Source organism: Gymnoscopelus microlampas (genome assembly GCF_963454915.1).
Source record: "Gymnoscopelus microlampas genome assembly, chromosome: 7".
Classification (NCBI taxonomy): domain Eukaryota; kingdom Metazoa; phylum Chordata; class Actinopteri; order Myctophiformes; family Myctophidae; genus Gymnoscopelus; species Gymnoscopelus microlampas.
The window spans coordinates 39,652,907-39,941,264 of NC_139944.1; the positions used below are offsets into that span (position 1 = coordinate 39,652,907).

A 288,358-nucleotide genomic window follows, 5' to 3' on the forward strand; every position below is an offset into this window, starting at 1 on the left:
GTGATGCATTTGTTCAATAATATTGATGAAGATGTATTGGTTATAGTATCTAACCTATCCACATAATTCATATTCATATTCATTTCCACAACCCACTACTTTGCATTGGATTGACACTGCTGACTGGCTTCTTATTTATGACTTCATTTCCTGTGAGCTGAGGTGAAATGAACAACTTTCTTATGTTATGTGCAAATAAAAAGTCATTGATGCATAAATGGCTAAGTGACGACCTGAGGGTCTTTTTTATGTCCAAACGTAATGACTGATGGGTGATAAAGGATTCATTGAAACGCATCAAGAAGGCTACAGTAACTGCTCAGAATAAGGCTTATGGTACAGGAAATTTGTATTGGACTATTACAGTCAACATGGTTGCAATTAATCCAGGATCTATACTGTACGTCTTTTGCCTTTCAATTGTTCACCAACCTCAGTCCCGGTGGATACAACACATGACACTTCTTGGAGATAAACTGTACTTGCCACTATCAGGAGCTGAATGAACTTAATGCATAGAGACAACAGTCCCTAGTGCCGGCGTGCGGCAAGTGACTGACAATGTTATCTCCATACAGGCAAATTACTTTCTGATAAAAAACAAACTTGCATGATTTCACAGCAAGATCGATGCTATCAGATGTTTATCCCTACTGGTTTAGAGTCAATGATATCCTTTCTTTGCCCTCACAGACACACGCACTCACACTCTCTCGCGCACAAATATACTGTGTCATCACCCAGCTTGCGTTTGCTGTCTCTTTGTTCCGCTTGCCTCAGCACAGTGCGGATTTTCAAGGAGACACACAGCCTCACCATGGATCACGCAATGAAGAATATTGGCCCCAAGTCCTAGCTGTGCTGTGCATCACAATGGTACCATGCCCTCCTTTATCTGCACTGCAGGGAGATGCTCAGTACTCTATACAGTATACTGTATATGGGAGGATCCTGGCAGAACTCTCCTCCTGATTCCAAGATGACACTCCCCACCTGGGGATGCCTTGGTTACGATGAGTAATGTATTGCTGGCATCTGCATAGGGAATACGGACCCATGTGGTGCAGTCAGAGAAGATATATCCCGTGGCAGGTGACTTAAAGTTTATTTACCAGTGAGTCTGCTCTCCACAGTGGTGGAAAAAGTGCTTGAATAGTTTAAATAGGGCTGAAGTGGTTAATTTATATTTTGTAATAATAATCTAAATCTCTACAAAGTAACTATTAACTAAAGTTTTCAAATAACTGTAGTGGAGTAAAAAGTACAATATTTGCCTCTGAGATGTAGTGGAGGAGAATTAAAAGTATTGAAATTCTGACATACTATAGGGCTATTCGAGTTAGTGATTAAGCCTGTAGCTTTGTTGTAATGGACAAATCTTTCTGTTGTTTCATCATTGGCAATTTGTGAAGGAATCTAGTTTAAAGACTGAATATTTTTGGCTATAGGTATCAATCAGTCTGTGGATCATTATTTAAACCTGTGTCGCTGCGCTTCCATCTTTCTGTATGCAAAGGTCACTTCAATTGGCATTCCGGGACAGTGGGCTCTTTGAAGATTAGAAATTAAATTCCCATCAGAGTGAGAAAAATCACTTTCCACACATGAACCATAGTAGGCAAAGACAGCCTAGACAGGACCCTCACAATGCTCCATTTGAATTATGGATCACAGCTGCTTCCTCTCCATTTTTCACTGGGATTGTTTTTTGTTTCCCTGGCAGAATGGAAAGGTTAATTACATAATTAAATGGCTATTTGTGCCTTTGTTTCTCTGGGGTTAGTGACATTGTTCAGATTATAAAGAATCACTCTGCAGTTGCTCAAAACCCTCTGTATTAATCCTAGTTTAAGTAAATGCTCCTCAGCTCACTAAAAAGCAATGTGTTGCATTTAAAACATTCTTGGACATACTCGGAAGTATATTAAAACCGAGTGACCCAATTATTTTTTATATCTATAAACTTTGCACTAGATTCACTTATGTTTGTATTTTTTCAGGCTTTTCTTACCTTTATTGATAGTCCACAGTGAAGAGAGACAGGGAGAGATATTCAGGGAATAAAATGCTGCAAGGGTCTGGGAATTGAACCCAGGACTCACTGTCAGGCATTATTTTTAGAGCCTATGTGGTATGCGCCTTAACAACTCAGTTAGCGCCCAAGCTAGATTAACAATTACCATCTCACTTTTTAAGAATAGCAATCACCACAGTTTATTTTTTAAATCTCCATCCATCTTAACTGTCTTCCCTGCCTGAGAAGCCTTTTGATGAGGTTTTTGTCACCTCTCCTCCCCTTCTCCAGCCATCCATCCATCATCCACTATCATGAATGGTATTGTGACCAGGCAGATGTTCTAGAACAGGCCTGCTTTAAAAAAGAGTGTAACTCTGTATACAAAGGGTCCCTCTGGTTCCTTTTTTATACTCTCAGAGTTAAAACAACACTGTGGATTTTACTGCGTTCCTCCACGGTCACGGACCACTCTCAGTCTCACTGGAGGCACAAGGCTCAGTGACTTCTCCCAACCCTATGATAATGCCTTCTCTCTGGGCTGGTCCCATTCTCTCTCTATAGTGCCCAAGGTCACAGTCCCACAACGAGGTCAAGGTGACAGGCAGGCGGTAGCCTGCCGTATGCATATGGATGAGGATTCTCCATCTGCTCCAGTGCAATGTAAACTCGCATGGCTTTTTCAGTTTTTTTTGTGCCTCAAAGGGCAGCTCTGCCAGACCATACATGGCATTCTTTCCACTTGTTGGCCACAAAAAGTGACAATTAAAGAGACAGCATAATTGCAAGTCATTGCCACACAAAGCCTGCAAGCCAACCCCCATCTCCACCCCAGGTCTGGCATCTTGTGACTTGGTAATACACGCCCCATGTTGTTAATTTCATTTAATTCAAAAATGCTTTCTTGTTTTGGTAAAGAAAGTTATTTATGTGTTGTTAGGATGTTCATCATCTAGTCAGAATGAACAAGGTGCTGTACACTTCACGCTCCCATAGCTAATCTTGTCAAGTAAGTTACATTTTATTATACTGCAAAATCACAACAACTTGTCTCAAGACATTGTACATATAGAGCAGAGACCCGACATTGTCCGTCCGACCCTGAACAACCATTTTTGCAACGGTGGCAACGGAAAACTCCCCATTAACTGACAGACCCAGGCTCTAGGGTGGGCGCTGGGTGGCCATCTGCCTTGACCGTATCAAACCATTGAAGATGCTCAGTAGCTAACAGTGGAAGATCATGTTGTACTGGACAGCTGCCAGAGGTGACTGTTTGTGACTTGTGTGAAGGTGATGTAGCAGTAGGGCATCTCTGAAGAAGAGCATGCATCTGCTCTTCCCTTTAATCTTCCCATGGCTCTGCAGGAGTCTGGCAGTCTATGAGAGGGTCGGTCAGTCTGTCTGTGTGACAGGAGCGGTTCTCGAGATACGCAGGGGACATACTCACCCAGACGCAGACATTTGCGTAATTTATAGAAGGCAGAGATATGGATCCCTTTTCTTTCTCTTTTTATACATTATTTATAATTGCTCTGCAGATAAGCCCATCTCTTGCTCTTCTCACTGCTGAGCTTACTGAGTGTCTGTGTCCAGCTGATAACCTTTCCTACTGAGGCAGCATTTTTTCCCTGCTGAGACACCTGGTTGAACATCAGAACCTGTGTACACAGTACCTGTATGTGTCAAGCAACTGATTGGCCGATCCCATGGTGCTCCATGCACCCATGATCCAGACACCATCACCTGTTTATGCACAGAGAGACACACAGGGAGGGAGAGAGAAAGAGACATGGGGAGAGTAAAGGGACCCGCATGCTACCAAATGAGGTGGTCACCCTATCACCCTTTAGGTGATAGAGAGAGCGCTCTCTATGATAGAGAGAGCTCTCTCTCACCACCACGGTGATAAGGTGATAAGGTGATAAGGTGATAAGGTCACCACCGAAAATAGTAGCATGCGCCCCCCTTTAAGGGGGGCGCATGCTACCATTTTCTGTGATCACCCTCTCACCGCGGTGGTTTGCCTTCAACATGTCACTGAGCTGCGGTGATAAGCGATTCACCGCTCACCTCAACACATCTCTCTGTTTTTACTAACCATCACCGGACTATAAGTGCCTAGTATCCAACCCACCGTTTCGGTGGTCACAAACGGTGATAGGGTGACCACCTCATTTGGTAGCATGCAGGGGCCTTAAGGGGGAGAGACACAGGGAGAGAGAAAGAGACAGAGAGGGAGGAAGAGAATAGAGAGATACGGAGGGCATCTTTTGATCATTATTACAATATTGAAAGAAATATGAGTGGACAGTTAATAAAATGTTTGTTTCAGAGGACACCAATCACTGCTCTGCTGTCAGGCCGCCCTGTAAGATCTCAAGCTGTCAGGCAGACTGTTGCTTGCGAGCTGTGTGTGATCCCCATGAGGTTGACCTCTAAGCTCTTGTCTGTCTGTCGATGTGCCAGTCGGGGGAAGGGGCTGAACGCACACTCAAGCCCCCCCTTTTTGCTAATATCATCCCAGCATGCAGTGCAGCATTCTGCTTTGCTGACTGAGGGCCAGCAGGTGTAACCAGTGCCTTTGTGAAGTATTTTCACGCTGCTTAGTGGCAGCAGGCTTTCCTATTCAACCAGTACAAAGAGAAACCTCAGACTTCCCTGAGCAGCTCCCTGATACCCGATATGACTGGGCACATTTCCAATACCAATTGGCCAACAGCTTATGCCTTTGTTAGCTCTTCATTCTCCCACTTTGTCATCTTAGTATCAATCCAGTAAATTGGCTTTGCGTGATCAGTCATTTTAATAAACACATTTGATGTGAAAAGCGAGTAAAAAAATAGTGTCTGTATCATCTATTTATTTTCAATACTGTGTATTGTTTGTAGTATTTTGTTGATCTCAATGGCAGACTGTTATTGGACTTATTATTATTATATTGAGTACAGTTTTTTTTTTTTACATTTGTTGTGCATATTCATGCTCCCAAGAGGAAGACACATTTTTGTGACCCTGTGACCTTTTCTCTGGTGACACCCTCGGGCCAAGCTATTCATATTTAAATGAGAGCATCTCTCAGTCACAAACACACGTTACACACACAAGTTAACTCTGCACATTAATGCTCCCAAGAGGAGCTTGAAACCTACTGATTTTGATGACCCCATGACGTTTCCTCTTGCGCCGCCATCAGGCCAAACTTTTAAATGAGCAAACTGATAAGATTTTTAGGCCTTGGCGTAGGTCTGCACTCTCCTGAGTGTATTTTTGTTCAATGAAATTAATTTCATTGCATCATCAGCACCGTCACTGACCATGTCTAAAATAAGACGTCTAATGGGGCACAAATAAAGAATAAATGAGAAATGTTGACTCTTCACCTCTGCGTAGAATACAAATCTGTAGTCAGGTCATGATTATAGGAGCAGCACATTCAGATTCTTACCCCAAAACACCTTTAATGTACCTGCAGAACAGTCTCAAAGAGAGGCAAAAAGTGGGGGCTGTGAGAAAATAAAGATAAATGAGCTGTCCTTTCCATTTAGTTGAACAGCCTTATTGTAAGGGCAACTCTACCTGTAATGACCGGCACTGCAACATGCTGTGCTTGGTGAGGCAGATTATTTTTGAATATAAATTCTTAGCATTTTGCTTTGTCAATGTTGGGAAAGCTACACTGAATGTATCAAAAGGTGGCAAGTTACTGACTACCTGCTTCAGTCTATATTTAATTAAGTAAAATACTGGATTTTTCTTTGTTTTGAACAGTAACTTGGATTAAGGAGAAGTTTGCAGATGCAGCAACATATGTTCTTAAGACATGGATTTCTGCTTGTAAAATGTAAAGGTAAATGCACACTCCTCTGGCTTTTTATACAACTACCATTATGTTATACAAATACATGAACACAATGTATTTCTTAATTTCTTAATTTGTTTATTGGGATAATCAGAACAGAACAGATTATATGCAACACAGGTTTTCAGAATCAAACCCAGGATATTATGATCACGTTGTCAACACATAAAGTTGTTAATGGCAATCTGACACGTGAAGAGTCATATATTTTAAACAATGTTTTTTGTAAATAATAGTATACCATCAGCTTATAAAACTGTTCCCAGTAAGAATCTCTCAACCCAGTACAATCATTTGGAGGTAATTTTCCATGTTATTGGAAACAATAAACGGTAAAAGAGGATCATTGTATTGTATCTGGTGTTGTGAGTGCTAATAGAAGTGCCTCTGGGCTGGGTAAATTCTCCTGCCTAGTGTACCTCTGTCCATGGTGCTGAAATGTCCATGGCTGTAATGCACATATATTGTGTAGCTCAGCAGCAGTGATTCTTAAAACTGTGTTCCAGACATTGGACCATTTGTCTGAACAGTAGCGGCACTATACCAACTTAACCCCGCAGGGCCTCGGGTTTCACAGGGCACAATACCTGTGAAGACTGGGGCTGCGTGGAGGCCCGGGACGGCATGGCAAAGTGCAGATAAAGTGTTAACATTTGATCTGTCTTGATAATCCTGTGGGAGTGTATGAGTTTCCTACTTATTCTTTATTCTCTGGTGAAACAACAGATTCTTCGCTCCATCCTGTCTTGCCTCCATGCTTTTACCCCAGTCTCCCCACAAAGGACAGGCCGTACTTTTTCTCAAGCTGATATTTCTTTAAAGGGTCTACACCATGAATTTAAAAAATAATAATAATATTTAATATCATATTGTTTATGTCCCTCAAACGTTTTTCAAAAGGTTTGAGATTAAATCAAGCCTCAGATATACTCATTCCAACTAACTTCTCTCTGGCTTATAAAGCACTTTCACCTGCAATACCACATTGTCCTGTTTGGCACGGGGCGCTATTGAGCCAGTTTGTATGCATGTTATCTCCTGGTTCTGTGTGGGAAAAGTAAAAAAAAAAAAAATGAAAAAAATAAGTTTTTTTTTTTTTGATTTTTTTTTTTTTTTTTTTGAATTGAAAAACGGGAGGAATTGTTCCCTGACGTGACGTAGGCAGGGGGAACAAATCTGACGGACTGTTTTCAGACCAATTTACATAAAAACCACAGATAGCCTATGAAAGCCTGCATGCTCGAAGTCGGGTATTTTTTGGAACAGAAGAGAGGTGGGGGAGACCAAAAACACACAAAAATTAAGAAAAAGTAAAAATTCATGGTGTAGACCCTTTAACTGTTCTTTGGGTGATAACAGTACAGCATGTCCCACCGAGAGTTCATGTGTGGTTACTAGGCAGAGGTTATTCATAATTAAAGACAATGTTCTTGTGCAAGTGGTGTATAAATACAGTTATGTCATTTCCAGCAGTGCAGGGCTGGTGGTAAAATGTGGGGTCTTCCTCTCCCAACGTCACACACAAGTGACAAGATACAGTGAAACCCTCTTACTGTGTGTTTGCTAATTCATGTTCCAAAGCCATCAGTCAAATGGATCTGGGCTTACTTCAGTGTCATTTGGTCATTTATGTCCATGCTATATTCTAGAATTCTGAACTGAACTGAACTGAACATTATGGATATGAACATATGCAGGTCTGATATGCAGGATCCACACGTGTTAAGTGTGAACATAACTGACGAATGTGAAAGATGTGACTGAGAAATTAAACACCTCATAAATCTGTTACATGGAGCGAATTTGGCAACCTTGGAAACGAAGGATGAGAAGAAAAAAACAGACTTGAAAAGGAACAAGTGACAGAGAGGAGGGCAGGCTGTCTACCTAGCATCAGCCTAAATCTGCCTGGCAACCAACCACTGCTAAGCAAGCATCAGCTGATGGCTCGTCTCCAAGTTGGACGGTGGACTCTCTCTGGATGGATTCTCAGATTGACCTTTTAACCTGCACCTGTAGTGTCACTGACCATCTCTCTGTTCTGTACAACGAACCTGCAGGTCGAGTTGCCTCACGCGCATGCACACACACACACACACACACACACACACGCGCACACACACACACACACACACGCGCGCGCACACACACACACACACACACACACACACACACACACACACACACACACACACACACACACACACACACACACACACACACACACACACACACACACACACACACACACACACACACACACACACTTTGCATGCATAGATGTACAGTTCACACATACAGTAAGCATGCAAACACGACCTGGGCGTTGATTGGTGATTGTCAAAAGGAGAGGTGACACATCATGAGATGAAAAGTATAGATTCCTTTAAAAGCTTTAACTATTGTGTCAAAGACCTACAGAGTCTCACTCAGAGAAGGAGAACGAATAGCTGCAAACACTTGGATATGACTGGATATGCTTTAATAATGAGGAAATAGTTCATACAAATGACTTCTGGCTGCAGCAGACATATTGAATTATTGCTACAATATATTCTGTGTTTGCCAGTTGCTAAATTATTCTCTTTGTACCTTTTTTCTGATTTAATTCTTCTGAACTTGTATTATACATTATGTATTATATATTATTTTTTTGCTTTTGTTTAATATCATATATTGTTAGCACAGTCTGGTGCAGAGCATGCCACGCCAACATTTCACATTTGTATGAGTGTGTGTGACAAATAAATCCTCTTGAATCTACATCGACAGATGTGTCTTCTTTTTCATTACCTCCTGCTATGAAGCCATTATATTTAAAACTTAATCTGCCTATTATGGCCCGTGATGGATCATTAACAAAAGATGAAAGTAGAAACTCAACAGCAGCATATCTATGATCTGCATCATGGCTAAGCCCCAGGTAACAAATTAGAGGACAAATTGCTCTGTGTATCCCTTACTGGCTCTGGATCCAGAGAAGGAAAGCCTGTGAGGTGTATAATTATTGTAACCTCCATGGTGGTAGGTTATGAAGAAGAAATTCATGCTAAGCAGAAAAGTAGACATTTGACTAAGCCCTGAGAGTGTACTTTTCCTGGTGGGATGAAACAGCTGCATGAGTCCTGACTCCTGAGATCGGGTGGAGTATGTCAAACAGAACAGACTACAGCGACGGGATGGGTACTTCTGAGAGAAGAGATGGCTTTGGATAGTGCCGGTCTGACATATTTAACTGGTGGGCAGCAGGTAGTGAATCTAAGAGAAGCTTAAGACACACCATCTTTTTTCATGACTTATATAAAGTTGTTATTAACCCATTTAGAACTGTAAAGAAATGGTGTCAATTTAGATTTTAGCTACAGTATATATATATATATATATAGCAACATAGGTTTTTCAGAAAACTGTTAGGATTTAGAAGGCATTAAGCGGGGAGGGTCCCTTTGTTTTTTGCTTAAGTTTGAGTGTTCTTTTCATGTTACCCGTCTATTTTGTGTATATGTCTGTTTGTTTTTGTTTAAAAAAAGGAAGCAATCCATGTATATGAACAGAATTATATAATCCTACCATGTGCTTCACAATAAAAAAGATTTGAAACGGATACATATATATATATATATCTTATGAAATATAATATATATAAAAAATCTCCATTTTCTAACTTTTTGTGTTTTTTCGTAAATGAACGCCCTACTTGATCACACTACAGCGTCACGCAAAAGCAAAAGTAACAGATCCACAAGCTCAAAACATGGCGTGAAGCGACGCTTTTCGAGCTTGTTGATCCGCTGCTTTTGCTATTTTTGAATTTGAATCCTGAAAAGTAACTGTTTTGGACATATGAGGTTTCCACCTGACAGAGACGATGTGTAGAATCGGCCTCAGGTCTAAATGGGTTAAATTTTACCACAAATAGATCAGAGGGAATGTTTTGGGGAGGGACGAGTTTGACCCGCGCACCCCACTTTGTCACAGTCATATCCCAGGATGAGTCATGCTACAGTAAGTGGAGTGAAGTTGCAGTGGGCGAAGTGCTCTGTCTGCTCCTGCCTCCATCCAGCACCATCTCTTTGGCTGGGGCTCAGCTGACTGTCTGTCAGCTGTCCTGACAGCCTGACCTCCCAGAGGCCTGCCAGCCAAATGCCACGTCACGGCGGGCCTGGTGGTGATTGGCTCTGGCCCCAGAAGATATTCACACCCTCAGCCACCTTTCTCTCACCCGTTCCCCACTACTTGACACCCCCTGAAATGAACTCACGCTCTTTGTTCCTCTCTCATTCCCACAAGGAATGAGTGAGGAATCTACTATTAGCTTCTGTGTATATAATAATCACAATATTTTACATGTACGGCATTTATCCAGGTGTATGCCTTTCATAGCCTCTTGTATATCATTGTATCCTTTACTTTTATCCTGATATTTCTTTTGAGATCTTACTGTGAAAATATTTTAATATTGTTGCAATTCACTGTAATGCACCAACCTTACTGAGACAAATTCCTCATATACCTCCTCAAATAACGGATTCTGATACTGATTTGTAGCCTGGCAAGATTTGATCGTTACCCTGTTATTTTACAACCAGCTTCAACGAGGAAGATTATTTATTTGTTCAATCGCCCAGAACCAAGCACTTATTATTGTTATGCATTGACTTATTCCCATCACCTAATCCATATTTAGTGTTTGTTTCTGTTTCCTGCTCACTCCTCCGTAAAACAGAGGAGCCATCTGATCGCTGCTGGCAGCCATGAGCATAATATCTCTTTGCCCATTCCAAAATGTGTCCCTTTGTGAGATCAAGGGGTGTTAGAAACTCAGACACCCACCAACTGTGTTTGTTGTTGGCATCCCCGGAGGCATCGTTTGAACCTGGCTATGTGATCTACAGCTCAACATTCACAGTGTCTCGCCCTGTGAGCATATGACAAGGCCAGATAAACCACAGTGTTTACTGCACAAGTTAACGGGGGAATCAATAGCAGCACTCGATACCCTGAATACAGAATGGCTGAAAATGAAAGCAAGACACGCCTGCCAAAGGGTCTATATCCTCCACAACAGCAATGTGTCACATGATCTCTTTTAAATCCATTTTATTGACATTGATGCTCCTCTTCTACCAGGCTATAGTGGAGAGTATCATTTAGGTATTGCATATCATTCTGGTTCAGGAACCTTCCAGTAAAGTTGAAGTCACACTGTATCCCGCCTAACACAGACAGCCTTGAAAATCATGGGCATCAGGCAGCACCCCTCAAGTCAGGGAATGTTTGAAGAAACGATCACCAAGCATGTAAACCCAAGTAAACCCAATATAAGTTAATCGTAATAAAAGTGTATTTTGTTCCCCTCTCTATTAGTGCACTTCATTTAAGAATCAAGGGGCCTCTCAATCCGACCTTTGTCATCAGATCCTCAACATCCCACTTCCACTGTCATCATTCATGTTATCCACCCCTTATCCCGGCAGTCCTGCACAAGTTGTTGGTACTTGATTTTCTTTTTCTCTGCTGCTTCCTCGCAGCCCTCCTCCCACGGGACCGTTTGTTCCACCAGGATGATTTTCTTTCCTTCTGGAGACATGATAATGTCTGATCTCAGAGTGGTGGACAGTACCGCCTGGACGTGGAGCTTCCTCCCCAGATCGACCTCCATCTCCCATAACTGAGCTGACTGCAGGATATTTTGCTTGGCTTGGCCTTGGACGACTGGTCTATGACTCTCTTTTACAAAGGTCATGGGGCTCAGCAGTGGTCTTGTTTTGGCTGGATGTTTCTTGCTCCAAGATGTCTGCAAGCAGTGCCAACACCTTGTCATGGTGCCACCTATATCTCCCCTGGGTCAATGCTGTTTTGCACCCTGAAAGAATGTGTGCCACACAACCTGCACAGCGTGTCCTCCCTCTTTCCTCACCTATGCAAGTTGACTGGGGTCGGTAAGGTGTCGTACACTGCTCGGAGCAGAAAGGAGATACAAAAAGGCTCCAGCCGCCACATGCAGTTCACTCCATGTGATGGTTCTCTTGGGAAGGTTGCACCAGGCACCTTGACTCGCGATGGATTTAGCTCTTCTTCCTTCTTCCTCAAGGTTTCGGACTTTGTCCTGGATCATGGTCCTCTTTTCCCTGGGAGTGGACTTTGACCACTGCTGGAAATATGATGTTCCTAGACACTGTCTTCCAGTGCGGGGGTTTCCGATTGCATCTTTAGTCCTGAGAGAAGATTCTGCCTGGTTAACTGCAGTGCTGGCGGCCCACTTCCTGCCGGATCTTTTTCTTATTGATGATATAAGACACTGGAGTGAGTCTTTCAAAAGTGCAGAGAACTCACTACCTTATTGCTGTGATGACATTTCAGGCACCCTTTCAAGTTATCTTTGATGTGACCACCATTGCTGTAATGTTTGACTTGGACCAGTCCAGATGCAATGCTCTGAGTGTCAAATCCACTTGACCTTCTCCACAGCAACACACCAAGAGCGGAAACAGTCATGATGTAGACCTGACATTTTCCCTCTGCCCATTATTGGATAAATCGTTCTGTGTGGGTCCAGCTGCACACAGCCTGCTTTCCCAGTCTCCTTGCACTGACAGGAACAGAGCGGGCCATCTGTCTTCATGGCTCCCTGGATTGGGAGCTCTGGGAAAGAGGAAGATAAGTGCTTTTCTCCCCACCTGCCTCCCATTCCCACCCACCATTATCTTCACTCTCACCAAGTGTGGGTTTTAAGGTAGAGGTTCCTGCATAGGCTGCAATATTTACCTCCTGTTTTGCTCTGAAAATCCACATCACAATGCACTTCTGCAGCTCCCTGTGCCATGTTCTGAGCCGTTTTTTTTACATGTACTACATTTTAATCACCATTTTGGTGAATGTACCCAACAGGAACATGAAGGAGAACAAGGCTAAGTGGTACGCACATACTCGCGCTCGCACACACACACACACACACACACACACACACACACACACACACACACACACACACACACACACACACACACACACACACACACACACACACACTTTTTGTGTGCACTATGGCATATTAGACGTAGTCCTAACCGTTAAGGCCTAGAAAAAAGTGGTATTCAAATGATGCAATGCTTTCAGTCTCTATTCAAACATATCACATAATACACAAGTCTCTCATGTTGAGGTGTGCATTAGGATAAGGGTGCTTCAAAGTGAAGGACACTCACAACATAAATGCAGTCCAGACAGAGGAGGGTGTGTGAAATATGAGATAACATAAAAGCTCAAATCAAACACTTTGACACATAACATTGTAATGAAGGATTTCACAAGGTGATGTCCATCCATGCCCATGCTTCATGTGTGAAATGTTGTTCACATACTGTGAAAAATACTAGATGTCTGTTACATGTAGATTTGATGGAAGGATGGTTGGGGGTATTTGAAGTATGAAGGAGCAATTATTCATGCAGGTCTCCACTTTCACATCTGATTTGGCCCTCCCACGGTTGCCATGGACTTTGTGACATGGCAACAGGCCCTTATTAGAAGCAGACATAACGCATTTCAGTCTCTGTACTAATGTATAGAGTGGGTTGGTGATGTCTATGTCTTAGCTCAGTATATAGATTGACATTCACATTATGCTATTTATGCTTTCCTGGATCATCATACATGGTTACACAAATTCCAAACGAGCCAGGGCGCATTTCAGCCTGAGCACTTGCTTAATGTGATACAGCTGAATTTATACTCAAGGCTCCTTGTGTGATTTTGGTAACACTGTAGGCCTGTGCATGTTTTTCTTGTCTGTGTGATAATAATGATATACTGTTGCCTAATTATAGCTCCTTGGTGTAAAACAAGCAACTGAGTTAAGTACCCAATTAATTATTTGCCCCTGCTATTGTTTTCTATGCAGACAGGTTTCATTTAAAACAAATATTAAATGCTTGTTCAGACTGAGATCATATTAAAGGAAGACAATGAAGCGGGATGACTGGTAGGTTACTTAATTGTCATTCATTTTTACTAATATTGATCTTGATCCCTGTTGTATGCTGCAACTTGTGTAGACATTAAACATGTGCAAAATAAAAAAGATTATAGTGAACTTATAGGGCAGAATCAGCCATCCATAAATCAAGAGGTTGCAAATAAAGAGAACATGTGAATATTTTGAGTTGATCACTTATGTCCCTTGCAATTCTCAAAGGAGATGCATTATTCACATTTTACTGGCGTGTTCCCTAAGTAATTTGTTGTCAACCGTAACTAAATGTGTGTAGGCTATACACATAACAAATTCAGAGTGTTAAATTAACTCAAGAGAGTGTTATTTTACACTCTCAGGGTTAAATTAAAACTAAAGCGAACCATTATCTGGCATCTCTAGCTGTCTGTAATTAATGTATTGAGCGAGACAAAGGCAATGTAGCCTAAATAAGTCACAGATATACACTAGATCTATGTCTTCCATGCCTAGCATTGACAACGTAGCAACTAACTGTGGTCATATGCAGACAGATTGAAACACTGGGATGGCAATACTGTTAAGCTTAATTTATAGTTTACTGTCTCGACTTCTCTACTACTCAGCTTGTAGATCTGCTATTTTTGCCAAGCAACACCGTCATGCAACAAATTATAATTCAGGCTTCATCAGTGGTGTAAAGTAACTAAGTACATTTACTTAAGTCTGTGCTTAAGTACAATGTTGAGGTACTTTTACTTTACTGGAGTATTTCCAATTTTCAATACTTCTACTTCTACTCCACTAACACCTCAGAGGCAAATATTGTAGGCCTACTTTTACTCCACTGAAATTATTTGAAAATGTAAGTTAGTTACTTTGCAGATATAAATTATAATATTATAAAACACACATAACCACTTTAGCCCTATTTTATACATAGGCTATTTGAAAATAGCCGATCTATGCGTCGTGCAATGCGGTGTGATCTTGTAGATCTGCTATTTTCAAACATTTTAGTACTTTTACTTTTGGTACTTTAAGTATATTTTAATGCCAATACTTTTGTACTTTTACTCAAGTAACATTTTGAACACAGGCCTTTTTCTTGTTGTAACAGAATATTTCTACCTTGTGGTATTGCTACTTTTACTCAAGTAAAATATCTGAGTAGGCTACTTCTTCCACCACTGGGCTTCATCAAGACATTTTGATGAAGACCCCCCCCCCCCCCCCCCAACGCATCGCACGCATACATATAGATAGAGTTGGTCGCACGTCCCCACTGCGCTCCCCGCCCCCGCGTCCATTGCCTTTGTTCGCATCACAACAACCCGCTGGAACAGATGGCGCTGTAGTGCATGGGGACAATGACAGGCACACGCTCCCAGCCAATAGCGGCGCTGGGAATCAGCTGACTAGTCTGGACAGCGCCAGGTGTTGTTATCTGAAGGGGAGCAGCGGGGGCTGAGGAGGAGGAGGAATACCAGGGCAAGCAGTCAGTCCACGGACTGCAGGTGCCGCTTGGATCATCATATCTCTGCAGAGTGCAGACCTCATCCTGGAGGCGTCTCTGGAATCGCATATTATGATTGGATATACACGCGATAAAACGCTGTAAAAAAAAAAAAAAAAGCCACTGACTCAATCGGCGGGATTAAAGGAATACATTTTCGCTGAAGCCGTTTTATTCAAAGTATAACTCTTTCTTATTTCTTATAATTTATTGACTATATAACGGATCAGGCTCGAAACTCGGCGAAGGAGAGCTGCACGTGTGAGAACATCAGACTGGAATGCCCAGCAAGGTGAGAGACCATGGTATAAAGCAGCATTTCCAGTGCTAATCTAAAATCTAATATCTTGTATTTTCCTTTCAGACTGTAACCCATTGGCAAAAGCAAAAACAGCTGGATTGATGCTGTTAAAGTCTCACTATTAATAGCCTAGGCTAGTCTACTGAACAAACACCCAAGCCAATCCATCACTCTGCGCTATAATCGATACGGATGTTTTTATGCCAATAGTGCAACATCAGGTGTGCGTTTATACTGTAGCCTATTCTAAGCAAGAGCACACATGCAGTGATTTGTGCAGTTAGACGCATTCAAGGGCATAGCAGTTCATAGCCAGCATATTTCTAAATAGTGTAACATTGGCATATTGCATCAAACTTTGATATTTTATAAAGCCAATTGTCCTGCTTTCTTTGCCATAGGCTATAGACTACAGATAGCCTATGACTATTTTAAAAGCTAGTTATGCGTCAAATGGCAGCATTACACAGAAAATAAACTTTGATCTTCCTGCAGCAGCACTTGTCTTGCCAGCCAGGCGACGTTGCAAGAATATGATTTGCATATTAATGTTAAAGTATATGTCAGCAGAAAGCAGATGTCAGTCTGTCCCTCCATTATAAGAAAGAAAGGGGGTCTTATAGAATCTTAAAGAAACGATGAGACTCTTCTTTGAAGCTCTGCGGGGGGGGGGGGGGTGGGGGGGGGGGGGGGGGGTCTATTGTCATTTAGCTGCTGTTGTCGCAGCTGTTGCGCCTTTGAGATGTGGATGAAATGGATTGACTAATTGTGACGTGCATCGTCCACAACTTTTTTTTTTTTGGATAGCAGCATATTTAAATGTTAACTTAATGTAATCTGAACACATTTTGTGACTTTTTATTAATTTTTCATATCAATCTTGTGGTCAGCATCCATTGGCCTATCCCTATCTATACATTGACCACAGTAGTAGCTACTAGCTACCCATTCATGACCTGTGACTTCCACACTGCCTCCCTTAAAGTGCTGACTATAAGTTTTCAAGGACATTTACAGTAGGTCAAATTAATTAGACATCTATTGGTCTCAGAAAAACGCTATAGCTTACTGAAATAAATAGAGGCATTAAGTCCCAGGTTACTTCTAGTATGGGGTGCAGTTAATCATTATAATAACAATAATAATAATGATAATTATTTTAGTTGCTTAACAAGACAGTAATTTCATATGTTTCAAATCCTAGATATATTGTTTTACATACCAAGAATGACAAACAACTGTATTTTACTCTTATGGTGTAGTCCAAACAAACAAACAAACAAACAAACAAACACACATGCACGCGCGCGCGCACACACACACACACACACACACACACACACACACACACACACACACACACACACACACACACACACACACACACACACACACACACACACACACACACACACACCATAAAGAACAGAAGGCTATATCATTTTTCTAAATTGAATGAATGTGATGTGGCAGGAGGTTTGGTTCATGGTTACTTTGCTCTTCTACCCTGAACAACACACACTCCCCAAATTATACACCACATGCACACGCAAACTGTGTGTGTGTGTGTGTGTGTGTGTGTGTGTGTGTGTGTGTGTGTGTGTGTGTGTGTGTGTGTGTGTGTGTGTGTGTGTGTGTGTGTGTGTGTGTGTGTGTTTGTGCGTGCGTTGGGGAGAACGCTCCAACACCCCCCTGGAGGACCAAATTCCCCTGGGTCAAGGCCTGGCAAAAGATGGGGGGTTGGAAGATGGGGGGGGGGTAGCTCTGAGCACAAGCCAGTACTATTATTCCTTTAAGACAGGCTAACTCATTAGTGTTTGTATAGGCTAGGTCACAGGGACAAAGGATGAACGAGTCACAGCAGCCCTCTATGATTTATTGAAGCAATCATTATACTGTATCAATACAATAGATGGAGTGACAACAACACCAAGGTTAGTTCCTCAGAGGTCATACAGTAGCATCGAAATTTGCAGAATTATGCTGAGTCATCATAAGCTTTGTTTAGAAGTTAGTTTATTCTCAGTTCAGTTAAAACAAGAATAATTGCTTATGGCCTGTACAGAATTGTCCATTAAAATAGCCTACATGCATTTCCTTTTGGGAAATGTAGATTGTTCGACATTTATGTTTGATAATATCACAATTAACAATTTCATTTAAAATATATTTTAACTACATTAACACTGGCACCCATAATTTGGGGAAAATTTGTAAAAAAAAAATCTTAATTCAAACACAGCAAGCGTGTAGATCGGCTATTTTCGCTGTTTTTTGTATGAAGAAATGTTTACAAATTGAACACTGCACAGGCCTACTGTTCCTGCACTCCACTATATGAGTGAGGAGCCTGTCTCACAGCTTGCTATCCCCTTCATGGAAAGAGAAGTAACAAACTATTGATCTGGACAGTTAGGCCTGCTGGTGAATTTCCAAAGATGAAATGTAGAAAAAATAATTTGTAGGCGAGTATGGATTTGTACAAGATTTACACTGTGCCAATTTGATTCTGTCGGCTAAACACTATTATTGTTGTTGTGACAAAGAAATATTGTTCTGGTAGTTACGATATATAAAATCTTAAAACCTTAGAAGAGATATGTTAGGTATGTTATGTAACCATTAGTCCTAATTGAGCTTGTATTGAGAGAATCTGTTTAACTCTATGTTGTCTTGATTGTTAGACTTTATGGGCACAGGCAATGAGCTTTCACTTTTCATGTAATTCTAATTGAAGATGTTCCATGGTTTTGTAACACAATTTCAAACCACATCCCAAGTATGTATCACAACTGAGAGAAGTGCAATCGCAGTTATTATCATGCAGTCACAGGCACATAGCACATCATTCTTTTATTGTTAAAAGGGAACACATAAAAGCCGATTGTGGCTCTTTATTTAAAAGAGCGAATGCTGTACCCATTATTTACTGTCTTTCAGAAGTCCTACATTTGGGAATTATATAAAGCCCCTGAGTCTGGATGTCAATTTGCAAGTTGACTTTCCTACGCTGAAAGAGATGGGACATTTTTCAAATGGAAATGACAGGTGTATAGCTTAGAATGAGTTTGAACTTCTCCATGGCTGTCATATGCTGTCAGAGTTGAGCTGGCAGCAAATCATTTCAGATTACCCGTGGCTGCTTACTTTTACTCCATCGAGGTAAAGCTCTCAGCTCGCTTGGCTTTTAAGATCTAAATGTGATGTCATCCATGAATTAAGGAGGACCTATTGAATAACAGGATATTACTGAGTTGATCATGAAAAACAAACATAAAAGGAAACACAAAGGTATGAAGTCATTTTTAATACAACTTACTAATTACTAAGTTTGTACACTAGGCTATGACCAGGCTTTTACGGTGTGGCACTGCATGACAGTAGCTGTCTATAAGAAGTCGTATATTTGAAGTTGAACTAGACGACTGAAATCCTACCAAGATCCACATTGGAGCCTTGCACGCTATTTGCATGTGGATCCCAAGATCCACATGATTACATTTTTATTTCAAGAGCACAATTCATCAGCATTTAAATTGCGCCCCATGTGTTGGAAAACACTGACCGTCATGCCCAACAGAAATAGCCTCTTTAAACTCCCTATACAAAGTGATTTATTATCTACTGGGCACCGGTCTAGTATTTACAATTCAGCATGATGGCTCAAGGTGGAAGACAGGGTACAGCAACTTGCAATGCGTCTGGTCTTTAAAATAATCAGAGGAACAGATATGTACCTGTCAAACAACTCTAGAGTGAGAGACGTCCATGGACACAACACCAGATGGAGCTCCTCTGACCTAGTTCCCCCTAGATTCGGCTTGATTCCTCATCCACTCTTAAAACTGACCTAAAAACATGGCTGTCCTCAAGGTAATCTTATCTTGCCCCCAGTGAGTCAAACAACACACTCCCTCAGCGAATAAAAGTAAAAAATGTATAATAAAAGTGTCAAATGCCCAACTGAGTTCAAAGGTTAAAACCACAGGGTTATCTCTTCCTGCCATCCTCTGTTTGTTTCTTCCTTCCACCCTTTGGTGTTTTGTTTCGTTGTGTCGTGTAGGTTTTCTCACCCCTGCTGTGCACACATTTCCTTTGGCTCCTGGCCCACCGCAGGGTCACAAAGGCCCAGACAAGGTGGTTGTATCAGGAACTCTGTTACAGCTTAACTTAGCAGTTGTTGTTTTTACAAACAGAACAAGCCAGTTGGTTGACATGGCCTTTTATCTCTGAAGTGTCATCAGCAAATGTGGTTACCGTAACATCAGAAAATGGAGAGCCAAAAAATAGCAGTGAATCTACACGCTCACAGTGCATCGCAATGCAACACGCTGTGAGCTTGTAGATCAGCTATTTTCTGCATGAGACTAGGGAGTACGACTAAGTACTGCATACTGTAAATCAGGCTATATTGTTTTCAAAATATGTGACCCAGTTTTAACCCAGAGTGATTTGTTTAAGTAAAATTTCACAACAGCCCTTTTGTTAATTTTGTTTTAACGGAAAACGACTTTCCAATGATACAAGTTACTGTACTGTAAGCGTGTATTTATATAACAGATTCAGTTCTGTCGCAACTTCTGCTTGCATCCCAGGCCTCTGTTGTGCCAAATTCCCGCTTTTGTTATTTGAATATAACATTTAAAGCCTTTGTTTGCATTAAAAGCTTTAATACAGATTTTATTGTTTTGTGTGTGCAAAAGATTGAATCAGAGATTAACCCCAAATTGGGTGAAAGGACATTGAAGCATCTGAGAGCACATATCTGTGCACTGATAAATTAATAGATCAGATTTAAACCCATCTGTGCCACTGGCTATTATGATCATCAGATCTACTAACCTACTGATTAATGTACTGTGTTTCTGTCACAAATGGCTGAATTTTGATTTCCTGGAAAATAGTTGCAGCTCCAATTTTTCATGTGCTGTGTACTGTAGTGTTCATGAAACTTGAAGAACTTCCAACTTTTTTGCAGAGTTACATACTTTAAGTACAGACTCATGTGAAGATAGGAAGTTATTGATAACCTTCATCTAAAGCTAGCAATACACTCAATACAGAATAATGTGTTATGTAAGAATCAAAGTAGCACATCCACTCCACTATAGACTTTATTTGGTGTAAGGCCTCTGTGATGTATTGCTTTTAATTAAAGCACAGAGTGACCTGCTTCTCTCATCTGGGTTTGAACCCATTACATTTCCTCAAGCTAATCTCCATCTCAACATCTCATCCGCTAATCCTGATGGGTATATAGGCTATTTTAACCAAAACAGTGCTTTAGTACATCTCTGTGTGCAGACCAGATACTGTGAGCATTACCCTTATTTCACCCATGCTCCGCCCAATCCCACAAGGGAATCCTAAGTGCAGGAGGAGTGTGGAGCGTTTTCCTGTCTCCCTTGCCTTGTTGCCAGGCAGTTTGCATTCAGATGAATTAGTCAGCTCTCTTGTTTGAAAGCCTCTTAGGCACCATCTTCTTAACCAAAGTTAAACCCTATATACTTCAGTTGATCGGGGTCCCTCCAGGGGTGTATGCTTGGCTCCCTCCTTTTTTCCTTCTACACCACTCTTCACCAAAAATAGCCCATGCTCACAACGTGTTGGAATGCGAACCGGTGTCAATCAATCAATCAATCAATCATACCTGTTACGCTATATGTATATTTGTATAATCATTTTTCACCCTACCGTTCTTTCTATCTCTATTCTTCTCCCCTTTCCTGAAAACTGCAAATGATGGAGCTTGTATGAAAAAAAGAAAGAAAAGAAAATCCCGCCCTTCTTTACACCTGTAATCCTGTGATATGACAATAAATCTGATTCTGATGCCCAGAATAGAGATGCTAGGGTTCATGTGCACAAGGCAAGCCGTGACTATGGAGATGTGGGGCTGAGGAGGCCATGGCATGGGGGTGCCCACACGTCTCTCTAAGCTCTCTACGCTACCTCACCTCAGTAGTTCAAACTGCAATAAGATCTCTTAACCCATTAAAACCGGGAAAGAATTTGTGTCGTTTCAGATTTTAGCTATATAGCAATATAAGTTTTTCTCTTAGGATTTAGAACAGTGGTTCTCAAAAATAGCAGATGTGCTAAGCTTGCAGTGCAAAAAAAATCTTGAAAGTATTTTTATTTTACACAAATCGTTCGCTGGCACAAAACATTTTCAGATGGGGGTCCTTGGCACAAAAAACTACTGATTTAGAAGGCATTTGTAGAATCGGCCTCAGGTCTTAATGGGCCAAGTGTTTCTTTTAATACAATGTGAGATGCTCGATGCTGTAACTGCCCAGACAGGCTTGTTAAATATATGCGTCCCATTTAAAAACTAATCAAAATTCCATCTCAATGGATATGAAAAATGTAGTATATTTATTTCTGTAGTATATGTATTTAGTATATTTCAATCTATAGCATACTGTATGTAGCTGGTACTTTTTGCATCCACTATGAACACACATTTACTGTAGGTAGAGGAAGTGTCCATCACTCCCTCTAAAAGTATGTGGTGCCTCAAGTCAGCAGAGGTGCTTGTTACAAAAATAGCCACATTGTTTATGTTAACATGCAGCTTTGAAGAGGAACAGGCCTGGCTGGACATTCTATCTCTCCTTGTAGTGCTTTGCAAATTATAAAGCATAAAGGTAGAGTCCACTAACTACACAAAAAACAATATCAGAATATGAAAGGAGCAAGTCTCATATAGTCTCATGTAAGAGTTACAGTACATTTGGAATGATAGGTCTGTGTCAATCCGCAATGAATGAGAAATTATGTTCCATTATGTAGTCATACAGTATACTGTGGTTTAGTGGTTTGGAATGCAGCAACAATGTTGATGGAAGGTTGCCTTATTGTTAGTCAGAGTTAATGCTTTATCTTCCAAGTCATTTGAGTTAGTGTTAATGCCATATGGGCTAGCAGATGCCCAATGCACCACTCAGTCTCTCCCCTTCACTGAAGCAGGTGATCAGGCTAGATACAGGTCTGTGGTACTCTCAGGTCTTCTACCTGTCAACTTTACACTAGCCCAAAAAAATAGCAGTAGGCCTCAAATTAAATCACTGCAGCAATTGTATGAATACGATTTTATTTTAGAGAAATCAAGTTGAATGTCACAATTCTATGTTGTTTTGGTTACTCTAATTTCAGAATACTAAGGATAGTTAATAAAAAACAGAGTTATATATGGCTGTATGTTTTATTCCTTGCTTTCTTTGATTCCTCGCTTTCTTTTTGCATAGTGAATACTAATATCTTAGTATTACTATTTAATGAGGTCACACTAATGATCGAGAACTTATAAGCATGCTGGATAGATTAAATGCCTCCATATAGGATCAAAATAGTTCAGACCTTTTATTTTCTTTCAATTTGCATGCAGTATAATCTGATCTGAAGCTGGTCTAGTATTTTCTCAAATCTGATACTGCATGTAGGAATATTGTGAGAAATGTTTGTTCTTCATCTACACTCTTGGGCACCACTTACAGTACATTAACACACACATTTGAAGCAATAATTGTTACTACTAGGCCTTTTGTACAGTACTTTACCTTCTTGTTATTGTCCAAGTGGGGCAGCAAGTGTTTTGATTTAGTTTTACTGACATGTTTTTCTCTTTTCTTTCTAGACTCGCCCTGCTGCTGCAAGTTCTTACCATAAGAACACTCAACACTGGGACACAACTCTGGTTCATTACACTGGGCTGAAAGAACTTTTTTGTGGGAATTCTGGTTAATGACTTTACCACACTATCCTCCAAGGTTTTTTACCTGTCCGGCTGTTCCACCTCTTGGTGGTTTGTGGAACTGAACACAGACAGACAGACAGCATGGCTAAATGGAGGGTAGACTACTGTCTCTTTGGCCAGCTGTTCGCTGGCCTCATAATGGTATCTGTTGGACTGTCCTCCGTCCAGAGTAATGAGTGTCCCCAGCTATGTGTATGTGAGATCCGACCCTGGTTTACCCCCCAGTCCACCTACAGAGAAGCCATTACTGTTGACTGCAATGACCTGCGCCTAACACGCATCCCGGGGAACCTTTCCAGTGAGACACAGGTTCTTCTCCTCCAGAGTAACTACATTGCCAGGACAAGCGAAGAACTGGAGCAATTATTCAACCTGACTGAGCTGGACCTGTCCCAGAACAACTTCAGCAACATTCGTGATGTTGGCTTGGTTAACATGTCACAACTCACCACCCTCCACCTAGAGGAGAACCAAATCACAGAAATGCCAGACTATTGTCTACAGGACCTCAGCAACTTGCAGGAGCTCTACATCAACCATAATCAGATTAATCTCATCTCTGCCAATGCCTTTTCCGGGCTCCACAATCTCCTCCGGCTCCACCTCAACTCCAACAAACTCAAGGCCATCGATAGCCGTTGGTTTGATTCCACGCCCAACCTAGAGATCCTCATGATTGGGGAGAACCCGGTCATTGGCATCATGGATTTTAACTTCAGGCCGCTAGGTAACCTGAGAAGTTTGGTCCTGGCGGGAATGGATTTAACAGATTGCCCTGGAAATGCCTTTGTTGGACTTGACAATCTTGAAAGCCTCTCTTTTTATGACAACAAGCTGGTCAGGGTTCCTCAGAAGGCCCTGCAGAAACTACCTAACCTAAAGTTCTTGGATTTGAACAAAAATCCTGTGCACAAACTCCAGGAGGGAGATTTCAAGAACATGCTGAGGCTGAAAGAGCTGGGTATAAACAACATGGGGGAATTGGTATCTATTGACCGTTATGCTTTGGACAACCTTCCTGAGCTCACTAAGCTTGAGGCTACTAATAACCCCAAATTCTCCTACGTCAACCGGCTGGCCTTCCGTGATGTCCCTGCCCTGGAGAGCCTCATGTTGAACAATAATGCCCTAAATGCCCTGTATCAGTCCACAGTCGAAACTCTGCCCAACTTGCGGGAGATCAGCATCCACAGCAACCCCCTTCGCTGTGACTGCGTCATCCAATGGATGAACTCAAATAAAACTAGCATTCGCTTTATGGAGCCACTGTCCATGTACTGTGCCATGCCAACAGAGGTCAGAGGTCAGCATGTTAGGGAGGTGATGCAGAAGGACTCAATAGACCAATGTCTACCCATGATCTCCCATGACACCTTCCCCAACCACCTCAATGTGGACATTGGCATGTCTGTGGATTTGGACTGCAGAGCCATGTCCCAGCCTGAGCCAGAAATTTACTGGGTCACGCCTATGGGAAATAAAGTGATGATGGACACCCTGTCTGACAAGTACCACCTTAACGGTGAAGGGACTTTGAGGATCTCTCGCATCCAGGTTGAAGACTCTGGCAGATACACCTGTGTGGCCCAGAATGACGAGGGAGCTGACACCAGAGTCACAGCCATCAGGGTCAATGGGACACTATTAGACAGCACTCAGCTCATGAAGATCTATGTCAAACAGACCGAGTCCCACTCCATCCTGGTGTCCTGGAAAGTGAACTCCAATGTCATGACCTCCAACCTCAAGTGGTCATCCGCCACCATGAAAATAGACAACCCGCATATCACTTACACTGCCAGAGTACCTGTGGATGTCCACGAGTATAATCTTACACACTTGCAGCCAGCGACTGAATATGAGGTCTGCCTTGCTGTCTCCAACGTCCACCAACAAACACAGAAGTCTTGTGTTAATGTCACAACAAAGCAAGCAACCTTTGCTGTGGAAATATCCGACCAAGGGACTAACACTGCTCTTGCGGCTGTCATGGGAACAATGTTTGCAATCATCAGCCTGGCTTCTTTGGGTGTGTACATCGCAAAGAGATGGAAGAGGAAAAACTATCATCATTCTCTGAAAAAGTACATGCAGAAAACCTCATCTATCCCCCTAAATGAGTTGTACCCTCCTCTCATCAACCTGTGGGAGACGGACAGTGAGAAGGACAAAGAGGGCTCCTCAGAGAACAAACCTAGCCAGGTGGACACTACACGTAGCTATTATATGTGGTGAGAGCTACGTACAGTACTAGCCTACCTACTGTATGAGAACCCCACAGATACTTTTCTTTCAGGAGCACAAATGCGTGTTTTGCTTATTTGTGTAAGTTATTTTTCTTTTTTCTAATTTTCTTCCGTTCTTTCAGATTTTGTTCATAAAAAGGACAAAGAGACATTTTGAGACTTTTAAGGTTAAAGGACCATACTGATGGCCTGGCAAGTTTTGCCCTAGACTATGACTCATGGTATACTTAACATTACTGCCTACCATTTTCCAAAGTATACGACAATTTGTTAGACTTATCAGATTTATTTTGTTGTTGTTTTTTGTTTACATGACAATCCCACTTTTAAAATGATCCGCTTCTGGCTGATATTTCTGTTGCCATTAAGAAGTCACAGACATTTGAATTTCATCCGTAAATCAGTCTTTTCTTTAAGGTCTGTTTTTGTCTAGACTTCAATCCATGCGTTTAAATGCATTAAAACGCAATGATTAATTAAGTAACTGTGACAAATGCAATTCAGACAGACATCATTTTTACTATGTGGATTAGATATCTCAAGTTCATCTTCATACTGTACTGAAATAAATGGAATCTAATGGCTTCCCCAGGGTCCCCCAGGGTTCTATACTTGGTCCCCTCCTTTTTACACCAAATCTCTTCACCAAAAATAGCCGTTCTACAAGCTCACTACGCAGTGCGTTGTGCGCATGCAGAAATGCTATTTTCACAAAATGTTCACCCCAGAATAGGGACGCTTGGGTTCATGTGGTACATATGACTTTTTCCCCCTTGCCCCCTTTTGACACTCGATATGGCAGCTTTGTTTATCTTCTTAGACTTGATAGTCACTGTGCTTTATTTTCAATACATGTTTTGATTCACACAGCATGGTATTGTCCTGGATTTGGTATGGGTCAGAAATGGAGGAGCTGAAATCAGTTAAATTTTGACTTGTATCTCTGGCAGAATCATTAGAGACGACAACGTTTCTTTCTCTTGTAAAACAGTTTAACTGTTGACTGTTGTGCACTGAAATATATATATATATATATACAAATTTGTCTTTCAATTCAAATATAAGCTGACAAATACTTTTAGACTTGATATGCTGTCTATTGATATATGTTAGCAATTATTTCTGTAATGTTGTATCAGCTATGATTTAATTTACTTTTTGGACATTAACAAGCAGTACGTTTGATTTAGAATTTTAAGTTTGCAGAGCAACTACTGTAAACCAGCAATAGAAAAATGAATGTTAATACCTAGATACGTAGATGTAAGGCTTTGTAATATTTTTTAAAATATTCCTTTTTATTTTGCTAGACTATGTCAACAATCACTGGTTTTGTTGTGGTTTACACACTCAAACATGTTGTTTATTGAGGAGAAAGTCAAATAAAATAAAACTTTCCTCATATTTTATATACCACAATTTCGTGTCATTTGTCATTTTTACAGTGTCTCCATCCATTTAAGGAAGGTTTCCACCATCGAAGTGGATATACTGTAGCCGCTATACGTTAATACATAATTACGAATGTACATTATACAAGGAAGATGAGAGGTTTACACTCAAAGGGCATTATTGTAATCAATGAGATTACTGTACATCCTTTTATAGTCATTCTGTAGGTGTGTGGATAAAATGTGTATTGATGAAGAGTGAAGGAAAGACACTGTGGGATTCTGCAAAAAGCAATTACTGTATCATAGCATAATTCCATGCCCTTTAAAAAAAAAAAAGAACACAACTGATTTGCAGCAAGCAACAGGGTCATGCAACTCATTCCATGTCAGAGAAAGGACACACTGCTGCCTGTAAAGGTTCCAAACATGCTAAATCCTTTGGTTTACTGTGCACATCTAGCTTATTTTTCTTCTTTTATCATAATTTTGTCACTTGTTACATGCCACCTGCTCCCATCACAAATCATTAGGAAGGAAGAGAAGCAAGGAGTGTACTGGAAATGTACTGTATGCCTCATGATTCTGCCTTGTGCAAGATCAAAGAAGGTGGTAATTATGGATAATGGACACTTAACAAGCGCAGACTACGGCCATTATTCGACTGTAAGCAACCCAGCTTGCCATCAGCCAGATGCCAACAGTTGCATAATTTCTGAACCATATAACAATATGCAGTGGAAGCCTAGCTGAGACTCTGGGTTCTTGATTTCTTTTCATCTGATGTAATGTTATTAGTTAATCTGAGGACCGATGCAGAATTCTGATGTCTTCCCAATCAGTCATCAGCTTTTCTGTGGAGACCTGAAACTTCACCTCGATGCAAATGGCAATCTCGCTGGTTCGCCATAGGAGCATGGATGTCCGCGGGGGCTCTGTTTGTCTCGGATGTTGACTGACAGCTCTGGGCATTATGGTGCAATCAAACAATCTCCCTTTACGTTCCCCTGACAACACCCTCATTCTCCTGTTCTCCACCATGCTCTCTGGATGTCCCTGTTCTTGCTGCAACTGAGGCTTACTCATTCTTTATCTTTGCTTTTGTAGATAACTGGAGCTGCTTCTTGTACTCACCCTGTAGGTTGAGTTATTATAAGATGGAAATAGCATCATTTCAATCATATCAATTTGTAATGATGGTTGTTGACAGTGATGTGATATTACCACTGTCACACTGTTATTGGAAGTTTAAAAACAGGTTCTACTCAGTGTTTGATGGTGTCAATTTCCACATTTCTTTTCAAATCAAAAATGTTAACTCTCACAAATGTAACTCCATATCTGCCAACCTTTTTAGTCAGATACCCTAAATTGTATTGTATTTACCGCAGGCAAAGAAAGACTTGATTGCTCAATAGGACAAGGTGAAATGCTTTCTCACAGTGTTCTGGCATGCCTTGTGAGTCAGGAGGAGTCACTGAAAGATAAATGTCAATGAATGCCACAGACCCTTTGGGGAGACCTGTGTCTGACACTGAGCATGATGGACAGAATGACAAGGGAAAAGAACAGCAATAGATTGGTGAACTCTGAACGTTGATATTGCTCATTTGAACAAGAGCTGTCTTGGTTTCACCCGAAAGGCATGGACACCACTTCATACGGTGTCCATAGGCAGCCCTAGAAACTAATCAGAAATGTGCTGAATGGCACAGTTAACAGTGGTAGGAAAAGTACTCAGATGTTTTACTTAAGTACAGTACTTGAGTAAATGTACTTAGTTACTTTCCACCACTGGCTATCAATGAAAGCTTTTCAAAACATGTGCATGAGTCGACACTGTGTCCTGTCTCAGTGATCTGTTTCCATGACAACCCCTCCCTACTTCCACCTGCAGAAGCTGGCAGCGGTGTGAGGGAAAAAAGCCCCCAGGCGCAGAGCCTGAAATACCACTGACAAGGTCAACACCCTGCAGGTGGGAAACCACAAAAACATCATGTCCTCTTACAAAGGTGTGGAGGGAATAAAAGGCTTTGTCTCAGAATTTAAGATTTTAGCATAGCGTTGCTAAATGTCTCATTCTAGGCCTTGTGCCTCTGTCCTGTACTTCTATGTCTTGGGTGAACTACTGTACTACTACTGTACAGTAGGGCTGGGTATTGCCTACAACCTTGTGATAGATATATATCACGATACAGAGGCCACGATACGCATTGATTTTGATTAATGACCGTATCCTACTAAATTTACTTTAGCAGAGTCCTAGACCACCGTCCACCGATTGCCGATGTTTTGACCAATATATTGTCCAAAAAATCAAAGTTTTCAAATCAATTTGAAAAACATGTTGATAACATTAAAGGAAGAAAATAAATAAAATAAATTATGTTTTGATGGATAAATGCAAAAGATTATTAAGATCATTAATACATGCTAATGAAATATTATCTTTACATTATTTTTACTGCAACTCATGTCTGAATCTCTGACTCACACACCATAGCTGATGTTTTGTATCGATATGGTAGCCTCTGTATCGATACGATTATCGGCAAGGAATACGATACGATTATTGCCGTATCGATTCATTGAGCATGCCCTACTGTACAGAATAGTTATGAGTCTTGAGTTAAAGGTGGGACAATTTTTTTGCAGAAGCCAGCCACGTTATATTTTTATACAACTAGATTCTGACAAGTCCTGGAAAAGACGCGCTGTGATTGGCCAGTAGTCACTTTGATTGGCAGATGGGGCAAACGCTCTCCCCAAAGCAGGCAGGAAGGGGCTTGATAGAATTGTGTTACCATTACATTTTACGCAAGCCAGTCAGCCATCTATAAAGTTGTCATCAGTTTCACAAATGTTTGAAATATTTACCTTTAATTTTATAATCCCAAATGTGGCATAGATATGTGTTTTGATTGATTGATCGAATGCTTTATAAGCAAAAAAATCACACCCTGTGTGAAGGTAGCGGCGCCTTTGATACATTTTGTCATCGATATGTGTTTATAATGTGTTTATAGCCATATGTCACGTGAAGCTTGACCAATCACTTTGTTGACGGGTCTGACCAATCAGAGCGTTGACGGGTCTGACCAATCAGAGCGTTGACGGGTCTGACCAATCAGAGCGTTGACGGTGAACAACACGGACAAAGTCAGGTATAGAGCAGGACCCGCTCTATCGCTCTATGCCTAAAGGTATAGAGCGGCTAGCGCCGCTAAAAACAGGAAAGTACTGTTCAATGTCATAGATACATAGACGACTGACAGCTCAGGTTGGCCATATGAAGTCTGTGATCTATGCTGCCATGCCATTCCCATGTGGATCCTGAGATCCACATAAATTGATATTTTTTATTTTTTTAACCAGGAGAGTGGGAATTGGGGTACTGTGCTGGAAGCCGAACGTAATTTTGCTTATGTGTGTGGACTGGTACGACAACCTGTGTTTCAAACAAGCATCTCAATTTCTGCTTAAACCCTCATTGTCCAATTCCCTATCCTCTGCAGCTGACAGAAATAGGCCAACCTTAAAAACATTGTAGAATACAGATGAGCTAAGATCTGAGGCAGCAGTCAGGAGCACATTAAGAAAAAAAAGATCAGATCAAATAGTCCCTTGTGCTTAAACCACAAAAAGACTAATTATATCTGTTCCACTGAGTGTCAAAATATGTAGATTTGGGGTCTCCGTACTCATACAGCCCAGACGAGTTCCATTCTCCTGGGCTGGTTGGGTTGATGGCTGGGCATAAGCTGTCTGTGTCTGGCCTTACCTCACTGCTCTGCTAGGTTGCTGAATACCCAGCGACTCATTGGCCAGGGTGACCTTCTGTCTCCATCTTTCCAGCTTTCATCTCCCCTCCAACAGACCCACAGTGCTTGCTGAGAGAAATTAATCAAAATGTAATTTTTCTGAGCACAGAAGCACGAGACTGAGCCAGGTCCTGACATTCTTCATTTAGCACCCACTAAAAGCCAAAGATATGGAACTCCCTTTTTGAAGAACTGCATGACCCACAGAAAGGGCAAACTACTGTTTTACTGTAGGTATGTGCAATGGACAATGACTTCAAATCAGTTGTAAAAGAAAGGAAAGTCCTGCTGTCACCTGCATGCATTTACACCGCATGCAAACAGATTGTTGAAAATTATCTACGCAATGAACATGCATTATCTTAAGGCAACTATAAAACATCAGCCTGCTTATGTAATTGACTGTGATGTAGTACCTCTCTGTGTGTTGTACTGGAGCATGTTCGCTTTAAAAAGTACAAACATATAGAGGATTTCCAGTGCAATGATCAATTGAACAATATTGACAATCTATAAAATACTTACTACAATGCATGTAATGTTAGAGTGTTTCTTTAGCCATTACTTCCCAAGAGTGGGCAATCCATAAAAAAGGCTGACATTTGTCCAATAAGGGTAACAATCTTACTGGGGTTGAGAGAGTCACAGTAGAGGAGGGAAAGAGTGGCTTCCTTGCCTGCCATCCAGGGCAAAAGCCTATGCTAATTCAACAATTTGTGACTGACACAAACCCTGGTTTTATGAAACACATTTCATTAGGTTCACAGGCATTATTCGTTTTCGCGATGCAGTCATGAAGTCAACTATAAAACTGTCAGCTCGTATAAAGGCTGTAATTTCTCTGAAACAACAGGGTTTCACACAATGCCAAAACAAATTGACCTTGGAAAAATATGGTGAGCGACAGAGCCAATTGCTCATTCACATCTGAATCATGCTCATATCTGGCAAATAAATCATGATTTCTATTATAATTTAATATTCAGCCACGGTGAAAGGCCACTCTGCATTACTCCTATTCAATATCAAGTGGAGATGTGATTTGCCATGTTTATTAAGAGCATCTTCTCACTGAAAATAGCAGACCCACAAGCTCACAACATACACGTCACAACGCAATGTGTTGTGAGCTTGTAGATCACTATTTTCAGCAAAGACATTTGGTGTAGAGGGGAGAAGGAGCGAAGCAAATACAGAGCTAACTCAGGTCAACTCAGGTTTAAGTATAGATGGTTAACAATCCAGTGTCCTCTCCTGAATACACTAATGACATAATGTACTAATGACCTCATGACACACTCATAGCAAACTGCTGAAATCAAAACTGGCCTGATAAAACATCTATCAGGAGAAGTGGAGGTAGATTTTATTCACCGCCGCCGTTTTTCCTTTTTCTCCTTTGTACATATAGTTATTTGTATTTGTTGATGACACGTATTAATGTGTCAATGCTATATGATGATGAATTGAATACATAGGATCACAATGGAAACAAGTCCCCAGGGCTTTTTTTGGTGTTATCTTTTTAGCACAAATGTCTTACTTAACCTCTGTGCTGTTCATATTTTCTGACTAATAAAGTATTCAATCAACCAATCAATCCCTCCTCATAAATGTAAAACTGCCTGTCTGTCACTGCTAGGGGGTGTTACTGTTGGGGGGGGGGGGGTTACTATGGCAACATTGATTCCCCCTCTTTCCTGTGCTTTGGGGACGTTTGGAGATTTTGGATGATTGCAGCATGGATTCATAGTATCCACAACATTGCCACATAGTATAGCCTGCCAGTCTTTTCTATCTGTTAGACACTTTCACTTTACAGTTCATGTGGTGTTGTTGGGTATGTTTGTTTAGTGCGTTTTGAATTCACAGACTATACATCAGCCATCAGGTAAAGTGAACATAAAAGAAAAAGCCATGTAGTGCAGTGAAAATGCATGACAATACAACAAATAAAATAAGCAAAGATAATGTCCCTGCATGTGAGCGCCGCTACATATTCTCACTTTCAAGTCGTAGTATAGTGACGAGTTTGAGAAACATCTGACCATGCACAACCAGTCTGACACGACGTGATCTCCATTGCATACTTTGCATGCAATGATATTAGGTTTCGTTCGGCAAAGAAGGGGAGATGCAACATACATTAATGCTACTGTTTGTTTTCTATATTTAATTTTTGCTCAGAGAACTCAGTTGAGATAAGATTATTGCCTCTGTAAAAACAGGGCTTTCACACTGAGGCTGAAATCATAATGGAAAAATAAAGGAAAGTGAGAGTGAGGAAACTTAATTTCTTTCAGCGGTGTTAATCATCTGTTAAATGCATAATTTTGTTGGATGGATTGTTGTGCCGTGTGTTTTCTCCCAGGGCCCAATTAAAAAAGCTTATATTTTTGCCTGCAGCGTGTGTCTGAGTATTATACTGTATGTGTGTTAACTCTAACTAACTGCTAACACGGAAGACTGATTTTCATTTTCATCTTTTACCATAACTCCCTGCAGGTTTTGTCTGTATTATGTCGGGAGCATGGGGAGCAAATATCCTGGTGGGAATTGGATCCCATCCCAATAAGGATAGTAACAGATGGTAACGCACATGCACGCACACACACACACACACACACACACACACACACACACACACACACACACACACACACACACACACACACACACACACACACGCACGTGTGCGCGCGCACACACACACACACACACACACACACACACACACACACACACACACACACACACACACACACACACACACACACACACACACACACACACACACACACACACAGTCAATCCATCTTTATCCATAGGTCTTGCTGCTCCACTTCTACAAACCTAGAATGTAATTCTTATGGGAGCAGTGGGAGGGGTTACGGACAGGACTGACCTCACTCTTAATCATCTAAATTGAGTCCTTTTCAAAACAATACAATACCACAGCTGTATTGATCACTTCAGAGGTCATCTGCACAGTGTCTTACTCATTTGTATGTTACATGCTGTCCTGTAGTGGTTCCCAATCGGTGTAGCGAGGACCTTGGGATTTTGTGACAACCATACCTTATTATTACAATATAGTACTGTATTATGCAACTATACAAAAAGTTATGAATTATTTCCTGACAGCGACGATATTCATGCCTGACCTTACAGTGGTTTTGACATTTCCCCTTGCACATTGGCATTAGAAAACAGGGCAGAAAAGGTCAACCATCTGTTATGTTGACAAATCCAAATGGGTGTATTCTTTCTGTTGTTCTTAAAACCGATTCTGAGATACAATGAACAATTTCATACTTCTCTATGTTATGCTCGATTCTTGGGTTTCACGTTTGGGTTATAATGCCAAAGTGCAAATAGTTGCCTCATCTACAGTCAGTATCATCAGATTAGAAATTAGAAATGAATTGATGTACTATGCAATTATGCGATCGTAAGTCAAGTTCACAGCTAAATCCATACATTGTGGTTATCTTTTTGTCAGTTTCCATGTCTTAAGCTCAGGGACTTACCAAGAGGAGCATATTATGACATCAATTTAGGCATGGAATAAAGCCTGATTTATACTTTGTCCATAATTGACGATCTCTGGGCTTTGAGAGCTTGCAGATTGGGTATACCTTTAAGGAGCACTTCATCCATTTTCAACCTTATGTTCTCAGAATGGGTCCTCCTCATTAATGCTCATTATAAGATCCCACCATTTCTGTCTACTCACTCTGTGTTTCAGTGATGGGCTGTGGACAAATCAGAAACCTGCCTATGGATGACATAATCGGTAGACAGGTTTGTACATTTCAAACAAGATTTCAAACTTTCTTTTTTAAATGCAAGAACAATGGCTTTTATCTCTGTGGGCTAACTTTCCAGGAAGACAAAGGCTGTAGTTTCTGTTAGCCTGGAATCCCCACCGATGATGTCATTGGTAGGCAGGTTTCTGAACTGTCCACAGCCCACTTCTAGACACAGAGCGAGTAGATAGAAATGTTACTATCTTATAATGAGCATTAGTGAGGACCAATTACTGTATGAAGATAAGGTTGAAAATGGGTGAAGTGCTCCGTTAAGCAATACACAACATGACAGGGTCTAATAACAGAGTGGCTTCCGTGTGGCTTCCTTTTCATGACTGTGAAAAGGAAGCATCCCACGAGAGGTGATGACATTGAGAATGATGTCTGCTCTAATCATTCTCTTCGGTGATTGGTGTAAATTGATTTCTCGCAGACAGGCCATTTCATGCCTATGTGATTCCTGAGGGCCACAGGGCTGTTCAGAGAAATATGAAAGCATGGTGATTGTTTGATCATTGAGGAATAGTGGGACAATGTCATTGAGCAACGAGGCATACATGTCTGTCCTTACCATCGCCAGAATATTGGTGTATAGTTCACAAAGAGACACAGAAGCGTGATCAAGTCTGGACATTTCTGCCTCTTATTATGTCATCATCAGCTATTGTGAACTGCAATAGTACATAGTCATTGTATAGTCGTATGTTTTGGAACAGAGGACGGTCTGTGAATGGCCAGAGATAGAGATTTAGATAATTCAGTAAAACATGCAACTGTACGGATGTCCTTCCCATCTTTAATTTGTAAAGCAAAGCATCAATAAAAGCGAAAACTGATGGGGTAAGTTAATAAACTATTTTGTCTCTTTGCAACATGGTAGACTTTGCTCTAAAAAAGCAGCCAGAGAGGTGATTATTACCCTATCTCAAAAATAGATTCTGAACATTGACTCTGACCCATGGCAGGGTAAGTGGAAGTAGACAAAGGGAATCGATTGGACTCGACGAGTGGGAGCCTCTTGGGAGCAGGGAGCTCTTTACGGGGCCATGCCTAGCTAAGTTGCTCAGTGATTCACAGGAGGACATGGGATGGTAAGCTATTCCATATTCAGTAAAATAACACAAAACAAAACATAGTATTCCTGTTTTACTGCTTTCCTATGACAATGGATTGAGACTGGAGAGTGTTACTAAAAGCCTAACGTTGTCATCTACTGTCATCCATTATAAGACAGCTTCCTTGGTTGTCCATATGGCAATTTGAAATAATTCTACCTTCTTGTAATATAAAATAAATAAATAATGGCATAATTAACACTGACAATGACACTTCTCCAGTATCACATACACCTTAGATCTTCAAAATTGCAGTACATCTATATTGTATGTAGTCTAAGCCAGTGGTTCCCAAACCTTTTAGCTCGAGACCCAAAAGAGAAATGAGACGTTTGCCAGGGACCCAAACTAGTTGAAATAGCAGATCTACAAGCTCATAACACGTGTATTTATTTATGGAAATAATTAGAAATGAAATATTTTTGAAAAATGTTGGAATTGTTTTTAATTTATGTAAAAAAAAAAGTTGTAATTCTTTAGTTTAACTTTCTTAAATGTAGGAGGTTTTACTCACGATCCATAAATATTGGTCTGCGAACCAAAGATGGGTCCCGACTCGACTCCCGACCCACTGTTTGGGAAACACTGGTCTAAGCCATCTGTTGTTCCTGGAATGGCAGACTTAACCAAACAGGGAAGAGGAGATTCAGGCTTACAGGGTTTTAGATTAAAGTTACTGGTGTCTCTTGTCTCATATCGCCAGTGAACCATAACTCTGCTCTTGTTCAGACCAATTTCATCTTGAAGAGTGCAAAGATTTGGCAAGGTAAAAGGCTTGTCCTTTTGCGGGTCTTATTCTGTTAAACACAAATGTCTGAAGTCATTCAGTTTGATGGTCAGTTCCATAAATAAAAGTTAAGTCTATTATTTATAGTGCAACATCATCCCAAAGAGTGCCTGGCACACTACAAAAGATGTGTACACACGCACTTACTGTACAAACGCACGCGTACACACACACACACACACGCACACGCGCGCACGAACGAACGCACACACGCACACGCACACACACACTATACCGTACACATGATAATTTACTTTATAATGTCTTTAATTGTCTGTAGAAGAGTTCTACAGACACGCTGTTTGCCCTGAAGGTGTTGATGGAGAAGAATAGAGAAGGTCAGAAGGAGCTACACTGTGTCTTTGTGGACCTACAACTGTTATAAGGCCAGAATGACAACAGGATGTTATGCTGTTCTAATAACAATTACGTTAACATCATCATGCAGTGATCATGTATTCTCTGAGTTCTTGCTTACATTTGGTTGTATGATATCACACATATCATAACTGTACAGGGATTTTTAGCCCTGCTAGTGTTGGGGCCTTTAAAGGAATACTTACACAAAAACGTTTTTTCCTATCAATTACTCACTCCATGAAGCCTTGAATTCATGGAGATCTTTTTGTTTTTGTCACATTCCTTGGCTCAAGAATGCGACAAAAACAACAACAGTTTAATCCCGCATGAGATATCTTGAAAACTACTGACTGGATTGCCGTGCATGGCTACTGATTGTGGTCGATGCCTTTCCTGAAGTACCAGCATTAGGCCAACATTTCCAATTGCACACAAGATGTCTCAAAATGTTATGGATTTTATTGCCATTAAACTTGCAGAGTGCATTCATGCTCCCTGGAGGGTGAACCCTAACCATTTGACTGACCCCATGGCCTGCACCACCCTCAGGTCAAAAGATCAACTCTCATAAACTAATAGGCAGATTGCAGGGTGAACCCTACTGATTTTGGTGACCCAGTGGTCTTTCTTCAAGCATCCCTTTGCCTCCTATATATCCACTATGCTAACAGCAGCTCTTGCCTCTTTGTATCAAGAAAGAATTCTCTTTGTTTTGTTTGTCTTTTAATAAAATATCAAAAGAATATTTGACTCTTGTCAACTCAGTGCATAATAGTGTCTATGAGCATGGCAATGATTAAGTGAAAGTAGAAGTTACTGCTTTACAGTAAACTCAGAGTGATGTGATAAATATGTTGCTGCCCTCAGGAGGAGGATGAACACTTCTGACTCTCCTTAATTGCTTTGAAAAATCTTGTCATGTGAGTGAATCACAGTGCATGTCCTTGCAGTTGCCTAGCAGCAGAGGAAGTCACCCAGGAGTCACATGTGATGCCTGATGTAGGGTGCAAATGCAAACTGGAGTCATTGTACTTACTTCATCAAACACCATGGGGATGTTTGAATGCTGTGAAACAAGGTTACTTCATTAGTTAGTTAGATGGTTTCTTTCTTTCTTTCCTTTCATATGTTTAGCTTGTCATTTGCTATGCTCTCTGAGTTTGGGGTTTGAGGTTTGCGGTTAGTTTCAGTGTATATGTGGGCACTTCATGGTGTTTGATTAAATAATTAGAACAGTAAATGAAGGCCCCATTGGAAACTCTCGGTGGCGGTGGAGTCAAGCGCATTCAGGGTTGACGAAGGCAGATGTGGAGCTTTGAAATTGTCTTTGTTCTTCCTAGTATCGAACTACACAAGAGCGCAGCCAGCACACCACTGTGTTACTGTACCCAGCAGCTGAAAGCAGCTTCACAGGCAATTTGAGGCCAGCCTAGTAGCAGAGGGAGTGCTAGTCTGTTGTTTATAATCTCCCTCGAGTGCATGTTCTTCATGCCTTTGGTTCATTAACCCTCCAACCAATTGTAGTCTACCCTCAAAGTTCAGCTCCTTTGTGTCGGTGTGTGTTCTCATTAAATCCAAAGGACCCCTGACAACGGGGCCCATTAAGAACCCCCAACAACCTGTCTCAGCAAGAGTGAGCAAGGGAACGGCTGTGCTTCATCACACAGCTTTGTCACACAACATTGTGAGATCCACACTGTCAACTTCCATTAAGAGTGGTCCACTTTATGGTTATTTAGTTCAGTGGTTCTCAAACATTTTCCTGTCACGGACCACAGATTGATACAAATTAGGCCACAGACCCCCATTTGAAAAGATTTTGTGCCAAGGACCATCATAAGAGAAGATTTGTGTTGTTAGATTAGATTAGATAGATAGAGTTCCGAACTCTAAAATGGTTGTAGGTAAGGAGATAAGAGAGGAAAGAGTGAAACCTATGATCTGAATAGTCATTCTTATGAAGGATAACACTAAAGCCCCAGGTGCTTGTTTCCATTGTGGTCCACATTCTACTCAATTAATCTGTAATACATACAATATACTATACAATACAAATACAATAAAAAAAATCACACTCTGTGTGAAGGTAGCGGCGCCTTTGATACATTTTGTCATCGATATGTGTTTATGATGTGTTTATAGCCACGTGTCACGTGAAGCTTGACCAATCACTTTGTTGACGGGTCTGACCAATCAGAGCGTTGACGGGTCTGACCAATCAGAGCGTTGACGGGTCTGACCAATCAGAGCGTTGACGGTGAACACGGACAAAGTCAGGTATAGAGCAGGATCCGCTCGCGCCGCTAAAAATCATATTGGAATAAAGCTCAGTAGAAGCTATATATACAGAGAAAGGAGGGGTGCCTGGCGGGGGGGGGGGCAGAGGATATCAAGATGTTCAAGGAGTTAAACTATGTCCACTATCTTCACGGAAATGACATCTGACATCAGGACTTCTGTGCTCTATTGGTCCTCTCTCTCTCCCTCTCCTCTGGAAAAGTATGACATTCCAACTAAATTAGTTTCTATTCCACGTCAGCTGTCGGTCGTACACTGAAAGCAATGTCAATGTAGCTACTGTATCAGTCTAGAATCTAGAATAACCTCTGAGTTGTTCTCTCTACAGTACAGTCCTCACCAACAGAGTAACATCTTTACACTCTCTCTCAGACTTAAATTAACACTTTACTGTAGTCAGAGTCTGGTATGCATGTCATTACTGTTAATACAGCAGAGACTGCACTTTGCTACTGCTAATACAGTAGACTGCACTTCAGTTAGAAACCATGGATAATGACTTAGTTATATCGCCTCTACATCCAGTGAACAGATGGAGCGGGGGCCTTCCACAGGCCGGTCGCTGTAAGATAGATAGATGAAGCTACTGGCAGGAATCAGGAGAGGAGCAGGTCACTCACATTGTTGTCCATTGGGCGGGATATTGCCAGAACACTGTGGGTTCCCCTTCAAAGTTAAGGAGTTCCAGCCAGGTAAGTGGAGGGAAGAATTTTCCCTTCTCCTTTGTTACTTTCAGCCAGCTTATGACCAACCACACTCCATGGTCCGCTTGGTCTCATTCGTCTATGCTATCATCATATAGCAATCACACCACCAAAGAAATGCGAGAGAGAGAGAGAGAGAGAGAGAGAGAGAGAGAGAGAGAGAGAGAGAGAGAGAGAGAGAGAGAGAGAGAGAGAGACACACACAGACAGACAGACAGACAGACAGACAGACAGACAGACAGACAGACAGACAGACAGACAGACAGACACAACAGCACCTTGTCTTGATCTTCTGCACAAATTCTCCTAGACCTGCAGGCCATGACAGTGAATCTATGCAAGATAAAAAATGATCATTACATTACATTACATTACATTACATTACATTACATTACATTACAGTCATTTAGCAGACGCTTTTATCCAAGCGACTTACAAGCGACTTATAATAAGCGCATTCAACATCATATCATATTCCAAAACAAACTCAGCCCGATCACCACGATTATAAAGTATTTCTTGATACAATTGCCTATAGAAAATATAAGAACATCTATACCCACCTCAGCCTAAACATCAGCACCATGTGCAAGTTCAACTTCTCCAGGTCAAACAACCTGAGAGTCATGGCAAGAAGGGCTTTTTATTATTATGCCATCCAAAGGAAGGAACATTGAGTTGGACACCAATATATTGGGCTCTGTTGAGACTTCATGCAAAGTTTATTCTAGTATTATCATTAATTGTGCATATATTATCTTTATGTCACACTTGCTTTGGCTATGTAAAAAGCCCCTTTTGAATTGAATTGAATTGAATTGAATTGAATTGAATTGAATTGAATTGAATTGAATTGAATTGAATTGAATTGAGAACGTTGAGGGGTGACAAGACATGTTTTAGTTTAGTCTTATGCTGCCACCTGCTGTCCATTATTGCAAAAAGAAAGCTTTTTACAAAAGAAAGGAAATGAAAGACAGAAAGAAAGCAAAAAAAAAACCGGTTGTAATTTCTGTGGTAGATTAAAAGTGGGTTTGAGTCAAATTATTATTATATAGAGCAATAGTTTTTGATTGACAAAACGCAAAACGGTACCAATAAACGTAGATTAAGCTGAATGGAAGTGCATCCAGAGTGTTTCACATTCCTTTATTTTTCTTAGTAAGAATATAAAACCCAAACGGTTAATACATTCTAATAAAGTCTTAAGGAACTGTAAATTAAAAATCTCAATGTGTAAGTTGTGTGGAGTGTGGACGACCCAATAGTGTAATCACAGAGGTGTAATAATTACACATTAACGCTAGGAGGGAAAGTACCATGTAGAGACAGCGGAAGTTGCCCCTTTGTGGGCCGTGTTTTCAGCGTTGCCATGTCCGCTTATTATAAGCGACTTTTGGCTTATATTTCTGTAAGGTTTCTGGTAAATATTGGTAGTTGCGGGTTGCGTTTTTTTGGGGTCTTGTTTCTAAAGTGTACTTATTTAGGCTTGCTTCCAAAATATTTGATTATTATTTAAACCAGTGGTTCCCAAATATATGAACATGTTTTGTGCCAGGGAGCATTTCATGTCGTTAGAATGTTTTAAAACATATTCCAAATATTCCACATTTTATTGCAAAGAGTTTTTGAAAATAGCAGATCTACAAGCTCACAACGCGTCACATCGCGACGCGTTGTGAGCTAGGTTTAAGTACTCATGTGGCCTGCAGGTTGCTTCTTTTGGGCTTGTTTTCCTAGACCTGGTTGCTTATTTCTATCACAAAATATGGCAATACTGAACTTCCCTTTGTGGGCCGTGTTTTGATTGTCGACTGCTCTACCGAGCTACAGTAGTATGTTGTGTTGAATGAAACAGTTACAGATTTGTAATGAATTACAGTTTAAGTTTAGACTTGAGTAACAATCTCGAGGATATTCCAATTGGCATAGAAGCCAATGTCAGCGAAGAAGAGTACCCTGTATTCCAGGTAAACATGATGATGATGATGACAACACTAGTACCTTCCAATAGAGCTAAGTCTGTTAGCCCTGATACATGACAGTCATGGATGAACTTCAACATAGTGTTTGCACTTTCTCCCTTTTTAGCCCGTACATCTACACCAAAGTTCAGGTTTCAAATATAAAGTGCTTACCCCATATAGCCTCGGATGTTACAATTATGTTCGGGAAGTACCCGTAGATTCCGTAATGTTCAATAAAAAAGCATTTTAATCGGACCGGTGGCCATTTTCTCCGTATTTTCTTCATATGATTTCAACTACGCGACCCTATCGGTTGGGACGTGTATTGCACTCTGATACACTATAACTATGAGGGAAATGGCCACCGATCGGATTAAAATGCTTTTTATTGAACAATACGGAAGATACGGTTACTTCTGAGGGCCCGTACATCATTTTAACATCCGTGGCCGTGGGGTAAGCACTTTATATTTGAAATCTGAACGTTAATGTAGATGTAACACTATGTTGAAGTTCATCCATGACGGTCATGACAGATGATCGTCTTGGATCCATGTCTAAGTCTCTTAGCTACACATTCGGCAAAGCAAAGCAAAGCAAAGTTTGTTGTTTACCCAGGGTGTCGGACTAAGCACGAAGCTTGTTTCCAGCCGGACCCTGCATGGAAGCCTTGCTCAAGGGCTATTCAGCGGTGATTCATGATCGATGTGATGAATTGGGGAATCGAACTAGGGACCTTCCGGTATCAAGGCCGCCCCTCTAACCACTAGGCCACCGCTGCCACAACACAACCCACAACATGCATGTTGTGTCATGATGACAAGTGTATAAACTGATTCGTATGAACCCTCAAGACAATTTACACATGAATGCACTTCTTGTGAAATACTAGCCCAAGCAACTTAGATGCTATCCATGCTAGATCCAGATAATTATATCATCTAAGGTGAAATACCCCAACGCTTTAAATACAACATTGTACCACCAGATGGCAGCACATCACTACCACATTAATGACATCTCTAGAGCAGTGGTTCTAAACCTGTAGGGGGGGCTGGGCCGGGGGGGCCCAGATGACATTGAAGTGACAATTTAAGGACTTTTAAGATCTTTTTAATGCCTAAAAGAAAAACCCCATTACTGGATCAAAAGTAATCAACAAACTGTACTATAAAAACTGGTCAAACATTGTCCAAATTGTCAAATAACATAAGAAAGAGGCAAACATATCTACAAGTTCACAACAGCTTGTAGATCAGCTATTTTCACAATATTTATCTGTGAAAGGAGTCAAACCAAATTCAATGCTTAAACTCCTACAATTCCAATTGCTTGTCAGGGTTCGGGGTCCCCATTTCAAATATGATTATTTTGGGGGGTCACGGCCTGAAAAGATTGAGAACCACTGATCTAGAGAAGCAAAATACTGTACCTCACCTTTATGAACCAAACAAATTGGCATAATTTTACACAAGATAGATGGTAAAAAAGTAAGAGTTAGATACCCCCCAGACACAACTTGTCCACTGCATTTACCCATTGTGACAATTATGAGCAGTTCCGTTTTAATATGTCCATAATCTGATTCTGTAAGTTGAGCTATAGGGAAATCGAGGTACATTGGCTTTGTTTTCAGCGATTAGGCCAAACAAATGAGATGAGAGTCAAGAGTAAGTCCTATACTACTATAAAAGGATTTGGCCCCATAACATAATAACAACAGTGCCTTGATTGTCATTTATTTGATATTTCAATGTTATTTTTCAGTATTCACCCGATAATGTCCAGGGTCCAGGATGTGTCATCGACCCCAGCGAGGTAACCCTTCCTGGATGCTCTTGCCACACCCACTCCTGCTTGACTGACAGCTGCTACTGCCTGCAGACATATGGACAGGCATACAACAGCTCTTGTTCACTGCTCGACCTGAGTAGTGCAGATGCTGCCTACTCCATGCCAGTATTCGAATGCAACACTCTTTGTGCTTGCAGTGAGGCCTGCTCTAACCGGGTGGTCCAGAAAGGCATTACACTAAGGTTGGAGGTGTATCTTACCAAGGAGCGTGGCTGGGCGCTGCGGACTCTGGAGCCCATTCCCAGCAGGACTTTTGTGTGTGAGTATGCAGGGGAGGTGATCAGCTTTGAGGAGGCTATGCGTAGACAACTTGCCCAGAGGCTTGAGGATAATAACTACATTATCGCTGTGCGAGAGCATGCAGGCCAGGGCCCCGTCTCGCAGACCTTTGTAGACCCGTGCAGGGTGGGGAACGTAGGCCGGTTCCTCAACCATTCCTGCCTTCCCAACCTGTTCATGGTGCCAGTCCGCGTACACTCTGTGGTGCCCAGACTGGCACTGTTTGCTAGCCGGGACATTGACGGCCAGGAGGAGCTGACGTTTGACTATGCAGGAGGCTCCAGCAGCCAGCCTCATGTGGAACAGCCCATGCAGCGTGACGCCGCCATACAGGCCAGTAGGACGGCTACTCTCCAGAGGAAACCATGTAACTGTGGTGCTCAGAATTGTGCACGATTTCTTCCACTGGACATATCTGTTTTAAGTATCTGATCACACACTGTACTTTATGGACCTTGTTTATTTTTAACTGTAAATATACACAGTGTATGTACAGTAGATTTTTTTCTCAATTTCTAACTATGTTTGAAGCCAATTATATTCTATTACATAATCTTGAGTCTGCTGTATTTTCTGTACCTGTATTGTCCATCGTGGTGAAGAGGAGGCTGTTTGACACACATTGGGTAGTTCCCCAGATGCACTCTACTGGTGGTGGAGTCATTTCTGTGCCCAACACATACACTACAGTGTGTTGCCCTTAGCCAACTGATGAACAAAGGCCTCCACTGATCTGTCATCTTACTGCTACCACCCAATTTATGTGTTAGCTGTGTCCAACGTAAATGTCTTATGGCTTTAAATGGATTTAAGTGTCATCTTTTCCTATAGCCTAAAGTGCCAATTTCTCACGCCAAACATGAATCTGGATAGAACTGAATACTGTTTCCAACTCAATAAACTAATGAAGTTGGAAATGGATTGTTTGGATAGTTCTACTCTCATTATAATGCCATATATTCAGAAAAATGAACTCTTCATTCAGAATGGAAATAATAGCTGTCATATCTGTCCATCTACTTAACTGTGTGTTCTTGTGATAATGTCCTCATCATAAATGTATTCTCAGATTTTCATTGCACCCAAATCCCAGAGGAGGAAGGAGCAATTAAAAAGGGCCAGAGGGTATTTCTATATAGTAACCAGTCTTATTCCCCAATCAGAGGAGGGGCGAAGGTGTCCCACTTTCCTGTGACCATTCTGAAATCAGGACCCTCTCCTCCCTCTCGAACTGCCCCATTTCCAGTCTAGACCTGCTTTTATCTTATTAATATCTAAATCTGGGTTAATTGAAAGGGAGACCATGTTCCATCCAGAAATGGGCCAGTGCACCAGTCACATTGGGACAGAGAGACTCTTTATGGTGGTGAGATGGAAGCCCTCTGCTTGTCAGAGACCACCATCAAGTAGGTTTGTTTTTGTGTCACCAAGACCTTCAATAGAAACCTACAGTTTACTTTCTGATGATTAGTATTTGAACATTTATTTAAAATGTCCCTACAAGTTGTTTCATTTGATGATTCTATGCCATGGGAGCATACTCAAGTTTCCTCAGCCCTATGTTCCCTCAGCTCTATGTTTCCCCATCCCAAATTAGACCCTATGTTCCCTCAGATGAGTACAAATGAGCTGATGTTTTTTCTCCTGTTAGTTTGTCTGTTCATTAGTTTGGCTGTCTGTCTGTCTGTCTATCCGTCCGTCTGTTATCAAATATGTTTTAGCAAGATATCTCAAAAAGTTATATACAAATATTTACATGGGCCAAGGAAAAAGTGCGAAATCCACACATACTAGTACCCCGCGATGTGCACAGCCAAACTATATGCAGACTTTCGAGTTATGCACTCGGTATAGTTACGTTTTGGACAGTGATTGAATCCTTTTGGAGTGTGGTGTGTGACAACCCGATCATTTACGACCTGACGTGGAATCATTGCCACCCACAACCATGCGTGCTAGTGCTATATTCCCTCAGCCCAATGTTGGTCATGGCCAGTAGCGAGACATTCGTCTGCAGGTGATGCCTCTCTCTGTCCATCGGGCTGTCTGGCTGCCCAGGCTGTTCCACTGGTTGTGTCACTGTAAACCTGGCAGCAGGTGGTGTTGTGAAAGAGTACTTTTGTAGTTCATGGAGACTTTTAATACTTGCATGGGTTAAGGTTATTTATGTGTATTTACGTATTTATTGTATGCTCTATCTAGATTTAGAAAACACCCCTTAGAGTGGTATAGTCCAGGCTGGCTCATTATCTCAGCTGAGCATACAAAATTGCCACTTGCAAGTAGACTGGAGTCCATGTTGAGGGTGAAGAGCCACATGTGGTGTTCATCATGTCCCTTTTTGTATTTTCTATGGTGAATAAATACACATTCTGGGTGCAACCTACTACAAGGCCTCTGTACTAATTCCAGCCGCAAATCGCGCAGTCTAACGATGTGTGTGTACATTATAAAGCACATTTGAATGGACATACAGACAAAAAAACATTCTAAAAGCAGTCTACCATACAATTATAATCATGAAAAGTATGATATATTTTTTTCAGTGGATATTTTTCATACATTTGCTTCTAATCTGCAGTGTTAGTGTTGTCACAAATATATGTTTTTCAATACATCGGAATATTTGCTGCACTATTAATACTGTATCAGCTATGCCTCCTTCTACGTATCTTCTTGTTTCTGCGTAGTGGACACGCGCACGTGTGTGACACATCCAGAGAACCACTTCACTGCTATTTAGCACCGTTTATATTTAGTGTGAGATATCTACTGGTCCCCAAATTTCAACATAAAGTTAATGATGAAATATACCACTTCTGTAACTTGTCACTTCTCTCTTATTGTATTGTTTTGTAATCAGTTTCCTCCCATAAAGTGAAAAAAGGCAAGTAGTATCAAAATATCAGAGTTTCATAAGCCATATGCAGTATAATACTGGTTTGTAAAACAGACCGTAGGGGTCTTGCCCTATAGATTATCATGCTGGGGCCCTTTTTTTTTCTTTTTTTTTAAACGTTTTGTTTATTCGTTTTTGTTATTTTACATACTCATAGGTAGTACAGACACTTATTGAAGTAACTAAGCAAATAAACAGAGTATCTCCAAACAGTGAGAGTAAGATATAAACAACATCCAAACAAAACAAAACAAAAAACAGACAACACTCACAAAGAAAAAAAAAATGCTGGGGCCCTTTAACTCATTCACTGCCTGAATTATTTCTGGCCGCGTTTGCCCACTGCCGAGATTTTTCATTGAAAAAAAAGTACTCAGGAGCCGAGATACAGACTTTTTAAGCTTTAAGTTAACAAGGAAGTGGATGGGAGTCTAGAAAAGTTAGTTTAGTCGTTCTAGGCAGGCATGGCTTATGGGACAGAAGTCGTTTTAGTCGTTCTAGGCAGGGAATGAGTTAATTTGTATGTATTTATTTAAATAAAAAACATCACGTGGATGCACCTGGGACGTATCATCAGTGTTGTAGCCTGGGGTCGATGGGTGTTCCGGGTCTCGAAACATACACCCTCGCCCAGGTGACACAGCCGGGGTTGATCATGCCCCGACTTACGTCCCAGTAGCTACCCACGGTCAGTCCTCTTAGGCAAAGACAGAGCCCCTCAGTCCGCTTCTCCGGAACTACTCTGCTGGGACCAGGGGAGGCTCTGGCACGTGGAGGGACTAGGTAGGCTCTGTGGATGGCCTCCTGTCCGGGCCCCTCCTTCGTCTCACCAGGTCCAGGACCTGAGCGTTGCACCAGACTCCCCCACTCCAAACATTTCACTCCAGCGTGATGGTGTTTTGGGCTGTGGTGGTACTGCAGGCTCCACTTGCGGCTTGCCTGAAAGGCCCTCCTTAAAGGCCTCACCGTGGGTTTGTTGGGCTTCTTCCTCACGGAAGACACAGGCTGGGGCGCCAACCCATACTGCTCCCGGGTGCCGTCTACATTCCGGCTGTCAACCGTCTCTCCGGTGGTCACCAGACTGTTCCTGGTTGTCACGTAGTCTATTCCTATAGACTATATTTATAACTATAAATAAAAAACATCACGTGGATGCACCTGGGACGTATCATCAGTGTTGTAGCCTAGGGTCGACGGGTGTTTCGGGGCTCGCAACACACACCCTCGGCCAGGTGACCCAGCCGGGGTTGATCAAGCCCCGACTTACAATAGCTACCCACGGTCAGTCCTCTTAGGGAAAGACAGGGCCCCTCAGTCCACTTCTCCGGAACTACTCTGCCGGGACCGGGGAGGCTCTGTATTTATTTGTATTTATTTGATTGACAGATGAGCTTTCACTACTTATTATTATTATTTTAAAAATAACAAATATGAGGGCCGCTGTAATTAATATTCCCAGGCTGACTTTTGTTTCCAGTCCACCCATGACATGAAGTTGGTGATAAAATTGACCACTTCTGTAACTTAGTCATACTTCTCTCTTGTCTTCAGTTTTCTCCCATAAAGTGAAAAAAGCAGTTTCATAAGCCTGTGCAGTACCATACTGTATGGTTTGCAAAACAGACCTAATTTACAATTTACAATTTAGGCATTTAGCAGATGCTCTTAATCCAGAGTGATTTACAATAAGCAAGGTAAACACCTACTGTACATCAAATGCATAGAGACAGTGTATAGTGCCTCAGTAATCTAGGATCATGGGTCAACCAAGAACCTAGCAGCAGTCTAAAGTAAACTGTTAAAAGATTCTTGAGAGTTATCTATAAATCATTATCATTCATATTTTAAGTACGATATAAACTATGTAGACTTTTGCTTGAATCGGTCTACAATGTTTAATTCAATGTTTTAAAAATGTGCTACTGTCCTCCATGCAGTGGGGGTGGTTGCGTTGGGTAGTATTTTTTCTTTGCTAATGATATGTCGGATTCATGCATATTTTCAGTCCAAATAAAGATATCAACAATATCATGTGACTCTGAGGACCCCCTAGGGGTCACGGACTCCTGTTGAATACCCATGTATTAGGGTGTCCCTGTCAGCTAAGGGGTCCTTGGCCTGAAAACCGTTGAAGACCCCTGCTCTTTACCAATGATAACTATCAGAATACAGAGCTATTTTACATTTATTTTAACAAAAAAAAATAAAAAAAATAACTTACACCACCTTTAACCTTATGGAAAAGTTTGTCATAGGCTAAGGAAGTTCTGATTAAAATGTTAAGCTAATGGCCTGGACGGCTGGCGTAGAGGTCCAGGCTCAATGTAGCCAGTCATCGTGTTGCGGGTTCGAGTCCTGATGAGCCTGACGGCCTTTGCTGCATGTCACTCCCCATCTCTCTCCCCATTTACTGTCAGCCTACTGTCCTATCAATAAAGGCAAAAAAGGGCAAAAGGGTCATGGCCTATTACAAAAAGGTGAATAACTGAAAAAACATATTCCACGTAACACAACACAACTTAGACACAAGGTTTGTCATAAGGCCAAGGGATAACCACCCACATTAAATATCCTATATAAAGATTGCCTATTGCGTCAACGGTGGATGGTGAGTCGACATCACAAACGTAATATCCGGACTGGCGAGGTGCACCATTACACCCCCCTTCAGAGGACCCCAACAGGTGACCTCACCAACACATTATGGAAGGGACCGCAATGGAAACAAGCTGTAAGCTTTTTAGCGTTATCTTTTTGATTATAGTGGGTCAGATGTATGTTACATAATGTTTTATTTCATGATCATGATCAAGAAGTTTTTTAGGGAACATAGAGCTGAGGGAACATAAGGCTGAGGAAACAATGGCATGACCCCCATGCGACAATTATAGGGACTCGATTTTTGTACTAAGATGTCTTCTCTTAAATAAAAGACTACCGCAACACTATCTATACTTGCAATTAAAATATTAGAGAAATATTAGGCAATTATTAGTACTAATGTAAGATGCCCTATTACCCCACCTTTCCCACTTCTACTACATGTCATCTGTCACCAATCTTTTGTTTGGCACTTGGCTCTTGAATGAGGTGACCCTCATTAATATCAAATGAAAAGACACATTCTTTAGTTGAATCTGTCAACAAAAGAACTTATCGAATTTGTAACACTCGATGACTCATGCCATTTGTGACTCAGTTGTCCCTTAAATCCCCATGGCAACAAGATTATGTGTATAGTAGGGGATTGGATATCATTTTCTTTTGTTGCACAAAGAAGCTTTGACACTTTAGTTGGAAAATATGTTATTTTAAATAAGTTACTTACACAACACTCTTGCCGAAGCATAAATCAAGCTTTTAGACTGTTCCAAGAACAGAGCTGCAGCTGAATCCCTCTTTCCCAGTACAGTCACCTAGCAACCAGCAGTTAATCATATGAGTTGAACTTCCCCTTGTGATGATGGCAACAGCGGGCACAGCTGTCTATATTAGTAAGGCATGCTGACAATAACCACACTGAGAAAAAAAGCACAATAAATATACTGTAGGGCCTGCTACTTTTATTCTCAAGAGTACAAAGTTCAAGGAGAGGATACCATAATGCATTTACAATAACAATTCAGGCATTCAGCAGACACTCGAACCCAAAGCGACTTACATACTGTAGTGCAAGTTTGCATGAGTGCACATGATAAGAGAAGTCTATTGTTGGAGAATTCAGAAATTCTGGCAGTCTGGTGAAAGATTCTTCAATTTAAGGCATCTACACAATTATGTTCATACTGGAGATGTTTAAAAGCTTTGACCTAGTTGTTTGATAAGAAGTGATACAAAGATATTCTGTTCATGAGACTGATACCCCATGCCAATGAAGGAAATAGAAACTATTTTTGGGTGAGTGACCAGAGAAGAAATCAGGCCTGGCAGTGTGTCTGTTAAGAAATGGAGCATCTCTCTAATGAGGGAACAGATGTCCTTGCCATGAATCCTGCCACCAAATTGAAAGTCACCATAGAGATGAAAGGACAGCTATCTGCTGGCCAGGTCACAGCTGGCAAAGGCATCCAGAATCAAATGTTCTTTTGTAAAGATTTAGTTATTGACAGTGTACAAAGTACATCCATGCATTTTTCTTTTTACACACCAAAACAAGAAAAAAATCAAAAAAGTAAAGAAAAAGACAATAGAAAAAACAAAAGCAAAAATACAAAAAACAACCCTCCCCCCAAGCCCTCCCTCCACCCCAGAATGGCACAATATTCAACATAGACTACAACAACTTTGGCTGTAACAAATTATAATAAAATCAACCAAGAGGAGTAATTGAAGTTGAGTATAGAGAATTTAAATATATATATATATATTTTGGGTTTTCTCCTTACATTGTACAGGATCTTCTCAGGAGTAAAATGAGACGAAAGTTTTTGTGATGGAGAATTTTCAGACTTCCAATTTACAAGGATAATTCTTTTCCCAGCCGTACTGGGAAAAATACCTCTTATGAATGTTCACATTAAAGGAGTAGTTTACCCAAAAGATGACTTATTTTCTATCAATTACACACCCCATGAGGCATTGAATTCATGGAGATTTTTTGTTTTCCCCACATTCATAAGCCAATCATTTGATAACCGGCATTCACAAAGGAGTCCCTTTGTGTCTCCTACCGTGGAGACCGCCGGTCTCACCTTTCCATCACTACAGGTACTGACAAAATGCCAATATCATAATTGCCTTCATGTGGTGTTAGGCTGCCCAGTAACAGCAGTTTGTCTTGGCATATTTGGATGACAGGTGGATATGTTACCATTATTTCACAGAAAATCTTTATTTTAACCAAATCGACCTTGGTCAGACAGTCATAAAGGCACAATACACAATATCTTGGCATATATATATAGCACTGGCTCTACAAAGCACTACTCAATCATCATCTTTAAATACAAACATAAAAAATGGATCTGGACTCTGTAGTTGATAAGGTCTGATCGATTCTAACCAAACACCGGGATTTGCACAAGGTAGTTACTTACTGCTTTGATTACCTGGAAGTTGTCGATATCCTGCTTAATTTACCTTAAAAGACCCATGGCTCTACATGTTGAGTTGAGCGGTGTATTACATCTTCAGCAGTTGCTTTTTCATTTTAGAAACCGTACCTGTCCACCTGAAAATAATGTGCACAAATTATTAAGATATAAATCTTAACATTGTCTTGCCAAAATGTCAATGCTCTGTGTTGCTCTCAAGCGTTTCTCTGCCAACTAAGCCATTTCCGCTGTTCTCTCGCCTTTGCAGTGAGGTGTTTCATAAGACTCATTACATAAATATATAATGCATCAGTCATTTTTATACACATACAAAAAGCGCTTTTCAGTTATTTGATTCATCGAATAAGTAATCGATAGAATAAGTGCTAAGAATATAACCCATAGTTGCAGCCCTATTGATAAACATTATCATGCATTAATTTGGAGGGGCAGGTCTGCTTTGTATGTACACTGCACAGACTAGGCACAGATATACCTAGAGTGTTATGAAAGTGAGGCTGAGTCCATCTGCCCGACTAAATCCTAAAGGACATTACCAGCTGTTAAAGCAGGTTACGGGACATGCTCTGTGCATTAAATAGGTGAGCTCATAGCCATTGCCCTCTCGGCTGTTGAACTCATTGAGCACACATCAGAAAGTGTTTTAAGTGCTCTGTTGTGCAAAACCAGCTGCATTTGTTTCTATGAATGAGTCCCCTGGCAGGGTTATCTGCATGGTCTGTCAATTTGTCTACTGCTCTAATGATAATGAAGGACATAGCATGAAATGATCCTCCTGTCCACACAAATGGGTTTGAGATGAATGAAAGTTGGCAGTTTAATCAGTGCTATTGTCTTCACAATAAATACCGCATGGGTGGATTCTGCAACGAAGGTATAGGGGATGAATATGCAATGCCACATGCACACATACTGTATTGCTTTCTTCATCATCATCATCTTCTTCCTCACTGATGCATTTTTTGCAGCTGGCTTTAGATTTCATACAGCTCCAAAGGATTTTGAGAGTTCTTACATACATGACCAGGATTGAAAAGGATGGGTTTTTCTCTCCAACATTGACAACAGTAGAAGTAAACCGCAAAAGCACAAGGCCTAATTAGAATAATTCTGCAGCTGGTCTAATAAGTATAATTTCCAGTGGGAATATGGAGGCCATTACACCAGCATAATTGTATTTTATTTTTAGTGAGGTAGATCTCTGTACCTTGTAGGCCACAGCATCAAAGAGAGGAGAGATCTCTGTATTGAGGATAGGAATAAGTGTTGTGATACAAATGAAAACAGGCCATGGACCCATAAATCTGAGAGTGTACAAATTTGGTTCCATGTGTACACTCTTTGAGTTACAGACCTGTAAGGCTCCATTTGGTTCCTAACTATCAATGATTTAGCTGGGGACCCACTAGAACCCCCTCAAGGACCTCTGGGGGTTCCCGGACCCCACTTTGTCAAAGCTGGTAATAAGAACAGTATGACAGAGGTTGCCAAATTTTAAAACGTTAAAGCGACAATCATTTAATTGTTTCATTAGTAGCAACTGAGCAATATTCTGTTTGTCTCTGAAATGCTGCCAAAGTTAAATCCGTTAATGTGTCACAGCCACAGCCACAGCCATGCCCCAGTATCTTCCCTTGTGATGTGATTGTGTGTGTGTGTGTGTGTGTGTGTGTGTGTGTGTGTGTGTGTGTGTGTGTGTGTGTGTGTGTGTGTGTGTGTGTGTGTGTGTGTGTGTGTGTGTGTGTGTGTGTGTGTGTGTGTGTGTGTGTGCGCGCGCACACGTGCGTGCGTGCGTTCCTGTCCTGCTGCTCACTAGATATGATCTACTGGACCACAAATTTCAACATAAAGTTGATGATAAAATGTACCACTTCTGAAAGTTGGTAACTTATCTCTTTTTGTAATCAGTTTCCTACCATAACGTGAAAAAAGTAGTATCAAAATATCAGAGTTTCATAAAAGCCCTCTCCTTTTATGTACCCTTTTGGTCTGTGTGTGTGTGTGTGTGTGTGTGTGCGTGTGTGCGTGCGTGCGTGCGTGCGGGCGTGTGTGTGTGTGTGTGTGTGTGTGTGTGTGTGTGTGTGTGTGTGTGCGTGTGCGTGTGCGTGTGCGTGTGCGTGTGTGTGTGTTCCTGTCCTGCTGCTCACTCACCTGGATCCTGGCAGCCATTCTGTGGTGCCACAGATCAAAAGCCCATACATTTTTCCCATGGAGATTTCCGAAAATATTTATGTTAATAATTTTAAGCCTGGAAGCAAGCCATCCAGGCTCCCGATGAATCATGACCATAAAACATTTGATTATGTTAACTTTGTCATAAGGCCAAGGTATTACCACCCAAATTAAATATCCTATATTAAAATTGCCTAATGCGTCAACGTGGGTCGACAAACATAATATACTGGCGAGGCGCACCATTGTACCCCTCTTCAGAGGACCCCAACATAACATACATTGGTGGGTCAGATGTATGTGATGTGACATATGTTTTATTTCACGATCCATAAAGATCAATCAATCAATTAATCAATCAATCAATCAATCAAAGGGCCATATGTGATCCTGAAGGAACATAGGGCTGAGGGAACATAGGGTCTCCTGGGGACCCCCTGGAACCCTGGTTGGTACCCCCCCTGTTCTCTGTTCAACACAGAGGCTGGGAGGAAACTTGCTTTAGTTTTTGAAAGCTAATCTCTGTTAGTTTGGAATGTCTTTTGGAGGGGCAATGTAATTCTAGCGCTTATTTTATTATTATTAGGACACAGTAGATAATAACACAGTATACATTTCAAAGAGTCTACTGTGTTATTATGAATTCAGTCCCGTTCTCATAACAGAAGATTAGATTATGAGACATGGCCTGCATAGAGAGCTATACTGTACTGTATCTGTCCCTCAGACGAGATAACTCGTGTGTGCACACATCATTGGCAGGGGTTACTTTGGAGTATGCCTACACACACACACACACAGTACAAACGCACGCACGCACGCACGCACGCACGCACGCGCGCGCACGCGCGCGCACACACGCGCGCGCACACACACACACACACACACACACACACACACACACACACACACACACACACACACACACACACACACACACACACACACACACACACACACAGACCAAAAGGGTACATAAAATACAGGCCTAATAGGTCCCAATGTCTCAAAAGGGCATTTTGACACTTAGACCGAGAGTCAGGATGGAGCACCTCTCCCTCCTACCGGGGCGATACTGTTGCCCTTGAGCAGCCCAAGGTGTAGAAAGTGATCTGTCTCCATATTCAGCCCATGTCTTTTCTAAATGGGTGTCATCGGTCAGTGTGGGGGGAAAAGTCCTTTAGGGGAGCAGTGTCTTTTTTTTTTAAACTCTTCATATTCAGGCAGAACATGAGAGAAAACGCACCAAAATATCCAGAGTGCAAAGACAATATTTTTTACTCAAGCTACAGCATGGTGCACAAGATCTCCCAGAAACCCCTTGATTCTTGATGTTTGCAGAGCTGATTATGTGATCAGTGAATACAATGTTGCAATGATCTGTAACTCTCACAGAAATGTGTCTCTAACCAACTCACTCGCTCCTAGAGTTTCCCAAAGAGTGGGTCGGAACTCATCTTTGGGTCACGGACCAATTGTTATGGGTCGCGAGTAAATATAATTTTTTTTCCCGTTATCTACATTTAAAAAAATATATTATTTCAAAAGATATAAAAAAACTAAAAACTTTTCATCAATTATAAACGATTCCAAGTTTTTTCAAAAGTATTTCATAATTCAAATGAAAAAAACAAATAATTTCCATAATACATTTTTAAAAAGTTTAAGAAGCAGTGAAAATAGCCAAGTTCACAATGCGGCGCAAAGCGACTTGCTGTGAGCTTGTAGATCTGCTATTTTCACTAGTTTGGGTCCAGGGCAAATGTCTAATTTCTCTCTTGGGTCTTGAGCTTTTTGATTGATTGATTAAGCAGTTTATTGAAAATGAATTCAAAAGGATAAATACACAAGAAAGCCTGTAGGCTTGTTTCCATTGTTTCTATTGTCCTTTTAGGGGAAGGGGGGCAGGGAGCAACAATACATCATAATTACAAAATAAGGACAAAAAAAATGAAATACAAAAAACTGAACAAATGAAATGACTCTATAAGATGAGTACTTTGTTTAGAATTAAGTATAATATTATTGGCCAACCATCTTTTTAATGGAGTTTAAAGTTTTCAAAGGAACTGATCAACTTGAGGCTGGAACTTGAGACTAGACACTAATGCCAGAATGCCAGTAACTTCATGCCAGACAACATGCCAGACAACACTGTTCTGTGTGAAAGCCATCGAACCTCCGAATGGTGAAGTAGAGCAGGGTGTTCTTCACAGCTTCTTAACAGATTTCATGACATCTGACAATTCAGCACTAATTTCTTTGGAACGTTAAAAGTGACTCCCTAGTCCCTGTGTAGCATGCAGTTGAATCTGTGACCTGTGTAACATACAGTTTAACCTGTGACCTGTGTAGCATGCAGTTTAACCTGTAACCTGTGTAGCATGCAGTTTAACCTGTGACCTGTGTAGCATCAGTTTAACCTGTAACCTGTGTAGCATGCAGGGCCTCAGGTGCACACATAGGAGCCAACCAGTGTTCGAGCACCTGCCTGTTTGCTTTCATAGGAGAAATTGCCCTTCTCTTATTTAAATATCGGTCTTGCTGAACCACAGTTGCTCTCCACCCTGCTCTCCTTCAATACAATGTAGGTTAGGGTCACTTTGTATTGTCATTCTGAAGTCTGAAAACGTTTTAGTTGAACATGACAGTCTCCATGTTTCTTGTTAAACCAGAGTATAAAAGGCAATAGCAAAATAAGTTGCAACACTTTTAAAAACACGCAGCAGAAGAAGGATATGTAAACGTTTCTCAGATATATGTGGGTGTGATGTGTGGTTCACATTATAGGACATTATGCAAGTAACACTCAAAAGTGTGAACTTGCTACAGTAGGTTCTGTTGACGGGCATTCATATTTGTAATTATATGAAGTATGTACACTTTTATTAGACTGGGTCTATATATTGTTTAACTTGTCTGTTGCTTAAATTGTGATTGTCCTCCACACAGTGGGGGTTAATAGTTGGGCAGCCTTTCTTGCAATTTATATTTGCTAATAGTATGTTGGATTCATGCATATTTTCAGACATTTAAAACAAACCAAAAAAAGTATCAGAAAAACAAATGGGTGGCCCCCCTGCAGTGACTTCACGGACCACCTAGGGGTCACGGACCCCCTGTTGAATACCTATGATGTAGATCCCACAGTGGAGAGTGTGTACTGTGGTTTCCTTCTTTGAAGAACACAGCCTAGTACTTCACAGCCTTCCTAGACACGTACTTGAGTAAAAGTAAAAGATTTGTCTTGGAAATGTACTTGAGTGAACATAAAAAGTATTAAAACAATCTAATACTTAAGTAAAGTACAAATACTCAAAATCTGTACTCAAGTACAGTACTCCACTGTACTTTTTTTTTTAACATAGTAGATGTAATTTCCTGTGTTCTGGTGAATTTTGGGAGTTTGATACCAAATTGATACCAAACCAATCCAGGAGTACAGAAGGAGATGTGGTCCAGAAATCCAGTACACTCCTGCAGGATCCAGGAGGGTTGGCAGCCCTGACTCTAAGCCACCCAAGACTGGTGAAGTGGGCAGTGGGAGATGAGTTCTAGGATGCAACTTAAGGATCACTCTAACCAATTTATTTTGAGAGGTCTGTATATATGATATCATATATGTCCTGATGAAGGCCTGAACAGGCCGAAACATTGACGAGCAATAAATTCTGGAGCTTTTTGCAACTACCAGTGTGCAGACTTTATTCTTTTTCCAAAACAAAAATACACATACAAAATAAATGGTAAATGAGCATGACTGAATTACAGTTACAATATATAAATTCCCCCAACACATTCCGACACATTCCGCAAACACATTCAGCAAATAATAACAGAATTGCACAACAATAGAACAATAACGGACAGTGTGTGACTGTGTGCCCCGAGGCATGCTGGAAAGTCCCTCCAGTGTGCACCCTGGGACATACAGTATATACATTACACACTAACACACTGAACATCCTTCACCGTCATCAGAACACCATCAAATCACAAATACATCAGAGTTTGTGTATACAGATAGATAATAAAGCTGTTTTGGGCTTTGGAGGACAAGGAGAAAAACACTGTATCCATGACAACTGGGAACTCATGATGATCTGTATTTAACTTCACTGACGTAAAATGTTACCGAAGCCTGAAGATACTTTTAGTGGAACAGACACTCACTCACGTCCACTTTTGTGGTGTGCAGATTTAAAATTTAAATTGACACAGTTGGGCATGTGATGCCACAGGGTGCAATTTTGCGTAAACAAAGTGCTTGTAAACCGATACATAGTTGTTTCAGCCCTTCCTTAGCAGACCAGATCAAAGAGGCCATTATCACAATGAGTAAAACATTTGGATGATGCTGAATGGGTTGTATAACCACACAACAGGGAGAGAGTGGGATGCAATCATATCATGCCATCCCCGCATGTTCCTCATTATCCTTTTTGACAGCGATCAAACTAGTTTCAGTACAGTCAATAAGCAGGAATAGTTATTGGCACTAAACGTATGGGTCTAGAGCTTTTTCTCTCTTTTATGTGCAGCGTGGGCAATTATGCCCAAAATACACTGATATGACTAGCCTTTAATTAAATCTTCTTAGCTGGGAAAGAATCCAAACTAAACTTGATTGTTGTGACTTTGCCTGCAGCGATGCATGGCAGGGCATTGTAACTTTGAAACTTGGTGGGAATGATCAGTAGGCTGCCCTGAAGAGATGAGAGATGATGAGTTGTGGATCAAAAAGGTCAAATATATCAAGAATATATATATATATTTTTATCAATCAACTATGACGTTGCATACCAGCAAGAGACATTGGTGGGGACAGGGTTTGCTCGCCCAGGGGCATTTTTAAAATGCGCTTTAAAGCACAGTCTCCACCAGGCCAGGCCTCCCTCTCTAGGTCATCCTCAGACGAGCCTTACATCGCCTCTTCCAGTCATCCTGGTTCTCCATGCATGAGTCATAGCCAATTTGAATGGAATCTGAAAGATCAGATCTTGATCATATGACGCCATAATGTGATAATGTGTACTTGAGTGAACATAAAAAGTATTAAAACAATCTAATACTTAAGTAAAGTACAAATACTCAAAATCTGTACTCAAGTACAGTACTCCACTGTACTTTTTTTTTTAACATAGTAGATGTAATTTCCTGTGTTCTGGTGAATTTTGGGAGTTTGATACCAAATTGATACCAAATCAATCCAGGAGTACTGTTATAGCGCAACCATGAGGCCAATTTGAAAAATTGGGGCAGAGGTTCTTCTTGTCATACTGGGAGTATGCACAGCTGCACGCTAAGCAATCTGGGAACCCAGAGCCAACTGAAAAGGAAAAACAGCGACCTCTGCTGTTTGACACTATGTCAGTTGGCTCTGGGAGGAAGAAAACGTAGCACACGTGCGCAAGGAAACCGGGGTTTTGGTCTGCCTTCAGCGCATCACTTCCGGTGGTGCGACTATGTTTTCATTCCCACTAACAATATTTCTACACGGAACACTAACACCACTTCTCCCAGAGAACATGGATCGTTTTGGTTATAAGCCCACTTGTTTCTATGATGAAAGAGTAAGTTAAAATGTGAATATCTTTCAGTGGTTTTGTCTGCTCCGCAGACGCTATTGTTAAATTAGTTTCGGTTTGTTTCTAGTAGGGAAGGATCGACGGACACGTGAATCCCGCCCACTACATTTGATTGGGTAAAGCGCGGCCTGCTTCCTGATCTGAAGGCACGCCCATTGCGTACACGTTATGACGAACCTCCCCGACAGATTCCAACGCAGAGCAGAATCTGTTCTTGAGAGATTACACGCAAAGTGACAAAAACGGACGGACGGACGGACGGACGGACAGGGGCGAAAACATATAAGTCTCTGGCCTTCGGCCGTCTGGCCTGCGGAGACAAGTAGGTACAACACAGGTACAGGAAGGAAGACCGCACCTGATAAAATGGTAAATGATGGTGCATTTATATAGCGCTTTTATCCAAAGCGCTTAACATAGATTGTGCATTACATTCACCCATTCATACAACGATGGCGGAGGAAACCATGTAAGGCACCAACCTGTTCATCGGGAGCCACTTTACCCATGAGCCTCTGCCGCTCCCTTAAGTCACATGGACCCCAAAGCCAAATGTCTCAGGGTACTCCCCCTCGTCCCTACCTCCTCTCATATCTACCTCCCTTAATCCCCTTAGTTCCCTTTACCCTTTTGCCCCTACACCCCTGCTACCCGAATTATACTTATATAAAAAAATCATTCAAATGTGGCTGGGTGGGTTATACCAATTATTCTGTGGTGTGATAAACTGAGAATACATATTATTACTGTTTTACAGTCTTTAATATTTCAGCACATAAACTGCATGAGGTACCTGTTTAAAGTTTTGTTGATGAAAAAATTGCAAACTTAAATGATTTTCAAAACTCCTCCACAGACATACCAGACAAGTTTCTTGTCCTTAAAGCATGGTTGGTTAGTTTGTTGGATTTTCCAAAAGACACAAAATTGTTCCACGAGTAAACAGATAACTGTCCAGTCTATAATAGATATGAGTGACAATGTTCAGAATGCAAAGGCAAGGAATTCACCGGACAGACTAGGTTGCAGACTGTGTTGATGTCTCCGCAAGATGAACCCAGGAACCGGACTGCCGATGTTCACTAATCATATGTTTATGACAGCAGCACACCCTGACAATTGCTGTTTTTCTCTCATCTCACGGACGTGCACATGCAGCCAGCATGTCTTTAAGGCTGCATGTACTGTATACTGAACCTTTTGACATTGTCATCGATTCTATACTGACAGTAGTTGTCAAGTTATTTGTGTCTGTGAGTCTGTCTGGACATACATGGGCAGGGTCAGCATGCGGGTGGCTGGTAATGCCAGGGGAGGAAAGGAGAGAGGGAAGAAGAGAGGAAGAGAGTAGGACAGGAGGGAGGGAGGCAGAGAGAGGGAGGGAGATAGAGGGAGAGAGAGAGAGAGAGAGCCTGTTTGACCCACACAATAACCCCGCCTGTGGGTACCAACACGCTGATCAACAATGTGAAGCAACCCGTTGTCAGCACAATAACCCGGCAAGCTGACAGCGTGTAAGTGTGACTGTGTCTGTTAGGAATAAAACGGCTTTGGTCAAAACAGGAAACTCCCCTCACATGCATTTGATGATCCAGTGACATGCTCATTATGGGCATGCATCATGTGAAGTAGCCTATGAAACAAAACATACAGCAAAAAAAAAAAATCATGTAGACTGACCTTACAATGTTACGTGGATTCACATATTCTATTCTATTCTAATCTATTATACTCTACTCTACTCTACTCTACTCTACTCTACTCTACTCTACTCTACTCTACTCTACTCTACTCTACTCTACTCTACTCTATTCTATTCATCTGGGGCCAGTTGCACCACCTCACACTAAGTTCAAACTTAGCCTAGTTATAGCTTAAATGGCTTTTTAAAAAGCCATTTAACATTTAAAAATAGCAGATATACAAGCTCATAGCGCGGCACCGAGTGCCGCGCTATGAGCTTGTAGATCTGCTATTTTTTGAAAAATCGTGAAAATGAGTACAAATCTTTGAATATATATACTAAAACAAATATGTGTATATTTAAAGATTGCTTTCCCGGCTAAATGGGTTAAATGGCTTTTTTAAAAGCCATTTAAGCAATAACTAGGCTAAGTTTGAACTTAGTGTGAGGTGGTGCAACTGGCTCCTGGCACATAGACTGTTAAAGGGATCTTTTTTTGGCATCTGTATCATGAAAAACACAATTTCCCAGATACCCCTGCTGCAGTATAAATCCTAGTGAAAGGGGCGTTCCTCCAATGAGCATGTGGAGGAGGTAAGAAGCGGATTGTAGACCCGTAGGGGAGGAGGACGACACGTTCAGCTGTCAGATGTTAACACCGTTTAAGCTACTCTCTCTACCAGGAGTTGTTTCACTGCCATGGATTTAACCAAGGATAGCGTTGTGGAACCTAACGTTTGTTGATACGGTTTCCTTTTATCTCTCAACCCTTCTTTTTGCCAGGTAAATGCATGATCGTGCTGTGTACTTTTTCAGCTGCTGTAGGGCATTTTAATCTAATCTAGTGTCATTGAACAGCATCATCACTGTCAAGGAAGGAAGTTAGCTTAACGTTAACCCACACGCTGGTTGTTATTGTTGCCTGGCTGTCGTTGCTGTAGGTGGCATCTTATGGAAAAGAAGAGGACTGTCAGTTTTGTGAGCGGGACAATGAATAGTCTACAACAGTGGCTTTCAACCCTTTTCATAACAAGGTCCATTATGTATTAAGGCATTTGAGTCACGGACCACCGTTTGATGAGATTTAGACTCTCAGACCCAGGACTTACTGTAGAGTATTTTGTTGTCGTTGGATAAGATTTTCATTTTACGCTCTCAAGAGTTAAAGATTTATAGGGGTGCATTTGGTTACCAACTCTCCATCATTTAGCTGGGGACCACCTGGAACCCCCCTCAAGGACCACTGGTGGTCCCCGGACCACTGGTTGAGAACCACTGGTCTACATGATACAGTACATCTCGTCTTGTTATTGTCCAACTGCCATCTCAGGAAAAATAATAATAGTAATATGTCAACAGCAAGTTGGAAATTTGCCACAGCTAGGAGTCAGGACTCAGTAAATATTACTATCTATGACCTGTATTGTGTTGACTGCTTATAGTCTTTAAATTGCTTTAACCAAACTGACTGGCTTCTCTGCCTGCCTGCATGTACAGCTCACTAAAGTGGCCTATGTAAAGATGCTTAGCCTTAATAACTTAGATAATATTGCATACTATCCCCATATTATATAATGTTGGAATACGATCCCCCCAGGCGTGGTGGGTGGGATTTTAAAATGTTCATACAGCAAAAAATGTCAATGTAGATGAATAACAGGACAAAAGGTTACCTGTGCTCTTACAATAGGTGGTGCTTATTACATTCATGTTTATGCTTATAGGCTCCAGACCAAATTATTGCATGTCACTTACTGCTGTCATTTCCTTTGCATTGCTCATTAGTGTATACTATTAAAAAAAACTTTACCAGGCTTCAAAACAATGATCAACCATTGATAAATGTCCAACCGCTTTCATTCAAATTCATCAGCTAACAGTTTGTGTGTGCTGCTGGAAAATGTACTCAAATGTTATGCAAACTTTCTTTTTTGTGTACAGCATGTAATTGCTTGCTTGCCAGGTGCGGTGTGCACAAACTAGAATAGCTGTGGTAGTGTGTGAAACTGTGAATGAATATCCATTTGATGTGGTCTATATCATCTCAACACAGCAGTGTCAACTTCCTGTTGCATCTTGCATTTCAGGTAGTCCTCTTGTGTCACTATGTACTAGAGGGCTCTCTAGTGGTATTTAATGTGTAGCCTGTCTGTAAAGTGAAAGAAAGATGACTAGATAATATATTTGTGATTTGATTTGTTTTGTCCCACTAATGATTTGCAACACACTTCATTTGCAGGTACAGCCAACGGTGAAGAACCATGTCGGTTTCCATGTCCAGTTTCCTCCATATAGGGGACATATGTTCCTTGTATGCTGAGGGCTCCACCAGTGGATTTATCAGCACTTTAGGGTAAGTCTTCCCATTTCTGTGTTGGGGCTGTGATGACTCCTACATCTCTTCCTGGCACTGGTTTTGTGGAGAGCAGACAGGGCAAATGGAGATGAAACTAGAAAAGGAGTACAGATCTTCCAGGCCGGGTTGCCTATCATGGGCTGTGTCTGTCGTGGGGTGCTTCCGTCAGGAGGACACGAGCAGAGCAGACTGCAGGGGAAATATGACAAACGGTGCAGCTTTTCACGTTTTGTGGTACTCGTTATGGGCAGAAGTGGAAGCGATTTTGGAGGTGCGCTGAATGCGCTCTATGGAGGCCCCTCAATGTTCGATTGCAATGTGGGGATTTTGCGTTCATGGTATATGGCATTTGGCACCCACGAGGTGTGTGTGTGTGTGTGTGTGTTTGTGTGTTTGTGTGTTTGTGTGTTTGTGTGTTGTGTGTGTGTGTCTGCGCTCATGACGGGTCCTAACTCAAACTTTGTAAACGTAGCAAATCAGAGTGTAATATGAAAGGTTTGACTGATACATCTTGATCGATTTATGTGAGTTTTGGACAAAATCTGTAGGAGTAGTAGCAAACAGTCTGTTTTGAAGAAAAAGACAGGTAAGACAGGAAAATCTAGTCAGGCAGAAATGGGGAGTCGCGTCAGGAATCCAGGAAACACACAGTTCAAGAGTTACAGGCCAAAAGCGGTTTGTTATAGCGCCCTCATGAGGCCGATTTGAAAAAAAGAAAATGGATGGAGGTTATTCCTTGGCATAGGCTCCTGCGAGCGTGCGTACAAAGTTTCACACCGATTAGTTCAGCGGCCAGCGGGGACGGGGGCTGCTCACAGACACACCCAGACACATGGATGGACAGGGCGAAAACATAATTGCCACCCCCGGCTGTTGAGCCTGGTGGAGATAACTATCCGCCCTTGGGGAGCGCACAGTAGTTCGCAGCCTCAGCAACACTAAATAAAACAGGTCGCCCATGAAATGATGATTGACATGGTTGATATGAGCCAAACAAAATAGGATGGTATTTGTAAGAAGAGGCTGAGATTAATTTAATTGGATTATGAAAATGATAGTTATGCCAAAAACCAAACAAACAAAAATCTCGAACAATGGAGATGTGAGTGTTGCCCTTTTCTTTTCTTCGTGAATAGGACTTTGGTTGACAGGAGGTTGGGACCTAGTATAAGCTGTGATTTGTTAAAACCACAACAACCGATACATACAGTAGGCTGCACATTACTCCATCCCTTCTCACTGATATTGCTCACTCACACGCATGCATGCGCACACGCACATGCACACGCACACGCACACGCACACAGACACAATTGCAAATACTGTACATAAGGATGGAACAATGCTGTGGCAGCCTGTCTGGTAGGACAGATATCATCCTGTTACGTCAGAGAAGCCTGTTCCTCTCCCCTGCCTCCATTCTATTTTCTACTAATTTGTTTTTCTTCTCCCATGGTGAAAATGACCATAGCATCTGTGTTGTTCTCTCCTCCCTCTCACCCTTTTTAGACCTGCAATTTTTTCCCTCTTAATCATGATTCATGCAACGTCACTAGTTGGCAGTCACTACTAGATGCCATGCACCCATCCCCCCCAACCTAGGGCTGCACAAGTCATTGAAAAATAATTAGAAGTCATGATTTATGTTTCACAACTATGAAACATGGCACTTTATTTAAACCTGATCTGGCAGCTGATACATCTTGCCCTCCTCACTAGTACAAAAGGGTAAATAACTAGAACATTTATATATACAACCCATTTCCATATCCATCAGGTTAACAGAGGCACAATAAAATTACAGAGAGCATTACATACAATGTGACCATTGATACAGTATGATACAGATAAGCATAATGAGCAACAAAGACATCACAAAAATAAGAAATTATCAGGGTTATTATCATTTTATCCCTAATCATGCAGCCCTACCCAAACCCCAACCCCATTCAGACAAAAACCTCAGTCTTTCCTAAACTCGTGCTGTGCGTCACCAGCCATGACAACAAAATGTGTGCATGTGCAGTCTGTGCACAACTTTTAAGTGCTCATTTGTCAAACTGCACATCCGGTGATGTTATGCCTTCTAATCATCACTAGGACCCCCCCATTCTCTGCCTGACTCTTAACCCATTTAGACCGGGAAAGCATCTGAATGTGTCATTTTTTGATTTCTTTGGCTATATCTGCTATAAAAATAGCAGATATACAAGCTCATAGCGCGGCACTGGGTGCTGCACTATGAACTTGTAGATCTTCTATTTATTTTTTTCAAGCGAACATTTGTACTCAAATCTTTTGGGGATCCCTGGAACAAAATATTTTACAAATGTTTAAAATATATATATTCAAAGATTTGCACACATTTTCATTTTTTTTTCTTCAAAAATAGCAGATCTACAAGCTCATAGTGCCAAAGAATTCTAAAAATGACAGAGATGCGTTCCCGGATTGAATGGGTTAAGACATAACTGGCTATAAATAGCGTAATCATATAAAGGTGTTGTCATCTGTGAATATGACCCCATGAGACGGCTGTATAATTACCCACCTGGACCACAGCTGATTCAGAGAGGACATTCATGGTCTTGACATTGATGGTGTACTCTATATGTATGTATGAGAGCAAAAGCAAGCTGCTACCTGCTTCATGTGATGCTTTGCCCTTCTACACAGTAAAATCCTCAGTGTTAGTAAGGGCTCATTTGTACCCGTAAGGGTCCATTTGGTACCATTTGTACCCTTTTAGAGTTACAACACTTTTATTATATATTTTTTTGTGTACTAGACTTTGAATGCTCTCTCCTCTTCTACATGTCAGATAAATCAACCTGTGACCTTAACGCGGGTGATGGGAGCTGAGATAATGTGTTCTCAGAGTACAAGCTGTCCTCCTGGAGTTCTTCACAATGGCTTTTAGACTACAGTGCACACGGCATAAGCTATAAAAAGAAAAGGCTGATCAGACTGAATGTAGAACCCTGCCGAGGTGTTGTATTTGACTCGGCATTGGCTACTTACTGTCTATTTCATCTCCACTAAAATAAGGACGGCGAGTTTAAGCAACTTTGGGTACCGTAGTCGGTAGACTGTGTTTAATAAAATAACTTCGTCAATTTGAGAAATGGATCTACTCAATGAAAATAGTCTGAGTCAAATCCTCACCCAAGGCTTGTTGACAATGAATTGTCATAATTGTGATTAACGTGTGTTTTTGTCATTGAATATTAGAACCTATAAATAAAAATTACATGTCCGGTTGCCTTTTAGGCTTTGTAAACAAAGCCTACACAGGGCAGATATGACAAACAACTTAGTTAAATATACATAGAAATGACTGACAATGACCAGTACCAATAATCAACAAATAAAACCATGGAGGGTCGCACTCAGAAATAAAAGTCCATATTTGTTATTATTCCATATGCCTCAAATTGACAAGATGATAAATGTTTCGACTATCCAGCCTTCATCTGTGTGAATATAAGCATTGTTTGCTCCCCTTTTCAAGGAGAGGACGTCACGACACAATTCCAGGTGATCAATCATCCTTAATGATGGTGATGACACCTTGCATGTGAAAGATGTCTAGGGTGATATGGCTTAATAAGTACCAATAATCAAAATAAAGAATGTGCTATGGCCAAAACAGGCCATATATTAAAATAAATTATACTTTAAAACATTTAGAAAAATAGTGAAATAGCCATCTATATAAGCTCACGACTTATCACATCGTGAGCTAATTACCATCAGGCGATTATGTAATAATTATGACAGCCTTAATCCTCACATATATTTGGTCAAAAAATCAAAAAATCCAGTTGGAATGACATTACTGATTAGATGTGTACTGGTGTGATGTGCACTGGTCACTGTCAGGGCTGTCACGATTATGGAATTTCACGACGATTCATTTTCACACAAATAATTGCGATTTGCGATTTAATTGTGTTTTTGTCGTTGAACCGGAACATAATAAATAACCTAAATCTACAAAGAAATGACTGACACATTTAATAACTTTATACTTTTAGAAAACATTAATGGTGGAAATGATGGACGCGTTGCGAACTTGTAGATCTGCTATTTCAACAATTAAAAAAAATGTTGGAAACGATTTTGCAAAAATAATTGCGATTATCTCAAATAATTGCGATTTATGTAATAATTGTGACCTGATTGGCTGACAACTCTAATGTCTCTGTTCCCAGGCTTGTGGATGACCGATGTGTTGTGCAGCCAGACACAGGCGATCTGAACAATCCACCCAAGAAATTCAGAGGTAAGATCACATCCTGTGTTATTCCAGAAAATGGATGGATTCCCTTGACCTCCTTTTGAAAATGAAATGATAACACTCTTTCAGATAGAACAGTACAAGGTTTTCAAAAGCTTGGTGTGTGTGTCTGTGTGTGTGTGTTGTTTAGCAAGACAACTTCAGAATGGTTTGTGTCAATGTGGTGGCTTCAGCTTCCCCCATGTAGTGATTACATTTTGGGACCAGATGTACAGAGTTTTGGAGAATTGGATTGAACTGGGAATGATCAGTAGGTTGTCCCAAAGATATCATTAACTATTGGGTTTCAAAGGTCAAGGTCACAATCAAAAGACATGCTGTAGAACAAGAGATGGTGTTTGCAACCCCAGGTGCCCGTGTTAAATTATGACTGAGGTCAGTGCCTCTGACTTAAGGTTGTTGAAGCAGCTGACCATAACCTTGCTGACTACAGAGATGATGTTTGAAGCACTTTACTAAGTGCTGTGCCTGGATGTTCTAGAAGAGATGCTGACAAGTTGACAACAATGGGCTCAGGGGGACAGGTTCTTTCCTCATGAGGTTTGATTGGAAAGGGATTGGAGGGGTGATGGAGTGATACTGTTGTGGTAACTTGAGTGGGTAGTGAAGGGATTGCCAGAAGAGTTTATAGATTAAGGCAGTAGAGGACAGAAGAGATGAATGACCCTGGCTGTTCAAAACAACAATAAAGGCGTTGAGGTCACTGGCAAAAAAGGGCAGTCAATTAAAGGTATGGTAAGTGATTTGCTTTGGTTAAAATAAGTGTTAAATAGCTCTATATTCTGATAGTACTCATTGCTATAGAGTGTTTGTTCAGTATTAGGAGTCTCCTTGTCTCTCCACCTCTTTATAAAACAGAAAATGCATTTTCGTTTCAGTTTCAGTTTCATTTCCATTTTTTTCCAACCAGGACAAAGAACTCAATCAGGATACAGATTAAACAAGTGAAATTGCAAGTGATGACACTAAGAAATGAGCTGACAAAATTTGAACTGGAACACTGTACAAATTAAGCTTAAAAATGTATTTTCTGTTTATTAAAGAGCTGGAGAGACAGGGCGACTCCTGTTACCGCAAAAACACTCTATAGCAACGATTACTATCAGAATATAGTATTTTAACCTTTTAACAAAATACTTTTTGTTTTAACCAAAAAATATCACTTACCCTACCTTTAAGCAGCATTCTAAAGATCATTCCGACCATGTTAATTCACATAATGTTTGTAATGCCAATTGCCTAGTAGGGCCCATCCCGACCAATGTTTTGTTATTTGGAGAAGGGTCTACGTGCACTCATTCAAGAAGGAACAAGATTCTGTCTCTCGGTGTTAAAGGGCAAGACCACTTTGGTAGAGGTTTGGGTTGTGTGGTTAACTTGCCATGATGTAACTCCAAAGGTGGACAAGAAATCAAAAATAATTGCTCCATTGATTAGAAATTGATAACTCTAAATGTGCTCCTCGTTGACTTACATTGTACAGTAAAACAGATCTCAAAGTCACTCTTTTAGCACGTAAACAAACGCAAACAAAGTTCATTCAGACAATATAGAACATCACCAAACCCAGTACTGTTTTTTTTTTTATAAAAATGTTAACTTCCTGTTGATTTTGCTATTTTTATTAAGAAGAAAACCCGGACTGGATTCACGGATCCGGATCCGGATCTTCAAATAGTAAAATCAACAGGAAGTTGACATTAAAAAAAAAAAAAAAAAACAGTACTGGGTTTGGTGATGTTCTATATTGTATGAATCAGCTTTGTTCATGTTCATTTACATGCTAAACGAGTGACTTTGAGATCTGTTTTACTGTACAATGTAAGTCAATGAGGAGCAAATTTAGAATTATCAATTTCTAATCAATGGAGCAATTATTTTTGATTTCTTGTCCACCTTTTGGAGTTACATCATGGCAAGGTAACTACACAACCCAAACCTCTACCAAAGTGGTCTTGCCCTTTAATCAAATTCCAAGATGAGAAAACGTTGCATATGATCTAGGGCAGGGGTCTTCAACGTTTTTCAGTCCAAGGACCCCTTAGCTGAGAGAGAGATGAACCAGGGACCCCACACTACATTGTTTACAAGTGTGTAGCTTCATTGACTATCTATCATCAGTGTTGTGTAAATTCATGTTTTTAACCACTTAAACCTTCAATATTTAGTACTTGATTTGCTCCCCCCCCCCCCCCCCCCCCTACACCAAACCTCTTTGCCGGATATTTTCGGCTAATGTTCTCCTCAGAATAGGGATGCTATAGGGTTCAAGTGGTTAATGTAGAAAAAACATTCTATCACACAAAGATTTGGCGGCCCCCCTGCAGTATCTCTGAGGACCCCCTGTTGAAGACCCCTGATCTAGGGAGCTATGACTCTACTGCCAGGTCTTTATTTATTATCTCATTCAGGCCGGAACGGCCCTGTCCGTACGTGTGTCTGTGTGTCTGTCTGTGTGACTGAGCAGCTAATCTCAGGCACTTATGGACCGATCAGCGTGAAAACTTTGCACACACGCTCCCAGTAGGCGAAGGAAGAACCTCCAGCTCACATTTTTTCAAATCGGCCTCATGGTGGCGCTATAACATTCTGCTTCACATTTTTGCCCATAATTTGGCCTTGACTATACATTTCCCAGGGTGGTCATGAAGCCATATGCCCTGGATGCCACAACAGCGGTTTGATTCCGGAACCTTTTTCACCCCCCATGAGTTTACAGGTCTGAAGATTAGCCATGCTGATTTTGGTGACCCATTGGCCTTTCCTCTGGTGCCACCCTTTCCAGTTGGGTGTAAGGAACAGCCCGGCCTCTGTATAGCCTCCAAGCTGCTGACCTGCATTCATGACATCATTTTCAAGCTTCAAACCAGCATCTTTGCTAAAGCTATGTCATAATGACCTTTTCCACTGGGAGAATCATTGTTAATCAATTTTGTGAGGTGTATGGGTTTTATATAGTTGGAAGTGCAAGTACAAAGCTCAAGGTAATATACTGTAATGCGGCAGTATGTCAGATGTATTTTGTGGAACAGTGATACTATATTTACAACTGCAACTTCTCCTGAGGGGGAAAAGTAGGTTTGCGCCATTAACCCATTTTGTGCCTCTCTTTCAGTCTTGTCTTGGCATAGTTTAGGTTTCTCCCATTTTCAATTATTATTGTTTTTAAATAGCACTATTTTTTTTGCCTGACTAGTGGCGTGGCTCTAAAGCCTGATTTATACAGTTCTTAGTTGTGCGCTGGTGTTGAACGACAATAGCAGATGCTCAAGCTAACAACATGTCACAGCGTGGCATGTTGTTGTAGTTTGCAGATCAGCTTTTTTGGTGCGCAACACAATGTGCAACCACGCAGGCTTTAGGACGCCAATGTCAGTTGGCCCGTACATTTTTGATCCCAAACCCCAGGGGTGGCATTGGCTCAGGGGTAGTGTGGCCGGTAGAGCGGCCGGATGGGAACCGTGAGGTTCCCTGTTCGTTCCCGGGCTCCCCCAGAGTTAATGTCGAAGTGTCCTTGATCAAGACGCTGAACCCGTAATTGCTCCCGATGAGCAGGTTGGTGCCTTGCATGGTTTCCTCCGCCATCGGTTTGTGAATGTGTGTGTGAATGAATGGGTGAATGTAATGCACAATCTATGTAAAGCGCTTTGGATAAAAAGCGCTATATAAATGCACCATTTACCAAACAACCTATCCTGAAGACTATTGTCGGTATTGCCATGATATTCTTTACGATACGATACGATAATACTTTATTGTCAGTTCACACTGAAATTTGTCTTGCGACCCAGTAGCCATGTATGCAACAATAAACAGTACACACATTTGACATGACACTTCCTTCATGAACTTCAGAGGACCCCTTCTGATTTTGGTGATCTCATGGCATTTCCTCTTGCACAATCGCCAGGCTAAATTTCCCACTTGCCACAAGATATCTAAAACTCTACTGGTCAGATTGCCGTGAAACTTGTACATCCATGCTCCCTGGAAGATGAACCCAAACTGTTTGAGTGTCCTCATGTGACCCCATGATATTTTGACAAAATATCAACTTTATCAAAATTGTATCTCATAACATATTTGTACAGATTTTGGTGACTCCATGGCTTTGCCCATTTTCCAGTTAGGTGTAAGGAACAGTGCGGACTCTAGAGGCTGATAGCGGGGCTTTTAGACTCTTTAGTCTTGTTTTATTCAATAATGTTGCACACTGTTCAATGTTATGGTCATATTTTGGCAAGAGTGAGTAGAGCCATTTCCGAGTGGCTGTTTTGAGTGAATGAACTTTCTGCTATACTTTAAGAAAGTCCTTTCTAAATAAAGAGCTGGCAGGCTTCCAGTCCAGGTCTTGACAAATTAATTTTAGGGGAAAATGACACAAGTTTCAATGCCAATTCCATTTACTTGAAACAGGTTCAGGAAATTAAATTGACCCTTTTTACCATGGGATTGTAGCTCTTTATTTAGCACATTCCTGTCATTCCTGTCATACTTGTGCAGCTACCGGTCAGGCAAATGCCTACACTGCCACAAAGCCACCACAGAGAGACTCAGAAAGATCCCTCAAAGCTATCAGATCTCTGAACAAGGACCCAACTGTTTTTAACCTTTTGAGATAGCCGTTCACCAACACAGCAAACAACTTTTTTGCACATTTTTGCAACATTTTATGTTTTTTGTATTGTATCTAGCTCAGTATTGCTATACAGTAGTTCACCACATAATATTTACTGCTATTTTAACTATTCTTTGGTCATCCAAGTTCTGCTGCATGAATTTATTTACTTTATAGTCTTGACCTGTATCAAGGTATTATGGTATAATTCCCAGGGTAATTACAAATCCTTAAGATATGCTTCTCACTACCATCAAACATATTATTGATGGATACAAATATAAAATGAAATTTGGAGGTAGAAAATAGATAATTGGCTTGTTATTTGTTCTATACCGTATGCAAATCAATTAACCCATTAATACCCAATACATTTCCAAGAAAATTTTAAAAGAAGTGTAACTTGACTGAAATGAAAACAGTTGAGGAGGTGCTGTAGAAAACGATAAACAATATTATTTGGCAGCTTTATAGTGGCATATCAAACAAAAATAAAAAGGGAGTGGTTGTAATTGGCTTGTCCATTAAATACATTTATACTATGGCATTGGAGGGAAAAAATAAACATGGTTGGGAGGGACTTCAAAAGAATGGCAAAAAACTGAATGGTGCCCAATAGGCAAGTGTCACAGCCACTGGGGGAGGAGAGGAGACTGTAGTGTTCTCTCTACTGGACTAGCCTGGGCAGCATTCCATTTTCGGGTATATGATCCGGTCGGGAGCGGAAGTAAAAAAAAGAAAAAGTGGCCGGATAGGCAGAACCGGAAAGACGTCTCACCCCAAAATAGGTCCGTGCTAATAAAATCCTTGATACGGCATTGTTTAGCTTATTTTTAAAATGTAAATGTGCGTGCACTATCCGGAGACTATTTAGCGTCGGTATTATCCCACGGGGAAATTCTATTCCATTTAAACCGCAAAACCGGATAGGCAGAACCGGAAAGAGGATTCTTTTTTCTTTTCTTTTTTTTCAGTAGGCGTGGTCTAGACCGGATCATATGTTGTCTTCTGGAACGCAGACCAGGCTTTCCTCCGAGGTGGAAAGACTGGTGATGCGAGGTTACTACTGGACCAGTGCATGAATGCCAGTATCCTGCAAACAGCTGTCAGTGGCTTCGTCACCAACATCCACAGTGATAGCAACGCCCAGATGTTTTTCTGAGAAATGCATCAGCCCTTTCATTCATAATGATTTATTAGGGGAAAAGTGCATTGAACCGAGGATACATTTCTATTTCATGCAAATATAATGGGCAATAATGGGGCCAATTCTTATCTGATGTTGAGCATAATACACACATTTTAACAGAGAAACGTTGATATTGCAATCATGACATTTTATTGGATTCCTTGTGATACTGTCGCCAAGAAATATTCCTTGAAAACCTGCATACACCACCTGCAGAGTATGTGGAGAGATATGCACCTTTTTATGTCACTTATCCTTTAATGATGATCTTTGCATAGATGTATGTTCAGCATAATCTTTATGTCATGTCCCGTCATACTTATGGCCCTAGGTATTCAAATGCTATGAATACTGGGACAGGTCAGGTGGCTGACGAGAGATTAGTGAGAACAAAACACCTACTATTCTTCTACAACTTCTTGCAACTTTGTGGACCTCACAAAATTGCATATCACTTCTTCTACAGTATCTGTATGAGTAGTGACAAATACAACTTTCTTCTTCTTGAAACAAAAAGTAGAGCAGCTGTTCATGTTTTATAATGTTTCAGACTGAAGAATGAACGTGTGTGTGGGTGAGTGGGTGTGGGTGAATGACAGAAATAGAATACTTGTGTAAAATCAGGGTAGCAGTCCACAGGAATATGTCCATGTCGGAATTGCAAGAAGTGAGAGTACAGAATGTTTGATTAATGTAAATCTATACCTGTCCAGCTGATTGAGGTACGTGATACAGGTTTCCACAAGGTACTGAACTGTGTGTCCATTGTGCTGAAGCAGAATGTAATTAACTTCAGATTAACAATAAGCTGTAGGCCAGAAATAAATCAATGTATCAATTAAATTAAGTAAAGGGCATTGCTCTCACTTGCTGGCCCAAATACAGACAACAGCATATATCAGTCCCCTGGAAACAGAATGTTAGAGAAATGGATATGGGCATAGTGCACATCATTTCCATTGAATGATGCAAAGAGAGGATTTTATCTTGTCAGAGTCTAACTGAGCTGTGCAAATCATATGCAAAACCTTTGTGTAGCATCAATGTAGTTGGTAGCAGAAAGACAACGACTCAAGTAAAAGTCACGTGAGGCAATCAGATATCTTTTAGATAATCCAGTAACTCAAGTCAAGTTTATTTACATACCACATGGCATGATATATATTATCAGAAAGATTCTTGGAATAAATTCATTATCAAGAAATGTCTTCACTCTTCACGAATGTGTTTGTACTAGAGTCTAGTAGTAACACATCTCAAAAAGGTTGAAATTCAAGTTCCCTAAGCCTAGGGGAATCTGTGACAGCTGCTGAAAGTTGGGATACCCGCAAGCCGCAACCGTAAAAACAAATCAACAAATTTGAATTCTGCCCTAAGTAGCATCATGTGAGGGTTTTTCATGATTCTGAATCCATTGGAAGCATTTGGTTTCGCACCAAAGCCACTCCTTGGTGGGAAAACGGCCATACACACTTTTCCCACTTGTCAACAATTTTTTGTGTGTAAAATAAATATCACTGGGTGGGTGCATGTACATTTGAAAAGTAGCTTCATTAGTTCATTTCAATTACTTATAACTGCTCCACAATGCCAAATTCCTTGGAGAATTGGCGGAGTGTAGGAGGGCTAGGAGGGCAGTGCTGGCTATTTCTTTCTTACTGTGAATCTTCGTAAGCCGTGCACCCGGCAAACTGCATTATATACAGACTTAGAGTGCTCGTTTTAGTTTGTTACTTAGACATAGGGTTGCCAACTCCAAGTAATTAAGATAAGGGACACCTATTCTGGCGCAAAATATATATAATATTTTTTTGGGGGGGGGGGGGGGGGGGCAATGCTTCAACCATGCATCAGTCATGAATGTGTATGTATTTTTTGCAGTTTGAAATTGGCAGTTCTTTCCAAAATGTGAAAAGGCTGATAATAAAAGTATGCTTTGGAAAATGGTATGAAAAAATGTAACGTATACATGATTGAAGCCTGCTAAATTTACCCTTTTAACCTTTTTTTTCAACCCTAGTTTTTTTCCCACAAATAAATCACCACAAATAAATCACCCTGTCATTCATATTAATTCTCCGATCCCAAATTACGGAACAAAGTGTGTCCCATATCAGTTCAATACTGGACACGTCTTTTAGTTTCCAAATACCGGACGATTCCGTATTTTACGGGATGGTTGGCAACCCTGGTCAGACATATTCCCAGCCGGGATCCCCACTATAGTGACTTATCAATAGTGATCGACCGATTATATTTTTTCAGTGGCCGATGCCAGTATTTAAAAAATATAGAGGGCCAATTAACCTATTGTAATTATTTTGCATCTAATAAAATACAACATAACACATTGTGACACAATAACTAAAAACAACAAGCAGAACTGCCGTGGATGGTAGCTTTCTCCCACAAACTAACAAATCTACAAGTTATGAACCTCTGTTTAGATACCAGTGCACATGCTCATGGACATAGAAAGCTGTGATCAGCTGATTTATTAAAAAAAAAGCCAAAAATCGGAGCCAATTAATCGGCTGTTCCCTTCTGCCCATTTGCTGTTAAAAAAAACTCACAACGTGTGATGTGACGAGTTGTAGTTAAGGGGCATGAAACCCTAGACTGATTTTGTAGTTTGCTTTCCTGTCTACAGGTTAAAACTGCAGAAGGGTAAAACACGGGAGGTTAGTAAGAAAAGCAGCTGCAGCTAATAGAATTATAGTGGGTTGATTTAGTTGTGCCCAGAGCTATTGGCCGCTGCTGTTCATCGGCCGCCATATTAGTCAGGGCAAGCTGCAACTCCCAATTAATGTATATCTATTGAAACAGGAGGTATCTCCACAATTAAAATCATCATAGCCCATTGAACGTTTTATTTTTATTTTTGGCTTTTTACCCTTTAGTCGTTATGCTAATTAATTCCTCCCACTAAATCCACAAAACAACAGGGGTAATTGACGCAGCCTCAGAATGTATTGGCTACTCCACAGATGTGTGTATGTGTGACCGTCTGTACCCTTTTGCAGCATGCTATGTTTTACACTTCTGTAGTATTTAACTTGAACTGGAAAACAAACTACAACATCAGCTTCAGGTTTCAGGGCTCTTATACATTGGAATGGATCTCAGGACCTCTGTAGTTTGATCATAAAAGCATGTTGTTTACTTTTGCTGTGCCTCGTGCAATAATATACACTTATACAGTATACACACTGCAATAGAATCTAAAGGGAAATTTGAGTGTGGCAAGGAAACTGATAAATAAGAGGTAAACCACTTAAGAACAGAGCTTGATATGTCTACAAAACCTTTAAGGCGGTCAGTGAAGCAATACGATCAAGCAGGATTAAAATGCAGCATTTCCCTTTATCAGCTGCAAAAAGATCATTTGTGACTTTCCGTAGAGACGTTTCTGTGCTGTGGCAGGGCCAAAAACCTGACTGGATTTTTTTCGAATTTTTCAAATTTTCAAAAGTGAGTTTGGAGATAGATGCAAAGAATAATAATACTAATAATATTAAAGCTATGTTTGCTAAAGATGCTTACAAAAATGTACTCATTTAGATCCCAAACATAAACATAAGTTGTCCTATTGACCATAGCATAGGGAACTTCGATCTAAGGCTCAACCCTTTGTAGAGCCTTAGATCTCTACAAAAGGTTGTCTGGTCGGACTGTCTGGTACAGACTACAAAGACACATTGAAAGGCATTGGTTATTACGCCTGATAACAGAAACAACCGCTTGACCTTCTGGTCACAGGATGGTCTCCTGGTTTTTATCTTGGTATATACTGTATGTAGCTGTGAGAGTGTGAGTGTGACCAGAAGGAGAAAGGGTTGCTGAGACATGCTGCTGCCCCTCCAGCTTGTGTTTGCTAGTCAGGTATATGGGTGGTATTGGCTTTAGCCTTTGGCTTTGCTTTCACAGTGAATCCCACATCTACTTCAGGTTCCTGAAGATATTCAGGTTCAGCTCCATTGGCAGAGAGAAAGTGTACCTAGACGACTAAAGTCCTAAGATCCCTGTTGAGTATTAATAGCCCACTTAAGCTATTTAAAAGTGTTTCCAGGGAGCCTTAGCTCTATGTTCTAATCCTTGCTCCTTCCTCTCTGATCTCTGAGAGGCTAGCACCATGAGATGGTAATTGCAATGACGGTGTGTGTGGAGGTGTGTGTGTGTGTGTGTGTTAAGTGTATGAGTATGTATATACCCCCTCCCATGCACACTCTCTCTTTCTAAATACACACTCTCTCTTTCGTGTGTGTGTGTGTGTGTGTGTGTGTGTGTGTGTGTGTGTGTGTGTGTGTGTGTGTGTGTGTGTGTGTGTGTGTGTGTGTGTGTGTGTGTGTGTGTGTGTGTGTGTGTGTGTGTGTGTGTGTGTGTGTGTGTGTGTGTGTGTGTGTGTGTTTCACACAATGTTTTACACCTGCAAACCTGTCATGTGACAATAAAGAGGATTCTGATTCTCGTTCTTGGAAAATACTGAGTGTGTTATCAGTACTTAATCAGATGATGGACGGTACAATTATAGAGAAAGTGACTGCTCTGCCTCAGATCAAGCCTCCGTCTAATATTGTGTGTGTGTGTGTGTGTGTGTGTGTGTGTGTGTGCACGCAAACATACACATGTGCGATGTGGGTTTAGTGCTGTACAAGTAATTAGTGTCTCCCTGCTGAAAGGTAGAAGTGTAGCGGTACAGTCCGTGCTCACACAGTGCCCTGGGAAAGGAGCTGCCGCTATTTAAAGTATTTGACCTGTTGACATTAAAACCCTGATAACCACAACCCCACATTATGAGGGATTTTATTTTGTGTGTGATGTCTTGTGCTGCTGTTTCTCGGTCGGTGTTGGAGGCGAAGCTGTCAGCTGTGTGTGTGTGTGTAGTGGCCGTCCATCTTTTTTTGGTTGCCAATGTGCGACCCCAACGCCACCTTCCCGCGACCCCACGTTGGGTCGCGACCCATAGTTTGAGAACCGCTGAGCTAAAGCATCCAGGTGTAAAGGCACTCTCAGAGAATTAAAAAAAAAAAACTTAACGTTACCTGCAAAGCACTGGATGATCATACGATAGTAGGAGGCTTATTCTCACCCTAGCGTCCCTATTCTGGGTATAATAGGTGAACATTCAGCGAACATAATCTGATCTACAAGCTTGAGCTTGTAGATTGTCTGTCTATTTATTTTCAGGCTGAAAGGCTTTTTTCCCCCTAGTATTTACAATATGTATGCCACTCTGTCTGCAAATGATTCCACCAGAGGCCGCTGAAAATGCACAAACAAATGTGGTCTGAACTGAAACACACTACCAGACAGCTCAAATGAAAGGTGATCAACTATACCAGTGGTTCTTAACCTGTGGGCAGAGGCTCACTGGTGGGCCTTGATGATATTGCAAGTGGCCAAAACAATCTTTTGTCGGGCGATAGGCTGCCTGCACTATGCAATCCTAGGTTGCCTTCTTTGCTTTGCTTTATTGGATATGCCCTAAAGTTACATTGAATACCTGAAGATTATCTCATATATTAATTGTAAGTTGTAGCCCTATTATTACTTACTATTACATAATTGTAAGTTGTAGCCCTATTATTACTTACTATTACATACAAGTTTATCATCATCAACAGATCACTTCATCTCTTCTGTTCTGTGCTCCATTGGATCATTAACCTTTCATCCTCTCCCCTCAACTCGACTCGCTCCAGTTTTCTAAAACACAGACGCATTTCTGCTCTCCCACTGCCCTATTTTCTACATTGATCCCTGGCCTCCTCTCCTCCTTTCCTCCTCTCTTACTCTACTTCCACCTTCCATCCCTCTCTCCCCCAAGCACCTCCTGACAGCTAAGCCCTAGACGCCATGCAGTTGGCCCCGTTTTCGCCAGAACACGCCACAGCTGCTATTTATTACTCCTGTCGTCGCCTACCAGGTCCCCCATAGGTAGCAGATAGCCACATTCACAGGAAGACATGGGTATGGTCAAGAAGTACAGTGTTCCCCATCCAGATTAAACACAGTTGGAACAGATTATAATCAGAATAATACTTGGTAGTTATATGGTAAACATTGGTCGGTCACATAACCTTCGAAACGAGAAACTTTTATAAATGTATTGTTGGCGTTAATCAGACATGGGCTTAAACTGAATGATGGCATTCTCTCTGTGTCTCTTTCTCCCTCCCTCTCTCTCTCTGTGATGACTCAGAGAGAGAGGGCGCTATGTCAGTAGCCACATAGCGCCTACTGTTGTAGGCGCTATGTGGAAGAGACAGAGAGTGATCTTTATGAACTTCACCAATGAGACCAACACTACTTCACCACAACACTGTTGTGTTGAGTATAACTTAGCGAGTAACTCGCTGAAATGTATATTTTTTACATGCAAGGATTATGACGTTCGATATGTTTGATGTTTCAGTGTGGAGCCAGCTTGTGCCAGAAGGACAGGAGCACTGCAATTGGCTAGTGTAGTAGATCCCATGTGACAGTGAGTGTTGCAATGCTGAATTGGAACGTGGTTGCACTCTATTTTAATGACGTGACGCGCACGTCGCTTAACACCTACATTAAAGGTCACACAATTGACAATTGATATGCATCTAGGCTCATTCCTATGTGAATCCACCTGGTGTGAGTCGGGAGCCTTTGTAAACTTTGTTGAGGTGTGAATTTAAAGTCATTTTAAATCTATGCGTGTGCCTGCGCGTGCTCCTGGTCAAATAGGTTCCTGCACGGCGTGCAAGGCCGTCCCATGAGCAGTGCAACCCTGCAGACGGACAGCGTGCGCCCGATTGGCTAGTTCCACTCTATAGCCTTGCCGCCATGTATCCCATGGCCTGGTTTGTCTGAGATAATGAATTCACAAAAAATAGTTTTGACAGCTGTCAGGAGTGAGGAAACATTATGTATATGGGCTAGAGATATTAAAATACACCTGCTGGTGTATTTTCATGTCTCTAGCCCAAATATAATAAAGGCCTTTTACTTATAAAATCCACATTGAGTGCCTCGACCTGGATTTCTATTCCTTTCTCCTGAATATTGTTCTCTTCCATGAGCACCGGTGGTTTGAGGGATACCAGTAGCGCTACGTCTTTGTATAACATAGTTGTCATTGACTGGTTTGAAAAGAAGAAATTCTAGTTTCGAGTTCCTTTGCCTGCTGGCAGCGTGCGTCACCAAACAGACAGGTTTGAAAACATAACATCTGGTCTGGCAGAGGTAAACAGATCCAATGCCATGTGGGTATTACCAATTATAATCATTCCTGTCTCATTCCTGTCATTCCTCAGTCTGGGTCTTTGCAGCTCACCTTTCTGGCTCCTTTTTTTTCTTTTCACCCTATTTCCCCCTTCCAGACTGCCTTTTCAAGTTGTGTCCCATGAACAGATACTCGGCACAGAAACAGTTCTGGAAAGCAGCCAAGCCAGGAGGAAACAATACCACAGACGCAGTGCTCCTCAACAAACTCCATGTGAGTGTGTTGTTATACAGTATAACACAATTGGTAGAGAAACTATTGTATAACTTATGCTATAGTTTCTTTACCTTTCCTTTTTTATAATACACTAACAATACTGGTAAACAGAATGTCTATCAGTATAATTGACTGTATAGGAGATCTGTTTACATACAAGCTCCAACCTGAGGGCCAAATTAATATAAAATGTTTTATCTATTTGCACCATGGAGTCATATTACATTATACTGGCATCTTTACCATGGTTGGGGACACTCTACATAGAACGCTATTGAAATCTTTGACCAGGGCAGGACAAAAACGGGGAAGTCTGCTAGTTAGCACAGCATTTAATCCGTTTGCCTGTGGCAAATGTGAGTTAATCACCAGGCCCAACAACTCCTAATGATCTGATTACCCTCGAGCAATGATGGCTGCTACAGTACATCGTGTTGGTAGCATGGTTTGTAGTGCAAGAACATCTGAGAAAAGTTGCAATACTTTCTTGCTGCTGGGGTGGGGTTGGAGTCCCGGATTTCAACTTTAAATGCTGCTGGTTTGAGTATGATGGGTCACAGTATTCTAATGTCTCCATCTCCTGTTCTCAGCATGCTGCTGATTTGGAGAAGAAGCAGAATGACTCTGAGAACCGTAAGCTGCTGGGATCAGTCATCCAGTATGGAAATGTCATTCAGGTACGACAAGGAATAGCCTACATGATAAGGTACTGTAACTAGGTCAGCAGAGTTGAGGTCATACTGTACGTGGTTCAATAGGAACCTGTCACATGACCATGCTTGATGACTTTTGGCATGAATCTCTTCTATCGGTGGGAGACTTTAAATAGTTAAATGCAGTCACTTACAAGGTGAGCCTCATCATTCTCCGCTCATTTGACCAGGAATGGTTTGCACACAGACATGTGATTAACTGGCTACTATGGAATATATTACCTTACCAAGAATGGTCATACACGCCAGCTGTATAATGTTAATGTTGGAGCAACCACATAGAGGATAGTAGAGAGTTAATTATTATATAGTACCAGTCACGTTTGGACACATGGATTCACAAGAGCTTTTCCTGATAATTTGTGAAATAATAGTACTGTATATGACATCAAAACTATGAAATGGCACGTATGGAATTATTTAGTAACCAAAACGTATTAATGAGAAGGTGTGTCCAAACTGTTGACCGGTACTCTGTATACAATTCAATTCAAACTTTATTCCAGACAAGCAGGGGGTCCATGGAGTACATACAAATATCACACAACAAATAAATAACAAGTCATTTAAAAAAAAAAACATAAAATCATACATAGAGGCTGACTCTCCAGTGTTTACGCAGCCTGGACGAGTACCGGAGACAGCTCTTCCCAGGATTGACTATATTCTCAATAATACTGTTCCGGGACTCATCCAGGCGAGACGTGAAACCATACATAGAGTGTCTTATACAGTATTAAGGTTGGGCAATTGTTTCTATTTTCAGATTTCAATTCTGAAATCTTGTCAATACCCAATCCGATCGCCTGCTTGTAGTTGCTGCCGAAACATCTGTCTATAAATGAAGTCATTATATTAGAGATATGAGTCGTCATGCGCCATCTCCACAAAGGTCAAACCCAAATCTCAAGGCGCACTTACGTACATATTGGTGTGTTGACATAACTATGTAGAACACTTATAAGCTACAAATAATGAAGAGCATACAGTATGAGCTCTACATATGCAGAGATGGTGACACACGAGAAAGCCATCCATATAGATTGTATTGCCTTTTTTATGTCAGCTGTCACTGGCTAGCAGTATATTCGTTGTTTTATCTCATATTTGGAGCTCATATCAGATTAAGTTAATAATATTAATATTTCTAATTTAAAAAAATTAAATACTTGTAGTTGGTCAAGTTTGAGTAATTGAATAGGTGGCGACATTTCACACATACAGTAGAGAACTAATCTGGCTGTTTTGTAAATGAAGAGTTGAGACATCAGCACAGTTTATTTTTGTATTGTTTTTTTAAAGGATCCCCATGAGCTGATGCCTTGGTAATCAGCTTAACACATATTACAAAACACATACAAAAACTACAACAATAAATTGCATGTATTCACATTACAGTTACATCAATATAAACAGTGTGGGTGCTCCATAGAAGTGACCCATCAGCACAGTGTGGGTGCTCCATAGAAGTGACCCATCAGCACACTTTGGGTGCTCCATAGAAGTGACCCATCAGCACGCTGTGGGTGCCCCCTGGGAGAATTTTATTAATGGATGTTTGTGGTTTCACCACCCTGCTGACGCTGCTAAGCTGTCAGCTGACATGGCTACTTCTGCTGTTGTCGGCAAAGGTCTGCTCCAACCATCCATTCTTAGAGCTGGGTCCAAATGAGAGCCAGTGTGAGATGGTTAAAACCCTAATAGTTCTAGTAAACTGCATCGTGTGCATCATCCATCTCTCGTTTTTGTTTTTTTGTTATGAATTGTTTTTATGCATTATATCGCAAAAACAATACAATTATGCCAGCATAACATATACATAGATGCATCGTGAATAAAAACTAAACAAAAACAAGATACATATACAACACAGAACTCACAGAACATAAAACTAACACAACAAAAGACCAAGGAATAAAATAACAAGTAAGTACCCGACACTGAAGGGAGAAGAGCTTATTTAAAAATCTGATATATTTTAAACAATTGACATGTTTTATTGTGAGACAGTCTGGGGTCACATGATATTTTAAATGGTGCATAGACCCTTGAGGCCTGTTGAGCCCATTTTTGACATATTTCCATCTCCATCTGCCCCATAGCTACAAGTCGCAAAATCTGTTAATTGAAGATTTTAGCATTGGAATGTACAATGTGTGCAAAATGTGTGTGCATTATTTAAAAATGTGTTTCTTTTTTTATCAACAGCTATTGCACTTAAAAAGCAACAAGTACCTGACAGTGAACAAGCGTCTGCCTGCGCTGCTGGAGAAGAATGCCATGAGGGTGACTTTGGACTCGGCTGGCAATGAGGGCTCTTGGTTCTACATTCAGCCCTTCTACAAGCTGCGCTCCCTGGGAGACAGTGTGGGTAGATAATTCAAAGATGGCTATGCAGATAAAGTCAATAGTAGTGAAGAGAAACAACTCTTGAGTCACCTTGACATTTGGAAAGTTTTAAAGTTACCAAGGGCCCCTAGGGTAGGTACCCTCACAAAAACATGCAGTGATCCTGGTCTCTATACTGCCTCCCCCTGGTCAGCCGGGGTGCCTGATGGAGGGGAAAGGAACTGGTTGGAATAACGTGTTCCTTCCACGCGCTACGTCCTACTGGGGAAATTCCCCCCTGTCGGGTGATAAGAAGGCCTGTTAGCTCTCATGCATTGAAGGAGGCATGAGCCTCAGAGGGAGTGTAGCGCACAGGATTACTTAGACAATTGGCACTGGGTGAAAAAAATGGGGTTGCAAAATCGTCGGATAAAAAAGGTTACCAAGGGCCACTTGCATGATGCAGGCCATTCCCTTCAGATAAATGAAGAATTCATAGTTCCTGTAATGTTGGGCAGGAATAGGTGTGATGGAGGCCACAGCTCTAGTATTGTCTAGGTATCTCCAGACGGTCCAAAAGCACCAGTTCTACAGTTGACCGATTTAAACAAGCTACTGCAAGATTTGTATGGCTCAATATGCAAGTTACAGTCAACAGACAAATTATACCCTGTTGTGTAGTGTACAAAATTGAAGATGAATTTATTAAAACTAACCTTGTCTAAGCTGGTAAGACCAGCTTAGACGAATCAGTTTGTTCCAATTCTGTTCACATACAGTGTAGGATCTGGTCCAGTATGCCCCCTACTGCCTGTCTGATGGCTAGCATCCATCTAACAGATGCTTTTATGATCTTCACCAAACTGCATGTCCTTGCGAGAGGAAGTTGATGGACATTTCAAACTGATGCTGCTAGTGTCTGTTCTATGGTCGTTTGTCATTTCATGTCCAAGATGTTCTCTTGACCCACATGGGACTAGTGCAAGAGCTTGAGACTGCATTTAATGTTGTCTATCTTCTTGAAGGACACTTCAGTTCTGGTCTTACAGAAACCGCAGTAATGTATCACTTCCTGTCTGGGTCCTTGTAATGCCAACAGTCCCTATGGATAGATATATACAGTATATCACTGTCTTGCAGGAGATTACTCTGTGTGTGTGTGTGTGTGTGTGTGTGTGTGTGTGTGTGTGTGTGTGTGTGTGTGTGTGTGTGTGTGTGTGTGTGTGTGTGTGTGTGTGTGTGTGTGTGTGTGTGTGTGTGTGTGTGTGTGTGTGTGCGTGCGTGCGTGCGCGCGAACGCACATGTTTCAGTGTAATGTTTTTTGATTTATGGGCTCATTTTTCAGGTGGTGATTGGGGATAAAGTGGTTCTTAACCCTGTGAATGCTGGACAACCCTTGCACGCCAGCAGTCATCAGCTAGTTGACAACCCAGGCTGCAATGAGGTACTGTGCATTAGGCTTTAATTAGCAGCTGTTGCTTTATCTGGAGTTGTAAACACCTCATGTGACTGGCTGGCTATTGTCACTACTTTAATTTAAAACTGGTGATGAAAAGTAGGGTTAACTGCATACATTAAAGATTTGTACTCAATGTACTGTAGGAGTAGTCATCTGTACATAATGCAAACCTACAATCTATATCTGTAGCGCAATATCTACTTCTGTTTTTGCTTATTTCTTGATAACATCAAGGACTTAAACATTACCAGCAGTTGTTTATACCAGTGAAGTCTGTGGTCTTTTCTTTTTGACTTTCTTTTCTGTCCTCATTCTTGTGCCAAACAAATGCACCTTTTGAAACGTTTATATTTGAAAATGGTGACAATGTCCAGTGCATAGTACTGCACACCCATTTGGATTATAGTGAGAACAATGGCCAAATTTACTTGAAATTATTCAGCAGTGTAATATTTCTCATGTAGAAAGCTCAAATATTACATTGGCAAAAATCCTTTATAGCTCTGAGACCATAGAAAATCCACTACCTCTTAAGCTCTACCGATGATCAGACATTATAACTATATTAGGAGGGTAACCTGGTTGGTTTTACTGTTGTAGCTGTTGATCTGGTTCTCTGTCACATTTTATTGTATACACAAATAATGCTGTCTGCATCTCTGCGTTTCAGGTGAATTCTGTGAATTGCAATACTAGTTGGAAAGTCGTTCTGTTCATGAAATGGAGTGACAACAAGGAGACCATACTAAAGGGGGTTAGTACCGTTTAAGCCTGATTTGTTTTTCTTTTTTTGGTGCTCAACTCTATTACATACTCTACTTGATCTACTGTACTGCTTCATCTGCTGACATTCAGTGTGTGTGTGTGTGTGTGTGTGTGTGTGTGTGTGTGTGTGTGTGTGTGTGTCTATTTTGTTTGTTTACTATCAGGGTGATGTCGTGCGGATGTTCCACGCAGAGCAGGAGAAGTTCCTCACCTGCGATGACCACAGGAAGAAGCAGCATGTTTTTCTCAGGACGACAGGACGACAGTCTGCCACATCTGCCACCAGTAGCAAAGCACTCTGGGAAGTTGAGGTGCGCTCAACTTCGCTTTGTCTACAGTACCTCATTGTATACCTGTGATATCACACAATTGATGAGGTCTGTGTATATTGTCTTATCACATACCCAGCCTTTCTTTGCCCTGGATGAGGTCATTTTTAAAGAACCGAGAGGGTGATTACTGACGACCCCCAGGGCTGATAACTGATAACCCCTTGGGCTGATACTCCCTGGAGGGATGTGACAGTTAGCAATCGGTATTCACAGTTATCCACCAAGGGTGTGCGACAGATGTCCAGGTCATAATCTATATGCTTGCCTTCCTGTCCATGTCTTCTTCAAATACCAGGTGGTCCACCATGACCCATGTAGAGGAGGAGCAGGCTACTGGAACAGCCTGTTCCGGTTCAAACACCTGGCCACGGGTTGCTACATGGCTGCAGAGGTGGGTGAGGTGTGTGTGGCTCTATTTCCATCCTTCTTACATACAGGTATACGACTGTATACTTGTGTTTATTATTACAAGATTCATCAACCCACAAGCTGTTTGTGATAACCTTGTTCCAGGCTTGATTCCTGCATCAAAAGGGAGGGAACTAATAACACCCACCCATACTCTTAATGGTCTGTATAGAGTTGTTAATCAAAATATCAACAGGATGGGCAAAGATGCTACTTGATGAATCCTTTAAGTTTGGTCTGTTGATTCACTGCATATTGCTGATATCACAAGTTTAATTGTCTCCGCCAGGCCGAAAGGCATGGCGAGAGAGTATGTTTTACCCTCCGTCCGTCCTTCCGTCCGTGTGTCCGTGTGTCCGTGTGTGTGTCCTGTCTGTGTGTTACCAGCTAATCTCTGGCACCGTTGGCCCCTTGGCTCCGAAACTGTGCACACACACTCCCTGGATGCCAATTCAGAACCTCTGACCCAATTTTTTCACATGGGCCTGTTATAGCGCCACCAGGAGGCCGATTTGTGCAAAACACATTTTTTTACATTACTCCTACAGATTTTATCCAAATATCATGCAAATCGGTACTGGGTATCTCTATAGTCATGTGATCAACATGGATCTGTCCGATTTCCCATATTCCATCCTGATTGCCTATGGTTGGCTTCCAAAGTTTGCAGGATTGGTCCGTTTTGAACAAAATGCCTCAAACTATGCATGCAGCTTGCGATTTCCGTGAAATTTCACACACACATTCCCACTAGGCCGAGGAAGAAATGCCACCCTTTTCACATTGGCCTGTTATAGCGCCACCAGCAGGTCTAATTTAGCAAAACACATTTTTGAAACAAACTGCCTCAAATCATGAATGCAGTGTCTGATTGCCGTGAAAGACCTAAGAATAAATGGCACCCTTTTCACATTGGCCTATTATAGCGCCACCAGGAGGCCAGAATAACGTACCTGACCTGGCGGAGACCTGTGCTCCGAGGAGCACCTTTTCTAGTTTTATTTATTTTTAAATTATAAATAAATAAAATTCCAAACAAAGTATAAATAATAAATGAAAAAAGTGAGAAACGGCCCCCATACGTATTAGAAGGCCAATATCAGTCACTAGAACCAAGGACGGATGTTTCCAATGAATCTAACATGTTTAAGTTAGTTTGAAGTTACAATGGTTTTATATAGGAAGGTAGGGGTCTGATCAAATTAATATCAAATAATCGAAATACTACAAGCAACGTCTGGGGTGCTCACAAAAGCCAAAGTAGACATTAAAATGACTCCAAACATGTTTGAAAGTGAAACATCCCTTACGTTCTGCACATTTGGAACTATACATGTTTTGAATGAATGAATTGTAGGTTCATGTGACAAACTGACATTAAAGATATATATATATAAAAACCTTGGAACCTAGAAGCTGCAAACCTTATTTTAGATTGTGGTCTCTCTCCCAGGTGAACCCAGACTTCGAGGAGGAAAGCACTGAGCCACGAGCCTCAGTAAGTCAATCTGAGGTTCTTCTTGCTGCATGCTTAGCTGTGTTGTCCTATTCTACCCCACTGCTCCTGATCAATAATTGGCTGTTCAATAATTGGCTTTTGCTTTCTTGTGTAGGTGGTGGACTTTACACCCTTTAACTTCCAGGTACTGTCAATAATTATTGCAAATTGTCTAGCATCCTGTCACCCATCTAAATTAAACCCTATCAGCCATACAGACATTCCTCATTGGCAATTTATGCAGGGGATTTATGTCCCCTGCTGTCCCCTATCATTAATATTCCCATACATGTTTAGATTTCTGCATTCGTGATTTTACAAGGAGAGATATCACTACATTAGTAATTGTTGTGGTAATGATAGTAAATTACCACAAGGTGTCATCAAGTATTACATGATGCATTTCCTATTAGAAATCACCAGTAGATGGCAGTGTTGTACAAGACATTTCAGTCTGTTTATGCCAGGTATCTACAGTATTAGTCTTCCATTAGTAGTTAGTTAGCCTACTTGACTGTACATTCACCTCACGTCTATGATCTTTCAAACACTAGTTTGCTACCCTTCACTGTACACTTTTGTGATTGAAGCTGGATGGAGATCATGAAGCTCTACGAGCACGCTTGCGTGCGCCCCAGGAGAAGGTCATGTACACCCTGGTGCCTGTTCCTGATGGCATGGACATCTCCTCTATCTTTGAGCTTGACCCTACCACTCTGAGAGGGGGGGACTCCATGGTGCCCAGGTATTGCATTATGCACATGGTAAAATCTTTTGTGTTCATTTCACTCTTGAGAGTGTAAAATGGGTGTGAATTAACGCTGATAATATACTGTGCACTTGGACACACCCCACTCATGCTGTAATACAGTATCTCCGAGGCTACCAACTATCAGGACAACCAACTTATCCGAGACTGTCGATATGTGCGGCTAAGAAGAAGAGCCAAATAGGAAAACTGTCTCACAGATAAGTGCCTCCCCGTACTGAGTAAACTGAATGAATAAACTACAATAGGAGTGCTGGGAATGTTGCTATCAGTGCCCCAAGTGACTGAACTGACATCATGCTTGCACACAGACAGCCTTCTTCTGTTGTGTGTCTTTAGAACTGCAGCTGACGCCGCGATGCGTTGTGAGCTGGTAGATCTGCTATTTCTGGTGTATGAAACGTGTGCAACTAAGTATAAATCAAGCCTAAGGGTCCTGCCTGCCCCTGTAGTGCCAGTGCAAAAGACTGTTGATGCTGGTCACCTGATGTTGACCAGACACTTGAGACTCCCGTTCACACCGTTGATCGGTTTACATTTTTGGCAAGACGCTGGCATTTAGCTGGCAGGGGAAGGTGCATCTACTATAGCAGGCTCCGTAGCAGAGTGAGCAAAGCTACTTTAGCTGTTCAGGATAGCAGAGGCTTAAAATTTGCATTTCATGACATGGAATCACTTGTCATCATTTCAGGAATGCTCACAGGTGTATTTTACATGCATTGATAGATTTGTTTTCTTTTTGATAGAAGCTTGAGGCAGTGGCAGTGTGCATGATTCAGTTTTGTCCAATTTCCCCTAACTGTCTCTGAAATGGACAGTAAAAAATTGAAAATGGTCTGAAAACAAAGAACCTTGACCTTATTCAAAACGTTGTGCTGCTATCACTTGTGTTTCATTTCTTTCTTTTTTTTTAACATCTGTTTATTGCAGTTTTGTTTTTTTTTCACATAAAATTTTTCAAAAAAAAATCGACAACAGGATTTGCACAGACAAAGAAAATACAAAAAAACAACATGAAACAAAACAGAGACATACAAAACACAACAACAACATACACAACTTAACTAAACTGAATGACATACAAACAACATGAGGCTGATGACAGTACACATCCAAAGGGCAAAACGAACAGCATCAAGATCTAGTAAAATATAAAGGCATACAACAGGTACCACTCCGGGGGCAACACGACACTATATTCACTCAGGTCATCTCATCTAGCAACCCAATAATAGGTGCCCAGATTTTCTGAAATAGGGGCTACTTGTGTTTCATTTCTGTCAAGAAATGATTTCTGCCATGTACAGTTTGTGCATGCATGCGCACATCCTTGAGTGTGTGTGTATGGTACGTATGTGTGTATGTGTGGCCTCTTTGGATCACATCACAGCTAAATGTATGCAATTCATGGACAACGTCTTGTCTCTAAGCAGAGTTCAGATTACATAAGTGTCCTATACTCCACACAATCACACAACCACCAGCTGGAAAACATATTTTGTATGAAGTAATCTGCTTTTTTACTGCGAAGTTGGATATCCCAGATCTGATACTGATCTGATGTAGAGAAAGCAGTGTAGTGAAATATATTGGCAACAGCAGGTGGGTCATAAAAACTCTTTCAATTGACTCTCATCCACATACCATATAGTATATCGATAAAAATGTGTGAGCCCTTGCTGTTTGGTATTGCTGCACAAATATCAAAGAAATGCAGCGAATTGAGCGTTCCTAACATCACCTCAAAGGGGACTGGAATTGCCCTCGCATCTTTGGCTTTGATTTATGATGGGCCCCGTGAAATCTAAATGCCAGAAAATAATTGAATGCTGCTCGTCACACCCTGGGAATTGCACCAGCTTTTTTCCTCTTTACCTAAACGTTTCAGGGTCATGATGGCAAAAACAATTTGCAGCAATGCTTATACCAAGGCCAACCATGTCATGAAAATGTAGGCCAACCTTTGCACCTATGCACTTAATCATATAGGCCCAAGAAAGGCAGACCATAGGTCTTATTACGCTTGTATCTGAACTGTGTACTTGTATTGTATATTATTGTATGTTTTTTTTTTTATATCCTGTTATATCACAATTAACCACATAAACCCGAGTCCGAGTGTCCCTATTCTGGGGGCGAACATTCAGCAAAAAATTGCAGATCTACAAGCTCACAACATGTCATGTTGTGAAGCGTTGTGAGCTTGTAGATCTGCTATTTTCGGTGAATATGTTTGGTTGGAGGGAAAAAAGGAGGGGGGCAATATTTGGGCCCTGGGGGACCCCAGTCAGCTGGTTTAATGTTGTTCTGTGCAACGTCATGATGTTTTGGTGTGCTCCTTCTTGAATGGCAGATAACACCAAGTATGCTGGGTTGCCGAATGGTGATGAAGTTCTTGAATCTTTGATTTATGTAAAAGCAGAGCCTATCTGCACCTTGTGTCAAAGCCTCCATTGTGTGTCACATCATCAGGTGTGTGCATGCATGCATGCTGCAGGCTACTATTGCTGGCACCTCCCACCTCCCTACCTGAAATAACCCCACATATCTCAGACACAGGCGCTAGGCGTGGGAGTAATTAGTAGCTGTACACAAAGGTAAGCCTGTTCATTGGCCGATTATACAACGCCTGCCAGGAATATGGCCAGTGTCTGCTGTCTGTGCTAAGGGCTTGAGTGCCTACAGATGCCCGCAGATACACACACACTCATACTGTACAAAGATGCACTGGGAAGGGAGGGCTGGAGTTCCCACAGAGTCATTAATATGTGTAAAGCTTCAGTGTTGTGGAAGAGAAGTGATAGGAAATTAGGAATAATAGCCTACTCTGTCACCGCGCCAAGCCCTGTTGCTTTTGGACCTACACTTAATGTGAAAGCATTATACCCGTACAACCACTATGATTATCCAAATAATCACCTCTTAATGCCTTACTGAAAGACGGAAAGTAGAGTACATGATGCATAGTCGTAACAGCTAAAGTACCATTAACTGGTAACTAATAGGCATAAATTGTTGAGCAAGACACTAGAAATGGTGTTTCAACCAACTCTCGACAATTTCTGTACAGTGCGAACAACAATGTATGATACAGTACATAGTCATTTACATTTGTTATATTCAGTTGGTGTTGCTCCAGTGACTTACACAGATAGGGATAGGGGCTCAATGTCTTGCTAAACGAAACAGCTTACTGTGTACTGTATGACTGTTGATGGACAAACAATATTATTAGCTGTTGAAGGGTTTGAGCCTATGACCTTTCTGTTGTGAAATGGACTCTACCCACCAGGCCAGACTTATGCCACAGAGATTGTTGCACTGTGTTTTGCTTTTGTCACCTGAGACAATCACGTTTTTGACTTGTAGGAGCTCCTTTGCGAGACTACGGCACCTGTGCACCAACACATGGGTCCATAGCACCAACAACCCTATCGACAAAGAAGAGGAAAAACCTGTTATGTTGCGGGTGAGTACTGCAGTTGATGGGGATGTCGGTAATTAATGTACAGATGTGACTGATGACATATTGTTAAAGCGTTTCCTCATTCCAGATTGGAACATCGGCTGTAAAAGAGGACAAGGAAGCTTTCGCTATCGTACCAGTGCCACCTGCTGAAGTGCGTGATTTAGACTTTGCCAACGATGCAAGCAAAGTGTTGGCATCCATTGCTGGCAAGCTGGAGAAGGGTACAATCACACAGAATGAAAGGAGGTATGTCTGGGGAAGGAGGGACCAGGTCTCTCTTGATCTGAGCTGTTGAAAGTGTATCCAGAATTCCCATTGATGCAGTTCTTGCTCTCAACCAGAGACGCACAATTCTTCCACTATGGGGAAAAAGAACTACAATATTATTCTAGGGCCTAGAATATAGTTTATTTATTAAATAATATAGTACTGATATTTTGAATAAATATGTTATGAGGAGCATTAGCTTGCTCTCCTCTTTATTGAGAGAGAAGTAACCAGACATATTGACCTGGACAAAGTTGAGCATACAATACTGACTAATTTGCAAAGGTGAAATTAATGTAGGCTTGTGCAGTTTCAGTTTGTTGCTGTATCAGCGCTATTTCCCTATTACATAATTGTAACAGCACTATTTTCCTATTATAGTTATAGTTAATCATACTTATAGTTAAAATATTACCTACTGCATATCTTGTTTGAATATATGATTTAAGTAGCTTGCACCCATTATGCTGGAAAGGTGAGCTCCATACCTTATTGCACATCTTTGGCCATTCCACGTCTCCTTTGGGTTCTGTACTTTCTAGGTTTGTGACCAAGCTCCTGGAAGATCTTGTGTTCTTCGTGGTGGACATTCCTAACAGTGGACAGGATGTTCTGGAGATTATGGTCAACAGGCCCAACAGGGAGAGACAGAAACTCATGAGGGAACAGAACATTCTCAAACAGGTGTGTAAATGCATTCTGTGGATCAAATTTGAAGTAATTCGAAGTCATTAGCAAATGCATCAAATGAAGTCTTTGCCAGGCCTAACCGGTGCAAACACAGAAGTGAAATCTACCAAAATGAACGTCAAAACTAACCCAAGACTGTATGAGCGATGAAGTTGGCTGGAATTCCCCTTTACACAAGTCTAATAAGATGGTAATTACAAATGTGTTTCATTGCATCTACAGATCTTCAAACTTCTCCAAGCCCCTTTCACAGACAGCGGAGATGGGCCCATGCTTCGACTGGAGGAGCTGGGAGACCAGCGGCACGCCCCATTCAGACACATTTGTAGGCTTTGCTATCGAGTGCTACGCCACTCTCAGCAAGATTACAGAAAGAACCAGGTGGGTGGACATAACAGCTCTGTTCTGACCCCGGGTACCTTGACCTCACCTCATCCTTCATCAGTATGTTGAACTTTCATATTCTTATATTCATATTTCCCTTCGCAGGAGTACATAGCCAAACAGTTCCGCTTCATGCAGAAGCAGATAGGCTACGACGTGTTGGCAGAGGACACGATAACAGCCCTGCTCCATAACAACCGCAAACTGTTGGAGAAACACATCACCGCTGCTGAGATAGACACGTTTGTCACTCTAGTGAGGAAAAATCGGGAGCCCAGGTGAGACTCACAGAGGACAGGCCCTGGCTGGCATCGTAAACTGGCACACAAGTTAGTTTTTTGGGCAGTTTGGGTCGGTTTTGTTTGTCTAACAGCTGCTAAGGAATTCAAATATATGGAGATGTATTCAAATGTATTCGTGGTGGGATGAGTGGAGTTGTTTGTGTGGGACCTTGGCATTGCAGGTAACTTGCAGTTGACAGTGTGTGCTGCTGTTGAGTTCACATGGTGCCTAGTGTTGTTGATGATTTGGGTACCAGGCTCATGCGAGGACGTTGATAAAGAGGGTCTATAATATATAGTTTGGACGGTAATGATGCCATGAGGGCACATTGGTACTGTGCATGACTGGGCATTAGCTTCCCTCCGTGTACATTGCAGGACTTAGTCAAGTACCGGCCCTAAACAACATGCCACAAAGCCCAAAGAATTGTGTTGGATAGGGACTTTTTAAACCTCTTCTAAGCTCTGGATCCCATGAAGAATATTCTATGTTTTGTCATCTCTCACCATGCAGGTTCTTGGATTACCTGTCAGATCTGTGTGTGTCCATGAACAAATCCATCCCTGTGACGCAGGAACTCATCTGTAATGCAGTACTGGATCCAGCCAATAGCGACATCCTCATTGATACCAAGTTAGCTTCTCCCCTCAATGCATTTTCATATATTTGTTCATTTTTGTCCGACTCAAATCAATATTGAGAAATTGTTTTCCGTCCTTGTTCTGTTCACCAGACTGGTCCTGTCAAGGTTTGAGATTGAAGTGACGGCCAATGATGAGAATCCGGTAGAAGCGGAGGATGAGGAGGAGGTTTGGCTGTTCTGGAAGGACAATGGCAAGGAGATCCACAGTAAGAGCGTCAGAGAACTGGCCCAGGATGCCAAAGAGGGCCAGAAGGAGGACCAGGATGTGGTCAGCTACTACAGGTTTGTAGCCTTGAGTTCTGCACGAGAGTGTTAACATTTTATTGTCCAAAAACCTAGAAGTGAGTTTTTGTTACCACACACAGCTACTACTGTAGCTGCGTGTGGTTCAAACATTTAAAAAGTGCAGAGGTCACCTTGTTGAGCAAAATGTGTTGATATCATAAGAAGAGTTAATATTCTAAATTTTATCCAAAATCCAGTACAAAAAACATCCATTGGTAATCTGCCATAGGAACCTGGTGCCGAGCCTGCAAAAAGACAACATCAGTCATCACCAGAACATTAATTCAATGCTTTATGAAAAGTCTTGTTCACTGTGGAAAGTGTGCATGGTTACACAAGAGTTTGATTTAAAATCCAGCAAATAAGTAAGATTCAAGACACGCAGATGTCCAGTCTGCGTGTCTGAACATGAAATGACTGTTTGTTTTAACATGAAATGATGTTTGTTTTAGGTACCAGCTGAACCTGTTTGCCAGAATGTGTCTGGACCGTCAGTACCTGGCCATCAATAAGATTTCTGGTCAGCTCGACGTCGACCTGATCCTACGCTGCATGTCTGACGAGGACCTGCCCTTCGACCTGCGTGCCTCCTTCTGCCGTATGATGCTTCATATGCACGTGGACCGCGACCCCCAGGAGCAGGTCACGCCTGTCAAATATGCCCGCCTCTGGTCTGAGATCCCCTCAAAAATTGCCATTGACGAGTGAGTTTGGTTCATAGCCTTCTTGGTTTATTTATAGGAGACCCAAGATTAGCACACTGACACATGACACTTTGTATATTAAGACTGCACGCACAAACATATGCACTCATAAATTACCTGCACTTGTATACCTGTAAATAGATATTTAAACAAACACAGTGTGCACATACACATGTGGATAATATTTAGAAGTAGGACCTGTGCACACAGCACCTTCAAGCACCCCAAAGTGTGCTATGGCTAGTGTATCTTTCTATTTGTCTTTACCTTCTACTTACTATTGTAGGTATATTTAATTTATTTGTTATTGCTGCTGCAGTGTTGAGGAACAAAAATCTTAAATCTTGAACCTTTTTTTATTTTTTGGGGGGCTTTTATGCCTTTATTTATAGGACAGTAGGTTGACAGGAAATGGGGAGAGAGATGGGGAGTGACATGCAGCAAAGGTCGTCGGGATTGGGATTCGAACCCACGACATGCTGTCAGGCTGGCATTGCAGCCTAGGCTGCCTGGACCGCCACACTGCGGCCTAGGCTGAATCTTCAACATCTGACATATGAATCTCTATCTGTTTTCTCTTCTTAGCTATGATAGTGATAGTGGAACCTCCAGAGATGAGATCAAAGAGCGTTTCTCTCTCACCATGGATTTCGTGGAGAACTACCTGAGAGAAGTGGTGTCACAGAACATTCCCTTTTCAGACAAGGAGAAAAACAAGCTCACCTTTGAGGTACTGGCTTCTTTGTGAAAGTGTTTGGACAAATGAGAATTCAGTTTGGGTTCAGATGAAATGTAACTCACAGAGTCTGTTTCTTTTTTTAAATATAGGTTGTGAACTTGGCAAGAAACCTCATCTACTTTGGTTTCTACAACTTTAGTGATCTGCTGCGACTGACTAAGATCTTACTCAACATCTTGGACTGTGTACATGTCAGCACCATATTATACCCTGTCATCAAGATGGAGAAGGAAGATGACAACAAAGGTTAACATCCAAACCCATAGTGTTAGTAGCTTGTATTTCAGTGAGCTTTATTTGGTGCTGTATACAGTGAGATTTAGTAGACAATTTGGCTCTATTCTCGCTTCAAAACAATATGATGAACATTGATACTGTAGCTTTTCCTTCCTACTGTACATGTTTTTGCTATTCCTATTGAATCTATGGTAGAATAGCAAAGGGGCAACTGCCCCGGTTACTGTTTGTTTGTATGTATTTAATTGTATTTATTTATTTACCAGGGACAGTGCACATCACTCAACATTTCATTTTCACTTCTATGTGAAAACTTCACAATGCATGTCATAGTGAAGACCTGTAGTGGCAGCATAATGATTAAAAGCTGGATAGATATTGTACTATACTATATAGATTTGTTTCTGCGAAATGCTAGTATTCTAGAATCTGGCATTATTTTTTGTTTGCAAACGTTTGTGTGTGAATAGTGGGGAAATGTTCTGCATTTCTATATGAAGCCAAAAACTGACCCTGGCTGTTGGTCTTCGTCTCTAGCTGGCAGTAACGTGATGAAGTCCATTCATGGAGTTGGTGAGTTGATGACCCAGGTGGTTTTGCGGGGTGGTGGGTTTCTTCACACCACACCAACTCACCAGCCAGAAGGAACTGTGGTCAAGACCCAGATTGAGCCAGAGAGAGAAGATATCATGGTCATGGACACTAAGCTGAAGATAATTGAGATTCTACAAGTAAGTCATAGAGCATAGTGGGGTTTTCTTTGTTGTTAATGTATTTTGTTTTTTGTCTCCGCCAGGCCGAAAGGCATGGCGAGAGAGGATGTTTTACACCCTGTCCGTCCGTCCGTGTGTCCCGTCCGTCCGTGCCCAGCTAATCTCCGGCACCGTTGGCCCGGTTGCTATGAAACTGTGCACACACACTCCCTGGATGCCAATGCAGAACCTCTCCAAACTTTTCACATGGGCCTGTTATAGCGCCACCTGGAGGCCGATTTGTGCAAAACCCATTTTTTTATATTACTCCTACAGATTTAATCCAAACGTCATGCAAATCGGTACACAGTATCTCTATAGTCATGTGATCAACACGGATCTGTCCGATTTCCCATATTCCATCCTCATTGGCTAAGGTTGGCATCCAAAGTTTGCAGGATTGGTTTTGAACAAAATGCCTCAAATCATGAACGCAGCTTGCGATTTCCGTGAAATTTCACACGCACATTCCCACTAGGCCGAGGAAGAAATGCCACCCTTTCCACATTAGCCTGTCATAGCGCCACCAGCAGGTCTAATTTAGCAAAACACATTTTTGGAACAAAATGCCTCAGATCATGAATGCACTGTCCGAAGGCCTAAGAATAAATGGCACCCTTTTCACATTGGTCTATTATAGCGCCACCAGGAGGCCACAATAATGTACCTGACCTGGCGGAGACCTGTGCTCCGAGGAGCACTTTTTCTAGTTTTTATTGTGTTTTTGTTTTTAATACACATTATTTATCTTTTTTTCCCTTGTAGTTCATTTTGAATGTACGTCTAGACTACCGGATCTCCTGCCTACTCTGTATTTTCAAGAGAGAGTTTGATGAAAGCAACCCACAGACAGACACCAGTGCCAGTCAAGATGGTGTGACAGGTTAGAAGATTAACACAAAACCACATTCATGATTGATATCTCTGTAATCCATTTTGCATTTCTCTCATGAACCTTTCCCTTGCTATGGTCATTATAATGTTTATTGCTTGAATCATTTCAATTAACGACAGGAAATCTTGACTTTGAGAACATTGAGGAACAGGCGGAGGCGATCTTTGGAGGAAGGTAATTCATTACTGGTCTCATTAAGCTGTAGTACTGTAGGTCCATACTGAGAAGCAGCCCCTAACGCGTCGTCTTTCCTTTCAGCGAGGAGAACACTCCACTGGACCTAGATGACCATGGTGGCCGTACTTTCCTAAGGGTGCTGCTTCACTTGACCATGCATGACTACCCTCCTCTGGTGTCTGGAGCCCTCCATCTGCTTTTCAGGCACTTCAGCCAAAGGCAGGAGGTCCTCATGGCCTTCAAACAAGTACGCTTCAGCACCCGATGACACGTCATGTTAACGTATCCCCATGCTCCCTCGTCCTCTGACCCATAGTCAGTCATGAGTACTAGACAGCTAGTTCAAGGGTAAACACATGCACATCAATACTCAGCTGAGTCTAAAGCCAGCTAACTTAAAAATATAGTGACTTGCATATTATTACTCAAACTAAATTAGTATTTTATTCAGGTAAAGTTTTGAACACACAAGAGCTCTTCATCAGGCACAAAAAAAGTATGTTTATTTTCATTGTGCTAGCTCAAAACATTTAAGTAAATACATAATTTCCTGGGAGCAACAGTGTGCATGTCAAGTTTTTATTACCACAGTACACACACACATCTTCTTAACCCTTAAACCCTATACTTAGATAAACGGGATCCCCAAGGTGGTCCGTTGCTTTTTTCCCTCTACACCAAATCAACCACCAAATGTTGACCCCAGAATAAGGACGCTAGGGTTCATGATGTTAAGAAGTTGTTCAAGATTTCTGTAAACAACACCTGTTCTGGAAATATAGGTTCAGCTCCTGGTGACCAGTCAAGATGTGGATAACTACAAGCAGATCAAGTCAGACCTGGACCAGCTGCGTTCCATCGTAGAGAAGTCTGAGCTGTGGGTCTACAAGAGACAAGGAGAAGATGGGATGGATGGCGACGGGCCTTCAGAGTCAGAAAACAAAAAAAAGGTAAGGACTCGAAGGTTATTATTAATATTATGTTGGGACAGACCGACCAAAAGAGTGGCTTATAGAAGATGCATGGTCGAAAGCTACAACATTATTGGTGCACTTGTTGGTAAACAAGTAAAGCAGGAAATGAATGGTTTAGCTACATAGCATAGCCTTCATCAGGGCTATGCTATACGCTTAAGACCCACTCAGCTACTGTACATCTCGATGCTTTTCCTCCTTGTTTTTCTTCTAAATCTCTGGGTTGTGTTGATATCCAGGGCGACTCGGGCGGTTCAGACAAAAAGAAGTCGGAAAGCACCAGCAGTTACAACTACAGAGTTGTAAAGGAGGTACGGTGTCATTGGTATTTACTCTTATTTATTCCCCCTCATAAGTCTGTGGTAACGCTTCTTAACGCCCTGGCCTCTTTACGCCCTGGCCTCTTTACGTTCAGGTCTTGCTGCGTCTTAGCAAGCTTTGTGTCCAGGAGGGGATCTCAGGGAAGAAGAGCAAGAAACAGCAGCAGAGGCTGTTGAGGAACATGGGAGCTCACAGTGTGGTGCTCGAGCTCCTACAGATCCCCTATGAGAAGGTATACCACACAGTCAAAACAAGCGTTTAGCATGCATACAAAATATTTGATTGGTAACATTGGTGCATTGTAAAAATAAATCTTCTTACTGTGTGATGGGCATCAGGGCGAGGACGTCCGTATGGAGGATATCATGAAAGTGGCCCATGAATTCTTGCAGAATTTCTGTGCGGGGAATCAGCAGAACCAAGTTCTCCTCCATAAGCACATCAATCTTTTCCTTAACCCAGGGGTAAGTGTGTTATTCTAGGCCTATACCAAAACACACGACTAATCATCTGTCTCTGGAGATCATTTCCAAAGTTCTGTACATTTGTGCGTGTGGGTGTGGGTAGAGGCATTGCATTGGTCTTGTCATTGCCCTAAATTCATCATTAGACGTCTATGAAATATAAATGATCCAGTCTGTTATTGTGTTTATATTGTGTTAGCCCATTCAATCCGGGAACGCATCTGTGTCATTTTAGGTTTGAGCTATAACCATTATTTTATACTTTGGGCTATTCAAAAATAGCAGATATAAAAGCTCATAGCACGGCGCATACAAGCACGGCATATTCAAGCTCATATTGCGCCACCGAGTGCCACGCTATGAGCTTGTATAAATATATATTAACACATCGTGTGCCAGAGGTTTATTAAAATAGGGTATATCTAGTACCAGCATATCTTCCATCCACTTAACGCTTATATGTTTCGTGCTGTAGAAGCCCCAACGAGAAAGGGCATGTGAACAAAGCCTTTCCACCACGTTAAAAAGAAATAGGATATATTAAGCTTTTAGTCAAGGAGTTAACATTGGAGTGGACGCCCGGAAGCATTTTTGACATGGATCCACATCCGGCCTCTCCTTCTTAGAGAAAGAGGGAACTTTGATCCCAAAGTTTCGTTAGAGCGCCCCACGTGGGAAAAATATATTTTTAAAAAATAGGCCAAAAACGGTACGGACCGTTTATGGCACATAACGCATAGCTTCTCAAAAACGGTCCGGACCGTTTTTGGCACTCAATGTGTTAAAAAAGATTAGCACAAATTTTCAAAATCTAAAATGACAGATGCTTTCCCGGTCTTAATGGGTTAACCAGTGACTTGAATACACTATCACTCCTGTTCAAATGGTGGATATGTCAGTTGTTCAGTCTTAAAATCTGTCCCTGTTTGACTTCCTTTCCCAGCTCCTGGAAGCTGTCACCATGCAGCACATCTTCATGAACAACTTCCAGTTGTGCAGTGAGATCAACGAGCGTGTGGTACAGCACTTTGTCCACTGCACCGAGACCCACGGGCGACATGTCCAGTACCTCAGATTCCTGCAGACCATTGTCAAGGCTGAAAACAAGTTCATTAAGAAGTGTCAGGACACTGTCATGGCTGAGGTAGGGCTCCCTCCTCACTCATCCCTCTCCCTTAACCAATTGGTGTGCTGACCACATTCTGTAACTGTACTGTAATATCCCAGGTTCAAACCTGTTTCATCTAAACCCGTCCTCTCTAAGCCAGGGGGTTTGTGTTCAAAGCGCACAGATGGGCAAGTCAAGTGTATTTATAGAGAAAATAGCTGATCTTGATGCAGCATGTTGAGAGCTTTTAGATGGGATATTTTCTGCTTTATTTTATTTTATTTGGGAATTATTATTTTTTGGCCTATAATTATATACCCAGAATAGGAACGCCAGGTTGAAAGTGTTTAAATGTAGGGTATAGATGAGTGCGTACAAAGTACTTAGATATTAAATGAAACCTTTTGTATAGTTGTATACAGCATATTGCAATATTGTGTGGTTGTCATAAAATCCCAAGGCACACCTGGACTTGACACCGTTTTAAAGGGAAGACATAGACTTAACAGTGTTACTAACTAACCCCTGATCATTTTGATAGGATTGGATGGCTTAGGGTTGCGGACAGAGTACAGCAACTTGCTATGGGCCTGGTCTTCAAGATATATCACAACATTGGGATCCCCCTGTATTTGTCAAAATACTTCCAAAATGTTAATGATGTCCACGATCACAATACCAGAGGCAGCTCCACAAACCTTGTCCAACCCTTTTTTGGCTCAACAAAGGGAAGTAACTCGTTCTCATGCTATTCATCAAAAATGTGGAACGCCCTACCAAAAGGAGTAAAGGAGTGTAAAACCCTACTCTCTTTCAAAACAGCCCTAAAGATACACCTTCAGGAGGCCGCAATTGGAAAATGGCCCCTGTCGAAGTCCTAACCTAACCTACCCCCCTACCCCCCCCCCCCTCTCTCCTTCTCCTTTTGTACATATTTCTCACTCTTCATACCAGTAACCTGTAAACTGATTGTATGACATTCTATAGTAGTTGTGTATATCTGTCTGTCTCTTATATGTCATCATGATTTGTGTGCATGGGGAACTCATTTGAAACAAGCTCTGTGCTTTTATGAGTCTTCCAGTTTAGTAGACCTTGTATTGTGAATTTGTACTTCCATGTACTGTTGTTCTCATGTCTTACTAAATAAAGTACATCAATCAATCAATCAAAAACTATAATAGTAAATGCTCATAATGGTGGTAGTAAAATTAACAAAGTTCTGGTGATGATAATGATGTTGATTCTTAATGCTCTCTGTTATGTCTTCTCTCCCGATCAGCTGGTGAACTCGGGCGAGGACGTCCTGGTCTTCTACAATGACCGTGCCTCCTTCCAAACGCTGGTTCAGATGATGCGTTCAGAGCGTGACCGCATGGACGAGAACAGTCCACTCATGTACCACATCCACCTGGTGGAGCTGCTGGCCGTCTGCACGGAGGGCAAGAACGTCTACACTGAGATCAAGTGCAACTCCCTGCTGCCGTTGGACGACATTGTGCGAGTAGTCACCCATGAAGACTGTATCCCCGAGGTACGGCATGAGTCATCGTACATGAGGTTTATTTTTTACCGTAACCCATTAAGACCTGAGCCCGATTCTACAAATGTCTTCTAAATCCTAACAGTTTTCTGAAAAACGTATGCTGCTATATCAGTGGTGCTCAAACTTTTTCCACGTCAAGGACCCCCAAAATGATATGTATTTGGACCCCCATCTCAAAATATTTCATTTCAAGGACCCCCAGAAGCAATGATTTGAGTTAAAAATGTTTACTTAAAAAATATATGTATCCAAAGATTTGCACCAATTTTCATGATTTTTCAAAAATAGCAGATCTACAAGCTCATTGCACAGCAAGAAGTGACGCCCTGTGAGCTTGTATATTTGCTATTTTTGAATAGCAATGCAGAATTTATAAATGGAACAGATGCTTTCCTGGTTTTAATGGGTTAACCACTTAAACTCTGTATACTTAACTTCACTGTATGTCAACACGTTGACACGTGTTGACACACGGTTAGTTGATCTGCAATTCTTTTATGTTTGCCTATTTTGGCCAAACGTCTGCCTGTTTTGACACGCCCAGCAAAGGGAAGCTAGGGTTCATGTGGTTAAAGGAAATGTGCATTCAAATCATAAAACATGAAGACGTTTATATTTACAATGTTCAAAAATGCATGCAAGTCAGAGCCCCTACCACACTGAGGTTAAAGCATGACATGCATCACAGAAAATGAAGTGGAGTCCTTATTTAGGGACGTTTGGAGCTGTGGGCTTACGTCGGATTGCTGTTTATCATCCAGTCATTGTTAAGACTGTAGGTCAAAAACCCTATGACACATCACACTTCAACAACTGTCTCTGTGCTTTAACTCTCCAGGTGAAAATTGCCTACATCAACTTCTTGAACCACTGCTACGTGGACACGGAGGTGGAGATGAAGGAGATCTACACCTCCAACCACATGTGGAAGCTGTTTGAGAATTTCCTGGTGGACATATGCAGGGTGAGCCGAAGGGCCTTTGACATCTTAAGATGGCTGAGGATTCAGTTAGAGAGTGCTACTTTGAATTTCCATGTGGACATTATTTATGCCAGGCTTGGGTAACCGTATTGACACGGGTTGCATTTGACCTGTTGCCCATTTAGGATACAGGAAGTATGATCTGTTGACTGCGTGTCATGCATAGCTTATTGTCTGTCCACGCCAAGGTGTGCAACAACACCAGTGACAGGAAGCATGCGGACACCACTCTGGAGGGTTATGTAACGGAGACGGTCATGAGCATCGTCACATGTTTCTTCAGCTCGCCTTTCTCTGACCAGAGCACCAGCCTGCAGGTAAATCTGAACTACTGCAGCGTTATCACTTCAAATAAACCTAAATGCTTATTCTTAATCGTATGCTTCATAATTACAAGCTTAACCACTTGAACCCCTTTAGTCTTAGATAACTGGACTTAGGTACAACAGTACCGTGACCACTTTTTTTCAGTCTACACCAAATCTCCAAAAATAGCCAATCTACAAGCTCACAATGTGTCACGTTTTGCGACGCATTGTGAGCTTGTAGATGTGCTATTTTGGCTAATGTTCCCCGCAGAATATGGACGCTGGAGTTCAAGTGGTTAAGAAACATTTATTTGATTGACATTTATGAATCTATATTTTTGTAATGTATTAGTAAATAAAAAATGTCACATGGACAAACGCTGTTCCAAAAAAAAAAATACGTTTCTTGTTGCAACATGTTCTTCTGTGTAGCTGGCACGTCATATCTATGTAAGTAAGAATACAGCCATGTTAGTTTCCTCTTCCCTAGAAGTATTCTTTACTGGCAGACAGCAGATTGTTAGGAAATGTTGTTTTCACTAGAATAGAGCATCATCAGCAGCACACAGACCTGCTGCTCCCACGTCTGTGGGTGAGTCTGTGGCTGATGCAACATGGACACATTTTGTAGGTTGGTGTCTGAAACCCTAGTGTCCTGCTGTGTCCTGTAGCCCAGTAGTGTCCTGCAGCCCATAGGTTGTCAAAGTGGGGGTCACCAGGGGGCCAATTGGAAAAGAGAGAGAAAAAAAGAAAAAAAAGGAGAGAAAAAAGTGTGTGTGTGTGTGTGTGTGTGTGCGTGTGTGTGCGTGTGTGCGTGTGTGCGTGTGTGCGTGTGTGCGTGTGTGCGTGTGTGCGTGTGTGCGTGTGTGTGTGTGTGTGTGTGTGTGTGTGTGTGCGCGTGTTTGAATCACAAGTCTCAAACTCCAACAAATATTGTTTTTGAAAAATAGCAATCTACACTTGTTGATTGCCTATTTTTGCTATTTTCGTTTTTTTCAATGCCATTTTGCAATTTGGGTGCCACAGGCTATGGCTATTTGGGGGTCCTTGGCGTGGAAGAGTTTGGGAACCCCTGCTGTAGCCCATTACTTTTCCATCTGGGCATCATCCATAGATTTAGAACTATAGCTACTGTATTATAATAGTTTTAGTAAATAGTAAATGGTTCCATTTGAATCACTCAGTTCTTCTGTAATCCTTCCCACTTCATGAGAATTCTCCTGGGTGTAATACAGTATGATAATGTCACAACCTTCTTTCTCCCACGACAGGCTTCCATTTTTGGGAAGATATCTGAGGTATTTATTGTGCTGTAATAGGGATGATAGAGAGTCTTGGGTCGCAGTGGTAGCGGTGAATCAGAGGGGTCCCATGCTTTGGTGGGAATGAATGAGCGCGATCATAATCAACATCACATTGTTTTTTTATGATTCAATATCTATGTATATCAATTTGTTAAATAAAAAATCAATCAAATCCAGAAAGTTGAAAGACTTTGATTGTCACTATTTGGCTTGATTAGTTCACGTTAGAGTCTCATTGCCTCTCTCCTCATCTTTGTCTTGTTCTCCATCTCGTAGACCCGCCAGCCAGTGTTTGTTCAGCTGCTGCAGGGGGTGTTCAGGGTCTACCACTGCACCTGGCTCAACGCTGTTCAGAAGGCCTCGGTGGAGGCCTGCATTAAAGTGCTGTCAGACGTGGGTAAGACATGGTACAGCACACTCACCCCTGGCATGAGTCTCTTCAGGAAGGGTTTTAACATGAACAAATAAGTCATTATGACACATGCCATAGTATAAGAAGAAGGTCATGGCTCCTGAACCCAATTTCCACGAGCTCAGAATGTGCGAGTTTGAGGTCAAACAATCTTATCGCAAACCACCCTCCCAGATCATTACATATACACTTACTGTAACAACCTCTAACAACCTCTAACCTAGTCATAACCATTTAACCTCATAAAGTACCTACTATGATGCCTAAACCCAACAATTCTAATGTTCCGCATGGAGTTCGGTTGCTTCTAGCTCTGTTCCTGCAGTGCATCGTGGGAAGTGATACTGTCGGTTCAAGCGCCATGACCTAAAAAGAAACCCTTCTCTTTCTTTCCGTTCACCCCAGCTAAGTGCCGAGCCATTGCCATTCCAGTGGACCTGGACAGCCAGGTGAACAACCTGTTTGTCAAGTCCAATAATGTCGTACAGAAGAGCATTCTGAGCTGGAGGCTGTCCGCCAAGAACACACCCAGACGAGACTCTGGCGTGACCACGTCCAAGGATTACCGCAACATCATAGAGAGGCTACAGGTCAGCATTGGATGTGTACACACTACTATAGGCGTAATGATTCAGTCAACTCACAATACGATTCAAATCACGATACTAGGTTCACAATACGATTTTTTATTTATCAATTCTCTTCAAATATCCTGTATTTTCTTCTCTTCTTTTTACGTGTCCTCTGCTGTTTGCATCGCGTTACATTTTTTATTAAATCGATTTAAATTGTCACCAGTTTGAATCGTTTTTAATCGATTTACGATAATTCGTTACGTGCCTACACACTACTGGTAAAAACACTGTGTGTGGTGATCAGTACTGGTTATTCAATTACTGATAAAACACCAATACTATTAGTTGGGTAAACCAGTGGTTCTCAACCTGTGGGCCGGGGACAACTGGTGGGCCGTGAGGGTATTGCAGGTGCCCCCCCCCAGTGGCGAATCACTATGATTTTAATGATAATTTTATGTAACATTAATATAAAAACAATATGTAAAAAAGTGAAATGGCGTTGTTTTTCTTTAAAACCTTGAGAAATGTGTGTTCATTGTGATACTGAATACCGATAAATAGGAATACTGAGTTAGTTCCATTGATCCAAGCCAGAACGCAATCAATTGATTGATCATTAAAAATCAATAGCTCAAAAAATGCACAAGGCCCACCCATCTGACCACTGCGGCTGCCGTTTTAAGTGGTCAAATGGGTGGGCCACGAACACTTTTGAGAATTTTCAAGTGGGCTCTGACCAGAAAAAGTTGAGAACCACTGGGGTAAACAATATAAAATATGAGGGCATGACCTCTTCAGCTGATTATCTCTACAGGATGCATGAGTAAGTGCTTGGTCTGACACAGCATAATCCGGAATGTCTGCACGACAGTGCACGTATCTTAACCCGTTCAATCTGGAACGCATCTGTGTCACTTTAGATTTCTTTGACTATTCAAAAATAGCAGATATACAAGCTCATAGTGCGGCACCGAGTGCCACACTATGAGCTTGTAGATCTGCTAAATCGTGAAAATGTGTGCAAATCTTTGAATATGTATATATTTTTTAAAGTGAAAATATTTTTACTCCAATATTTGCTTCTAGGCGGTGCCTGGGGCACATTTTCATTATTTAAAAAAAATAGCAGATCTACAAGCTCTTAGCGTGGCACAGAGTGCTGTGCTATAAGCTTGTATAACTGCTATTTTTGAATAGCCCAAAGAAATCTAAAATGACACGGATGCGTTCCCGGATTGAATGGGTTAAATGCAACACTGATTCACACATGGTCCTATTCGTGACAATTGGAGCATGCTGTGGGAGGTGTTAGTTTCAGTAAATAAAGTGATGAAAGATAATACAACGGAAATGGATGCTGGTCAATTCCTGAAAACTAAAACTTACGCAACCTGACTACTTGTGAAAGATGACTCAGTTTACTTCAGTACATACAGTAGGGTATGACTCCTGAAAGGCATTCACAGACATAAAATACTGAAATACGAAAATGTAATAATGAATCTAAATTACCGTATACAATTGACATCTCTGTACAATATTTGTTTTGAAGTTTTTTAGTAGATTTTAAGGACGAGAGCTTTCCACATTCTCAGCAGGTAGGAGAAGCTAAACAAAGCTCTCATTCTTAAAATCTATATATATATACAGTACTGTACTTCACTAATATACAGTACATTGAAAGTAATTTCTGTCTCTCTGTTCTTAAAAGGATATCGTGTCAGCTCTGGAGGACCGGCTGAGGCCTCTGGTCCAAGCTGAGCTGTCCGTGTTGGTTGATGTTCTCCATCGTCCAGAGCTGCTTTTCCCTGAGAACACAGAGGCTCGCAGGAAGTGCGAGAGTGGAGGATTCATTTCAAAGTAAGCCAGAGCTACCCACCACCTGTGTTAAAGACCTCTTCCTCCTTGCTGAATATTTAGTTGGAATATTATGGTCACTGGGATTATTATTGTTTTATTGTGGATCTAAACAAAATAGTTAGAACCCAATAGTTGATTGTTGATCATCAGCATAATAGGATTATAATATAAGTGTCAAACGTGTCACCTGTGGCAAATGTATTTTGTACTCCTTAACAGTTATTTGAAAACTTCGAAAATGGTCGATCTACAAGCACTGCGACGCGTTGAGAGCTTGTAGATCGTCTATTTTCGAAAAACATTGAACATTATTTATATATTTTTTATTTACTTTTACTTTGGTACTGTAAGTAAGTACATTTTGATACTTTAAAGGTAGCATACTCCACCAGTATGCTTGCGCTATGGAGCCACTGACTGAAGCAATGTACACTACAGCCAGCACTGCTAGAACCAATGGTTTTAATACCTGGATACCACAACGCACAGTGGGGAATTTGTGAAGGAGGTATGGATAGATGGACGGGCACTCATGCAGCAAGTCACCTTTCCCCAACAACTCCTCCAAACGTGTCCATACTGTTGGAGCGTCACAAACTGCACGCACATTTCTGTTTAGAGCGGCGGTGATTAATCTTCCATTGCTTAACAAAAGATGACTATGGTGGGAAATTCACGCCCTCAACAATAAATACCTTAGTAGGGTACACAAACAGAGTCTCCAAAAAAAGTTCTATGTCTCCTAGCATTAGAGAGAGATTTAACTGAATGTTTGAACTACTATTAAATTATAGACATTTTCAAGTGCAAGCCCCATTGTCTCATGTTGTAGTATCCCTAGATATAATCGATGGAGGAGGACGTGGGCTTTTGGTTGCACATGTTTGAACCTTATTTGATTTGTTGGTGTCGTAAGCAATTTTGAAATGACTCAATAATTTGTGCAGGAATGTCACGTTCGCATTTGTCTGCCCATAATGCTGTCTCTAACCTACTGTGCTTCTTTGAGAATTAATCATTTGTATCTGCAATAGGCCTACCGGTTGTGATCATTTTTGTAATGAGAACCATACATTGATAATAGTTGCATATTGTAGCCTATTTTATTCACGTTTCTTTTTCTTGTACTGTATTTCTCAACACTTTGCCCGCGCAATTTTTCCCAAATGTACAGTTATACAATAATGCTAAAAGGATGACACAAAAAGCCCTGAGGGCTTGTTTCCATTGTGTACAGATGTACAGTACAGTTATACAATAATGCTGAAAGGATAACGCATTTTACATTGTGGTCCTATGTATTCAACAAGGCTTTTTTGTTTGGTACCCAGTAAACAGAACAGAAGTTTATGTGTTGGAACATTCACTTTTGTAATTGTTGTCAGTTTGAACCCATCTATCTAGATACATGTGCAGTAAATGAGCAGGGCGTGCCTGTACTGTACAGGTCTTATTGGTGATCCAGGACATTGCTTTCACATGTTTTGCACATGCAGAGTACAGTAAGCACACACTCGCACAAAACCTTTGTTGAGTCGTGTTGTGGCTGATAAGAGCTAATATTGGATTACAGGAGGTCCCAGCTGGCTACTTTACTCAGGTGTTGTCGCGTCACTATGGGGATTAGCCTTCTACTCAAGGCTGCCATGGTGGATTAAGGTGTGGAGTAGCACGTGAAGCTGCTGTCCTCTGCTACAACTGCTGCTCTGACTCATTCAGGACACTTGACACTGTGCAGTTCCAGAGAAGAACTGGATGACATTGTGCAGTTCCAGGGAAGAACTGGATAACAATGAGCTACATTGCAATGCTACATTGCAAGTAGGAGTGCAAGTTTCATTGGCTTCAGAGACAGTGGGATCCATGACTGTATTTGTAGCCTGAAACTATTGTTAGGCTCCAGAACAAATAGTACTCTACTGTTGGTTGAAAATCATCCCAAGGCATTTGGTGAGGGTGATGAACAGACACAAAAGTGGGAATACTGGGAATAGGAAGCTACAGTACTAGTACACAGTGTTCCTCTGTGTTAATTTAACATGTGTCTAATTTCTGAGTTACAAATGGATAATGTACATACTGTACAGTAGAATGTGTCTGAGCTTTTTGACATCTGCAATAAAAGTATAATTGTCTTCCATCTTTAGTAATTCCATCATCCAATATTGGGGAGAAGCTTTAGTTACAAGAAGCGGAACTGCTAATTTAATGGGACATTTCACTTTCAAACATGTTTGGGTCATTTTAATGTCTACTCTGGCCAGACAGTTTTTAAGTTGCTTGATTCAGTATTTAGACATCTTATATTCATGTTATCAGACACGCCCCCTTCCTATACAAACCCATTGCAACTTCAAACTCCATTTTAACCATGTTAGATTCATTAAAAACACACATCCTTCTATCCTTCTAATACGTGATGGGGCTGTGTTTTTCCAATTACTTTTTTCATTTATTTTATTTTATTATTTTTTCATTTTTGAAGAGTTTGAAGTTACAATGGGTTTAAATAGGAAGGGGGCGTGTATAAAATGAGCAACTTGTCTGGGGTGCTCACCAAAGCCCAAGTTGACGCTAAAATGACCTCAAACATGTTAGAAAGTGGAATATCCCTACAATTTCCAGTCGTGTGTGTGGTGCTATTTTCAAAATCTAGCAGATCTTAAATGGTTAGGTTATTTATTCCATCAAATATCTGTTTAGTTTGGACCAAAGCTACTCACATTAACCAAACCCCAGCAGCAGAAATAGGGTATTATAATTGTCCCAAGTTTTGTTGACGTTTCATGGTCAGGCCCGGCTTAATGCACAGGTTTTAGGAGCTGCAGACCAGGGCACCAAGCTTGGAGGGGCACCAAACGCCTGGTAAAAAATTGCAAAAAGACCAGACTATTGCAAGTAACAGTGCTAAAATACTGTCCGGTTGCTGCCGAAATAGTGCAAAAACGGTGCATAAATGCGTCACCTCAGTGAAAATTTTCAAGCCCCCCTTCCCCCACATTAAGGTACGCTGGTCTGGTATGTTCCCATTAGCCCGATCCAGTTGGTATAATAATAGTATAATAATATAATAATATCCTAAGCTTTAGCTTAGCTTAACTACTTTTCTCTCAATGGTAGCTTTGCTGTCACCAGGCGTGTCTGTAGGCATAGGGCACCAACTGCATGGGGGCACTGGTTGGACGATTATACAATTAATAACACAGGCACCCACCCCCCCCCCCCCCCCCCCCCATCCCATTGTAGATCGAGCCTAGGAAATTAAACAAAAAAAAACAAAGCCATTAACCTTCCTTTTTTTCTCTTCCTTGCACAGGCTGATCAAACACACCAAGCAGTTACTGGAGGAGAATGAGGAGCGTCTCTGTATCAAAGTTTTGCAGACCCTCAGGGAAATGATGACCAAAGACCGAGGATATGGTCAGAAGGTACATCCTGTTCTTGTCCTGCATCATCCATGTGTACTATCTGATGAGATAAAAAAAAAAGGCTGAGGGGTTATAAACAGTGGGTCAATAGGGTTCAAATAATGCAAAAAGTGAATTTCTCCTAGATGAACCTTGAGGCCTTCATGGCAGACTGCAAGGAAATTGTTATTTTGTCGTTTAAGGTCCGTCCACACCAAAAATTATAACTATAACGATAGCCTACATAGCACAGAGAAAGAAAAAGAAAACGAGAAGGGTATGAGTTCACAAAATGAGTTACAAATTAGGATAGGATTAGTTAGGATAATCCAAGACTCTGATACAAGAGTTGTCGTCTTTTGAAGAAGCATTTCATATGAACATCAGTTTGATGGTATTGCATCCCAGTTGTCCTTATCAAATGAGTGTTGTATTTTTTTTATGAGTTTCTCTGCGATGTCATCTGCCATGAGACTGAGTGGTGTTGAACCTCCAAATTTGGATGGATTTTGATTTGACTGCCAGTATTTGTATCGTTTCTCATATTGCTCTGAAAGTGATCCCAACAATATCTTTCATCTTAATACATTATTCTATATATATAGTTATTGTTATACGTATCTTTCTTGGTGTGGACAGCTCTTTAGTCTGTTATTCGATGGGGTTGCTTATGAGTTCCTCCAACCTGGGCAGCGTTTCAGTGTTCTCTGTGCATTTTTTCCAACAATAACAATGGTATTTGTACTCTAGTCACCTTTTTAGAAAAATATATTCCCTCATTGCTCCCCTCCTGAACGTGGAAAAATGGAAATTGTGAATATCAGCACAGACTATTAACATGCTGTGAGCATGGTCCAACATCCTTAACACTAACACCATTCATACACCATTTACACACCATATCATGGCCTGTCGGTGACCTACTGTACTAATGTCAGATGATTATCATTTTGTTTCCTAGCAGTGTTTTAAAGCCTCAATCCATAGCACCAGTTTGTGGGCACCAAAGTATGCCAGCCAACAATTCTATGTTTTTATTCATTGTATTTTAGAAACGTTTTTATTTACTTCTCTTCAAATTGACATGCTGGCAGCTTCACATTTCACATGTAAAACTTTATTGTCCATTAAATTTAACATAAAATGGAAACTTGCCTTTGGCAAACTGGCATCCAGTATACAAACAATAAAAACACAACTAATACATAAAATACACAAATGCAATAAAATACAATGTAAATTGTATGTAACATTCCCATAACAGCAACAGTGATCATGGGCTGTAGAGAGTGGGTGATAGGGTTATTTCAAAATGTTTTGCTAACAGTACTCTAAGCCTCCTGCCTGATGGTAACAGCTGAAATGAAGGGTGAAGAGGGTGGGTAGAGTCATTGTAAACCTGAATTGCCTTTTTGGTAATGGAATCTGTAAATGGCTTTATTACTTAGGGAATTATACCGTATTGTTCCCTTATTATGTAAGAATCAAGAATTTTGATGAAAGTATGTTAAGGATACCATAGATCCATTTTATGAGCTTTACTAACAAGTTCAAGGTAACAGCATTACATCTTAACTGTGCAGGTGAACAGCAGGAAATGGTAAGAAGTATCAGTCCACATTGTACATACATTTATATGGGTGGTTACATACACTACATGGTAGAAAACATCCAAGCACAATGATGTTTGATGCTTTACAAGAATCTTGGCTTAACAGTACTTCTGATTTGGTACTTTAAGATGCTGTGATTGCAATTCACTAACTTCACTAACATTTCTGACTGACCAACCGAGCTATATATTGCTTACGTAGCTTTACTAACTCTGCCCCCTATACTTTTCTCTTCCAGCTGATTGCCTTTGATGATGAAATGGATGTGGCTGAGGTTGATCATTTTCCTTATTACTGTCGTGGTGTATACGTTTGATTTACGTATGTCTGCCACTAGTGGCCTAGATGTGCCTGTGCTGCAAACAGGCCTCCTAGCTACACGTAGGCTTCATTTATACTTAGTTGCACACTGGTGTCAGGCACCAACAATAGCAGATCTACAAGCTCGCACTGCGACACGTTGTGAGATTGTAGATCGGCTATTATCGGTGCGTGACACCGGTGCGCAACAAAGTATAAATCAGGCTGTACATCTTTCAATGGCTTGAACTAGGGGTGTGCCGATACACTAATTTCACAATACGATACATGATATTGGGCTCACGATATCGATACGATACGATATATGGCACTTTTTTATTATGAAAATATATGGGGGGGGGGGAATGCAAATGCAAACAAATACTTCTGTTTTTTTTTTTTAATATATAGTTTTTTTTAATCCCACGATTATGTAACCGTTTTTTTCACCCGGTGCCAATTTTCGAAGTGATCATGGGCGCTACACTCCCCCCACCAGCCTAGGGACCCCAGGGCCGAGCTCATGCCTCCTTCAATGCATGAGAGCCAACTGACCTTCTTGTCACCTGACAGGAGGGAGTTGCCCCGGTAGGACGTAGTGCGTGGAAGGAACACGTTACTCCAACCAGTTCCCTTCCCCTCCATCAGGCGCCCCGGCTGTCATGGGGGAGGCGGTATAGCGACCAGGATTACTACATGTTTTTGTGAGGGTATTAACTACCCTAGGAGACACAGGGAGAACATGCAAACTCCACACAGAGTAGGCCCTTTCGCCAACCCCACCTAGGTTATGGGCGCTGGTGACGCGGAGGAGAAGACACGCCCACAGCGGGAATCAAACCCAGGACCTTCTAGCTGTGAGAAGGTGTGCTAGCGACTGTGCCACCGTGCCAATACTTCTGTGTTTGTAAAACGGTACATATCGTCACAAAAACGTATCGCGATATATCGCTGGACGATGTACCGGCACACCCCTAGCTTGAACCCATGTCTTCGTAGTATGCCTGTATGAGTTTTCCCTACACAGTAAAATCCAGGGGTCCACTTTTGCACTCAGAGTTAAAATAACACTCAGGAATTTACTGTGTAATATTACTCTCCTTGTTGTACAGTATTTATTGTAGCATGTCTAACTAGAGTATATTGTTGTGCTTGGCTGAAATGTAAATTGTCGGTCTTTCTCAGCTGTCCGCATGCAGGTTTATAATGTGCATAATGTGCACTGTCAGCACGTTATGTTGCAGTACACTGTATAAGTGAAGAAAGAAATTAGTTATTGGAAAAACAAAAAAATCGTGTCCTATCTTGCAGATTAGAAAACGTCACTACAAAGTCATGTTAGATAGGTGGGGTGCTTTTTGTGCTACCTGTACTTTTTAAAAAAAAATCTAATTTCCACACACACACACACACACACACACACACACACACACACACACACACACACACACACACACACACACACACACACACACACACACACACACACATATATTATTTCCATATATTGACCTTAGAATTTATGTTTCTAACCTATCCATTTTGGCAAATATTAGTTACAGTAATATAAAGGTGTTGTTTATAGGGCACTGCATACACTATACAATATAATATACAATATATAAAAATACAAAATATAAATGGTTGTGTCTAGGTGTTTTCGTTTGCATTCTAGGATTAGAAGACCCTTTAGAATGTGACTTATCTTAAGACAGTATATCTTTATGCTGTCTTTTGAATTTTTTTATTTTTATATTGCCATATTCTGGAAGTGGGCTGTTGACATTCAGGGCACTGATCTGACCATGGATAGGTGGAGCTCGTTTGACATTTACGTTTACAGCAGGATTGTCTGTCAACTTGAGGGCTGGTTGGGAGGGGAGCATGCCTTAAGCGTGTGAGTGTGGGTGGGTGTGTGTCTGGTGCGGGGGTGCATGTTTGTATGATTGTGAATCAGCCCCTTTTTGATGGATGGCAGACAGGGAATGCTGTTCTCCTGAGCCCTTTGCCATTACTGCAAGAGCAGAATGTACTATATAATATAGCAAGAGCAATCCTGTATATTTAGCACCAGAAACCGAATACAGCCCGAAATGTACACCATTGGAGGTGGACGTGTGTCTGGCAGCCAACATACTTTACGTGTTCCTTGTAAGTAAGTGTGTGTGGGTGGCAATGGCCTGTGGCCCAGAGGAAGTAGATATGGCACATGCCCCCTCCCTGGTTTGTGAGTGAAAGGTGATCTAACCACATTTTGACTGATGACAGATGTCAGGTGATACCTACCATAATCAAAAGTGTTTACAATTCCCGGAGGTTGCATAACTTGATTAGTTCCATTATCAGTCCAAGCATTGCGCAATGTGTTATCCACAGCATAGAATGACATGGTATGTCAGAATGTAGTTTGGGTTTGTTCTCTGTATGTCCATTTTCCATACGCTTTACTGCAGCCAACTAAGTGCAGCTAAAGTTAGTGGTCTCTGTTTGCGTCTGTGATGTATGCACAACTGGAAGTAAATAATGTATTTGGCTCAGAAGAACAGTGAGTCAGTCAAGGGTGCGAGTGAAAGTGAGGTAAACACAGAACAGAGCTCAATCAAGGGAGTGAGTGAAAGTGAGGTAAACAGTGGTATCAGTTAGGGAAAGAGAGAAGCAGTTGGAAAGGGTATTTCCACTGTTGCCAAGAAGTCACATGCACCCACCCACCCCTCCCTCTCTCCCCCTAGCTCCCTATCTCTCTCTCTCTCCCCCTCTTAACCTCACTCCCTTCATGCCGTATCCTAGTGATGGAAGTCCCCAGCTGCATCCTTTCCGCAGAAGCAGGCCGCTGAAGTCAGAGAATGCTTTGTGGCTTCAGCTGCCCCTCCCATAAGCAGTGTTTAAGAATGCACACATGCTCACACCTCCGCTGACGCACCCTCTGTCTGTCTGTCTCTCTCACTCACTCGCTCACTCACTCACTCACTCACTCACTCACACAGCCACAAACACAGCAGCATACTGTACCCTGCCGATTCTATTTTTTTCTACACGTGCCTGCGCCCAAGAGGGCCCCCCGGTGGTACACTCTGTCCCAGCCAGCTAGTCAGGCAGACAGACACGTATGCAGGCAGGCAACAAGGCCAAAGCCCCGATGTTCCCTCGGCTGCAGTTAGCTGCAGAAGGGCTGCTGCGATAGCTGTTATATAACCCCAGTGTTTAGCCTGATGCTTCTGCTCCTCTGGCCTGCCGCTACAGGAGAGAGCCTCTGCCAAGCTGCTGTCCATCCCACGCCGTTCCCCAGTCTCTCAGGGACAGCATGCAGTCTGTCAGCTCAGTTCTACTACTGTTGGATGGACCCTGGCATGCCTGTGGTTGCTCCTCACCCCGGCTGCCTGCTCCTCACCCCAGATGCCCTGTCTGCTGGGGTGTGGGTGTGTGTGTGTGTGTGTGTGTGTGTGTGTGTGTGTGTGTGTGTGTGTGTGTGTGTGTGTGTGTGTGTGTGTGTGTGTGTGTGTGTGTGTGTGTGTGTGTGTGTGTAAAACAATGTGGAATGGCATTCCCCCTTAGAGCTTTTTTTTATGTTTTATTCCAAAAATAGAAACTGGATAACTGTAAGCAAGCCTTCACCCGCCCACTAGAGCTCCTGTGTTAAGCTTGATCGTGCTGTAACGTCCCCAGTGAGGCTTTCATGTGCTATCCCCTGTGTGTGCATGTGTTGCCTCTGTCAGGAAAAAAAGCGCCTGCTCGGGGTTGGAGGGTCAGAGTAGGATGATATCTGTGTCGTATATAGCGGTGATGTAACAGAGTCCGCCGAGATAATATGGCTTTAGGATGACAATAAGTTCCTTGTTGGGATTATGTAAGCAACAAGATGATTTATTTCTATGCAGGGAGAGTGTGGCAGTCCACATGTGCGTCTACTTGCTGCCTGTGTAAGCATGTCTCTGCGTTTGTGTCCGTGCCAGCTGATCACAATCTCCTCATTATCCAGACTCTACTACCGTCACCTGCCCTGACACATTCTCCCCAACTTTCTGTTGCTCTCTCCCACAGTCCTTTTCTCTCGCGTTGTCTCCTGTCATTTTGCCCTGGCAGCGTTTGCTTTCCACTTTATTACTCTCTTGTTTAATTGCAGTCCATTTCTCTGCTTTCCTTTTCAAACAGGCATTTTTTTTATTTTTTTTTTGAGCACCTGTTTTAGGTCTCCAGATTCTACAGTTTCTCATTTCCCGATCACATCTGTGCCTTTTTCTTTGTGTTTTCGTTTCCCGTAGCTTGTTCCAGCTTCATTCGTTTTCTGGGGTTTTGTTGCCACGCTTTCCCCCTTCCCTCCACAGTGTTTTCGGTTCGTGCCAGGCTACAACTCACCCAGGCACTGCCACACCCATCTGGGGCTCTGCCAGTTTGCCTCAGTCTGTCTCTGTTTGTCCTCATGTATCCCCTCGTCTGCTCCTGTGGGTGACGTGAGGCAATGCAGGGGCTGATGTTATTCTTCCCAGCCAACAGGGGGTGCTGGAGACGTTCCACGGGCCCGTGCAGTGGTGTCCCACTTTCTCTACCTCAGTGCTGCACGATTCTTGGACTCCAGCCAGTTCTCAAGCGGTGCTTACATAAGAAGCAGCACTCCTGTTTTTTTTTCTTTTTTTCTTTCTTTCTTTTTTTCCACCCTGGAATTTCAGACTCTCCACTGATGTGTGACCTTCAGTGGTAATTGCTAATAAAAGTGCAGTGGGGCTGTTTACCGGGAGACGCTGGTAGTGCCACGCCTTGCCCCGGGCAGTGTTGGCAAGAGAGCAAGCCAGAAAAAGGTGGGGTGAATTGGAGTTTGTGTGTGTGTGTGTGTGTGTGGTGGGGGTTCACTTGCCACTTACAGGCACCTGTTAACCGTTTGAGGCCCTTCCCCTGATGTGCGTGCTCTTGTCTTGCTGTCAGAACAGAACTAAACAAGCCAATACTCTGTCCTTCTCTCTAAAGACTTTATTATTTTCTGCCTGCCTCCCTGGCACTGTGCCATCGTGGCACTGGGACCTCTCATGCATTTTTCATTTTCTGGAATCATTGTTGTAACACATTTCTGTGTGTGTGTGTGTGTGTGTGTGTGTGTGTGTGTGTGTGTGTGTTTGGATGAACAGAGAATGAACAGGGGATCCCAGGGTGCTTGTGGGTATTCTCACTAGGGGAGCCAGGTTATGTAATCCAAAGCAGAAGGAAGGAGTGACTGCTGCTGACACCCCACACGCAGCCTGCATGTGGGGTGTCAAGTTACACTGACCTCCTGGACTCAAGTCTAACTCAAGTCACAATTTTATTTACTTGATACTTTACTTGATGTATGAAGGGAATTTCTAGAGACTTGGACTTGAACTTTGATTGCTTGAAATGGTTTCTAACTTCCTGACTGGGAAATATGTTGTAAAAATGGTGCTGTCGCATGCATACCAAAGAGGATACTTAAGATATTAAATTGGTACTGGTCTCGACTCATGACTTGACTTGTTTTTGTACATTTAGACAAAATTGACTTGGACTTGACTTGGTAGCTTTTGGACTTTACTTCAGGCTTATGCCTCAAGACTTGAGACTGACATGGGACTCGAGCACCGTTGACTTGATCACATCTCTGAGGCCCTGGCCTGACACTTAATGCCAAGAGAAGTGGAAATTCAGAAGAGGAAAATGCTTTTTGGTTATTTGGTTGTTAGACGGTTGTGAGACGGCCTCATGTTTGGCAACGTTGGGCAGATACAGTAACTTCCAACAACCTCCCGTTTTCCATATGCTCTTGTACATTGCATCAATCCAGTGTGTTAGAAATGGCACGTGGAAACCATGTTGGCGTTAATGGGGTCCAGCTGGATTGTGAGCTGATGCAACATTTTATACATAATAGAAGCATGGGTGCATTGGGTGGTTTCCATAGATTAAGGTTGGAAATTTGGTCAGAATAGGAAGATGATGATTATCATGCTTTACCACTTAAGTCACACTTCAAAGCTCCTTGGTTACCTTGAACATTCAAATTGAATTACAAGAAGACTCCAGTCTTGTTTGTGTGCGTTAAGTCTTTTTCTGTGGAAATCAATGTGTTGACTTAAACAGAGACCTGATAAAGGGGAGATTCCTGTCCAGTCACACAGTTACTCAACCTGAGCTATCGTGACTGTTATACTGTAGAGGTAGACGATCCCCATCGTAGATTTGGTCTTATTTCAAGGCTCAGTAATAAGTTATAATCGCTGGAAATGTCTCTCCATCCATTGTAGGGCATCAAACACTAATATCAAATGCAATGCACCTTTGTGTCTTAATATTCTTTTAATCTATGGGCTGTGTTCTATGATAATCCAACTTGCATGACGTTGTTTGCATGAGCTTTTAAATGAGCTTGAGCCTGATTTTCAATGCATGTTTTTCTGATTTGAAACTTGCATGTTAGAATTTGTTTGGTTTTAAGGTTCCCCATGGTTTGGGTATAATGCTGCACAGTAAAAGTCACTTTTGCACCCTCAGAGTTAAACAAACACTGACAATTTAACTGACATTTTGCATCAGTGTTGGTCAACATCCACTGATGTTTCCTTTTAGCCTAAACATTGTATGAATACTATGGGGCACTGTTTGTCTTTTTTTATAGCACCTTTTCCCCAAATGTGCTGAATGACATCAAACTATATATTTAGTTAAATGTTGATACTCATACTGTATTCTATTGTGTAAATATTTAGCTAAATGCAAAATGTGCAGATTCCCAAACAAAATTGTGTTGTGAGCACCTATTCATTTCAACTAAGGTTATTTACCAGCACATGAAGCCATGGAAGTACAGTACACTCCAGGGCCGGACTGGGACCAAAATTCAGCCCTGGCATTTTGGTCCGAACCGGCCCACCACCCCCCCGCGCCGTTTTGTCAACGGGGGGGGGGGGGGGGGGGGCGTTTCACTGCTTCAGCTCAGCCCTGCACATGAACTCTGCAGCCGCACTGAGGCCCCTGTTGGAAAGCATCCCAGCCCAAACATTAACGTAACTAATAAATGGGCCGCGCGACCCGGAAATTAGCGTAATAATCCTAAAACGGGTGCAAAAATATTAAAAAAAAAAAAAAAAAAAAAAAAGTTTTTTTTTTTTTTTTTTTTTTTGGGCCCAGTGGCCCACTGGCCCAGCGGCCCACCGGGCATTTGCCCGGTACGCCAAATGGCCAGTCCGCCCCTGGTACACTCTACTTACGCATTTGGGCACCAAATTTTGCGCACTACGGTTTCAGACGATGCATGCGCAGTAGTGTCCAAAATGCGGTAGTCTTGCTAGACCAGATTTGGACCAGGCTTCTATATGACTTCAATAATCTTCCGCGGTCCTGGGGGCTTGGTTGTGAGCTTGTAGACTGGCTATTTTCGGCAAAGTTATTTAGTGTAGCCTTGTATAGACCCCCGGGGGGCTCCAGTCAACTGTATATAGGGTTTAAGTGGTTAATAATGCTCAACGTTCACAATGTGTTTTAGTACTGCACATGAATGCACATGAATGCTAGGGCACAGTATCTTTCATTATATGAAACCAAAGTGAATAAGCACTAAGCATGGCAGTATAGCCAAGACATCAGATAATAACACATTTGTTGTCCTCTTTGTCACTGCCCTTGGCTTTTTGGATCATGCGCTTTTATTACTGTCAGGCACATGACTGGTAACCGGGTGAACTGTAGCCAGGCCAGATCCATCAAAAAGTTATGTGCTTAAACGGCTGTCTAGAACAGGGGTTCCCAAACGTTTTGAACGGAAACCCAAAAGATAATTGTATTGTCTCCCCGGGACCCAAACTTTTCAAAAAGATACATTATGAATTTACCACTTAAGCCCTATTTGTGACCTTGTAGATCTGCTAGCGTCACTATTTCTTAAAATATATATTTTTTCAATTAACAGATTTTTTGGAACTGAAAATCCTTGAAACAATAAAAGATACTACTCACAACACATAAAACACTTAAAAAACAAAAAAATGGGTCCCGACCCAGTGTTTGGGAAACGCTGGTCTATAAGAATATATGTACAGAACAGTACACAGATGTAATCAGCTGTACCTTTTAGAGACAACGTCAGTGACAACATGACTAACCTGCCATTTTAAAAACATCAACTAACAGTAACTTTTTATTTCCAATCAGCTGGCACCGCCGCCTGAGCCTGAGGTCCCCACTGAGGTGTGTTCAACAGCCATATTGGCCCTCTGCACACCAATATGGTCTGTTGCTGATCACTGATCATGCCGCCTCCTATAGTTTCATTCCATTACCCTTGTGCCCCGTCTTAGTCATCACTCGCTTATCTAGAACTTTCCTCTATTTTGGGCCTTGCCAAAAATGTGTGAGACACACACACACACACGTACGCGTACGCACACACGCACACACACACACACACACACGCACACGCACACGCGTACGCAGTGGTGGAAAAAGTACTCAAATTCTTTACTCAAGTAAAAGTACCAATACTGCAATATAGAAATACTCCGCTACAAGTAAAAGTCCAGAATTCAAAATGTACTTGAGTAAAAGTACAAAAGTATTGGCATGAAAATGTACTTAAAATACCAAAAGTAAAAGTACTAAAATGTTTGAAAATAGCAGATCTACAAGCTCACAACGCGTAGCGATGCGACGCGTTGTGAGCTTGTAGATCGGCTATTTTCAAATAGCCTATGTATAAAATAGTATAGTAGATAGTATAGTATATAGACTATAGTAGTCATAATATCATAATTTGTATCTGAATAGTAACTAGTAACTAAAGTTTTCAAATAATTGTAGTTCAGTAAAAGTACAATATTTGCCTCTGAGATGTAGTGGAGTAGAAGTAAAAGTATTGGAAATTGGAAATACTCAAGTAAAGTACAAATACCTCAACATTTTACTTAAGTATAGTACTTAAGTAAATGTGCTTAGTTACTTTCCACCACTGCACGTACGCACACGCACGCACGCACGCACACACGCGCGCACACACACACGACTTGCAAATCGACTACATATTGACGTCTGTTTTTATCCTCCCCTTCTTCCATTCATCCATCGTTCCTCCATTCCTCCATTCACCCTCCTATCCTCCCCATGGTTTTTGAACGGAGCCCAGTTTCCTGACCATCTGTCAGCATGGGTTTTTGGAGCCATGGAGAGGTGTTTTTCCATGGCAGATTGGAACATCGGGGCTTATAGTGTGTCAGTAGCGCACTGGCTTCCATTATGTAACCTGGATAGGGCTCCATTTTCTTTTCTTTCTTTTTTCTCTTCCTCCAACTCACTCTCTCATGGCTTGTATTTCTCCCTGCTGGCAGCCTATCATTCTCTTATGTAATTAGTGTTTTTTCTTTGTTTGTTTTTTATCACTGCTTTTGCATGTCACTACTTTATATACGATATATATACAGTACATGTTTGTGTTTATATACTGTATGTGTGTATATATATAATATATAAATATATATGTGTGTGTGTGTGTGTGTGTATATATATATATACATACATACAGTATGCTATATAACCCTAGCCACACTTACCCTGACACGAGTACCTCCTCCATTACCTGCATTATGTAACCTGTCCCAATTCCTGCTTGCATGAAAGAGACACTAATGTGCACTGTATTAACACCCTCCCCTTTTTATTTGATTCTTTTTTTTATTTTTTTGCTTTCTGCTAACTTACCTCACCTTTAAGGAGCTTGATCCTAACCAACCCCAGAAGCAACTGGAGGACCAAAGGAGGGTAGGTACTGCACCGAGCAACCTGTCTTTGGATTGGTCTGCTCTGGCCTCCCCCTTAACCACACGCACACAATCCCTGGAGCCCTCCCAGTCACACTTCCCTGGCATGGCCGCTCGACCACTTTTGCTTACTAACAGACCACCGATAAGAGTGTATTGTCACGTGACATGCAGCTGACAGGAAAACCGATGCTCGTCAAGTCTCGGCATTGAACCGTTCAGATGAGTGACCAAGCCATCATGGGTCCAGTCTGCTTGTTAAACTGGGAATTATGGGAGTGCGGTCTTTGAACAGACCTACTCAATAGGGCTTGGGGTCAGTGCGTAAAATACAATGAGATGACGTGTTCCTCTTCTGCTTTGACTTACAGTAGGTCACTCCGAGGGCAGTATTAGTTGGAACAGAGGGAGGAACAATAGATCATGCCACATACAGTATTACCATCTGTGATATAAGAGAAGTAGAGGACATTTGTGTCTTATTTACCATTATTTTGTAAATAATACTTGTTGTAGCCATGTCTTCTTCTCGCTTTCTCTTGCATAACTCTAAACAAAATATCAGCAGTTTCCATAACCTTTTGTAACCTTGTACGACAGTGGCTCAATAACATTGATGTTAGCCTCTAACTATGCTCCTTTGTCATGATCAGCGTTATTGAGTATGTAGCTCCCAATGTCCACTATCTCTGATAGGGAGAAGCCCTCCGGCAGATTCTGGTCAATCGCTACTATGGGAACTTCAAACCTGGCGGGAGAAGAGACAGTGTCACAACTTTTAGCAATGGTCCACTCACCCCTGGACCCCAGGGAAAGGCCCCTACAGGTGTGTCTAACTATTATTTGCTTGCTTTTCTGTTGTGGGTCTACAGCAGTGTTTGAAAAAGAGAGAGGCGAGTACTCATCAGACGAATAGTTCACAGTTCACGTGTATCGGGTGCACGGTTCTGGCAGAAATAGTATCTTAGAAAATATTACCAGCTCTCACTTTGATCCTTTTAGGATTTCTTGTTGATAAGCCCCAGGAGCAGATCATACACGACGGACGTTTTGGCCCGCAGGCCTTCCTCAGCGTGAGTGAAACACAAACAGACATAAGTGTCACTTATAAAGGGGACTTAGGTGCCTCGCACAAAGTGGTCCGGGTGAAAACATATATCTGGTTGTCATAACATACTACAAACACTTTTTATCCACAAGAGGGTCAAAACAAGAAATGGAAAAAATGAAAATGAAAAAATAACATCACATGACAGTATTCCACTTCTTTTGTTTCACAATTTTGGAAAAACCCATCTGTGCGAGTTCCTAGAGAACCCTTATATAAAGACAGACTCAGATATTCTTTTTTTAATTACAAAATTGTATACAAAGAACAAAGGCACAGTTTAGATAAGCCAAAGTACTGTATACACAGTAATAGAGAGGTATAAACCCTTATTTGCATCTTTAAAACATTATTTATATACTTTTATTACACTGACAGGTGTTTCAAGTTGATACACCTGTCAGTGGGTTTTTTTCTGACTCTGTCTTTATATAGGGGTTCTCTAGGAACTCGCACAGACGGGTTTTCCAAAATTGTGAAACAAAAGAAGTGGAATACTGTCATGGGATGTTATTTTGTGCTATATATTTATTTTTCTTTCTTTTTTCTTGTTTTGACCTTCAGTATCATATGACAACCGGATATATGTTCTCACCCGGACCGCTTTGTGCGAGGCACCTAGGTCCCCTTTATAAGTGACACTTATTTCTGTATGTTTCATTCGCTCTGAGGAAGGCCTGCGGGCCGAAACGTCCATCATGTATGATCTGCTGCTGGGGCCTATGACTGGGGCCTATGAAGATTCAAAAAACTAAACATTTTTCCAAAAAACTTCATACATAAAAAATTAAACTTTTAAGAAGTCGTGAAAATAGCAGATCTACAATCTTCAGCTTGTAGATCTGCTATTTTCACTAGTTTGGGTCCCGCGGAGACATCAAATATCTCTTTTGTGTCTCGAGCTAAAAGGTTTCGGAACCACTGGTCTACTAAGGTACATTTGTTTATATCCGCTTGTGTCTTTCCACTTGGCTATCTGTCCTCCTCTCATTTGAAACGTTGACTAATTCAATGGGTGGGTCATAACTGGCATTTTATTAATTTCATGGAGCCGTTCACGGACTTCAATCAATGATGTGACTCATTGTTCACCTCCCGTGGTTTTGAGGACGGAGAAAATAATATGTTCTTGTTGGCCACCGTGGCCGTGTCCTCATTGAAGCACTTAGACCTCCGGCTCTGTCCCTGAGCATATCGTCGCTGTTGGGTGGAAACCTTGTATGTCCAAAACCGTGACTTTTTTGTAATGGCTCACAACACGTTGCATCTCGAGTCGCGACACGTTGTGAGCTTGTAGATCTGCTATTTTCACTTATTTTGTGGAACACTCTTGTATGATGAAATGGGGCATTCATACATGAAAAGAAAGCCATGAAAAGTTTAAACATGGAGATACAAGTTTTCTGCCCGACAGCAACGATATAAGCCGTCTGCTCAGCCTAACGGAGGCCGTGCTGTTGCCAGGCGACCAGAGAGCAGTGCTCCTGACTGGAATGGGTCATGAATGCACCTGTTCACCCAGCCACAGAATGCTGTGCTGTGCCATGTTAATGCTGCATGTCTGTCTAGGGTCAATAATCAATAATCCATTAGTCAATTGACTGAAAATAAAGGAAATTAGAAAACATTTCAGCAATGAAATACGGTAATAGTTTATTGTGATGTGCCGTGTTAAATATTTCTAATATGTTCTCTTTTACGACTTCACCAACATTTTAAGGCTTGCTTTTGTTCCATATTATAAAAGGTTATGTTATGTGTAAGTTATGTTTTTGATTGCTAGGTAAACATATTAAGCAATTTCAAGATGTAACTTGTAATTAGCGTTGGGTATCATTTTGTACTTTATTTACTTTTTTTTTAATGGTGTACATTAATTGAATATAGTAATCAACTAAACCAGTAAAATAATCCACAAATTAATTGATTATGACAATGGTTCAGAATCTGATTCCCAATAGTGTCACATTTTTTAAAAGAAACATTACTGCAATGCACACTAACTAGCATAATATTGTTATTTGCCAAACCATGTGCAATTTTTCTCTCATGCACACGATAATGTCTATCAACTCCTGCTCTGTGCCCATATAGTTGTCAGCTCCGGAGTGGGAGGGCGAGGTGATCTCAGCCTGGCAGAGGTCCAGTGCCACCTGGATAAGGAAGGCGCCTCTGACTTAGTCATTGACCTCATCATGAATGCCACTAGTGACCGCATCTTCCAGGAGAGCATCCTATTGGCCATTGCACTGCTGGAGGGCGGGAACACTGCCATACAGGTACGTTTGTGTGTGAATGTGGGAAGGGAGGGGGGTGTCATCAGGAGAAAAGACAGTCCCTTCAGGAAGGCATGAGTGGGATATAAACAAAAATGTAATGAAGAGTTTAGGTCATTACTCTGGGGGGGGTGGCGAGTGCAAAAAAGGCTAAAATGAACTTATCCAGGATTACCTAATTAGAAAACAATAACTTAGTGATACACTGAGTTGTGTCCCACAGGTAGAAAAGCTTCCCAGAGAAAGGGAGAGTGAGTTTGGGTGGTAGACGGAGCGTGAGAGGAACAGGAATTGTGGTTGGCTCTCACAGGGCTGGGAGAGGACCAAACTCTGCAGCCGTGTACGTCATCGCCTCCCCGCTGCCAGCCCGAGGTTGCTACAGCAACGCCAATCTTTGCTAACCTCACAGCGAGGTTGAGAGGGGAACAGTCTATGCTGATTGCAGGGCAATTTCATTATCCCAGCTTAGCGTGTGTGTGTGTGTGTGTGTGTGTGTGTGTGGGTGGTATGGATATCGTCGCTGTCAGGTGGAAACCTTGTATGTGCAAAAATGTTACTTTTCAGAAAATGGAAAAAAGACCTGTGTTTTCCAATCGATCCAATGTATATCATTGAGTCACAAGCTCTTGTTAATACTTTTCATTGGTAGATATGTATGAAAAACCCACAGACATACCCACAGACCACTTTCAAAAGCAAAAATACATCTACAAGCTCACAACACGTCAAGTTGAAACGCGTTGTGAGATTGTAGATGTTATTTTTGCCACTGTTGTGTGACACTGTAGTTTGACGAAGTAGGATATTAATTTATGGAAAAGAACATGTGAAAAGTTGAAATATGGACATGCAAAGTTTCTGTCCGACAGCAACGATAGGTGAATGTGGGCTTGTAAACATGCGTGTGTCTGTGTTGTACGTGCGTGTGCTGATTCATGTGCTGCTTTGTGTGTATGTGGGCTTGCTTGTGTGTGTTCTTGCATAAACAGGTGCCTTGCATAATAGGCTCCTACAGTATTTGCATAGTGCTGCTACCTGGCTTCCCACAGACAGTGTACACAAAGGCACTCACATGATGTCTGTTACATAAGAGGCTGCCTGCCTGTGTGAGTAATGCCTAGAGCACTGTGACTCCTGACATTCCACCTGGACTCCTTAACTGGGTCACGCTGTACAATCAAAGCCCCCTACCCCCTACACAGTACACACACACACACACACACACACACACACACACACACACACACACACACACACACACACACACACACACACACACACACACAGGCCCTGGGGCACCGCTTCTCAAACTGGGGTCTTGGGACCCCCAGGGGTCCTTGAGGGGTCCCCAGCTAAATGATTCATAGTTGGGAACCAAGTGGACCCTTACGTGTCTGTAGGAGTATACATTTCATATGGAACCAAGTGCATCACCATTTTTGGTTCCATTTGTACACTGGTGTTTTTGCAGAGTGGATTAGAGATATCTCAGAGATAAAATAAATAGTATGAAATGGGGGTCTGTGGTCTAATGCATATCAAGTTTGTACCCTTACTGGTCTGTAACTCTGAGAGTGTACAAATGGAACCAAATGGACCGGTTTGGTTCCATTTGTACCTTGATCCATTATTCCGTTCCGTACATTGATGTACATTGATCCATTGTTATGACGGTCTTTCAAATCAAAAAGTTTGAAAACCACTGGACAGTTCAAGCCTCAGTAGTCCTCTGGGTCCATGAGAATTACATCCACTGTGCGTGCGGCTGATTGACCTCTGAAGGTCAGGTGAGAGTTCTAACTTTGTGGCGAGTGCTGATGGAAGCCTGGCAAGTAAATCTCTACTGGGTGTGGTTGTTGTTGTTCCTTTTCGCACATCCCATTCAGTTATCACAACGGCACCTTTGTCTTTTGAGGTTGCCAAGCCCAGGCAAAGGATACTAGACTTTTTGTATTTTTGTGTTCATAATGTTTCTCACAATGGAGTGTGAGAGAGTATTTAGATGGGGAAACTAGTGCTATTAGTCATAGTGATTGTGCTATACAAGTATTTGCCTGGGTGAGAGGATTTATATTGTTATTGATCATAATTCCTCAGTATCCTTGGACTTCTAATTCCTATTTGTGATCTTAAGGGAGATAACTGGGTGGGAGGAAGCTTTATAGCCAGGGTAGTTTATTATTTGGCCAGTGTAAGGGAGGAGGATGCAGCACTTCAAAGCCTTTCGTTGTAATGTTTCAGTGAGGTGTTTTTCCTCTCCTCTGGGGACAAGCATGCTTTGTTGCGGGATCATGTATGGTCCAGGGTGAATTTAAAACATATCAGCAGACGCATCACATTTCTCCCTCTTACGTAACACTGGGCTGCATGCCTTGTTGGAGGACAGAGGGGTTCTTGTTGTCCAAATGAAAAGCAGGACAAAAACATGTCCACAGATTTCTCCAAACACTTTGTTTGTTTGTTTTTTGAGGTAATCCAGAACCGTAGCCAAGCCAACACATTTTCTGGGAAAGGCTGCATGAGGGCAAGGGGAGGAAGGGAAGACGAGGAGCGAGGATTATTTGGACTTGGCAGCCCGCAGGAAGAGAGTTACGCCGGATTTATACTTGGTTGTGGGCCGTGTCACGCACAGAGAAATAGCTGGTCGACAAGCTGAAAATTCCCAAATTGCGATGTGATGTGAGCTTGTAGATCGTATATATTCGATGCACGACACCAGCACGGAACCAAGTATAAATCAGGCTTTAGTTACACAGCAGGAAGTGGGCCAGGTCACACCTCTGGCATGGCGGCTTTATGCCAGCCTGCTCCCTGCATGCTGTGTGAGAATAGGTCTCTGAATAGGCCAGCGTGTCCTCCCTCTCTAGGGATGTTCACTGGTAGCCAGTTAGGGGCTTTCCCGTGGTACTGACATACTGGAGCACAGGTCAAATCGCCTGCAAAGACTTTCAAATAAAAACAAATATATATATATATATATTTAACTCTTAACTAGATAAGATAAGAAAAGTCGTTTTACTGTATGTATTTAGAATGTAACAACATTTTGTTTGGTACATTCGTGTGTGTGTGTGTGTTTGTGTGTGTGTGTGTGTGTGTGTGTGTGTGTGTGTGTGTGTGTGTGTGTGTGTGTGTGTGTGTGTGTGTGTGTGTGTGTGTGTGTGTGTGTGTGTGTGTGTGTGTGTGTGTGTGTGTGTGTGTGTGATTATTACGTTTTTAGCGGCGCTAGCCGCTCTATACCTTTAGGTATAGAGCGGATCCTGCTCTATACCTGACTTTGTCCGTGTTCGCCGTCAACGTTCTGATTGGTCAGACCCGTCAACGCTCTGATTGGTCAGACCCGTCAACGCTCTGATTGGTCAGACCCGTCAACGCTCTGATTGGTCAGACCCGTCAACGCTCTGATTGGTCAGACCCGTCGACGCTCTGATTGGTCAGACCCGTCGACGCTCTGATTGGTCAGAACCCGTCAACAAAGTGATTAGTCAAGCTTCACGTGACACATGGCTATAAACACATTATAAACACATATCGATGACATAATGTATTCAAAGGCGCCGCTACCTTCACACAGGGTGTGATTTTTGTATTGTATTTGAAACATAATAGCTGTGACTGTGTGTTCACATACAATCCCAAATTGTGAAAATTGGTTTATAATTTTGTGTCTTTGAATGTTTCATATTTAATGTCTAATCTCCCTTCCCTGGTTCTTACTTTGGGCCAGCCAGCAGAGGAGATGTGAGATTGTCAGTTAGATTGTGCTGCCCACACTGTCTGGCTGTGTTGGAAGCTGATACAAACACTACAGCAGCAGTAGTGGGCAGCGATGGCTGCAGGCTAGTAACCCAGAATACTCTCCTGTAGAGCTTTATTTAGTGGCCTACTGGCCTCGCCAGACAATGTTCTGATTCTACTTTTCTCTCAAGCTCTGTTTTTATAGCATGGCCGAAGGCCGAGCCATATAGAACTGGATTTGTCTGTAAAAGTAAAGTAGACCATTCACAGCTCACGCCGCTGCCTACAGCATGCGTGACATCGCAAAACAGAGCTTAGCAGTGCCCTGTGTAACTAGCTCGCTGATGCAGAGAGCAGACATACACACAATGAACAGCGCTGAAGATTCGTTTACGAAATAAAATTAATATCAAGTAACTAGCGATTAAAATCTGTGAAAATAAGCCAGGCACTCTACTGTCCGATTACACAACGTAGCATCCAGTGTCCAGAATAAGTGATGTGTGTGTGTGTGTGTGTGTGTTGAACACAGTTAAAATGTAAATGTACAAAAAAAGTTATAAGGCAGGCTAAATCCACTGTCTGTATAAAGCCCAACCTTTATATGGGCATGGTCATCTTTGTGATATCTTTCAAGTTTAGCTTCTTCAAAGAGAGCAGGACTTACTGTAGAGTATTCGTTTTGTATTCGTTGACAAATACCTTTCTATTGAACTCTCGCACGCACGCACGCACGCACGCACGCACGCACGCACGCACGCACGCACGCACGCACGCACGCACGCACGCACGCACGCACGCACGCACGCACGCACGCACGCACGCACGCACATAAACACATAAACACATAAACACACACACAGAGTACACTGATCTATCCAAAGGAGCTCTTAAAAAAGATTCCCCTCCCAGTGCCCCCTTTAACCCTAACAAGCAAACAGGTGCCATGGCTCTTACTCAATAAGCACGCTGTTATGCTCTGCCACCGTCAGCCATTCGGGTTTTGATTTATCCGCCCACCGCCTCTTGTTTCGGGTTCACTTTTCAGACACCTCCTGGAAACCTCTTTCGATAGATTTGCAATGCAATACGAGGCCTTGCCCTTTTGCCGTCATCAGCATAAGCATTCTCTTCATCCTCTTCCTGACAGTGAGTGGTGGTTAGAGGGGGGTTTCTGATCACTGTCAAACAGGAAGGCTGCTGCCATGTTTTTCCTATCAGTCCTGTTCGTGTATTTCTTTTTCTTTTTTTTAACCACATGAAAACTTGCTTGAAATAGGCCTTTTCAGTTAATCAGACAAATCCATGCAAAGCTCGGATGGGTGCATGCGTGGGTTTCATGTGGATGACAGATGTATCCAGGATCTCATCCCATGGTGGCATTCACCCCAAACTAGGGCTGGGCAATTAACCAAAAATATCTCAAAACTCATCATTTGGAGCCAATTGGCGACTACCTGCTCATGTAGGTTAATCGAGTAATCAAGAAGCAGGTTTTTTTAATATATTTTGTAATTTATTTCTTATATATTGTATATCAACGAGGTAGGTAGATTTTTCATAATGGACAAATCGATTAGTCTGATTAACCACTTAACCCTGTATCATACTTCGTCGTACAATGTTGGCGTGCAAAAATAGCCAATCTACAAGCTCACAACATGTTGCATCGCGTTGTAGCATTGCGTTGTGAGCTTGTAAATGTGTTATTTTATTTTTTTCTTTTGTAGTCGTTCATTAATCGTAATCGAGGGAAAAGTTCATATGAAATAATGTTGATATTGATTTGAAGTCATATCGCCCAGCCCTACCCCGAACGCCTATCTGTGTGTCTGGTCGTACCCGCATGCAGACATACAGGGTTCTCCGTGGTTGCCAGCTGGTTGGTGGCGTAGTCGTGCAGCTACAGCGGCCCTCCAATAATCACAGCTACAGCTCTGTCACTCAGCGAGCTGTCAGTAGAAGGGTGAGAGAGAGAGGGAGAGGGAGAAGGCGGTGGGTGGTGGTGGTGATGGTGGGGCGGCGGAGGGGGGGGGGGGGGGGGGCGTGGGGGGGTGACAGTATTAATAGATCTTACATAACTCGCCCCTGTTGATGCCAAAAGCCCTGGCGGCAGCTGAAAGCAGAGGAAAGGAAGGAAGAGAGGAATGCAGCGACCTTGTTTTCTGAAAGGAGGCCCCCTCTGGCCCGGCATGGCTGCCCTGCAGGGTAGTGCTTCTCTAAGTGGGGTCCGGGGACCACCAGGGGTCCTTGAGGGGGTTCCAGGGGGTCCCCAGCAAAGTGTGCTCATATAGTCTAAAAATCTGTTTAACCATTTTAAACCTAATTTACATCGGCTATTTGAATTTAGCCGATCTACAACCTCACAACTCGTTGTATTGCGCCGCGTTGTGGGGGTTTGGTAGTGTATCTGAACCTGCCACACTGTACGTCAGTGGTTCTCAACCTTTTCAGGCCGTGACCCCCCAAAATAATCATATTTGAACTGGGGACCCCCCACCATGACAAGCACTTGGAATTGTGTCTTTGAATGTTTCATGTTTAATGTCTAATCTCCCTGGGGGTCCCGACCCACAGGTTGAGAACCACTGCTATACGTGACTGATGGTCCTAGGGTCAGCTCTCATGGGGCTTAGTGGCCATACAGTACAGATGTACAGGAGGCTAAGCTTCTTCGGGTGTGTGTTGGGGGGGGGGGGGGGGGGGGGGGGGGGGGGGGTTGGTGAGGTGAATAGCATGCTTAACTCACTGGCTGGCTGGCTGCAGGACTGAGGAGGGAATGAATCAGCAGGTTGCTGCTCGGAGCGGTTTCTTGGCTAAGCTCTCTGAAGCTAGCTCTAGTTGTTGTGGCAACAGTTCCTGTACCTTGGTTGATTATTATTTTGAGGTTGTTGCCTTTTTGTCAGACAGCAAAAGCATTAGTATTTTTATGTCACCTCACCTCCCTTGAAAATATAGCAGCAGTGCTGTCTTTTGATTTGTCAAACAGGGAATGTGTTCAAAATAAATACAAATAGGGGGATGTTTGTTGCCGTTGCACAACACGAAACGCACAACTGTCCCTGTGTTCTTATTTGCCAACCGCTGGGTATCCCTGGATACTGTGTTTTACTCTGGGCTCGATCCCAAGTCCAGAAAATGTGGTTTTACATGTGTACCTGTTCTGTGCAACTGTGTTTGTTGTGATTTGTACTGTAGGTAAAAAGTTTAGTTCCTGTTCCTGATTCCACACAGTGGGAGGACAGCAACCAAACTGTCTCTCTCTCTCTCTCTCTCTCTCTCTCTCTCTCTCTCTCTCTCTCTCTCTCTCTCTCTCTCTCTCTCTCTCTCTCTCTCTCTCTCTCTCTCTCTCTCTCTCTCTCTCTCTCTCTCTCTCTCTCTCTCTCTCTCTCTCTCTCTCTCTCTCTCTCTCTCTCTCTCTCTCTCTCTCTCTCTCTCTCTCGTGTGTGTTGTTTTCTGCAAATTGATGCCAGTCAGGTGCTTACAAAAGTGCAATGTAACCGATGGGAGATGGAATTGCTTTGTTATGACCACAGTCATGAGGTCCCGTCATTTGAACGCGCTAATGTCATAAAGTCGCTTTTCTGGCGCTGCTGCTGCCATCTCTGTTGCCCACTTGCATAAGCCCGCTGAAAGATTTTAATCAGATCACTATCAATGAATGACCCGGTCTTGTCAACAGGATTACTTTAACTACTGAAAACAGGGTTCAGAAAAACAAGCAAACACACCACGTTAAAGAAAGTTGGGGAAAACAACATGGACTCAAATAACTCAATTGCCGTTTCGGTGTCAAGTGCTCCCGACCTTTGTGACAGTGACAAGAATTCAACGGAGCTACGTACGTTCCGGAATATTAGATCTGTAATAGCTTCTATTTCATAGGGGTTAGTTAAAAAAGTTTTTATGCTATACTGTACTGTGCATTTATAATGTTACTGTAATCATGCACCCCCCGCCCCCCTCCCCTTCTCTTATTCGAACTCAACCTGGAAAGTCTATTGCATAACGTGCTTTCAGAACCATCCCAGAATGTATGCACGCATGCGATAAGTTTGCCTCTACACCCGCTTCCCTTGTAACCCCTCCTTCTTCACACCATGCACTCCATTCGTGCCACTCTGGCACCGAATAAAGTAGGGCAGGATTTTCCTCCACTCTTTCTCCTCTCCTCTCCTCTCCTCTCCTCTCCTCTCCTCTCCTCTCCTCTCCTCTCCCCTCCCCTCCCCTCCCCTCCCCTCCCTCAGTGGGCTGATGTAACAGTGTTTTTAGCTGAGGCGCTGTGTGCTCTCTACATAACCACTCAGCTGATTACAGGTCTTATGTAAGTAGGGATTGTCAAGAGGAAAAAAATGGGACAGGATATACCAGCCTGTTTGTGGCGGGCAAAAGAAAACGAGTTCACTTTGCATGCAGGCCTTTGAAACAAGATTGCCCTTTGTGTTAACACTCCTACGGGGCAGAAGTCCTTCCTCCTCCTCCACTGCTCACGGGACCCTAAAATCCATGGAAAATAAACACACAGTTGCAAGGTCTATAACAGCCGAAGTCCACAGTTTGCCCCAGAATGGAGTATGACTGGCAAAACTCTGCTGTCCGTCTGTTTGTCTGTCTGTTGTGCATTATAAACACCTGTCTCTGCGTGTGCGTGCATGCACACGCTCGTGTGAGTCCTAACATCTTTGTGTGATCAGCATGGTCAGATGGCTACAGTGGGTGTGTTTGAAAATGCATCCAAGTCTGTCTGCATGCACCCCATAACTGTATGTATTTGTCCATACACAGTAAATCCCCAGCGTTAAATTATCGATCTGAAGGTGTACAGATGGAATCAAATGGACCTGTAAGGGTCCATTTGGATCCATCCGTACACTTTCAGAGTTAAATGAACACTCAGGAATTTACGGTGTATGTAATCAGTAGAGCAATGAAGACACAGAGCAGATAGTGTAACACCCAGGTGAGCACAGTGAAGTACAGTGAAGCCTTACAGGGTATTTTCTTGGCGGTAGAGGAAGAGGCTTATGTAACTCCACTGCACGTACTGTAGGACCTCTGGCTGTCGACAGAGTGTGGAGAAATGTTCAGTAGAATAGTGAGAAGTGCCCAAACCGATTTGTTGCAAAGTTATTTGTACCAAACCTACATAAGAATATTTTAATTTTAGCCATGTACAGTATGGTGTTTTTTGTTTTTTGGTTGGTTGTCACATAAAAAGAGTAGAGTATTGCCTTATGGGCAGCTTTATTGAATACTATGATTTGTTTACTACCCTTCATCAGGTATTGAGCCGTGCATGGTTAGTGGGAAACTTGAATATATACAGAAGAATAGAAGTGCACTAGTTGTGATCTAAGTGCATTTATACATACATGGATTTGAAGCAGTTCACATCCAGCAGAGATCAAAATGTTGTGTGTCAAAATAAACTGATACTAAAAAGATGAAATCACTCAAAAGTGGCTGAAACATTGTTTTGTTTGTTTTTTTAATCTCCAGCGGTCATTCTTCATACGTTTGACAAGTGACAACAAGTCAGAGAAGTTCTTCAAGGTGTTCTACGAGCGCATGAAGCTGGCCCAGCAGGAGATTAAAGCCACGGTGACGGTCAACACAAGTGACCTGGGCAGCAAGAAGAAGGATGAGGAGCCGCCTGACAAAGACACACCTGCGGCACGCAAGAAAGGTCAGGGAATAGCTCCACTCACAACCCTGCAAGGGGACACTGGGGGGAATTATTACTCTGGATATAATCAAATTCTGTACCACATACAGTAGCTGTCGGTTGTCCACGGTGTACACATGGCAATAGTTGGTTCATTTAACATAGTAGCATCCACCCATTATCTGACTGCCCTCTTCTGAGGAAATCTAATCACAGACAGCAATTTGGCATTTGATAACCTGTGTTTAACCAGCATTTTTTTCTTGTCCAGTCAAAGATGTACCGGTGGTTGCCGTGGTGACAGAAGAGGTCAAAGAGCAGCTGGTCGAGGCCACCACTGTCACCAAGAAGGCCTTCACCACCTACCGCCGAGAGGCTGAGGCAGCAGAGGAGCACCAAGCGGCCGCCGAGGGCGCCGTTGTCGCCCCTGCCGCCGACAAGGGCCAGGAGGAAGGCGAGATGAGCGTCCTCATCACCATCATGCAACCCATCCTGCGACTCATGCAGCTGCTCTGCGAGAACCATAACCCAGAGCTACAGGTCAGCCACAACCACTTGAATGCCCTTCGAGGCTTCATGTACAGGTATACTGTACTTCGTTGTGCGAAACGTTCAAAACGTGTCAAAGCACACTTTTATTCCAGTGGAAAATACAGATTTTTTTGTCGAGCGAAAATGTCATGTGACGAAAGTGTCTACAGTTTTTTGCCTACAGTCTCCTGCATGAACACATGACTCGTCTACATGGATTGTCTACTGCTGCTGCGGGGATTTTTTTTGTTCGCCTAATTCCCCCTCCCCACCCCCCATCTGGCCATGGCAGACTTGAACATTTCCTGACCTGCATTGTGATTTTCCACTACCAGACTCGAGTACACAGAAATGAAACCGTGTTGAAAATAGGCATCTTCTGTGGAACAACGTGATGCAACTGGTCTGGTTTCACTATGAGGGCTGTGGTAGTTTTTGGCATTGGACAGCTACAGTACAAGAGCCCAGACAGTACACTTCCTTCTAACAGTAGCTGTTTGTATACACAGCCTCGGTCAGAGCCTCATTAAAAGGTGACTGGCTGGCTGCTGAATCCGTCTGGCTCGCCCGCTCTGCTTGGCCCAGCGTGGGTGGGACATATTGATTTACTGCCAGACACGGCTCTGATTAAGTTCACTGTGATGTCATTAAACACATATCACCACCCTGTCACATCCCTGCAATAACTAATGAATACCTGCTGTTTGATAGAACACAAACCCGGAAATCAATATTTAAAAATAGGAATAGTCCACTTCCAGATGCAATTCAAATCTGATTTGATTCAATGTTTAGATATTATTTGAAATTCATTTCATCAGACATATTCTAGGTACTGATATTGACCTAATGCGTGAGGGGAACAACATTTTTGATTCCTTTTTTTTCCCTTATCTAATGTTAGAATATGAATAAAATAAATATAAATAAATAGCATGAAAAAAGTAATTAGAAGGACAATATCAGTCACCAGAACTAGGGGAGTTTAAAGTTGAATGGGCTTATATAGGGGGGGTGGGGGATGTCTGGTCAAATGAATATCAAATATCAAAATATTGAATAAAGCAACTTAAAAACTTTTGAGTAGATTAACCCTGAAAGTGTTTTAAAATGAAATACCCCTTTAAGCCCTTTAAACTTTGCATGACAATTAGTGAAATTAGCTGGTCTACAAGATCATAGTGTGTTGCAACGTAATGCATTGTGAGCTATTTTTTGATTTTTTTTTTAAAGAAGGTTGAAGGTCGCCTATAATGACATGCCTAAAATAGGGAAGCCAGGGTTAAGGTGGTTAACCTTGTGGTGGGCCTGATGTCACAGATTTAAATTCTTGGCTGGCTTGCACAGTTGCTTTGAGGGACACTGGCTCATATTGACAAACCTTAAGTCACCTGTCCAAGGTCATCGGTAATAATCTATGATTGCCCTGGGTGGATTTTCACTTTCATTCGAGAGAAATAGTTTATTTTCTGTCTCTACTATCCTATGCAAATGAATAGTAATAATTATAATACTGAGGCTTTGACGGTTTTCTTCATCCCTATTTTGTGTTTATCCTTTTCCAGAACTTCTTGCGCAACCAGAACAATAAGAACAACTATAATCTGGTGTGTGAGACACTGCAGTTCCTAGACTGTATCTGTGGCAGCACCACAGGAGGTCTAGGGCTCCTGGGACTCTACATCAATGAGAAGAATGTAGGACTCATCAACCAGACAGTTGAAAGTCTGACAGAATACTGCCAGGGACCCTGCCATGAGAATCAGGTGACACACAGAGAAAAACACAAGCTTTGTGCACATGCAATCTGATGCAAGATGACAGGCTTTCACTGTCTTTCCTTATGAGGGTTGCAGTAATGTATGTATGTATATATAGAAACATACCCCCCAAATAATATATATTTTCTTGCCAGAACTTCAAATTGATATTGATATTTATGATTGATATTTAAGTATTGATTAACAAGAGTAGCCCTCACCATTTTACACATTTTAGTGGGAGGAAAACTGAACTGTCACAGCACATCTGAATAGAGATGTGAAGCAGGTGTTTAACTCTCTTTGGGATTCACAGGATTTATTGTGACAAATTATTCCTCTGTCAGGTTTAACCATGTGGTTTAGTACAACAAGACGCACTTGATGAAACCAGAGAGCCCTCATCATCTCCCACACTGAGATCAATAGCCATGTAGTTCCCTGCTCCTCTTTCAACAACAGCGTACCCCCTGCCTGCTCTGGGCACCGTGACTGTATTTGTTATTTTCGGAGGATTAGCTTTGCTTGGTCTTCTCACATGATGATGGCGGCGGCACCCTCTGTTCCTGTTGCCCTGGGATCACTTGTGTGGCAAGTGTGAGCCTTGCTTGTCTAAACAAGCAACTGGCACAAGGCCCAGTGCACAGTGGGAGCTGTGCTGGGGAAAGAATGGGCCTGTGGTTGTTTTTCTTTTTTCTTTTTTTACGACAATATCAAACCTGCTCCTCTCTCTTCACTGTATGGAAGGTAATCAGTCAGACTAAACAAACCACTGTGGCATTACGCACTCCCAGCTAAGCAGGATGTATTTTGACTTGAGTCTCCTGACAATTACTTTAGCGCTGGTTATCATTTGGAACACTTGTTTTCCCCAGAACTGCATCGCCACACATGAATGCAATGGCATTGACATCATTATTGCCCTCATCCTCAATGACATCAATCCCCTTGGCAAAAAGAGGATGGACCTGGTGCTGGAACTCAAAGTGAGCAAGAATGTTTTAATTTTTAATTTGTTTTCAGTACTCACAATATTCACCACCCAGATTATATGCTTAGCCACTTAAATCCTTTATAGGTACTTTGATGACGGGGGTCACCCAGGGATCCGTACTTGGCCCTCGCCTTTTCTCCCTCGACATCACCATTTTCCCCAGAAAACAGCAGAAAAAGAAAATTGTGAAAATGTGTGCAAATCTCTGAATATATATACATTGTTAACTCAAATCTTTGCTTCTGGGGGTCCCTGGAACACAATATTTTGAGATGGGGGAGTCTGTGGACAAATACATATCATTTTGGGTGGTCCTTGACATGAAAAAAATCACACCCTGTGTGAAGGAAGCGGTGCCTTTGGGGCGGGGCTTAACTCATTTCAGTTCGTCCCTATTGGTGGTCTGAGTCCACTTACCAAATTTGTACTTGGTAGCATGCTGCAAACTGGAATAATGGCTGTTTAAAGCCCAGCCAATGGGCAGACAGAGGGGGCGGGGCTTAAGTAATTACAATTTGTCCCTATTGGTGGTTTTAGTCCATGTCGAAAATTTGTACTCCGTAGCATGCTGCGAACTTCAGTTATGGCTGTTTAAAGGCCAGCCAATGGGAAGACAGAGGGGGCGGGGCTTGAGCAATTAATGCTCGGCCCGTATTGGTGGTCTAAGTCCACATACCAAATTTGGACTTGGTGGCATGCTGCAAACTGGAGTTATAGCTGTTTAAAATCCCGTGCTCATCCCGTGCTCATACGGGTGGACGTCCCTGGGGGTCCCTGGACCCCTCTTTGATAACCGGTGGCACGTGTGGCAAATGAGAGGAGAGATGGCATAGGCAATCTCCAAGTCTGTGTGTGTGTGTGTGTGTGTGTGTGTGTGTGTGTGTGTGCGTGTGTTTGTATGTGTTGCTTCTTTGCCGTGCTCATCCCAGGCTCATACGGACACACAGACACACAGACACACAGACAGACACACAGACACACAGACACACAGACACCGAGTCAAAGCCACGTATAGAGCGTATTTATTTTTTTTCAAAGAAAAAATGTTTTTTTTAGAAGACATTTGTAGAATCACCAGAAGCAAAGATTTGAAATGTTTGCTTAAAAAATATATATATTTTCAAGATAAAAATAAATAAATAGCAGATCCACAAGCTCGTATGAGCTTGTATATCTGCTATTTTTGAATAGCCCAAAGTATAAAATAATGGTTATAGCTAAAAATCTAAAATGACACAGAATGTTTCCCGGTTTGAATGGGTCAAGTTGTCTCATCTTCTCTCAGAACAACGCCTCCAAGCTTCTCCTAGCTATCATGGAGAGTCGCCATGACAGTGAGAATGCAGAGAGGATACTCTACAACATGAGGCCCAAAGAGCTCGTAAGTACAGCGCCGTTCATTCCAGGAGAGGGCACGGTTGGCGTCGAGTGGACGTTCCCTGACACTTGCCCTCTTGCACAGGTGGAGGTGATCAAGAAGGCCTACATGCAGGGCGAAATAGAGGTGGAGGCGCCTGAGGATGGTGAGGGTGGCGAGGAAGAGCACTCCGCCTCGCCGCGCAACGTCGGCCACAACATCTACATCCTCGCCCATCAGGTAAGCTACCAAATATCTGTATGCATATTGAAACGGTTACAAGCATAGCTGAACACTTCAACACAGGCATTGCCACATAGTGTCCTCGGGAAATAGATTTTCAATGGTCTGAGCCCTGTAGTCTGTGTCAATTCCTATGGATCCCATAGGTTTGTTACATCAGAGATTTGTGGCGTTATCTTCATCTCCTCCCTTTCCGCCCAAGGCTCTGCATAGCTCTATAGCTGGTTGTTTTCTCACACCATGACCTAGGTTAACAACAGTTAACATTATGTAATCCACAATGTTGAACCAAAGCGTGGAACCCTGCGGCCTGACGGGTGAACAAACTGCGTGTCTCACAGCTGAGTAGAGAAAACAACTAGTGGCATGTACTATGTACTGTGCCCTGCTGAAAAATCAATTTAAGCTAAACTATTTGCATTACAGTTGGGTACGTGTCAAGAGTACTCTCAATATTCCCCTCTTATGTATGCACACCCGACGATGCAGGACATTGTTGTCCATGTTGAAGCTGACGATAATAAGCTGTCATTGATCTGTTGATGCTATTGATTTGGCGGTGGTGTTATTTCAGTTGGCTCGTCACAACAAGGAACTGCAGGTCATGCTGAAGCCAGGAGGGAGTTACGGCGAGGGGGATGAGGCCCTGGAGTTCTATGCCAAACACACAGCTCAGATTGAGGTCAGTCGTTCGGCTGCAGTCCCAGATGGACTTTTTGGGTCTGCTGCTTCCACTTCCCCTTTTATTTTAATGTGAAACACATTGTGTTTCCACCGTCTGATACAGTATGTGTCTTATCATTTCCGTGTGAAATTGAGTGGTTTGCTACTGATATCATTTTAGTCACAGTGTTGACCTGAAAGGCATGTGATAGTCACTGTTTTTCTTGGCCCTGGTTTTGGAGACTCATACGTTGAATGACAAACACCCGTGGCATGTGTGTGCACGTGTTCCCGTGTGTGCACAAGGGAGTGCAAGAATGCAAATAGTTTTACCATGCTCAAAACCTCCCAACAAGGAAGGAGTTATCGCTTGAGTTTGTGAAACTACTTCTGCTAATCAAACAGCCCTGCTCTGCAGTGCACACTCTCTTCACTATTTGCAGGTAACTTTTTATACCAATGCCTCTGGTCAGACCAGTTCATAAAGCACGCTAGTGGGACATGTTTTGCAAAACACGGAATCACTAATAAAGACGGTGTGTGACGGTTGTTTTGCTGCTGTGGTTGTGTCCAGATTGTGCGTCTGGATCGCACCATGGAGCAGATAGTCTTCCCCGTGCCCAACATCTGTGAATTCCTCACCCAAGAGTCCAAGCTGCGCGTTTACTACACCACCGAACGGGATGAGCGGGGCTGCAAGATCAATGACTTCTTCTTGCGCTCTGAGGACCTCTTTAATGAGATGAACTGGCAGAAGAAGCTGCGAGGTACTCAAGAGGCTACTGATGGTAACGAAAACACAGTTCCCTGTGCGTCCTTTTCCCAACCTCTCTATATCTACTAGTTCTTGTTTTACACACCCTCTCCTGGCATCCTTCCAGGCCCTTGGGCCCACACACACACACACACACACACACACACACACACACACACACACACACACACACACACACACACACACACACACACACACACACACACACACACACACACACACACACACACACACACACACACACACACACACACACACACACACACACACACACACACACACACACACACACACACTATACTGTACTGAACCCTGGAGGGATGAAGGAGGGGAGGGTTTGTAAACCTTGATAAGTTATTAACGTGTAAGAGATTGACTATAATAACATAAGTTAATTTAAGGACTAAGGTAGGGTAAGGTGATGTCTAAGTTTGGAATTAATTGTTTACTAACCAAAGTGATTTACAGAGAAATGTTAGGAATGTGAGTGTGCTTTGGTGTATTATTACCATTATAGTTGTGTTTGATTGTCACATGCTGCAGGCCCATACAAAAACATCTGTTCTCTGTGGAATGCACCACTGACTGTATGTCAACAATGCACACACAGCCTTCTGCAACATACCTTTTTATAATGGAGAATGTGAAGTTAACGCCCCCTTATTCATATATTCTTGATAGTTAAAGGCTTAGAAGGACACGGTCAAGGGGCACGTGCTGTTCCAGATACAGTCGTCCTCGTGTGGTTACAAAACGTTCCCACTGTTGTTTCCATTGTTTCCATAATATTTTATTTTCTCTCTGTGGTAAGGTGTATTTTTCATAATTGCACTGGGGTTTCAAACCTCTCTTCAACATGCGTTTTTGTTTAGTAATGTTATTTATTGCCCATGGATTTATGTTGCAAATAAACACAAGCTAAAGAAAAATCCTTAATGGGCAAGCTAAATCTGAATACATTCATTTCAGTGGCATGACAGATTTGTAAGCTGTCACTTAGTGGGCGTCCGGGTTGTGCTAGCCCTCATTTGTGCCCTATAGCAACTCCTTTAGGTTGGTCAAGACACCTGTTCAGCAGGGAGGGATAGTGTGTTCCTCCACAATTATTTCGCCCTACCTGCACTGTCAGGTGAAAAGAAGCGGCTGGCGACTCCATGTGTACATGTGGTGGCGGCCTATAGTAGTAGGTGTTGGCAGTGACAGGGCGTCTGTATACAATTGGCATAATGGCTAACTTGTGAAGAACAGCTTTAAAAGATAAGAAATAATTGATCACAAACAAAAAACTGTCATTTGGGCGGTTATGTTCAGTTCAGGTTCACACCGTGGAAACTGAGCACAGACTCACAATCGGGGAAGAGAGTTTACTGCAGAGAGATGACAAATGTAGTTACAAAGCAAGTTAGGAGACTATGCGTTATGAAAAGAAGCGAAGTATGCTCTGCCGCTATCTCTGAGTCTGGAGTCAGCTGCTCTGACTTGACCCTGAGACGGTTAGTCAGCCTGTCCCATGGTTAATGGGACTATAGGTCAACCCCAGGTCACACAGCCCCCGCTTGCCTCAAACCCACAGGGAAGAGAGAGAGAGAGAGACGGGACCTCCCCTACTTTCTGCTCTGCACAAGTGTAAAATACTGTATGAGGAAACCAAGGTAGGAGGTAATGTTTGTCTGAGATAGTGTGATACCTCCTAGCTGTGATGAAGGGAGCGAAATGAATCAAAAACAGATTAACAGGGAGGAGTGGGAGAGCGAACACAACAGCCACTGGTGGAAAAAAGCGTGTAAGGTCATGTGAAGTCCACCTCATGATGGGCAATCCTCCTCTTAGCCTATTGTTATTAAACCAATGACATTCTCCCGTGTTGGTAAATAGCCAGCCCTGTTCTAGTTTCCCTTAGCGACCGGGCATGTCCTGGGTGACCTCCCCCCGCCCCCCCCCCGACTGCCTCTCTCTTGGCCAGTGCAGTAAACGTGTGACTGCTTCCTTTGTCTCCTCAATGGGAGCGTGTTGTGGCCTGTCCCCTCGGTCAGGCCTGCAGGAGATGGGCTGTGTGTACTGAGTCAACACGTGATGCCGCAGCCTCTCTCTTATCTGAATGAATCAGCAGCATGCACAGCCGGAGACCATGTTGTTCCGTTGGTGCTAACAGCTAGTAACCACTTCTGTTGCCAAAAGTCCCCCACCCCTCAGTTCTTCTTTTCTAATAAACAACATTAACTAAAAAAAAATCACACCCTGTGTGAAGGAAGCGGTGCCTTTGGGGCGGGGCGTAACTCATTTCAGTTCGTCCCTATTGGTGGTCTGAGTCCACTTACCAAATTTGTACTTGGTAGCATGCTGCAAACTGGAATAATGGCTGTTTAAAGCCCAGCCAATGGGCTGACAGAGGGGGCGGGGCTTAAGTAATTACAGTTTGTCCCTATTGGTGGTTTTAGTCCATGCACAAAATTTGTACTCCGTAGCATGCTGCGAACGTGAGTTATGGCTGTTTAAAGGCCAGCCAATGGGAAGACAGAGGGGGCGGGGCTTCAGCAATTCATGCTGGTCCCTATTGGTGGTCTAAGTCCACATACCAAATTTGGACTTGGTGGCATGCTGCAAACTGGAGTTATAGCTGTTTTAAATCCCGTGCCCTAAACGGGCGGACGGACATAACATACGCGGGGGGTCCCTGGACCCCGCTTTGATAACTTCAGCAATTCATGCTCGTCCCTATTTGTGGTGTAAGTCCACATACCAAATGTGGACTTGGTGGCATGCTGCAAACTGGAGTTATAGCTGTTTTAAATCCTGTGCCCTAAACGGGCGGACGGACAGAACATACGCGGGGGGTCCCTGGACCCCGCTGTGATAACTTCAGAAATTCATGCTCGTCCCTATTGGTGGTGGAAGTCCACATACCAAATTAGGACTTGGTGGCAGGCTTCAACCTGGAGTTATAGCTGTTTTAAATCCCGTGCCCTAAACGGGCGGACGGACAGAACATACGCGGGGGGTCCCTGGACCCCGCTGTGATAACTTCAGCAATTCATGCTCGTCCCTATTGGTGGTCTAAGTCCACATACCATATTTGGACTTGGTGGCATGCTGCAAACTGGAGTTATAGCTGTGTAAAATCCCGTGCTCATCATCCCGTGCTGATACGGACGGACGGACATACGGACAAAGTCAAGTGTAGAGCGGTTGGCACCGCTAAAAATAGCCCCGGTCATGCCATGATACGATCTCCTGACCCATGCCCATGGGTTGTGTGGGTTGTGTGATTGCGAGTGTACATAAGTTGTTGGTTCCTCAGATAAATAGGTTACGTTTTTGCATAATTTTAACCTTTCTAATTAAATTATCACTTTATTTGTTTGTAGCTGTTTAACTGTAGTATATGTACATTTATGGTTAAATACATTTGCAACATGTTCAAAGGCATTAAAATCACCTGACATACAGTATACAGCAACTTGTCCAGTTAAAGATTTAAGGCAAAATTCACTGCAATAGATAAAAATGTTAAACCACTTGATTTTCTCCATCTAAAAAAAAAGCACTCTAAGGAAAAGTGCATATCCCTTTTATTACAGTCACTAATGACTGATTAAAGATATTTCAATGTAGCTAACTACAGTACAGCTGCACGACACACACAATCTGTTGTACAGTTTGGTTTTTCACTGAATTATGGTGTCAATTTGTCTTAGCTGAAATGTGTTTGTTTATTTAACTGTATAAACCTCTGCACTTTGCATTACATCTTCCAAGTATCAATGCTGTTAGTATAAGATGATAAGGTATTCTATACTGCATTTCCTGTGATGTGATATTCTTTGATTCTGGTCACATAAAGTGTGTAGTAGTAAATTCATGATGTCTCCAGTAAACTCTGATGCTGCAGTATTTGTTGTTCCAAGAAGCAGTCAGGCTTGTCAAACATTATTGCATAATCGCCTGGTCGCAATTATTTGATGATCATCACGATAATGTTTCATAATTATCATAATCCTCTCCATTCATCTATATCAATTTGCTGTTGAAAAATGTTCTTACATTTCTGAAAATGTTCTAAATTTATGGAAATAGCCGATCTACAAGCTCACAACACGTCACGATGCGATGCGCTGTGAGGTTGTAGAACGGCTATTTCCACAAATTAGTGTAGTAACTTACTACTAGTAAGTGTAGTAAGTAGAAAATGATTAAATATGGCCTACTTTGGCCATAGTACATTATTTATTTTGAATATTGGTTCCGGTCATTGTCAGTCATTTCTTTGTATATATTTAAGTTACTTGTCATATCTGCCTTTTTTGTTTACAAAGCCTAACAGGCAAACAGAATGTTTTATTTTATTTAGATGTTCCAATGTTCCATGGCAAAGACACAATGAAATCGTTGATCACAATTATTTGTATGACAATTAATCGTCAAGTAAAATTTCCTGATGGTGACGGTACATTAACCTGTGTGTGTGCCTCATGCAGCCCAACCCATCCTCTACTGGTGCTCCAGGAACATGTCCTTCTGGAGCAGCATCTCCTTCAACCTGGCTGTGCTCATGAACGTGCTGGTTGCCTTCTTCTACCCTCTGGAGGGCATCCGTGGAGGTAAGTCGGTTTCACCTTATTTAAACCCTCTGCCCCAGCAACTAATCATCAGACTGTCTGAAGGAGGCCAGATTGTAATCTCTGTCTCTCTATGTGGGTTTCGCGGTTAATACACTGAGTGTGACCGTGGAAAAAAAACAGGAAATGGGTTTAAGGGGCATATAAAGGCACTCTAGCCAACGCCCTGCTAGAGTGCCAATACGCTACATTTAATACTTGATAACAGACCTGTACAGGGAAGTTGAATAAGGCAGCCAGTTGTCACTGCTGTTTTTCTCTTTCCCCTCTTCTCATAGGTCTTGTGATACCACTCTACTATACTATAGATTTATTGCAATCACTTCACACACTCATGCTTATTTGCTCATGTTGAGCATTAATTGGCCAGCAGCCCATTAGCACAGCTTAAAGTCATTTTCTTTACCGCAGTACATTTGAACTAATCCATTTTTTGCTGCTCAGTCCATGACTAAAGTGGAATGTTATCTTGTGACTAATGGTGCGATACAAAACACAAGTAAAATCTATTTTTTTCCGCAAGTATAAAATGGCGTTCTAAATGTAGACAGCAGTGTTGATGTGACTTTGAGAGAACTGTGGTCTGTTAATGCCTGTGGTTTGGGTGTAGCCTCACATCTCTCCTAACTGAAGTAAGTTCCATCACACCTAAAGGTGTGATATAATGTAATCCAATCTGACGTTTCGGCTTTTGCACTCGATGGCATCACAAAACCAGAGATCAGATTTACCTTTAATCAGGTCGTGACCTGATTATTGATACCTTTTCTGAGCGTGACACCTGCATGTGACTTAACATGTTACCAGATTCCCTGTGTGTCATTCTTGCTCACAGCAGCAATGGGCTTATACTCATCTTCTGCACTGTCTCCATCACTCCTGTTAATTAGGTGCATGTTTCTGTCCATGTTCGTGTGAGAGTGTGTGCATCGACAAAATGTGTTTCTGTGTCTCTGTGAGTCTTTGCTTCCGTGTGTGTGTGGGTGTGGGTGTGGGTGTGTGTGTGGGTGTTGGTGTGTGTGTGTGTGCGTGTGTGTGTGTGTGTGTGTGTGCGTCTATCTGTGTGTGTGTGTGTGTGTGTGTGTGTGTGTGTGTTTGTGTACGTGCGCGTGTGCATGTGCGTGGGTGTGTGCGTGTGCGTGTGCGTGTGCGTGCGCGTGTGCGCATACTTGTGTGCTGTGGTTACCTACATGAGTCCCAGAAACATAACACCATGCTGGAGTGTTTGGGCTCCCCTGGAAAATGACACCTACCTGATAACAATGTGGATCCATGTCAACCCTCTTAGTTCACTGGCTGCTCTTACATAATTTCCAGTACTTTTACAACTCAGTGGTGTTTGGAAAACTACTAGGGAAATGGGGGTTTACCAACCTGCACAGTAAAGTCTAGTCTAGTGTTTATTTAACTCTTGGGTGTACTTTTTTTTAACCCTGTAATAATAATTCAAAAAAAGACAAGCTACCCTTTTAAATTGTGTGCAAAATATTCTCTTACTCTAAACATTTTTGAAATATACAGTAAGTTTATTTTATTTACTGTCCAAACTACATGCTGAGAATTACCTACCGACCTCAACATTATTACTTTTGTACTTTTGACCAGGTCCACATTATTTAAATGTGATCAAACCACCTAAAAATCTAGCTGAACTATGTTATAGTATATAGCTGATTTAGTATAACTAATATTAGTCTAGTTGAGTATAGACAATGGTATATGAACAGAAATATTGTTGCACCAGCTATTTTAAAATATACTAAATGTATAGAAAACAGAAATACAGTAACACATCATCATATGTGGACGCAGATTTACAATCTCCCTTCTGCCAGGTCAGCTGGAACTGTACAGAGAGCGACTCACAGTCTTACCGTTCACAGGACATGAATGAAAAGAAGGCACCTGATAGTGACTGTTTATGTAACATAGTGTAAGTGACACAACGACCGAGAGATCTTGCACAAAACAATGGAATGTTACAATGGAAGGATTTACTGTAGTTGTCTTTGCCATACAGTGTAGTGGAGTTGCATGTTTCTGCTTGTTTTTGCTGTCTCCCAGTCTTTCATCCAGTCCCTTCCCCTTTTCTTCTTCGGTTTTTCTTGAGGGCAGTATTTGTGGTGATGTGTGAAGCCTCATTGTTCCAGTGCAGAGAGAAGACTCACATTGTGACTTGCATATAAACTTTCAATTGTTCTGTCTGGGGTCAAGCGGCGAGATCCCTTTTGTTTGAACTTCCTCAGAGCTGTATAGAGGAGAGGGAAAAAATAAGTTGTTAGCTTAGTGCTAGATGCTTTCATGTGGTTGCTACGGTCAAAAGTATTGTACAGCAGCTTAGCAGTTCATTCAAGGACATATCGTATCTGTTACTGTAAGACATGGGAAATTATGTTGGCTTCAAAATGCAGCTAGTTATAATATGAATATGAAAAAATAAGACTGTTATTACTGAATAGTCAATATTTAACTCGGACAAACACACAATTTACTCTGGTCTGCTCATGTGCTTTCTGTTAATATTCAAACCAACCACTTGTAAACTTTAAATTATGTCAAGTGCTCCAGTTAACATTTATAGCAGCACGCTATCTATGTGAGGGTTTGATGCTGAGACATTTAAAAAGAAAATATTGTTTCATTGGTGTGTAGCCATATAATCAGCTCAGACATTATTCTAACAGCTGCATGAGTCATTCACATGACTGACCCTGGATTTCCCCTGGAGGTTATTTGTTTGAACAAGTGGCTGCAGTTTGGAATATAGTACAGTGTTGGGCAGATGTGCACAAGTCACAGTGCACCAGGCCGTGGACAACACGAAGGTGTCTGGTGCGGCCCAATTCAGCTTATATTCTCCCAGAGTGGTGTGTTTACTTGGGGGCTATAGGTCAGCAGAGCAGCAGTATGGAGAGTGACTGTTGAAGGCACCTCCACCCTGACCCTTTGAGCCTGACTGGAATGTGACCATGAAAATAGGAGCAGACAGTAGAACTAGGTTAGCTGCCCATCACTGTATGCAGGGGAAGTCGGCTTAATGTAACCAGATGTGCAAAACCCCCCATTTAAAAATGTCAATCTCTTCTGAAAACCCATCTCTATGCTCCTTTTCTTAACATTTTCTTGCCATTTTTGTTTCATTGATTTTTTTCTTGCCATTTTTTGTTTCATTGATTATATCTGTATGTCTATTTTACATTTTGTGCCTACTGTGTGTTTTATTCATTGATCTTTTGTTGTAGTTTATCTCTAATGCTTATCATGTTGCTCTTTTACCCTGCTCTGTGAAGTCTGGAAATGTGCTATATAAATACATTCATTATCATTTAATGATGAGTGCAAAACTGTGAGAGTGCAAGGTAAATAAATACAAGGTATTTATATAAATACAAGGTATTTATTTACTGCTTGTTCTGTTAACCACAAACCACTTCGAGTTACTTCAAATGTATCTCTCAATGTTCTGGTGTCAGGGAAGAGTTAACAACCATGCTCTTGTCCTCTCACTGCAACGGAAAGCTATATCGGAACCTTTTAAAAGCATATGTTGAAACAGTGTTGAAAGCTGTCACACCTGCCTGCCTACAAAGTCCAGGTCCCTCAGCGGGGGCTGACACCCTGCCGAACTCAGGATCACTGCTAGAACTTCCTTTGTGAATTTGGCTGTAGCCAAGAATATTTTTAGCCTGCTAGGGTTATGTAACAAGTACCTGTCATGTGATCCCTACATGGAGAGGTGTGGAGAATTCGGGCGGGAAAGGGGCAAAGGTGGGAGTTGGTCAAAGTCTTTGTGTGGAGCCTTGGGATACAGAATACCTCACTAACCTCATGTCCAACTGGACAAATGCATGCGCACACACAGTGTGAAAAGTGAAAATCTTGCTGTTATTGGCTGGGGCTTGGGACTTGGCATTGAGCTGGTGCCTGGCATGCTCGTATTAATGCTAACCCTCTGTTGCGTCACTCTTACTGTTACATAAAAACATAAACACGTGCACAGCACGCTCACAAAGTCCAAAAGCTGTGTCTGCTTTGCCTCATCTGGAAATGGAATGGATCTGGCTATGTTCCGTCAGTGAAAGTATTTAGAAGGGCAGCCAGACGATAATAAAATAAAGCCTGATAATAATACCTGGTTCATTGCCTCTTTATCTATATAGATGGATCAACCACTTTTAGACCTCGTTAGGAATGTACCTTGGACAGTTTAGCTCAACATCTTGATACACAGCACAAACCTGGATTGTTTTTTTACGAAAGCAAGGCTCGGTTGGGGTCCCAATCCCGGCGGCCTTTGCTCCGTGTCACTCCCCATCTCTCTCTCTCCCCATTTCCTGTCTAACTTCACTTCACTATCAATAAAGGTACAAAAAGTTATAAAAAGCCCCCCCGAAAAAAACAACTAGTATTATGTCTGGACCAAAACAGAAGTTTTTTTTTTACTTTTTTAATTAATGCGCTGGTACGGCCTTGTCAAAAGCCCCCCCCCCCCCCCCCCCCCCGAACACCCTACACATATAATCCTTCACTTCGACCCAAAAGCCGTTGGCTGGAAATGCCCCAGTGGTGCCCCTCGCACTCGATGGATCGATGCCATTACCAGGGACCTGCACCAAATAGGCTCGTTGCTGTCTGAAGCCGAGCCCTTAGCACTGGACCGACCTAAATGGAGAAGTTTGGGGAATCTGATTGGCTCTATGCATGGCACCGCCCTCGTTGCAGAGCAGGAGACCTGATGATGATGAGTGTGCTGGACAGCTATTCATTTGAAACAACGATACAGGAAGCAGTGACACTTTCCCACTCAGTCTGCAATTAAATTGTTGAATGTTTCCTCTATCGAAAGGGTTAATATTGTTAACAAACTTTTAACCTAGCTGTTAAATGTGAAATTAATCAAGATTGAAAAACCGTATTGCCTATTTTTAAAAGTTTTTGCCTAAAATTAAATCTGATAATGTTCTGTTAAGGACTTTACACATCGGGGCTGTATCGAATAACTTATGCAAAACTTTCCTTTGAGTACTTTGCTTTAAACCTATTATAGTTGATTCCTCAATCATACAGGTTTATGCCTTTATTCACAGTGAAAAATGTACCTTTGTTCTGAATAGTGATGCGATGCGAGAGTGTGGTCTAGCCAACACCAACTTGATTTGGGACTCCACACTATCCATACTCTCCTATCTAACATCAGGGTCTTGAGCTCTACAGTGTTGTTAGCTAAGCTGTCGCGCCACAGTGCATCTACGTAGGTGGTGCTCTTCTTGCCTTTCCTGGATTTGCCCTGGGTTGGCTCCCATAGTGTCAGCTTGCTTGCCTCTAGTTCTGGGTGCCTGACGCAGTGCCCTGCCAGTTCTGAATAGAAATTGCCTCACTTTATCGCTGTGTAATATTCACACTGTGTGTAGATGTACTCATGGCACAAACAACAGTTTGGATAAATGTGTGTAAGAACCTTTAAGCCCAGTCCACAGCAATGATTCGCAACTGCAACTCCTTGCAACTACTTGCAACCATTATCCCCAATGGCACCGGTCTGCAACTGATCAGTCCAGACCGCTGCAATTTCTTGCAACTGGTTGCAAGTTGCGACTAGTTGCATTGGTGTAGACTGGACTTTTGTTTAGAAGGTTCTGGTGAAATGGAGCTAGTTTCCAGAAAAAGACACCATTGTTCTTTCAGCGCAAGCTTTTTTTATCCCATAGCCTGGAGCGATGATTGCTCTGCGATTGGCCAATTTGTTGTTAGGCCAACTGAGGATAGACTACATCCCACAGCTGGAGGGACGATTGATCTGTGACTTGTTCATTGTTCCAACTGAGGATGGACTCCATCTAATACACTGAAAGCACATTCAGTGACATTTTCAAATCTGTACTATGAGTGAATTATATATTTTTTTCCCACCTGAAGAAATTACTGTCGAAGCTTGTACTGTTTTATTGAAAATAAATGTTCTAATGTCACCCACACTGGCCAGCATTTGCTATAACTGTATACTGCCAAATGTGGTAGAATTATAAATATCGTAGACCCAATATGAGGTACATTTACGGCTATATGATTTCTACTACCTGCACCCACTCACAATCTCACTCCACTATCTCCATGGCCCTCAGGTACCCTGGATCCTCACCTGTCTGCCCTGCTGTGGGCAGCCATGCTGGTGTCCCTGGCGATTGTCATTGTCTTGCCTCAGCCCCACGGCATCAGAGCCCTCATCGCCTCCACCATCTTACGACTGATCTTCTTTGTGGGCCTGGAGCCTACCCTCTTCTTGCTTGGGGCTTTCAACGTGAGTTTTTGTCTGTGTGTTGGGACGGGCCATGCAAATGTGCATGAGCATTTGATGTTGTGTTGTAAAGTGAAAGTGGGCCACTTGTTTACATAGGGTCTCTCGAGGCAGCCCTCTGTTGCCCTGGACCTTAGGTTCAATGTCACTCGTAAGTGTTAAGGGGCTTTTTCACATGACAAGAATTGAGCTCAAGTTGAATTGCATGCCACAAGTCATTGAATGTTGACGCACCAAATCTGGGTGTTGCTATTGCAACATAAGCTTTCACCATTAATATAGAATAGGTCATCCAGCCTAAACTAGTCAAAGTTCAAACGAGTTCAACTTTAAGTGTCATGTCACAACTCGGCAGACGTTTCAAGCGGTGCCTTACGGCAAGTGTGTTGTTGGGCCTCAAATTCTCCACATAGAAAATGAATGGCTTGACACAGCATTGAGTAATCGTTTGCAAGCAGCTTTAGAGTAGTTGTGTATGAACCATGCAGACCCCACAGCACGGCTATGTTTGGACTTAACACTCAAATTGCATGTACAGTTTAAGAGTTGTACAGTAAATAATGGTCATTGCTATTAAGGCAGCTTTTCATAGACAGTGGGAGACTTTTCGTCTTGTCTTGACTGTGTTTCCTGCTCAATCTCAATGTGGCTGTTGTTTCTACATGTTCCTGTCGTCTGTGTTCCCCGGGGCTACAGGTGGGTAACAAGGTCATCTTCCTAATGAGCTTTGTGGGGAACCGGGGAACGTTCACGCGGGGCTACAAGGCCATGATCATGGATGTAGAGTTCCTATACCATCTCCTGTATCTGATCATCTGTAGCCTGGGGGTCTTCGTCCACGTCTTCTTCTACAGCCTGCTGGTAAGCGAGTGTGCATGCCTGTTATCTATGACACAAAAACACGTCGTAATAAGCACATTAAGGCACATGTTAGGCCTGCATATAGGCAATGATGCAACTCAATATAGATTGACCCACCTTACTCTTCCTTACACACACAAAATATAGAATCCTCACTATTAACCTGCTATTTTATACTTCGAGAAATGATGGTGTCACACAAAAATAGCTGATCTACAGTACAAGTGTATGGCGACAAGCTGTGAGCTTGTAGATCGATTATTTTCCAAACTTTTGAACATTGTTGCCAATAATGATTTGCACAAAACAGGGACACCAAGTTCAAATTTAGTTGACCCTTTAAGACTGGGAACACATCTGTGTCATTTTACATTTCTTTGGCTATTCAAAAATAGCAGATATACAAGCACGAGCTTGTAGATCTGCTATTTTTGAAGAGTTTGAGAACCACAGATATAGCAACATAAGTTTTTTCAAAAAACTGTTAGGATTTAGACATTTGTAGAATCGGCCAAATTGCAAAAATGTTCATGATTTTTTAAAAAATCACACCCTGTGTGAAGGTAGCGGCGCCTTTGATACATTTTGTCATCGATATGTGTTTATAATGTGTTTATAGCCATGTGTCACGTGAAGCTTGACCAATCACTTTGTTGACGGGTCTGACCAATCAGAACGTTGACGGGTCTGACCAATCAGAACGTTGACGGGTCTGACCAATCAGAACGTTGACGGTGAACACGGACAAAGTCAGGTATAGAGCAGGATCCGCTCTATACCTAAAGGTATAGAGCGGCTAGCGCCGCTAAAAATAGCTGATCTACAAGCTCATATGGATTAAGTGTGAATCTTCCCCTCTGTTCTTGTTGTGGCCCAGCTGTTTGACCTGGTTTACCGGGAGGAGACCCTGCTCAACGTCATCAAGAGTGTGACCCGCAACGGCCGCTCCATCGTCCTGACGGCCGTGCTGGCCCTCATCCTCGTCTACCTCTTCTCTATAGTGGGCTACATCTTCTTCCAAGACGACTTCATCCTGACCGTGGACAGAATACCCAACAAGACCCTCGGTATGTTCAAAGAGTTCTTCTAACCACTGTTATAGAAGAGTTCTTCTATAACAGTGGTTCTCAACCTGTGGGTCGGGTCCCCATATGATTTTTTTTTTTGGGGGGGGGGTCCGACAGTGAAGTGACAATTTAATCACTTTTAAGATCTTTTTAATTCCTAAAAAGGAAGAAATAAACTGCTCTAAAAACTGGTCTAACATTGGCCAAATTGTCAAATTATACAAACGTTGTGAAAATAGCAGATCTACAAGCTGACAACGCCTCGCAATGTGAGGCGTTGTGAGCTTGTAGATCTACTATTTTAACAATATTTATCTGTGGAACCGAGTCAAACAAAATGTCTCAACTCCTACAATTCCAAGTGTTTATTAGGGTGTGGGGGGTCCCCAGTTCAAATATGATTCTTTTTGGGGGTCGCGGCCTGAAAAGGTTGAGAACCATTGTTCTATAACTACATCCCTTGGAGTCACATGACGCTCCCTTGACTGGAATGAACCTAATCCACCCGCCCTCGGTGACCTCAGTCAAGTTCAAGCTGAAAGGCAGCATGTATTTCTGCAGCGTTGCAGATTATCCGACCCGACCTGGATCATCTGTCAAAATAGCCAGTCAAAGTGAAAATGCCTCTAAAGCAGAAGACAATAAATGTTTTTAAAGTTGCTCACTTCAATCAATCAACCTTAACTAATGTCCATAAGTATATCATGCACAGACAGTATACATCCGCTGCCAAGCTTACTCACACACCTTTATATCTTATCTCAGGTACCATGTGTAAATATGTAGATAACCTTTTTTTTGTTGTTTGATCTCCTTTCCCCCTAGCCCCCCCCCCCCCCTCTCTTCTTCCCTTTCTTTTTTTCTATGGAAATAACGATACGATGGGAACTATGCACGGAAACTAATTTCACCTACTTTTTTACTTCTGTAAACCTGTGATGTGACATTAAAGCTGATTCTGATTCAATCAATTGATGGGCAAAGAACAAAAGTCATACGATTTGCTCTCTCTATCCCCACCCTGGGGTAGATGCAGTTTATCATGCTAGCGTAGCTTATGCCACTTGTTACATGTAACCACTTTGCAATATATATAATAAGTGGTTGGTTGTCTCATTCCACAATCATTTTCTAAACTTCCATGTACTTAACATTAAGTACATTTTGTTCTGTTACTATCTTGCCCACGAGAAGAGCATGGTGCCAGTATGGTGGGAGAGTTCCTCTCTGGTGGAGTCTGTCGGAAAGAGAATGGAGAGAACTGCTCAGCAGATGCTGTGGTGGATGGTAAGTATGTTAGAGTTTGTCCTATGAATGTATGCATTTATATACTCCACATGTGAGTTGGAGCGATGGGGCTAGAGGCATTGTGAGGACTGAGTCAAAGAGTTCTTTTGAGTGTGAATTCACATGTCTTGAAAATATTTCTGTGTGCACGCGTGTATATGCATTTTATGTATATGTGTATGTATATAAATAAGTATATATATCGAGTGTGTGAAGGTTTCTGTGTCCCCAATGACCTCAGCTGGAGCAGATTCTTCTTCCCAGAGTCTTGGTTAGCTGTATAAATCCTGGCAGCCGGTTGATCATGGGATTACACATGTTCTGGTGGGGACTAGGGGCTGCTGCGTGCAGCATAGGGGGCTTACATTCCTCGTGTGTCTAGGACTGGGGCTGAGACCTGCTGAGGTGGTTGGGGGGGGGTCAAGGGGTTAATTACTGTCAAGCACATGCAGGTCATAGGGTCCTCTCAGCCAGGGCATGGAAGTCTTCTCACCACAACCAGTGGGTTCTAGCAAACCGACTGACCTCTGAAGAAAACACTACCATGAACCCATGCACTGCCTTAATATGATCAGCCAACCATGTAAATTCCACAAACCGTCTGGAGCATGACCTTACCGAGGCTTCTTTATCCATCACCACCATTCCCCACCATGCCCCGCTAATTATGCTGGTCTGCTGACTTGTTTTCGTGGTGATGATTCGGGAAAATTCCCAGTGGTATATCCAGTTGTGTCCTGTATGGTGAACCAGTTGGTGGATGGGATAAATCCATAAAGTATTCTTTATTATAAAATTCAGGTCCAAATGTGCGCTATGTAGTTAGTGTGCTGTTATACGCCCATATATGGGAATATGAAGGAGATCCGGTTGTCCAGAAGCGTCAATTCGACCGATATACCCATATATGGGCATATATGGAGACCGTTTGACCAGTTGAATTGAGTCGGATCGGGGGTTGTACAAAAAAGTCCCCATATATGGAGTACTCTGATGTCATCAATATGATGTCATGGTACCGTCTGGCCTGGACGATACTGTATGTGCATTAAAGGGAAACTGTGCGCCTCAACAACGCAAATAGACATCGTTAGGCAATAGTTTCTGTTGCTTGTGGCGTCCACAATCGACCCAATGTTGACATGGAACTGACGTGTTAACGTGTTGCTGTCCCTTCATAGCTGCCATCGCTACCCAGCCATCAGCGATGGTCATCGAGGAGAAGGAGCGAGTGTGTGACTCTCTGATCATGTGCATTGTGACTGTGTTAAGTCACGGCCTGAGGAGCGGAGGAGGTGTCGGGGATGTCCTGCGGAGGCCATCCAAGGAGGTACAGTACAAAGCGCAGGACCGCTTGGACAATCAATTTACACCACTACTACTACTACTACTACTAATCTACAACTAATTTACTCCACTGCACAGACTGTGCAGTGGTTCTAAAAGATTTTCATGTCAAGGACCCCCAAATGAATTATATATTTGGCTGTGGGCCATCATATGAAAATATGTTGTGCCACATACAAGATGCGTGTTGTTAAACTTTGCTTTAAATATTCAAAATTCCAAGCATTCCAAGTTTTTGAAAATAGCAAGTCTACATGCTCAAAATGCATGTGAGCTGTCGGCTATTTTCAAATAGCTGATGTATATAGGTCTAAAGTGGTTAAAAAATGGTTTGATGGTACAGTATTTTAACTAATTTAGCTGGGGACCCCCTGGAACCCCCTCAAGGACCCCTGGAGGTCCCCAGACCCCACTTTGAGAACCGCTGAGATTAAGAATCACAAAAAGCAAACCTAAAGCAAATTTTATTTCCTGTTTTCACTGCTAATAATCTCAGCCAAACCACGTGTGGAGTTGCGGTTTGAAATTATACGTTGCGCCTTAGCAACAGCTACACTATGACAACCTGGAGGACTAGCGGTTTGAGGTGGGCAGCAATCTCTTGTAGCTAGCAGGTGGGTGCGTCAGTAGGACTGATGGGAGCCAAAATAGTGTTTCAAGAGGAGCTTGGAATTTTTTATTTCACGTTGAAAATGCACTTAATCGTCAAAAATGGTCTGTGATGCATCTGGAGTCAAAGTTTAGCATCAAATTCAATACCCAGCTGAAAAACATTGAAAACCAGAAACTGGAGGGAGCTTTAAATCAGACTCATCTACTGTAACTGCTGTATGTTACATTATGGAAAAAGCTTTTTTCCATGATATACAGTGTGTGTGTATATATATATATATATGTGTATGTATATATATATATGTGTGCGTGCGTATGTATATATATATGTGTGCGTACGTCCCAGGCCCAGCCTGGCCCAGCCCAAACATTAACGTAACTAATAGTTGGGCCACGCGACCCGGAAATGACCGTAATAATCCTAAAACGGGAGCAGAAAAATATATTTTTTGGGTGGCCCAGCGGCCCACTGACCCAGCGGCCCACCGGGCATATGGCCGGTATGCCAAATGGCCATCCGCCCCTGGTTACACACACACATGCTGTATAGAGAGAGATGGAGTTATTTTAGTGTAGTGTAGTATTTATCTTCTTCTTCGTTGTTGGTGGATCTTCTTTCATCTACATATTCCTGTTTTTGCCTTGACAGGAACCCTTGTTTGCAGTCAGAGTCATCTACGACCTTCTGTTCTTCTTCATGGTCATCATTATTGTCCTCAACCTCATCTTTGGTGTCATCATCGATACCTTCGCCGACCTGAGGAGTGAGAAGCAGAAGAAGGAGGAAGTCCTGAAAACGACGTGCTTTATCTGTGGTGAGGAATCTGCAGTGTATATGTATTTTTCTGTTTAGTGCATCTACAGGTACCATCTACTTACCTACCGTTGGGATTGGAGTCCCATTGGTCTAAGTATGGTATATAAATGGGTTGAGAAAAATACCATCTAGTCAGAGAGCCATTCTTGCACCTTAGCAGAGTGAGGCACATGCACTTGAAATATTTAGTACTATTGCATTTGGAAAATGTCTTCTGCTAAGGCCACCCACAACAGCCAGCCACCCCCTGCTCCCTCACACGCGCACACACACACACACACACACACACGCGCGCGCACACGCACACGCACACCACACCACACAACCATCCAGTCTCCACTGCATAGCAACTCTTAAAAAAGATTTGCCTATGATTAACCACTTAAGCTCTATACAACTTTCAAAAACAGGCAATGTATAAGCTCACAGTTGACCGCATCGTGACGCGTCGTGAGCTTGTAGATCTGCAATTTTTGAAAGGTTTCGGAAATGTTTTCCAGGTTTACTACAGTGCTCTGAATGATAAGGGTTGTTTTGCGGACAGTGACAAAGAAACCAAAGGAGTGGTCTGGTCTAAAAACCATCCCTGATTGAGCGTGTGACTGCAGCGTTGCAGCCTTGCATGAGGCTGCCTTGCAAAATGGGGGCTGTTTTTCTTGGTAGTGTCAACAACGCAACAACCGCCTCCTCTTCCCAGAATGGTTGGTTAGTCATGACTGGTGCTGCTGTGGAGGAGTGTGTTTTCTTCCTGTTGCCATATGGCTATTGACCATGTTAGACTGCATAGTCACTCGCACACAAAACTCCCCCCTGCGTGACGTGCTCTGTGTCTTTTACCACCATTTTCACCATCCTTTGCGATCAGCTCCGTCAATTTTCCGTCAGAGTTCAAATGCAATATGGCTACCGGAATTCTTTCAATGCCGCATACAAGGTAGGCTCAGATAAATGAAAAATGGGGGAAATGCTGTCTTTGCAGGCCTCAGTTAGTCTGAGGGTTGAACTGGCATCTAAAGATTGTTTCATACTGACCTGGAAACGTGGAAAGGGCAGACGTCTAGATGCTTTGACGCCTGTCAGCCCCCTTATGGCCTTACTTCCCCTTGGTTTTGTTGTTCAGTCTGTTGTGACAAAGGTCACAACAGTCATTCACTAACTCAAATGTGTTTGTCATTGTTGCCACACCAACAGTGTTTCTTCACCATAAAAAAAAAGTGTATTTTTATTGCGCTAAAGGTATAAGAGGAATGCACGTGTGCATGTATGGGTCTGCTTGCATACATGCATATCTCTGTTTGCACTTCTTCATCTGTGTGTCCTAAATGTGCACTCACTGATATACTTTCACTCTCAGGTTTGGAAAGAGACAAGTTTGACAACAAGACGGTGACCTTTGAAGAGCACATCAAAGTGGAACACAACATGTGGCATTACCTTTTCTTCATTGTCCTGGTGAAGGTGAAGGACTCCACAGAGTACACAGGCCCTGAGAGCTATGTGGCCGAGATGATCAGGGTAAGGAGGTGTACTGTTGTCGTCAAACGTGCCCCAAAGTAGACTCACTCAGTTAAAGGCAGATTTATTCTTCATCTTACAACAAAAAATATGCATTTGCAACACTTTTTGGCAAAGTAGTCATAAGATAACACTAGAAAGGTGCACACTGGAGCACAAATCTCCACCAAAGGCTTGACCCAATAATAAGTCAAAAAATTAATTGCGCATCGGTAGAAAAAGCTCTGCTATTTTATTGCTGTGAATGTTTTGAATGTCTAAATTCCCGATTCACCACAATAAATAAATTGTAGCAGAGTTTTTTCTACAGATGTACAGACTTTATTTTTCTACTTGTTGAATTGTTGTTTGTACTGCACCTGGGCATTCAGAGTTATCTTTTCTTTGACCCAATAATAAAACATAGTTGAACATAGTGGTTAGATTTGGTGTCTGTTTTCCCTCCAGGAAGTGCCACTTGAATACAGGATTATCAAGTGGGGAAACTTGGAAAGCTAGATGCAATATGAATTGGAAACTATTCATAATGTCAGTCTATCATTTGATCGTGTGGTCAGTTATAGTTGACTAATGTAAACTTCTCACCACAAGAACAGGAACAGTGGTTGCATAACCTTCAAAATGAGCCACAACTTCACTGTGTGCGTGCAATCCGTGCATGCATTTGTCTCTGTGAAAGAGACAGACATATCGATCTTTATAACCTTCACCAACAACACTACTTCACCTTAACAATGTTGGTGTAACTAATAGAGTCACTGAATGATTTGTATTATTTTCTTTTTTTGTCACTGGAAGGACAGCTTGCATCCAATTGGCTAGTTTTGCTCCATAGATATATATATATATATACTCGTAGTCGTAGATACCGCTTTGGCTGCTGCTGCTCATTGGAGTGATGCATCAATGGGGCCGTCATCTTGGTTATGGTGGTTTGTTGCAAATCTTACACATGTAGTTGTGTTACGATAAGTAGTCTTAGGTAGTGTACACGACTCAGGCATATTTATTTTAGTGGAGTAATGGCATATATATATATATGTGTGTGTGTGTGTGTGTGTGTGTGTGTGTGTGTGTGTGTATATATATATATATATATGTATATATATGTGTATATATATGTATGTACAGTCTATCAACAGTCTATTAATAGTGAATATAAGTCTCTCAGTACTTATCCTTAACAGGCATCAGTCAAGGTTCTGTAGTGTACATCCTAAGAGCGCAGGGCTCCAATGCCAGTTATTGGTATGTGAAACATAATTTTGCATGTTCATCTCACAGGAGGAAGCTAAGATATCTGGGCTTATTCAACTCCTCAATTCTCAATCTTCTTCCCTCATGAAAATAGAACTCTGTTACTCTGCACCCAGCTGCAGATGATGTTACTGTACAGTAGGTGTATGCTTCATATTATTCATGCCTGTAGCCTCACAGTAACACCTGACACAATTTTCTTTTGCTTTTTACCCCTTTGTTCTCCCTAATTTAGTCATTCATACTCACACATTTCTGTGTGTTGTATCCTACTGACACACCTGCCAGTAAGGAGCCCCCACCGGAAGGACGTAGAGCCTTCGTCCTACTCCTCCCACCCAACTCTCCCTGCTGACAGGTGCCGCCCCAGCCCGTAGGATTACATGCAGTAACAATTGCAATATCACCCTCCCCGCCCGGCTTCCCTCCCCCCGAACACGAGCCAATTGTGTTCGTATAGACACTCGACAAAGCCGGATTCACCACGGTGGATGCAAACTCCCAGACTTCGTGGTGGTGGTGGGCAGCTACTTTACCACTGTGCCACCTGATTTTACTGAGGTTGACCTTAAGTCCTGAACAGTGCTGCCTGCACTTTGTGACTCTGATCGTTTATAAGGTTCGATGGGTTTGGAAGGAGCTGCTTTTTCTTTCTTTCTTTTTTCAAGTGATTGATAATAACTCCTTGCCTCATCTGGCCCAGGAGCACCCACATTGCATTATGTAATCCTTGCCTCCGTGACCTTGAATCCCTCCAAAGTCTTATCACATCTGTCAGCTTTGTGTATGGAGAATTAACATTCAAACAGAGCCTGCCGGTGGCATGGTATGTGTTAATCTCCCAAAGCAGCCATGCCTAGGCTTAGTCAACACACGCACGCACGCACACATGCACGTACACACACACACACACACACACACACACACACACACACCACCCTATTGCACATTGTCCGATGACTGCCAGACCAGGAGGTAACCTCATGATTGCTGCTGAGCAGTGTGGGGAAACCCCAGCCATGTCTGCTTGCTGTAGCCAATGACTGCTCTGGGCCCATGGACCCCTATAGCCTGGCATGGCCAGAGGAATCACGGAATGATTTAGCTCTGTCAGATTTGTCCGGTTTCAAGGCTAATGTACCCAGCCCCTTCCTTTTAACAAAGACGTATGTGTTTGACTGTACATTATTGGCCTCAAAGAAACACCCTTTCATTTGAATACATTGAGACATTTTTGAATTATGGAATCATGTCACACCAAATTATTTACACATAATAATAGTAATCTAATAATAGTTATCATAAAATATTTTATTGTTAAAACAGTATAAAAAAAGAAGACATGTTGTTTCAGTATCTTTTCCGTTCGTGAAAAAAAAAAGCCACAGGAAAGCCCCTGTTTCAGAAGTTATCACTTTCTTGACACGCTTATGTTGCTATCTGTCCCAGTTCCCTGGTCTCCCTCCTGGAGACTTCCTAGCCATCCTAATGTGGTGGGCTGCTCTAGGTCTTGTGAGGAACCACCTGATTTGAGATTAACCCTTCACCCTACCCCATCCTTCCTCACATTAACCTTCGACCCCACTGAGCTTGTCAGGGACACGCCAGGTTTAAGGAGACCCCTAGCAGAGGGGGTATGCATGGTGTGAAAGACCCCAATTACCGGCCAACTGATAAAGTCATCCTTAACAGCCCTCAGATTCACTTTTTTCAAGCAGGGTCCTCCATTACTTATAGCGAATTAAGTTTTCCACAAAATGTTCCAGTTATCACAGACCTTATGATTATGAAATAGATGTATTACAATGTCCATAACACAGAAGTTAGATTTTGTTTACAGTCAGCGTAAGTCATGGTTGCCACCCCTGATTGTGTTGTTCAACAAATTCTCGTTTCACGCCAAGGTGTGCGAGTTTGACGTTTGTCCGAGCCATTAAATGTTGTTAGATTAATTGTCAGTATTTGAAATCAAAGTGTAATTTCGACGTCTGCAGGTGATGTCTCAAAGTTGTCAGAATGTGACGTTTATCAATACTTAATCGCTGTTCTGGTGGCAAGACTGGTAAACTGGAAGTTGATTCATTCTTTCAAAAATTAATCTATTACAATTTGATGTGAATGCACATCAAATTGTCAATGCCAACTATAAAGTAACAACAGACTTTCCTGCTCGGCTTGACTTCCTCCGTTGTTGCAATTAAAGATGCATTGACAGCTGAATTTACTCACAGCAAGTGAAAGCGCAAGGTCTTAAGTTAGTTAAGATTTATGGAGGTGATAGGGTAGGAAAGGACTAATCAAACATTTTACTGACACCTTTGATATAACAAATTGCAAAAGGAGACCAATGGAGTGCATTCCTGTTTAGTCTGTTGGCTTTGTAACTTTATGTCCATTTACTTAATTAGCCACCTTTGATCTGAATGAACTCGTCTGGACAAATATGAAAATACCTGCACATCTCTGACTGTGGGATTATGGAGTAACATACGTTTCCATGTTGTTTGTCAGGAAAGCAGAACAAGTAAATTGGATACTGGCACATCACTGGCTGTTTGCAGTAGGGAGAGGGAGTGACTGTCATGCATGCCTACTTCAACAATGGAGAGTCCCAGTCAGTCAGTCAGTCAGTCACTGATTCAGACAGTTACCCACATTGACTATTATAGGCCGGCGGCCAAGGTCTGGCACATACATCCAGGTATAATCAAGAGATGCCCCTGTAGTACATTTTTCAGGAGGCACTTCACCAGAAATTGGACTTATTTTGTGTATAATCTCAGCATACCACCCAGCTTTATACCGGCAGTATTGTTCAGATTCATCAGGTCATGGAGTTAAGTGATTTTGAACTGTCCAAGTGTCATAAAAACCCATTTTGATATTGTTCAGAAAATATAATTTTCAAATGAGAAAACCTGTGTAACATATGATGTAGCTAGTACTAGAAATGGGACTATGTACAGTAGTTGTTCAGATAAACTACAATAAACTACATAAACACTCAAATATGTAATGAACTGAAGACCATTGTTAAAGTCTTGGCAGGAGAATCGTTTGCTCAGAACGCAAGAGCGTTGTAATACAGTAATGTGTAACCCATCATTTGTTTCTTAGACGTCATTTTTACTTACACAGTGTGATGTTTCTAGCCGTCTGATGCTGCAGTGATATGGAACCTGCTACAAGGGAGAGCAGGGGGTGTACAAGTCAAACTACTCTGACAATGACTGGGACTGACGTCAATGCAGGAAGGTTCTGGCTGAAGTGTCAGGTTGAAGGCGTAAAATGGATGGTGTTTGGCTCAGTTCTACACTACCACACTCCGTTGCCCTCATTATTATTGCATCCAAATCTACAAGACGCCTCAGTTACAAGAGTTGATTTTGAACTCATTTTGCAGAAAGTATACCCCCATTTACTATTATTACTATTAAAAAAGAATCCCAGTAATTGTTTGAAGGGTAAATATTTATTTTCAAAATGAATTCGCATCAGATTCAGCAGGTTGTAGAGATAGTGGGCCGTCACTTTTGTCAGGTGGCTTGTGGCTGGATTGTGACGTTTGTGTAGCTGTTTGATCCACAGCACATCCTGTTTCTCTGGCACGGCCCGTGCGGTTTTAATAATGAAAAATGTACTTCCGTCATTTCCATTGAACCAGTGTGTGGCAGGGTCTTAGGTTCATGACGACACTCTTGAAAATTTACTGGAACTGTTTTCACTTTAAATTACAATGGAAGGGAAGTGGGGTGAGCCACTAAAGCCAGGAGCAGTTAAATAATAGTATGCCGTTGTTGCTAGTCAGATTCAAAACAGGGAACTGGGCTTTTTGCTGAAGATACTTTTGACTAAATGGTGTTTAAAAAAAAGTATTGCATTATTTCAGCTGGACTGATTGCAACAAGTTAATTTTATGATTCCTGCGCATTGTCCTGCTTTTTTGTTTTTATCCGAGGTCATACATTTACACCTGTCGACGTTCATATACGTGAGTGCATCGTCACTTCATAGTATTGCAATGTACACAGAATAATAAAAAAATGCATTGAAGTGTAATTTGCTTATCAGAATGGTAAAAGTTTCAGAATGAGTGTGCATACCTCATTATCTTAGCGTTGTGTGATTCCCCTTGGCCTCCTGTCTGACCCAGGCCTGGTTTGTGGTGCATTATGGTCACCGCACTAAAACTCAACCACTGAAACCCGGGGACTTTTTCAGCCCAGTTTTGAAGCACTGCGCTGATAGCAGCCACGGCAACAGGTGCTATGCTGCATCCTCCCATCCACTCAGACTGCCTAGAATCAGCGGTTATGCTCTTGCTATAACTCAAGAGATGCTCTAAAGCAAGAGAGTGCGGCTGAGTGATTGTGCGCCTTTTAGTAACAGTATCAGGTTTGTACATTTAAAAAGTCTGCAAGATAGACTCATTCACATGACCTTGGCTTATTTTCAGACAGGTTCACACTGTGCATAATAAGAGTGGTATGTGGTGGCCAAGTGCTGGAGGAGATAGAAGGGTGAAAGAATGTAGCCAAGTGGCCTTTGGCTGCTCGCCTGTTTGAACACAACAGCTACTCTTTAGTTATTCTTCTCCATTTGTATAAGATTGAAGGACATTAAAAAAATGCTTTTCATTGGCAATTCACAAGTCATTTGATTCTGACAGTTACATGCAGAGAGCTACTTCTAAATTCTAAAAGAACACTGTAGATGAAAGCTAAGTGCAACAAATGAACAGTCCTAAAACTTAACTGTTCACTACAAATGTGAGATACATTTTATTTTGGCTGTTGTGTTAAATGCGTCATGCTAGTACACACTGGAAATTGATCTGGATCGCTCCGCCTCAACCCTGTCATTACTGTGCTTGACAGAACAGTAGACAACTAACCCCCAATCAGTCTAACATACCTAAGAGGAACACAAGTGAATTATATACTATTAAGGATGGTATTTGTAGTAAAGGTTTTTTAATTTGTAATACTCAACCTCAACTCCTATGCCACAACAGCTCAATAAACCAAGAGCACATGACACGATTGTTACTAATGCTATTCACACTGATACTGGGATAAGTACTTTACCAATAGTCCAGTATCAAATTTGACTAATTACTTCCACCAGATTATTCCATTAATTTATTGGCCGAGCTGAAATGCAGGCAATGTAGTGGGTATTTCTGACGGGAAGCTTCATAGTCTTTTTCACGGCAATGTATTGGCGGCATTACATGTTCCCTATAGTGCGAACATAGAACATCACTTTACCGGTTAGCGTCATGATGTTGAGAAAGAGAAAGAGAGCGTGTCAAGCGAGAGAGCGTGGCCATGGTCGAGCGAGCTTTGGTTTTAGCAAGAGAGAGACCGTCACTCACCACATTGGTGAGTGACTGTCACACAGAGAGACTGTCAGGACCACATTGGAAACCAGTGTTTCATTACGCTTTTATGTGTTTATCCTGGCTTTAAGTTATATTGTGATTACTTAAATTAAATACTACTTAAATTAAATAGTACTTAAATAGTCCATTTCTTTTACCAAAATCAATTCACTTTAAGTTACTTCCACTTAAATGTCAGAACTGTGAGTCTTCTAATCTAGTGGACATAATGACCCTGTGGTTACACAGTAAAAGTTCACTTGAGAGTGTACAAATGGAACCAAATGGACCCTTGTACACTCTCTGAGTTAAATGAACACTCAGGACTTTTCTCTGTGTAGCATGCTTCGTTTCAACTTGGGGTTATGAGGTCATGTGTGTTTATTCCAATGTCACCAACACATAAACAGTTTTCATGTGAGATCCTGCATGCATAATTAAATGAAGACTTTCTCCATCTTGGATTTTCATAAATTGCCATGCCAAGTTGAGTCCCGATGACAGAAATGAATAGCGGGCAATGTCTTTGACTATAATGAGACTATACACAAAATAACTGATGTCAGAGATAAGTGGAATTTGTTAAATGGGTGGAGGGATTACTAGGGTGCCCCTTGACATCCATGTGATTTTATTATGGAAAGTCCCCTAAGATTAGTTGGAATGCACTTTTAGAATAGGCTTGATATCACTGTGCACATAGAAAAAGAAACAAAGAGAGGGTCTTTTGTAGAAAAACAGTCAAAGAGGCCTTTGCGTGCCAACTGAGTCACTAACAAATACTTGATGTCATTCAGAATTAATGTAATATTTAAGCCAATGTCCATGGAATTAAGGTTTTTGCCCAGTTTACTTGGGAAATGTAATTTAATCAGTTTAATTAAGCCCTTCCTATACATGCACAATTTACTTCAATTAAAATAAATGTATATGAAGAAGATTCGTATGTGTTTTTGCTCTCATAAACATTTCGACAATAAAGTATGTGTTTCCTGTATTGACCTAACAATCACAACCTTACATGTTTCTGTTGACCTAGGAACACAACCTGGACTGGTTCCCTCGGATGAGAGCCATGTCCCTGGTCAGCAGTGATGCAGATGGAGAGCAAAATGAGATCAGGAGTCTGCAGGAGAAACTGGAGTCTACCATGAAACTGGTGTCCAACCTTTCAGGGCAGCTGACCGAACTAAAAGAACAGGTTTGTCAGTTGTGCATCACACGAGAGATACTTTTATGACATGTTTGACTCCACAATGGCCCCTGTATATTTGAGAGATGATCACGTTGGTTATTGACATGCATAACAAACATCGCTTGGGGTGTGTTTGTTGCAGCTGCTTGCCCTTCAGATGCAGAGCTTACTAAAAGCAGAATGCAATGAGTCATAGTGTATAACACAGCTCATGGGGCTCTCAACCTGATTTTATTTGCGTCATGAAGTGGGGACCCATATTGAATTTGCATGCACCTCATTGTGGGCTTGTTTGCTAAAATGAGAAGACAATATTATTTTTGAACAAGTATTTTCCCTGAACATGTCGCGTAAGGGGTTTAGAAAAATATTAGTTAGGGAAGGTAAAAATATGATGACAAAAATAATGGCTTACATTTTATCAGACTGGATTGTGGAACAATTGGTCTTCCTAACTTAACCGTTCAAACATTTATATATTCAACCATTTTATTAGGACGACTATCTATGTTTTCTGCCAACACTGGCCTTTCAATCTGGATTTAATTATTTTAAAGATCCCATGAGTGTGTGTTTTTTTGTTTTTTGTTTTTTTTACTGAAATGTTGAATGTAATGAAAAACAATGATATTAAGATATCCATCACCTTAATGCTAAATCAAGTCATTTCCACGTTTAGCCTTTGGCCTGTCAAACGGTATCTCCTAAACAGAACTGTAAAAGTGAATTAACTGTTGAAATGAGGAAGTGAATGTTACGTGATGTTTTGACCCAGACAAATGGGGCAAATGCAAATGATTGTTGCATCATTCACTCTTCATTCCAAATAATTGTTGCATCACATCATTTAAAATAAATTAGGGATTTTCTACAGTACTCATTTACTTCTTTCCAATGCAGTTGCACAGATATATCTGTCAATTTTTACTTAAACATTTCCATTAATTTGGGCTTCTTTCCACCACATGCCCTTTCCAGTTCGTTGTCCTTGACGATCTTGTGTATACCCTGTGACACTCATACTATATTAGAACCCAAAATCTAAATTGTAAGCCAAAGAAAAAGACCAAACAAAGGTTTTCTGTGTTACATCATTCCAAAGTAAATTGCCTTAATTAGTGTATAAAGAAGGCCGACATTCTGGCATCGAGTTCAAACGGTGACCACTTGAAATAAAAAATCTAACACTTCCTTCTAGATAGGATTATATCTCTTAAAATACTCATTTCAGGACCACGCTTTCCTCTCACCTTTGACATTATTGTCTTTCAATGATGCACCATCATCACTTGATGTTACACGTACCTCACTGAAACCTCCATGCATGTTCCTCTTGATATAAAGGTTAAAAACTGAGTTACGATATGACTCACAGGCTTTTCTTGATCACTTGAAATTTCTTTCAACCGACTTTCTGTATTAGTACAGTATATACTTTGGCTTTCGTCAGAGTCAAACATCCTGAATGAGTAGGCCAGCAGGCCTTCAGATGAAATTCTTTCACTGTTTGCTCTCTGTTCCGTGTGGGTAGTGTTTGCATCGAATGCAAGATTCTCTAAACTAGAAATATGACGGTGCAAAATACAACCTCTGAGGTACTGTAGACCTGACAAACAGGCAGACCGTAGCCTATGGTCCAGTGGAAGAGCACTGCAGTTGGACTTGACTGCTTTAAGACCCGGGTGATATACTGAACATGTCTGTCATTTATTTTATTTTCCCTTTTAGATGACGGAACAGAGGAAACAGAAGCAACGAATTGGACTACTAGGACATCCTCAGCACATGAACGTCAACCCTCAGCAGCCCGCATAAGGTCAACATCTCCTACAGTTTACCCCAACGGCCCTGAGGCACCTGAGCATAGTGGCCAGAGAGCAGAGTCATTAATCAGAGCCAGGTGCCACATAATGTATACTTAACTGTAGCTACTACAGAGTGAGTGTGAGTACATTAGTTAGTGATAGTCATATGTTGCTAATTTACTCCCATGCAGGTTCTAGATGAAAAGATTCAACACACCCCTAACTATTCAATCTATTTAGCACTGGTGCCAAATGTTTTCTATGTATTAATTGGATTTGTCATTACATGGCCTTTACTGGGTTTAACTTGAAACAACAGAACCGATTGGGACAGCAAGATATAGTCCCATCTGAGGCTTGTTTTCTATGTATACTACCTGTATAACAAGCAGTATTTAACATCTCACTTTTGTATTTTGTGCAATATCAAAACTTAAATATGCAACCTTGTTGCTGTGTAGATTTAAGTTTGGTAATCCATGTCTTACTTCATAGTGAGAGACAATAGTTTTTGTTTTATGTTTGTTTTTGTACTTTTTGGCTTGGGTAAAATAGAGACCTCTTGGTTTTGTCTTTATTTAAGAAGAAAATAGAGATAATTAAGATGTTGGCCTGCCTAATTTTACTTATTTTTAATTTTACTTATTTTTTTCTTATTTATTAAAATTGTCCTACTTCTAATGTCTTAAAAGCACTAAGTAGAGGTAATATATTGTGTGAGAGCATTATGTATGGTTTTGTTTTCTCTCACCTGTGAAAATCCAACTGCATCCTGTGTCATGCTCACGTATTTTATGACACATTTACTTTTGTTATTTAATTGGGATCTAAAATACATTTAGGATATGCTCGTCAATCAAAACTAGAACAGTATCTGTCATGCACCTGCAATTTGCGCAGGAGTCATATTTACATCATGTTTTGTAAAGATTGTCGTATAATTTCTCAGATTTCTCCTGTGTTACGGCAAAAATGTTCCATTTGTGCCTGAAAGATTTGTCCCTTATTGAGTTTAATATAAATGTATTATTTATGCATAGCTTTTGTCTTAAATGTTCCATAGTCATGCATAGACATGCAATTAGGAAATGAGTTTGATTTTCTTTTTCATTTGAGGAAAGGGGATTATATTTGTTATTTGTACATAGATTCTGTTGCTCAAACCATTGCTTTTGTATAGGGACATAAGTGTCCTGAAAAGAAATACAAATAAAATAATGGTAATAACATCAGGGGGAAGTGTTGCTGAAAATTAATGTTCATATAAGTAAGAAAAGCTTTTGTCAATTTGTATATTAAAGTAGAATTATTTATTAAAACTGGTGTAATTATCCTTTACTTCCTGCAACAAGTTTTGGCTTCACACTAACACAGAACATACTTTATGTATTGTATATATACTGTATGTACTGTACATAGTGTTGCTTTAGGTCTATTAGATATCTATATTATAGAACAATTATTTGTTTACCAACATTGAGACTGGACGCACAGGTGATTGTTTCATGTAATCAATTCTCAACCTGTTGTTTTGGGGTGCGCTGGTTTCAGCACACCCCAACCTCCTCTTGTGTGTTGGCTAGTGAGGTGCGTCCGAGCGAGACCTGACAGAATGGGTTTCATTGCGCGCATACTGGTTGCACGCATACTGGTTCTTATCCGTGTGACGTCGTCTGTGAAGGGGTCTATGGACAACTTGAAATGTACATTTCAAATTATAATGGCACACCTTTATGCTGAAACGGAAATATGATGGATATATGATAATTTATATATATAGCCTATATATATAATTGGTCAAATAAAATGCATTTATTTCCACTACACAAGTAATTTGAAAGGTAGCAATAATATCTAACATCTAATATCCAAAATATATCTAAAGGGTTAGCCTAAATTAAATAACAAAATTATTATTGAGTGTAGGCCACATAAGCTTAAATGTAAGGCAATATAAAGTGATTTCTTCCAATGAAAGTAGGACATGATAGTTTTCTGTTTTCCGAGTAACCAGTTGTGTCAACTGGAAGTTAACTGGAAAAAAAAGAAGAAAATGTCTATCAAAAACAGAAAATATGTGTAACTGTCTAGAATTAAAAGTGCATGTCCTGTGAAAATGGGGACTTTCCTGAAAGAGTCTCGCCATATAATAGTTTACTGAGCTCTAATAACGTAATTAGCCTTCAAAAAGGCTAATTTACTCTTTTGCGGTCATGAGGCCCCATGACAGTATAGTCATGGGGCCCTATGCTAAGTCCCATATTAATGGGACACCTTAAAATTACGCTTCTGGCATTAGCTTTCTGCTTTTCTATTTTAAAACAACTTTGGGCTACATACAGCCAGGACAGTAAAGCATGCATGTCAGCTGGCATTGAGTAGGCTAGTTTAGGCTATAGCTATACTTAATTTCTACTGCTGAATATTAATCTCGTGGCTCTTCAGACTAAACATCAGGATGATGTGTAGGCTACACGCTACACAAAACAAATATCTTTCAATACTGGAATAGAGGACATTTCTGATTTTGTAAATAAAACATGAAAAAACTGACGTCATATGCAGTGTACGCAGTGTATACAGTGCAGTTGTAGTAAGCTGGACTTAATTCACACTGTTATAAGCCCATCATCCACCAAAGCCATGAACTGTCCGTGACTGTATAGCAGTGGCACAAAGTAACTAAGCACATTTACTCGAGTACTGTACTTAAGTACACTTTTGAGGTATTTTTGACTTTGACAATTTTCAGTACTTTTACTTCTACTCCACTACATCTCAGAGGCAAATATTGTACTTTTACTCCACTACAATTATTTGAAAACTTTAGTTACTAGTTACTTTGTAGATTTTGATTATTATTACAAAACATACATTAACCACTTCAGCGTATACATTACTGCCATTTGAGGCATTGTGAGCTTGTAGATCTGCTATTTTCAAAGGATTTTTATACATTTTATACATTTGAAAACTTGTGAAATGGGACATTCAGCATAATGAGTACTTTTTACTTTAGGTACTTAAAGTACATTTTGATACCAACACTTTTGAACTTTTACTCAAGTACATTTAGAATTCCGGACTTTTACTTGTAACAGAGTGTTTCTACATTGCAGTATTGATACTTTTACTTAAATAAAGAATTGGAGTAATTTTTCCACCACTGCTGTATAGTGCCTTGCCTATAAATAGTACTAGCAAGAATAGTCTGCAGGAGACGTCGGCGCGTGTAACCAGACAGGCAGACAGACAGATCTGTGCGTGGGTGACGTCAGCGGCAGGGATCCTGCTGCCATGAGGAGCTCAACGTGACAGGACAGTCAGTACAGCCGGTGGCAACAAACATCCCTCCACATACACACACACACACACACACACACACACACACACACACACACACACACACACACACACACACACACACACACACACACACACACACACACACACACCCACACGTCTCTGTCGGGTGGAAACCTCACAAGTCCAAAACTGTTACTTTTCAGGAAATGGAAAACAATAACAATGGATCCACTGTATAATTATTATTTATAGTTAAATTAAGCTCTTGAACGTTTCATTGGTTACATGTTTATAAAACCCACCCCACTTTCACTTAAACATTTTTTTTACAGACTTGCAAAAATAGCAGATCTACAAGCTCATGTTGTGAGCCTTTAGATCTGCTATTTTTTCTACTTTTGTGTGACACTGTAGGCCTAGTATGGCGAAGCTTAGGGGGAAAGGTTGAAATATGGAGATACGAGGTTTCTGACCAACAGACTCATCATCATCGCCACAGCGCAAGGTGCACGTGTGGCTTCAGATGGGTACAGTGACACGTAACACCGATGTTCGCTTCACGGTTGGCGACCACCCACCACGACACATGCGATGCGATGCAACAGATTATGCGCCATCATTATCTGCATACACAGGGGTCCTTCTATGTTTGGGGTGTTTTGATCACTCCAGTGCAGTGCACACATGCCTGCTTCACGAAAATCTTTTTACTGTTTAGCCTACAAATAAACTCTGAAGTCGACTTTAATACAGGTTACAAGTTTTAACACATTTACAGGTTTCCACATCTGCACAGATGTGGTTGTCAGTCATTCACCTCACTCTATGACCACTTGCCACAATTTAAAATATAAATATAGTAGGTCGTAGGCATACATATTATTATTATTATTATTATTATTATTATTATTATTATTATTACTATTATTACATATATATAATAATATATATATATATATATATGTTTCTGATGTTTTTCCACTCGCCACAATTTATATAGTATAATTTATATAGTATATATAAATATAGTAGGTAGGTAGTAGGCATAGGCCTACATATTATTGTTTAATTTTTCATTTTATTAATATATATATTTTGCTGATGTTTTGTCACTCGCCACAATTTAAAATATAAATATAGTAGGTATTAGGCATAGGCCTACACATTATTATTTATTTCTATCCATTTTTTATATATATATATATTTTTTTTTATGATTGTTGTTGTTGTTGTTTTTCATTTGAGTGAAGCCTTGACACTTATTGATGTAGGCCTATAGTTAAACATTTGACAAGAGTATTTTGAGTTTACCAGTATGCTTATTTTGGTCCGTTATCAAGTGCACTGTCAACATACGGAAAGGAATTCTGCCCTACTTTCTGTCCTAGTACAAAACAAACGTGGTCAAGTCGCACGTTCCGCCCTGCATGGCTTTGTGTTTGTAATGTGCGTGGTAACCGGAAGACTCGCCCCTAAACACGCTCGCCCCCAGTTTTTTCACGGACCGCTCACCCCAAGAGGTTCTTGTATTTGTATTTGTTAGACTGTATCCTCGGGAACCCATGTGTTTTTTGTTTTTGTTTCAAATTTGACTGGGGATAAGGTTAGAAATAAGTTTAGGGTTAGGCATAGTTTTACTTAGCCATTCACATGATGCTCGTCTGTCACAACAAATTGATTGATTGATTGATTGATTGATTGATTTATTGATTGATTGATGTACTTTATTTAGTAAGACATGAGAATAACAGTTGGCCTACATGGGATGGAAGTACAAATTCACAATACAATGTCTACTAAGCTGGAAGGCTCAATGGCTCATAAAGCACTAAGCTTGTTTAAAATGAGATCCCCACGCAAAGCCATATATATGGCATGAAGTCAAGATATGACAGTCATGGGCTTTTACTGAGGTTAAGTTTAGGAATAAAGATTTTGGCACCGTTTTACTGAGCCTACGTTTAGGAATAAGGTTGGGGTTTAGGCATAGTTTTTCTGAGGTTACGTTTAGGAATAAGGTTAGGTTCAGGCATAGTTTTACCGAGGTAAAGTTTAGGAATAAGGTTAGATGTATGCATAGTTTCACTGAGGTAACGTTTAGGAATAACAGGTGGCGACCGTTCCGAGGCCGCCGGATTTTCCCCGGAGCGACTGTGTTTAGGGGCGAGCGTTTTCGTATTCATGTGCGTACTGTAACAGCCAGGTCGGAGGCGCGTTGTGGTACACGGGACCCGCTGCTAGACACAGGGAGGGAGGGCTGTTCTCGTGCACAGGCACAGCCGACAGAAATGGGTTGTACTCCACACGGCTTGAAAGCGCCGTTCGACACGTGAGCCTCATGTGACGACGCTGGGTCAGTCTCTCTCCAACCAACAGAGACGTGCCCGTAGTCACAGGGTTTATTTAACACGTCGTCAACACCGCCCTCCTCGCACACACACACAACACATTGGAGGCTCCTGAAACTCTTACTGACGAGCTTGGATCTCAGAGTGACAACACCGCATTTTGCAGCGCGCTCTAAGACTGGAGACTCTAAGGAAGAAAACATAGAATGATTGGATAGAAAGAACGACATAGACCTACTGTTGTTACTTGTTATCACCCCGGGAGCATAGTATTTGTTTTGTTTTTTTTCCAACATTGAAGCTTCTACTACAGAGGCACATTTTGAACGCTTTTTGAAGGATTTAAAAAAACAAACAACAACAAAAAAAAAAACTTGGGAATCGATTGATCGGAGATGGAGAGGATTACAAGTGCTCAACCGCCACCTTGTATGCCAAAACACCCAGCGATGGATATGTCAGAATCAGATATGCAGGGGTAAGGATTGCATTATTGAAACATTTTTCTATTCTGTTTTATTCTATCTTATTCTATTCTATTAATGTGTAGTTTACATTGTAATATTATTTTCTGTCAAATGACTAATCCAAATTATGTCTATTTCCCTCCAAAGAATGGATCATTTCCCCATGTACATGTACAAACCCAGGAGGGGCTTGAAGCGCGGAGATGACAGCAAGGTAAAGTTAACTTACTTGAAGCAGCACTTCATTCTGATTCGCAATATGTGCTATAAATACTATGGATATTTATCATAGGTTTAGTTTATCCATTCCTGTTTTGTGTAGCCTTCATTGACACTATTCCTTATTTTTCCCCTCTGCAGGAGACACACAAGTTGCCTCACAGGTTGATTGAGAAGAAAAGACGTGACAGAATCAACGAATGCATTGCTCAGCTCAAGGATTTGCTGCCAGAACATCTCAAACTTACAGTGAGTTGCAGTTGTCTATCTAGATATGGCATGTGTGCTAACAATCAAAAGTTTAGACGCCACATAGTATGGCTTCAGAGACTTAGTAAAATACTAAATCCTTATCTTTTTTTGTCTTGTTTTTAATATCCAGTTACACACACACACATACAAGCCCACACACGCACACATATATATACTTTTATATGTATATACGTTTATATATATTGTCTTAGAACATATATTAATACATTCATTGACATTTAATTTGTTTTAAGTGTTTGGTAAAAAAGAAAACATTAATTCATATTTTTTAGAATCTTGTGATTCATTTCTTAAAATACACCAATGTTATAAAAACGTTTTTTTTAGATTACGATATACTGTTTGTCGTTGTCTTACACGTGTGTGAATTACCAAGCTTCACGCCCCATAGAGGCTTGTCCCTCTCTGTTCAGCTGCTGAATGTGTTACATAAGAAAGATCAACATGCTTATCGAAGGTCTTCCTGTTTTAGACGCTGGGTCATTTGGAGAAAGCAGTGGTGTTGGAGCTCACTCTCAAGCACGTGAAAGCCCTGACCACGCTCCTGGAACAGCAGCAGCAGAAAATTATTGCCTTGCAGAATGGCTTGCAAATTGGTAAGTTTGATCCCATGATATAGTATTGATTCAAGTGTAGGCCACATAAGTCAATTGGTACAACAGACAACATCCTTCTACATCTTATATCTTAGATCTTCTGTTTTTTAAATACTTGACTGAACCACTGATGACATTGGACAGATCAGAGTTAGTTCTATGAAAATGTTGTTGAATTGCAGTTGAACTTGACTAATAAACAACCATTTCTGACCCTACAGTTGACCACGGTGGAGACAGTGCAGAGGACAATGAGGAGATGTTCCGCTCCGGCTTCCACTTATGTGCCAAGGAGGTTCTACAGTACTTGGCCAGCCAGGAGAGCAGCAGGGACCTGACGCCATCCCATGTCATCAGTCACATTCACAAAGTAGCAGCTGAAGTCCTTCAGCATCCAGCAAGCCCGCGCTCAGATGAGCCCGTCCACAAAGTTCCTGAGAAGTTGGAGAGGCCCACTGGGCAGCCCCAGCGGTCCTCTGAGGGCCACGCCAAGAACTCTGTATCCGTCATTCAGCGGACGTATCCCCACGGAATAAGCGAGCAGAGCGGCAGTGACACAGACACGGACAGTGGTTATGGGGGTGAACACGAAAAGCGGTCAGGATACTGTGCCAAGGATGGGGTAGCTCTGGCAGAGCGGGTGGCAGGTGCCATCAAGCTAGAGGGCGATGAGCCCCGAGCCAAGAGGTTCAGATCTGACTCCTCAGAAGACGATAATGTCTCCGCGCAGACAGTGGGAGGTCCCGGCAGCTACATGAGCTTCTCCCCCAACCAGTCGCCATTTTGCATGCCCTTCTACCTCATCCCCCCCTCTGCTGCAGCGGCGGCGGGGTATCTGCCCATGTTGGAGAAATGTTGGTATCCTGGAGGCATGCCCGTTATGTACCCGGGCATGAGTGCCTCTGCAGCTAGCTTGCCTCGGGACACCCTCCCCTCGTCTCTGGTGCTGTCCCCTAGGGCAGGTTCCCCTGTGCCGCACCAGACCCCAATGGATTCTCCTGCACTCCTCCAAGCTTTAAAGCAGGTCCCCCCAATGAACTTGGAAACCAAAGACTAAATGTATTCTCTTTTTCTCCTCTCTCTCTCTTTGAATCCTGCCCTCTGAATGTTAAAGAGGTTGAACAGTTCACCCACTGGGTAGCCTCCCGGCGAGGAAAAGCAGGGACTAAAGCACTGGTATCTGTCCAACATCACAGCAGTCGTTTGGCCCGTCAACTCTCTCCCTCTTTGTCAAGAGCTAGCGGTGACTCTGATTCAGAACACTGATCATCACCGCCCCTCTACCATCAGCTCTTCAATATAGTCTACTGAAAGGGAATAATTGGGGGTGGAGGGGAGGCACCCTCAGGTTTTTCCCAAATGCGAAGGCTCACAGATCACCTGCTGGATAGCTCTGAAACTCTGTGAAGACTGTTTGTTTCAAAGATGTTGAGGACTAGAGACTTGGAGCACACCATGTTCTCTGAACATGGTGTTGAATATCAGAGGTAAATCCAGAATGTGATGCACAGAGATAGCCCCTCCACCCTTTACCACCAGTCTAACATGCCCTTTGCACGCACATGCACATGCACACGCACACGCACACGCACACGCACACGCACACGCACACGCACACGCACACGCACACGCACACGCACACACACCCACACACACACACACACACACACACACACACACACACACACACACACACACACACATGCACGTATGCACAAACACACACACACCGGTCTGTAATGAATGTATAGATTTGAACAAAATGCCCCTGTAGATGCTGCTTTAATTATTACCTGCAGTAGATCTGTGAACGCCACACGCAAAATCCTGAACATTGATTTATCTCTAGAGAATGTAAAAATGTAACGTAAATGTTTACACTCTCCAGAGTTAAATCAATGTTCAGGACTTGGCTGTGTCGGATCTACCCCTTGTGCATCTGTAGCTCCACCATGTCCAAGAAGCCATTCTCTACACTAGAATGTTACCAAATCAATGTCTGGTTCATGGTGACCGGAGTTGTCACAAATTCTATCGCTCCTTTCTCCCACCAGCTACCTTCCAGCTAAATGGACGCAACTGTTTATTATTGTTCGAAGCATTCAGGGCGTCGTCAGTGTACAAGGTGTGTCACTCATGGATGTCAGAGTGATGCAGCTACGTATGCTTTTTTTTTACATTTTACTTTGTTAATGTGACATATTCTAATTTTTGTGCAAATAGTTGGGAGTTCCTGTGAAGTAAATGTCTTGTAATTATTTTGTTTATACGACTCGTACATCTCTATTTTTGATACGTGACCCACTGAGTGTATTTGCGTTGCTACTAGAGGAAGTTTGGGTAGTCCTTTGCTGTATGTATGCCAAGAGAACGTGTACATAGCATTATGCTCAACCTCATTTACATCATGCTCGTTAATTTCTGGTCAAGTTAAGTCTGACCTTAGTTCATGCTGTTGCCTTTACTTGTTTATAGCAGACACAAACATGACACATGTCTAATTGCGTTTGTATTAATTCTTGAGTCTGTGGCAAAGAGGAGAGTGAATGTAATGTTCAAATAAAAATAATAGTTTTGTATAGGAAGAGGTACTTGGGATTTTTATTTTGAGATGTAACACAAGGTTGCTTGTTGTACATATTTTATCTATAAAGTATTGTTGATATACATTAAAAAATATTAATAAAGCTTTTTTTTCCTGTGGAAATTGATGTCTGTGTTTCAGTTCAAGACGGACGGCTTTAACGGTTCAAGAGAGATCCTCATAACAACATATCCTTACATAACACTTACATAACTCATAAAGCAGCCGTGTCTGTGTAAATCAATAGCAAGGCTTAGATTACAAGCTCTAAATAGTTAAAATATTGGATTTATAATAGAGCTTTACATAGAATGTTCTATGCTGCATGGAATCTGTAGAGTGAATTATTTGATGGATAAGTAGTATTTGATATATTTATTATACAAGCTTTGAAATAGCCTTCTATAACTTGTGAATATTAGGATTGAATGTAGGCAAAGATCATGTTTTCTACTTCCATTACACACACTTTTTGATACTGACTAGTAGTTATGTAAATCATGATAGCTATTTAGACGGTAGAATATCTGCATATATTGTGAACAATTACATTTACAAGCATATAATAAAATACTGCCAACAATCAACATCTAACTTTGTTGGGGGAAACTGTCATATTGTTATTAAAAGTACACTGAAAAAGACCTTATACCGTTGTACAGTAGACTACACTACATGCAAGTTCCAAAGTTTTCTGATTGTTCTGGGGAGGGGCAGACCATGCCTTCTGCAACTTGAGGACAACATGGGGATGTAGATGGCATATGATAGGCCTATTCTCAAATGGAAAGTGGAAAATGTTTATTTTTTTCTATTTACTTTCACATCCTTTCTATTTTGTTTTCACGTGATCTAATGATATCTAATTGTTTCTCTGTAATTGTAGTGAAAGAAACAAAACATGGCCAATGCAGTAAATGAAACCTTTATAATATACAGCAGAATGGGACATACATAGGCTACACATTAAATAACAGAACAAAACTATTGCGACAGCGCTCCCTCCTGTCCTGTTCGTGCTTCTGTCATGGATTTAATTAGGCTATCACTGGGTTTAAGGTACGCAGCACCACCGTGCGACTGCTGGCTGCAACGACTGAATAAATATGAAAGACCTGAATAATTGTTAGATATATTTATTCTCGCAGTTCCAACATTATAACTCAGAATTCTGATTTTTTTTCCCCGTCATGATCTTGCCTTTATATATCACACGAGACACCCTCATATCATAGCATAGCATTATTACATTGTTATTATACGACACTGATCCATATTATATGGATCATAGGATAGAAGCCCGTTTCCTCCACCGAGTAAAAATGGTGAGTCATTTGCCTATCTCACAGTTGTCCAGGGAGCGTTGAATGGGCAAAAGCCTAGGCTTCCAATCCAGGCAGTTCCATAGTTTCCTGTGCGGATGCGTTCAACATCTAAAATCGTGTTCCACGCGTAGCCTTGGATCATCTGTCATGACCGTCTTGGATGATCTTCAAAACAGTGTTTGCACTTTCTCCTTTTCTGGTCTGTATATCTCATAATCATTCATTCATTTCAAATATAAAGTGCTTACCCCATGGGCATGGATGTTAGAATTATGTACGGGCCCTCAAACATACCCGTATATTCCGTATTGTTCAATAAAAAGTATTTTAATCTGATTGGTGGCCATTTTCTTATAGAGTTATAATGTTTAACGTGCAATACACCTCACCACCGATAGGGTCGCGTAGTTAAAAGCATAGAGGAGAAAATACGGAGAAAATGATCACCGATCGGAAAAATGCTTTTTATTGAACAATACGGAATACACGGGTACTTCTGAGGGGCCGTACATACTTGTAACATCCGTGGCCATGGGGTAAGCACTTTATATTTGACATCTGAACGTTTATGTAGATGTACGGACCAAAAAGGGAGAACATGCAAACACTATTTTGAAGTTCATCCATGACTGTCATATAATGTATCAGGGCTACGGTAATTCCACGCCCATATTTCGGTTCCATCCAATGATTGCAGAACTGAGATTGAGTGTAAACACAAAATCTATAGGAACACGTGGGGGGAAACCGCCAACTTCTTTCATTTACGCATCACGCCTCGCTTCTGCCTTAGCAAAACAATAGTCTAGTTTCACAGTGTTCACGTGGTCTACTCCGGAAGTGTTCATGAGATGAGAACTATGTGACCCTGAGCAGCCAGTTTTAGTCTATGGTTTTAGTTAGTTCTGAATGGTTCAACTTCAGTTCACTATGTGGTGTGTGCTGCTGGAGCTGCTTTTGCTTTGTCTGATCGCACCATCCAGGACTGACGTCGCTCCGCCGGTGGTGAACATCAGCCTGGATGATCCTCCCGAATTGCGATGGGACCCCTTGTCTAAAGCATTTGACGTCAACTTCGTGAAGAAGGCAGCCGCTGAAATCATTGAGTAAGTTGCACAAATAGCACTGTGTGTGTGTGTGTGTGTGTGTGTGTGTGTGTGTGTGTGTGTGTGTGTGTGTGTGTGTGTGTCGCGCGCTGCGTGCGTGTGTTTGTGTTTGTGTGTGTGTGTGTGTGTGTGTGTGTGTGTGTGTGTGTGTGTGTGTGTGTGTGTGTGTGTGTGTGTGTGTGTGTGTGTTTAAAAGAAAGTAGGCTACATTTCCCGATTGAAAAAGGAATTGCAGAGTGCAGACAACTTTAAACCAGTGTTGAGTAAATACAGTGTAGAACTCCAAGTAGCCTATAGCCTAAATGTTGTGCAATCAGAAGAGGCTACTTGTAAATGGGTGTTCGCATCAAAATAACCAAACGTAAAAGTGCTTATTATGCATAATGGTGGCCAATTAATGTGTTATTAATGTTGCAGGCTGCAGCTGGTATTGGCGAGCTGATCCATCCCACAGTTTTCTAGTTTTCCCTTGTTCTATTTCCAAATATTGAAAAGGCCTAGTGAAATAGATTATATATATCACATTTTCTTTTTCGTTTTTTTTGTAGTCACACTGTTCCAAAATGGGTGCATGATGCAATTGCTCCTCTTGTGATTGCCTTGGAAGACTACCTCCCTCAACCCTATGCAGGGGAGATCCGTGGCATGGCCTCACACTTTGGAGCAAGGCCCTCAGATATCATCCTTCTCAACTTTGCCTATGAAATATCTGCGTACGTAAGATTTCAAAACTATATGGCCATTGTTTCAGCTCTGTACATCTTGTGCAAAGTTTCTTATAGGGACCCAATATATTGAAATATGGGCTCTGTATAGTATGAGAGCTTTATCCTCATGAATGAACACACTTTTTGTATTCCCAGTTTTTGCACTAGCATTGTTGCACAGGACACAAATGGCTATTTATACCATGGCCGGAATTTAGATTACCCACATGACGTTCTAAGGAATCTGACTGTAAACTTAATATTTCTCAAGAATAACCAGGTACGTTCCAGAACTCATCCTTATTTATTCATCCTTTAATTAAACATCAATAAAACACCTTTTGTCTAATAAAACATCATTGTGGAAAATGAAAGCACTAAGAAAGCCCCAAGTGATCAGATGAAGGTAATTGTTGTTGGCAAACCCTCTTAGGTGGTGTACAGTGGAACCTCATTTGTAGGCTACGTTGGCCTGTGGACAGGACAGAGCCCAAATAAGTTCACCATCTCTGGAGACCAGCGTGGTAGGACCATACTTCACCTCATCAGCTACAGAACGTTTTTTTTTGGAGTTAGACAGTTTGTTGCTGTTTATTTGTATTCAAGCTTGCTTGTGTGTGTTACTCTGTCATCAGGTAAAGACCACTGGTGGAACTATTGGAAGAATGTGGTGTCTACCTTCCTGTTGAGAAGAACCCCAGTTAGCTGGTTGGTGAGGGAGGTGCGTTTGTTCAAACTGAACTTTGAAATTTGACCATATAGGCGCTCCTGTGGCACAGCGGTAAAAGTGCCTGCCCACCACCGCAGAGGTTGTGGGTTCGAATTCACTGTGTTGAGCGTCTATACGAACACAATATTGGCCCGTGTTCGGGGGAGGGAAGCCGGGCGGGGACTCTGGGGAGGGTGATATTTGTCATTGCATGGATTCCTACGGGATTCCTATCAGCGGAGTGTTGGGCGGGAGGAGTAGGATTTAGCTCTACATCTTCCCGGTGGGGGCTCTTCACTGGCAGGTATCTGTAGGATACAACAATAGTGAATTGGGGATAAAAAGGGGTAACCCCCCCCCCCCCCCCCCCCACAAAAAAGTAAAGGACTGTTCTTGTGCATGTTTATATCTTTATATTTAAAATCTGAACGTTTATGTAGATTTACGGCCCAAAAAGGGAGAACATCCAAACACTATTTTGAAGATCATCCAAGACTGTCATGTAATATATGTACCAGGGCTTATTCCACGCCCATATTTCGGTTCCATCCAATGATTGCAGAGATTGAGTTTGTCATTGCATGGATTGAGATTGTTTAAGTGCGTGTTCTTAGTTTACATTAATGCCAACTGACATTTTTCTAAAGCATAGTTTTAGATTTTGAAATTTCTCATACTGTATTGAGTGTTTTGTCACAGTGATTTGGGGTCCTTTAAATGTGCTCTTATGCCTTTTGGTTGCATGGAGAGTTGTTCTTGCGCCTTCTCTGCTCTATGGTGGACTGTTAGATAATTGATTTATGAGAATTAATGAAGAACATGACGTGCAATAATAGTAAATGGTTAATTAATTATTTAGCATAGTCAAGGCAATACAATTGTATTTGTATAGCAGGCAAATCACAATATAAGTTATCTACCTATCAAGGCAATTTTCATGTAAATTAGGTATAGAGAGTACGTACTCTTTATGGGAGGGCATGGTTGGATGGTTTAAATCTTACATCCCCTTTTTGGCAACTCAACATACTGTATCTGTGATTACAGATGGTGCTTGTATTATAAACATTTTGGTGCAAGCTTCATAGGGCGCGTGCTATGTGTGCGTAGTATGCTCTGATGCGACATACTAAAGCCTATAGCGCTTGTGCTATAACCACATCCCGCTTCTGTGACCAATGCGGAAGTGCCTCTCGTCTACAACAACTGCGGGCAATTGTTTGGGCCGATAAAGTATAGTTTTTGACCGCGACGGTGGTGCCTCTCGTGACTCAAGTTGGCTTGAGCTGACTCGGCCCGTTCGAGTTATGTACCGATTATGTACCGACGGCACAGAATCGGAAATTATGTTTTGGCGAGAGCGGTTGCCCCAACTGCCACTCAAAGTAGCTACTGGCCAATTACAGCATGTCCTTGCACAAGCATACTGGCCAATCACAGCGTGTCCTTGCACAAGCGGTATAGGTTTTGGGATCACGCAGCTCTGATGCCTGACTGCGACACCCCAGTTCAACAGGCCCGGTGGACAATTTGCTGCATGTCACTCTCTCTCCTTGTTTCCTGTCTCTCTCCACCGTACTATCAAAAATGCAGAAAAACTCCAACCCATATCCTGGAAGGACGATTGCTCTGCGATTGGATAGGTAGTTGTTAGGACAATGAGGATAGACTACATAAAATAGCTTGGAGGAACGATTGCTCTGTGATTGGTTAGACCGTTACTTATGCATCTATAGGGCTGGTCCTGCTGGTCCAGCCAAAAATAAATCAATAGGGAAATCAGGTCATTATTTCAAAATCCAAAATAATTGTGGTATGCTTTATATACATGAGTATACATGAATTGTAGTAGTCAATAGGCTAAATATGGAAACACACCAGTATTGTTCTTTAACTGAACCACTGACTGATTTATGCTAAACAGACCTTGGAAGGAGCTGAGGACTTTCAGGATGCAGTGATGCGGCTCTCCAAAATTCCCATAATCACTGGAGTGTATTATATTGTGGCCGGCGTGAAGGCAGGGGAAGGAGTTGTTATAACCAGGGACAGGAAAGGCCCTGCTGATATCTGGCCATTGGATCCACTGAACGGAGCGTATGTGAAACAAAGGGCCATTCAATATTAAATTGAGCAGAATGCAGTGGAAGTGGCCTTTTTCAAGTGTTGATATTACAAAATATAAATATATGTTCTGTTCAATTCCAGATGGTACAGAGTGGAGACAAACTATGACCACTGGGCTCCTACCCCAGGAGGAGATCTTCGAAGGTCTGTGACTCATCTCACATGAGAAGTTGCAGCTATACATTCAATCATACATGTAGTACAGTAGATACAGTCTGCAGAGTTGGTTGTAAAAATACAATTATTGGGCTATATTGATCATGTGTACAGTACCTTCTTATTTCTGTTCTGATTCTTTCTTTCTTTCTTTTTCTTCCTTAAAGAGTGGTTGCCAGCAAAGCATTAAATTTAACTGGCCAAGATCACATCAACATGGATGTACTTTATGAGGCAAGTATAGGCCAATTAAACTGTTTTTTGTATTCTTCATTCCACTCCTCAGACAAATTGAGACCATGCATGTGAATTTGCTGAACTTCAACAATGAATGAATGGATTTATAATGCAGTCTTTTCTTCCAGGTTTTGTCACTGTTTCCAGTGTGTAACGGGTAAGAAGGAAGTTATCTGTTGATTATGGCTTCATCCATTTGTTTAGTGAATCACATGACTACTTATCTCCCCTGAGTTGGGGCAGTTATGTGGACAGCATTGTTTTCGGTTCCCTTTGCCTCAAATCAGCAGTCATGTGAGTTGGCCCTTGTTTGAGATCACAGTTGCTGTTAAAAAAAGATATATCATATATTGTAGATTTTTAACTGGAGAGTTTAATTTAGAGACACGATAAAAGTATAAAAAAAAGTACAGTATGTTAAATTATCTTATCCCAGGAAGAGTAGCTAATGCCTTGTTTAACAGCTAATGGGGATCTGAATAAACAATCTAGTTAAACTGTATCAATGCATCTCTTCAATAACATACAAAACATGCATTTTACATGATTGCCATATATTGTAATCAGTGCTTGTGTCTGTCAAATGTATAATGCCTTGTTTGCTGTTTACCAGAATTACTGTGTACACAACAACAATGAGTGCAGCACTCCCTGAGAAATATAGCTCACTTGTCAGACCACAGGCAATTATTGTTTTTATCTTCTCTCTCAGAACACATTTCTCTCAAATTGATCTGCCACTGAATTGTTACATTCAAATGAAATATTAACTTGTTCTGTCTTTCTCTGTTTGTTTGAAGGGTTGCCGTTGGAGCGACTAAATCTTAAGTGTGGAGCCTTGCTGATTTGGCAGTTTGGCACAACTCCAGAGATTTATGATGGACAAACTTTTACATTAGTGTGTCAACTTCATACTTTGGAAATTATGTCAATGAATTATATTTAGAAGAACTAAATATTAGACTGGTTTATCCTCTAATTAATAAAGCCTGCTGGCCTAATGATGCTGATGCTGCGTGTATTAGATTACAATCATTACATCATTTTAGTTTAACATAGCTTTGAAAATGTACCGTTCTGATGACATCACAGGGATGGCAAATTCAAAAAATTCTTAGAGCACAGTCTTAGTGCATTACGATTTGTAGTTTAGGGATTTGTCTGCTGAACAAATCAATTGTCATTAGTAATACTCCTATCAAGTCTGAGATAATAATAATGATAATAATAATATTAAATATGAATAATTTTATGAACACACAAAGATGCTTTTCACAAACAAATACATTTAATGTTTTAATTAAAATATATATACATTAGAGCTAGTTACAATATTCTAGTGTACTTATGTTAGTTCTGCAATGTATGCAAAGGAAATATTCGCACATCCACTTTGTCCCGATACAGGTGCATTGGACAGTGACAACTGAAGCAATCATGAAAAAAGTATTTCATGAACAAAAATCCTGCACACTGCTCTTGCTCAGCAGCATCAGTTTTTATTCAAATTGACAGATGTTTCGGTCCCTCTGGACCTTCATCAAGAGTGTCTTACAATGTATGAACGTTTTGTATTGCTGAGATATAAAGGCAACTAAACTACAATACCTCTTTCATGATGCGCAAGCAATGTGTCAACAATTTTAGAACACAACTGTTCAACTTTTGTTGATTTGTTTATTTATTATTATTAATAATAATACTGTTATTGTTACAAATAAAGGACAACATTAACAAACAAAAATAATAATGCATTCATTGGTTGTGGAAGCAGTGAGCTCAGATCTAGAGATAGATAGGTGGTCATCATGGGTATGGTGATGGTCCATTGGATGTTGTGACAGTTATATTTATAGCAGTGACCTACCGCATTCTGTGACTTAAGAGGTCGCTGTTTTACAAATACAGAAATTGAAAAAGTGAGTACGAATTCGGGATGCCCTGCTTGACTGTGACTAAACCTCAAACATCAACCTAGCCCTGCAGGACTCCCGAAAGCAATTACATTCTTATATTTATGTGTCAAAAAAAGACACCAAGAGACCTGCAGAGCTAACGTCAATCCTTTCAGTTTATGTGCTTTACCGTCCTCTCCTGTGCCGAAATTGCGAAACAGCGGCCTCTCGCGTTGCATAATTCACCAGGTTACCAGTGTCGCCATGAGATCACATGACATGACAAGCGCAGCTACTTCCTGTAGACCGCTGGCTAACAATGTTGCCAGGTCTGCTTATTATAAGCGGGTTTGGGCTTTATTTTCTGTGAAGTTGCTCGTTAAATAATGGCAGTGTAGTTGCTACAGTGTTGTTGTTTATTTTGGGCTTGTTAACTAATGTTGTTAAATCCAGTGGTTCTCAAACATTTTCATGTCAAGGACCCCCAAATTAAAATGTATTTGTCTACTCTGCAGACCCAACCCAACCTTCTGAAAATATGTTATGCCAGAGACCCCCCCCCCCCCATCCATACACGATTTTGTGGATTTGAAAATATTCCTACATTTTTACTTTCAAGATTTTTTTCTTTGAAAATAGCTTGTAGATCAGGCATTTTCAAATGGCCAATGTGCTCAGGTCGCTTCTTTTGGGCTTGTTTTCAGAGACCGGGCTCCTTATTTGTCACACACAATCTGGCAACACTGCTGGCTAACAATTCACAAGAGTAGACGGCGGCACCAACTGATTTTTACAGTGACTTGACTTGCGACTAACTGTCATCATTCAAGATGCTGGCCCTTATAAACCGGCTTCTGGACTGGTTCAGGTCTCTCTTTTGGAAAGAGGAGATGGAGCTTACGTTAGTGGGACTTCAGTACTCCGGGAAAACAACATTCGTCAATGTGATAGCAGTGAGTATAGTAGCCCTGAAACATGACTGTCATATCATGACAGTCATGACGAAACTTCAACCTGGTTTTTGCACTTTCTCCATTTACATAAACGTTCAGATTTCAAATATAAAGTGCTTCCCCCATGGCCACGGATGTTACAATTCACTCCGGGTGGGTATAAGTACCTGTATCTTCCGTATTGTTCAATAAAAAAAACATTTTAATCCGATCGGCGGCCATTTTCTCATAGAGTTATAATGTATCAGAGTGCAATACACCTCCCAACCGATAGGGTCGCGTAGTTGAAAGCGTAATGGAAACAATTCAGAGAAAATGGCCACCAATTGGATTAAAATGCTTTTTATTGAACAATACGGAAGATACGGGTACTTCTGAGGGGCCGTGCATAATTATAACATCCGTGGCAATGGGGTAAGCACTTTATATTTGAAATGGAGAAAGTGCAAAAAACAGATTGAAGTTCAGCCATGACGATCGTCACGGACGAGCGTCGTGTGATGAAAAGAAGCCCAGTCCGTGTGGGCCTATGTACACTACTGTCTGGGAGCTTTGATAGCCAGTTATGATGATCATGATTCACTTAACCTTTACAGTTGTGTGTGTATTTAGCTATGTTAAATAACGATGCGTGTAATTGATATGGTGTACTTGCTTCGTGACAAATAAAGACGTGAACGAAATCAAACAAAACAATAGTCAGCGCGAGGTAATTGTCTGCTAGTGTTTCAACATCAGTGACACAACAAGTTGACACAGACAGCACTGACAATTACATTTAGTAAACAAGCCTCTTGGCTACGTCATCAATGTTGTAGTCAGCTTAACTGGGCCTTGTGTCACCACTGTCTAGAGGGGGCCTGTCAGGTGGGGATTTAAGTAGCAGTGTTGATATTACAAAATATAAATCTATGTTCTGTTCAATTCCAGATGGTACAGATATCAATATCAAGTAACTAAATACATCCACTCAAGTACTGTGCAAAGTACAATGTTGAGTTTTTTTTTTTTACTTTACTGGAGTATTTCCAATTTCCAGTACTTTTACTTCTACTCAACTACACCTCAGAGGCAAATATTATACTTTAACTCCACTACAAGTATTAAGTTACTATACTTTGTAGATTTTGATTATTATTACAAAACATACTGTAACCTCTTCAGGCCTATATACATTTAGGCCATTTGAAAATAGCCGATGTACAAGCTCACAATGCGTGTGAGCTTGTAGATCCGCGATTTTCAAAAGATTTTAATACATTTTATACATTTGAAAACGTCTGCATAATGAGGATTTTTCTACTTTTGGTATTTTAAGTACATTTTGATACCAATAATTTTGTACTTTTACTCAAAAACCTAAACTTTCCTTACAACTTTGGATTTATTTTTTAAATAAAACATTTTTATTTTGATGGCTGCCAAGACTATAGCCTTGCACTGGAGGATTGTATTTTATTTTAGCAATGGCTAGACAGCATTTTAAAGACATAGGGTAGCCTATAGCCTATCACATTCCTTGAACCTTGACAGTCTTGCCACTTGTACTGTAGGTCACAATACATTGGGTTCCCCCATGCTTAAAATCATCACGAGAATGCACCATTCTTTTCCACTTAGCAGTGGTCATGTCAGGTGATTTGTAATGCTGTTTGGACAAAGTTGACTTCCCCTTCACCAAATCATTGGGAGGCTATTAGGGTTGGCCCAGGCCATACTACATCAGAAAACAAACAACAAGGCTATGTATGTGCATGTTTGGAATTTTCCCAATGTATAGGGTACTGAAACTATAGGCAATACTGAACAATACAGTGCTTCTTCAGGTTATAGTGCTGGGTATTCTAGGGTAGTGGTAAATTTACTATTGGCAAAGAAGAGTACATAAGGCAATACATCATGGCTATGATTCTGGGAAACCTTTGTACAATGGAGCACCAAAACACTTTCTGTTGTAATTTAATCATTCTGATTCAGTCGGATTCAACTCTTTATATTATGACTGCTTGGAATTGGCCTATGATCCACATTGAATTAGACCAGTGGTGTCAAACTCGTTTCGGGGTGAGGGCCACATTGCACGAAAGGTGACTCTAATTATTAGACTCTTCGTTAAGCTTTTTATTCAGTATAAAGTACAGGAAATTATCCTGCCAACATTGGTACTGAGACATTGGCATCATGTAGAATTTCACAATACGAGGGCAGTATGCCCACCCACATATATACATATGATTTGATTGCACATTATACACATCACTCTACATATGTACATACATTAACTTTTCATAAGCTACATGTGTTGTATGTGTTTTGGGGCAGCATTATAACATGATCTTACAGTTGTGGATCACATGACCATGCCTTCTTTATTGTTTCTGTTCCTTCCAGTCTGGGCAGTTCAGTGAGGACATGATCCCCACAGTCGGTTTCAACATGCGGAAGGTTACTAAAGGCAATGTGACAATAAAGGTATGCTAGGTCTACTAGCTTTTAGCTGCATGTTTTATTCAATTATAATATCACATACTCACTTACTTTCTGGAGTTAGGCCAGAATAGATATTTGCTTTCCGCAGTCTCGAGCTATAATGATAACATAATTACAATATGCTGTATAAAAGGCTACTATGTTCTGTTGCTCATATTATGCAGTATATGACTGTGCTTTTTTTTTTTTTAATGCTCTTGTCTCACTTCAGATATGGGACATAGGCGGACAGCCTCGTTTTAGAAGTATGTGGGAGCGCTACTGTCGAGGAGTCAATGCCATTGTGTAAGTAACTGTGTTGGGTCATTTTGGGTCTTTAGTTTTTCCTTTAAAAAGAGTTGGAATCCTGTATCCTATTCTTCTTTACGTACAAACAACTTAGAACAAAAACAGTTAAAAGCATGTTATATTAGCTATTGCTTCAGTCTGAGTAATGATACTGTAGTTTTTCAGGAATTAACAGGCAATGCTGTCCTCACTTTGGGCCTAAATATCCAGTATACACATTTTGATGAGCTGGGTGTACATCATCAATGGATTTAACACCGACCAGACACTAAAGTGGTGTTTGTTTCCTTACAGTTACATGGTAGATGCAGCAGACCGAGACAAGATAGAAGCTTCCAGAAATGAACTCCACAACCTTTTAGATAAACCACAACTACAAGGAATACCTGTAAGTAAATGTATTTGTCAAAATGCAGACAGAATGATTGTCCCTTGACTTCTCCTTTCTTTTGAGGGACATTTTTCTACTCACAAGCTCTTGTTAGCCTCAATTAGTTATCACAGAAACTACAAGCTTGTAGGGATTCAGGCTTGATGGCATTACATCAAGTCATTTGAACCCAAGCCAGGATTTCTAATTTCACTGCTGATGAGCTAATGAGCATTCTGTCTGTTCTGCCGTGCCTGGATGACAAACACAAGCTTTATGTTTTGTCCTTAGCTGGAAATATTCTGTGATGAGCAAGCCACAAGGTTGATGAAAATGCTATAGATGGTCTAATCAGTGATGTATAATGTGTGATTATACTGAAGCAGCCCATACATCTCTCCCTGTTTATTTTTGGTTAGGTAGCTAGAGGAAATGTTAATTATAGACTTAAGATACAGATAGTCATACAGTACATCCTGATGTCCTGTATTGATCTCTCTTTCTGTCTCTATCGCTCTCCCTCTTACCTTCTATTTGTCTTTTATCAGGTCCTAGTTCTGGGCAACAAAAGAGATCTTCCCAATGCGCTTGATGAGAAGCAGCTTATTGAAAAAATGTAAGCTTCTCAGAAATGTCAGTTTTTGTGATCACACACAACCGTTATGACTCATTGCCCGAAGAATCAACATTTTAATTTAATATATATAATTAATTACGGGGCCAGAGCTCTGCTCTGGACACGTATTGTTATTCGCATTATTCTGTCACTTCTTCTTCTGCCACTTTTCGCAGTTCTGGCTGAACCGCGCTGTCGGTTTTTACGAAACTCGGCCATATGGTAGATGGTCATGAAAAACGATCAAAAAATAATTCTCACAATCTTTCGTCCAAAGGTGGCGCTATAGCACTCAATTGAAAATGCCAACTTTGACCAGGTACAATTCATGCCCTGTTTGACCTACAGCCATGAAACTTGGATACACATATGCGTCTCCTCATGCTTAACAACTTTCACACTCTGACTTTTGACCTCTGACCTTTAGATCTCCCACCATTTTGAATTATATGAAAAACAGTCATTGGCTCCTAACTTCTGCATTTTTTCACTTATGGAAAATCCGTTGGAATTTTTTGTAGAAAGTGGTCCAAAGTTCAAGTACGAAACGTTTCGTGCAGATTGCTCAAAAATCCCAGGAGGAGATAGATTTTAACTATTACAGTTTTATGAAAATTATTCATCTGTGCCTAAAACATACATGCAGACTCACATTTCTTTGAAACTTTGCAGAAATGTACAGGGTCATTCCAAATATCACTGAAACCAATCTTACTCCAATTGGCCAAAAGGGGGCGCTGTAGCAATTTTTTGAAAAGGCAGACTTTAAACAGGCATAAGTCATGCCTCGTTTGGCCGAAAGTCGTGAAACTTGCTTACACATGTGCCTTGACTCATGAGGAACACACGTATCGATTTGACCATTAAGCTCCGCCCTTAGATTTTCCGCAATTTTGAGCAGTTTGAAAAATACTTGTTTTTGCCAGTTCTGGCTTAACCGTGCATACGCTTTTTACGAAACTCGGCCATATGGTAGATGCTCATGAAAAACTACCAAGAAATAATTCTCACACTCATTCGTCAAAGGGTGGCGCTATAGCACTCAATTGAAAGTGCCAACTTTGAACAGGTACAACTCATGCCCTGTTTGACCTACAACCATGAAACTTCAATACACACATGCGTCTCTTCATGCCCGACAACTTTCGTGGTCTGACTTTTGACCTCTGACCTTTAGATCGCCCACCATTTTGAATTATATGAAAAACAGTCATTGGCTCCTAACTTCTGCATTTTTTCACTTATGGAAAATCCGTTGGAAATTTTTGTAGGCAGTGGTCCAAAGTTCATGTGTAAAATGTTTCGTGCAGATTGCTCAAAAATCCCAGGAGGAGATAGATTTTAACTATTACAGTTTTATGAAAATTATTCATCTGTGCCTAAAACATACATGCAGACTCACATTTCTTTGAAACTTGGCAGAAATGTACAGGGTCATTCCAAATATCACTGAAACCAATCTCACTCCAATTGGCCAAAAGGGGGCGCTATAGCAATTTTTTGAAAAGGCAGACTTTAAACAGGCATAAGTCATGCCTCGTTTGGCCGAAAGTCGTGAAACTTGCTTACACATGTGCCTTGACTCATGAGGAACACATCTATCTCTTTGACCAGTAAGCTCCGCCCTTAGATTGTCCGCAATTTTGAGCAGTTTGAAAAACACTTAAACCCAGGATTTTTCAGCTATTTGCGTGAAACTGTATCATCTGTGTGATCTCCTTTTTCACAGTTACTTATCTGTTGGGCCAATGGCGTCTCCCTTAAATGAAGGCCTCACAATCTCAGGGTCGCCAGTTCAAGCCTCACTTGATGCAGACTTAATTTAAGTTGAATTGCAAACAACATGACTGTATCATTGAATACATGTGCAACTGTTAAAGGTAATGATGAAATGCTTCTTGGAGAGAGTATTTTTTTTTAATGTATGACAAACTTCATTGTGAAAATAACCGATCTACAATCTCAAAACTTTTCAGATAGCAACATGTTTCTGAGCTTGTAGATCGGCTGCTTTAACTGGTTCACTTTTATCTTCAACAGATGACCTCAGCCTGGACAAAGCTATAGCCCTATAGGTAGTGTCTCAGCCTGTGAATCCAAAGGTCGAGAGTTTGATTCCTGTCAATGGCAATAGGTTGAGATGTTAATGGGTGAGGTTTTTCACCTGGGATTGCCCCCCCTGCGTCCTATATATGACCACCTCAGCTGGGTTGGGCTGAAAAGAATATTCGCCTGTTGGAATCATTTGCTTTGTCTCAATTTCAATCTATTCCCTTTCCATGTCTTATTGTGCTATTATTACGGGGCCAGAGCTCAGCTCTGGACCTGTTTTGTTATTGGCAGTATTCTGTCACTTCTTCTGCCACTTTTCGCAGTTCTGGCTGAACCGGGCAGTCGCTTTTTACAAAACTCGACCATATGGTAGATGGTCATGAAAAACAATCAAGAAATAATTCTCACAATCTTTTGTCCAAAGGTGGCGCTATAGCACTCAATTGAAAATGGCAACTTTGAACAGGTACAACTCATGCCCTGTTTGACCTAGAGCCATGAAACTTGAATACACATATGCGTCTCCTCATGCTGAACAACTTTCACCCTCTGACTTTTGACCTCTGACCTTTAGATCTCCCACCATTTTGCATTATATGAAAAACAGTCATTGGCTCCTAACTTCTGCATTTTTTCACTTATGGAAAATCCGTTGGAAATTTTTGTATGCAGAGGTCCAAAGTTCAAGTGTTAAACGTTTCGTGCAGATTGCTCATAAATCCCAGGAGGAGATAGATTTGAACTATTACAGTTTTATGAAAATTATTCATCTGTGCCTAAAACATACATGCAGACTCACATTTCTTTGAAACTTTGCAGAAATGTACAGGGTCATTCCAAATATCACTGAAACCAATCTTACTCCAATTGGCCAAAAGGGGGCGCTATAGCAATTTTTTGAAAAGGCAGACTTTAAACAGGCATAAGTCATGCCTCGTTTGGCCGAAAGTCGTGAAACTTGCTTACACATGTGCCTTGACTCATGAGGAACACATCTATCGCTTTGACCAGTAAGTGCCGCCCTTAGATTGTCCGCAATTTTGAACAGTTTGAAAAACACTTAAACCCAGGATTTTTCAGCTATTTGCGTGAAACTGTATCATCTGTGTGATCTCCTTTTTCACAGTTACTTGTCTGTTGGGCCAATGGCGTCTCCCTTAAATGAATGCCTCACAATCTCAAGGTTGCCAGTTCAAGCCTCACTTGATGTAGACTTAATTTAAGTTGAATTGCAAACAACATGACTGTATCAATGAATACATGTACAAATGGTAAAGATAACCTGAAATGCTTATTTGAGAGTACATTTTTTACGTATGACATACTTCATTCTGAAAATAGCTGATCTACAATCTCACAACTTTTCATGGTTTGTGAGCTTGTAGATCGGCTACTTTCATTAGTTTTGGTTCTGAGGAGATGTACAATTTCTTCATTGGTAAATGGCTTGTGAACGAGTGATCTTAGTGTTAGTGAAACAGGGGCTTGGTTCATGAAAGAAGGCAAGAGTTTATGATCTTCAACAGACAATATCAGCCTGGACAAAGCTATAGCACTATAGGTAGTGTTGCAGCCTATTAGTCTGAAGGTTGAGAGTTCGAATCCTGTTAATGGCAGTAGGTTGAGATGTCCAATCAAACCATTATGTTTCCATCTCTCTCTCTCATCAATCTATTGTTTCCATGTCACTCTCTCTCTCTTCAATCTATTCCGTTTCCATGTCTCTCTCTCTCTCTATTCACTGGCCCCGTATTATCGCTGCTTGCAGCTATATTACGAATTGTTTTTCGCTCCCTCTCAATTCAAGGCTAATCTTAGTTCTGGCTTAACCGTGCTGTCGCTTTTTACGAAACCCGGCCATATGGTAGATGGTCATGAAAAACTATCAAGAAATAATTCTCACAATCTTTCGTCAAAAGGTGGCGCTATAGCACTCAATTGAAAATGCAAACTTTGAACAGGTACAACTCATGCCCTGTTTGACCTACAGCCATGAAACTTCAATACACACATGCGTCTCCTCATGATGAACAACTTTCACACTCTGACTTTTGACCTCTGACCTTTAGATCTCCCACCATTTTGAATTATATGAAAAACAGTCATTGGCTCCTAACTTCTGCATTTATTCACTTATGGAAAATCCGTTGGAATTTTTTGTAGGCAGTGGTCCAAAGTTCAAGTGTTAAACGTTTCGTGCAGATTGCTCAAAAATCCCAGGAGGAGATAGATTTTAACTATTACAGTTTTATGAAAATTATTCATCTGTGCCTAAAACATACATGCAGACTCACATTTCTTTGAAACTTTGCAGAAATGTACAGGGTCATTCCAAATATCACTGAAACCAATCTTACTCCAATTGGCCAAAAGGGGGCGCTATAGCAATTTTTTGAAAAGGCAGACTTTAAACAGGCATAAGTCATGCCTCGTTTGGCCGAAAGTCGTGAAACTTGCTTACACATGTGCCTTGACTCATGAGGAACACACGTATCGATTTGACCATTAAGCTCCGCCCTTAGATTTTTCGCAATTTTGAGCAGTTTGAAAAATACTTGTTTTTGCCAGTTCTGGCTTAACCGTGCATACGCTTTTTACGAAACTCAGCCATATGGTAGATGCTCATGAAAAACTACCAAGAAATAATTCTCACACTCATTCGTCAAAGGGTGGCACTATAGCACTCAATTGAAAGTGCTAACTTTGAACAGGTACAACTCATGCCCTGTTTGACCTACAACCATGAAACTTTGATACACACATGCGTCTCTTCATGCCCGACAACTTTTGTGGTCTGACTTTTGACCTCTGACCTTTAGATCGCCCACCATTTTGAATTATATGTAAAACAGTCATTGGCTCCTAACTTCTGCATTTTTTCACTTATGGAAAATCCGTTGGAAATTTGTGTAGGCAGTGGTCCAAAGTTCAAGTGTTAAACGTTTCGTGCAGATTGCTCAAAAATCCCAGGAGGAGATAGATTTTAACTATTACAGTTTTATGAAAATTATTCATCTGTGCCTAAAACATACATGCAGACTCACATTTCTTTGAAACTTTGCAGAAATGTACAGGGTCATTCCAAATATCACTGAAACCAATCTCACTCCAATTGGCCAAAAGGGGGCGCTATAGCAATTTTTTGAAAAGGCAGACTTTAAAAAGGCATAAGTCATGCCTCGTTTGGCCGAAAGTCGTGAAACTTGCTTACACATGTGCCTTGACTCATGAGGAACACACGTATCGATTTGACCATTAAGCTCCGCCCTTAGATTGTCCGCAATTTTGAGCAGTTTGAAAAACACTTAAACCCAGGATTTTTCAGCTATTTGCGTGAAACTGTATCATCTGTGTGATCTCCTTTTTCACAGTTACTTATCTGTTGGGCCAATGGCGTGTCCCTTAAATGAATGCCTCACAATCTCAAGGTCGCCAGTTCAAGCCTCACTTGATGCAGACTTAATTTAAGTTGAATTGCAAACAACATGACTGTATCAATGAATACATGTGCAAATGGTAAAGATAATCTGAAATAGCTTATTTGAGAGTACGTTTTTTCAACGTATGACATACTTTATCTGAAAATAGCTGATCTACAATCTCACAACTTTTCATGGTTTGTGAGCTTGTAGATCGGCTACTTTCACTAGTTTTGGTTCTGAGGAGATGTACAATTTCTTCATTGGTAAATGATTTGTGAACGAGTGATCTTAGTGTTAGTGAAACAGGGGCTTGGTTCATGAAAGAAGGCAAGAGTTTATGATCTTCAACAGACAATATCAGCCTGGACAAAGCTATAGCACTATAGGTAGTGTTGCAGCCTATTAGTCTGAAGGTTGAGAGTTCGAATCCTGTTAATGACAGTAGGTTGAGATGTCCAATCAAACCATTATGTTTCCATCTCTCTCTCTCATCAATCTATTGTTTCCATGTCACTCTCTCTCTCTTCAATCTATTCCGTTTCCATGTCTCTCTCTCTCTCTCTATTCACTGGCCCCGTATTATCGCTGCTTGCAGCTATATTATTTGTATTATTATACATTTGATTTGCAGTGCACTTTTCATGAAAAGTACATCTCAAAGTGCTACAGGTTTGCAAAGTGAAGTAAAACGTAAAACAATACAAAGTAAGAAAAAAGAAGAGCAGTCATAAGGCAGTCCTGGAAATGTCATGTCATCTCCCTTGGCAGCCATAATCATTATTCAGACAACTACAGGACTCAGGAGAATATGAAAATCTGACATAACACTTGCACAAGAGCTTGTACTGGAAAATCACAACCAACCTGCATAAAACTAATTGAAACGCATTGTCTTACGTAGGCTGACATCAAATGTTTTATCTCTGGGAGATTATAGTTGTCCTGCTTTTAACGTCATCTCCTATAGGAACCTGTCTGCCATTCAGGATAGAGAGATCTGCTGTTACTCTGTCTCCTGCAAAGAGAAAGACAACATAGGTAAGCAGAGGAAATAATTAAATATCAAATGACACTTCGTTGTTTGAGATCTACCGTATGGTATCGCAACCATTTAACTCTCTCACTGCCAGACTTATTTCTGGCCACGTTTGCCCACTGCCAGCGATTTTCTTACCTTTTCAAGTAGTCACAGAATATTTATCTCTATTATGATCGATCCCTTGATGATTGCTAATCACTGAGGGTTATACTGTGTGGTTTCACAAATGTCAACGAGGTCATCGCGACCTTGTTGACATTAATTGTCAGCCTTTGAAAATAGCATGTCTGGGCCAAAAATACATAGTAAAAAAAAAAATCCCCGGGAGCCGAGATACGGCATTTTTAAGTAATAAGTTAAACAAGAAGTGAATGGAGCAGCAAATCTTCGGATCACAATATCTTGGGTTCTGATTTTTTTTTCTCCAAAAAAAGAATATATATATATATATATATATATATATATATATATATATATATATATATAATTTTTTCTTTCTTTAAAAAAAAAAAAATATTAAAAAAAAACTTGTGATAACTCGTTCTTGGCAGCCAGAGAGTTAATGTCCATGAATATCAGTATCTGGTCCTTCAGAGATCATAGAATGTTTTTATGTTGTTAAAGATATCACACTGCAGTGGCTCATCCAGCATTCAAAGTCGCGGAGAAGCTGAAAGTGAAACATCCCGGGTCCCGCAGCTCTGGCCTCAGCCCCCAACAATGATGGGTTCCTTTATGGTCATCCCTTCCACTGCGTCTGTGAAATAATTCATGTCTACCCCACGTGGCATCACCTGCACTACTGCGCACACTACCATAGATGTGTAGTCGCTGTACCACGCTATCTGGAGTCTTAAAATGTCGTCTCAGTACTGTGTAGAAAAGTGGATCTTTCCATACACATCATGCCTTCTTGCCTGTCGTTAAAGAAGATGCGCTTTGTCTGTGTCCAATGTCCATCAATGGGTTTTCATTGCTTCAAATGGGATTCATTCCCCCTGATACAGGAATCCTATTAACCTTGCAGTCTGTGGTTCCCCTCTGGCCACAGTTTGCAGCGGAACTCTCGTGACTTAATTCCACCATCCATCACTCTATATTCTGTCAGCATTTAATATTTATGTGACCTTGTGTGATTGTAGTTTCTTACCAATTATTTTGCCAAAGGATGATGGTTGCTTGCGCGAATGCCTTCAATTCAATGTAGCCTGCATTTTATTTGCTGGCATATGGAAATGTCCATTTTATAAAGTGACTTAAATCGAAGAGTTTACAGATTAAGAGAAAAAGAAAGATTGAATGAATGATTGTCGTTTCTAAGCTTAAGCCCTAAGATAGGCCGGCAGAGTTTTAAGTGCCTTCTGCTAAACGATTGTCCCATGATATGAAATCACTAAACACAAAACAGACACTTATTGTTGAACACAACTCCTTTAAGCCTTCATCTTAATTAGTTGGTACAGAAATCATATTAGTTCCTTGATTATTTATCATACATACATGTCTTGACAATCCCATTTTATTTAGGATTATCATGTAAATACTCGTTAATAACAGTAAAAAAGATACTTCTGTTAAAAGTTTGGGAAATTGGGATACAACCTTTATTAGTTAAAAGAAGCAATATTATAACATTATTATTATTTCTACAATTTTAGCTACAATGAAGATTGCAGTTCTCAGGTTGTTACAGAATTATTTGGCTGTCTAATTACATTGTGGACTGTTCAAATATAAAATTGTTGTGGGTGGATATCAGAAAGCCTGTGTTAGTCATGATTCATGGCAGAGGTCAAGGCCTAGAGTCCGCTTTCATCCGCTTTGACAGTCTATCAGTTAAAAGCGTTGGACACCCTAGAGTAATGTATCCCTTCCTAGTCACTTTAAGCTCTTACCTGAATCATGATATCTTATGCATATCCTTACCAATTCAAGGACAGGTATGCTTGACAAATGTTATTTACTTTGAGCAAGAAGACAATGATTTAACAGGCTTGGCTGACCTGGCAATAGTCTACACATCATGTATATTGATCTGCCCTTTGCTTTGTCAATGCATCTCAATCAAATTCAATCAATGTGACTTTCATGTGTTGTTTTTAAGCAGCAGTTTGGGGCTGTGTAATTGGGAGACTGTATGGGTAATTGGGTAAAGCTTTGTTACTTGTGTAATAATATAGCGTATTTGCAATTTGTATGTGCATGTGCTAAACCTATTCACATTCAATTGCAGAATTTGTAAATAAGAAGTCAGCGTTTTTATTCAAGCAAATGCTCTTGTAGACGTTATGCATTATTCCCTGTGATTGCTAATAAATTTGTTTTTATTTTAATGATTGAAAGTCTTCCCCCAAAGTCCTTGGGTGTTGGTGTTCAAGAAATTGTAGCTGGATTTCTTGCCACAAGGTGGAGGCAAAGTGCTTCAAAACAAATGTAATGAAGGTTCACCTTAGAACTTCTGCTTTGTAAAATATGCCATTATATGACAGCTTTTCTATATGGAGATATTTGATGTAAATGGCTCTAGGACTTCTTGATAGCTGTTTTTATTCCTCCCCAATTTAGTAATTGCCAATTACACCCCAAGTGTATGGTCCCTGTCAATGCCGACCCCTATTTATTGGTCGAGGGAGGGTGTACGAACCCACATGCTCCGATACACATGGAGCCGCTTTTTCTTGCCTGACAGTGATAAGTTTTACCAGGAGGGCTTAACGTGTTCGGAGGAACACGCTATCCTGCACGCTTGCACTCCCTGCTGAACCCCAACCTGTAGGATTCACTAGTGCAGTGACAGAGAACGCATTCCCCTGCCAGCCTCCCACCAGTGAACACACAGCAAATTGTGTTAATTGGAGTGCCCTGCCATGCTGGAAGCACCTGGTGGAATCAAACCCCGGTCTCCATGGTGGTGGGCAGGAACTTAACCGTTGCAGCACCTGGATGTGACTCTTAACACTTGGAAAAGAATGTGAATGCATTGCATCTGTAGTTGTAGATCCACTCTCATTTGACCCTTGAATAAGAAAAGAATGGTCTACTTAGCCATTATTAGCACACATCATGCGTAGAAGAATTTGAACACTTGACAAAAATAACGAGGCTGCAGAAAACGAGTGGTGCAGTTGGACAGTTATCCTGTATACACAGGCTATATTTCCACAAGCCCATACTTCTTCCAACAGACATGTTTTGTAGGAAGGATGTCAGCCCTTGAGCACTGAAGTTACTTGTTTTTTCAGACATTTGAATTCCTGCTGTTCTTCCTGTGTTACGGTATATTTTAATGCATGACTTAACTCCACCTAGAATTTCAGTCTGCACCTGTGATCATGACCATATTCGACATTTACAGAACCCTGAACCAAAATGCATTTCTTAGGCAAAGATGCTAGGGAAGCGGGCTACATATGCCCACACTTTCAATGTGTTCTCCTTAATTGGTTCCCTACAAACGGCACATCATCACTACCCTTGATGATGGACAATTATGCCATTGAGTTTTCCATTATGAGTTTACCGTTACTTACAGATCCCATAATGTACTCTTTAACACCTTTCAGTGTTTCTTGGCAGAGAATCACAATCACACTTTGAAATGTATCACTCAACTAAAGTGCAGGGGGGGTATGTATGCAGCAGATGGATAATAAAGTGAGTCCTGTTCTCACAGCTGGAACTGTACTGACTCCGTAGAGGGCAGGCAGGAACGCCTTAATTAATCGCATTTCTTAAACACAGGTTTTAATGAACAGCTGCTGCTTTTTATTGTATGTCAGTGCTGTAGTTGGAGGTGTGGAGGGATAGAGGTGTTTTCTGATTAACTCCATGGGTAAGTGTGTGTGTGTGTGTGTGCGCGCGCGCATATGAATCAGTGGTTAACAACTCGCAATGGACAAGAGGGATTAAGCAGTGATTACGTGCCTACAAGGATTTATGTACAGATCAGGTCATAGAGATGACCCAAAGGCGTGATACCCCGTTAGTGCTGTTTGACCTCATTAATGTTGCAAAACCAGGCTCATTATGTAATGTGACATGTTTTACACCTAACACTTGTCACCATTTTCATTTCTTAACTGTCCAAAATTCATTTTCTAAAATACAAGCAAAGAAAACAATTGAATCATAACATGGTACTTTCAACACCGTTGTCACCTGATAATGGTGAGATTTACAGCCAAGTTAATCCATGTAGAAGAGAGGCCAAACCAATGTCAAAATAAACTGGTCAAAATAAGCTAACAAGAAGAGAAAATAAATGGTGTCCGTAAGGCTTCCATAGTTTTTAACCCTAATGACAAAGTATTGATCAACATCAACCTGCCCTAAGGATTGAGGAGAAATTAAGTATTTTGACTACTCTGTACACGTTATAATTCATAAAATAATGGAAGTACAATATGGTCCGTCCATTTCGGTTCAAATAACAAAGTCTCCCCTTTCCAAGTCTGAATTTGGCTTATTATGCAACCATTTGACAGAGCAAGCTTTGGTATCCAACATCCTGTCTATAATAATAATCATCTGCCTACACTGCAGAATGAACACTTACGGGTCAAATTTGACAAAATTCAGATTTAAGCTAGAAAGTTCTGTTTCTGAAGAAACGGTGTGGGCTCACTAAGAATGTTGATAGTATTAAGTATTGATACAGTGTTATACGTGTTAAGGTGTTAAAGAATTAGTTGTGTTAAAAGTGTTGACATTTTTAGATATTAGTAGTGTTAAAGTTGAAGTGTTAGAGTATTAGTAGTGTTAAAGTTGAAGTGTTACAGTATTAGTAGTGTTACATGTGTTAAGATGTTAAATTATTAGTAGTGTTAAATGTGTTGAAGTATTACTTGTGTCAAATGTGTTAAAGTATTAGTAGTGTTAAAGGTGATAATATGAGTGGTGTTAAAGTATTAGTAGTCTTTAAGTGTTAGTAGTGTTAGAGGTTTAAAGTATTAGTAGTGTTAAAGGTGTTAAAGTATTAATAGTGTTAAAGGTGTTAATGTAATAGTAGTGGTTAAGGTGTTATGTTAAATGTGTTAAAAGTAGTTTTGTTAAGAGTGTTGACAGACAGTGCTGAGTAGTGTTAAACATAGTTTTTAGGGTAAAACAGGTGGTTAAGGGTAAAACTGTGGTTGCTAGGGTCTAATAGGCAGTTGCTAGAGTCTAATATTTGGTTGCTAGGCTCTAATAAGCAGTTGCTAGGCTCCACTGTCGCTAAATGGCATTTCCCCGTTCAAATGAATGGGATGTTTTTAGCGATTAAAAGTTAAATATCTCAAAGTAATAAATATATAAAAAATACAAATGGTAGCCGATATGTAGAGTTGGAACGGAGTTTCTAGCTAAAAGTATAAAGGACTAGTTAGGGGCCAAAATAATGGCTAAATAAATAATAGATAGACGTAAAAACAGATGCTGATGATTATGATGATGAGTGAAGATAACAGTTGAGACCCACAATTAAGACTCCGGCATTTATGCATGTACCTCTCCAGTGCATAAAAAACGTTCCAGATTGGATCTGCTGTTTCTGACAGCTGCTTGAGACTCCTTCGGACTCCTGCTTGAGTCCTGCCTTAATTCCAAAAACACTGGGTAATGTCATTCAACACTTAGTAAGGGAGGCAGTCTTGGAGAGCGAAACAAGGACTTACCGCCAGATAGTTGTACAAGATGAACATTCAACACTTTATGCTGCTTTGTGATCAAGTATGGTCATAGCCATAACGTCTTTTGCCTCCCGACCCCCTCTCATTCTCTTTCATCTGTATCAGTAGGCTACTAATATCATTTTTAAATATTCTGTTTTGCACTAGGAAATCTGTATTTCTGTGGATTTTACACAGGATAATGTACAAATTCCTTACTGGAATAACAAAACTGTTTTACCATCACTAATGAGGGAAGCATGGACAATATGTTACTTTAATTGTAATGTTTTCTGTTAATTTTCTAAATGCTTAGTGGGTGTGGGTCTGATTTTATTATGACTCCCATCAAACCAGTGCTTCCTCAAGTGAATCTGGACTGCTGGGGCAGGAGGAGACTATCTGAAGTTCACTTTTAATAGTATATTGTCAAACTCTTTTTCATTGATTTTCTTTTCTATTTTTCTGTTCATTGAATCTTTTCCAAATCAAGATTTTATGGAGGGAGTGCTGATTCCCTCCTGTTAATTTACTCTTTATGTTCCCTGTCACTAAGTACTGCTACACCTACAGCTCTGTCCTTGGCTCATCTAATTATGGGGTCATTTGTGCCAGGATACAAAAGCCAATAATTGCCTCTTTTTATGAGAAGCAAATAACTTGTTCCAAAGTTGTTAAATTATAGTTGGAGGATTAGTGGTTTGGAGACCTAGTCATGACATGCATCTGCAAACATCTAATCCCAACATGATCTTAATTTGGCACTAATTAATCACTATATAGTATGGAATGCCGCAGTAATATGGAGCTGCATGGTACATATCGCCATCCTTTACTGCTCTACAGCCCATAAAAAACATATGGCTACATGCATGCTCACCCTGTAATAGCTTTGCTTTAATGGGGCTGCTAATACATTCTTCACCTTTGTTAGTTTACTTAAGGCATTTAGAAATAGACTGGGCCATTATGATCAGCCAATCGATATAACAAGTTCAGCTGTTACAAATCTAAATAGTCTGCATTTCTAAATATTTAAACTCTTTCAGGAATTTCCCCATGTAGATGTTAATTCTGAGCAAGTTAAAGAGCAGAATGAATAGGAAACATTGAATAATAATTTATTTAGTTGACAAATATGAATGAACCACAGTAGCAGAGTATCACATACAGTACATTTCTCTATTGACAGATGAATCACACTGCAACAGTACGGTGAGTATTGCTTTCCAGGTGGGAACATCACCATAAACCAACTCTCAACCCATACTTTTAGAATGTAAAATTTAGATTTTTTTTCTTTGGGCGAACTTTTCTATCCAGAGAGGGAAGAAAAGCTGCTGAGACCTCCAAATGCAATAATTCCATTTCCACTTAGTGAGAGTAATCTTTGAGGTCCGTTCTGTTATCCGCTGTCCTTTCAGATAGCTGACTCCCCTGTGAGCGCTTCCATACTCTCACCTCTCCTCCTCTGCTCCAGCACTCTGTCCTCCTCAGATTTCATTAAAAGTCATAACTTCAGCTGCAGGGGCTCTGATCAAATAGGGATGCTAATGCGTTTTCCCTGCTTTTTGATTTTCCTCTCTCCCCAATGTACCTCATATTTACATATAGATTGAGTATTTATCAGTGTACATTTTGAGGCAGATTCACTGTAGTCCACTTTATTGAACCATGTTGGACTTATGTATATTTAATGGAAAGTTGATGTAGGGAGTGTAATTCTTTGAACAAGGGAGTATACACGGTGTGTGGAGGAGAATAATAATGCAGGGGTTTGTGGTGAACTCAACTTATAATATACATCTTTTACTTTGGTCTGTTTGTTATAGTGTTAAGTTCCTTCACATCCATATAATGCAGTACAATGCTAAACATACAACAGAATGCTGCCATTGAACCTGTAACCTACATTTTTAGGTGTCAATGTGCTTTAGCAATCTATGAGTTCCAATGACTCATTTTTCCTACTGCAATACGATACACACAGAATTGTGAGAGCTGCACCTGTAATAGACTTCCATAATGATCTGTTCTCATCCTGTCTGTTCTACATATTGACTGCAGAGGGCTATGATCTGGCCATAAGATCTCCCAAGAGGGTTTTCACTTCTAATGAGAATCACAGACACACAACCCTACTCTGTAGGCAGAGATAAAACCTTGGGGTTCTTTATCCTGTTGCAAAGAATATGGAGGGGACATAAGACTATACCTGTTCCAACCAGTATGCCCATTTATGAGCATTCCAATATATGGGCATATACTGATGACATCAGGGATCTCCATAAACAGTATGGGCATAAAATAGACAAGGACTGTCAGATACAGAGATCTCCATATATGGGCACAAAAGGGACACAGACAGACGGGTATAACGGGTACTCTGACAAACCCCCAACACTATGACTCAGACATCGGTGGTGCTCTAGTGTTTCAAACCTCAAGAACATATGCGTGATACAATGCAACACAAGTTGACTTCAGCTCATGCACACAGCCAAGTTTCATCTACTTGTGATGAGTTTGTGGTGATACTGACAAGTCTCCTTGGCTCCCACCCCTCTGACATGTGGTTATCATGACCCCTCTTTCCCCCATAACACACATCTTTAAAACAGACAATCCTGGATTGAAAGCAATAACACTGGATTACTCACCTCATATTGGTCTCTCAGGGTCTTTCGAGTGAACAAGACAATCTGGACTGAGAGAAAACAAAATGTCACTAAAGTGCTCTACTTCTGATAAATATGTCCCAAACTGTCACAAATAATGTCCTGGATGGGAGCTTCGATGCATTCCTTGTTTGAGGCAGAGGAATCCCCCAGCCATTGTTTGTGTACAGCCTCAGGTGGAGACGTTCTTTATTCTGTAGTCACCGTGGCTACAGGTTAACAATGGCTGAAAACCCTGAAAACTCTGTGGATGATGAATAGAGTCTGACGAGATAAATGCCATGCTACAGCCAGGAATGTTGTTGAACAAAAAAGATTTACAATGGGTGCAAAATTATGCAGTGCAAACAGTATAGTAACCTACATACTTTGAATATCCCCCTGAGATTTTGACGCTTAATTCAAAACCACATGCCACATATAATTTAGCATTTGCAATTCATATATATATATATATACATACTGTATATAGTGTGTGTACTTATGTTGTATAATCTACTTTTATGGGAACATCTAGTAAAGAATGTCTTAGTATTCAGGAATAAAAGACAAAGATCCCATGCACTTTGTTGTTCCAACACTTATTTAGTCATAAATTAGGTTTTTAATCAAATTATTTTGTCATGCATCTTTCAACATTGAATGCAATAGAATAGTATTACTTGCACTGTTACCAAAACTAATTCAGTATACCAAGAGTCATGATTCTGATAACCGTTGTAATCCCACACCCCTCTTTCTATGTCTGTAAGTCACCCTCCCCATACTTCTTAATACGGGTCTTGATGCAACTATGGATTCATCTCAGTGAAAGGGACAGATGTTCGCTGGGGGGCAGAGGAGCTGGGAATTTGGCTACCCCGCTGGACTCAGACAAGGCTTTGATATCTGCAGCTCCTCCCTCAACAGGTAGCATGCAGTAAACACGAGCCAGTTGGCTGGCGTAGCAGCCCTTGCCTAGTGGGACTGATCCCCTGCCAGCGCACATCCTGTGGGCTTCCAGGAGTCAGAAACACAGGCCAGTCATTTATTTTTCGTAGCCGCATGTCACATTGCATGTGCAGCACTGACAGCACCTTTGATAAAAATCTGATTTATGAATATAGGTCTCCAGGCTGTTGTGATGTAATAGGCCATGATAGGCTGCGATATACACCTCTCCCCTTCTGCTGACTTGATCCTCTTAGATGATCGTCCTGATTGCAGTATTTGGGGATTTTCTTGTCTTTCATTATATACAGGTACTGTGTATTGCACAAGGGAAATGTCTCCAGATATGTTGAGCAACGTGCCGTACTCCTCGCCCATGCAATATATGAGCAGTGATTGTCCCTGAGGGTTTGCTCTCCACTGTAAATAGTAAGATGGTCTAAGTTCACTTATGGGAAACAGCTGCAGTTCTTCACTCTGTCCTCCCTACAGGAACAGGAATAATACCACTTAGGCCAGTGTTTTTCAAACTTTTTGTGCTCCAATGGTTAAGTCAAAATCTTAAGGCACACCTGTATTCATATCCATTTAAGCGTCTATAATGTATATTATGACTCTTACCACTCTATAAACATTTATGTTTATTCACTAATTCCAAATAAAAAGTTAAAACACTCAAGTCCTTTTTCATACTTTCAAAATATTTCACAAATAGTGAAAATGAGCTATGCGGCCCTCACCTACGTCGCACCGCCGATCCAAACAATATGCCCATATATGGAGATCTCTGTATCTGTTAGTCCTTGTCCCTTTTATGCACATATATGGAGATTGCTGATGTCATCAGTATACTATATGCCCATACATGGGCATGCCCCTTTTGTGCCCATATATGGAACTGACTGATTTGTTTGCGCCTGATGCCATGACTACACATTGAGGTTAGACAACACACTCCTATTTGTGCATCGCTGCATTGGGAACCCCTTATAGGGTTATGACTGAGTCATAGTGACATGAGTGTGATGGCGTGGTCCGCCGGCTGGTCCTCCCTTAAGCCAAATTTAATAAATATAAAAATATTTATTTTTATTTTATGTAAATATTTTAAGTTAAAAAGCTAAAATGTAAAAAATAATGATCAATAATGACATTCCCATAATAGTGACACCAGGTTGAAAGTGGTTAAAATATAGGTTTTAGAGTGTATTAGAATTTGACTCTGTATTGAGAAATGAGTACACACACATAGTACAAATAAATAAATAAATTATAATTATAACTTTTTTGTGTAGTTGCATATATTACAATCTTAATGTGTGGTTGTCAACAAAATCCTAAGTAAAGCACACCTGGATTTGTCTCATGGCACACTGTTAAGGAACCACTGACTAGGCAAAACCCTGAACCACCTGCCTGTGTGCACAATACACAGGCACAGGCTTCCCATAGAGAGGAAGAGAACGAGTTGTGCCTTGCTGCTGTTGCGGGTCCATTTGGTTCCATTTGTAGCTACACTCTTCTGAGTTAAATTAACATTTAGCATTTTACTGTGTTAATATTTTCACAAAGATAACGATAAAGTTTCGGTGTGATGCTCCTTTTTCCTCATGCTTAACATGGTCATGTTTTCCATATTATTCTTTGTGTGTGTGTGTGTGTGTGTGTGTGTGTGTGTGTGTGTGTGTGTGTGTGTGTGTGTGTGTGTGTGTGTGTGTGTGTGTGTGTGTGTGTGTGTGTGTGTGTGTGTGTGTGTGTGTGTGTGTGTGTGTGTGTGCGCGCGCGCGCACGTGCGGTAAATGGACTGGCCATTTCAATTTCACTAAGCAGACAGTGAAGCTTTCCAACCAGCAGCTTTTGTTGTTATTGAGGCATTTCCAAAGCAAACTTTCCAGTCATTTATTCTGTGGCAGTATGATGTGTGAGGATGAGATGAGATTCATCTGCCCCTATGAGTTCTGGTGTAATTAGAGAGCTGTTTGAACACGATCTGACCAAGGGAAGTGTTTAGAAACAGAGCAGGAGATGAAACATCGCAATCACTGCTGAGGAAAGACTTACATCCTGTCACACAATTAGCATGTTCACACTAATTCTCTTGCCAAGGGAAAATGTTTCCAAGCGCATTATAAAAGAAAATCATATAGTGCTTACAGTATATGGGTCAACAATTATGTGTAGTATTTCCACATTTCTTATAGCAGGTTGTTACATGATGAACATGTAACAACACCGTGCTATTGAATAAGAGGAATGGCCATTGTCTTGTTTGCCCCCCACCTGAGGACAAGAAACTATTTCTGGCGATGTGTTATTGGCCAGTCCCTCTGAGGAGCACTTCAATTATTTGCTGAAAATAGCCGATCGACAGCTAAGCGCTAAGCTAGTAAATTGGCTATTTTCTGCGAAGAGATTTGGTGTAGAGGGGAAAAAAAGAGCGGACCAACTAAGTATTGAGGGGTTAAGTGGTTAAAGCATAAAGTTGTAAAACAATGTTATTCATTTATGCCCTATATACTATAACACACACAGGGTCCCACTGCAAATGTTCTCACACTCAAACATTTCATTTACAGTATTTATTTTTCTTCAAAGTTTTATCCCACGATTTTTGTAACCCATTTTTACACCCAGTGCCAATTGCCTAAACTGTAATCCTGGGCGCTACTCTCCCTCTGCCAGCCTGGGGAGAGCCCCGAACTGAGCTCATACTTCCTTCAATGCATGAGGAGTGAGCAGGCCGCTTCTTATCACCTGACAGGGGGGAGTTTCCCCGGTAGGACGTAATGCGTGGAAGGAACACGTTATTCCAACCAGTTCCTTTCCCCTCCATCAGGCGCCCCGGCTGACCAGGGGGAGGCAGTATAGAGACTAGGATTACTGCAATTTTTTTGTGAGGGTACCTACCCTAGGGGATACGGGGAGAACATGCAAACTCCATTTACAGTATTAAATAAAAACTGCCTTCATATTGTAATATACAAAGTTAGTGTAGACTAGTTGCAGTGTGTCGTTATTTATGAATGTCATTTGCTTTTTTGTCCAACACATTCTAGCTGTTTTGAAGCATTCATACATTTTGATGACTTTTCAATCAAAGTAAAAAAAATAATGAAAAGAAACTGTTAGCCTTACTGACACACACCAGATGCCAGGACCCACAAAGCAGCTACACTCTCGCAGCCCACAGTTCCATGGGTAATCGGAAACAGTAACCAGCCACTGTAAACATGGAGCAAACAATGAACTCATTTTTTGGGAAGGCGTCTCTGGTTTCAGTTGTCATGAATTAGAATATGCTTGTCAAGTTGTCACCATGGATAGGTATTCACCTTCAGCAGTGTTTGTGTTTATAATGAGTGGAAACATTGTTTAATCATGTGATATTTTTGTATTCAACCACTCCCCAACCCCTCCTTACTTACTCCCCCACCGCTCTAATAACTTGGATCACATCAGAAAGAAATCCTAAGAGGTCAGTGCTGACTGCTGAGTAAACCAAGGAACATTTTTGTTTGTTTTTGTCAAATTGGTCGTACTGACATTCAGGCAAGTTCATGATCCACTTTACAGAGTCGTGGGAGTATAAAAGGGAGATTTGATCAAGGTTGCATTCACACATAGAAGAACTCTCATCCACAACAGTTGTACATTACACTCACATCTGTTGTATTAATAAAACACATTTAAAAACAACAATTGGTGACCAAAGTCAAATAAGTAAAACTTCAACAATTATATAAGTAAATAAAGTAATATTAGAACATGAAAATTATACATAAAAACACATGGCAACATTAAGACAAAACAAATCCTATGCACACTTAATATACTATGGAATAAAGGGCTTAAAACATAGTTTCAAAGTGTTGATATAAGGACCCTAATGGAAAAGGGTAAACTCATTTATATCCAAGCCTCAGAGCAGCAGTGGAGCAGGCACGATCGCCCTCAGACGTTAACCATGGAATAGCAAAAGTAATTGGTTGGAGGGTCTACAGTAAAGTGGCCTGAAGCGGGAATAGGAGCTGAGGAGGTTGGAGACACATGGCTTCCTGCAGGCTCACATCACGTTTTCTTCACTTCACACCTTTATCTGGAATCTTGTAAATGAATCGCATATAAACATCCTTCTAAAAAGGCAATTTCACACAGCCTTTTCTTTCATTTTCAAAGTGACATTGCCTTTGTCTGTCACCGACGTGTGGAATGTACTGTGTAACATTAGCGTCTTATCGCATTCATTAGACCATGCGGTTTCTGGAGCGATGGTCCGCTGTCTGCACCCGCGGTGGTCTCCTCAGCCAGAGACGTGTTGTATCGCAGCCATTGTCAACTGCCATCTCCAGCATTTCACCCCAAGACATGGGATCTCTCCCCTCTTTACTGGGTTCATGTCACACACGCCCCCTGATCTCTATGCATGGCTCCCCAGAGGAGGCGCGCTGCCATCTTTGTTCCGCCCACTACTGCCTCTTGAGAACAGGATCATGCATTCCAAAAGTGGCTGGCCGCTGGGACTCTTCTATTGAGGCAAGTGGAGTGGATTCAGCTCTCTGTCTTCGGGGCTGATGGATGGCCTGTCTGAATTTATCTGAGCAGGACGGATGCTGCACTAGCTGGGGCCCGAAGATTGTCACTCCTGAGTGCTTTATCAGGGGCCTGACTTATAGAGCTGTCATCCTCTTAGTGCAAGGTTCCCAGGCACGCACGCACACACACACACACACACACACACACGCACACACGCACACACGCACACACACACACACACACACACACACACACACACACACACACACACACACACACACACACACACACACACACACACACACACACACACACACACACACACACACACACACACGCATACACCTGTCTGTCACACTGCCACCCAGAGACCTTGGCCCTGCCTGTCTGCCTGCTTGCCTAGTTGACTGGCTGAATGCCTGCTCCCTCCCAGGGACAGATACATTAACAATGTTGTCTGGCTCCATCAGCTCCACCTCTGGGAGTCAGATAGCCTGGTGTTAGAGGTACCGTGTTGCCAAGTTGTATTAACTCCAGATGAGGCGTGGAGGCACTTATCGCGGATGTAGATAGACCTTTGGGTGTTGATAAATGTCGCTTGTGTTTCTTATGACCACTAGTGTTTTTTTATATAAATAATATATAACTACTCAAGTCATACATTTTTGACATGTGTTTTATGTGTTTCTCTCTCTCTCTCTCTCTTCTTTAGACTTCTTTGACCCCTGGATGAAACAAATAAACTAAAATAATGGCAGTCTTTCAAACGTCTCCCTATAGGCTGAGCCCAGGTTTGAGCTTGCCTTGAAACCACATAGGAGTACCTTCCTTGTTCTCACTTTGATGAGCCATTGGAGAGCTTGGGGGAAAGCCAAGTGAAATCTGGGGCCCCTTGCATATTGTTTTATTTCAAACAGTGCAGTTTTTGTGCAACTGTCAGAAGTGAGTGTTTCACAGGTTCGGGTTGTATTTAACTAACCACAAACACACGGCATGTGTTTATTTCTTCCGATTTAGTTTCTACCGCGGTCTTATAAACACATTAGACATGTAATTCATGCTGTATTTCAAAAACGTTCTCAATCCAAAAGGGTTGGCATTATTCTCATGCCCCCATATATTGCAGCTCACTCTTTTCTAACGTGTGGGGGTGTGGGGGTGGGGGTGTGTGTGTGTGTGCGCACGTGTGCGCGTGCGTCAGTGTGTGGTCAAATGTGTGTGTATTCAAAAGAATGTGAGAAAGTGTGCATGTAATGGGTGGGGGCATGTAAATACAGTATTTGTAATTAAATTGTTCTCCTGCGAGTCAACAATAGGTTGAGGTCATTTTCAGGACAACGGTTTGTCCTGAAATAAGTCTTAGGGCTGTTTGTATTGTAGTGCAAAATTAATAATTAATCTTCTTTCCGATTGGCTTAGGAATGCGACAAAAACTAAAAAATGTCCATGAAAGTAATTTTTTGGGTGAACTACTCCTTTAAAGCTAGAGCAGCTCATCTCATGTATAGATGCCAATCCTGCTGTCATCAAACTAAATGGGGTCTAATGACATTGTGACTTTCCTGTGAATCTCTGATGTCATATTGATGATGTCAGTCTTGCCAAAATAGGGAGGTACAGTCTGTACCTCCCTATTTTGTACAGGTGTATCAGACGTTATAAATGAACAAATATGAAAGATATTCACATATAAAGAAATATTGACAAAATGTGAAAAATATAATATGTATGATAAAGACTTCCTTGGTCTACTGGCAGCGTGCAGAAGAAATGCCATTGATTGGTGTAGTGGTTTGCGAGATTAGCCACTGACAAGAGATACGGATTAGCCATGGACTGACACGGATGGACACGCAGAAATATTTGGAGATGGACACACATGAATGCATTTCTAGACGGCTCCCCCCTCAGGCACTATGTTGTAAAAAATGTCATACTATACGACGTCATAAAAAAGCCATAATGTACTGGATGGTTCACACAGAGATTCCATGCATTCTTCAGGGATCTCGATATACTGTATGGAGATCCATTGCCGCACGGCAGTTCTGGACAACCGCCAATCTGACTCGACTTCCCACTTGGCACATCACTCCCTCGGGTCCTGTGCGATATGCACGTCGAGTTTGAAGTCGATCGGTTTGACGAATGGACAACTGGATCAGCATATATGCCCATATGGGCATATCGGTCAGATCAGCGGTTCTGGACAACTGCCGACTTCACACCGCGGGCACCGCACTCTCACAGGGTCCTTGGTGATACGCATACCGACCGAGTTTGAATTTCGATCGGTTGGGCGGTTCTCAAGACACGCGGTGGACAGATATGCACACTCACAAACACAGAGATTTGCGGAATGTATAGGACGCGGCCCGAACGTCTAGCGTGACGCGTCGTTCACTTTGCAGTGCCACCTTACAGGCACCTCACAGTGTGAGAGAGAGTTTTGTGCTCTCCTAAATCCACGGCAGGCTTTGAAAGTACCCACTTCAGAAAGAGGTGACGTGCATCACCTCTCCAATGACCAAAACCCACTATGGAAGCCGTCGAACTGGTGCGATCTGACGGCATCCTAGAATTTATAGGTAGGATGTGATGTCATGCGTGATGTCATGCTGTCGTGAGATTACGTCACACTGGCGTTGTGTCCATATTCGGGACGACCGTCTCGTGATGTCAGATTACGTCACACTGGCGTGATGTCAGATTACGTCACACTGGCCACATACAACGTTCGTACATACTGACAACCGACATGGCGCAGGATTCAAATTGTATATAAATATAGATAGATATACTCTTCTAGGAAAGACCATACTATACTATTCAAGGAAACAACATATACTCCTCAAGGAAAACGTTGTCATACTATTACTCTTCAATAGTATTGTATACTATAATCTTCAAGGAAACATCGTATTATACTATATATATATATTATATTATAATTTTTTTTTTCAAATCGGCCAGTAATAGCGCCACCATGAGACAGATGTTTGCGATTTTCTTTTTTTTTTACTACTCCTACAGATTATGTTCAAACATCATGCAAGTCGGTATACTATCGGTATACTTGATCTCATAGTCATGTGATCAAGACGTTACCGTCACATTTCTCATATTCCATAAATTTGTTTTTTTTTCCAGATCCAATTCCAAGTGTCTATGACCAAAGTTTGTGGGCCCTGGGTAAGCAACCCGGCCTGGGGAGACCTGTGCACACTTTTCTATTTTTTATTTTATTTTTTATTATTATCCATGGTGTTGCCTGTGATGTATGGTAGCTAAGCAGCCATTAATGGGCTGGTTGTAACTATTTAAAATAAAAACAGACTTTACAGGACTACTGGATAGTCCACTGCCAGATGTAGAATCGGCTCATCAGAGTGTATTCACAACATCCTGCTCAAGTGGTTGAAAATGCTAATAGCTGGTTACTTAATAGGCTTGAGTGAGCCTGACGAACAGTAGCATCCAACAACAGATATTTCTCCTCTGCATACAGATTATGTTGATTCAAAACTTGTCAGTATATGCCTACTTTAAGAAACTAGGTACTTTGCACAACTATAAAAAGAGAGGTGTAGGAGAAATGCACAAAATAAATGCACACTTGCTATACTTGCAGTTAAAACATTTATTAGAGAAAATACAATGTTTCGGTTCTCAGACTTCTCATACAGTGTCATTTGACTTTGTATGTCACTGCGTCATTATATCAGTTCATAGAAGATCATAGATACCTCTTGTCACTTCCTCTTATCTTGATATACGACACTAGATTGGCCTTTGACAACCAACGGTCAAGCATATGCCTGCTGAGCTCCAGCTGTAAAGGCTGTATGTAGGACTGACAGGCGGAGAATGAGCCCGGTGTGTCAGCTAGAGTGATTCCAGTCTATTCCACAGACCCCTCCACCACTCTGCTCTCCATCTAACCTGAATCGTATGCCTGTAATAGTGCGTAATCTCTTAAGGGGGAGAGATTTATGCCTCTAGAATTGGGGCCAGGGATAGTTGGAAGGGAGAGTAAGCAGAACCTTCCCCGGGAAGGAATGATCCACTTCCTGCGATCATTTGGCAAAAGGAGTGAGAGACCGTAGACAAAGCATTGAGAAGAAGACCGCTTTTTTTTCCATTCTGAAAACGGAAATGAGGATATAATACAATACAGATCGAGATTGATATTGAACCAGCCATCAGCCATGGACATTCAGGATTTTGAGTGCTGCAAGGGACGCTTAGATTGTAGATATCCTTATGCAGGTGAAAACGGGTAACAGATGTAGACAGCGTGGCTATGAGCCTGTACATTATATAACCCAAACCTACAGCCATTAACCTTCCCAACAGCTGTATTGTGCCTGTTCGGCCCATGCCATTGTCACTGTGATGATTCTATGAAACTTGGTACTGTGTTAGATGACTGAATTGGTTTTGAGACAATACAGGTTTGTAAAACTTATGAAAAAGCAATATACCCTGTTGATGTATGATCTCTCTCTTCAGTAGGCCTATGGGTCAATATTGCTCATAATTTTGATAGACTAGGTTGTTCCTCAATAAGCTGCTGTGTCATCATAGCCCCTGGGTGTGGAGAATATTAGCTCTGGGAGGCAAAGATCATGATGAAATTCATTGGAGCTTCCCGTGTAGTACCACAACTATAGTAGTAGATAAAGATTAGATTAGATCATATTTATTGTATCTAAAAACGCTTTGTGACCATCAGCTCCAATCCAAAATGTACCTGGCCATAAAGAAATTAAACCATATTCACACTATTGTTTGTCTATTTATAGCTGCTTCAATCTGGGAATCCATCCAGTAAGAAAAATAGATTATATCTGCTTCTAGGAGAATATCCTGCACATTAGTTTGTATCATATGGGGGTATTTTCTGCCTGTGCAATGTTGACCCTCAGAGTTCCTTCAGAGCCTAGAGAGTCCCAAAACTGATGCACAAATCACAGAATGACTTTACATCTGGAAAGTCTCTCGTTTCTTTTCTGGTGAACATACAGGTTGCGGGATAAACTTGCAGACGCAGACATATTTACAAGCCTTTAATGGCTGACTTTATGGATGTCCATGAAGAGGGACATTCGTCACAATGGGGTGATGATTTTATTTGTCTTGTCTGTAAGTTACTGGACTGAGTGCCTGGACCTACAGGGAGATCCGTGAAGTTCCTTTATGCTTCTTCCTCACTGTTGTAGATCCTAAGGGTGGACTGGCTCCCAGTTGCCAGAGATTATTATGAGATGATGAGTATACAGTAGGCTGCTTCATAATGCACTCTTATAGGAGGATTTTGTTTAAGAGAAAGCACCACAGTCCACATTAGAGAAGAATTAGTCATGTGTGATCTTGCCATTCTGATTTGATTTGATATAAAAAGCCTTGAGTTGGCAAGGTTACGAATACCAACTACACATTTTGTTTTAATGTCCATAATCCCACAGTTTAAATATATCTTTCCGAACTCCAATAAACATTGTTTAGTATATGTTCAAGATATTACAGTAAACATATCAGATTACATTTACTAAAAAATAATTATCTCCAGCCTGGCTCCACAACAGTTTCATATAATGTAGGGTAGGCTATTAGCCACAGAGAAGCAGTCAATCTATACATTAGTTCTATCAGAATGTTAGCAGATCAAAGTGTTCATCTTTTTGCCTGGGGCTCTTTCATGTGTTTGTGTTTGAAGCTCTCTGCTTTCATTCGGCGTATAGAGACACCCTGTTTTAATCTTAGTGTCAATGAGACAGATTAGGCCCTTTCATTTTCCACACATGCAGTATTTTCTTTCTTCATCACTGAAAAAATATGCTATTGCCCCCCCCCCCCCCCCCCCCCCCCAAGGCATATTCTAAATCTGTCTTATCTTCAGGGCTTCAATTGATTGAATTCCAATCTTATTGAACTTGTATTTTGACATTAGGCTAACTCTGAAATGATAAATATGAGCCGCTATTTAATGGCAAAATAGTCACAGTTCCACACGCAAACCACCTTTCATTTTCTTCTCTTTCCTGTAGCATCTCAAAATTAGGCTTGTCCATGTGTCTGTCCACAGACTGGACCCATGTGACCTGGCAGAGTGTCTTTTGGGTAGACACTGCCACCCTGGGCCAAGGTGACCTGTCACCACAGGCTTTTTACACAGGGCCTCCAATGACCTAATGTCGCCCCGGGGGAACTGTAAATGTGTTAACACTGCATGCTTACAGGACACAGCGGTGGTGGAGAAAGGCCCTGGTTACAGAGCTAACCACCTGTTCAGTGACGGCTGGCCTGACTCTGTCCCCACTGGGTCATCCACCAAGGGGCGTGGGGAAGTGGAAAAAACAGCCTAGTACTCAGTCATAATGTTAGCTTTACATTTAGTCATGACTTTACATGACTCCCCTCTGCTATCAACAGCCTGTGAAATGGAAATAATCACTTACTTTGTAATGCAGAGGCCTGGGCACAACATCTGATCCACTGTACAGTCAGCGATAACTGACCAAGAATATCGTATGATAGACACCTCCTCTTTGACTACTTTTTTATCCAACCTAAAAAGTTTTATATTTTTATTACGAAAAAGTTCCCTTTTTAAAAGATTTGTTTAAAATTATATTTTTAAATGCACTTTATGGGCCGTATCTTCTACCTGGCTCAAACAGGCACCGCAATTATCATTATATTACGCCTGATGCCCACGTTGTTTAGAATTTAGATAACAAATGTTGCACCCATGGTTGGTCTTAAAATTAGGTGTTGTCTAATGCAATCAGGGCGCACTGCTATCTTATGCACAATGTTGGCGTAGTGTTGAGATAGAATGGAGATGTTGGAAGCAGCTAAGAAGGCCTGACGGAAATGATGAGCTGGATTTGAATTAAAAGCATGAAAATGGGAGGATGTAAGGGGTTTGGAAGCAGCTGGGTCTGAAATGTCACAGTTTTATGCTCAGAGACAGGAAATGTTATTATATCAATAATATTCCGAGAAAAAACATTTGAAAGCAACAGATCAAGTGTGTTTCCCTTAGCTTGACTAGGACCAGTAACAGACTCAACAAGATTAGAAGATTCATTGACTTTGATAAAATCTGCTGCTAAAACAGATGAAGGGGGCAGCGAAGATGGATGTTTAAATGACCAATAATAAGAACTCTGTCATAGTGGGGCATATAGTGACTGATAAAAGCTCTGAAAATTCTTCTTGAAAATCAGAGCAGATTTGTGTACATCATTTTTGTCACCACCAGCGTGGTGGCTGATAGCCTACTGACAAAGAATCTTAATGAATTAGGCCTAACCATATAATATATAGACACTCAAGTCTAGTTGTTTGTGTACAAGTCAGCAGCCAATTAGCAAACATTTTATGAAAACATCATCCAGTCACTCCATGGAATAAGTGAGGACAACACCCAAAACCTGTCAACGCGTAACAGGCTAATATAATTAAATGGGAGGAGATTGCGTTCTTAGGCACATTTTGGAGCTGCTACAATAATTTGCTCTCTGATGTTATTGCAGAAAGAATAGCTTTTGAGTGACACAATTAATAGATTTGAATCAATAGATACTGTTGATTGTGGGTGAGTGATGTAATAGGGGTTGTTGGAAATGTCTGTGCTTTCCTTCACTGATACTGATTATACAGTATTGTATTGTTATTATTATTAGTATTTTTGTACAATAGCTGACACAATTTTATTTGATTGGAGAATAGGCCTACACAGACTGCCTTTGTCTGGGTAAAATAAGGTGCTGTCTATGGTGCTGAAACACTGACTTGTTTGCTTCTGAGGTGATGTGTGTGGGCCGATCTACAAGCTCACAACGCGTCGCAACCCGACACTTTGTGAACTTGTACATTTCGGCTATTTTTGGCAAAGTGATTTGGTGTAGATAGAAAAGTACAGAGCCAACTCAGGTCCAGTTAAGCTTGGTCATAGCACCCAGACCCTACAAAGTCTCCATCAGGCCTTGTAATCTTTTATGCATCTTTTATTATAGCCTTTAGCCACACACACACACACACACGCACGCACGCACGCACGCACGTACACACACACACACACACACACTGTACTTCACTCTCTACTACACTCCATGCTTCATATGAATAGTTGTGATGAGACAGGTGTGGGTAGAATTCCTGGTCACAGAAGTGAATTGTTTCCAAATACTTTTTGAAGAGATGTCTGTTACCTCTGGCTACATTTCATTTATGATAAATAACTAATTATAAGTCTATTAGAGAGTAATGCATATTCAGATACCTGACTGAAGGCTGAGGGATGATTCCTTCAGTGTTTGAGTTATTCACAAGTACATCAATTAACTGAGTCATTATTCCATTTGTCAAACTCTGTTGTACATTGTGAAGGTTAATACTTCACTCTGTGTCTTCTCTTTCTTTACTTCAAAGTGATTCACAAGTCTATTGAGCAATTAATCTGATTGCACTCTCTGGTAAAAAAACAAAACAAGTTTTGAATCTTCCTGTGATCAATCCTGTTTTCCCTGCATGGGTGTTACTGGAGCTTGAAGCTTTTATGCAATATTTGTTCTTTTAGTTGTTGAAACATATACACTTTACATCTCAATCTCAACACTTTGGTGGTTGGCAGAGTTACCCTGTTTTTTCTGATCGCAAAGAGCTGCGCATTAGCAAAGAAATGTGGTTCATTTTAATTTTGAGTCATGCAAGTGTGATACTGGGTTCTCATTCTGATTGCAGCTGTTGGTATAGACCTCCTTTATAACCTATTACGTCATCATGACCGGGTTATGAAAATATCAGTGCTCTTTATTCAGGGTTGCAGGGAATGAGAATGTTGTTTCGCTCAGGACTAAATTGAGAGCAATGCACCCTCATGAATCAATATACAATAAATATACTACATTACCTGAGCCTCTAAAATCACCACATAATAAAACCATTAGGTTGTATCACCCACACTGAGGCATAATGTCCCTATTGCACAAAAAGGTATCCAAAAACATGCCCTTTGAAACAAATGGTTGATTAAATATGGCACAAGAATTAAAAACAAAATGTATAGTGATAAGACTTTCAACAGTCCTTTCTGTGACTGAAATCACAGAACAGACATTAATTTAAACACACATGCACGCGCGCTCACGCACAAGATGAATTTTGTACAGTCAACAAGGTGCAGTAACAAGCTATTTGTTTTCATCGAAACTGTTGGTCTTGGATAGAGGCCAACACCTGGAGGTTCTTTGAAATGAGTTATCAGAAGGATTAAAAATGAGGGATATGTGATATTGCATTCAGGAAAGGAGCCAAGTCTTCATGCGGTCTTTACATCCTCAGCTGTATGAACATCTTAGTCAAACAAGAAGGGGCTTGCTTGGTATCAGTTTATGGTTGTGTAACAATATACCTTTTAAAAAGTGATTCAAAATACTATGGCACTGTTTCTCTTTTTCACAGCTTTTTTTCTTTTTCTTTTTTACCACCTTTTTTCTCCCCCATTTAGTCGTTATGCCAATTGATTCCTCCTTGTCCTCCTCCTCCTTGTCACTGCTGTTGTATACTACTGTACTGACTCACCTGCCAGTGAGGAGCCCCCACTGGAAGGACGTGGGGCCTTCATCCTACTCCTCCCGCCCCAACACTCCCTGCTGACAGGTGCCACCCCAGCCCGTAGGAATACGTGCAGTGATATCACTCTCCCCGCCCGGCTTTCCTCCAACGAACACGGGCCAATTGTGTTCGTATAGAGGTTCGACAAAGCCGGATGCAGTTCTTTGGATTCAACCCCACAACCTCCGTGGTGGTGGGCAGACACTTGACCACTGCACCACGCGAGCGGTGCAGTGGTCAAGTGTCTGTTTAAAACTCATCAAATGGGGCTCCATGGACGATCACATATCAAACTGGGGGTCATTGAAATTCAAACGGTTGAGAATCACTGTACTACTATGGCATACAAGAATCAACCTCGTGCCCAGAACTTCTGACAGGTCCGGTGACATTGATGGGTGACTAGACAGCCTAAACACAGAGGGTGCGTCAAGGTTTTCATATTTTGTGAATTGGTAAACCACAAGAGGTGTAAATGCAACAGCTTGGAAGGAAGTAGTCTCCACTGGTTTCAACTTATTTCCGTTACTTGGTCTCCTGTTAGTCACTGCTCACAATGCCAAGTTGGCAAGATGCCTAAGAATGAAACTACCACACAGTCAATTTTTCCACTCTCAGAGTTAAACTAACACTGAGAATTTTACTGTACATGGCGGATGGACTTTAAGGTTCCCTTCAACAAAGAACCAAATCAGCCTTAATGGCAGAAATGAAGGCCTCTAAGTAACCTCTACTTCCATGTATAGCCTCCTCTGTTCCTCAGGGTCCACCTCTGTGTTAACCTGTCTGTTCCTGCCTGGCAGTCATTACCCTGGCCATGTTTTTATCATCGGATTGTCAGTAAGAAGTGGATCTCTCCATTTTCTTTCCAACATGTGGGAGTAATGCCAAACATTCTGTAGACAGCATTTTTACAAACAGGCTATAATTAAAAGAACAAAAGATATTTGTCTGCATTAAACTATCTATTGTGGGGTTATTGTGTCAAAACGTTGCCCCCCACACCCTACTGTCTAGCATCAGGGTCTTGAGCTCTGCAGTGTTGTTAGCTCTGCTGTCGCTGAGAGTGTGTTTGTTTCTCACCACTTTAAGGATGTTCAAAACAGTACAAGATGTAAACTACATGTCTTTTTGGGGGGGGGTTATGTCTATGTCATTCAGGTGTCAGAGTCACAGGTCTGGTGTCAAACCTATAACTTGTCTACAACTTCCACATGAAATGAATTAAGGGGCACGTGCCCTCATAATGCAGCCAAGCATATAAATTAACCCAGGGTTGTGCACTGGGGGCCTAGCACTTGTCAGCCATGCGAGTCAATGTGTGCTGGCGACGGGGAGGTGATAGATTGTCCAGGGTGGGAAGTCAGAGGACATCAGGAATGAGGGTCCAGCAGGAATCAACAATAGCTTCCCATACCATGGGATGCTGTGGAGGGGAAAGGTAACTGGAGCAGGGTAACAGAGAGAGTAAGTGGTCCCTAGTGGTTAGCTGAGCATATTTATAATGCTGGATGTGCGAACTGTGTGCCCTTTATGCTCAGTCCCTTATGCGCTGGTCTTGCGTGTGTGTGTGTGTGTGTGTGTGTGTGTGTGTGTGTGTGTGTGTGTGTGTGTGTGTGTGTGTGTGTGTGTGTGTGTGTGTGTGTGTGTGTGTGTGTGTGTGTGTGTGTGTGTGTGTGTGTGTGTGTGTGTGTGTGTGTGTGTGTGCGTGCATGTAGTACGATGTGTGTACATGCCAGTGCGTGTACAGAATGCATGATTGTGTGTCTGTGTGTATTGTTGTTAGAAAATAGAGGCTGTGTACATCCAGTATAGGCCTATTCAAAGAACATTCAAACTGGAAATAATGTGGATTGTCTGAGCAGCTGCAAGTACTTTAACCATTTGACATTTTCTAAATGGACTCATGGTTGTTGTTTTAAACTTCAGGGATTATTTGAATTTTTGAACACCACAGATTAACTCTCACTCTAAATTCTAGTCCATACATAACACATGCTGGTAGACTATAGCAGTTTCTTTTGTCTGCTGAGATTTTAGCATGTTTTCAAAAATGTTTATTCTTTAGCATATTAATATTAATCTGGTGTGCATTTGTACACCCACGCTTAGGTTTGAACACTCTAATAGACAGTGAAATTAATGTTAACCCTCCATATGACTAATTTCTTTCTCCAAGGGATACTTATGCACTGAACCAAAACAATCCTGGAGAATGAGTAGGTATGATACCTAATGCTTGGGGTTGGTGACTCAACAGTTTTTTCCCTTTAATTGTAACCTCATATCTTTGAATCACTGTAATATAGTAGACAGTAAAAATGATGAAGTAGAGCATTTAACATTTCATGGTGATTGACTTTGAAACCTGAGATGGAAACAATTAATGTAACTGATATTTCAGCTGTGGCTTTAGAAAGTGATCAGACGATATATAGATATATAGATAGATAGATAGATAGATACTGCAGCTAGACAGACTTTTTTGATCCCGCGAGGGAAATTCAGTTATAGCAGCACCACCACAGTAGCCATGAAACACTACAGGTAAAAGCAGAGATACAGGTAGGATTCAAGCATTTTAAAAGAACAACAATAAGTACAAGTACAATAGAAAAAGGGTAGAAAATAATTGTAGACTTACAGTCTGGTCTGGCGATCAGAAAATGGACCTACTGGAATTAGCCTAATGTCTGAACTATTAATAGATATAAATATAAGCATACGGTATCATTGTACAGTCTATCACCAGTATTATGGACAAATGGGTAATATGATGTGAGGGTGACTGAAACAGCCTCAAGTGTGTGTGTGTGTGTGTGTGTGTGTGTGTGTGTGTGTGTGTGTGTGTGTGTGTGTGTGTGTGTGTGTGTGTGTGTGTGTGTGTGTGTGTGTGTGTGTGTGTGTGTGTGTGTGTGTGTGTGTGTGTGTGTGTGTGTGTGTGTGTGTGTGTGTGTGCGTGTGCGTGCGTGCGTGCGTGTGTGTGCGCGTGTGTGCGTGCGTGCGTGCGCGCAGTGTCAGCCAGCTACACAATAAGGCATTAATTCCACCTACTGCAACTCCAGCCAGCCACCTGATCCTGCAACACCATTTGTTCTTGGAGTTTATGTTACATGATGGAGGTGGCTGATTCTTAGTTTTTTGACTGGGCTCATGGGGGATTTATTATACCACCATGCCAGCTGCTGAACTGTAATTTATGAGTATAACTGCAGCAGCTCCGCACTGATGACTATATTGTATCCTGTTAGCCCTCATGCCTGCCTGACCTGGGGAGGTTCTTTGAAATTCCTGGTCTCATGACAATGTCCTGCGTCAGACCACAATATTTATTGTCTCCGCCAGGCCGAAAGGCATGGCGAGAGAGTATGTTTTACCCCCTGTCCGTCCGTCCGTCCGTGTGTCCGTCCGTTACCAGCTAATCTCCGGCACCGTTGGCCCGGCCGCTGAGAAACTGTGCACACACACTCCCTGGATGCCAATTCAGAACCTCTGCCCCAAATTTTTCACATAGGCCTGTTATAGCGCCACCAGGAGGCCGATTTGTGCAAAACCCATTTTTTTTACATTACTCCTACAGATTTTATCCAAACGTCATGCAAATTGGTACACAGTATCTCTATAGTCATGTGATCAACACTGATCTCCCCGATTTCCCATATTCCATCCTGATTGGCTAAGGTTGGCTTCTAAATAATTTGAGGCATTTTGAACAAAATGCCTCAAATTATGCACGCAGTTTACAATTTCCGTGAAATTTCACACGCACATTCCCACTAGGCCGAGGAAGAAATGCCACCCTTTTCACATTGGCCTGTTATAGCGCCACCAGCAGGTCTAATTTAGCAAAACACATTTTTGGAACAAAATGCCTCAAATCATGAATGCAGTGTCCGATTGCCGTGAAAGGCCTAAGAATAAATGGCACCCTTTTCACATTGCCCTATTATAGCGCCACCAGGAGGCCACAATAACGTACCTGACCTGGCGGACACCTGTGCTCCAAGGAGCACTTTTTCTAGTTTAACAATAAAATTAAAGAATGATGTCATGACATGTCATGTTTGTGGCATATAGGTGGTTGACTGGATAGTGTGACGACCACATACTCAATAAAAATCAGAGCGATCATTTTACTGTGAGAGTAAGTATGTATACTCTGCGTATCCATGTGCACTCCGCATATCTAGAGAACTGCCTGACTCATCAACTTCAAACTTGGCTTGTGTATCGCGAGGACCCGAGGGAATGTTGTGCTGAGTGATAAATTGGTCGAATTTGTGGTTGTCCGGAACTATCTATAAAGCCAAAAATCTCTGTATCTGTCTGTCTGTGCACCTTTTACGCCAATATATGGAGATCTCTGCACTGTATGTGTCTGGGGCCATGAAATCAGCATGTAACAGCAATTTGTTTCTGTTCGTGGATGACTCTGTGCTCCTGGTCTCGAACAGGAACAAATTGCATGTCGAAAAAGCCCTCAGCACTGAGCTCAGCAATATCTGCACTTGGCTTTCCGATAGCAAACTGTCATTACACCTGGGAATGTACCAAACTCAGTATGTCCTCGGGCTTTACAGTCAGTGTCGATGACAATGTAATCGCAAGCAAGGATGAGATCATCTATTTGGGTGGTATTTTGGAGAGCAAACATTCTCGGGAAAAAATGACATCAAAAGTGATTTGTAAAAGCTAACCAAAGAAAGAACACATTTTCTGGCAGGATCTCCTAGTTTGGCAACAAGGGTGCACCGAGGACTCTAGCCGGAGCATCCAGTGTCTTTTTGATTATGCTTGCACATCATGGTTCACTAACACCTCCACCACATGTCACTAAAAACAAAACTTTTTCCTTAATGCAAAAAGAATCAACCATCTTTGTTATGTGTTTGTTATCCCTGTAAACACATTGGTGTTGCCAAGAATTGTTCTTGTTCTGGTCTGATCTGATCACAAGAAGCAAGAATTTGACTAAAATTGGATCCAACATCTCCATCCTGGTGGAGAGTGATTGAGCAATGTTATTCCCTGATGGGTTCAATTGTGTAAAGAGTAAATATTTGTTTTCAGCTAATATAAGACAAATGAGTAGATGCGTATCTCATGACATAATTATAGTACAAATGTCCTGATTCTGGTCTGTTGTCTGTCTGTTGATTGAATGTGAGTTTGAATATTATCTCAGCAGTATTTTTTTTTACTCTCTTACTGTTTGCTCCTTTTGGTTACACATCATGTGTGTCTGGCCTGGCTTAGAACACTCACAATAACTGCCTGGAGGTCCTACCATTTTATGTTTTGGTAATAATGCTGACCAAAATTAATCTGCATCCAGATGGATCCCACATGAAATGATTGGCTAATAGAAGCATAGTATACGGCAGGTTATAATAACAAGAGTCAAGTGGCGGTCATAATGCTATCACTTGGTTGGAACTGATCCCATAAGCTCCCATGGTTTTGTATCCCTGAGTCCATCCATTTCCCATCACTGTGCATGTTATTGAATAATTGTGGTGATACATTTGTACAGAAACAGGACATAATATTATTCCTTCCTTCCTTTTATTTCACAAACCATGAAGTGAGCCCTGCGACCATTTCTGCACAGCAAGGATGAAAACCTTCCAAAGCTTTTTGGGAGTTAACCAGGCATATGGATGTAGTTGAACCTTCTGGTGTATGAAATATTGTTTTGTTTGTCCCCTGTAACCAGTGATTATACACTCAAGAGTGGAGCATTGAACAGGACCTGTTTTCATAGTCCAAGAGGGTCAGTGCACTTTTACTGTATTAAGTCCTGAACTCAGAGCAGAAAAAGGATTGTGTTTCTTATACAGGAGAACTGGTGCCAAGCATGACTGAGTTTGGTCTATAAAAAGAGACTGTGTGCACACAAACGCAAACATAGCTACATGCATGAATGCTCACATGCATGGAAACGTGCGTGCATACATGTAGACCCGTACATACATGGAACAATATTCATCTTTTTTCTACAGCAGACACTGATTGATTACACACACGCACGCACTGTCCCACACACACACACACACACACACACACACACACACACACACACACACACACACACACACACACACACACACACACACACACACGCACGCACGCACGCACGCACGCGCACACACGCATGCACACACACTCACACATATAATTAGGGTTGTTTGAAACCACAAGCAGTAACTGTAAATCTGCAAGCTGCTTTCCATAGTTGTGATACAAAACAAAAGCCACCATGACCTTATCAATGTGACAAGTTATTTCAATCTGTGATTACATCAGATTTAGGCGCGACTACTGCCTTGAATAGGCTGCCAGGATTTTCACTTATGCCGTTTTGTGGGATGTAACATGCACTAATTGATAATACTGTAAGTTGATGACCTAAATTTCAACTTGTTGATGTTCACATCTTATCTGGTCATCATGGATACAGTAACTACTATATGGAATCTGAGGTCAGATGTAATCTAATATTTGACAAAGTGTTAAAGGAACACTACAACGTTTATCAATCTTATCTTATTGGACTTCACTAATGCTTATAATAGGATGGTACCATTTCTGTCAACTTACGGTGTGTCTCAAAGGTGGGCTGTGGATAGCTAAAAAATTTACCTCCCGATTACATCAGCAGCAGGAATTTCAATCTAATGGAAACAGCAGCATGCTGGTAGCCACGGTTGATGTTAATTAAAAATCCTATGGCGTCTCACATTTTGTTTTATAATGCAATTTTAATGTGCCATGGGTAGGATGGCCGACTTGGAAGGATTAAAAATAAAAGTTTGAAATCCCAGCCCTATGTCATCAGGAGGTACTTTTTTCAACTATGAATAGTCCACCTCTGAACTGACAGACCTTTATTGATCCTGTGGGGAAATCCATTTGCCAATGCTGTTGTGAGCTTGTAGATGTGCTATATGTTGTGTGTGACACTTGGCTCGCAACTAAGTATAAATCAGGCTAAAGCCCTAGATACAGAACAAGACAGAAATGGTTCCATCCTATTAGCGAACATTAGTGAGGACAGAATTATGGAGATATGGCTGTTGGTGTTTCTTTAAGCATGCTCCTGTTTGAATACAACGAAAAGGAAAGAAAAGCTGCCCCTTACACTTTTCTATGATTTCTACCTCTCTTGATTTAATGCAACATTAGTGGGTCTGTGTTCTTTTGCCTTCATACAAGTCCCTGTGCTTCGTGGCCTAGTGGTCTTCTACTTCCAGATGCCAGCCCCAGGGGTGATTAGGGGCTCTGCCCTCTGTTAACTGCAGACACTAATCTGGACTGAAATACTCCAGTCCACTCCCTACAAGAGCCAGCAGCTTAGTGCAAAACTCTTTTTCAGTCCATCCTTCCCGTTTTGACTGACTCAGGCACAGCTCACACTGAACTGAGAGCTAAACGTTATTTCAATGAGGAAGTGCGGTTTATGTGTCTGTGATCATGTCTCAGTTTCCATTGGGCACGTAAGTTGTCAACAATTAACTGGTTGTAAGGTGATCCAAAGAGTTTTAAACTGACCCACATTGCCATCCTTATAAATGTGCTATATTTGGTATAAGTATAAATTCCCCCAAAAATATCAATTTTTAACCCCTCTCAATAGTGGGGTTAAAAAATATATTGTATGATATTGTTTGCCATGTCTGACTTGATATTACTTTATTTATGTAAGCAAAACAAAGCACAATCCTTGAGAACTAGACGGGTACTGTTCTTGGAGAAACAGTGTGGGCTCTTGACGTCTCTTGACGTTTGACACAGAATGTTCCATCCAAATGTTCCCAAGTTGGCGCCTCATACCTGACTGACGCATCAACGTCGGAGAGTCATACACGAAAGACAAATGTTGAGGATTTTTTTATAATAAAGAATAGTGACAATAAAATAACTGGGCTCTCTCAAGAGATTGAGACAACTGATAATAAATAATAGTGACAATAACATACCTGGGCTCTCCCAAGAGATTGAGCCCACTATACTAATAATAAAGAATAGTGACAATAACGTACGTAGCTCTCCCAAGAGATCGAGCCCACTAATTACGAAAGACATTTTGCTCTAAGAGAACCACAGAGGGGAAGCACTTACCAGTACATTTCACAGTTTTAGAGCACTACAGTAAATCAAGTTTACTGCTTGGCTGCATTCTCACCTCTATACAATGCCTTTATATACTGTACTTCTAAAATTAATGAGGCCACCACAATGTGTAAATTGGCTGTTAATTTCTGTTGTCCCTTTTTAGATTTTGAGTTCAGCTGCCCTTTGCCGTGAAACATTATGAAACCTTGTTGTACAAGTCAAATTGTACAGCCCTTAATCACATTCTCTAGGGGCTTTACAGGCCCACGTTTAACAAAAGAAAAAGAAAACAACACCCCCTCTCCCTCAGGCTAGCAAAGAAAAACTCCCGAGAACCGTTACTTTGCCAAGAGACAGACCTTGACCTTTGAACTTTATGACCCAAAGGTAACTGTCTTTCTGGGGCAGCCTTGTATGTATGACTTCCAGCCACACTCACACAGATACACATATTCACCTGGGAGCCGGCCAGTACAACCACAGTCCTATTCACTTCCCTATGCAGATTTTTCCTTCTGGTCTGGGAGATTGAACTGCCATGGGAACCTTTTTCCACAAGCGTGCTCCTCTAACCTTAGGCAGCCTGCTGATCATTCCCACCAAGTTTCATGAAAATCTGACTATCCTTTCTCAAGTTACTTGAGACAGACAAACAGACTGGAATTGGGTGAAAACATTACCCCACCCAACTGTCAAGGGTAAAAAGAAATATAGGAAGACAGGAAGCATCACAAGGGGGGGGGCTCCGTCCTGGGTGGACAAGCGAGCAGTAAGTGACGAGTGGGCAATGTTCAAATGCAAAACAAACAAAAGATTCTCCATACTGATAGTAATAGTAACACATTTAACACATTCAACCAAAATAACGCACCAGCGTTATCAGCGAAGAGATTTGATGTAGAGGGAAATATTAGAGTAGTATAGAGCCCCGGGGAACCTCTGTCAAATGAGTGTAGGCTATAGGGTTTAAGTGGTTAAAAGTAATGCATAAAAAACACAATGATGGAAAGCTTATACTGTTTGGACTTCATAGCTGACGTGTTCCTGTGAACAGCACCCAGTGAGGGCCAAAGAGCATTCACTTCTCTTGCTGAGTGCAGAAAACTGGCAGCATGGAAAGATTCTTCTGTTCAAGGATTCTGCCTTTGTTTAAATTTGAATGCTCTGAATGCTTCACAAAGTTTTATCATCCAAAAATGCTTGTAAATATGCCAGCAGAACTGCAGTATCATCAAGCATGAGTGGAACAGCCATCATTTATCAAGTGTCCAGATGGAATAATGGGAGTAATGATGTAAGAAGTCCGTCTTGTATAACAAATCGATGTTATGTCATCGTTGTCGGAGCGATAGTATCATTTTACAAACATTGCATACCATGAACGATCATCAAATGAATCGCTGTGCTGAAAGAGATACCTCTCTAAATTGACTCACAAAGCACTCTTCTCTCATCGATATTATTTTCTTCTCTCGTCAGTAGTACAAGGATTATGAGGGTGTTTGTCATGTGCTGAAAGCTGCAATGACAAGGTCCTCCTCATTTAATCTGTCTTCTGCTGGCTACAGTCACAGAAGTAGCTCCATCTATGAAACTATTTATTCCAAGCTCTCTGCCTTTCGAAATGGAATGTCCGAATTCTGAAGATCTCACATAGCGATAGGTTTCCTCCCTACAGTCTGAGATGACTGACAAACATTCATGTTCATCTGTCAATCACAGACTTGGAACAGATGACCCTCTGAGCCCATTGTAGGGCCTCAGTGCTTGTTCTGGCCTGTCCCACCCAGGTCCTCCTGTGCACATGTGGGCTCCAGATGACACTTCTCCGGATTGGATGCAGACAGTTTCACTGGTCGATGGTCCCGTTAGGATGTGAAGTCAACCTCTCTGCTTATACACAATGGCTCTTATTAGTCAGAATAAGGCGGGCACATCCCTAAGCCCTGTTTCTTTGTTATATGGGAGAGAACCTTGGAGGACACCGTGTTCATACAATTAAGAAAAGCAAACATGCAAGGTTTCATATGTTCACCATACTGTATATCTGTGGGTTGAAGCATCAATTATACTTTGTAGTCAGTGCCCTTTTCTATTACATCTATGCATTCATACTCATACCAGACTCAGGCCTGTTAATTGATTAATTGTTAATTTGGTTTTCTTTTGGCTCCACCACCTCACCCAACTCTACTGGCAGAAGAGCTGTGTTTTTTCCCCTCACTATTCTGGAAAATTGACAACTGAAAAAACTGTTTGTCCCCTGTAATCAGTACCACTGACAATACCCTCAAGAGTGGAGCATTGAACACAACTTATTTTCATAGTTAGGGTCACTGCAATTTCCTGTATTAAGGCCCTGACACACTTTTTTCCCGGGAGATCAGATTGGAAGACATCAATGTTAAATTAAAATGTGTTAAAAGTTACTCCTGCGCACACTGTACAGATTAAAGCTGACAATCAGTTGATGACACTGTTATGTCCCTGCATGAGAGGCAATACATCTACAGTACCATAACGGGTGAATACATGCATGTCTCTCTCATGTAGGGGAACTAGTGCCGAGTCATGAACAATATTCACCCTGCACCAAAGACTTTGATGAGTTTTAAGTGTTTTGTTTTCCAAGTTACATTATATATAGTATGCAAGTTGAGTAGTCTGGTCTACACTTGAGCTCTCCACTCATGTACAGTAACAGGTCAAGGTTTGGTGATTGAGAAAGCCAGTGATTTTCACTGAGGGGCAAAGTGTGTCCACAGCCCTGGCAGTTTATTGGGAGAGACTCAACATCAGCTGTTGACTTCGGACCTCAGACCTCTTAAATGGATAAGTATGAGCTGCTCTCTAGGTATTTACTTGTGGCCTGCCGCAAGAACTACTTGCCACTGAATACATTTGTGGATGACTAATGGCTGCATGAAATCATGTTTAGAAGAATTAAAGAGTAGTAAAGAAGACAAATGAGGAGAGGAGAGGATAAGGCATGTATAATATTTTTGAGGCTGCAAACTCAGATTGGCTTGAATAGCTTGCCCTAACACATTCTTCTGTGTTTCTCGTCGAGGCGTCAGTGACTAGAGACATATTCCTTTTGGCATGAGATTAAGGGATGCTCCAGGCAAAGAAAACGTTGTTGTCATTGATGCTTGGTCCGGGAGCATAAAACACCAAGGCTGTTTCCTCTCTCTCAGACTCAGAGAGTTTGGACAACTGGACAGCACACTGTCTAACTCAGAATTTACTGCACTGTTTGATCATTTCATGCAGTATTCCCCAACTCTGGAAAGACTGGAGAATATCCTCACCACTTGGGCGCATCATGATCGAGAAGGAAAAAAAAGAGGCAGACTGTCTCAGAAAAAAAGAGCGAACATATCTCTGATCTCAACAGAGATCCCCAAAGAATACTTTATTTCATCTTTATTCCTAAAAGGTCTCCGGCAAAAAAAGCAAGAGATTCTGACATTCTTCAAAGGAGGCTGAGAAAATCTATAACCCGTCTGTGTGAAGCCTTTCATCAATATCACATGAGAAGCTCGCTCACTGGATCTTCGTGCAGAGCAGGCAAGGATTCATTGTTTTTTTTACGGCTGATTGGGGAAGGTGGATTTGCGCGCGGTGTAGCAAAAGTGTGGCAGGAGGAGGCACAGCAAGGATGGACATCACCAAGAAAGGCTGGATGACATGAGGAAATCTGTCGATTTGACCTCCCACCTCCCCCATAAAAGTACAGTTGCCTTCTCTGGATTGATCCCTTCCCCCCCGGCAAGTGATCCTTTTAGGCATCATACAAAATGATATACTGTATTTCAAAGAATGGTATTAATGTTTCTTGTGTCAAAATATTTGATAGTATTCCAACATTCCAGGTTATCTGGAAACGAAAAGAGCAGGACCTATAAAGACCCAGAATAAGGCATAGCTTGCCTGTCCCCAGCCTAAACAAGTGATGGATGGATGAATACGCCCATCCCCCACCCCCAAACAAACAAACACACACACACACACACACACACACACACACACACACACACACACACACACACACACACACACACACACACACACACACACACACACACACACACACACACACACACACACACACACACACACACGTGCGCGCATACGCGAACAAGCCTGCTCCGTGCTCCCTCAGATCAATCAGTGTAGTCATTTTCTGCTCTGCTGGCTCCGGGAAAGGAGCTGAATGAGTACAGACTGCTACTGCTGCCAGAGAACAGCTCAATCACTAGCTAGACAGGTTACAGAGACACACACATGAACACGTACATAGCTGTACACACATTTACTAAATAAATAAGTTATTAATTTATCTTTTAGAAAGCAAATATTTAAAGAGGATAACTGTGTTATTTTATGTAAATGTACAGTATTGCATTTGTGAGCACAGAAATATTACTATAGTAGTTTCCAAGTTTAAAAAAAGAAAATACAATTACAGTATTACCAAGTAGTTGGTTATGCCACCTTCACTCAGCATATGTGCTCCCATATCATTTGTTCCTATGCGATCAACAGTCCCACATTATTCTAAAGCTCTATCAAATAGTGCACCAATCTAAAAAAAAAGAAAGTCCAGCATGTCAAGGTGCCCTTTACCTCTTAATCCCCATCAGTTCTGGCAGAGGTCAAGTGTTATCGCCCAGTTCAGACCTGGCCACACTTCCCTCATCGATAGCAGCTCCACCTGTGTATCTGTCAGCACTCTGACCTCTCCACACTCCCTCATGAAGACAATGACATGCACTGTATGACCCAGCCTGCACAGAACAAACACCTTTATTCATCTACGCAAAGTCTCCTGCTCGCTCTCTCTCTCTCTCTCTCTCTCTCTCTCTCTCTCTCTCTCTCTCTCTCTCTCTCTCTCTGTCTCTGTCTCTCTCTCTAACAGGTTCAAATCATAGGAGACAGACATAGAGAAAGGTTGTTATCCATCAGAGGTGGGGTGGGGGTGCAGTGGGGTGGGGCAGCGGGCCTTGGCTGACAATGATAAAAATCACAACAAATCTCTCATTACAGGAAGAGACAGTCGAGGAGTGGGGTAGCTTGGGTCCCACATCAGGACATTCCGGTTGCCTGACCTGGAATTGATACTGCTCTGGATAGAAAGAGGAAGGAAATCCTTGAGCCTGACAGAAACAAAGTGTGAGGTCCACTCTGGGAATGCAGCATTCTTATACACTGGGGATATTTACATGGCAAGGCATCTCTACACCAGAACTGATCCTTAGAGAGCACTTCCTGCCTGGCTTAATTATCAAGGTCCACCGTGTGCATTATAAGCTTATAAAGAGAACAGAATGACTAAGAGCATGTGCCCATGCATGATATGTATACTGTAAGTGCTTTCTTTGTAATATGTATCACCTCATCAATGATGTGCAGACACACTCCACTTGCGTTGGGGTTGGAGCCCAGGTCTCCGCCAGGCTAGGTAGTAGAAGGCAATCAGCCAATCAGGATGGAATATGAAAAATCTGACAGATCCGTCTTGATCACATGACTATAGAGATAATGTGTACCGATTTTTGGACAAAATCTGTAGTAGTAATATAAAAAAATGTGTTTTGCAAAAATCTGCCTCCTAGTGGCACTATAACAGGACAATGTGAAAAGGGTGGCATTTCTTTCTTCGGCCTATTGAAAATGTGCGTGCAAAGTTTCACGGCAATCGGATGCTGCGTTCATGATTTGAGGCATTTCGTTCAAAATGAGCCACTCCTGCAAACTTTGGAAGCCAATCTTAGCCAATCAAGATGGAATATGAAAAATCGGACAGAAACTTCTTGATCACATGACTATAGAGATAACGTGTACCGATTTGCGTGATGTTTGGACAAAATCTGTACGAGTAATGTAAAAAAGAATCGGCCTCCTGGTGGTGCTACAACAGGCCGATGCGAAACTTTTGGGGCAGAGGTCCTTCTCTGGCCTCCAGGGAGTGTGCATGCACAGTTTCACGCCGATCAGTCCAACGGTGCCGGAGATAAGCTGTCCACTAGTCTCGCGTAGATAGACAACTATTCCACAATCTCCTTGAGTCTGGAACTACACATCCCGAAAGCCAAGAACGGAAGCTGTCATCTGCTCGTCATTTCCGTCCACACACACACACGGACAAGACGGACGTTCAGGGGTGAAAACATAGTCTCGGCCACGCCTTCGGCCTGACGGAGACAATTAGTGCCTCCTGAGCAGATTTATTAGGCTAACTGTGGCCATACTATCTATACTATAATTTACGGAATCTGTGTGTGTGTGTATGCGTGTGTTTGTGCATGTGTGTGTCTTTGTGTCTGTGTGTCACACAAAATTTGTCCCTGCCATAAATCGGACAGCGTCCTACTGTTCAGTCTCAAACTTCGCGTATCTGTATCTGTTGGCCTGCGGGTCTGAGAAAGAGCGAGAAATTCTGTGTGTGTTCGGGAAATCTTATGCATCAGCTTCCCTGATTGGCCAACACAAACCGTCGGCTTAACTGATTGGCTGAGCTAAGCATAACATTTATGCCACAAATAGCAGTATAAATTGAACGACTTGCATCATTCCCGACATGCATGGCCCCAAATAGGACGGCACCCAAAGGCCGCCGTCCTAGTTTAAGTAAGTCCAGTTTTGACCTCAATATGTTCAAAATACAGAACAGAAAAATACATTTGTTAATTTTTCACTTTCTCCCACTGTTGTACTGCCCCCATTTGAGAAACATTGTCAATAGAAATTCATTTCAAAATTAAAACATGTTGAGCAGACTTCCGATTTGGGGTGAAAAGATTAAAAAAGAGATTCATTTGAGCTGACTCAGAGCTTATTGAATCAGAATAATTGGCCTACTCTGAACATTGAACCCCAACCCTATACTCAACACAGTGGGGGGACAGGGAGGGTGTATAGGGTGCTTTGGACACATTGAGCTGTGGAGGACGTTGTGGTGAGGCTCCCAGGTCTGAGCTGTGGTTCGGCCTCGCTCTCTGGGTCCCATCAGGCCTCCCCTGGTCTGAGAAGAGGAGGCAGCTGGGGGCAGCAGGGCTGCACCCTGGAGAAAATGAAATATGCAAAGATACCGGGTCCCCATTGAACCCTGTCTGCTTTACCTCGTCCACCGAGGGTGACTTAAGAAAACCAACTGACGACTCATGTGTCCATCAAAGGGGCCACTTCCGCATGTTTGAAATGCTTACAGTCATCCATGTGAAAATACAAAGAAAAGATAAATGTGCCTTTGGGACTGTGTATTGATTTCAGATGGAGTAGAAGGGAGAGGGGGCTGTCTGCTGTCCTTCAAAAAGAACATTTCCTCCCTCTGGTTGACACAGCAATGCCTCTTTGATTCAGAACAGACCCACGTCAACGTTTTCACAACGTCAGAGTGGGCTGTATGTTCACAGTATTCAAGTATTTGAATTGTAAAAGGGTTTAATCCTATTAACATATTAGAGTTTTGAAGCGGGATACCGAGCACAGACCTTGTTGAAGAAGGATCAGATTATGATGAAGTCACAGAACTATGAACATGTTAGATGAGAAACTTGATGAATGAAGTTATGAGTGAATAATTATATCTTTTGACCTGTTCCCGGTGTTTCTCTGTATATTGCACGGCAGAGAGGGGAAATTGGACCAATGGCCTTTTGCCCCCCACAAAGCTGTGCAGCGCCCAACGTAAACATGGAGCCATTAGGTACTTCCTTTTGTGCCCTGCAATGGCCACATGAACCTCATAAAAATGATGAACAGCAATGCTTCAACAGATGCACAATCCTGATAACATACTGCAAAACATACTCAGTAGACTTTCATAGAAAAGGAAGATTATATTGTTGGGGGTGCTCAGCTATAGGGAGAGATGTACAGTGGGGTCAGTTTCAAACTCACTTGACTAATCTCTTCCACGAAACCTGTATTAAAAGCTCTCCTGCTGGTTTAAGCTCATGAATGTGTTTTAAGACGTCTCAGGGCAGAGCGGACTATTGCTCAGTAAACATATGACATTGGTTAATGCACAGCCAGACTTTTTTCATGGGGTTCACTGTAATGCAACACCACAAGTTCGAGGCATTAGCTCTGCTTGTGTGACTTTAATGGAAACAAGGGACAGTGTAGGCTCCACCTTATAGCCCACGGTTGAATGTGTGTTGGCTAACAAGGCTGTGCAAACATTTCCTCACCTCCCTCACAAAAGGCATATATGCCTTTCCTCCTAGTATCAGCTAATGGTGACTTTCATAGATTGCTTAGGTGTCAGGCAGTTCATAGGTTTTAGCAATGTGTGGACTGGACTCAAGTTGTGTATGATTTTTTTTATTAGTATCAAGGTGCACACTAAACGAGGAGCAATGAGTCCAACGATACAGCTGAACTTGGCAGAAAACACAGAATAACAAAGATGGATTTTAAATGTATAAAATTACATAAACTAAATATCACCTGATTCTCAGGTGTTTTGTTCATTTATAGCTGTTCCAATGATAATGAATGGGAGTAACATTTCTGTAAATAAGACTCAGGGTAGCCTCTTCTGATTACAGTGTGTTGCCACATCTTTTGATTAAATACCGAAATGACAAATAAGCACATTTAAATGTAAAAGCTTAAACATAATTTTATGAAAATTACTATATTATAACTGTCATACCCTCACCTCTATTGTCACTAAATGCTTAGCGATGCTGGTAGACCTCTTTAAGCAAACTACATTTGTTCCATGCTTTCTGCCTCGCTGGACTCATGGCAATTTGCATATCGTCAAAACAGATCTGTTGCCAGGCTGTCCTGATAACAAAGGACGCCACACAGGGTTAATGTTCTGTGCATATGCCTGCAGGTGCGCTCAGCTGCTGCTGCACGGACACTGTGACTTATGTATTCACTGTCTTGGTCTGGTGTTGTAATGTGAACCTAGGATTTATTCGGTACAAAAAGTACCGTCCAATGAGAGTCGGAGGTGGGGGTGGGGATCCCTTGTGATTGGTTTAGGGAAATTCCAAACCAATTCAAATTGGTTTAGGGAAATTCTAATCCCCTCCCCCTTGTAATCGCTTACACTGGAGCTAATGTCAGCTCCATGCAGCTTCAGTCAGATAATCAGGCTAGGCAATCCTGCTAATTGGGAAGCTTGCTGCAGGGGCTTGGTTTATATAGGTGTTGCCTGTTAGAGCGTAAACTAAGTTTGTTTTCTTTTTGCCTGCATGTGGTTGTTTGTTTCAATACTTATTTATTTTTTGTTAATACAAATCTTAGGAGATTTACAGATTTTTGAAGGTGAATCATTTTTTTTTTGCATTTGTGGATTTGTGTCTGTTTGGAGCCTTGACCCTCCGGCCAACTCTTACACACCTTATGTATATATATGTTGTTCTATCTGCTGCCATTTTTAATTGCCTTATTCCATTTCTATTTTTAATCATGCATATTATACAGTATCTGCTGCTAGTTTTAACCAAGCACCTTATGTATATATTTTACAATGCCCATATTATTGACATATCTGACCTGATTATTTGTTTTTTCTTGAAATGGCAAATAATGGGAGCTTGAACGATCGTACACCTGAAAACCAGTGATGTGATATATTTGAAGTTGAGGTTTATCAACAATTGTGTATTTAACTTCTAGCTATGAGTCCCATATAGTTCATGTTCAAAATCCTTCCAGTATCTTGAGTAAATACAATTTGAATTTTAGGGTGTGTGTTTTGTAATTACAGTCCTTAATGTTTTCAATACAGCCATCATGCTGCCCGCAATATTGTGATAATCGTAATTCCCATCTTTGAATTTAATACCAGCCATTTTGGGAGTGGATTATTAACATGAGTAGCACACCCACGACTCGTGCCTTTATTGCCATCTATCAGTTTAATGGCTGTGTAATTTAACACTGAACAGCTTACCCAATAAAGACAAAGTATCCCCACCCATACCTGATCCATTAAGCAAGGGGTGCGAGGAGAGCTCATTATGGCTCAACTAGGGCACAATGTCATACCACAACTCATAAAAAAACAGGGCAACAGCAGCTGTGGGGGCCGTGTGTAGCTCACTAACAACAGACATTATTTATCTGGGGCTGCAGGGAGGCTTGGTGCCCTGTCTGTCACGCTGCTGGAGGGGTCCAACCTGCAGGTCTCAGGTCTTTATGTGCTTTCAGTGCCATGCGGCCCCCTGGCTCACTTCACCGTGGGAAAGGAGCCCGACCATCAGGTCGTGCGGAGCTTTTTTTTCTTTTTCTTTTTTACAGTGCATTGTCCAGGGGAGGTGGGGCTAGGAGGCTCAGGGATCAGGACCCTTGTAACCCCAATTCTGCCGTACACATTTACACACACACACACACACACACACACACACACACACACACACACACACACACACACACACACACACACACACACACACACACACACACACAGACACACACACACACACACACACACAATATATGCAAGCACACATGCACACGCGTGAACTCATGCATTTGCTTACACACACAGATTGACACACATGCTTAAATTCTTTATCTCTTCCTGTTATTTGTAACTCAAGCGTGGGTTGGTTGGTCGGTCGGTCATTAAAGTCTTTCTGGACTTCCTGGCCATAAGTTTGGCCTTGTGTTGCTCATCTCTTCCCCGTACATAACACAGGCAGCCAGGATGTATGAGGTTGCCTAATGTGACCCACACATCAGTGAGCTTGAAAAACATGTGTTTCTTTCTTCTTTTCTTTCCTTCTTTTTTGTTACTGCTGATGACCAGCCCTCCATCAACTTAATAAAGCTCAACCCCCCCAACAAAATCCAGAACACTCATTGTCTCCAATATTGATGCAATATATTGTAAGGCTTGCAGTGTAGTCTGTCTACAGAAGGTAACATTGTGTGTGTGTGTGTGTGTGTGTGTGTGTGTGTGTGTGTGTGTGTGTGTGTGTGTGTGTGTGTGTGTGTGTGTGTGTGTGTGTGTGTGTGTGTGTGTGTGTGTGTGTGTGTGTGTGCGCGTGCGTGCATGCGCGTGCATGTGTTTTCCTGTCTTAGGCCGTATTTGGGGCCCAAATTGGTCACAAACGGAAGATTACTGAACAGGAGCGTTTATTCCCTGCGATAGTGTTTATTTGATGAATGCGATGAATTCACTTTAATTTAAACTGTTGTTTGTATCATTATTTGTACATACATCCACACAGAATGATTGAGAGAGAGAGCGCGAGAGAGAGGTAGAGGTAGAAAGTGGTGCGTGACACCAAACATCTGGGATGTTTTTCTGCTGTACCTATCCCTTGTCCCCCTTAAAGGATCACCTCCTGTAATCTCACAGATGAATCTTTGCTTCCTCTTGCCTTTCACGTACAATGACAAACTGAATGCCATGGCTCATGGAGCCGCAGGGTTTGCAGTGTGAGCTACATTTTGTCCCTTTGTGATACAAATGTATCTAAACCTTATTTTTGTTTAGTTTAATTTAACCTCAATTTAACCAGGCAAGTCACTTTACCACTTAAACCCTGTACTTAGATAACTGTATTCCCATGGGCCTTAGTTGACCGGATTCCCAAGGGCTAGAGTAGACTAAATACAAAAAAACTAAAACAGTTAAAACATGCAAACTACAAACAGAAAGGCACCAGCTGTGGTCAAATACAGGACCTTGCTGTGAAGCAACAGTGCCATTTTATGTGAATTGTATTTACTTATAGTGTATTTACAGTGTTAGTTATTCCACCAGATGCCCCCAGTGCAGACAGTCATATGAAGGCTGGACCAATTCATCACACTCATGTCACTATATGACTCAGCCATAACCTTTTAAGGAGTTCCCAATGCAGCACCGCCAAATATGGAGTGTGTTGTCTAACCTCAATGTGTCATCATGGCAGCAGGTGCAAACAAATCAGTCAGCTCCATATATGGGAACAAAATGGGGAATGCCCTTATATGGGCATGGGACAAGGACTGACAGATACAGAGATCGCCATACATGGGCATGTCGGTCGGATCGGCGGTGCAACATAGGTGTTCGGGCCAGGAGAACTCTAGATGTGAGGGCCGTGTGAACTCTAGATTTGAGATTATAAATGAACATACCACTTCATAAGATTTAGGCCTACATTTGAAACAGTCAGAGATTTGACAAAACATCTCATCTGGCAATTTTAAACAAAATAATACAGAGTTCAGTAATATATGGAGTCAATTAATGTGTCAAATGAATAATGGCTCACACAAGCGGAAGAGTGGATGCTGTGCTTTCACTGTCGGAAGTCACAGTAGAGCATGGCTTATGTCCTGTACCAAACGTTTTGTTGTAAAGCTTAACATTTCACTGTGATGCATTATGCTCCTATGTGTCCACAGATACAGAGAGGTTCCCAGGACAGAGAATGAAAAGGCCTTTAGTGTTAAGATTTACCAGGGTGTGGTAAACCTTCTCTAACACCTGTTAGGGGGTCGTGTGTGTGTGTGTGTGTGTGTGTGTGTGTGTGTGTGTGTGTGTGTGTGTGTGTGTGTGTGTGTGTGTGTGTGTGTGTGTGTGTGTGTGTGTGTGTGTGTGTGTGTGTGTGTGTGTGTGTGTGTGTGTGTGTGTGTGTGTGTGTGTGTGTGTGTGTGTGTGTGTGTGTGTGTGTGTGTGTGTGTTCTTGTACAGTACGTGTGTGTGTGTGTGTGTGTGTGTGTGTGTGTGTGTTCACTGATACACACAACTGGCCACAGTTATGAATCACTTGTTAAAGACAGTGATGTTGGGAGACATTTGGTTTAGGATATGGTTGTTTAAGCACCTGCTCCAGTCCTTCGCCACTGTTAAAAACTAAACTATCTCTTTAGAAGGGTGCACCTGTCTTGTATATGTGACAGACAACAGGGATTCCTACATATTTTGCAAGCTTGCAATAGCCAAATATTTTACTGTGCCTGGGACTTCCATTTGCTGTTGACCATAAGATAAAAAGGAATTCCATACTTTAAAGGCCTCACTGATCAGGAAAATGTTCCAAGGACTACAGTATGTTTTAGATTAATGTCGTGAAATTCTGGAGGTTAGATATACAGTAAGCAACCATAATAGCAATATAGTATGATGAATAATTCTTCTGCATTACCTATTTACCGTTTTTAGGATTAAGCTATTACTGTGTGCATTATCTTCTGTTACGGTGCTACACACAGGCCTAGACTAGTGTTTGACCACTAATCTCTCTAGTACAGTTGTGTACTGTGACAAGTCCAGGTATGCCTTGGGATTTTGTCACAACCACATTTCCCAATACATATGTGACCTTTCGTAATTTAACAAAGTTTCAAATCAATCTAGAATTATTTTGTAAATTAATATTTTTATATAATATAGTTGTCAACTTGAATTTGGTATTAGTACATTCAAATAAATGTTTACAGGCTGATACAGGTGATAATAGAAGCTATTTTGTACGGATATGAATACAGCTGTTCCTTGAGATTTTTGGATGTAGTATCTTCACAGATGTCCCATATGGATTCTGTCTGTTGCATTATAATACCCTTGGCCTCTACTGCCAACTGCCACTAATCTATATTCCACAAACTAAACAATCAGAGATGTCCTCTAAGCATTCTGTTCAGCTGTGTTGCATCATGGTATACATCTGGGGCCGGTTGTTTGTGGTACTTTAACCCATTAAAACCGGGAAAGCATCTGTGTCATTTTAGATTTTAACTACTTTAACCATTATTTTATACTTTGGCTATTCAAATAATAGCTATATATCTGCCATTTTTGAAAAATCGTAAACAAATTGTGCAAATCATTGAATATATATATATCTTTAAAGCGAACATTGTTAACTCAAATCTTTGCTTCTGGGGTCCCTGGAACAAGATATTTTGAGATGGGGGTCCACATTTGGTTTGACTCGGTTCCACAGATAAATGTTGTGAAAATAGCAGATCGGCTATTTTCAAGATATTTGCCTCTTTCTTATATTATATGACAATTTGGCCAATGTTTGACCAGTTTTTATAGTATAGTGTGTTGATTGCTTTTGATGCAGTAATTTACCTTTTTTTTCTTTCTTTCTTTTTTAATTATTTATTTATTTAATTAAAGTATTTAAAAGGTCTTAAATGTCGTTAGATTTTCACTTCACTGTCATCTGGGGTCCCCCCCAAAATCATGTGGGACCCACATGTTGAGAACCACTGAACTACACTGTTGAGCCCAAACCGCAGCAGATGTTATTGAGTGCACATTTGTAAATATTTACCCTGGTGAGGAGGCTATGAAACCAGGGGTGGGTGCATCATGGTTGAAAGGGAACAGCAGAAATTCTGGCTGCTGGTGAGATTGCCTGTTTTCCTGCTCAGAGGTCTTTTTGAGCAGGCACAGTCGGAAATGCTGAAGATTCTTATTTGGTAGAGAAGTCAAGACTATTATAGGAGTTGACCACTAGCTCTAAGTTTTCAAACACACATTCCTGAGGAAGAAGAGAAAGTGGAGTAACAAGCTTGAGGTCCTATTTGAGAGGTACTTTCACAGTGCCCCCCCGCGATGCTTAAACATTTTGGAGTGCTCCCTTGAGATTTTAGGATATACTGAAACTCATGGCCTGTGTCAACTTTGGAAGAAATAGAGAGTGATTTGAAAACATATATAATGTTTGTTTATGAGCATTCTTCTGTAAGTGATGGGGATTGGGCGCGAAACATTTGGGGTAGTTTACCATTTTTTTACCTCTCCCAGGAGAGCATGCAACAAGCATCATGCTCTAAGGACAGGGAAGGAAAAACAGTCTGAAAAGGTTATAACTCTTAGTCTGACACTAGTACTTGAGCGGCTGCCAAGCGATGTGTCCCAGGAGAGAGAGGTCAAAATGTGCCTGAGAGCTCACAGCCCCTTTCTTACTAATGAAGACAAAACAGATATGCGACAAACACCATCTGCTTGGAGGAGAGCCATTACCTCAACTAATTGGTAATCACTTGATTAATCAACAAAAGAGAAACATTTCATCGAGTCACTCAAAGGCAAGGTTGTTTTTTTTTTCAACTTGAAGATTAGTTGAGAATGGCTGTGATAACTGGCCTCTGATTCTGTGCAGGTTACGGACTTTGTGGTATATCCTGTTCTTATGGTCCTGCTTAAAATAAAGCTATTTTTATGTCTGCAGGACACTCCCAGTTTCCTGGGTTCATACAGTATGTACGCAAACACAGATATGCATGAATACAGTCTTAGAGCTTCTACATGCCTCTGGAATTTTTGCATTTCTGAAGTGCCTACATGGTGTCAGACATGCTTTTGCTTGTTGCACTCGTGTGGCTGGACAAATTCTTTAGCTTGTCAATGAGAAACTCCAGAAGGGAATATTTTCATTAATAATGCATCATATGAATGAATATACAAGCATACGAGATTACGGAGAGTAGTGATATTCCGTGTTGCAATAACAGTCTGCCTTTGTTGGTACAGTATGTATCATTAACACCATTCCCACAGCTGGATGTGGACTAACAAGATAGCCAACATTCGCTCTAATTAGCTCCTCTGGTACCCCGCATTCGCTTTTTGGAGCCTAGCGCCAGGCTTCGCTGTTGAGGCACTGCTTGACTTTATCCTGGCAGGGGGTGAGAGTTATTGATTGTGCTTTCACTTCTTTAATGATATATTCCCTTTGTGCTGCAGAAGGCAGTTAGTGAGGTCTGAGGCACTGCAGAGTCCGTTTGGTGAAGTGGTTTTGGTAAAGCAAAAAGCAAACACAGTCGGTGATATATCCTTGGAATTATGAATCAGGATAATCCCAAGGGGTCCTTCTGAGTGTGGTCTGAGATCGGCCTTGAGCTTCCTAACACAGCAACGATGTAGGGAACAGGGTCAACAGTTTGATTAGTATTCACAGACAGCAGGCGGACAGTCTGCTGTCCGCCTAGCCTTAAAAGTTGTTTTAAGGGTAAATCCACAGTGAATCACACAGGGCACAAAGCTACTGCTGCGCTGCTCTCCTTGTTGCACTTCACATCCAATCATTGAAGTCACTGCAGGTATTTTTCTATTGACAGCTGATGGAAAATGCCTGCTGTGACATCACTAATTGTGTGATAAGTTTGGAAGATTCAACCAATAGAGAACAATGCAGCAGCAGCAGCAGTTTTCTTCCTTGTTTCTTCTTGTGTGACACTTGTCAATGACAAGTATATATGTTAGGTCTAGGGCTAAGGGAAGCAACATAAAATGGAAGGACAACTGAATTTAAAACTGAACATAATAGTCATTACAAACCAAAATGAGGAAATTACAAATATATTATACAACACAAACAAAAGAAAACCTAATCTAACAGAACCCAACTATAAACCTAAGATAAACACAAATCAAATAAATCACCAATCACCAACAAAGAACAAGGTTATCTCAGCTACGTTCAGAGATGGTCAAAGAGAGCAGTCTTTTGCAAGGCTTTTCCAGAGGCAGGTTATAAAACACAGTCTCTCCCAAAGCTTCAAAGGCACTGGCGAAGGAATATAGGTTTGGTTTGGGTGAGAGAACGCGGGGACCGATTCCTAATCAATTGTCATTGACGGCCAAATATGTGATTCCATTTTAATTGACCCTTTTAAGGAATATTGAACTGAATGGTTGGAATGCATCCTCACCGATGCTCATTCTGAACTCCCTGCCTTTTCTGTTCTTGTTCACCTCATACTTGTTAGCAGAGCTTTGACAGGGCACAAGTGTCTGGGTGCCCCATCACAGGGTGTTGCTCTTGCAGGATGGTCAGATGTAATGGGGTAGGGGACAGAGGGGAGAATGGGGAAGGAAGGAAGGGGTTAAGAGGGCAGAGAGGGAGAGTAAAAAAACTGGGTGCCGTGAACAACTCTGGGTGAGTGACCCTTTCAACCAGGGTGTCGAATGTCTCCACACAACATGCCAGCGTTTATTTAGCACCAGGCAACAAGTTGTAGGGAAACCCGATCACCTTACAAGCGGCGAGCCGCCGCTCCATCAGACGGGGGCCGCCCTGATCTTTGCGGCGTCTCCCCGGCCGCCGTCTATCTTTTCTTGTGTGTCGTCTTAAGTTAGGTGACGTGGAACGCCGGTTATAGCCCGCAAAGCTCTTCTAACTGGAGCCAAGTCGCCTCCGCTCATGTTACACAGGACGGCGGGTACTCTGTCAATGACGACCTGAGGGCAGATGCAGCTCTGCGTGAAGTTGTGAGGGGTCTCATCGGTTACTTTCTGAGTACGCTGCGGCTCCAAAATACTCAAAAGGAAGGGGAGCTGTGAGGGAACCTCCCTCCATTTCATTCTATGCAACTAATCCTGCAAACTAAACACACACCAATCCAGAAAATATTCCATAGTTTCCAGGTGATATCTGTGCTACAGTAGGTAGTGAGATGACTGTTGAACTTTGAAATCTATTTAAAATCTAGTTCACACCCAGGGAAGACCCTAACTGAAGCCAATGCATGCAGGGCAGCTGTCATTACATAATTTAATGATTAAAAAAGCAACTGAGCTACCATGCACATGTTGCTGTCTGTGGTACGCAGTCTACATTCCCTGGCTGCAACCAGTAAATATCTCGAGCTGGTAAAGGCAGAAAACCCTGTAAACTCAATGACAGCTTATTATGTGTTACACATGTGTTATACATGATGTGTGTTACACACGATGAGCCATGAAGTGGTAACTGGTAACACAAGATGGTGTTAAGCATTCGTCTGCCAGAGCCAGAAAAACCACAGTAATGGTCACTGGCGGCTAAGCTTATATCTCATTAGCAAGGTGGCACTGATTAGAAACTGTCTGCATTGTATGAGTTTACCTTTAGCAGGGTGCTGCTGGACATGTCAGGCACACGCACCCACACTAGTCATGTCTGGTTCCATTGATTAATGATGGGACAGGTCAGATAAACAAGTTCCCTTTCTCTCTCTGCCAGACAACAACCAGAGGGGTAGACTTCACTGTTTTCAGTATTCATTGGTGTTATCAGATTGCGTTATCACTGCTGAATGTCATGAGACTTAAGTTCAGCAAAGTGGATGAGAGAGGTTTCCCCTAAATGGACTTTGCAAATGAAGTCCATTGGCCCAAGCTTGGGTGACCTGTTGTTCCAACACTAGCATGTCTAGATAGCGTGTGATGTATTACAGAGTTTTGTGGGTGAAATACACATGCTTCATCATGTAGCGGGGAGGTCAAGAAATAATGTTGTCACTCAATATCTCTTCATGAGATAAAGTAAACAATGACTTGGTGAATTATGACAGACATGGTCTTGGATAGCGGTGATGTCGGTGTATGCATTCATCAATTAGACTCAAATACAAAACAGTAAAAGCAATAATCACTGAAAAAGTCAAAGCTCTATTTTCTAATAGTGTTTGTTCAGTAACAGGGGTCTCCCAGTGTCTCCAACTCTTTAGTAAAGGGTAAATAGTATATTTTCAGGTGGAATGTCAATTTCATCCAATCCGGAGAGAGTACAGTAGGTCTACTCATTTATTAGCTTCAATATTTTATTTTATTTTCACAATTACATTTTTCTAAAGTAATTGTGATGTAATCTGTCACTAGTATAGTTTTCATAAATACCATTCATAAGTGTATTTTTTTTACTTCTCTAAACACTATTAAACACTATTATAATAAGTGTCTGCCAAAATGCATAGGCACCAGAAATGTACCGGAAATGTATAGCCTACTGTATTTATGTATTTTACCATTAATAAGTGTACAGTTTCTGTCAACTTGTTGCATTCCAAAATATCCTTGGTGGCTAGGACCCTGCGGCATTCCTTTTTGAGCAGTACTGCTGTCTAGACAAACAAAGTAATGACATGACATGTCTGATGAAAAGGAGATGGTGCATAAAGTGAACTAAGTTGTTAATATGAAGGATTATGTGTCCAACATATTCTGGTGATATGAAACTCAGGTGACTGACATATTCCTATAGCTTTATGTCTAGGGGCAAAAGCTGTGAGGCAGATAACAGAGGGCCACCGCCGGGGTTCTGAGAAGCCTGAACATGCGTGATCTGTTTGGTCAGACAGTCTCTGTATGTGTGTGCAGATGGGGGCTCTCTTCTAGCCTGATAAAATTGCAAAGTCATACAAACAAAAGGCATATGAGATGTCATCTCTTTGAGGACCCCAACATTCTCACAACAATACGATAAGATTTTGTTCACTGGTTAAGATGTCTGCCCGGATCAGGACACGTCACGCTTGTATCACTCAGACTAGTTAACAACTTGCAAACTGGCGTCCATATTTTGCATGTCACTATGTCACTAGGTGTAAATGTAAAAAATAAACTAAATCAAAAGTGTAAAAAATAATATTTCTAAAATAGCAGGTCTACATGCTCATAGTCTCGCGAGCCAGACCGTTGCCTCACACAATTTTCAAACGCTTCCGTCATACAGTCTGGAGCATGGAAGCTCTGAAAATGATCAGAGGATGAAGTGGATGTGACGCCTCCTCCCTGCTTTTGTCTTTACAGTCACGCATTTGTCCTAAATATAAATCAAAATAATCGAAGCATGGCATATATAGCTTACTGCTTATCAGTAATGGAAATTCTAAAACAAAATGTAAAGATATTTTAAAATATATTTTCGTGAACGTAAATGACGAACAGATGACAGTTTCCGTTCTCGGCTTTCGGGATGTGTAGTTCCAGACTCTGAATAGCATTCGGAGATTGTGGAATAATTGTCTGGCTACGCGAGACTACGCTCTCAACACCATGCAGCATGTCGTTGTATAAATGTATATCGGCTATTTTCACTGTGCAACACCATCGTACGACCAAATATATAATATAATAAGTGGCTTACTGGCACTTTGAGAGAATTCCGACTTTATATCTCAGAATTCTCACAATTGTGAGCTAGGCAATTGTGAGGAAAAAACATTTCAGAAATCTGAGATTTAAGTTGGAATTGTGAGGAAAGAAATGCTGAGATTTGACTTCGGAAATGCAAGACAAAATCTTGATATTCAGGCATTTTTATTTGTACTCAGTCAGTGATGGAAATTGGCTTTAAAAATGGGCCATAAATCCATGCATACCAAGGAATAAAGCTATTGAGAGCCTCAGCAAATGATGTGTAGACACAGCCCACATGGCAATCAAGGAGATCTAACTCAAATACCCCTATTCCCCATCAAGGCACAACAAGGCTTTTTCCCAGCGGCACTTGGTATTCCGTGCGGAGAACTTGTGAGAAGATAGCTCAACCCACAGCTTCACTGTTGTTGTTGCTTTTTGCGGAGCATTGTTTTACAAAGGTCTGTCTTCTGTTTTGAAGTTCAGAGATTAAGCCTTGACTAGAGCAGGGTAGGTAATCCTCAAAGCAATACAGGCATGACATTAGCTGCGTAATTATGATGGCATCTGGGGAGGTCTAATGCCAAACATCACTGGGCATGTATGCCTACTGAAGGCATCACAGACATCCTACTATCCTACTATAATCCTACTATAATTCTAGTAACCTCTGTAGTGGTGAGTGAAGATACCCGGTTCTCCTCACTGGCTGGACCAATTGCTCTGATTTTGCACACAGCCATTGACCATTACAATCTGAACGCAACTGTGAAGCCCGTTTTTCAATTTAATCAAATCCCATCTTCTTATTAGCGTTTTTGTGTCAAAGAATGTCGTCCCATAGCTGCGGCTGCCCAGCTATGGGACAAACTGCCTCCCGGGTTGCCAGATCATGTGCGCATATCCCCCCACGGATGCGCTGCGCCGACCGGGTATGGTCTAGTGTAGGTAATTAATGGAGCGTGATGAGTGTAAACACTGAACAGCCACAGGGGAAACATGCTGGGAATGAACCCTATTTTCTCAGGGCACATGGAGAGTGATCACGGGATTCTGAAATAGGCTACCGATGGACCAAAGACCGATGTAGATGATGGTTTGTTTTCTTTAACTAGAGTCTAGACATTCTGCAAACATGAACGTTTGGGCATATTGGATCAGCTGAGCATTCAGGAAAGATTTTGCCTTTGGTGAAGACATACTGTATTTTGGGTCTACTGTAGGCCATGTGATGAATCAATGGTAATAAATGTGCCAATAAGTGAGATTCCCTGCTGATGTTAAGCTCATCGCCAAATCTGGGAACTTTAACACAGCTTGCAGTGGTTACTGTGCAGAGGAATATATCACTGCTGGTGTGCAGTGTACTGATGACACTGTCTCACATGTGGTCTATCTGTCCATGTTAGACACAATATAGGATCAGGTATGGTTTAGAGGTTCAATGTTCAACACGAAAAACTTCAAGCTGCATCCCCACTTCATTGTTTTCTCAAATCAAACATCTTGAATTGCACAGCATTGCTCTAATGTTATTGCTACTTTCAAGTTGGTATTATTTCTGTGATGTGATGTCATCTTTGCTGAATAGGTTGATACGACATTTAACAGAGGTCTGAATAGTGTTTTAATTGTACTTATCACTTGCCAAGCCCAGTCAGACAACCTTCCTCCTGTGTTTCATTTGGGTGTAACTCCACACTTCTGAGTGAGAGCGCTTGGACTCTCTGGAGGCCACACAACGTGACATAATTCTGAACACTCAATCATAAGGAAATCACAAGCAATAAAACGAGATCTACATCAAACCAGCTGTTATTAGCCATGTGCCTCAGAGGCTTAAAGCACATGGTAAAATGACATCAGAGGCAGGGCGACCTGCAGTTGCCAAACGTTCAACCCGGCTTCAGCTTTGAAGAAGCTGGAAGTCGATCTTGCTCCTCTTATAAGCTTTCCAATTTCTGACAGCTTTATCTTGTTTGTCTGATGGAACTGGAATTACTCTGATAAAATATATTGCGTTGTTGAGACACGGCCAAACCAAAGCAGTCCTATGAGTACAAAATGCTCCACCACATGTAGTTTTTGTTTGATCCCCCATTCACACACACACACACACACACACACACACACACACACACACACACACACACACACACACACACACACACACACACACAAACACATACACATACACATACACATACACATACACATACACATACACACATACACACATACACATGCACACACGCAGAGCAGTTGTATCTGAACATTGCATGCAGGGCATTCTCAAATGCGCTAGCGTGAGTCATCTTCAGGTTAGAATTGTTTTGCCTTCATTTCAGAGCATGCCTGACCGATAAGAATGGAGATGATAGTTACGATAGCATGTCCTGTACTCCCAGTTTGGAGCCAAGCAGCTTGAGCTACAGGACATCGAGGCACATCTGGGAAGACTGGGGCGCATTCAATTATGCCTCATGCAGCCAACCAATCATATTTCTGCATGGTAGACTGACTCAAGTGATGGGAAGTGGAATAATAAGGACTGAGAATGATGAGGGTCCAACACTTGTGACCTGTCTTTTCAATTTACATTTCACGTGCCAGTGGACTTCAAGAAAGTGATCTGACCTGAAGCCTTTGAGTTTGTGAGGAACGAGTACTCACATTTCACTGGTCCATGTTGTCTTTCTTTTTGTCCATCTACAGTACCTATTCTCTCATCTCTCATACATGTTTTTCCCTTACACGCACGCACGCACGCACGCACGCACGCACGCACACACACACACACACACACACACACACACACACACACACACACACACACACACACACACACACACACACACACACACACACACACACACACACACACACACACACACACACACACACACACTCATTTTGGACAGAATAAGCCAGCAGTTGGCGCATGGTAATTGCACAAATTCAAATTTCAGTTGTGAGTTGGTTCTACGGACTGTCATTTAATTATCTATGATTAAAATGTGCATTATTTAGTAGGGTCTATTTGCATATGCCTATGTAAGTATTACCTCTTGTGTGTGTCATGGGAAGCAAAGAGATTTGTTTAAGTAGATGTAGATCGTGAATGATTTAGTTTGGAGAAAAAGTGAAAAAACTGTGTGTGTGTGTGTGTTATGTGTATTTGTGCGTGCATGCGACCATGCGTGTGTTCTTGAAGGCTTGTGTGTGTGTGCATGTGTGCGTGCGTGTGCGCATAAACCAGACGCTTAGGCTTGACAGGTCTCCAGTGGAGGCTGTGTGCAGAGGCAGAGGGCTAGCAGAACAGGGAACAGAGCATGTCACAGTACATTCACCCTCTCCTAGCTTACACTAAAAGCAGCCAACTTCTGCTCCATGTCTGTGGAGGTAACACTAAGGACTGGAGCCAAAGGTCACAGGAGTTTCAACTGAGATATCCACCGCAATATAACAAGCCAAAAAGAACAGGAGTGCCTTTTTACTTTCATATGAAAGATCAACCCTTTTAAGCCTGATTTATCCTTCATCATACGATGGCATTGCTCAAGGCTGGCCCAAGCCACTAAACAAAGTAAACACAATTGGTTTGGGGCCCCGTCCCTCCAAGAGTTTTTTCTCCCCCCCCCCCCCCCCCCCCAATCTTACAATAAATGCACAAAATCTCTGTACGTCAGTTATTCACGTACGTGAGCTTGTAGATTGGCTTATAGATCGGCTTGTAGAACTTGTAGATCGTCTATTTTCAAAATGTTTGCCTCTTATTATTTGACAATTTGGCCAATGTTTGACCAGTTTTTATGGTATTGTTTGTTGATTACTTTTGATGCAGAAATGGTCTTTTTCTTTTCTTTCTTTCTTCTTTTTTGAGGTATTAAAAAGGTATTAAAAGTCCTCAAATTGTCACTTCACTGTCATCTGGGGACCCCCCCAAAATCATGTTGGGACTCCCCAGGGGGTACCGACCCACAGGTTGAGAACCACTGGTATAACAGGCTATAAAATAAGCATTACGTTTGCTGCTCTGGCTCACTTTTCCAGTCACATGGCACATGGTTGTTATTTCTCAATGGAAGTAGGTTGCTGGAGTAAACTCATCTAAATGCTAGGTCAGGCCTTGACCATCATGGCAGTGTTTCCACCAGTCCCCTCACCGTGACCTGGCTGGCGCGTTCCCAGAGTTCACTTCTTTAAAAAGCTCTTTTGAATCCCTGCTGGCTAGAAAGGATTGGACCCCTGCTCCAGATCACACAGTTGCCTGTCCTCCACCTTTCACTTCACCCATCAGTGATTCTGAATGCAAAGCGTCCATTTATGGGTTTTCACAGTGCTTATGTTGTCATTCAGCTCCATTTCCTAATCAGCTTGTTGTGTTTAGCCAGCGGACGTATTTTCCTACATCTGTTTCTGTTTCTTCAGGGAAGCAATGAAATAAAGGCACCCTATCAGCAAAAGATTTTGAAAGGAAGGCATTAAATTAAATTACGTCTATAAAACAATTTATTCTGAAAAAGTGGTTTGTTCCAATTACTCATCTCTCTGTTGTTCCGATACAAATACAATGACGTTATCATTCAACAGCTTATCAACAGCTTTAGATTACATGCATGCATGATTACAATTCAGAAGGCTCTACTGGATGAAGTATGTGGAAATGCTAAGAATCAGTTATTCTGCTCCTACCTTTACTGTATATCTCTATCAAGCTATTTTTTGTTCTTTGTTGTTTTTTTGCATTCAAGAGTGCATGATAACTGCTGCCTTTTTGTCATGGGTTTAATGAAATGATCATATCCAGGTGGAGGCCTTTGTGGAGACAGAAGAAGTGCTTGCTCAAGTCTTCACTTATTGGTGTACCTTGTCCTAATCAAAAACGTGTCACACGTGTCTGTGTGTGTGTGTGTGTGTGTGTGTGTGTGTGTGTGTGTGTGTGGGTGTGGGGGGGGGGGGGGGGGGGGGGGGGGCACAGTGGAGAGGTCAGGGGTGCTGTTCTACAGTCAGCCAGAGAGAAAACATATCCTGCTGTGCATCATCCAAAGTGTCCAAAGTGATGGTGAAACCTTGTCATGTGCTAAGGCTGGAAAACTGGTCTCTGAGCTGCAACAGAGATCCCTCCCACCCCCCATTCAACACTGTCTTGTTTTTTTTTATCTGGATCAACTCTTTTGAGATCAGTGACCTTTAACTTGACACTGAACCACCTTCATTTGTGATTATTCATTGAATGTTGTGGTCAGAACACATGACGACGTCTACCAAAGAACCTCTGTCCATGCTTGGGTAGACAGTGAGCTTGTAAATCTGCTATTTTCACCAAATGTTAGCCCCAGAATATAGTTGATAGGGTTCAAGTGCCCACTCTGATTATGTGTAACGGTGTAATTGTAACATGACAGTGTTACAGTGACACACAATGACAAGCGCTAAAGCATGAAGTCACCTGGGGGTTGAGGGACATGCTCCGCAGAAATATGTTTTAATTGGCATTCTGCCATGTTTTTTTCCCTGGCAAAGATTTATGAATGAAAAGTATGAAATAAAACATTTTGCAGTACTAGGCCGATGCCGGTTGGGAATGATGGCCGTTGGGAACGCATGACCCAGTTATGCAATAACCGTTGTATCTATTGTACCCATTATCATAGCACTTAGAGGCCAGTCTATGAAGTCAGTACTGAATTATATGACGTCAGGGATCTCAATGTATGGGCATAAAAGGGACACAGACAGACAGACAGACAGACAGACATATATTATTTATCTGTCTTTCTGTATATTTGTATGCCCATTATATGGGCATAAAAGGGACATAGACAGACACACAGACAGATACAGAGATATATGCTTGAATTTTCGGTTCTTGACAATCGCTTATCCGACTGACGTCAATATCGGTGCAACACTCCCTCGGGTCGTCTGTGATACACACGGCAAGTTTGAAGTCAGTCAGTCGGACGGTCCCCGAGATATGCGAGAGACATTCTGACACACAGACACACCATAGATAGTTCCCAATAAAGAAAGATACCCATTGGGAACGTATGACCCTTCGGTTATGCAATACCCATTGTACCAGTCAGACGTAATAAGTATTATTATTACGTCAGTAAAAGTATCATTCTTTAAAGTTAGACAAACATATTTCTATGCTCATTTAGAACAATAAAGTCCCTTAAAGCAATTCTGGCAAAGTGCAAGTCAGCAAGGGGTCTTGCACTACCCAACTTGACATTCTGGATGTCTCATTTTCAAAATGGAAATGGTCATGTCTGGTCCAGTATGGGACATCACTCATGTCTGCCACTGACTCCTGCCTCCTTGTTATGTGCTCCTCTGCCACTTAGTAGAAAATATCACTTGAATAATCCTGTGGTTAATAGCTCCCATAAGATATGGTCACAGTTTAGGAGGCATTTTGGATTGAAACAAAATATATCTTTCATCCCCATGGTCCACAATATTGTTGTCATGCCTAAGAGGTAGTATATAAAATATACCTACTGGGCATGCATGTACATTATTATTCCACAGTGTTTTATTTTGTTTTTAAATACATAAATAAAAACCCAGTGGTTTACAGATGTATTAAGATTGTTTCCAAAAACCCAATCTACCACCCTTTTAGAACTATATACAACTAGAAAAAGTGCTCCTCGGAGCACAGGTCTCCGCCAGGTTAGGTAGGTTATTGTGGCCTCCTGGTGGCGCTATAATAAGGCAATGTGAAAATGGTGCCATTTCTTCTTAGGCCTTGCATGGCAATCGGACACTGCATTCATGATTTGAGGCATTTTGTTCCAAAAATGTGCTTAGCTAAATTAGACCTGCTGGTGGCGCTATAACAGGCCAATGTGAAAAGGGTGGCATTTCTTCCTCGGCCTAGTGGGAATGTGTGTGCAAAATTTCACAGAAATCGCACGTTGCGTTCATGATTTGAGGCATTTTGTTCAAACGGACCTATCCAGCAAACTTTGGAAGCCAATGTTGGCCAATTAGGATGGAATGTGAAATATCGGACACTTCCATCCCGATCACATGACTATAGAGATACTGTGTACCGATTTGCGTGATTTTTGGACAGAATGTGAAGGAGTAATAGCACATTTTTTTCCCCTCCAAAAGTCAGCCTCCTGGTGGCGCTCTAAAAGGCAGATGTGAAAAATGCATGGCAAAGGTTTTTCCTTTACCTCTAGGGAGAATGCTTGCAAAGTTTCACGCAGATCGGTGCAGTTATAGTTAAAAATGCAAATCGGCCTGTTATAGCGCCACCATGAGGCTGATTTGAAAATTTTCAAGTGGCATTTCTTCCTCTGCCTAGTGGGAATGTGCGTGTGAAATTTTATGGAAATGGCAAGCTGCGTTCATGATTTGAGGCAGTTTGTTCAAAACGGACCAATCCTGCAAACTTTGGAAGCCAACCTTAGCCAATGAGGATGGAATATGGGAAATCGGACAGATCCGGGTTGATCACATGAATATAGAGATACTGTGTACTGATTTGCATGACGTTTGGTTAAGAGCTGTAGGAGTAATGGGAAAAAATAGGTTTTGCACAAATCGGCCTCCTTGTGGCGCTATAACAGGCCCATGTGAAGAACGTGGGGCAGAGGTTCTGAATTGGCATCCAGGGAGTGGGTGTGCACACAGCGACTTTGGCAACGGTGCCGGAGATTAGCTGCTAACGGACGGACAGGACGGACGGACGGACACACGGACGGACGTACGGACGGACAGGGGGTAAAACATACTCTCTCGCCATGCCTTTCGGCCTGGCGGAGACAATGATGTTCCTTTTACTAATACATTGATGAGACGTCTCACTTGGATGTGTTTAACATCTGGATATTTATGGCAGCTTATTTTCCAGACCTAGACAATGAGGAGAAAAATGGATGAGGACCGACGGATAGGCTGACAGGCTCAAAGAGAATTGTATTGTACTGTAAGATGAGATGACTCAGCGTGGTCTTACTATACTTGCTTCAGCCATATTACCTGTCAATATTTCTGATTTGTGCTTTTATAGTTCACAGTTTTGAATCTCGTAATCTGCAACTCCATACCATTACAATTGTGTTAGAATACATTCTGTTCAGTTATAGATTGGATTAATCAGTCTGCAGTTTTTTAAAGGCAAAACATAATTATCCGAACTAGAAAAAGTGCTCCTCGGAGCACAAGTCTCCACCAGGTCAGGTAGGTTATTATGGCCTCCTGGCCGTGCTATAATAGGCCAATGTGAAAAGGGTGCCATTTCTTCTTAAGCCTTGCACGGCAATCGGACACTGTGGTTTGCAAAATTAGACCAGCTGGTGGCGCTATAACAGTCCAATGTGAAAAGGGTTGCATTTCTTCCTCGGCCTAGTGGGAATGTGTGTGCAAAATTTCACGGAAAGTGCATGCTGCGTTCATGATTTGTGGCATTTTGTTTAAAATGAACCAATCCTGCAAACTTTGGAAGCCAATCTTAGCCAATCAGGATGGAATATGGAAAATACTGTGTACCGATTTGCGTGTTTTTTGGAGAAAATCTGTAGGAGTAATATCAAAAAATGTGTTTTGCAAAAGTCGGCCTCATGGTGGCGCTATGACAGGCTGAAAAATGTGGGGCAGAGGTTCTGCTGTGGCATCCAGGGAGTGTGTGTGCGCAGTTTCACAGCGACCGGGCCAACGGTGGCGGAGATTAGCTGCTCGCAGACAGAAGGACGGACAGACGGACACACGGACACACGGAAGGAAGGACGGACGGACGGACAGGGGGTAAAACATACTCTCTCGCCATGCCTCTCGGCCTGGCGGAGACAATAAGGAGCAAGCAACAATCCCAAATCCATAGACAGGCAAAGGTTAAAACACACAGCTAAGGCAGGCAGAACAGGTTCTTGAGATGGGACTCAGGGAATAAGAGACACAGAAGATTGGTACACAATCTGAAAAAAGATAGGAAGCACCCAGAAAATACAGATACAGAACCTGAGATATAGGGCTCCGGCAACTAGGATCATGGGCTAGAGAGTTAAGACAAGACACTCAGCAGTGAAATGAACAGCATGGTTTAAGATTAGGGAATGAGGCGCTGGTGGGGAGGGAAACTGAAGTGACTAAGGAGTGACACATGGTGTAAACAAAAGCACATGGTGGTAAAATAGGCGGGAAGCTGTGGAAAACATGCATAAACAAAAGCTGTCTGTCTGTCTGTCTACACTGTAGAGTCTGTCTACACTGTCAGTAGACAGTAGGTAGATAGGTAGGTAGGTACTGTTTCTACTGTACCTACCTATCTACCTACTTACCTACGTACAGTACCTGGGTAGAAACACAGAGAAAGCAAATTAAAAACCACAAGGACAGGGAAAGCTAAATAATTGCACAAGGAAATAACAAGACAGGAATGGAGGCTCACACAACTGTGACACCATGCATGAGCATTTTTCCAAAGCACAACAATTTATTTCCAATCAATGAAACCCTCTATATGTTCACCATTCACCTTAAACACTATCTGATGAATGAGCAGTAAATGTCGTTGAAAATTGTACTGAGGAATGCAGCAAAACTGCAGTATAAACTGCGTGTTTCTTTGTGGAGCAAGGATGGAGTTTATTGGTGAAGAGGATTATGGGCCAATGTAAATCTGTGCCCTTTGCCACACAAGTGAGTTGAGATGACATCAGCTTGTTCATTTTAATGATCCTCTAATCCCTTCTTCTTTGAACAAGGCTCACTCTAAGCCTGGTGATAATGGCTCCGTCATAAGCGAAGTTTAGGCTTGTTTGGAACATCAATTAACTGATTAAGTAGTGTTTTGAGATAGTGAGGATGTGACTGCAGATTCACATATACTCTTTAGTTATTAATAAATGTTATATTAATATATAATATTTTTTATTATATCAAGGTAATATTATTTGAGTGTGAAAAGTGAAGGTGGCATTTTCAGAAAAGTCTTTTGAAAACTTGAAAAGTCTTGCGTAATTTAGGAGTTTTTAGGAATTTGAACCCTTTTGGAGGCGTTAAGCTGAAACGCAACATCTGTATTTTTCTCGTCTACAGAATTGAGTAAGTGTGTGTAGGATGCACTCCTTTGAAGTCTACAGAGGGACAGCCAGTCAATCTCTGCTGGTCAAAGTAATTACAGACATGCTTGAAGAGACAGGGCAGAGAGGTCAGAGAGAAGTGCCTGTTCAGACCTGAGATTACTACCTGCTATGACCTGACCTTGTTCCAAAGGTTACCGTCTTCATGCTGGAGCCATCTTTATCTGTCAATAAAACCATGTTTTCATCTTGATCAAAATATGTAACAGATTGTTTTTACTTTATTTTTCTGTTCCTGCTAAAACAGGAAATTCCCAGAGGAAATTGTAAATGGATCAGAGATAAAATATAAAACAACCCAAAGACAAGCATTGTGAGTCACCTCCTACACAATGTGGCAAAGGCATCGATTTTCAGTTTTATTTGGACGTTTTCAAAGTTAACTTCCCTGCTAAGGTGACAAATGATGGATGACAGGGTTGTGTTAAGTACTGTATTAAATCTATCACCTGTCATCTGCCATACATAATGAGGGCTTTTATCTTAGCCATGTGATAAACAGCTATACCACACCTCTGTAAAAGCAGTAACAAACTATGTCATGTGCACAACACCCATCCAACTCACGCTCAAGCAGACATACATGTTTCATGTTACTGTACAGAGTCACATGCAACACCACCAGATATGGTTGTGTGCATTACACTATCGTGCCACATTATGGTCCGATGCTATGATACTATGTTCTGTTTGTTTACTTGGTACAACACATGCAATATCATGTGATGAATTGTACTTGCCAGTTTGCTACTCATAGATATATTTTGTTGTGTTGCAATATCAAGGGCTGTTATTTATATAAAATGTGTGTGTATCTGTCTCCTGGTCTACTATAGGATCAAGGGCCTTGATAGAGGCTAAAATATTGGCCCCTGGACAGTAGAAATATGACTGACAGGTCAGCAGACACCTCAAGGCCAGCATTGCTAGACAGCAGACTTCGTTAATGAAAGCTTTCAACAATGACCTGTGGGTTACAAGGTCACACCTTCCCCTTCTATGCTGACACTCCACTAATGATCCTTGTCCTTTAGGTTAGGGCCCTGACACACCAAGTAGACATCGGACGAAAAAAACGTCCATGAGCATCTGTGACTGACATTTGCCCGTAGGTTTTGAATTGTGATATGTTGTTGGGGTATTTGTGACTGTACATTTGCACATAAATTATGTGAAATTTGTCCTCTGTGTTTACCCCATCTAGTAGGAACAGTGGGGAAGTGATATTAATACGGCACAAGGGGAGCAGTTAGGGGGTTAAGTGTCTTGCTCAGGGACACATAGACTTGATGTAGACTTGCATAGTTCCTGATTTTTAATTACCAGCATGATAAGGGTGAAAGTAAAATGAATTGTATGTGTTGACAAGCCTCCTACCTCTGTCCTGCTCCAAAAGTGTTAACAACTACATATCCATTGTGAACATAATGCAGGTTTCATTTGTTCTTGGCATTGTTGTACACTTTGTATTTTGATTGCTGCTATTCAAACAAGGGACACAGGAGACCTGGTACTGCCAGACCCCTAGTGGTTGAAAGATCAGAGCACTACAGTACGTCACGCTAAGCTTGACGTCTAAGCTTGACGTCAATCAAAAAGAGGACAGAAGACAGACCTCTTTTATGCCCATGGATGGACGAAAGGGGGACAGACTTTTATGGCTGGGGCCTAAGGGCAAAGGGGGCATGCCCATGTATGGAGAAAACAGGTACAAAACATGTCCATGTATGGACGGAAGGGGGACAGACTTTTATAGCTGGGGCCTAAGGGCAAAGGGGGCACGCCCATGTATGGAGAAAACAGGTACAAAGCCTCATGTAGGCCCGACCCCCTGGGTCTGGCAAACATAACGTTTTGCAGGCTCTTTTCAGTCAACCCTTTGTCATGGGTGAAGGACATTGAGTGTGATGTAGTTGTTGTTTTCAGCCAACGTAGGTGTTAGGGCCTCGTAACGGCCCGAACTTCGATGTGAGGGCCACGTAGCGGCCCGAACCTCTAGTTATAAAAACAATTCTATCAATTATAAAAGCTTGGTGCAAGCGCTTCTTGTAGAACAAGACCAGGAGACCTGGTTCTGCCAGACCCAGACTTCACATGACGTGTCAGCCTGTGTCTATGCCCATGTATGGACGAAAGGGGGACAGACTTTTATGGCTGGGGCCTAAGGACAAAGTGACCAAAACCTGTTTTTTGCCCATGTATGGAGAAAACAGGTACAAGACATGCCCATGTATGGACGAAAGGGGGACAGACTTTTATGGCTGGGGCCTAAGGACAAAGTGACCATGCCCATGTATGGAGAAAACAGGTACAAAGCCTCATGTAAGTCAGACCCCCTGGGTCCGGAAAAAATAGATAACAAGAGCCTGGATGACAGAAACACCAGAAGCAAGCTCTCCATATTTGGACAAGACTGACATTGTCATCAATATGATTTCAGACATCCACATGGGAGCCACGCCGTTATTAGACCCTGTCTTGTCTACTGTCCTCGTTATCTTTTCATTATTTTTTTTATTTGTATTTGTTACTGTTGCTACAATCTCGAGGAGTGTACTCTTGTGTACTGTACAGTATATGAGATGAGATGTAACACGTTTACAAATCTTGAGTAAAGAATTTAATCAATTCCTCTGTGACTTCAATTCTGTCACTGATTGATTAGACACATCAGTTTAAAGGTAGCCAGGGAAAAAGTAGACTCATGAAGGAATAAATCCATTCACCCTCCACCCCAGTGTTATTTATTTCCACCTTATGTCAGTGTATGCGTGTGGGGGCCAATTGGCAATTGGTCATGTTACCAGGCTACACTGAGCCGCTGGACCACAGCTGTCTTCTGCCTTTAAGTGACTCTGACAAAACACTGTAATGTGCATGTCGGCACTGGGCACAGGGCGTGGGAAGGCATGTCAAGCTGTATGTGTGTGTGTGCATATGGGTGTGACAGGGCATGACACTTAGCTTTCCTGGATTGCCCCAGAGACTGTGATCATTCATGTGCTATTAGCAGGCATGCAACAGGTCCATAAATCAATGCCAGATCACTTCATATCTCTGTACCACATAGATCTGTGGCCAGTGTTTCAGAGTTGAAACCTATGAGTGATGAACCTGATGAAGCATTCTTGTAACATAACACAACAATAAAATAAAGACATAAGAACCAAAGGAAGACAAATCCTAAAATACTTATTCACACCAAATGCTGTGTATAATAATCATCACAATATTGCTGCCAACAGCATCTCTCCCATATACAGCTCAGCCATTTGTATCCATCCGCTGCCTCCCAATTAGTATGACAACTAACTGGCATTCTCCGTCACTCCAATACACAAGACATTTGACCACTCATAGCCAATATATGGCACTAATGGCAGCCATGCTTCTACAAATTTGACCACAGAACATATGGGAGTCTCTCCAAGGGCATTAAGCATAACACTTTCTAAAACCATAGTAGGACACTTGGAGGACTGTCATCAATCCATTCATTAAGGATTGACAACCGAGTAGCATAGAGCAAAGCTCTTAATAGATGTCAATTTCCTTTTGTTAATGTGATTTTTATGTCTGCCAGATAGATTCTACATGGTTTGGACACATGCTCAAACCAGTCCTATATTCAGGAACAGAGTTAATGTAGCTCCTGAGTTGTACTGTAAATAACGAAAACATTGAGATTGCTGTAAATTCAATTCAGATTGTAGTTGTTGGAATGATTTTAACACGCCATCTTTATACAAGTCTTGAACAAAATGTGTCTTTTGTAACGCACACATGGAATGAAGCTATCATTTAAGAATGTGTATCGGAGGAGACACATGCTCATCTATACCAGGGGTTTTCAACTGATTCTGAACCAGGGACCACCACCCTTTCAATTAGCTGTTATATATTGTCTCTTCAGGTATGAGCATGGAAATACCACTCTCACAGTGATATGTAGTTACAAAAGGTAAAATACATTTAGCTTTTACTGTACGCTTTGGGAAACCTATTGTATGGTCATGAGTCATGACGCAAATACATAATCCGTTCCGGCCTGGCGGAGACTTAAAAAGAAAAGAAAAACTAGGTTGAATTTTGATCTCTTCATGTCCTCTTTCCCACAGTCTCAACAGTTCACCTTGGACAAAAATACCTATGATCTCGTACTTGGACAGCCAGATGATGACATGTGTTGTCAGTATAGAGCTAAGAGATTATAAGATCCTCATATCTTTGTTTATGGTCTTTATACCTGAAGCTGAGTCCCATAAAAAGGGCAGGTGTGGCCCTGAGATGAAAGTGGATGTCACTCAGCATCCCACCTGTTCTGAATACCACACAACCAGATAGCTAATAGGAGAGGGACACTGGAATACAGTATTTCATTAAGGGTCACTACTGGGTGTCGGTTCCCAGCCCGACTCTGCCACTGAACAGTGGCAGGACCTGAATACAGGACAATGGGGTGATTATCTGTCACTCCATAACACTGCCAAGTTGTAAGCGATGCCTTGTTGATTGAGATGCTATCAAATGCCAACATCTGTGGCTCTAGCGACCAGATGGCAAAAGCTTATTAGTAACTCAAGGGGTCTTTCCTTGGTCCCCTGATATTATCTCACAGTAATATGATTATTATCTCGTAGTTTGCCTCTTGCGTCACAGGTATGTTTGCCAACTGCTGTCTTACCCATATTAATTATTTATTTTGAACGGTAGTCCAAAGTCAAACTCTCTAGTTTGATTGGGAGGTTGTATGGTAGAAGTGAAATCAGTTTGGATTGCAAAAGTATGGAAAGACATTTTGCTGTTTAATATGCAAATTTGTACTGTGTGCACACATGTTTCATTCATTCTTCTAAAGATTGTGTATTTTATAAAGAAACACTGTAGGTAATACTGTTTGTTTACAATCAGACAGAGAATAATTGCCTTCAGTTTCATATGTCATCACATACTGTAGTAATATATAAGCTATAGAATTCCCCATACTGGAACTAATCAAGTTGTGTGAATAAGCGGGGAGCGGTTCACTGTTTTAACCCAGCAACCCTATGTAAATTATGCCACTGCTGAAAAGCATCCCAGCCCAAACTTTGACGTAACTAACTATAGAGGATATGCGCATGCTTAAAGTGAATGGCACATCGAGTGGCAAAGCGAGTGGCAAAGTGAGTTTAACATTGTTTAATGTTGTTTAATGCAATCAGATATGACTTTCTGTTTGGATGCATGGGCTGTCAAGGCCAGAAAGTATTTTTTTGACACTCAGTAGGCATTCCTGCATAACTTCTGGGTTTGATGATGATGTCACACGCATATCCTCTATTGGGCCATGCGACCTGGAAATTACCGCAAAAATCCTAAAACGGGAGCAAACTTTTTTTTTTTGGGGTGTCCCACCAGCCCACCGGGTACTTGCCCGGAATTCCAAATGGCCAGTCCGCCCCTGCACACACACACACACACATACACACACACACACACACACACACACACACACACGCGCGCGCACACACAAACAGGGCCACGGGTGGTGGTGAATAATAACATTTCATGGCAGAAAAAATCAGCCTTTCAACCTGGTGGGCTGTAAATTATCTTCTAATAGGAGAGCTATAAAGTGAAATACAATGCTGAGCTGAACAGCGAGAACCCAAAGATATATTGGTACACACCAACGATGTTTGCTATAAGTTGTTTCCTTTAGTCAGAGAGAAGGGGGGGGGGTCATCCTTTTTCTTTGTTCAGTGAGAAGAACAGATGTTTTAATATTACATTTTCAGTTAGCTTTGATTTGGTAATGTAATTACAGCACACTGGCACAGTAAGCTGCTGAATGAATACAGTAAGCTTATCTGGCTGTGTCTGCAGTAATTGCAATCTCTGTTAATTTGGACAATCAATGAACTCACATTAAAAAAATAAAAACCCACGACGATCCTATGTCATACAATCTACTTATCATACAAACACTTTATTCTAAAATGTATTATTACATTCCAGTATCAGGTGATGAATTATCTCTCTGCAGAACCTATTAATTAGGTTCTTACCTACATAAGGTGATGCAGTATCCAGAGCTGAACACTCTATTAAGTGGCAAACAATAATTCATATACAGCCATGCTCCTAATGAGACCTGTAGTGGTTAAGGGCTTATATTGCAGCTACAGTACATATTAGATTCTTATAAAGCGAACATTTGTAACTGAACTGTCAAAGGTCTCAACAAACGTCTTAATTTTTCTGAAAAAGTATTGTTGTTATATCAGTGGTGCTCAAACGTTTTCTTGTCAAGGACCACCCAAAATTATATGATCACAATATGTTCAAGAATAGCCAAAGTATAAAAATAATGATCTAAAATGACACTGATGTGTTCTCGGATTGAATGGGATAATTCACCTGGGAATTCCTGTTCCCTTCGTCATAGGACCACAATGGAAACAAGTCCCCAGGACTTTTTTTGTGTTATCCTTTAAGCGTTAATTTCTGACTGTACCACGGACCGGAACACTCATCCCAAAACACACTCGGCCCCATTTTGTTTGTGGACCGCTCGCCCCCAGGTTCTTGTATTCTTGTATTTGTTTTTACTGAGGTTAAGGTATGGAATAAGTTTAGGTTTAGGCATAGTTTTCCTTTACTAGGAATAGCTGGTACCGAGGTTGTCAGATATGACCCGGGGCGAACGTGTTTTGGGGCGAGGGTTCTTGTATTCTTTCACACTACCTGTGATTCACTCTTGTGGTTTCCTGCTGTTTGCATCACAAGCATCTGTCAGACCCTGATGGTCCTATGACAGGGAAATGGTAGGGTAAACATATGACTGGGACATAGTGTATTATTTACTCCTTCAAACTGAGATCACTTGAAGCATCTCTTTGTTTTTTCTGTTTTGCCAACTGTAGCATTAAGCAATACATTACCAAATGTTCTGGTTAGCTTGATAATGTAATGTAATATCAGAACTATTTCTAGATTTCATCTTCTTTCTTTTTTACGACATTTTAACTTCAACACATTGAAACAACAGTATGATGATTCTTAGCACAACATGTAGGCTAATCAGTAGTCAGTCTGAACAATGTATGCCAACTTGGTGGAAAAACACACTACACAATACACTGCCCGTCAGTCATAGAATTCCCACGGTTTTGTCAAATAAAATAATGATAGTCTCCTTGACCTCCAAACCCAAACATGAATCATAATGTATTCCAAAATGATGTGAAATAGCAGAACCCCCAAAAATATTTCTGATATTTAAGACAACTATTATAGTTGGAGTCTTTGAAAACTTTGGCCATGGCAGGTTACAAGGCAGAGGGCAGGGGAGAAGCCATTGTTTGATCCAACCTGACAAGCAGATGGGAGATGGGAAAATGAATAAAACACAAAATATATGAGATTCCCCTATCTGGCGCTGTTTCTCCCCAGAGACATGCCAAGCAAAAGGAATAGCAGATAAAAACAGAAGAAGAAGCAGGCACCGGAACCTTGGATTTTGAATTATTGAGGCATTTTAAGGTGTAAGCCTGCATGCACACGATTGTGTTTATGCATAATTTCATCTAGGAGCCTTCATATTTTCTTCATAAGTGGAGCCCTCATCTATGTATTTATATGCACGATTGTGTGCACTTTGTGAAAAAAAAAATCCAATGCAGTGTAATATTGGAATACTATGCAACTCATTAAGGCTGATCGGTGTAGTTACAAACAGTATGAATTCAGTTAGATCTTCAATCTTTTTTGTCATGCATGTATAGCGTAGCCCAATGTGTGACAACTGGAAGATGCTGGTTTGCTTATAGTCAAATAGTCCTTCTCCAAATACTTTTCATAATTTGATAACACTACACCAGGCCAGAATGATCAAAGCTTCCGTCAGTCATTTCTGTGGTGCTTAGACAGTATGTTGAGAAGATTGTGGTGGGGTTGATTTATTTCCATGGTCTCAGCCTACATTGGGTGTAGAGTCTAATCTAGGGTCTGTCATTGGATAAAACCCAAGCAAGTCTGGTACGTCTGTTTCATGTTATATTAGAACCATGCCTTACTGTGGCAGAAGGATGTATGTTAGTTAGATTAACTGTGAATATGTGCTCCCTCCACTGACTCCTGATTGCTGCTTGCATTCGTTTAATAATATCCTTAATATAATGTATAATGTATAATATGGCGGTTGGATGGGTGGGCAGTGTCTGTCTGTGGTGGGAGTGCAGATGCAGATATGCCCATCATGGACAAGACATTCATGATGTGTTGTCAATGCAATAACACTGGGCAGTCTGATAAAGTGGCGTGAAGCACGCCGTTATCAGCATAGTGAATGTTTAGGATTTATTTTTCATTAGGACTTCCCTTCCTTTCTCTTAATTCAGTTGAATCACTCTGTTATTGACGTTAATAACGTAGCCCTTTGACAAGAAATTCAAAGTTAATAACAGCGACAATTCACGCAAAGGCTCTGACTTAGGGGTCCCCTGAGCTCTTGGACCGGTAGGTCTGGGCTCGGTCGGCCCGTTTGGTAATCTACCACTGTCAGTGTCATGTATGGCTTGAGCCAGCAGCTGCTTTTGACAAGACAGCTGACAGGCAGGGAGAAGTACAGACATTCGGTGCCTGTCTCTGGCAGATTTCCTGGTCTGTAAATGATGTGTAGCCTACCTCTGCGTATTGTGATTGACATTATAATGTTCTCCAATACCGGTCCATTTGATTAAATTTGTACACTCTATGAGTTAAATTACCACACTGAGGATTTATGGTCAATAATTACACCGAAAGTGGTGACCTACTTACAGTAAGCCTGTGACTCCTGTGCTCATTGTTTGGCAATTTCGGCCACTATCAGGAGTTCCTCATGTGAACAGGGTCGTTTAAATTTTATGTGCACTGGATCAGATTATTCTTGATGCAAATTAAAACAACAACCACTGGAGTCACATATTTCAATAGGTCACCAACTAGTGTATTGCTGGAGCAATTAATTTGCATGTACTGTATTCCATGCTACGTCTGGACTATGCGTTGGACATTCATTTGGCTATAACATTGTAACATCATGTTTGTCTTAGTGATGATAACAACATGCACACACTACCTTTAAATAAGTTCACTGTTCAAAGAGTGGCTCTATACAGACTATACAAACATTTTGTTACCAGCGCGCTCTGACTCCTCTGGTGCGATATCCTCTTTGACCAATATCATTTACAAAAGTGATGATCATTTTTGTAATCTCCATACAGAATGTGATGTCACTCTGGTTGGACCATAATGATGTCATGACAGTCTTTTATTCTTCTTTCCCCCAATTGACCCGTGCTTTTTCATACATGCACATAATTGTCACTAAATTGTCATCTTGCATCTGTCTCTCCAGACAGACAGAGGGAAGTAGGCTGTGCCTACTGGCGGAGATTTGCACTCCACTGATCACACCTTTCATGTTGATAGAATTTTGTATTGTTGTTGTTAGCACAGTCTTGCTGAACATTCCGCACCAACATTTTGCTGCTTGTACCTTCTATGAGTGAGTGATGAATTAACTCTGAATGTTCAAATATAGTTGCTATTTGCTGTGCTATCAGTGATTCTATTGCCATATTGTCTGCTGATGTAGCCTGTCTCAGATGTCTCATAGTGGGCATATGGAATAGGATTGAGAAGATCTGTGCAGTGAGCACCTGTAAACAAAGATGCAGTCACGGCAAAAGGTGGCTGTTTCTCAGTTCCTTTGTTGTGAGACACTGTAATGTCTTTTAGCTTTATCTCCCACTCACTTATCTCTCTCTCTTCTCTTGTGAGTGAGCTTGTGTGTGTCACTCTCCAGACCTCTGTCAGGGCTGAATGCAGGCAGCTGGGATAGGGGGATTATCTGATCTCGTGTTCCACGGTGCAGTCCCTCATTCTCTGTCTTGGAGACCTACTGTGCAGGTGACATTACAAACTCACTTCGGCCCCTCCCATATATGGCTCTTTTTGACTACGTAGTAGGGTAAAACCTAGAACCTTCCATAAACTCAAAATTTCCAGAACCTGTTCTGCAATGTTTTTATGTCTGCGTTTATATTATAACCCGAACCACCGCTGAAGCGGCACGTCATAAAAAGGACCTAATAAAAAGGTGAAAATTGCCAATCTACAAGCTTGCAGATCTGATATTTTTTTATATTTTAGAATCGTTTTGAAAGTATCTGAGTCCTGGGTTCCCAGAACTCAGACTTAGTACCACCCTTGTGCGCAGGGCCCAAGCCATAGCGCATGTTTCACGGCATGGCTTGCTTAGTTCTTTTAGTTGATCAGAGTTAATGGGTCTCCCCATTTACTGTTCTCACCTGCTAAGTAGGACATGTCCTAATTGCACATGGCTGAGTGTCATTGAGATGCATGGTTAATGGGACCCTGGAGTTGTATGCATCCCATCCAGGTGAGTTCTTATGGGAACAGGCTCTCGTGTGGCCACAGTAAAAGACCTCCCTGGATGACCATAGCTATTATCCAGGTACCCCTCTTTCTTCAGCATTTCTTTCATCCTTTCTTATTCGAGAGGGAAGCGGTCTGTGCCCCAGAGACATTTGCTGACACTTAACTGTGGAGGGTAATTTCCTGTTACTGTACCTTTACAATGCATGCAGCCAATAAACACAAAGGCTGGAACCAACAGTTGAGCTTTAAGAATGACATTGGCCTGCATCTCAAGACTCAGGTGAAATCAACATAATTGTTGTCTCCGCCAGGCCGAATACTCTCTCGCACATACTCTCTCGCATGGCGAGAGAGTATGTTTTACCCTCCGTCCGTCCGTCCGTGTGTGCGTGCGTGTGTCCTGTCTGTGTGTTACCAGCTAATCTCCGGCACCGTTGGTCCGTTCGCTCCGAAACTGTGCACACACACTCCCTGGATGCCAATTCAGAACCTCTGCCCCAATTTTTTCACAAGGGCCTGTTATAGCGCCACCAGGAGGCCGATTTGTGCAAAACACATTTTTTTACATTACTCCTACAGATTTTATCCAAATATCATGCAAATCGGTATACAGTATCTCTATAGTCATGTGATCAACACGGATCTGTCCGATTTCCCATATTCCATCCTGATTTTCTATGGTTGGCTTCCAAAGTTTGCAGGATTGGTCCGTTTTGAACAAACTGCCTCCAATCATGAACGCAGCTTGCCATTTCCATAAAATTGCACACGCACATTCCCACTAGGCCGAGGAAGAAATGCCACTTGAACATTTTCAAATCAGCCTCATGGTGGCGCTATAACTGGCCGATTTGCATTTTTAACTATAACTGCACCGATCTGCGTGAAACTTTGCACGCACACTCCCTAGAGGCCAAGGAAAAACATTAGACTGCAATTTTCACATCTGCTTTTTACAGCGCCACCAGGAGGCCGACTTATGTAAAATACATTTTTGGAGATTATTCCTTCAGATTCTGTCCAAAAAACACGCAAATTGGTACACTGCATCTCCATAGTCATGTGATTCTGATGGATCTGTCCGATATTTCATATTCCATCCTATTTGGCTTACAGTGGCTTCCAAAGTTTGCAGGATTGGTCAGTTTTAAACAAAATGCCTCAAAACATGAATGCAGTGTGCAATTTCCGTGAAAGTTTGCATGCAGATTCCCACTAGGCCGAGGAAGAAATGCCCCCCTTTTCACATTCACATTGGCCTTTATAGCGCCACCAGCAGTAGCAGGGCGGAATTTTGCCGTTTTCAATACACGATAGTGCACTTGGTGATACAAGCGCGAAATTTGGCACAGATGTCCTTCATATGACCCTAATTGATAATCAACCTCTGGCCACGAAAAAATCCTAAGATTTCAAGATGGCCACCACCAGTTTTCAAAATGGCTGCAACTGGGCCAACATTTTGGACTATATCACTTTGCTGGGGCTGTAAATCTTTGATTTTCCCCTTATTTTAATATAGGAGAATATGTTCTGAAGGTATTTCTACCAAGTAAGATAAAAATATATATATTAGGTTCCAATATGGCGGCATATTTTCCAATATGGCTGCCGATAAATTGCATAAATGTACATTCACATGAGCTTGTAGCACATGTATTTTTTTATTAATTACCATACACAGAATCAATTTATAGCACATTTTAAAGTGATTTGGTAGATTTTTAATGACCTAAGGCAACAGACTTTTCAATATGTTCACCAATAAATAATGTACAAAAACTTAGATATATATAGGGATATTTTCTCAAACAGGTGCTGACCTTTTTCTCTTTCCATGGAAGGACAAAACTGTATGGCATCTGCTGAACGCATGAAAGAAGCAAAGACCTGATGACTTTGATCCAATAGCTGATGCATTTTCATGAAGGGGGATCCATCTGAGGTCCTTCGACAGCTTTTTCAAGCCAAGTCTTTGTGTCTGGGTAGCTCAGTCGGTAGAGCTTTCACCTTCGGATCACATGGTCATGGGTTCGATCAGGATCAGTGTATGAGTAGGTACAGTGAGTGTGGCGCTCCACCTCAGCAATACCAGGGGGTCTATAAGACCCCTGCGTTCTCAGCTGATACTGACAATAAGTCTCAGACTTACTTAATATGAACAAGTGCAACTGCTATGACAACAATGTCAGTATCTGAGCTGCGAATCATGATTTGTCAGATGCTATCCTCAGCAGCTCTGCCTCAGATACTGACATTGTTGACATAACAGTTTCACTTGTTCAAAGACTTGGCTTGAATTAGCTGTGGATTGCCTTTGGAAGGAGGGAAGGATCTCAGATGGATCCCGTTCATGAAATTGCATCAGCTATTGAATCAAAGTCATCAGGTCTTTGCTTCTTTCATGCATTCAGGGGATGCCACACAGTTTCGTCCTTCCATGGAAAGGGAAAAAGGTCAGCATGGCAAACAACTTCTCCAAATTAGGTTCAACACCTGTTGCAATAAATGATAAACATATGCAAGTCATTGAGGAGTTCATAGTACTCATGTACGATAGAACTTCATAGAAGTAGTTCCTACAAGGAAGTGAATGCAAGTGAAGTGCATTCCAAACAGGACATATATGGGGCCAGTCACTCTTGTGCAGTCCTGTTTGCCAAATTATGCCAGAAGCTGACAAGATGTGGATGTAAAAAAGCATGTTCTGGACACTGAAAATGCTTTAAGTTTGGACTTATCTGCACACCCCTCTGTGGTTGCAGTTGCTAGTACACTGGCCTGTCACTTGCCCAGCCACCATTGTAAATGAGAATGTGTTTATAATGACTTAATAACAAAACAAAAAGTAAGCACTAAGCTTTACCAAGCTAATAAATCACTTTCAAATGTTCCATAAATGGATTCTGTGTATGATAATTAATACAAATACATGTACTACAAGCTCATGTGGATAAACCATAAGCAGATGCACATTTCTGCAATTTATCGGCAGCCATATTGGAAAATATGCCGCCATATTGGAACCTAATGTTATTTTTTATCTTACTTGGTAGGAATACCTCCAGAAAATATTCTCTTATATTAAAATAAGCCCCAGCAAAGCGATATAGTCCAACACATTGGCCCAGTTGCAGCCATTTTGAAAACTGGTGGTGGCCATCTTGAAATCTTAGGAATTCCGCGTGGCCAGAGGTTGATTATCAATTAGGGTCATATGAAGGTCATCTGTGCCAAATTTCGCGCTTGTATCACCAAGTGCACTATGGTATCAAAATTCCGCCCTGCTACAGGTCTAATTTAGCAAAACACAATTTTGGAACAAAATGCCTCAAATCATGAATGCAGTGTCCCATTGAAAGGCCTAAGAAGAAATGCCACCCTTTTCACATTGGCCTATTATAGCGCCACCAGGAGGCCACAATAACCTACCTGACCTGGCGGAGACCTGTGCTCCGAGGAGCACTTTTTCTAGTTTGGTATGATATCATTGCTATCGGGCAGAAACCTTGGATTTAAAAAAAATGTATTTATTAATGCCCTACTTCATCGTAAACTTTTGTATTTTGGAAGAATTGTTAAGTTGAAAGTGACAGTGGTTAGGTCTGCCTGTGGGCTGTAACTACATAATTACTACACTGGATCCACACAGTTCTTTTTTCCATCTCCTGAAAAGTAACGGTTTTGGACATACAAGGTTTTCGTCCCACAGCAACGATATGCCACTTACTTTGTAGCATATATCCTTCTTTTCCCAACACGTTACATGCCATATTCCTGTTGTTTGTTCATGGCACTATTAAACAGAGTGAATAAATAATAACATTAAAATGTAGACCACCGCAGAGGTTGTGGTTTCAAATCCACCGTGGTGCATCCGGCTTTGTCGAGCGTCTATCTATACGAACACAATTGGCCCGTGTTCGGGGGAGGGAAGCCGGGTGGGGAGAGTGTCTCTGCATGTAATCTTACAGGCACTTGTGTCTTCAAGAAAATAAAGCAAAATATTTTTTTTCCAGATAGAGATTTTGATACACTAAACTGCATTTTTACTTGTGTGTCTTTTTGCGGGCAAATATAGTGATTGATCACTAATGGCTTCACTTTGTCCAGAAAGCATGAGCAGGGGTAATATTCTCTTATTGGTAACAAAGTATAAAAACTGGATCCCATAACAGCTTTGAAACAAGGGCGTGGTTGCACGACACTAAGCTGGACATATTTTTCCTCCCCAAACATATTTAAGTGTGTTGTCACTGCTGTTTAAGTTTAACTATAATTTAGTTATTTACTTCACTAAATACACAACTTTTTTCCATTTCAAAATGAATCATAACAGCCGCTATCAGCTGTTACCCATGTCTTTTGAGAGGGGCGCGGCTGGATAAGCGTTATTCTGTGCTCTCCAATGTACTGGAAAACATCTCTAATTCAGAGTTGTTCGAATGACAAAAATCTGTTCTGAATGAATATGCGGGATCTTACTTACTTACTGAATAGCCTAACTTCCTCTCACAAAGGATAAACATAGTGAAACCTATGATCTGAATATCTCTCTCTCTCTCTCTCTCTCTCTCTCTCTCTCTCTCTCACACTCACACACACACACACACACACACACACACACACACACACACACACACACACACACACACACACACACACACACACACACACACACACACACACACACACACACACACACACACACACACACATGCCTTATATTTTGACCTCTTTTTAATACATACTGCACGCAGATTGTGCAGTCAAGTTGCTGCCACAGGTGTTTTCCAAAGCAGACCGTCCTATTTTCCCCTGTCTGTGCAATCAATACAATTCTGATATTTTATTTATACTGGAGGGAAATTCCTACCTGACCCGGCCGGCCCAACCCAGGGGCCAGCCCGGGCATTTCTCGGGTCTGGGCAGAGAATCAAACCTCTAATGCAAACAACAGTGATCCTCTTCAATGTGAACCAGGCTTAAATGCCTAACCATTGGCTCCTCTTTAGCACTGTCCTGCAAGGCACATCAAGTGCATGCTGACTTAAAACCTGCAATGGGGACACTCTCCACAGTGCGGAATAGAAGGGTTTATAAACATGTAGTGTTCTTTTCCTGTCATACAACAGTTTTAAAATAAATCAGATTTGCCTGGGGAGAACAAATATAGGAGTGGATACACCCTTGGAAGGCAATAGTGTTTATGAATGCATTCCGTCTGTGGCCTATTCAATGACCTGGCAACCTTCCGACTGGGTAACGTGCATATAATAATGCAAATACAAATGTATTGTCCTCAACATGCCCTCACACTATATGACATAATTACATATACACTGCTGAAAATGTTGTTTTCCTCATGCAAAACAAGATACCACTTTGATGGTACAAGGAAAGTATTTTATTGTTTTTGGAGTGGGGTGATTTATTTTTTACTGTGACTCATGTTAACTTGAACTTTTTGTAAATCTCGTGCCTTGAGCTAATAATGTCTGATGCTAACAGCAGAGCTGCACTGTAAAGAGTCATTGAGATGACACTGCCAATGGGGAATATGAACAGATCACAAAGCGGTTCATGTAAGGACAGAAATCCAGCTGTGTCTGAATGCTAACAGTTAAAATGTGGTTCAAAATGAATACTATTTGATGCTGTCTTCAGAACCTGCCTCAAACCCAGGGTTGTTCTTATTACGTTAAAACCTATTATGGGACAAGATAATCTTTAGATATAAATAACAGTCTTTTTTTTCCAATGGTCCTTACTTAACTTGGTCATAAATCATGTGAGTTGAATGTTTTCCTCTGTGGCACTCAGCACTTAAAATCATTAGAGTTACATGAAACCTAATGACTTTGTCACCTGGGTAAAACATCTGTAGCAGTGTGGCATACAGAGCCTTGAAAGACATTTGAGAATTATTACTTTTCCAACTGTTTCCTTGGGTGCACCACTCACTCGGCTAATAATTTCTTTACTTCTGAAAGAATGTAATCGTCTCTGCTAAAAACACTTATGACTTGGACTTGAGTCTTACTCACAATAGTAAGGTCACAATAGTATTTACTTGACACTTGACTTGGCTTCTGACTTGAGACTTGACTTGGACTAGATCTTTGATTACTTGAAAATGTTTCTAACCTCTGGAGTGGAAAAATATATTGTCAAAAGGCCACTGTCACACTAAGAAGCTGTCTAGCAGTATAATATTATTATATTTAACAGCACTGGTCTCGACTTGTGATTTATTCTGACTTGACCTGACATGTTTTTCACATCACACATAGACTTGAGATATGATTTGAGACTGAACAAAATTGACATGGATTTGACTTGAGCAAAATGTACAGACTTATTATAATGAATAATACTCTGCAAATTAGTTCTTCATATTGTGTTTGTTAGGTGTCATGGCCACTGAAACAGGCTTGTTCTAATAATCAGAGGTATTATAAATACTGTATGAATCTCACTAAGAGTGTGTTGCCTCTCTATCTCCTAAGCTCCAAATATAAAATTAATTTTGCCTAATTCTTTGGCATTTGGGTTATCGGAAACATCCAGGGCCACATAATGTTCAACCCAATACTGAATTCTATGTTAGGAATCCCTCCCATGACATCATTTAATCAAAGCGCTTTTCAGTGCACACCCAAATTCAACCCAGAATGTGTTTATATGGAAAAATATAGCCCATGTAATATTCTATTTTTCAGTTTTTGATAATGTAGTGGCTGAGCATAAATCAAGTTGATACATTTGGATTGGTCATTCAGTGATGGTGACACATTGCTTCGTTCACATAGAAATCAAAATCAAAACCATGAGTTGCCATGGGCTTTAGTGCTGGCGCTGTGTAGTCTACACTCTGAGAGGCAGAGCAGCCCAGACATGCAGGGCCCACAGCCCCTCCAGCACTACGGCAGACAACACAAGTACCTGCAACAGAGGCGAGAGCTTTTTCCTGCATTTAAAAACACAATGTTACTAAGTCTACTTAGTCTCCTGTCACCCTCAGAACTCCCATGCAGGTATGTATGAGTGCACATCCCTGTCTTCTTACCTAAACTGCCACAGGCAATGTGGGGCAATTATACTGCTGTTCTCACTGCTCAACACTTCTTCAAGTACATCAAAGTGCATATTCACTAATCAAGCATGCACATTATAATGGAGATGTTGTGAGGTCCTCTTGAAGGTGATTGAGTGACCAATTCCTGTTGGTCATCATTGGTCATTCTCCTACGGGAGGCATGGGCGATGTCGAAATGTATGTTCTTTCATCCAGGCCATTAGTTATTGTTAATGGTTCCCTTGCACCTATTTCAGTCATGACATCTCGGCAGCAGAGAGAAAACATGAGTCAGCTCTCTCAAGTGAAAGAAACCAATGGTTTCAGGATACTGTTTCATAACTCATCCCTGTGTGTGTGTGTGTGTGTGTCGTGTGTGTGTGTGTGTGTCGTGTGTGTGTGTGTGTGTGTGTGTGTGTGTGTGTGTGTGTGTGTGTGTGTGTGTGTGTGTGTGTGTGTGTGTGTGTGTGTGTGTGTGTGTGTGTGTGTGTGTGTGTGTGTGTGTGTGTGTGTGTGTGTGTGTGTGTGTGTGTGTGTGCGTGCGTGCGTGCGTGCGTGCGTGCGCGCACGTGCAACACCCTTGAACACTGGAACCATAACCATTGCTATTCAGTCAGATTGTAAAGAGGAAAGAGGCATGGGTCATCATGGAAGGGGAAGAGCCAATGTCCGAATGCTTCCTTCTATGGTCTCATTGAGGAATATGTTAAAGGGTGTATCACATAATCCTGGACTGGTCTTCTTTTTTTCTCTCTCTTGTTACAAACTTCAATTACCCTGTGGTACATTGGATCATTCGGGTATTATTTGGTCACCAAACCAAAAAGACTCCATCCAAAGAGCCATCACAGTCCTAATCCAGAATTTGTTTTTGTTACCACCACCCATGGTACTATGCTAACTTTAGATGAAGATATCTACCAAACGACATATGTTAAACCAGATGCATAATTGCCTATTACTTTAATTTACTTAAGAGTTTTGCATTATTGCAACACAAATCTTAATACTAGAAAAAGTGCTCCTCGGAGCACAGGTCTCCGCCAGGTCAGGTACGTTGTTGTGGCCTCCTGGTGGCGCTATAATAGGCCAATGTGAAAGGGGTGTCATTTCTTCTTAGGCTTTTCACGGCAATCAGACACTGCATTCATGATTTGAGGCTTTTGTTCCAAAAATGTGTTTTGCTAAGATTAGACCTGCTGGTGGCGCTATAACAGGCCAATGTGAAAAGGGTGCCATTTCTTCCTCGGCCTAGTGGGAATGTGCGTGTGAAATTTCAGGGAAATCGCAAGCTGCGTTCAAGATTTGAGGCATTTTGTTCAAAACGGACCAATCCTGCAAACTTTGGAAGCCAACCTTAGCCAATGACGATGGACTATGGAAAATCAGACAGATCGGACAGATCCGTGTTGATCACATTACTATAGAGATAATGTGTACCGATTTGCATAACGTTTGTATAAAATCTGTAGGAGTAAATGGGTTTTGCACAAATCGGCCTCCTGGTGGCGCTATAACAGGACTATGTGAAAAATTGAATTGGCATCCAGGGAGTGTGTGTGCACAGTTTCGGAGCGAGCGGGCCAACGGTGTCGGAGATTAGCTGTTCACAGACGGACACACGGACGGACGGACGGACACACACACGGACGGACGGACGGGGGGTAAAACATACTCTCTCGCCATGCCTCCGGCCTGGCGGAGACAACAAGAACTAGAAAAAGTGCTCCTCGGAGCACAACTCTCCGCCAGAAGACTTGTGTTGGGAATGTTGGGAATGTTCTATCTGTATAAGTGTCCTATCCGTCCTGTCTGTATAAGTGTCCGATCCGTCCTGTTTGTATAAGTGTCCTATCCGTCCTGTCTGTATAAGTGTCCTATCCGTCTTGTCTGTATAAGTGTCCTATCCGTCCTGTCTATGTAAGTGTCCTATCCCTCCTGTCTGTGTAAGTGTCCTATCTGTCCATTTCTCAGCCATGTCAACTCGAAATCATGCTCGCTGGCTTGGGCGCTTATAGCTACTAAGCATTTGTAGGATCGAGGCCTTCCCATCTAGAGAGGCTTTAGCTTAATTAAAGTATCTGCTTTGCATGCAGGATTGTTGGAACTGTCTTACCTCACTTTGAAAGTGGCACAGACACTTTCAAAGTGACACATGTATTTTATAGGCCGCTATACGTCACTAGCCAATCGGATCACACTATTTCACCGTATTGTCACGTGTCACGTGAGGCTTGACCAATGTTAGTCCCAGTTTCAGACAGTGAAAACAAACTCTCCCGGTGGAGAGAACAATGAGGCAGTCTACCTTCGTCAGGTTCACATTCTGTGGGTAAGCTGGGTAGGAACCGGGCCTCTGAGAGAGGAAGGGAGTACCCTGCAGCAACAATAGAAGATAGGGAAAGAGTCTCAATTGGTTAGTTCCCATGCAATGCTCTAGAGATAACCTTCCACCCCTGGCAACTCTTCAAGGCGCTGGTTTCAATGTCGTGCTTGGAAATAAATATTGACGCTGTAAAACACTAGACATATTTAATCCTGGATCCTCCAGTCTGAACAGTTATACTTTAAATCACAATTCTACAGATGAGCAGATGAATAAAATGGAAGTGCTGTTTCTTATAATAAGTAATTTTGTGGTAGCTTCATCATTAAAAGAAATCCCATTCCAGGGACAGCTGACGTCAGATGTTGACAGAACATGGAGTCATGTCGAAGTGAGCGAGCTGGAAAATGAAACCGTTGTACCCAAGTGAAAAATCGCTTTCAGCCATACATTTTCCCTCTACTCTCAGCAGAACGGCAATTCAGGAGAAAACCTTACATCATGAATATTTCATAGAGGAAATTGTGGTGCTTGGAATCTAAACAGTGTTGGTCAGAAGTGTTTTCTTTAAACAAAGACCCAATCCAGCACTAGGTTATTGTTCATTATCATAGACACTTAACCTAGACATGTTGTCTAATCATAAGTAATATATTTACTCATTTGCCTTTGACAATGACAAGGTGGGAGTCCCACCTTGTCATTGTCAAATAAATTTAAGCTTTAGCATGTCCCACCTGTCCCAATGCTTAAATTCATACTTATTTGCATGACGGTGTCACTTGCAGAAAAGAGGTGTTGCTGATGTTGTGTTTTTGATTGATAATCAGTACAGCGAACACGGTATAAGAAATTAGACTTAAGTGTTGAGCTGTCACAATTATTGTCTAACTAATATCCACCTGGCAATACAATTACTTGAGTGGAGCTTGCATGTGAGCTCATCAAATAAGGTCATGACCTCAGAGCCCTGTAGGAAGGCAGGACATGGGGGAATAAAATAGAGGAAGTATTGCTCTTTTGCCCTGTAGGAGTCGATTTTTGCATCCCCAGGAAGTTACCATGGAGCAATAGTGCCAGTTAGCAACACAATAGTTAGCAGCCCAGTGAGAGATGTTTTTAACCAGTTATACTGCAATGTTTCCCAAATGGTGTGCCGAGGTACACTGATGTGTCGTGAAACGAGTCCCAGTGAGACTTGAGATTTTGTGACGACCACACATTATTATAATAACAAATATACTAGACCGGCCTATACTGGTGAACGTTGCAAGTCAGGAACAATGAAAGTTTGGAATGCATGCCCCACCCAGTTTTGCAATACCCGTTGTCAGAGTACCCGTTGTACCTGTCTGTCTGTCTGTCTGTCTGTCTGTCTGTGTCCCTTTCAAGGCCATATATGGAGATACCTGATGTCATCAATATATGCCCATACAGTATATGGTCCTATCGGTCGGACCAGCGGCTCTAGACAACCAGATCTCCACATATGCCTGTATTTTATGCCCATACCGTATATGGAGATTCCTGATGTATAAGCTTGGTGTGACATTGTACATTGTGTAGAGTGCTGTCCTTATTAAAATATTCCCCCTGAAAATAGCTCATCTACACAGATCGGCTATTTGCAGACTTTTTTTTTTCATTAACAAAATAGGGCTTAAGTGTTGTTTAAAGGGATCTATACGTTTAGTGGAATGTTGACCTCATACTTACAGCAACATTTGGAGTGTTCATTTAACCCTGAAAGTGCTAAAATGTATCCTTGCAGGATCTGGCCTGTTAACATAATTGTATTCCTCAGAACCTCTCCACTCTTTATTAGCCAGTATTAGCCATTGCGGGTGACCTAGTAGTGCATACCACAATGCTTGACAGTCCCTGGTTCGATTCCTGGCCAGCTGTATAATTTACTGCTTGTCACACTCCTGCTCTCTACCTGTGTTTTCTGCCTCGATACACTGTACCTATCAATCAAAAATAAAATAAATAAAATAAATAAAATAAATAAAATAAATAAAATAAATAAAATAAATAAAATAAATAAAATAAATAAAATAAATAAAATAAATAAAATAAATAAAATAAATAAAATAAATAAAATAAATAAAATAAAGACTAGCCAATGACAAATGTGACGACATGACTGGTCATTAAAACTAGGAAGTAGGAAATGCTGTTTCAACTGCAAGTTGTTTTATGTGTGTATCTAACCTCCAGTGGTGTAATAATGTTTCCCATGGGTCCTGCCAGGGCAACATGGACTCGGTACAGAACCTCCCACAATGTTTGGTGTCAGGAGGAGGAAGCATGCTGATGCATGCCAGGCATGAATCATAAATGACCCACCTATGGGATGAAGTTGTGCTTATTTCTTTTCATCAGTTTCAGTCATCTGCTGAATGAAATCACCATTCAGCCTTTGGTAGATGGATTATGTATTCAAATTTAACCACTTAACTTCACAGCAGCAGCCCAAAAAAGGCACTACAGAGAACCTGTCTTGGAGAACAGAGGTGTATTGAGAGTTGGAGAGACTTTTCCTCTCTTTTTTTGCTCCTGTTGCTGAAGTGTAGTCAGTGATTTTATTCAATTACTGAATGTTTATCCTACGCATAATTTCAGTGTTGATGTAGGGCAGTGGTTGGCAGAAATGAACTCACTTGTTCCTCTACATGCACACTGTGCATGCACACACAGACATGCATGCACAAACTCATGCACGCACTTCTGCTTGCCCATACATGCACACGCACACACACACACACACACACACACACACACACACACACACACACACACACACACACACACACACACACACACACACACACACACACACACACACACACACACACACACACACACACACACACACACATTTTATCCAGACATATTGTCTCAAACCTAAAGTTAGAGAAGCATGCACGCACGCACGCACGCACGCTCTCTCCCTCTCTCTCTCTCTCTCTCTCTCTCTCTCTCTCTCTCTCTCTCTCTCTCTCTCTCTCTCTCTCTATCTCTATCTCTCTCTCTCTCTCTCTCTCACTCTCTCACTCTCTCTCTCTCACACACACACACACACACACTCCCATAATCTCACAGGGGCATATAAGTTTATTTATCCAGCTCGGTCAAGAACTGCGTGGTCCTCTTTCCTTTCCCAATTTGAAGTGTGAAAGGTGGAAGGAAATAAAAGTCATTTCCTTCATATGGCCTCAGATTCTGCATGGCCATAGTGGGTTGTGGTTCCCTGGAGGGGTGGCAGGGGCTGACAGTAAAGTAATGAAGGGCCTGCAGAATTTGGGACGTATGCGGCTCAACATGTGGCCAAAAACAACAGAGGAAACTGTTGCTCAAAAGCACCAGCCACAGTAATGCTTCATTTGTCGTACGAAGGTGTTGCATGCCAAAAATAGCAGATCTACAAGCCTGTATATCTGCTTTTTTCAGTGATGAGAAAAAGTTTCAAAAGCTTTAGACGGACAACATTTGATGAATAGCAACTTTTTATTTGTTTCTGATTTAAATGCTAATGTTTCTTAAGACGTCATCTACACTCATTACTTTCTGTCATATCTGACATCACAAAATGAACACTTTCTTACGGTATTTGAAGATGTGCAAAATGTGCAACTCAAAAAGGCAATCCTTTTTTGTTATATGAGGATAGTGAGTCCCTGCATGTGTGTGTATCTGGACAATGCATTGATTGTACTAAGGGCTTATAGCGAGACTAATTTACAACACATATCCACAGGTGTGTACATTTGACAGAGTTCTAATGCTTTTAGGTATCAACATTGTTCTAAAATGTTAACTACAGCCTACCTTTAGGAATACCACAGTGAAAGCTACTGTATGCATGTGCAAACTTACATAGAGGGGGAGACAATTTTGACCTGTTGACTCTCTCTCCTAAAGGACAAGGATAAAATAAAACTCAAACAATATTCTCAATCACACACCATGTCAAATGAGGAACACATCCTCAACTATTCAGGGCCAGGAAATAGCACACACTGTACCATCTACTCTGAGCCAAATTTAGTGTTGTCACCACATTCAGCCCATGAGCAACAACTTAAAGCGGATACTGAAACCTTAATGGGTTCAACTCATGCAGTAGAAATTCAAGACAACCCATAAAGCCTAATTTACTACTTACAAAATAGCCATAACTGTGGGTTCTATACCTTTACACACAACTGAGCTGAGATGAGAGATTTCTTTCTCTAAAATAATCACACAGGGTGATGTTCACCGCCTGGTATTGGTTCATATCCCAGAGTCAAAGGCCCACAGCAGGTACTGCTCACACCTCAGATGGAATTCAGGGTGAGCTCCATACCATTAAAACAACGTCATACACCACTTAGATAGATGTCAGCAGCGGCATTAAGTCATGTTCTGGCAAGATTTTACCCCAAATATTAAAGTTCAGGCCCACTTAAAAACAAAAAGCCCTTTTGGCGGCAAATGTGGAGAGTTCACCTTGGATTTTCATCAAGTGGAATAGCATGCTTGCACGTGGACTATGGCGCTGACACTGACAGCCCAGCACTAGCCACTTAATTTCTTTTCAGAGGAATGGACCGAAAGAGGAATGTGTAGCAATGTGGCTTTGGAAGAGCTGAGGGGCCCACTACTTCATCCACAGCCAGAAAATGTGTGCTGCCTTTACTGAATAGATAAGTTGTCCTGAAGAGGAAGCAGTCCACTTCGACTCACCAGAGTGATCCTTTTTTCTATTTGACCTCTGCCAAGTCACTTTGAAAAAGAATCTTTATTGTGGGTCAGAATCGAGAGTGATGAGTATAGAGTGAACTTTAGTCCTTCATATGGATGAAAACTTGAGAGGGACAGCTTCTTTTGACCACATTGATTCTGCAGAACATCACCTAAAAAAACTCTCTTGAGCTCTCGAGACAGGCTTAATATGGTGAAGCAAATGCAAGTCATTTAAATTGTGAGATTGAGTGAGGGACAGATAAATCAGGTGAGAAAGCACAGTGAATAGAATATGATTAAAAATGAGAAAATGTTAAATTTTCTCATTCATGTTTAAAATGTCTTTACAGGCAATGACTTTACTCAATGACTTTAAAATGTCCAATCAGTGTTTCAATGGGAAGGAAATTTAAATTAGAGCCATTTTAAGGCACATTTTCCAAGCGCTGTCGAACAAATTACGCCCCTCACTCTTATTGAGTACGAGACGACCAAGATAAGACTTTCCATTTTTTTCTTAGATGGACCCAACATTTATTACATTGTCTGTGTGTCCAAAGTCACTGAAATTGACCTGCAGGTCAAATATTAATTGGAATGAACAGAGCTAAAAGTTTAAGACCAATGACGCCACACATTTTCAAAGTTACTTTAGCTTTAAGAAGTTAAGAAGTTGCCTGACATTCTAAAAACCCATCACATGCACTCAAATAAAGAAAAAAAAAAGAAGCAAAAATGAAAGTCAAATAAAGCTGAACATTTTAGCTCCACGTCTTATGTGAGGGTGGCAGATATAGTCTTGTTGTTTGGCTGTGTGAGAATTAATAATGATGATAAAAATACCAGAATAATAATAATTATTATTAGTAGTAGTAGTAGTAGTAGTAGTAGTAGTAGTAGTAGTAGTAGTAGTAGTAGTAGTAGTAGTAGTAGTAGTAGTAGTAGTAGTAGTAGTAGTAGTAGTAGTAGTAGTAGTAGTAGTAGTAGTAGTAGTAGTAGTAGTAGTAGTAGTAGTAGTAGTAGTAGTAGTAGTAGTAGTAGTAGTAGTAGTAGTAGTAGTAGTAGTAGTAGTAGTAGTAGTAGTAGTAGTAGTAGCAGTAGCAGCAGCAGCAGCAGCAGCAGCAGCAGTAGTAGTAGTAGTATTATAATATGTGATCTTAAATGGTCTTTTAAAATCCCAAGCTGTTATGGGCCAACCTAAATAAACTTGTTTTACACATCAATGACAGTCAGCTAATGTAGGACTAGACTATTTTAAGTACAATATCAGCATATTGTATCTACTTCTTGCAATGTGGCAAATGGCAGGCTCTGGAATAGCCTGCCATTTAATATTAGAGCCTCTCAGTCCATAGACATTTTTAAGTAATTATTGAAGACATATTTATTTTCTCTGTTTTTTGAGCACAGCTAATCTGATGCTCCAAGACCACAGGCACAGACTCCACCCCACTATTTTCTGCTGTGCATATTTAACTTGTTTTTCAATTGCTGCATGTATTTGTTGTTTATCTTATTGTGTCATTGCTGTTTCTCCGTGTTGTATAGCACTTTGGTTGGCTTCAGTCATTTGAAATATGCTCTATAAATAAAATTTGAGTTGAGTTGAGTTCTCTTTGTATGTCATATTATCAGTGGTGGAAAGTAACTAAGTACATTTACTTGAGTACTGTACTTAAGCACAATTTTGAGTATTTCCAATTTTCAGTAGGCCTTTTACTTCTACTCCACTACACCTCAGAGGCAAATATTGCACTTTTACTCCACAACTAT

The 288,358-nt window shown here is 41.5% G+C and overlaps 6 protein-coding genes across 20 annotated transcripts; all 6 read left to right on the forward strand.

Moving 5' to 3' along the window:
* Positions 1-23,487: 23,487 nt before the first annotated feature.
* lrrn1 (leucine rich repeat neuronal 1) lies at positions 23,488-26,892 on the forward strand (the record flags this gene model as incomplete). The annotated part of the gene is made up of 1 exon (XM_084061518.1): positions 23,488-26,892. The coding sequence occupies one exon, from the start codon at positions 23,488-23,490 to the stop codon at positions 25,639-25,641; it is 2,154 nt and encodes a 717-aa protein (XP_083917644.1). The 3' UTR covers positions 25,642-26,892.
* Positions 26,893-41,744: 14,852 nt separating this feature from the next.
* Positions 41,745-45,555, forward strand: setmar (SET domain and mariner transposase fusion gene). Its single transcript, XM_084062265.1, has 2 exons — positions 41,745-41,910; positions 43,675-45,555. Exons 1-2 carry the CDS (start codon positions 41,812-41,814, stop codon positions 44,470-44,472), a joined length of 897 nt encoding a protein of 298 aa, XP_083918391.1. The 5' UTR covers positions 41,745-41,811; the 3' UTR covers positions 44,473-45,555.
* Positions 45,556-62,073: 16,518 nt separating this feature from the next.
* On the forward strand, positions 62,074-172,532 carry itpr1b (inositol 1,4,5-trisphosphate receptor, type 1b). Of its 14 annotated transcripts, none has more exons than XM_084062155.1 (60): positions 62,074-62,220; positions 63,677-63,790; positions 68,008-68,078; positions 81,256-81,371; positions 81,965-82,051; positions 84,296-84,454; positions 85,761-85,859; positions 86,545-86,628; positions 86,804-86,950; positions 87,267-87,371; positions 88,833-88,877; positions 88,993-89,022; positions 89,468-89,622; positions 93,016-93,115; positions 93,201-93,361; positions 93,925-94,066; positions 94,295-94,453; positions 94,562-94,734; positions 95,252-95,371; positions 95,472-95,663; positions 96,119-96,370; positions 96,956-97,100; positions 97,199-97,355; positions 97,884-98,077; positions 98,864-98,981; positions 99,113-99,167; positions 99,252-99,417; positions 99,953-100,120; positions 100,384-100,455; positions 100,560-100,697; positions 100,804-100,929; positions 101,873-102,073; positions 103,320-103,571; positions 104,422-104,547; positions 104,754-104,882; positions 106,145-106,171; positions 106,454-106,574; positions 106,995-107,179; positions 108,879-109,027; positions 112,344-112,455; positions 124,793-124,922; positions 127,299-127,483; positions 136,718-136,904; positions 137,155-137,423; positions 138,980-139,180; positions 140,050-140,160; positions 141,454-141,549; positions 141,631-141,765; positions 142,343-142,450; positions 143,006-143,240; positions 147,682-147,804; positions 153,945-154,120; positions 154,814-154,978; positions 155,856-156,045; positions 157,240-157,332; positions 158,514-158,662; positions 159,941-160,106; positions 161,463-161,623; positions 169,303-169,464; positions 171,187-172,532. In XM_084062155.1, exons 2-60 carry the CDS (start codon positions 63,699-63,701, stop codon positions 171,271-171,273), a joined length of 8,259 nt encoding a protein of 2,752 aa, XP_083918281.1. In that variant the 5' UTR covers positions 62,074-62,220; positions 63,677-63,698; the 3' UTR covers positions 171,274-172,532. The 14 variants fall into 14 exon arrangements, with proteins under 14 accessions (XP_083918281.1, XP_083918288.1, XP_083918293.1 ...); XM_084062162.1 differs by having other exon boundaries at positions 143,006-143,219; XM_084062167.1 differs by having other exon boundaries at positions 143,006-143,198.
* A 4,448-nt stretch (positions 172,533-176,980) lies between these two features.
* Positions 176,981-180,262, forward strand: bhlhe40 (basic helix-loop-helix family, member e40). Its single transcript, XM_084061626.1, has 5 exons — positions 176,981-177,395; positions 177,532-177,598; positions 177,745-177,852; positions 178,349-178,472; positions 178,694-180,262. The coding sequence occupies exons 1-5, from the start codon at positions 177,313-177,315 to the stop codon at positions 179,527-179,529; spliced, it is 1,218 nt and encodes a 405-aa protein (XP_083917752.1). The 5' UTR covers positions 176,981-177,312; the 3' UTR covers positions 179,530-180,262.
* Positions 180,263-183,131: 2,869 nt separating this feature from the next.
* LOC311049053 (N-acylethanolamine-hydrolyzing acid amidase-like) lies at positions 183,132-189,123 on the forward strand. 2 transcript variants are annotated; one of them, XM_084062486.1, is made up of 11 exons: positions 183,133-183,487; positions 184,036-184,200; positions 184,351-184,474; positions 184,628-184,718; positions 184,830-184,915; positions 186,828-187,000; positions 187,112-187,174; positions 187,354-187,420; positions 187,552-187,580; positions 188,037-188,106; positions 188,224-189,121. In XM_084062486.1, exons 1-11 carry the CDS (start codon positions 183,291-183,293, stop codon positions 188,242-188,244), a joined length of 1,086 nt encoding a protein of 361 aa, XP_083918612.1. In that variant the 5' UTR covers positions 183,133-183,290; the 3' UTR covers positions 188,245-189,121. The 2 variants fall into 2 exon arrangements, with proteins under 2 accessions (XP_083918611.1, XP_083918612.1); XM_084062485.1 differs by having other exon boundaries at positions 183,132-183,487; positions 188,037-189,123.
* Positions 189,124-190,062: 939 nt separating this feature from the next.
* Positions 190,063-202,879, forward strand: arl8bb (ADP-ribosylation factor-like 8Bb). The gene is made up of 7 exons (XM_084062435.1): positions 190,063-190,271; positions 192,663-192,743; positions 192,973-193,046; positions 193,344-193,437; positions 193,968-194,035; positions 200,477-200,547; positions 201,173-202,879. Exons 1-7 carry the CDS (start codon positions 190,149-190,151, stop codon positions 201,220-201,222), a joined length of 561 nt encoding a protein of 186 aa, XP_083918561.1. The 5' UTR covers positions 190,063-190,148; the 3' UTR covers positions 201,223-202,879.
* Positions 202,880-288,358: the final 85,479 nt, after the last annotated feature.

Coding starts and splice junctions, on each gene's coding strand:
- setmar (XM_084062265.1), top strand. CDS start 41,812: ATGAATTACAGTTTAAGTTTAGACTTGAGTAACAATCTCGAGGATATT. Junction 41,911..43,674: donor AAGAGTACCCTGTATTCCAG/GTAAACATGATG, acceptor GTTATTTTTCAG/TATTCACCCGATAATGTCCA.
- itpr1b (XM_084062155.1), top strand. CDS start 63,699: ATGTCGGTTTCCATGTCCAGTTTCCTCCATATAGGGGACATATGTTCC. Junction 141,766..142,342: donor TCTACATCCTCGCCCATCAG/GTAAGCTACCAA, acceptor GTGTTATTTCAG/TTGGCTCGTCACAACAAGGA. Junction 143,241..147,681: donor TAACGAAAACACAGTTCCCT/GTGCGTCCTTTT, acceptor TGCCTCATGCAG/CCCAACCCATCCTCTACTGG.
- bhlhe40 (XM_084061626.1), top strand. CDS start 177,313: ATGGAGAGGATTACAAGTGCTCAACCGCCACCTTGTATGCCAAAACAC. Junction 177,396..177,531: donor TCAGAATCAGATATGCAGGG/GTAAGGATTGCA, acceptor TTCCCTCCAAAG/AATGGATCATTTCCCCATGT. Junction 177,599..177,744: donor AGCGCGGAGATGACAGCAAG/GTAAAGTTAACT, acceptor TCCCCTCTGCAG/GAGACACACAAGTTGCCTCA.
- LOC311049053 (XM_084062485.1), top strand. CDS start 183,291: ATGGTTCAACTTCAGTTCACTATGTGGTGTGTGCTGCTGGAGCTGCTT. Junction 184,201..184,350: donor TTTGCCTATGAAATATCTGC/GTACGTAAGATT, acceptor TTGTATTCCCAG/TTTTTGCACTAGCATTGTTG. Junction 187,175..187,353: donor CCAGGAGGAGATCTTCGAAG/GTCTGTGACTCA, acceptor TCTTCCTTAAAG/AGTGGTTGCCAGCAAAGCAT.
- arl8bb (XM_084062435.1), top strand. CDS start 190,149: ATGCTGGCCCTTATAAACCGGCTTCTGGACTGGTTCAGGTCTCTCTTT. Junction 192,744..192,972: donor AAGGCAATGTGACAATAAAG/GTATGCTAGGTC, acceptor GTCTCACTTCAG/ATATGGGACATAGGCGGACA. Junction 193,047..193,343: donor CGAGGAGTCAATGCCATTGT/GTAAGTAACTGT, acceptor GTTTCCTTACAG/TTACATGGTAGATGCAGCAG.